General features: G+C 40.5%; 31 protein-coding genes, 4 long non-coding RNA genes and 1 pseudogene across 38 annotated transcripts; 14 read left to right on the top strand and 22 right to left on the bottom strand.

Annotated features, from left to right (window-relative positions):
- Positions 1-725: 725 nt before the first annotated feature.
- LOC108108599 lies at positions 726-69,056 on the bottom strand. 2 transcript variants are annotated; one of them, XR_001772476.1, is made up of 15 exons: positions 68,520-69,056; positions 48,828-49,098; positions 48,400-48,536; positions 43,711-43,836; positions 36,306-36,410; positions 34,890-34,981; positions 33,466-33,702; positions 32,356-32,514; positions 25,393-25,571; positions 15,871-16,058; positions 10,735-11,379; positions 8,565-9,496; positions 5,871-6,229; positions 1,012-4,193; positions 726-961 (listed from the first exon to the last, which is right to left on the bottom strand). XR_001772476.1 is itself a non-coding variant. In XM_017216696.1 (14 exons), the coding sequence occupies exons 2-14, from the start codon at positions 49,096-49,098 to the stop codon at positions 3,841-3,843; spliced, it is 3,783 nt and encodes a 1,260-aa protein (XP_017072185.1). In that variant the 5' UTR covers positions 68,520-69,056; the 3' UTR covers positions 728-3,840. The 2 variants fall into 2 exon arrangements, 1 of the variants encoding a protein (XP_017072185.1); XM_017216696.1 differs by having other exon boundaries at positions 728-4,193.
- Positions 69,057-96,616: 27,560 nt separating this feature from the next.
- On the bottom strand, positions 96,617-100,840 carry LOC108108488. Its single transcript, XM_017216542.1, is given in 4 exon segments — positions 96,617-96,790; positions 96,792-96,914; positions 99,541-99,556; positions 100,761-100,840. Coding segments are annotated over 4 exon segments (393 nt in total).
- Positions 100,841-102,874: 2,034 nt separating this feature from the next.
- LOC108108655 (chromodomain-helicase-DNA-binding protein 3) lies at positions 102,875-106,516 on the top strand. The gene has a single exon (XM_017216759.1). The coding sequence runs from the start codon at positions 103,047-103,049 to the stop codon at positions 105,663-105,665; it is 2,619 nt and encodes an 872-aa protein (XP_017072248.1). The 5' UTR covers positions 102,875-103,046; the 3' UTR covers positions 105,666-106,516.
- Positions 106,517-121,046: 14,530 nt separating this feature from the next.
- On the bottom strand, positions 121,047-121,793 carry LOC108108455 (cyclin-dependent kinase inhibitor 1C). Its single transcript, XM_017216509.2, has 2 exons — positions 121,715-121,793; positions 121,047-121,651 (listed from the first exon to the last, which is right to left on the bottom strand). The coding sequence occupies exons 1-2, from the start codon at positions 121,724-121,726 to the stop codon at positions 121,136-121,138; spliced, it is 528 nt and encodes a 175-aa protein (XP_017071998.1). The 5' UTR covers positions 121,727-121,793; the 3' UTR covers positions 121,047-121,135.
- A 5,303-nt stretch (positions 121,794-127,096) lies between these two features.
- Positions 127,097-127,728, bottom strand: LOC108108397 (cuticle protein 16.5-like). Its single transcript, XM_041818226.1, has 2 exons — positions 127,544-127,728; positions 127,097-127,483 (listed from the first exon to the last, which is right to left on the bottom strand). Exons 1-2 carry the CDS (start codon positions 127,628-127,630, stop codon positions 127,142-127,144), a joined length of 429 nt encoding a protein of 142 aa, XP_041674160.1. The 5' UTR covers positions 127,631-127,728; the 3' UTR covers positions 127,097-127,141.
- A 108-nt stretch (positions 127,729-127,836) lies between these two features.
- Positions 127,837-128,346, top strand: LOC108108647 (cuticle protein 38-like). The gene is made up of 2 exons (XM_017216750.2): positions 127,837-127,927; positions 127,986-128,346. The coding sequence occupies exons 1-2, from the start codon at positions 127,916-127,918 to the stop codon at positions 128,310-128,312; spliced, it is 339 nt and encodes a 112-aa protein (XP_017072239.1). The 5' UTR covers positions 127,837-127,915; the 3' UTR covers positions 128,313-128,346.
- A 1,772-nt stretch (positions 128,347-130,118) lies between these two features.
- LOC121529674 (calphotin-like) lies at positions 130,119-136,925 on the bottom strand. Its single transcript, XM_041818359.1, has 6 exons — positions 136,698-136,925; positions 136,283-136,637; positions 133,328-133,524; positions 130,750-130,793; positions 130,539-130,656; positions 130,119-130,478 (listed from the first exon to the last, which is right to left on the bottom strand). The coding sequence occupies exons 1-6, from the start codon at positions 136,782-136,784 to the stop codon at positions 130,134-130,136; spliced, it is 1,146 nt and encodes a 381-aa protein (XP_041674293.1). The 5' UTR covers positions 136,785-136,925; the 3' UTR covers positions 130,119-130,133.
- On the top strand, positions 130,823-131,354 carry LOC121529989 (cuticle protein 38-like). The gene is made up of 2 exons (XM_041818227.1): positions 130,823-130,922; positions 130,981-131,354. Exons 1-2 carry the CDS (start codon positions 130,911-130,913, stop codon positions 131,305-131,307), a joined length of 339 nt encoding a protein of 112 aa, XP_041674161.1. The 5' UTR covers positions 130,823-130,910; the 3' UTR covers positions 131,308-131,354.
- Positions 131,896-132,514, bottom strand: LOC121529993. The gene is made up of 2 exons (XR_005993724.1): positions 132,272-132,514; positions 131,896-132,202 (listed from the first exon to the last, which is right to left on the bottom strand). It is a non-coding gene; the product is annotated as an uncharacterized LOC121529993 (long non-coding RNA).
- On the bottom strand, positions 133,169-133,722 carry LOC121529988 (cuticle protein 67-like). Its single transcript, XM_041818225.1, has 2 exons — positions 133,619-133,722; positions 133,169-133,558 (listed from the first exon to the last, which is right to left on the bottom strand). The coding sequence occupies exons 1-2, from the start codon at positions 133,703-133,705 to the stop codon at positions 133,214-133,216; spliced, it is 432 nt and encodes a 143-aa protein (XP_041674159.1). The 5' UTR covers positions 133,706-133,722; the 3' UTR covers positions 133,169-133,213.
- LOC121529990 (cuticle protein 38-like) lies at positions 133,911-134,434 on the top strand. The gene is made up of 2 exons (XM_041818228.1): positions 133,911-134,002; positions 134,061-134,434. Exons 1-2 carry the CDS (start codon positions 133,991-133,993, stop codon positions 134,385-134,387), a joined length of 339 nt encoding a protein of 112 aa, XP_041674162.1. The 5' UTR covers positions 133,911-133,990; the 3' UTR covers positions 134,388-134,434.
- On the bottom strand, positions 134,977-135,595 carry LOC121529994. The gene is made up of 2 exons (XR_005993725.1): positions 135,353-135,595; positions 134,977-135,283 (listed from the first exon to the last, which is right to left on the bottom strand). It is a non-coding gene; the product is annotated as an uncharacterized LOC121529994 (long non-coding RNA).
- A 61-nt stretch (positions 136,926-136,986) lies between the features above and the next one.
- On the top strand, positions 136,987-137,514 carry LOC121529991 (annotated as a pseudogene).
- A 549-nt stretch (positions 137,515-138,063) lies between these two features.
- On the bottom strand, positions 138,064-138,675 carry LOC108108681. Its single transcript, XR_001772487.2, has 2 exons — positions 138,443-138,675; positions 138,064-138,373 (listed from the first exon to the last, which is right to left on the bottom strand). It is a non-coding gene; the product is annotated as an uncharacterized LOC108108681 (long non-coding RNA).
- Positions 138,676-139,339: 664 nt separating this feature from the next.
- Positions 139,340-139,980, bottom strand: LOC121529987 (cuticle protein 67-like). Its single transcript, XM_041818224.1, has 2 exons — positions 139,790-139,980; positions 139,340-139,729 (listed from the first exon to the last, which is right to left on the bottom strand). The coding sequence occupies exons 1-2, from the start codon at positions 139,874-139,876 to the stop codon at positions 139,385-139,387; spliced, it is 432 nt and encodes a 143-aa protein (XP_041674158.1). The 5' UTR covers positions 139,877-139,980; the 3' UTR covers positions 139,340-139,384.
- A 98-nt stretch (positions 139,981-140,078) lies between these two features.
- Positions 140,079-140,605, top strand: LOC108108680 (cuticle protein 38-like). Its single transcript, XM_017216785.2, has 2 exons — positions 140,079-140,173; positions 140,232-140,605. The coding sequence occupies exons 1-2, from the start codon at positions 140,162-140,164 to the stop codon at positions 140,556-140,558; spliced, it is 339 nt and encodes a 112-aa protein (XP_017072274.2). The 5' UTR covers positions 140,079-140,161; the 3' UTR covers positions 140,559-140,605.
- Positions 140,606-141,154: 549 nt separating this feature from the next.
- LOC121529992 lies at positions 141,155-141,760 on the bottom strand. 2 transcript variants are annotated; one of them, XR_005993723.1, is made up of 2 exons: positions 141,530-141,760; positions 141,155-141,464 (listed from the first exon to the last, which is right to left on the bottom strand). It is a non-coding gene; the product is annotated as an uncharacterized LOC121529992 (long non-coding RNA). The 2 variants fall into 2 exon arrangements; XR_005993722.1 differs by having other exon boundaries at positions 141,534-141,760.
- A 651-nt stretch (positions 141,761-142,411) lies between these two features.
- LOC108108738 (cuticle protein 38-like) lies at positions 142,412-146,223 on the bottom strand. The gene is made up of 4 exons (XM_017216876.2): positions 146,197-146,223; positions 145,819-146,138; positions 142,862-142,979; positions 142,412-142,801 (listed from the first exon to the last, which is right to left on the bottom strand). The coding sequence occupies exons 1-4, from the start codon at positions 146,206-146,208 to the stop codon at positions 142,457-142,459; spliced, it is 795 nt and encodes a 264-aa protein (XP_017072365.2). The 5' UTR covers positions 146,209-146,223; the 3' UTR covers positions 142,412-142,456.
- LOC108108739 (cuticle protein 12.5-like) lies at positions 143,152-143,656 on the top strand. The gene is made up of 2 exons (XM_017216877.2): positions 143,152-143,245; positions 143,304-143,656. The coding sequence occupies exons 1-2, from the start codon at positions 143,234-143,236 to the stop codon at positions 143,619-143,621; spliced, it is 330 nt and encodes a 109-aa protein (XP_017072366.1). The 5' UTR covers positions 143,152-143,233; the 3' UTR covers positions 143,622-143,656.
- Positions 146,224-146,465: 242 nt separating the features above from the next.
- Positions 146,466-147,037, top strand: LOC108108736 (cuticle protein 67-like). The gene is made up of 2 exons (XM_017216874.2): positions 146,466-146,580; positions 146,641-147,037. Exons 1-2 carry the CDS (start codon positions 146,494-146,496, stop codon positions 146,983-146,985), a joined length of 432 nt encoding a protein of 143 aa, XP_017072363.1. The 5' UTR covers positions 146,466-146,493; the 3' UTR covers positions 146,986-147,037.
- A 9,435-nt stretch (positions 147,038-156,472) lies between these two features.
- Positions 156,473-158,656, bottom strand: LOC108108669 (polycystin-2). Its single transcript, XM_017216774.1, has one exon. It carries the CDS (start codon positions 158,654-158,656, stop codon positions 156,473-156,475), a length of 2,184 nt encoding a protein of 727 aa, XP_017072263.1.
- Positions 158,657-161,217: 2,561 nt separating this feature from the next.
- On the top strand, positions 161,218-161,946 carry LOC108108670. Its single transcript, XM_017216775.1, has one exon. It carries the CDS (start codon positions 161,218-161,220, stop codon positions 161,944-161,946), a length of 729 nt encoding a protein of 242 aa, XP_017072264.1.
- Positions 161,947-165,498: 3,552 nt separating this feature from the next.
- Positions 165,499-170,264, bottom strand: LOC108108732 (venom acid phosphatase Acph-1). Its single transcript, XM_017216869.2, has 5 exons — positions 169,678-170,264; positions 167,804-167,902; positions 167,380-167,463; positions 166,807-166,965; positions 165,499-166,363 (listed from the first exon to the last, which is right to left on the bottom strand). Exons 1-5 carry the CDS (start codon positions 169,837-169,839, stop codon positions 165,653-165,655), a joined length of 1,215 nt encoding a protein of 404 aa, XP_017072358.1. The 5' UTR covers positions 169,840-170,264; the 3' UTR covers positions 165,499-165,652.
- A 1,652-nt stretch (positions 170,265-171,916) lies between these two features.
- On the bottom strand, positions 171,917-174,549 carry LOC108108731 (venom acid phosphatase Acph-1). The gene is made up of 5 exons (XM_017216868.2): positions 174,292-174,549; positions 173,401-173,499; positions 173,245-173,328; positions 173,026-173,184; positions 171,917-172,707 (listed from the first exon to the last, which is right to left on the bottom strand). Exons 1-5 carry the CDS (start codon positions 174,478-174,480, stop codon positions 172,000-172,002), a joined length of 1,239 nt encoding a protein of 412 aa, XP_017072357.1. The 5' UTR covers positions 174,481-174,549; the 3' UTR covers positions 171,917-171,999.
- A 230-nt stretch (positions 174,550-174,779) lies between these two features.
- On the bottom strand, positions 174,780-177,795 carry LOC108108730 (venom acid phosphatase Acph-1). The gene is made up of 5 exons (XM_017216867.2): positions 177,284-177,795; positions 176,592-176,675; positions 176,375-176,533; positions 175,795-176,322; positions 174,780-175,088 (listed from the first exon to the last, which is right to left on the bottom strand). The coding sequence occupies exons 1-5, from the start codon at positions 177,581-177,583 to the stop codon at positions 174,891-174,893; spliced, it is 1,269 nt and encodes a 422-aa protein (XP_017072356.1). The 5' UTR covers positions 177,584-177,795; the 3' UTR covers positions 174,780-174,890.
- A 13,109-nt stretch (positions 177,796-190,904) lies between these two features.
- Positions 190,905-191,615, bottom strand: LOC108108734 (histidine-rich glycoprotein-like). Its single transcript, XM_017216872.1, has one exon. The coding sequence runs from the start codon at positions 191,579-191,581 to the stop codon at positions 190,970-190,972; it is 612 nt and encodes a 203-aa protein (XP_017072361.1). The 5' UTR covers positions 191,582-191,615; the 3' UTR covers positions 190,905-190,969.
- Positions 191,616-192,904: 1,289 nt separating this feature from the next.
- LOC108108671 lies at positions 192,905-195,200 on the bottom strand. Its single transcript, XM_017216776.1, has 2 exons — positions 195,073-195,200; positions 192,905-194,939 (listed from the first exon to the last, which is right to left on the bottom strand). Exons 1-2 carry the CDS (start codon positions 195,198-195,200, stop codon positions 192,905-192,907), a joined length of 2,163 nt encoding a protein of 720 aa, XP_017072265.1.
- Positions 195,201-195,445: 245 nt separating this feature from the next.
- On the bottom strand, positions 195,446-196,290 carry LOC108108733 (histidine-rich glycoprotein-like). The gene has a single exon (XM_017216870.1). It carries the CDS (start codon positions 196,259-196,261, stop codon positions 195,641-195,643), a length of 621 nt encoding a protein of 206 aa, XP_017072359.1. The 5' UTR covers positions 196,262-196,290; the 3' UTR covers positions 195,446-195,640.
- Positions 196,291-197,848: 1,558 nt separating this feature from the next.
- LOC108108735 (cuticle protein 8) lies at positions 197,849-198,612 on the top strand. The gene has a single exon (XM_017216873.1). The coding sequence runs from the start codon at positions 197,869-197,871 to the stop codon at positions 198,457-198,459; it is 591 nt and encodes a 196-aa protein (XP_017072362.1). The 5' UTR covers positions 197,849-197,868; the 3' UTR covers positions 198,460-198,612.
- Positions 198,613-199,504: 892 nt separating this feature from the next.
- On the top strand, positions 199,505-205,385 carry LOC108108729. The gene is made up of 3 exons (XM_017216866.1): positions 199,505-199,561; positions 201,220-201,360; positions 204,258-205,385. The coding sequence occupies exons 1-3, from the start codon at positions 199,550-199,552 to the stop codon at positions 205,383-205,385; spliced, it is 1,281 nt and encodes a 426-aa protein (XP_017072355.1). The 5' UTR covers positions 199,505-199,549.
- A 5,811-nt stretch (positions 205,386-211,196) lies between these two features.
- LOC108108809 (endochitinase A) lies at positions 211,197-217,599 on the top strand. The gene is made up of 5 exons (XM_017216993.1): positions 211,197-211,523; positions 212,583-215,982; positions 216,044-216,387; positions 216,447-216,693; positions 217,205-217,599. The coding sequence occupies exons 1-4, from the start codon at positions 211,518-211,520 to the stop codon at positions 216,690-216,692; spliced, it is 3,996 nt and encodes a 1,331-aa protein (XP_017072482.1). The 5' UTR covers positions 211,197-211,517; the 3' UTR covers position 216,693; positions 217,205-217,599.
- Positions 217,600-218,021: 422 nt separating this feature from the next.
- LOC108108722 (dynactin subunit 1) lies at positions 218,022-222,606 on the bottom strand. 2 transcript variants are annotated; one of them, XM_017216856.2, is made up of 5 exons: positions 222,153-222,606; positions 221,923-222,093; positions 219,827-221,732; positions 218,120-219,766; positions 218,022-218,056 (listed from the first exon to the last, which is right to left on the bottom strand). In XM_017216856.2, the coding sequence occupies exons 1-4, from the start codon at positions 222,492-222,494 to the stop codon at positions 218,163-218,165; spliced, it is 4,023 nt and encodes a 1,340-aa protein (XP_017072345.1). In that variant the 5' UTR covers positions 222,495-222,606; the 3' UTR covers positions 218,022-218,056; positions 218,120-218,162. The 2 variants fall into 2 exon arrangements, with proteins under 2 accessions (XP_017072345.1, XP_017072344.1); XM_017216855.2 differs by having other exon boundaries at positions 218,022-219,766.
- Positions 222,607-222,664: 58 nt separating this feature from the next.
- Positions 222,665-223,656, bottom strand: LOC121530024. The gene has a single exon (XM_041818364.1). The coding sequence runs from the start codon at positions 223,510-223,512 to the stop codon at positions 222,787-222,789; it is 726 nt and encodes a 241-aa protein (XP_041674298.1). The 5' UTR covers positions 223,513-223,656; the 3' UTR covers positions 222,665-222,786.
- Positions 223,657-223,760: 104 nt separating this feature from the next.
- Positions 223,761-231,754, bottom strand: LOC108108721 (E3 ubiquitin-protein ligase listerin). Its single transcript, XM_017216854.2, has 14 exons — positions 231,650-231,754; positions 230,794-231,587; positions 230,556-230,735; positions 229,470-230,502; positions 228,106-229,413; positions 227,817-228,049; positions 227,579-227,762; positions 227,244-227,519; positions 226,740-227,174; positions 226,554-226,665; positions 224,730-224,941; positions 224,266-224,457; positions 224,021-224,188; positions 223,761-223,964 (listed from the first exon to the last, which is right to left on the bottom strand). Exons 1-14 carry the CDS (start codon positions 231,695-231,697, stop codon positions 223,905-223,907), a joined length of 5,235 nt encoding a protein of 1,744 aa, XP_017072343.1. The 5' UTR covers positions 231,698-231,754; the 3' UTR covers positions 223,761-223,904.
- Positions 224,994-226,732, top strand: LOC108108724. Its single transcript, XM_017216858.2, has 3 exons — positions 224,994-225,380; positions 225,556-226,139; positions 226,206-226,732. Exons 1-3 carry the CDS (start codon positions 225,100-225,102, stop codon positions 226,535-226,537), a joined length of 1,197 nt encoding a protein of 398 aa, XP_017072347.1. The 5' UTR covers positions 224,994-225,099; the 3' UTR covers positions 226,538-226,732.
- A 64-nt stretch (positions 231,755-231,818) lies between the features above and the next one.
- LOC108108723 (nucleolar protein 11) lies at positions 231,819-234,198 on the top strand. Its single transcript, XM_017216857.2, has 4 exons — positions 231,819-232,016; positions 232,074-232,238; positions 232,297-232,660; positions 232,759-234,198. The coding sequence occupies exons 1-4, from the start codon at positions 231,885-231,887 to the stop codon at positions 234,117-234,119; spliced, it is 2,022 nt and encodes a 673-aa protein (XP_017072346.1). The 5' UTR covers positions 231,819-231,884; the 3' UTR covers positions 234,120-234,198.
- The last annotated feature ends 10,553 nt before the right edge of the window (positions 234,199-244,751 follow it).

The following is a 244,751-nucleotide window of genomic DNA, read 5'->3' as shown; positions in this document are numbered from 1 at the left end:
TTTAATAGCTTTTGAAAAAGATTTGTTAAGCAGAACAACTTAATATTAAATAATGTTTTAACCAGCAAAGTTGAACATAGACAACATATGTTTAGGAAAGGACTTTCTAACAATTATTAAACTAGAAAGTATTTTATATTTAGCAGTAGTGATTTTATTTTTAATTAATTAAGTACTTGCCTTAATGTCACCTCTCATTTGTCAAACTCTTTATGGAAACTTTTTTGGCACGCCTCGTTAGCATTTTCCGGGCTTTCTGTCGCCCACGCTTATCAAAGCCTTTTCGGCCAAGTCCAGGGGCCAGAGTTGCCAGGAACAGAGAAACAGAGCTGTCGGCCATAAACACAGAGTCACAGAACTGGGGAATCCGAAGGGGGCAGAAGCTGGAATCTGCGGTATATAGAGCACATACAACACGAGCACCGGGCTCGGTGGCTTATGTTTTATGCGGGTTAACGTTAACGTTGGCCAAGCCAAAAACCCGATCCCAAACCCAATCCCAAACCCAATCTCAGTCCTAGGACCTACCGGTGAGAACCCACGCCTGAAGCAGCCGGCTTGGCTTTAACACCATCTCGTTCGATGTCCCGAATATTCGAGGATGTCCACCTCCACCAGTGGTTGCCCGGATGCGGGCAATCAAAATCTGCGGCCTACTTGACTGCCAGCTATTTGGACACGATTTTGAGTTTGCCTTAGTTTGGCCAACGGTTTTCCCCCAAGCGTCAAACGGAACAGTTGGCATTCCACCCAGAAACCACCCATCCCCCACCCACAGCCCCAAATTCGGGGCTAATAAAGACAGGTGCGCCGTTTTAAATTTCATTTTTTCCTCAGTTTTATTTTTGCTTAAAGTTCTTTTTTGGTTTTAATTGTCTTGGTTTTTAAATACTCGTTTCATCTATTTGATTCAGTGCGTCATTATTTTAAGGTTTTCCTTTTCCATATACGTATAATATCTCTATATAAATATTTGGTTTAGTTTTTATTTATCATACAAGTGAAACTTACGCTATCAAACGGCGAAAAGAAGTGGGGGATTTCAAAAGTGAACACAAGACATGATCTCTCCATCTCATTGGGTCTCTACTTTGTGTTTTTTAATTAAATATGCGCAGACTGTACGCAGTTCGACTATTTACACAGCTGTCTGTATTTTATTATTATTTACCATCTCGCGCTCAGTTTTCCTCTTTATATTCGTCGTCTACTTTATTTTCGAACATTTCAAATAAATTACATGCAGTGTTTTATGCGCGGTCATAATTCAATTTCTTCAATCGCTCTCCTTTTTTATTCGTAGCTTTTTATCTTTTGGATACTTTTTTTGGATCTACTTTAAACACAGTTGGCACAGAAATTTCCATAGTTTGGTTTGGTTGAGAGAAGGAACTGAACCGAACTGATGATTGAGATGTGAGTTTGTGTGAGTCCGTGTGACAATGGTGGCCAACGAAGTAGTTGCTCTTAAAGCTACCTATTTAAATGCATCGCCAACATCGTTCATTAAATATTTTTGGTTTTTCCTCAATGCATTTTTAGCCTATGCGCCGTTTTTAATTAATTTAATTTGTTTTCATTTTCGTTTTCGTTCTCATATATTTTTCAGTATTATATTATCTCTTATTTGAATGCGTGTAAAATATCCTATATGTATGCTGTGGTGTGTGTCTGGAAATCATAATTCTTTGTTTTTTAGTAAATTGTACAAAGTGCGTTTCGTTCTGGTTTTATCCTTTCTTCTCTTTTATTTTTGTTTTCGGCTATAAATATTTAGGTTATTTGCTATCAAAAAATGCAAACCGAAAATATTTGATTTAATTTATGTATATATATTTCCTTTTTAGTTTTTTTGCTGACTAAATCATATACTCGTATAAATATTTTTTATACACATGCTTGTCGGTAAGGTTCTTTATTGGAGTTGAAATTTTAATGGGTTTTCATGGATGCGGATTCTGCCTGCATGTGGCAGAGGTTCTTAAATTTTAAAATTCTCATTGCGGCCAGTTCGTAATTTTTGTCCTAGTTTAGTGTCTATAAAATAAAGTACTTATGTCTTGCTTTTACGCTCTTCCTTTGGTGTTGGCTTAATCCTACTGCAACTGCCAAAAGTTTGATTGTTTATAAGGGTTATGGGCCGTGTCTTAAGTGGTAAAATACAGTTTGTTACTATTTTCTGTAGTTTTGCCTGTAGTTTTTACAAAGTCCGTTTAACTTTAGGAATATTACTTACTGCAGCTACTTATGGGAAACGATCGATTCTGTTCGAAGTGCGAACATAAATGCTGACATAAAACAAGTAATTGCTCGACAGAAATATTTACATTGATTGGTTTTGTGTTTTATAATCCTTTGGCAGTTCTCTCGATTTCGATTTAGATGGAAAGTGAACATATCTCTGGCTTGGAGTTTCGAGTTCTACTTAATTCATTAATAACAATTGCATTTCATTAACTTGTTGTATCGACTTGTATATAATGTATGTAATAAACCACTAAGTGATGTCCTTTGCTTATGTGTTTGTTTGTGCTGTACGATAAAAAACCCAAAAGTGCCGCCATCTTAATATCTTAATAGACTATAGTTAGCTAGTACCTATACAATATACGTCTCTTGGTGTGAGTATTAATCATGTAAATGCTTCGATTTGCCTGTGTTTAAACATAGTTCAGTATGTGCATGCCTTTGATCACAACACTTTAGAGATTTCCTTCCTCCCAGACCTTTCCCAACTCCGTTTCAAATGCTGCTAACAGTTTTTATTCCTAGTCTAATCCCTTAAAAGTTAATGCTGTTGGGCGTCTGTCAGCCCACCGAGTTGTTCTTTCTATACAATTTCATTGTAGTTTATGATTTATTCTCCATTTAGTTGCTAAATGTCATTTGTTTACTTCCTTTAATGGGTGCTATGTGCCATATGGTAAATATGCCGAAGGCATCTACGAACTGCCCCCGAATCGCTTGCTCTCTAGCTGATCTAACTGCTTTAAAGGTACCTAATTTACAATAGTTTTACTTCCTCTTTTTGCTCGCCGTATGTAGTTTTGAAATATTCTATTTCGTTATAGAATGAAACAAATTAGGAAGAAGTCAAGGCTGGTTAGTATACAAAAATAATTTATGTTAGTCAATGAATGTATGGAAGTTTAGTTTTAAGGTTGTAAAAAATACAATTTTTTCTCATGGTTTGAAGTTATCAATTTTGTTAAACGTCGAAGAGCTTAGGTTATCTAAATAACCTGTAAATATTATATATGTTGAGAATTGATCATAAAATGTATAAATTTTTGTTGATTTTTCTAATTCAATTCTAATTTCAATCACCTTTATCTAAAAAACTGTTAGTTAAATATTTTCATCATTAGAAATTAAAGCTCATAGCTGCAAATATATATCAATATAAGTCTGAGTTCCAGCTCCTGACTTCTTTTTTAAATCAAATTTTAAAAACAAACTAAAAAGTAAGGACTAGCTGATTACGGAAATACAAAGTAGACATTTTCAAAATCATGTACAACTCAATAATCATCATCATTCGCCTACAACTACATACACACATTTCTCGTCAATGCGCATTTTGTTACTCCCAGAAGCGTTTAGAAAAAGTTATCAGCTTAAAATGTAGTTTCATTTAGTGTTCTCATACCTCCAGGCGTCGACTCTGTATCTTTAAAATCTCCAGGCCAGATTTTGAACGGGATCAGCGAACTGATCCATCGGTCAGGCCAGCTCCATGGAAAGCTCCACATGATCATAGCTAATGCCACAGCCGGCGGCAACATATCACACAGTGGTCTCCCGATCCACGTGGATATATTCGACCGGCTGGAGTCCGTGTCAGGAGGCCGGATCGATGTAAAGTGCCTCCTTCTTGAAGTCCTTCTTCAGGGTTCCGATGCTGGCGGCTGAGACGTTGCCGTTGCTCGCTCCGTTCATGAACCCAATGCCCACGCCCATACCGCCCACACCCATTCCACCCACGCCCATGCCGCCCACTCCGGCGCCCTTCTGCACCACCGACTTTTTCCGCTTCCTCATCAGCCCGAACATGCAGAATATCAGGCAGGCGGTCAAAGCAGCCGCAATGCATCCCAGAGCAGCGAAAACGCCTCCCGGCAATTCCAGCAGCTTGCGAGCGGTGCCGCACTCCTCCTCTGATTCATCGAATCCGCTGGGGCAGTTGTGGTGACCTGAAAATAAGAGATCACAGATACACATTACAAAAAAGTTAGAAAACCTCAAGAATGCAGAAAAACAGTTTAAAATCAAAATCAGTAAACCAAACTCAATGAACTTGAGAGTTAAAAAATCTGTTTTCTTTAGTAAATAATATAGAAAACCAATGTATTATTCCACATTTCTCTCAGTGTAAGAAGAGATTCAGTAACCGAGATAGAGGCAGAGTCGAGCGCTGATTGAAAAATTGAAAGTAGATTGGGGTTTTGGGCGGTTAGCGTCGTGGCTGGGTGGCCTACTCTAAGGTTACAAATTGAATGCAGTGTCACTTGAGTGGCCCGTTGGGTCCGAAAGCTTGTTTAATGCCCTGGCTTTTGCGGTTAACCAGCTCCAGATGCAGACGCGCCTGGTTGCCCATAAATAATTGAAGCTAAAAAGGCAAAGTCCAGGCTGGCCTTTGTATTTTTTCCCCCAAGCGTACGTTTTAAAGAGGTCTGTACGGCTTCCGATGTATTAGTGAACTGCAATAATATCCTTTTCAATTTAACACAGATGTATTCTACGCTCCTTTGTAAGTATATACCACGGTTGGATCAGGATTGCCTTTAATTTTACTTCGGTTTTACATTTGTTCACCTAAAAAACAGTTAGCTAAGAAATTTTATGCGGGAATAATGAGCAAAGTGCCTTTAATTAATTATTATAATATTTAAAGACAGTGTTTGTTATAATTTACTCTAAAATAGTTAATGAAAATATATATTCCAGCAAGGGGCTATTCACTGCATTCACTGGTTATATTTAGAAAGGGTATCTAAAATTGTGTATACTTTGCGAATCCTGCACTGTTTTCCTTTGCCCTTCATCTCCCAAGTGCATCGCAAATAAGTTTGGCACAGCTGTTGCGGCCATTTGGTTTGGACTGGGTTTCTGCCGGACTGGGACAAACTTTTTGCGCAAGACATTTCGGGGTTTTGCTGCTGCGGGTTTGTTCAACAACCGGCCATCCCACCAGTCGGCCAACAACCTACAACCAACCAGCACCAACAACCGCCGACAACGACGACCGACCAACGAAGCAACTAACAACCCGACCAGCAGGAGTTGTGCAGCCAGTGTGCAGTTGTCAGGGAAACTTTGCCTGATTACAAAAACGTGGAAAAGCTGCCTCGAAATTAACAGACAAGCCAGCCACAAGTGAAATTTTTGGTTGCCTACTGCCGAGGGCACGCATTTGGACAGGCCAAACCCCAGGACTGAGCGCCACATCACGTACAAATAACGCAAAAATCCAGACTGGGAGGGCAAGCTGGCGACTCTTTTGATACATTTGAAAATTCCTCCAAGTAGGCTCTGCAAAATAGTGAGTAAACGGTGGACTTGATATACACACTTTAACTAACACTTTTACTTTAATAATTGTGCTTATAAAGTCCACATCCTTAGACTCTTAGACTCTAATGATTAGTCTCTAATCATTGCCAAGAATTCAGCATGGTTTAGCTCTTAAACTTTTCTTATTAGTAGTTTTCTGCTGACCCATATTGGTAAACGCATAAAGTTTCTTGGCCACGTCGACTTCTATAAACTAGTTTACCCTCAGTGCTCTCATGCAAAAACCCATTCGGCAACCTTCTGAGAAATGTGGCCTGGGTCTGTGTCTGTGGCCCCAAATTGCAATCTCAACTTACCATCACACCACAGGCTGGCCGCTATGCATGCATCAATTTCAGGACATTTGTATTCGCAGTCTGACTCCTTGGGAAAGAAGCCGAATTCGTTCAGCGTTTCGTTGGCCGTTGCCCCGCCTGCAGAGCCTCCGGCGTTGGCAGCAGATCCTGAACCACTGGTGCCCAGCCCACCGATTCCCGTATTGGTTCCCTGGGAGGATTGGGAGGAAGTCTGGGAGCCCATTCCCGTGGTCACGCTCGCATTCACATGCAGGTCCAACTGCTGCAGCAACGCGTTCTTGGTTCGGTGGATCTCCAGCCACGTGAAGGAGATGTCGCCGGGCTCCTTTAGGATGGGCTCCAGCACCAAGCTGATTGGTCTGGAATATGGATATAAGGGAAACGTTCTTATTAGATCACTGTGGAAAAAAATGTTTTTTTTGTCAAAATATGAAAATAGTTAATATACCGACGCTACCTTTATTGGAATTCAAACAGCAAATACGGAATTTTATTATATTATATCTTTCTATTAGTAGTTCTTTATATTTTATAATCCCATTTTATAAATCCTAAAACTGTAAGAATATGCAAAAATAGCCACCAAGATTTTAAACCCTTCCTTAATGAGATCCTTTGCCTTCTCCCTGGAGTCTGTCATGCTCCACATAACTTTTGTGGCAACTATCTGAGTATATCCTTTACTATTTTCTTGGTTTCTCCATAGCCTAGTAGTTTCTCAAGTGCAACTAATTACTCGCAACTTTCAAGTTTCCATAGACAAAATATCTTGTTCGCAGTTTGGCTTAAGTCGCGCATTAAACGAGTTAGCCGTTGGAGTTTGGTTGCCAGAAGTTCGGCACAATTGCATTCATTTAAAATCGATGAAGCCAAGACTCTCAAATGCGGAATTACAAAATATTTAACCTCTTCTTATTGATTGTAGATTTTCTCCCTTTAACTTTATATTTTCTTGTAGGAAGGTTTTGTTGGTTTTTCGTAACCTTTTATCTTGGAAATAAGTCTTATTTCCAGTTTAACTGGCTTTTTAAAGTCTTTCCTCGTAATAACAGTTCAGCATTACATTACTTTAGAGTGTGGCCATTTTAATTCACAACTGAGTTGAAAAGCCCACAATTAATTATCTAAAAAGGCTCAACACACTCATTAGCCAGCTCCGGATATCCAGTGCAATGTCCAATTACCCTTTGGGGTACCATAAAAATATGTTTTCACATGTCGTCCACAATGCAATATTCCTTCTCATCTTCCTTCCCCGCATCCTTTCGCCCTTTTTTATGTTCTGCGGCGACAAAATTGAGCAAAATGCAAACATGGACAAAGGGGACAAAAAAGTTGACCATAAAATTTAATGGCAACACGTTAAATGCAGGACCAGGAAAAAGGACAGAAGGTTGGTCAACTGCCCGGACTTTTCCCCCAAGAAACGAGTGTAACGTCCAGGTTCAACGGTTCATTTCGGTGGCACGCACCTTGGACATAAATTGCCGGAGCACATACGGCCAAGTTCCAGCGGGCAAAATGCTCTTACCTGAATCACCATCACCCCTTCCCAACCCATTTTCCTCCACCTGTCTTCGCCTCATGCTCGTTTTGCATGCTTCATGTGAACAGCAGAGGTGAAATTTATAGCAGTCCTTAAACAGACGGCAATGGAGTATTGAGATCGTTTAAGGGAAAACTATGTATGTTCTAATCCATTTGGAATTTATATGAAATGCCTTTACATTGTTAGCATTGATAAAATCCCATAAACTAATAGGATAATTTTTAAATTTAAGAGAAAATGCCATTAAACTTGGTAAATTTAGTTTTGTTAAAAGAGAAGCCAACGATTTTTAAGTTTCCAAATACTTATAACTGAAAATACTGAAAACACCTAATTAGTTGACCTTTGCTGTATGCATGAGTTCATGTCTGACGGCCATGTTTGTTTGCTTGGACTTCGTCTCGTTTACGTTTTCATTTTTTCCGTCTCTCATATAGCATATTTCTTTGCGCTCAATTTCCTGTATTTTGTTGCCGTCGTAGCCATTTCCTGTTATTGCATTTTTAAGCAGGACTTTTTGATAGAGCTCCGGGGAGGAGGACTGCGAGCTGGAAGAGCCTGGTACCAGTGCAAATAAGTGCAGGGGGTTTTTGAAATATTAGCAACTATTAAAATGCAATTAATTTTGAGTGAAAAATTCCCAAAAATACTCAAGCTAAGAGGCTTTCTGTGTAGTGTTCAGTTGGTCGAGTGGACTTAACTCACATGCACTTGATAATGGAAAGGAGCCTCCGTGCCATTAGGCATGAATGTTTTCAAGTCCTGTCCTTTCTTTATTTGTATTTTTGTTGGATTTTTAACAATTTCGTGGAGGATGGGTAATTGGTGAGGTCAAGTCTTGTTGGGCGACATCAGAGCGTGAAATTGTAAATATTTCAGTTTCTATTTTTCGCAAATAAAGAAAGTTTTATATTACAACAAAGAATAGTTTGCCACATTTCTTTCATTGAGGGAAAATATTTTTGTTTTCTGTTCAGAAACCAGTAACCCAGATATAAGACATCTTTGTATTTATACTTCCATTTTTGGCACTGATTAAGCCACAAATTATCACAAAACTATACCGTTTTTAAATAGGAACATATTTAATTATTACCTTTCTTATTTGATAAACAAATTTGTATTGAATGGTCTTTCCCACTTACTTGTTCATGAACAAGGGCTGCCCATTGGTCCAGTCCTCGGAGAAGATGTGCAGCGACATTGGCCTGGGTCCACTTTGCGCCGGACAAACCACCCTCATGGGTCGCAGAGGTCGTCCGGAATAAATCATCAGTCGATTCTTGGTGTGACACCTCATGGCATCTTCGGAGGTGGGATCCACTGGCAGATAGGCGCCCCAAGTCTGAACGAAGAGCGACCTCTCAGCCGATTGGGCTTCAATGTACCAGGCCAATCCCTCGCAACTGGCATCCTGGGTTTTTAGTGGATACTTAAGCTCATCCTCTCCTCCGGCTCCCTTGAGTTTCAACTGCTTCCTACAGTCCGGCTGCCTCTTGAACTCATACGAAGCTGAGAAGAAGACATCCGCAAAGTCCTCCGATATATTCAATCTTGTAACCGTGAATGAGAGCTCCATAATCCTCGAATGGGAAACGAAGGTGAGAGGGGCATTGCTGTACAAAGCACTGGAATTATCGCAGAAGCAGCCCAGTTGGATTTTCACATCCCTGAATGGAACGTCAAACAGCCGCAGCTCCGTGATGCGACCCTCGGGATCCAGTTGATTGCAGCGGGGTCTACCCGTATGCAGATCGGAGTCCGTAGTACAGGACGTACCCTCGCCAAAGGAAACATTATGTAGTACCAATTTGACCCTTTCCGAAGGACCCGCTTCAAAGCGATACAAGCAGGTTATATTTTTGGCACCACCTCGTCCGTAGAGGAACACATTCCTTGGAACTTGGATGTTGCCCTTGCGCTTCTTGAAAATTCTTGAGCAGAGTGGCGGTACAGGGTCTTCTCCCCGTCTTCCAGCCCAGGTTTCACCACCTTGTTCCGTGTCTACGAACTCGTAGTTAAGGGCAAACTGCGCTGGGAATAAGGCGGTGCCTGTGTGCGTGTGGAACTCCAGTTTCTGTAAAGGAAAAAGGGAACACTTAGCATTGGGATACACTATAAAGTATTTAACAGTCAATATAACATTTAATATATACATTTTAGCTCTTCTTAAGCTCTTCTTGTGTACATTATTCCCTCTAACCATATATATAAACTAATTTTTAATTTTAAGAGCCGAGATCTGATTAATCTTAAAAAAAAAGTAAGCTAAACGCCATATTTTAAGTTGGTTGTAGATACTTTATACTATAATCAAGGGCAAGTATGCATAGGTATTTCTTGATATGTACGAAGTTTTAAGGTTTTTAACTTCGTAATGATTTTCGTCTGAGTGTAGGATTGCACAATGCGCGGAGGCTTCAATTTGGCATCACAATATTTGCAGTTCATATTTGTCAACGACGAGCGACGTCAAAAAGGCTAAGCAAGCTTATTGCGGTTGTCTGTTTGTCCGTGCATACCGCCTGCCGTGCTACCCTCCGCTGCCCCGCCCTAGGCCACGCCTCCGCCCACTTGCCACCCAGCGTATTTGCCTTTGTGTGCTATGTGTGTGTGTGTGTGTGTGTGGGGCTTTGGCGAATTTGAATTTGGCGCCCGCCTCTGGGAAATTCGCTTTGCTCCTTCGTTATTTGTGCACGTCTGGCGATGCAGTCGAGTGTTTAATTTGATTAATTTTGTCAAGTTTAAAGCAAACACGAAACGCTCTGCACTCTGCCAAAAAATTCCCAGTTTCCAGTGTTCGGCTCTCAGTTCTCCAGCTGCGTTTTATTTATTTGTGAGGGCCCTTGGGCGTGCCAAATTGGGCACTCGGCATTCGTTACTCGCCAACAGCCAAGGTGCAGTCACAAAGTCGTGTTTTCCTGCTCCTTTAGTTTTATTTTTATAAGCCATGGCCCAAAACGTACAAAGCAAACAGCGGCAGCTGACAAATTAGAAAAGTCCTTTGGTTAAGTTCTTATTTTCGTTGATTTCGTCGTTATGGCCAGTGCCGCCTGAAGGTAGGCTACTGTTTCGATTGGTCTGCCGTTGGCTGTTGATGAAGTGCTGCCTAGCTTTAGGCAGCTATGCAAAATTTTATTAAGTTTAAAAGTTATTAAAGTAAAATGCCTTTTAAGGAATAATGCTGAAAGAATTTTTTTCAGAAAATTGTGTATAGTCATTTAAATCTACCTTAAACCTTAAACTTAAATATTAATGAAGTTCAGTAGTATTTATATTTGAGGCACTGATATTATCTATTTTTGGCTAACTTACCAAATCTCTTCCGGTGCTCACATAGCTCTCCAACGGACTGCACGGCCTTTGTTTATTGCCACCCATTACGGCACTACTGCCGCTTACTCCACTTCCAATGGCTGTATGATCACACAATTTTGGAGTCTCGTAATCGTAGATTTCCAGCATAAGTCGCCTTTTTCCCTTGGTGCTCATTAAGGCCACGGCACTGTTTCGATCCGAACTAACGACTGCAGCAGCTGAGACTTCTTTCGAAGACTTGCCACTGGATATAAAGTTAAGGCTATCCTTGACTCCGGATATAGGTTTACCAGAGCCACCAGATGATCCTCCACTAGGACCTCCTCCCTGGTAGCCACTGTACTTGTTCTCCTGGTTAAAAACACTCGACTGCGTCGGTCCATAGATGTAGGTGTCCACCGGGTTCCAGGCATTGTCAATGTTCACCCGCAGATTCCGATTTAGCTTCGGATTGCTGGCACTATAGTAGTAGCTGCCGTAGTTACTTTGGTTCAAGAGGGTGGGCTTACCCCCGTCCGCCGATGAGGCAACGGGAGGTGGTGGAGGCGGTTGGCCGGTGGTTGAACTTGTCGATTTCATGGGCACATATGTCCCATAACTGTCCCACATCCTCAGGCGGGTTATCCACGGTGGCAGATCGCTCTGGAGTAAGACAATTGTAGAGTGAAAAAGAAAGCGAACACATGTTATTGTTTAATTCTCTTGTTGACATTATTTCTATGTACACTAGGAGAAATTTAGATATCTAGGAAAGACATTTTAAAATATTTTATCTATTCTTGTGGGTATATGGAATTTTCCCAAAACATTTTGTTCTAAATAAGCCTTTAGCATCATTTCGAAACTTAAGAATTAATACTATAACAACATAAATTATTGAACGAAATTGACTTTACTACCTCAAGATCTTGTTAATTATTTTCATAATTTTTTAATTATTCAAAATCCAATTTCCTTTAGAAGTACTTAGAGTTTTTCCTGAGTATGCAGAGTATGTGTCATGTTTTTCATCCCACGCGTTTTTCACGCTTTCCCTTTGGCCGCTTGTTTCCCCATTGTTAGTTTGCCCGCTCGCTCTTCGTTTGTCACATGTCATATTCAAACAGTTCCAAGTGTGAGTTATTTGTCGTTTGTCACTGTCCCCGGCCAGAACCCCTCCCCCCTCCATACTCGACGGCTTTTGTAGTTGTAGTCACAGTCTTTGCATTCTTCAGAGTCTCCTTGCTGCGTGTTGTTGTTTGCAGGCATTAAATATTTTTCCTAGACGCCTCCTGGCTGACAATGTTTATGTTTTGCCCCGCTCGGCTCCACTCCATGCCATTCCGCCTAGGCCCTGATTATTGTTGACTGTGTTAATAATGAAAAAGACAGTTGCAAACAGCTGTGGCTTGACTGAAGAAACTGAAGTAACAGACTCCGGACCCGGACAAAGTCGCTTGCTCGAAGTGTCGGCCCAGAAACTAACTGACAGCCATTTAAGCCCGGTGCCTTCGTTCATTTCATTTACTTGATCTGCCTGGGAAGTTTAACTATTCAGCTTGGAATTTCTTAACATTTAAAGTGCTCTCACAAAATGGGAGTCTAAAATTAAATTTGTATGTTTAGAGTTTTAGAGGAAGTCCAGCTGGTAAAAGATTTCCAGCATTTTTTGGCTGCTTTTAATCCTAACAATAAATATGAATAAGGTTGCTTAATAAACTGATTTTCCCCTTCATAAACTCATACGAGATGGTAAGCAGATAGGTAAGTTGCATTCACAAGCACATGGAATCCGTGCCTACCATCAAATTCACAAAATTCATCAATTGCCAACACTTTCTCCGCTTTCAAATTTAATAAATTCCACAGACAGCTGCAACTTGATTACTTTCACACATTCTTCGAAGCATTTTCGAAGGACGAAGAGACAGTTGGAGACTTTCCACCTGCCGTCTAATCAGATAAAATGCCAAACAGCCTTCCACAAACTCAAGGTCGTTCCCTGTCTAGACTGTAGATGTGTTCCACATGAAACAGAGAGAGGCGTCTAATTTATTTTTGGTAGACAGATTCACCGAGCGTTTGTGAAATTTCGGTGCCAATTAATTTGGCAAACCCATTGAAAAAAAGCGGAAAGAGAGCAGATAAATGGTGACTGAACTCTCAGCCAACACCCACACAATTGTCTCTTCCGTTTTTGGGCCACGCCCCCCACCGCAGGATGCTGCCTCTGTCCGTGTCAATTGCAGTTGCCTCACCTACACTTTAAATTGCGAAAAATGAAAAGCTGCCAGCAGCACACAAATAAACAAAAAACGAGAAAAACGAAATATATATCGAGGGGGCAGCCAGTGAAATAAAGCAAAACAACTTTGCAGTAACACCTACTATCTGTACACCTACCGCCCACTCAGCCACCCACTTTACAGGGGAAGAAACAAAGAGTAGGTTGATATCTAAGGCAGCCAAATGTGGGTCAAAAGGAATTCATTCTAGAATCAATTTCTTGATTCTCTAGATGGGACAAGGATAGTAAAAGGGACATACTAATATATCCTATAGCAAGGACTCTAGCAGGCTTAGTTTAATTTAAAATGCTTGATTTTGTCTCAGTGCACTCATCTCGCCCCTCTTTAGCGGCTACAAGCGGGAGTACAATAAAAAGTGACAGAACAAAAATATGTGTAAAATAAAACACAAAACGGGCGACTCCGGTGGGCGGGAGTACGGGGAAATGGGGAATGGAAACGGCAAAAACAGTTCATGAATTTTGTAACAGCGAGGAAAAAGTGACAAAAACAAAAACAGCAGCAGGTACTGGGGAAACTGAAGTCATTGGAACGTGGGCGATACCATTTTTTGCGGGGAGGCGGGAACGCGGGGGATAACAACAAGCTCACAAACAAGTGAATGCGAATTTTCTAAAATAAAAAAGGAATGGAATGAAAAATAAAAACAAACATACACAAACTGACACACAGCAAGGAGAAAGCGAGGCAAAACAAACTTTTTAAATTAAGAACCAAAGTTAAAACTCGGTGGCAAAAAAAAAATAAAAAACACAATGGGAACGGGAATGATTGGAGTGGAGTGTGGCAGCGGTGGAATGCTGAAAATACTTGTAATGCGACGACATTTATGAGACCACGCCAGGCGTTGACATGTCCCCCATATCATTCCACTTCACCTTCTATTATTTCAATTCACATTGGAGCCCTCTGATCTTTCGGGCCATGTTGCAAGTGGGAGAAATGCCGGGGAGTTCCAAGCACTTAGACAAGCAGCTTTGCAAGTCGACAGCGATTTAAGCTTGGAATTTAAAAATTCTAAAGTCAGCTTCCAGCTTAAATTTTGAAACTTTTAAATAACGTTTTAAAGGTAGGTACTGCTGGCAGGAACTGTGATAACTCAAAGTTCTGCTGGGTGTTTTTTAAAAACTAAAATCTTTCATATATTTTCAATGTAATAAACAATTTTTTCTTAATCGTCTTAGATATCATAAAAATGGAGATTGTGCCTTTACCTAAATGGTATTTATAGGTATGCCATACCAAAGGCAAATATCTTAAGAATTATTAATATATATTAAGGACGATAAGTATGTCTTTGTCCCCTTTTGCAATTACTTCTCTTGCTGTTATGACCTGACTCGCGCATAAATCACCGCACTTTAACATAAATCAGAGCCCCTTGTCGCAGACCCTCCATTCTGCAACTCGAATGAACTTTCGCCTGGCCTACCCTAAATGACCATTCAGTTATCCGGGGACAGGGGCAGCATTTCATCCTTTGAGGCACTCGCTGACCCGACATTACGCGCTATCGTGGTTCGTCCAGGCGAACTCAACATTCTACCTTGACACAATTCACGGACCGTTAGGCAGGCGACAACGAACATTTTAAATGCACACACCACTATGATGAGAGCACTGAGAGAAATCGACTAAAAAGTGTCTAAGAGTATGCAGTGGAAAATTGATAGTTAGACCTGAACATTAATTTTATATGAAATAGTTTGTAGCATTCTTTTCGGCTCCATTTTTAATTCCCTTTTGACCCTAGAGATCAGTTAAGTATAACTGTTTTTGGTGAAGGCCTTGGCTGTTTCTTTCTCTGCAATTGAGAAAGAGACAGATGGACAAGTGTCGAAAGAGAGAGCAGGACATTAATCTAACCCTCTGTTGTTGTTGTTGGCAGTGCCGCATTTTGACGCAGTTGCATTTGCTGGCGGGCAGGCTTTCACTTAATTATACATTTTATATGGTGCATTTCTATGGCTGCATTTTTAATTGGCCAGCAGAGACAAAGTGTCGACCGACTGGCACTAATAGCAATCCAAGTTGAGGGGATCTGGAGACACATTCTATATATGTAAGCTGATGAGGAGGCAGAGGGAGCTGAAAACAATGCCATATGGAGGAGACGCCGCTGGCGTAGACGCAGTGCATTTAAAAGACAATGCGAACAGCAAACTGTGTGAGCCACCCACAACCACCCGACAACCCTCACCCACCCAAGACACATCCCGCCTGCATCCCTCCCCTGGTCATAAATTTTATGCATTTATGTAAACGGTTAACTATAACAGGAGCTGAATGCCCACACTGGCATTTAATAATAATAAATCGTTGCATTTGTAATGATTTCGTTGAGGAAAATGTATGTTTAATATATAATATATTATATTATAGCTTCAGTCATCTATTAAATTTACATCGATTTTAGGGAACATATTTCTCGTTACATAGATTTTTAAAGTATTTTTCCAAATAAACATTTAAACTAAAGAATTATTCACAATTATCTAGCTAAACATGTCCATTGAAACTCATTATAATATAAAATTAAAGCATTTATATAAATTGCAATACTTCTAAATAATTTTAAGGCTTTTCTTTATTGATTCAACCTATTAGGCCACATAAGAACTGTCCCAAAATAAGCAAAATTAAGGTATATGTTCGTATCTAATTGAAGTGTTTTTGATGAGAGTAAAATATCAGAAAACATGAAAGTATTTTATCGATCAGAGACACATTCTTAATTTAAGATACATTTTTTACAGTGCATTCCCTTACCCACCCCTCGACTACCATTCGGTTAAACGCTTTATGGCGCAAACACAGACGCTCAGCAAAACTCTACTCAACTCACCCGTCCCAGCGTATTGTTGTCGTGTATCGCCTGCTGCAGGATCTGCAGATTGTAGCTGGTGAACGATAACCAAATCAGGTCACCAGGATATCCGTGAAAGTGGTACGTGCATGTCGTATTCGGCGGAAGCGTGTGACGCGGACTCACAATGCGTCCCATGCGACCGCGACGCGAGAATAGCACATCATCTGGAAAAATGGAAAAAAGGCAGGGGAGTGAGTGTGGAAGATTATAATATTCACATATAGTATATATATATATATAGGATATAGATATTTATGTACACCGATATACACAGCAGCTCGTCCTTCTCGTCGCTTTTTAATATGTCCTAAGAACGTTGTATGACAAGCGGCTTACACGTGATTTAGGTTAATTTACAATGTGTGCCTGGCTGGGGTTTTGTTTTTATATATATTATTTTTATCTCTGTTTGCAGATAGTTATTACAAAATACAAAGTAAAGGGAATAACTCATCAAATGGAGATCGAGCTCTAACATAGAATTAAGACTTTGTTAGTTTAATAATTTGTAGAAAAAGACTAAATGAATTTGATGAGCTCCTTTAAAGGACTCATCTGCTCGTGGGTAATTTTTCAGTATAACCTAAATTTTTTGGTAGAATTCTAACCCAACCGTATCATCATTAATCACACCCCACTTTGTGCAACATTTGAGATGAATACAATGTTAAAGCTCCGGCAGTTGCCTAATGTTGCAATTCCGGCTCTTGGCTTTAATTAAAGTTGCCAAAAGGAAGCGGCAACAAAGAGCAGCGAAACGAACCGGGCTAACAACGCGGAGAGCAAACCAAAACCCAGAGCTACACAGCCTCGGCCTGGGACAACTTTGGCAACTTTTGATTCAAGTGACAAATTAAAAAAGGCAATGGGAGCAAAACAACGCCGCAAAAAGCGGAGGAGCAAGGCAAAAGGCAACATCTACTCGGCGTTTCAATTGGCAAAAGTCGCCACGTTTTGTAGCAATGCGGCAGCAGGAAAAGCTGGGATGGAGAAACAGGGGGAGGGTATTCAGAGGAAAAGCGGCGCTGGGTGAAGTGCCAGTCGATATAAAGGAAACAATCGTCAACGGTATCGATGATAACACCTGCGTCGATTCTAGCCGCTGCGACAGCTTTTCCAACTTCCCAGCGAAAGAGGCCAAAAGACTTTTGATGTGTGCCGTGCCGCATCGAGTGGCAGACAGAAGGGAAAAGTTGCTGCAGCTGCCACAAGGCAAAAGTTGTCGGCCCACTGAGCTGCTACTCTCTTTTTTGGATGCGGAGGGGAGAAGTTGAAGAATCAAGCCAGTTGGAAACCTGCTCCCCCCAGTCGAATACACTTTAAAAATTGTGGTTAATAAAAGCTCAATGGTTATCGTTAAGTAACTGTGTTCCAATTAATTATGTTTAGAGTTTCTCCTAAGATATATCTTTTGGATTTGAATAAGTAAGAAGGAACTAAAAACTTTACTAGTACGAAAAGAGTCCCCAAGCTTAACAAATCTTGTAACTTTAAGGTACATTTTCTTCAAGTGTTCTGTATGCGAGAGTACTAGCTAAGTAATACGTTTTTATGAGATTTTTATTGTCACATTTCGCTGGTTGTGTGGCATATAAAAGTAAAGTGGCCTTTAAACATGAGCTGCTCTCTTGAAAGCAGCGAAAGCAGAATGGGAGTTTAAAAAGCGTTGCCTACATTCGGGCGCCGAGGAAGTAAGCCGCGGGGATAATATTTACGCACATTGTTTTTGAAACCTCGAATCCATTGTTCATTCGATTTCTGTCATTTGAAATATACAAATCAAATTGAACTCGCATTTCAAATGCATGAGACAGTATGATTTTTTAGGCCCTTCTGCGCATAGTGGCTCAACCAAAGTGAACATTCATTAAATTTGCAGTCGAAACTGTCAACAGAAATCTCAATAACATTTTTCAACTAGCTGGGGAATTGTGATTTCACATAGCAACTAAAATGCTCAAAATAATCGACAACTCGGCACACGAAAGATACACATACACCGACGGGCTATAGGTGTGCATATTCGAGTGTGTGCGAGTGTGGCAATGCATATGGCACATGAAATGTAATCATTGGCCATTCCTGCCATGGCACCTGAATTAGTTAACAGATGGCCTGGAGCACTCATATCTAGAGATGGCAATATGACTCTTGCTAAAACTAATGCTGGCAGGAATTTGACAAAATACATGGATTTCTATTGGTATTTTAATAATGAAATAATATTTTGGAATATTAGTTTAACAAAAAGCAGTTCCTCAAATTAGTTAGAACTTTCCCAACATAAAGCTATATATTTAAGTACAACTTTCCAACTATTTTTCAACAGATATCATATTATAATCATTATTCGATTCCCTTGAGATTAGGACTTATTCTACATAATTATCTGATTATTTGGTTTCTTCTTTAAGTAAAGTAAAGCTGAATTTCTTACATCTGTATATAGAAGTTTTTCTTCTCACACAAGTAATAGTATCGAATGGCACTCAGAAAAAAGAAAAATACACGAGCACACCTCTAATTTCCGCTGGAACTCAGCTGGCTACAGTTGCACGAGTTGGCTGTAATAAATTTCGCTTCGACACATTTGCGCTGACTGCGTGGGCCCTACAACAATGAGTGTTCCTGGCTACAGGACCCTCTGATATATATATATAGATACTTATATATCGCCACTATATAGTCACACATACACACGCACGGAAATAATTCAAGCCAGTGCGATTCGCAGGCGAGACTGTGTGGGTGCGTAATAGTAGCAATAATAATAATATGCTTATCAGCTGGCCATAAAGTGCGACTATCGAGTGGCAACACTGGGCAGACAGGTGTGTTTGTGGGGGCAGGCGGAAACCCTGGACCAGGTATAGGAAACCGCAAGCGCTGCCAATAAAATTGTTATTTCTGCGATTTATTATTAGAGTGCATTTGGGCCGCCGGCGGTGGCGAAATGTTGGCAAACGACGGACGAGGGCCAATGGTGGCTGGCTTTTGTATTTTTTGCCTTGGCCAGAGACCGCAAAATGTAGTCGCAACACATTTGGGGCATTAAATTATGGGGTGTTACTTTTATTGATTGCAGGGGCGCAATGGAGGAGAAGCTGGTCCTGGAAGCTAACTATTGCTGATTGAGTAGCATTTCCATTCCCATTCGCATTCGCATTCGCACTTCCCATTCCCATTCATGCCCATTTTTCCCGTTGATTGTTTATTGGATTGCCGCAGTGGTTGTTGTTTTTCGATTTTCGAGGGCGAACCCTGGCGCAAATTAAATAGAACTCGCCCCCGCAGGCTGTTATGTATATATATATATATATCTGTATATCTGGTATATCGGCCCAGGGCATAGAATTCCCCAACTGGGCCTGTTTATTTTCGTTCTATGCTGCATTACATTCAACACATTCAAACAATTAGCCAGACCAAAAACCGAGCCGAATCGAGACTATTTCCAAACAGGAGCATTTAAAATGCAGAGGGTCCTGCTGCGTATATATCACTTAATGGATTGTCACGCATATTTGATGCCGCTGAATTGGTTTTTGTTGAATTGCCGGTAAATCGCCATAAGCCTAATGGTCATTCAACATTAAATTGATGAATTTTCCAGACGCTTTGGGCTGATATAAATTCGTTTCTTTTATTTTTTAGTTTTTTATCATTTTATTATGCATTTATTCAAGTCTAACTTAGCTTTCTAAGTGACTTATTTTAAGCAATTTAAAACCTTTTAAAGATTTATAATTAATATAAAGATTAAAATGGATTTTGTAGTAGTTTTGGATTTATAGGAATATTATGTTCCATGATGAAAACTCTTTACTACCAAACCGGCATGCAACCAAATTAAAATACGAATTTCGATGATGGTTTTTGTGTAACCAAAGTAAGCCCAAAATAAACATTTTTAAATTTACCAATAACCAAAATGATTGCAGCCAGAAAATAATAAACCCGAAGCCAAAAAGCGAAATATGATTGGCCCGGCGAGCAGAGCAAATTAAACGTAATAAATAATAAATGAGAGGCAAACAAAAACAAACATTTTACGCCTCAAACCCCTTGCCCCAGTTTTTGGCAACACATTTACGTATGTGCATCAGATCGAGCAAGTTAATTATGTTTTTGTGCCCGACCAAAACCGAAATTTACCAAATTTACGAAATTTCCAGCTGGGGGCAGAAAGTAGCATAATAAATATATGCAGAGGCATGCCCCATGTCCCCAATGGAAATATTCGCATTTCGAGTGTTTGCCCTACTAATTAATTTCCATGGAAAATTAAGTTGCCAAAGCTTTCAGCCAATTAATGTTTGGTTTCGCCAGAGTTAAAGGATTCAGAAAAGAGAAATTCAAATTGATGAACGCCCTTTAAATTCGCCTTTCTTTGCAAAACATTTCCCGGTAAACAAGCTGTAATATTTTCAATTTTATTTGCCTAAAAATCAAATCCCACAAAAAATGGCATACAGTTAATAGGAAGCTGCAACAATTTTGCTCTTCATTGACAAATTCACGTTTAAATATTGATATTACAGAAAAGCGCATACACACACATGCGAAAGCACACATACACTCCCTCGCACACACACACATCTACATTCGAATGCAAATAAAATGTTGCCGTTATGTGCAAATATGCTAATTTGTTGTTTGCCAATCATCCGCCCATCCCCCGACATCCTCCCTTGGCCATTTCTGTTGTTGTTCTCTATTGCTTCCTCTTCCCATCCGCTGATTGCAAACAAAATTGCAACTCAATAAGCAAACTAAACAGCAAATACTCGCCAGCTCCGCCAACATCGCAATCCCATTTCCTTCGACTTTCCCCCCTGAGAGCCATGAGGAAAAACCAGAGAAATCCAACCGATATCAATGTATGCGGTTGCGTGTCTCGCAAACACCAAATAAGATTTAATTGCCAGCCATTCGGAAAAACTGTTTCTACTTAACTGCTTTAAGTCGGCTGGTGCTGGGATATTTAATAAATATACACAAAAATATATTAAATTGTTTAAATAAATGATCTTCTTTTATAATATTACATTATAAAACACTTTAAATAAATAAAAATATCGGATGTTTAAGTGAAATTTAAGTTTGCAAGTTACAAAATGCCATTCCCCTAATTAAACATATTTGTTTTCCCACCTAAAAAGTGTTTAATTAGCATGTTTACCATACAAATTTTAATCAACTAATGTGGGTGTTTTCCATAGCCGTTTTCCTCTTTTTTAATCCTTTTCATTTCACAGAACACCTTTAATTTAACATATTACCGCCCCGACCAACTTTTCACTAACACATTTAATAAAAATTTCCTTTGTCTTTGGCCGCCGTTCCACGCTTCATTGTTTGCTTTCCCTTTCTTTGTTTTCGTCTGTTGACTTTATGAAATTAAAAAGGAAAATTTCCACAAACGTTCACAGGGAGAAATGAAAAAGAAGGCAACAAAATTGAAAGGTTTTGTTTAAAGTTTGCTGAAAAACTTTACAAAACTTTAGGTGTAACAACAGCTGAGGGCGGCGCTGAAAAATGGCCTGGGTTGGGGGTAGGGAGTTGGGAGTTGGGTGGTCTTAGGGGAAACTTAGGTTCAGCGGGGCGAATCGGTGATTCCCCCAACTATGTCATCAACAATAATCCGTAAATCAATGAACAGAAAAACGGCCAAGGGACGACTGGCTAAACTCCGGCTGTCAAATAAAGCTAAAATTGAAATGTTGAAAGTTGTTTAATCCCGAGCCCTTTTAAAAGGTGTTTAATTTATAATTCCTTTATGAATATTAAGAAAAATGGTAATTAGTAAAGAAATAGGAAACTTGAAAAGTAGAAAATGTGAGAAATTATTTTACACAAACAATCTAAAGTTTTTGTACTGTGATGGAATATTGTTCTGCCATAGTTCGAAAGGCTAAAGCAGGATGTAATTGAAGACACTTAAAGCCTGATTTAGTCCTAGAAAATCTCCAGAAAAATCCAGATTCATAGCAAGTTAGTAACATTTTTAAAGAGATTTTTAAGAATTTCTTAGGGTTAAATCCCGAATTATTCCCCGTTTGTATGGCAATAAATTGCCAACATCTGTGATTCCCCTTTTCTCGATAACTGCTTGCGAATTCCTCTCGTGCCTGCTTAGTAGGCATAAATGATTTGGGCAAATCTTACAGCGATTTCATATATAGGATAATTTATTTGCCAATTCTGATTGGCGGCGTTCGATGTGGGAGAGGGAGAGAGCAAGTTGCCATGGCAATGGTCATGTCAAATATACGCCAGATGAAGTTTTTCCCGCTTTTGTGGGCGGTTATTGCATGTGAAATGTGGAATGTTTGGCTGGAGTTGATTAGCACTAATTAGGGAATCCGGATAGAATCGAATATTGATTGGGTCAGATAACGCTTGGCTGACGAAGAAATCCTTTTAGCAAATAATTGGATCGGCAATTGGCAGCTATGACAATCGTCCTTTTGGCCAAGAACTTGCGATGAATTCTGCGATGGCGAATTCTCGGCGGTGTTATTGCGATCGATTTAAGCATACTTTAAACGTTTACAAGGGCTGTCAGCGGGAAATGCAAGCAAACAAAAATTAATTAAAATCGACACCACACACACACACACACTGGGAAAACCCAGAGGGTTTTCTTTTCTGACTGGGCGAAAAGTTGCACATTTAATTAAAGTTAATTGAAAAAGTTATGGCCAAATCAAACTGAATTAAATATGCAACAGATTCGGTTGCGCAATCAACGCAATGACTGAAATCGGAGCCAAACTTTCCAACACAAAACATCTGCATCTGCAGTTTATTAATCATACGCCGCGTGGCCCCTCCGCATTATTTGCATTGAATATTCTACGAGAATTCTATGGAAACCGCACGCTGATGATTATGTACAACATTGCAATGACCTTTGCTGTTCATAATAAATTGTCCTTGTTTCAGTCCCACCCACCTACTCCTACTCCTCCTGTTAGAAATTTTCAAATATTCAAATACAAATGCATATTGAATTTTTGCCTCTTCATGCTTAATGATGTTGTTGTTTGTGTTGCAAAAAGCAGTCGTTGGCAGTGGCAGGGGCAGGAGCAGGGGCAGGGGCAGGGGCAAATAAAACCGCACACAGCGAACAAATGAAAGCAAAATGAAACGATAAATATTTGGTTTTCGTTAAAACTTTAATTAAAATCATGTTGCACCCCCCTAATAATTTATTTGTATCGCGCAATGCTGCCACTGCCCCTTTGCCCTACCCCCAATCCTCTTGAAAATGTTAGCTAAAGGGGCGTGGTGGCGAGGGTGTGTGCGTGTGTCGATAACAAAACAATTATACCGCCTTGTTTGCCCGAATTGTTGGCCAACTCCTTCTAACTCTCGCCCCTTGAACGCCGCTCGGCTCCTTGGCCATTATAAATAAATGTTTCATACGCTGGCCGAGCTCCGCTAATTGAACATGCCGCAAAATGTTGCACGAAACTAAGGAATTCGCAGCATATTTTCAATTTGGTCAAAATTTGCTTTAACGGAATGCGATTTGTTATTTCTAATTGGTTTCTTTTGTGGGACAGAACAGATGTTTTCATTACCTTTAAAATGTCTATTTGGTATTTCATTAGTCATTGTATTATACTATAACTATTACAAATTAAATCAAATTAAATTATGTACAATTTGCTCTCCCTTTTCGGCTAAATCCCGTCTTTAAGCTCGTTCCCCGAATTATTCATAACTTTGATAGATATAGGAACGGAATAGCCATTGAAAATCCCCCCCTTCACTACCTAGATATATCCTCGCCTAATGATAGCAGACACATCTGCTCAATTTCCCAGCCAACGCATTAAGCCAAAGCGATGTGAAGAAGCCAAGAGAATGAGGAATGAGGCTGAAAGGCATTTCACAAAAGTTAAACGGTCAAAAATTAAGCACAAACAGAAACAACAACAGCCAAATACATATAGCTATATACACAGATATATATATATATAAGCTGGCAAGTTAATGAGCCCAACAACAAGGCGTAGAAAAGCTGTTATGTAAGGAATAGGAAGTAGGGAAAATAAACAGGGAATGAGTTGATTTGGCCCACACTTTTCCCTGCCAAAATTGCCTGCTCAACCAAAAAACTAATTTCAAATGAGAGTTCCCTCAATTTTCTTCTATTTTTTCCTTTTTTTTTTGCCAGATAAAAAAGCGTTGAGGAAAATAATAAAAGCACAGCGTTTTCGGCTTGGCCGGCAAAATAAAATCTACTCAAAAGTTATTAAGTGCAAATTAATGAACATTAGCGGCTGCCATGGCGTTGCCTACTTTTGGCCACCGCTGCGGCTGCTGCACTAAATTGATGGAGCGGTTCTGGAGTTGCCCAGTTGCCGAGTCTTCCAGCTCCTGAGTATCCCAGCTCCCGAGAGGCACAGGAGGGCAGTCTGAAATTTCATTTAATAATTTTTCAATTAAATGCAGCTGACTGCTGACCAGGGAGCATGAAATTCCAGGGAAAGCCAAGCCAATGGGAAAGCTTAGGTGAAAGATGCAGATGGATGGAGATGACGGGATAAGGGAGGGGGAAAATCATGAAAGAAGCAGCTTAGAATAGGGTACTCCTTCAAGCAGAACATTCGGTTAGTGGGGAATGCTAATTAATGTTGCCACAAGGAGCACCAGCCTTTTCCACATAAACAAAGGCTGTATTTTCAAGTTCTATTGAAGAACTCAACTGTTGGGCTTTAAAGATATTAAAAGAAAATGTTTCCAATATAAACTAAGATACAAATATTAGAAAATAAGAATATAATGCATACTTTCCATCAACTTTATATACAACCACATCTCAGACATTTAATTTCCCCCATCTCTGCCTGAAATCCATTCCAAACATTATCGCTGGCCAAGCAATTACTCATACTTTTCTTTTTGGCCGCCACATCAAGTCAAGCCTAAAAAGCCATTTGGCCAGCTTAAGGCTCGGGTTTCCGTGGGGGTTTCGTCTGGCCTTGAATTTAATTAAAATCTCATTTAGCCTGCTTAGATTAGTGCCAAAGGCTAATAGAGGCAGCATAGTTGCGGCCACGCCCATTAAACTACGACACCTCCTCGCCCCCGACGCTTAACAAAAACACGGAAGGGAATTGGCCTTCGACATCTGATTGTTTTTATGGCAATTAAGCAGCCAACGGAGTGTTCACTCAAGGAACATTCATCAGCAGGCAATATAAATAATAATTTCCAGTTGGAAACAAAGAAAAGGACGTACTCCTGCGTTTAATAAAGAAAACGATAACCAGAAGAGGAGTAATTCGAAAAAAGTTGCGAAAGAAGAGCCAATTGCGAGGAGTGAAAATGGGAAATGGAAAATGGAAAATGCAAAGTGCTGACCCAGTTGATAGTGTCCTTTCTGGGAAAGTTTGCCGCACCTGCACCTGCAGCTGAGCCCCGCATTAATTGCCATTAATTATGGTTATTCATATTCATTTGTGCCCCTCTCTCTCCTCTTACCTGGATTCGAGGCATTTATGTGGAACTCGCACAGGTTCTTGGTGCCCTGTGCAAAGTCAAACGAGTCCGAATCGGTGAAGAGTATGTCCACGTCCAGTTCGAAGCCCCGATTCGGGATTCCCTGCTGCAGAGGCGCTGAAAATGGGCTCGAGTGGAAGGCCACCAACATCTCAGGGCCACTAGAAGAGAGAGAAATATACGGAAAATTAATTATTAATAATTATTTGGAAATAAAAACAATGAATGTGTAAAATAGAAGTTATTTACATATATATAATAAACATACGCAGCATTTAGAGACTGTATAATCCAGAGCTAACCTTTTCTTAAACAAGTTGTTAGAAGTGTCTATCTATTTATCCTTATTTACTGTCAAATTATTGGCACCAAAACCTCGCTTAACTTATAAATAATCCTGAAGGATGTATCAATTGACAACGTTTATATCTAATTTAAGACAGACAACAAATAAATTTGATTTTCGGGACACTTCAGAGATACCCAAACTGCTTAATGCTTTCCTCAATCGCTTCATCACGTTCTATATTATTATTAAATTCAGCTCAATATTGGCTTAGCCGTTTGTTTAAAATTCTATAACACTTGGACATGAGTGGCGACCACCCGGGCCACAAAAACTTTTCGCTAAGAAATCTCAGAAGTTTTCCCCATCGAAATATCGCCCATACGGCCCGTGGTATCTTCTGGTGGCTGTGCCTGTGATGTTTGTCCATAACCAGGCCACTGGCACTCCAATTAGAGGCGTGAAAAAACTTCAGCTCACATAAATTTAATTTGCACAATTCGGCAAACAAGAAAAGTCGTAAACTTTTTGCCCACGAAAGAGGCAACAAACCCAAAACAGGCAACAAAACAGCACAAACAACAATCTCGGTGGGCGTTTTGCCAAAATGCCGACCGACCGCGCCCAAAAGTATGACGCAGTGCCTCTGCCGCTTTGTTTTGGGCTATTTAAAGTGTCCGCTCCGTCTGGTTGTTTGCATTTTTGCTGCCAAATTAACTTTTTTCGCCATTGTCTCGTTGGTGGGCGGTGGGGGCGCTGGGATTTGGGTGGTGGTGTGCGAAAGTTTTAGGCAAATTTTTTGGCATAACAAAGTAACTGAGTCGAGTTGGGCCAAAAATTTCGCCGTTTGTCTTTTGATTTTTCTGGCCAAAAATTATGAAATGCCATTCGCTAGTGGGTGTTGCACCAAAAGCATTTTCCACCCCCTTGTATTTTTTGTCTGTATTTGCAGACGGCGCGACGCCAGATTTTTTGGGTACCGGAAAAAGGAGGAGCAGCTGCCATGCCAGTGACATCGAGTGTTCATAAACTTTGAGTGCTTGCGAAAATTATAGATGCGATTTTTTACAGATGGTATTTATTGAATTAAGAGTGGCCAATGAAAATATCACTAAAAGAATTACAACCTTCAAGTTATAAAGGGTTAATAAGACCATTTTGGAGTTTTGTGTAAAGAAGGGATTATTATATTGATTGGAAGGTTCCCGAACCTAATGAAAGGAATATTTAATACACTTTACTTATTTGCAATGCCTAAGAAAGTATGTTATTTGTGGCCATCTTCATGTTTGGCCAATAAAACGAATGCAATTCTGATAAAAACACATCTTTATGAGTTTAAGTTATGCAGCACTTGAGGAATACTGAACGCAGGTTTCTAGAGCTCTCCATCTCCTTAACATGCCGCATTCATGACCATATAAATTATGTTCAAAGTTTTCAATTTAAACATCAAATTGAATTTTTATTGCCCGGGCAAGAGGTGCGCACACACGGCGTATGCGTAATATGGCATGACATAAAATAAAACGGAAACTGAGCTCCCCTTATACTCATGCACTCACTCCTACATACACACACATACGCACCCACCTAAGCCAAGACTTTGAACACTTAAAAAGAAACGCTCACGCAGACGATGTCAAAAGCCATCAAACATGGCCAACAAAATGGCTTTTTAATACGTGTAAGTGTGGCCAAGTGTGAGTGGCAAAGCTCCTTATTATTTAAGCGAAACGTGCTCTTAGATAGGGGCGTGGGATTAGGGGGCGGGGAATGGGGTCAGGGGTCGGGGAGCAGCTGCAATGCCTGTTGTCAGTGCCAAGTGCAATAAACTGCAAATGAAAAGTAAATTAATTTTTAATAAAGCGACACAAATGTTTGGTCCCCACTCGGGCCTCTGGAATTCAGCTGGGTAGTGTCCTGGTTGCTTGGGGATGTCCTTTTCACATGGGCTTGTGTGTGAGCTGGTGTACTCGAAAAAAGCTGTTGGTTTTTCTATTTTCCGTACTTTTAACTTTACGAAGAAGTAAAGATAGTAAAAATATTCTGAATGTATTCACAATGCTGTGACTAGACTTTTGAAATAATTTATCAACCAATTTTTAGTCTAAGAAATGAAAATATTTCTAAAAACTAATTTTAAAATTTCTCAAAATTTTCCTCTGTGTGAATGTCGGTTTGTACGCGTACTTGCGTGGCATTTGGTTACTTTATGGCCTGCGGCACACTTGTGGGTGTCGTAAAATCAACACGAATCCATAGCCAAGTTTCCTCCATGAACTCACCACTACCACCCGAGCTCTGCCCCAAATCGCTGTCCCTTTGTCGGTTATCAATACACGTAAACTCCTCCGAAGCGTCAGAGTGTCCTGACCGCAAATGGCAGCACTGTCCTCCCTGAAAACCTCCCTCGAAATTCTATGGAACTGCGGTTACCAAGGCTGCTCTGGGGGCTTTTGAAAGCCTGGTGTTTGGAGGAGGGCTCACGACCAGACGGGAATTTCAAGTGATTAAGGGGCCCGTGCCTAAGTGAATTATAAGCAGTTTGGGATACAGAATCATGGATGCCTCGATCGAAAATCAAAAACAGTTGATTAAACTAGTTTCAAATATGACAATTATCTCAATGAATTGCATGACTTGGCTTAAAAGCATCTTAATTCCGATAACCATTGTTTTCTCTTAAATCGATGAGAATGTTACCCTCTATAAAAATCAAAAGGAGTTACCTGGAATCCTTACATATTTAAACTCTTAAAGTTTAGCCCTTTCCAGTCGAAATCTTCCGACCGAAAATTAGTATTAACCAAAAGCAAACATTTCGCTTTCTTTCCACGATTTTCATCAAGTCTAATCCGCAAAGTGCAACCACGAAAAGCAGGTGGAGCGGAAAAGAGGAGAAGTGAAAGAGGGGGAAAATTTACGCCATAAAAAATTAATATGCAATTTAAAAAGTTATCGCTTTGAGTTTTTCTTTTCTTGGCTAACAAAAATTAACATTTACTTAGAGGAAAATCAACAGCTGGTGCTGCTGCCGCTGCAGCGGAGAGAAAAATACAACTTTTCCAGCTTTTCCTTCCCACATTTCCAAAAACATAAAAAGGGAAGAGCGGAAAAAAAAGCCCAATAAAATACCAACGTCTCACGCCACCTTTGGCTTGTTGCAATTTTAAGTTGCGCTGGGAAATTAATAATTTTCATGTAGCTTTTCCGACACCCCTGCTACTCTCCCACTTATTTTCCCAGCGTCCTTGTGTGCATATGCGATTTTCGTACAAAGTCAGAGAACCGTGTCTGAGGTGAGAAGCAAAGCGAGAGATGTTTGCAGATGGAAAAGGAAAAAGAGGACTTTCCTCGGCGCGTGTGTGTGTGCATTTATAATTCGTGTGTTCATGTCGCGTATGACGTGACACAGTGCACTGGAAAAATATTAACTTTAATACATTTTAAATAATTAAAAGATTATATTTATGTGCCAAATTCAGAAATGAAAGTTTGATTGTTCACCACTCTTAAGTTTAATATTTCTTTGTACTAAAACATTTTACTTAGCAATTAATTGGTTGGGCAATAAGAGCTCATTTCCTCTCAATCTTTACCATTTCAATTTAAGTTTGATCCATTTATACTTAAGAAAAATATTTTTATAAGTTAAACTTAGTCATATCAAAAAAAAACAGGGCCATTTTATTTCATAAGACATTTAATCACTTAAATAAATACCATAATAGTAAAAAACAGAAATCCTTTTTCGTGTTTCACTCGAAGAAGTATATGGAAAATGAGTGCTGCTCGGGCTGAAGGAAAAGTGTGGCATGAGCTACGGTCTTGGCTTCTTAATGCCGTTTTTCTTGGGCACCCACTTTTCCATCAAGTTCCCTGAGCGTCTTTTGCTCCGTTCGTTTTCTCCTTCATGTGCATATTACGCTCTATGCATATTTGATGTGCATTCCCCACTTTCCCCACCAACCCCCTCTCTGCCACCTGTGCACGCTTATAAGATTTTCCCAAGGATACGGAAAGGATGTCAATAAATGCGAGAGTGCAACTCATTAAGAGATTAAGGGGCCCATGGCAAAGCGATCATCATCATTGCGCCATCTTTGTAAAGCGTTATATATAAATGTGTAAAAAACTAGTTAATAAAATATTGTCAGCCTTGGCAAAGAAATGGGAGAGTACCACAAGTTTGGAGCTTGAATTAATATGACTTGAGACTAAGATTACAGCTAGTAACTTATGTGAAGTTTCTATACCAACTGAAGATCATAAGGGAAAAAATATTACTTGGTCAAGTAAAACTATTTATTTTAGTCACTAATGGTAATTTTTTCTGATATAAAGTAAATATAATTCCCTGGAGTTATATTTGTATTAATTCTTATTATCGTAGGGTAGGAACATAAATTTAGCAGTAAGCTCGAAAGTAGGCAACACATTTTTTCATCCATATACAATTATTTTTGAAATTGATTTTTTGAAGCACCTTATGTTTTCACAGCTGCATGAACCACCGAAATCCAAACCATATTCCACTAAAAAAATCAGAGTTTATGTGCATGTCTCAAGAGGTCACCAAGTGGGCAGAGGAGACTCTGGAAAAGAGCAAACTTTTGGCCCTGACCGAAGACCAAAAGACAACAAAAACAAATTCTCAAGTGCAAGATAAATGGCCAAAAGGCGCCGTCAAAGGGGGCTTAAGGTGGTTACAGGAGGGGCGTTTTGGGGGCGACTAGGCCACTTGAATGCCATGGAAATACGTGGGCGTGGCTAAGAGTTGCATTCTAACATTTTAGGTCTGTCCTAGAAGTGTTTCTAAAGGGCTTCGAGAGCAGACTCCCAAGAATTTATGACAATCTAAACCCAATGAGTCGGTAGTTTAGTATTTTTGGTGATAAATGGGTTACATGCTTTATGGGGATTAAATTATTCTGGTAACCTAGTGGGACATAAGATGTAGAGAGAGGCTTTGCTGTCTAGATTCCATTTGTTTATTAATTTATACACTTGACTAATTCACTTGGGAACTTCATTGATATCTAAGGATAAGATACTTAATTGGTAAATGTACTTTATTTTAATATCTTTATCCTTTTCAAATTATTATCAAAATATAAAATAGCCCAAAAAAACCAAAAACATTTCTTCCTTTAAAAAATTAAAATACATCCAATCTCGAAAGGCTGAAATCTTGCTAACCAAAAGTAGACTTCCTAATGAGCGAACCAGTTCGACCAACTAATCCAAAACTACGCCGATTAGTAGTTGCATTTTAATTGCTTGAACCGAGCTCCAGGAAGCCGCAGGTGTGCATGTGTATGCGCTGAGAGTTGGGAAAGTTGAAATTGCTTCTGAAAGGCCGGGGTGTCTTTAAGAATTTATGGCTGATGATCTAAATGCTGGCAACTTGGAAACTAATGAGCAAAATTTTGCCATTGCATAAATCACATGCATCAAAATGTTTTCAATAGATGGCACTAGCAAAGTTTCAACCGGCAGCATAAATCTATTTATTTCTATGTGTGCGCCAGGATGTTTTCTATTTTCTGTGGCTGTGTGTGCTAGTGCATCTGTATCTGTATTTGTATCTGTATCTCGGATTTCGCATCTCTTTTTCACTTTTCGCTCCGACTGCCTGTCGGTCGATCTCAGTGTCTGTCCTTCGGTTACTGTCTGCAGAGCAACCCAATTTCCGGTTTTGCTTAAGCATTGCGCACAATTGTAAGGCGCACACACACTCTCTCGCCTGTTTTGTATCTGTGTGTGTGGGTCTTTGTATCTATGTGTAACTGAATTGGAACACATGCGCCCCGAGCCAAAACTGCAGTGCAGTGCACTAGGCTGCGGTCTCCAACTCACACACACATGCCCAACAGTGATGCGGAGAAGGGGATTCGCTTTTCTCAGTGATCCGAAAACCACTTTTTTGTAGCTACACTGATTAGGTAGTGCCGTATTCTTTTCTTTAGATGGTTCTAAATTTTCTTCTTAGTTTTGTCTTAGAATTTTTAAATCTAATAAATCATTAAAAACGCATTTAAATAAAATTAACAAATTCTAGGCAGCTTCAGTATGTTTGATAGTTTAGCTTCCCCTTCTAGGTTAATAGAAGCGTAGAAAGCATTAAGATTTAAATAAGGTAAAAGGCAATTTTGGATATATAGGTACTGCCTTGGGATCGTTATTATTTTCTAAACAGGTTTTCCTGAAAATTTCTTTATGTATTTTCATTTTGAAATTAGAGGTCTTTTAAAAGCTCTTTTCCTTTTCATACATCTTACATTATATGTACCCATAATACCATGCCTCATAATAGTTAGAGAGCACTTTGTGCCATCACTGTAGTCCTTACACACACCATTGCATAGTGGCACAATCTCACACACACATGCTCATTAAAAATGTCTGTCTATCTTTTCTTGTAAATGTATTATGAGCTTTGCTGTGCTCATATTTAACTTTTTCATAAAAGGGAGAAATGGCGTTAAATAAATGTCCTATGTCTGTCTGCCAGTTGGTTCCCTGCCACTCTGCTGGATCCCTGCCCCTCTTTTGCCTCTCTCCCTCTGATTAAGATGAACAATGATATTCCAACATCATGATATTCTGTAAAATAATGCGGAAACTTTTCGGTGCGATTTTCCAGTTGGACTTACCGTGAAACGACGCGTGGCAACCAATCTCCTCCGCAGTATTTGGCCAAAACAGGATCGTTGGTAGAGCTGCCGTCGTAGAAAATTAAATGGTCCCGCTCGCCTGTACAGTCCGACCAGGCTCGGATGGACCGTGAGGTTTTATTAAAGCTGGCTATCGAGCTGTGAATGTGGGCGGGAAAAACAGAAATCATATTGGAAAGGTAAGCCAAAGAGCACGAACAATATGTACAATTGAAAAACGGAGAAAAGCAATCAAATCGAAATGCAATGAAAACATTTTCATTTGCCAAAGCCAGGCTATAAATTCACACAGCGGGGGTCATCAAAATAGTAGAGTTTGTGTGTAGAAATTTGAATGTAATAAAGTTATTACTTTAATAAATAAATGTTTAAAGATAGAAGAAAGTTATTACCTATCTGTATGATGGAAAAAGACTATTTTTCCTACTCAAAAAAGGTTTTATAACTGAATGTTAAGCAATCGTTCTAAAAATGTTATATGATTTTCCTATTTTTCAAAGATTTATTTTAACTATTTGCTTAGCTGCCTTCAAATCCCTCAGTAAATGGAAATGTCAGCTGCTGGTTACTGACTTTATTATACCTTCGACTAGAAAGCCGAGTTGTTCGCTTTGAAAATTGAAAATAAATGGCAGCTAATATCAAAAATACATTTACCTAATCCCATCAATCCAATTACAAACTTCACATGCTGCCCTTTAATACGGTTTTGCATACAAATTGCATCGGCTGGCTGGTTAGCTGGTTGGCTGCCTGGCTGGCTGGCTGTTTGCTGCATTTAATTGGAATGTACAAAACTTTTTGGGCGACGAATGCTTAACATTCTCGGACACGAAACAGTTTCATTTGTGCCGTCAGTTAACAAACTGCAAACTGGAACTTCGCTTAGCAATTTGCTAAATTGAAATTTGTCATACAAATGCAGATGCAGATGCACTTTGTCTGGCCTGACTGGGATATGAGTATGAATTGAATTCGGGAGTGGAATTTTCGGGCGGGGGACATCATGGTAATGCTTATTTAATGCTCTCCGATGCAGGTAGTCATTCGAGATTCGGATAGTGAGCACTTCCCAGCCTCCTAACTTACCGCTTCACCAAGGCCTTGTGCTGATTTTCCTGGCTAACGGCAATCATGGCGTGCTTGCTGGTCGGAACTTCCTTCTGCCGGATCGTCCAGTAGCAGGTTACGTTCCTCGGATACATGCCAGGATAATTCGGACTTTGCAGGCGACACTTGTTACGATAGCATTCATCGAATTGCCTCGTACAATAGGTGCCAGGTGTCACACGGCCCAATTCGAGCGGCTTATCGGGCAGGCCGTATCTGGAAAAAGAAGGCCAAAAGGTTCAGTTCTCAGTTCACTAAGTGTTCTGCGAGTTTAGCAATTTTCATTCTCTGTTCGGATTCGGGTTCCCATTCTGGTTCTGGCTCGTTTTTCCTTTTCAGTTTACTGGTCTGCTCCGTGCGAGTACATTTTGAATGGTATTTAAGGCCTTTCCAGCAGCACCAAAAACAACACAAAGACCTGCAATTTGCATAAAATGTGCTACGGGTATTTCACACGCACTCACGCCCACCCAGATATATACATATAGATGGTCATACCTGGGGCTCTGATCATTGTTTAGTTTGCTAATGGTGTGCACACGATTCTCGGACAACGAACGGACTTTTCACTTAGAAAAATAATGGCACTCTAGCCTTAAAAATTTTAAAGCGGATATTAAATTATAACTTAAGGTTGGATATTCCTTAATTCACTGTGGGTTAACAATAATTGAAGAGCTAGAAAATAAATATATATTATCAAAGTAGCCATTTTATTCACAACTACTGACATTTTCCAAAGTCTATAGACCACTTTCCCCCAGTGCTCAATGAAAATGAGCTCCCAGCTTGTCGGGCGTCCCACTTGCACTTGTAAATTCTGTGAAACTTATTCAGGCGTAAAAATACATTTCAATTTCTATTTTGCTCACACTCTAATTTTCCAGCTGCAAACAAAAAGCGCGACACATGGAAAAGGAAGTTCGAGGAGGGAAAACGATACGGAGACAAATTTGACACATGCCTAGGCAGAGGCACAAATGGATTGCTCTGCAAATACATGAGGTGAGGATAAAACTGTATTGAGAAACTAGACAGAACACGGGCTCATGTTTTATGCAGGCTGTCCCCTCTTACGTCTGCTCCTGCCTCCTTTTCGAATTTCCCGAAAAGCCATCCCCAAGGCAACCAAGTGGCATTGTTCTTTCAGGTAGAAAGATTTAAGTTCTAAGCAAGAACCGAGTCAGAGCCATAGCCAGAAATAGAAACATCTATGGAAAAGATGAAAACTCGAGCGGGAGAAGCTGAACCAGACTGATGACATTACCCCGGTTGGCTGACAGTAAAGGAAAATCGGAATGAGGAAAGCCGAGGAAAATGCACCGAACCAATATCAATTGAATACTTCTCAAACTGCACAGATATTTGTCAGTTTGCCAGTGCAATTCGGTGCAGCGACTTACCTCACAACTGCATCCGACTGGCTTATAAATTTATATCTTATGCTGAACTCAAAGGGCTTCTCGTCTCGGATATTGCGTGGCGGATGAAATACCTGCAAAAAAAAGGGAAAGCGCTAGTAGAATGCAATTTGAAATGTTAAAATGCCAAAAAGAGCAATCAATGTGAAAATGTTTCAACGGAAACGTGACTTGAGTTATTCTTCCTGTGATGGAAGACATCGGGAATGGCTACTTAATGAGTTTACCTATCACATTAAGCAATTTGTTTGGTCTTAAATTAAAATACCATTATGATTATGATTGACTGTTAAAAGGAATAAAAGAAAAACACAGACTGTTAGCCTACACCTTTTTTAAAGAATCTGTTAACCTTAACTTAAATGATAAAATTGTAGACCTTTCCATCGATCGAAAAAAATACAATTGGATGCTTAACGAGCACAAATTTTCATCTCCACACGCGATTTCCCTTCAATTATGCAATCTGCGATTTCTCCTTTGATTTTCCTCCATTGCCATGTCAACTGCTCATCAACACTTTGCCAGACGAGAAGTGTCTGAAGGAGTTTCCTCTCTCACATGCCGAATGAACTTTTATTAATTTTCATAATTTATGCGCGCCAACTCGACGGCAGTAACTGAAACCATATTCCCGGCCAAGAGCATCCCGTGGACGTGTCCTTTCCGTTGCCCTGTCCATTTGCCCATTTTTATGGCAGCGCGTTTATTTAAAAATTAATCAAAAAGTGGCAACGGCACTGCATGGTTGGTTGTGAATGCCTTAAGAAAATATTACTTATACGACATGTGTTGTGTGGAGGAAAAGTTTCTCAATTTAAAATGAAAATGAAAAGCAGGACATGTAAACTTTGCGATCAAAAGGAGATTTTATTCTCTGGCAGCGCAATTTAAGAGGCTGTGACTTACCAAGCAGTGCTGATGAGAAAATAAAACCTGTAGTGCAGCATCCTCGCCTTAACTTGTCTGATTTTAATATAACTATAATACTTTCTGCACTAAATCTGATTACCTTTTAATTTAAAACAAAACGAAATCATTTTCAATTTAAAATATCACTGATATTTTCATTCTTTCTAAGTAATAGTGAAGGTGAAGTCTTTTATATTGGGTTGTCTTATAATATGAAACATAAACAAATATTTTAAAGGCATTTTTAAACCATAAATACATAAATTATCAAAGTTTAAGAAACATTTTAATATATTTTTATAATTTTTGAACTTTTTACCATATTTTCCCCCATTTAAACCCATCCAAAAACCTTGAAATCCCATAATTGCTTAAAGTGACTGCCAGGGTATGTGATTTAAGCACGCTCACTGAGCCGAGTTCCCAACGCTCCAGTGTGTGCCTGTCCCTTTCCCCGCGCTCGCTCGCACTTGCACTTGCACTCACCTTCACCGACGCTGTCACCGTGGATGTTTCGCTAAAGTACAATTGCGGTCCGGTGGCCTTGCCGCACCAGGAGCCGCCGGTGAATGGGCGTCCCAATTCGCTGAGCTGCCAAGTAAATAAATAAAAATTTAATTAATTAAAAATCAAGTTTGTTTCGCTGGTGACACACCCACAGACAACCAAGCAGCAAGGCTAAAAGCAATTTCGCCCAGCTCAACAAAATGCTGCGATGCAACATTTAAAGCCGCATACGAGTATATAGTACACAGCCCGTCGCAGGCGCATTAAAAAATTGGGTTAAGTTATAGAGTTGGTATGCCCTTATTGATTTTATTGCCACTGCCGGTCGGGTAAGTGAAAAGCGAATGAAAAATTAATAAACGCACGTTACGGGGGGCCATCTGGCGTTGGGCTAATGGATTATGAGTGTGTGTTGTGCAGTGTAATTTTTTCGTTCACACCACCCCCACTCCACCCACACACTACCTCTCCAGTATAATATTTGATTGTTTTCCCTGCTTTTCCTGCAGCAGAAAAGCACGTTGCACTTGGCAGCGGCACCAAAACGGAACGTAGCCCACATTCGGACAGGTATTTTATGTATGCGAAAAACCGTTGGCAATCGTCGAAGGTGTGCGACCAGCAGCTGCCACAACACTGCATCCACATCCATGGCAACTGCCCCAGCAAGTGCTGCCCCATAAATGTATTTACATTGCCACCGAAAAAGAGACGCCCAAAGCTAGCCAAATGTACAGTGCTTGAAATATTAACCGAGTAGCAAAAAGAGTCCGTACTGTAAATGGGGTAGGGATAATGGGCTGTGAAATACCCTGTCTTGAAGTGGGATCGATGGTTATTTGGTTTTACAACAATCCTCATGTGTAAGCTAAATATCAATAAATAATTACGTAAAAGTTTAGCTTATAAATGGGTTTCTTTATGCTAAAAAAGTCTTCTAGCTAAAACCTTAGTAATGTAATAATCTTACATTTTTAGTTCACAAAAAAACACTTCTAGAATACTCGAAATGAATAAGGTAAATTTGGTATACTTTTATTTATAGGTTTTTCATTTCCTACAGTGATACTATATTTAACTCACCAACTTTTTCAATAGTGTTACTTATTATACTTTGCAAAGCTAAAGAGCAGTTCAACCTTTAGTTTAATTCAGTAGACATTCATTAGATATTTTTTCCGAACCATAACTGCCCAGCATACGCCACAAAATCACACAAATCTTTTCCCATTCGAGTGAAAATCGCTCGGTTTTGCCCCAGGACGACTGACATTTATTGAGCCCGTTCGCATAGGCAGCATTAATATTGCTAATACCAGGACGATGAGGACACTGCCAGGCCCGGTTTTCAATACTTTTTTGCTTGTGCTGCCTGCGGCCTAGGTCAGTGGCCAGCAGTCGATAAATGTGGGGATTGGAAAATGGCAGCGGCAACGGCAGCTCATTTACACTGAGGTTCCAATTGATTAAGTTTTTGGTTAATGGGTTATTTGAACTGAACCGACGACCGTTGAGGCCGGCTCCGGGCGCCCTCAATGTCCTTTCTTCCCCGGACATGTCCTGCGGCTGCCTCAAACTCAAACAACAATTTTTGCTGTAATTGCAAAGTCGCCAATCGAGGTCTGGCCAATATTTGTAACTGGTTAGAGTTGCAGTTGCACTGGAGTCCTGTCGGCCCATTGCTGCTGTCATATTGAATGGCCAGGGCAAGTCCGTCCTCGGCCATCCTCCTCTATCTCATCGACAGGATGAATAGTGGATTGGGATTGGGAATGGGATTGGGGTCGGGCAAGGGGTCCGGACAGGACGAGGGCCAACGGCAGGCTTGACTGCCCGGCATAATGGTAATTTTCTGATTTCGATTTTGTGTAAATTCATTGCAAGCTCTGGACGAGTCCTGGTCACAGGCCTTCTTCTTACACTCAGAGAGATTCGTAAATTAGAGAACGGATCTATTCTATTAGAATTTAAGGGTAACAATACTAGTAAGATATTTCACCACAAATCTAAGCTCAAAGATCAAAATTTTCCCATAGATAATATTTAAATCTAAGTTTTGTGTACTTAAGATTTTTATATATTTTTCTAAATATACCAAAAAAAAATGTTAGCTCATCAATCAATTTTTAACTTAGTCTTTTACCCAACTTCCTTAAAATTGTTATAGTTTTCTGTAACTATTAGAAATAACTACATTGCTCTAACTAATAATTGCTTATAGTTTTTTAAACTTAAAACTTTCTCCGAGTGTCCTTTTCTTTTTTTCCCTCCTCAGCTCACCCCATATCTCACCCCGAGCTCGTTCCTCTTCATCATCGTCATCATGTCCATTGTGTGCATTGGAGCGTTATTAGCATCGACTTCATAACGAATTATTGGACCTTGGTCCTTGTGTGTGTGTCCTTTCCCCCCCTTTTTGCTCCCTTTTCCATCTTTGGCCTATCTGCTCTTGCTTTTTCTGCTACGTTTTGTGTTGGTTTTAAATTGATTGAATTATTATTGTAGCCAGCTTTTTTTGGTCCGCCTATGGGTTTAATTTTAAAGGAATTTTCTTTGATTAGGCCAAGGCTAATAATGGCCTGACTTTTTGGCTAAACATTTTTCCATATGCCAGTAGGGGAAGTCATATGTTGGCCGACCTTAAGGTTACTTGAAAGTTTTTAATACAAAGTTATAATAAGTACAAAAACTAAACTTGATTTTAAAAATTAAACTTCAGGAACTATATCCTAAAGAATAAAAAACATGGAGTGGGACATATACTTATAAGGCTCACTGTACTACATGTAGCCTGGGACTTACTTAAAAGATCCACTTAACCAGTAAAACATCCAAAGCTAACTGTAAGCTTAATATTGTTATCCCTTTCTAGCATATGCAATACCAAAAGAGATCGACTGCATTAACATATACCTATCTCGCTAAGGGATGAGCGTGAGCAAGAGAAGAGCGCTTAACGATATTCGGATTTTGGCGTTCAGCGAAAACGGTCATATTAATAAACAAGATTTTAAAAAAGCATTAACTTATTTAGCCTGTAACAAACATAGATATCATAAAATTTCAGCTGAACTTAACTGTAATCGAATCTTTCCGTTCTGCTGTTTCTGCTAATTGGCTGAAAACTAATATTCCCCTCTGAATTCGGCGGATTACGAGAAGTCGGTTTTGGCCCATTCTCCGCCATTAAAATCTCTTTTAAGGCCATTAATGGGAATTTCGGATGGATTCCGGCCCCGCCCACAAATATTTGCAATACATTGTTCGGGACTCAGGGATTTCGCTCATACGCACACACTAACACACCCATACACACACACACATACAAATTGCACACTGAGTGCGATAAAAGTTTTATCAGCATTGTTGATGTACTGGCATCCGCAGAATCCTTCTCGCTTCATAATCTGCCAACAATAAACAAAAGCTGCCGCTTGTCAGACCTCCCCCTCAACCTCCTCCTTCCACCACCCGAAGCCTCCTTTTGTTGCAGTGTGTATTTCAACTTAATTGTGAAACAATTTAAGCGCATAATGCCAACTTTGTCCCACTGTCTGGGCAGGCTGTTTGATTTATTGTAATTTAAAACATTTGGCATATTACATATAAATTATTTAACCGTGGAGGCTTTTAATTTGCAAAACAAATGCAAGGCAAACAGGCCAATAAATAACGAAAAAAATATATTCTCAAGATAAGCCAAAAGCCAGTGAATCTAGTAAACCTCCTCTAACTTTCGTGCGGTCAACCTTGAGTTATGTTCTTAGCCAAGACAAAGTTGTTAAACAATCTATATGCATTATCTATATACGTATACATTTAGTCCAATAAAAACTATTGACAAACTGAGCCAGGACCAAGCTGCTTTCACTCCTCCTGCTGTCGTCGTCCTGCGACGGTCCTAGAAGACGGAACAGGGTGGTCAGGACTGTGGATGTTATGATTGTCAAATATTGAGTCATTTGCTCAAGCTGCTCTCGCAAGGACACTCAAGGATAACAGCCTCCTCCTTCACATCTTTCTCTGCCTACTCAGCTGCTTTTGTTGTCTCTGTTGATTTAGGTTAATACGTTTATGCATAAACTTTATTATTTATGATTTGCAATATTAGCAGATATACAAAAGGTCCGGCAGGAGTTTTAAGCGGGCAGGAAAAGAGACAAAGGAATGCCCAACTAGGATAAGACTAACCAAATACCTTGTAGGACTAGCTGCAGTGCAGCAGTTTCTGCAATAATCAGACATTAGTTTTAAACAACAAAAGCTTTTCCAAATACACAAAAACCCAACATACTTGCTAGCTAAGTAATACAAATTCGTGTTAGACAGTTTAAACTGAAGTTCTACTTAAGGATTTCGACCTCCTTCCCACAAACAGGCAAAGATTGTTTGCTGAATTATTAAAAATAATTCGGAAAAGGTCAAGATAAGGACAGCCCAGTTTCGCTCCCCTTTTGGCCTGTTACAAAATGCATGAGACAGAATGTCCAACTAAATTGAATAAATGATTAAACCGAAACTTCAGACTCGACACGGGGTGTTGGGCTGGAACCTGGAGCCTGGAACCTCGAACCTCGAACCTCGACCTGGGTAAATCATATATAAACGTATATGTGGGAAAGGCAGCGGATATAAATTTTCCGTTTCGGTCAAGAATTTATGTGGCCAGGCCATGACACGCATTATTTATACAGATCGGAGGGCCGGGAGGAGTTTACAAAACCGCGTCAGCAGTTAAAATTGCCTTTACTGGGGAAAAAAGCCCGCTTCGATGGAAATGGGTTTGGGGGGTTTGAAGGGGAGGAAAACACAACACAAACCTGCGGTTAGTTACGAGTCTATATAGAACTGCAACGACAACAATGAACAATGCACGAGCGGCGGCAAAAAAATTGAAAATATTTAACTGCATTTTAAAACCGTCGAGGAAGGCCAAACATTCAAAAAGTAAAACAATTCCGGATTTGTATAACGAATGTTGGAATCCCCTTTTAGAGTAAATAATGGAAAACTAGGAATTTCAACCCAGCTTTACCTTAGATTTCATGACATTTAAGATGAAAATCGTTTTTATTTAAACTCTCTTTAAAAGAATATTTAATCCTTGCCTTTATTCCCAAAATATTACCCAAAGCAGTAAACAAATTTCCAGAACTCACTTCAAAATGCTCTAATAAAATTACACTTACCCTCTGCTAGCGTATGAAACCCTGTGCGGCTGCTGCTGCCGGAAAATGCAGCGGCAGGAAAAACTAGAGAAATGCCCGTTAGCCCAGCCCGCGCTGCGTCCTTTGCGGAAATCCCTCAACTCCGTACACATGTCAAGCGCCAAATGAAACCTCAACAGGACAGCCCAGGAGTGCTGCAACTGCACTGGATGGCTATTCCATATCCCTTAGTCCAGATCCCGTTTTTCCCAGTTTTTCGGGGACGAGCACCGCAAAATGTCAGCGTACGCCCCACGCTTGTTAAAATTTATTGTTGCACAAAGCGACGGGGAGATATGCCAGCCGTCCGGGAAGAGTTGAGGGGGAGGGGTGGTGTTTTAGAGAGCCTACGGAGCTAAACTAATAGAGGTTTATGGTTTTCCAACAGGCCAACTGTGGGCGGAAAGAGCCCTATCTAGTTAGCGGAGGGAAATGCTACCAATGAAAATTTGTAGTGCCAGGAAAAGCGGAGTGTTTATATGCAAGTAAAGAGAACTTACTAGATCAGATTGATTGACTTAAATTGCCTTAATTTAATAATAATAACAAAAAAATTGGCATGAACGAATAGGGGAATATGTCATTTTAAATTTATTGACATTTTCATTTGACTTTTTTCTTTCAGAACTCAACTTTTATGGCAAATAATATAAGCCCAATGAAATAATTTATTTGTTTGACGATAATTGCACATTTGCTTTGGTTGATAGTGTCAACTTGACACCTTGTTAGTAGATATGTATTTATAGCTGTGAGATAACATTCAACATAATATTACTTTATGATTTTTTTAACAGTTTGTTAAAACACAGTTTATAAAAGAAGTTTTTTGAGGGATTTGGTTAAAAAATAGACAATTTTTGGCATTCTTGGCGAAGGACTCACAGATTTTGGTAATTCAGCTAAAAATTAAAACTATTTAAATTAAATATATATTCTAACTCCTATTTAACTATTTAAGTTTACTTAAAGTTGATAAATATTGTAATAGCTAAAGTAATTAATTCTGTTTGGATTTAATTTAGTATAACAATTTAGTTTAAGAAGTCTTCGAGGATAATAATAATGTGTATTTTCGAAGAGTGATTATATCCTACAAGCAGTTAAGGCATAGTTGGAATAAATATAAATAAGAGGTATTTCCATTTTAATAAACCCACCATATGCTGGACAAACTTTATTTTGCCGATTCTACTTAAAGCAGAAGATTAAGTGACCTTACACATCGCTTTCAGCGTTTGCGTTTCAGCAGTGCTGTGCGAATATTTTATTTAATCCCCAAATTAAAACAGCTTAAGGTACCCTGAAAGGAGAGTGGAGAGAAAGTCTGGGCTTTATCAAAAGCGATTTAGAGCAGGACCAGTCAACCCGAAACCCAGATAAAGATACAGATGCAGATACGGAAGCTGAAACAAAAACCGAGACAGAAGTGGACACATTTGCGAACCGGAGGGCGGCATTCAAACATATTGCACAAGTCAATTACAGGGATTTAGTGAGCTTTTTCGTACATTTTATTTAGCTAGGATTTTGGTTTTAGCATTACAAGGGCGAGGACAGCCACACCCAACCAACCACCCATCAGTCCATTCCCGAATGTGCCCGCAAAATTTGCGATAAAAATATACACCACGCACACAGAAACGGATCCAAAGCTATGGCCATAGCTATAGCCAGAGTACATGTTAAATAGTTTTCCTTTCTGGCCCAGAGAAGGGCAAATGGATGTGACCCAACAACACTAACAGCACTCAAGCTCCCAATCCCAGGATCGCCAGGACACACACACACACAGATATCGGGAGAGACACGCACACAGGCGCACCATTCAATTCAATTTGCCGGGCTAATGTGGTATTTGTCAACAGAGAACCAAACAGAAAATTACAGAATTACTCGGACATTGATTGAATCGAACGACGACGACGACGACAGCGACAGCAACAGCAACAGCGACAGCGACAGCGACGCAAGCTACCAATGATGACAAGCCAAAGTCCTGGCCCGGATTTCCCACCCACTACAGCCCATCGCATCGCAGCACCGCCCACTTGGGCATGAAATTATAGCCCCCAACGCAAGCAAATGGAGTGCAAACTCCCGGACACAATTTCCCGCAAACTATTTTTATTATCACGTAACATGAATTTTAATAAATGGAATTCCAGCCCTCTCACCTGCATGAAGCCCTCGGGACATCCGGGCAACTCGCCCGTGGGACTTAGGTTCGTTTCGTAACCATCCACATCCGTATCGACCATGCCCTCGTCGAACCTTCCCACTGTGAAGCCATCAAAGATGATCTGAAATGGAAATAGGATATATAAATTGGATGTGGTGATATTCATGCTGAAGAGGAAGTAAAACTCTTTGGTTGTATACTGTACTTAAGCTGCTTAAAGTTATATAATTCTTAATTTAAGTCTCTGGGTTTAATCTCTGGGTATTACATCTTTATATTAAAATAGATATCTACAAAGATATTTTCAAGGATAAGTCTACAATTTGTTATCTACTTTCTATTTATATAAGCTCAGCAAAACTTCCCAGGCTTAGGCTTATTTCTAATACACTTCCTTGTGCTTATTGCTAATCCTTTAAAGCCTAGCTTAGCCTGACAATACAGGGTATTAAAACTATACTTTATATTTGCTTAAAGTTATGCAAATGAAATTCCATTTGCGAAAAATGTAAGGGACGCACAACGCCTCATTGTGCCCGCCCACTGTTTGCATATTTGATTGGCCATAAAAAAGAAAATACCGCACTCCCGTTGCCGCCCCGTCAGGGAGTCAAGTCAAGGTCAAAGTGAGGCAGAGAGTCAAGTGTCTAATCCCGTATGCAATATGTACATTATGTACTCTCGTGCGGGCACATGTACCAGTATTTTTTCTTAATAAAATATGCAAATAAATGCCTGCCGGAGTGTGTGTCGAAAATTGGAAAGAAAACTCCAATAAAAGGGTTCGGCCTCGGGTTTCAGTTGGCGTTTGGCAGTCGGCTGCTGGCTGTTGGCTGCCACTTGCTTTTCATTTAGCCGACTTTCCCAACACCTACGCAGACTAAGAGATTTTCACTTCCAATTTGAAATATTAAACAAAGGCAAAAGTGACAGCCTGGAAAATGAGGCAGGGATATCCCCATCGCACATGGCATTTGTGGCTTCATTAGAAGCGACGACTGAACGACTGGACGACAGTGGGAATTTTCAGAAAAACTTTTGCATTTGCAAGTTCGCTTGGACTTCTCGCTCTGGCAATTCTCCTGGGCAAATGAGGAAGCATAATTTATGGGTAGTGTATGCTTTTTAAGGAGTCCTCTTTCATGTTTTATGGTTTTTTCTTTTTGAAAGTTTTTTGCTCTTCGGCGTGACAAAGTGGAAACTTCAACGAAAACTTTTCATCGCTGCTTTAATAGAAACTACGAGCGGTGTCAACCCGTTTCATTTCTGATATGTTTTGCGGCAGTAAATTAGGTCTCAATTTCAAATTTTCAACACAATAAATCCATTATGAACTCGACCACAAAAATGCCAAAAGCTCCACAAAATTCCATCGGCTTTAGCCAACTGAGCAGTCCACTAAAGAGCCATATCAATTTTATTCTAATTGTTATAATAATATAAGCGCTGAAATACAAGAAAAATATATCACAAAATCAAAATTCCACGAGGAAAAAAATGCTTTAAAAACGTGTCTGTGGAAGAAAAAATATCTGTAAATAAACATAATTTACATTGCAAAACAAATAATACATGAAAATTCTGTATGGTAAACTTAAATTATTTATATTACAAAAAAGACTTGATTTATGCGAAGTACTGTCTGCTTTTTGCTAGAAAACGTTTTCCTTTTGGTTGATTTGTTGCATACATTTTCCCGTCCATTAGAGGGCGTGAAAAACAAGGTTTAATTACGATAAAAAACAAGCGGCGCTATCGGCTATTTGATTAAAGCAAACATATTGCGGAGCCCGGGTTAAGGTATTTCCATTAAAAATTAGCCCATGGGTAACTGACTGAGTCCCAGGCAATTTAAACTTCTCCCTTCTACGAAGGTCTGGGACTCCGGCTGACAATCATCAATCAATATGTACAAACAGACAGCGGCAACAACATCGGCTCCCTGGTCCTCGTCCGCGCCGATGTCTAACATTATTATTTCAAGCAATTTCCCACACAGACGCACCCGAGTGAGAAGCAAAAAAAGTATATATACGTATATATAAAAATCGAACGCAAAGTGGGAAAGCGGGAAAACCCAGGGAAGCCTCGCAAAGCCAACCGCATGATTTATATGCTACGACGAAGAAGAAAATGTACACTGAAATGTTTGTTTTATTTTTTAACTCTAAAAATATTAAATTATTGTTACAAAAACTTATCTTTGTCGAAATGTCGAGGAGCCTGTCCTTATAGGACTAGCCCTAACGTGCATGAGATATCGTTTTGTGACCCTTTCTTAACTCAATAAATATCTTAAATCCTTAACTTCAGCATTAACACTTTGCAGATCACAACTTGCAGCTCACACCTTTTTACTTTTTGCTACAATAACTTGGTAAGCTTATGATATTCAAGTTAATTTTTTAATATTATTCCTCTATTTCTCCAGGTGCACCCACGTTATAGCAAAAAAGTGGTCTACAAATTCGGAAACACAAAATAAAAAGTTATAACTTATGCATGACAGATTTGTGCAAGGTGCAAAGCCCACGAAGGAACATTTTGCATACATCATCCGGGAAACTTATTCAAATGTACAAACTCGAATATGGGCGAGACTCCCAAGCGGATTGGTGAAATTTAAGGAGCAAATGGCATGGCAGCCTTGGAGAAGGGGAACAGATTTGCTGACTACCACTTCCTGGGACTCAACTGCTCATTGCGATGTTTACGCAAATTGCAGGGGAAATCAATTATTTTCGAAATTGAAATTGACGTTTCTCTGACAGCTCGCCAAAAATGTTTTGAAGCGTGTCTAATTTCATTGTCAACGTGGGTGGTTCCCCTTCCCCTGAGCTTTCCGATTTGTTTGCCTATTTCCCCCACAGTTCCTGCATCTTTTTCCTTCCTATTTATCCCGCTTTTTCGGTGTCCCCAAAGGCTTTTTAAAGAGCTTCGGTGCCATTTAAAGAGCAGGCAGGATGGCTGGGCTCCAACTGCAATCGCTGGGAGTCCTAATTAAGCACGCACCGAATGCCAGAGCCCCCAAAAATGTCAGGAGATATGCCGCCAAGGCGAGAAATGGAGACATTCTACCTAACAACAATGAATGGGGATGGGAGACAGCGAGAAAGGCATACATATAGATTTCAAAATACCCTTAGACCATCATGGGGATGTGGACTAGAAGGAATCCTTTATAGTTAGTTTTGATCTGACCTTTTCTGTATCACATTTCATTCTTGAAATGTTGACCATTAAACAAGCCGTTTTTTTTAAGTTCAGGTTACGTTTTCATGTTTTTATTTTAGATTTCTAAGCTGTAGTATTCTGATATTTAAATAAGTAATCCTGAGTAGGCAACTTTAATTGATTTCTAAACACCAAAATTTCGTTTCATTTCGTTTGTATAAATTAAATGATTAACAAAATTGCGTGGAAATGGTTCTAGAGACTTAAATTAAAATTTTTTAAAACCAAGTCAGAAAAGAATATTATTTTATTATCGATTTATGGATCTAAATGGCAATAATGGATACTTAGATTTATACATAAATAAATATTATTAACGATAATATTTTAAAATAAATGTTTTCTTTAAAAGAAAATTAGGTGCATTTTTGAAATCATTTTAGGAGATGATAATAGTAAATTCCTATTAAAAAGCGCAATAAATAAAATTATTTAATTTAATATCATTAATTTCTATTAAGTTCAACCAATAATCGTTCTATTTTATCGGCTTACTCGTGGTGCCGATACCCGGTGCCTTTCCATATGGAATCCACATACCTTGCCCGGCTGGCGAGCACGGACAGCTCCTCCTGTGATATGTGCGAATCGGGTTGCCATTGTTGGAAACGGGGGATGTGTCTCGGAATATTTCACGGCGGTGCATTTGTGCGTGTCGCTGTCTCGTGGTAGCGAATGTGTGCGTGTATGGCTGGATGTGTCCCGTTAGAGTGCACTCCTCCTGCAGGACCAGCGTCCTGCTGCCCTCGAGAGCATATGTGTGTGTGTGCATTGCACTTTTATTCCGCTGACGCACGGCTAATCTTTGGCCTACGGCGCACTAAAGCCAACAAACGGACAGCGGATAGTGTACAGAGGACAGTAGACACTCTGGACAGTGGACTGTGGACAACAACACGAACTGGGCACACACTCCACTGGCTTGTCTGTATTAGCACAGTCAACGAAAACTTATTTTCTTTTCTCTATAAGTATAAATGTAAAAGACCCAAACAGCCGATAACCTTAGCTGATACACGTTAGCTTAACTTGATATCACATTTAACCTTAGTTTGATAAGTTTAAAATGTGTAATATAATAATAGGATTAAGAAATAGTACGATTAAAGTCTGTTAGTGGTTTTTGGTGAAGGTATTAAACTACTTGTTTTCCCATACTGAGATCCTTCCCATCTTCTATCCTAAAAATAAAATGTAGACAATCCAGTAATGTAAATATTGCAAAGCAAATAAGAGATTCGTTGCTATAAAATAATATTAAATACGTAAGTATGTTTAAAAATCTCTTTCTTAATATTAATAAAAGTTTTCGTTACTTAAAAATCGTAATGCTTAGACTATTTAAAAGTTAGAAAGGTCGGAAATTGACTACATTGGTATCTTCTTAAGTACGGGTCCCTAGAGAATGCCCATCACTGTCAAACGGGCACCACTGTCAACCCCTACTCACCTGGACAATGTCGCCTTGATCATGACCGGATGCTGTGAATGTCAAGTGACAGAGGAAGGGCAATTTATTCCACTGTGGCGTTGGCACTTTTATGGCATAGGTGCGTCCGATATCGCCATAATATGTACGATTGCAGACTGTCGGAGTGGGGAGAAGATGTGGAATTTGAGTTGGATGTACGGTTATGTAAACTACAGTAAACAATCGAAAGAGTAGACATTCCAATCCTTTGATTTAGTTAATTGTATCACAAAATTGGAATCCTTTCAGAACTTAAAACAAAATGGAATCCATAGTCAAAAGAAGCTCCACATTTTATAATTAAGTGCATACTGCTATCCCCCAGTCCCCTCTTTCGATTGTTTACTGTACTATTTGTTAACCCCTTCCACCAGAGAGGCGGACGACAGCTGGCGGCATTCACTCACCGGAGCAATGTTTGGGCTCATCGCTGCCATCGGCGCAATCGCTGCGTCCGTCGCAGTATTTGTCCAGGGGCACGCAGATGGTGCCGCTGTTCCCGCTGCCCTTGCAGGAGAACTCGGAGACGCGGCAGGCGAGTCCTAGGGTGGTGGCCAGCAGGACGACCAGGACCGCTGGCAGGAGTAGCTGCAGCTCCACCAGCCGCTGCAGCGGAGATGAAGATGAACCGCACAACCGGTGACGGCAGTGTTTGTGACGTCTCCCCATCCTGGGCATCTGAAATGGGCGGAAGGGTGGCGGGAGGAAGGAGATTAGTTGAGTCAACAAATTGTCAGGTGATGTGCTGGAATCAAAGCGCTCCTGTCAACCGGAAAATGAGATGACTGTGAGTCGGAGGAAACGACCGCCGCCTGACCTAGATGAGTGGTGCGAATTTGAACAGACAGGGGGATGTTCACCCCGTCAGTTCTCCTCGCAGATCAGAAAGCAAACACAAATCGCAGCGATGGAGTTGTGAGTGTTTACCCTTTAAGTTTCAAAGTTCACTTGTGAGGAGTACAAAGGTCAACTCATAAAGCTTTAGTAGCATGTAAAAAGTATTATATATCTGAAAACTTAGGTGGCACATTGATACTTCTACACAAAATAGACATTAAACTTTCTAGTTTAGTTGCTAGCCATTTTAAGTTACTTCATGACAACTTTAGCCATAAAGTATCTTCTTCTTCTTCTTCTTAAATGTACTTTCCTTCTTTCATAAATCATTCGTTGAAACCTTTAAGAATTCCCTCACCTGGCTTTGTTTTAAATTATTTCCCTTTGTCTTATCCCTGCCACCCACTTCCTCCTTTCATCTCTGCAAACTGCCCCTTGTGGCCTTCTCATTTTTCTGCAATTTCTGCTTAGCCCCCAGCTAATTATTTTAGCTTCAGTTGGGATATTTCTCCTTGGCCACTTGTAAGTTTCTAAAAACAACAGGAACAAAGAAGGGAGCAAAACGCCCGACTTCGGAGTTAGTCCTTCGGTCCCCGAGCAGCAGAAGCTCCCCAGTTTCTTGGGCTAAGTAACTGGAAGTGTCCCGGTTGGCATTATCTCCATTCCATCCTTAACCTCGCCGACTCACACACACACGAGAGGGAAGCTACAATTATAGCACAAGTCGAGCGGGAAACATATTGACAGCAGAAAGCCACGAGGGTCCTACTCCGAAGAAAAGGACCGGGACCGGGAAAATGGGGAGCCAAGCGCTATGAGTGTTTTCCCGTTTGGCACGCGTCGCTTTTCCCTGTCTCCTTGACTATTTTTCCTCCAACTGCGGGATTGTCATGCCACATTATTATGCTTTATTTCCGTGAGCCATCTTCTGCTTTATTTTTATTAAAAATGTCGGCCAGCTGCCAAGTGCCAGCTTGGAATTCGCCTCTTAGTTTTTCTAACTTCTTACATTATAAACGAAATATATTTCGGGAAGTGAAAAAATAAACTTGCAGTCTAATTGGGATTTCTAAAATATAAATATATATATATATATCGATATTTTAGGAGTAGAAATATATCGGAAAAATAAATCCATAACACTTTTACTTTTATAAAATTTCTTTTCCTTTAAAATACTTTTTTAAATATTTCAGCTATGCAAATTTATTTTCCTTTCTATTTTTCATTCCTTTCTCTGAATATCAAGCGAACTCTGTTGTGTAGGGAAAAGTGCCGCTCGAGACGGCGTCTTGGACTTGGACTTCTCCTTGCCCTTTTAGTTCTTCCGGGCTACTGTTATTGTTGCTGTGGCTGTGGCTGGTGTCCTGCGCTGAAGTGTTTACAGCACTTCCGGCGCATAATGGAAAACAAAAGGCTTAAAAGGGGATACACAAAGGATTTGAGCAATCAAGTGCGCTTCTGAGCACGCAGACCGATAACAGTTTTATTCCTGCTCGCTTTTCCAGCCTTTTTTCTCGCTCGCATTTTTTCCTTGCACCTGCCATTAAGTTGAGGACTAAGGAGAAAAGATGCTTTCGCCCTCAGTTTGTTTCAAAGTCATAACAATGCTGAGTTTTCAATATGCGCCCAAAGGAGCCCACACGTATGCGTCATAAAGTCTTCCATGTGCAGGGCAAAAAAAAAAACGGGGAAAAAAAGGAGTAAAGAAACGGGGCATAAAACTTCAAGTAGTTAGGTCCAAATGTCTGCACGGTCTTAGCCAGCAACAACAATGAGGCCCGAAAGGGTGGACACAGAAAAAAGGCATTTCAAGGGGTCTGGCTTTTATGTCTAAAGTTTCACTTGAACGTCGAGCACACACCCACAGGAGTTCTGGTAAAAGGACATTTAAATTCTGTAGGGGAATGCAACTACATATGTGCCAAAGGGATTCCGGGCTCGGGGAATTTTAATTATAAAACTCCTCAGGTTTTTCGGCCGAACATCCACAAAAATAGGAATATCGCCCACCTAATGCAATGCATATTCGCCCAACTTCCTGTTTGATTGAGCTTAAGAATGCAGTTACAAGCAGCTGGAAATCATGAATAAGGCTGCTGCCGAGCTGGAAGGATAATAACCAGAGATGGGCAAGGGAAGTCGGAGGATAATCGGTTGCTGCATCAACAACCATCCCTCATCCCTCGGGTCAAAAGCAGAGCCAGGAAAAAACAGGGAAGCGGCTTGTAAGCCATTCCTAAGCCACATGCCAGCAAACAGGACCATCCAAGGCCAGAGAACAGGCAAAAGGAGAGAGAAAGGCAGAAAGAAGGCTAACAACAATGGAAGAACCTCCAAAGAAGAAACATTGAGTGAGCAACTTCCAGGAGAATACTCAAACAAATACAAGACACGATAACACTGAGAGCTCTATTTAACCAAAAAATAAACTTGGCAGTAGAAAAGAAAATTGTTAAATAGGTCATAGCTTTTCCTCTTGGGTATACTAAGAAATTGAAAATGCATAATATTAATTGGAAACCTAATAATAGTTTTTCCTTTCACCTTTGAAACCCCAACGATGAAAAACCCACTCTATCCTTTCACTTTCATAGTTACCGCTTGTACAAAAAATCCTCAATTACACGAATACGTTTTGGCCACCTGCATCCTACAGCTTGTCAGGGCTTAAAGGTCTTTCATTTCATTTATGGCCACATGCAGTCGCCCTTCCAGAGCTAATCCAATCAATGTACTCCCCTGCCTTGGCACAATCAAATCCTAGTTACAATTTGAAGACTTCACCAGCACACACATGCCACAATTAGAAAGGGAGAGATGGAGTAGAAAAAGATAGACAGAGAGACAGAAAACTACAGGACGACTGACCAACTGGATGGCTAAGAATTTGCCACAATTGACAAAGAATTTATGCGATGCTTATGAAAGGCTTTCCAGCTAAGTCCCCTTTACCAAATGACAGAGTTTCACTTTTTCAGCAGGCACTACGAGTACGTGAAGGAAACTGGGAAAAGCCAATGAAAACGATGTCCTTTACTCCTGCAGCAGTAAATAAACGCATCTGGGCCAGAAAAGTGAATGCTAATAGACCACAGGAAAAAAAGAATCGGATATCTCAATTGTTTGGCTTTCAAGGAAAAGCCATAATTTATATATTGGAAAATGTTTCTGTCTGAAATGTTGCTGAAATTGTTTTATTGTTTGTGGAAAAACTGATTGATTTTGATAGTTTGGGGACAGAATGAAAACAGTGAAGAAATTTATTATTTTACAGATTGCAGTCAGAAACTATAACTATAAGGCCATTATTTATTTTTATAATTTTAGTAAATTTAAATAATTTCTATAAACAGTAACCATGTAGAACTTAAATTTTTCCCAGTGGGAAACTGAAATTAGAAATCTTTGCCCGACAAAAAGTTTAAAATCACGCTGAAAATGTGGCCATTTCTGTTTTTCCATTTCCTGGTAGTGGGGCAATTGCCACCAAAAAACAACAACCGAAAAAAGAATAATATTTATAATTAAATTAATAAGAAACAGCATCAAAAGCCGGCCGAAAGAGGGCCAAAAGGCGACTCGAATGGCCAGCAGGCGTCAAGAAATTAGCATAACAAAGCCATTAGGAGAGGCACAGGGGAGTTCCAGTGGATTCTGATTTCAAAGCCAGCAGCCAGGCGACTGTGGCAATGACAGAGGGGCAAGACCGAGAGGTTGGAGTTTCTGGGTGGGTAGATGGGTGGTAGGAGGCGCTGCCGGGCAAAACGGCAACACAAACACAAACAGACTACGAATGTCACCCGCAGAGTCCAGGATACACCAGCAAAAACATTTTTAGAAATTTCCAGCTGAGAGCTGAGGCAACAATAAATATGAAAACTAATCCGCCATTTATTTAAATATTCGTATTCTTAACTGTTAATACTGTTATGAGTATAATGAAACATTTAGAGATGGAAAATAAACTCTGAAGCCTGTTCTACATATCTTAGCAATCCCGAAAGCTTAAATAATACCTTTTTTTTAAGGTAGGAACAATTCAAGTTTTCCTCTGAGTAATTAATAATTAAGTGAGCGATAAAAGAAGAAAACAGTTTGTCATCTTAGTGTAGGCAACTAATTTTGTCACAAGTTTTCATTAATTTCAAGCCAACATTCGAATGCATTTAGGATAGATTTTTAGACAGACTTAAACTAAAATCATATTAATTGTTTATAAATCTAATTCTAGTTCTTTCCTTTCTTAATTAAAGAATTTTATGATAAAAATTTAAATGAAATGACGAATTGTGAATGAATTGTGAAATTTTCCCAGGTGTAGCAATGGCTGCGATTTTTTCCGCGCTTCTCTTTTTTCATTCGTTGTCTACGTGCGAAGCTACTTTTTGAGTAATGGCCAAGATTACGCTGCAATGTGATGGAAATGGGAAATGGGGAGCAAGGATGCGGAGGAGGGCATGGCGGAGGGCCTGTCGCCTGTCTTTGCACAATTTAAAGTTGGTGTCACGCATCACGCTTCGGTCTAATGAGTCTCGTTTCTCCTCTCGTTTGCGCTCCAGCTTCGTCTGTGGCAATTGCAACGTGATTTGGCCAACGCGGCTCAATCAAGTAGGGTGACTCAGGGGGAGTAAGAGAAGTAGGGATAATGGTTACACGCCCTGATGAACTTGGCCACGGACAACGTATGACTAATATATATAATTGGGAATCAGCTAAGGCGAATTAATCAAACGAAAAAGTAGTTTTGCAGACTAGAGTTATGTTATCAATAAAAGGGGAGTTATTGTGCTGAGAAAATATGAGTAATAATCTGTCTTAGAAGCTGATTGGAAACTGGGAAAGTACACCTAATTTGGGCATAAACAAATCATAGAAATGAGATTTTTAATGCCACATAGAGTAATTTGAAAACTATAAGAAACGCCCAAGAAAGGTCAAACTATAAAAATGATAGACTGTTTGCCACGAATATTATTATTGTTAATTCAAATAATTCAAATAATAAATTAACTTAAAACATATTTTAAATGAACCAAATAATAATTATTGTTTTATCTCAAATCTATCATTAATTTTATGGGTGCATACTTGAACGTTAATCAGTTTATTTTTTTTATATGCTTAACATTTGTTATAAAGCTAATAAGCATTAATTGTTGAGATAAATAATGAGCTTAAATCTTCAAAACCATATTTAATAAACCTTGACGTATTCTAGAAACTATCAAAAAAAATAATTAACGAAAATATTAACCCTTTGTTTAGCAACAATAAAGAAATAGATAAAACTTTACAGTTTCTTGGAAAAAAACAGATAAAAGAGGATAAGTTTGCTGTTAACCATGTTCCACTTCTCTGAACAGGAATTTAATCAAACTCCCTTGTGGTGACTTCATCCAACTGACATATTTTACTTCCCTATATCATCTGCCATATGATATGACTTATCTGCCACATACTCCTGTACTTTATGTCTCTATGAACTATTTCTCATGCTGACTATCAACTTGCGAGCGAAAATACCAAAAGTCATGACCATTAAAGTTGGCAAACATAAAACTGACGCAGTTGCGAAAGCGAAGGGGCCGAGACTTTTTGCACATTAAAAATGTAAACTTAATTTTAAAGCCGAGCCGGGTCAGAGAGTGGAATGGCGGGAATTTGCAGCTAAAGTTGGAATCGGTGGCCGAAGGAGGAGGGGCCCTGGATCTCATACAACTATAATGCCGAATCCCGACGGCTCCTTCGCAGAGGAAACATTTCGCATAAAATGCCAAATGCTCTTGTCCTGCCAGCATGTGTGTGGGTGTGTGTGATTGTGGGCGTGGTCGTAAAGCAAACGATTGTAGCCAAAGCTACAAACTGACAACAATGTAGACCGTCGTGGATTTTTATGCCCGGCAAACTGTAAAAAGGGCCAAAGCCCCTGCACCCTCGGCTTTTCTTCCAAACAAATTGCATATGAGCATTTTGCATTTTCAATTTAAATTTCTCGCGCTCACAACGCCGAGGCATTCCAAAACGGAGAAAGAATGGCGAGGCAGGCTGTGAAAATTGAAATTCACGCTATCTCTGCATATAATTTCTTTTACAAAAAAGAGGAAGCAGTAAAAAAATGAAAAGCCCTAGGGCAATGAACTTCTGGCCCCAGCTAATGCAGGGAGCATAATGCATTGGCCTAGGCCAAATGAAAATCTCGAGGTGAGTTCAAGGACTGGCCAGACGTCGTCGGTAGCCTTCGGCGCCAGGACTAGACATGGCTTTTCTTTTCCTTGGATTTTCTCTCCTTCCATTTCATTTCGTTTGCATCTTTTGCCTCCTTCGAACTGGGCATAATGAGTTCCACATCGTCTTGGGCGTACACATACACATTGCGCATACGCCACGTCTGACATGTGTTTAATAGAAATAATAGGGGAATGTCTTAGGAAGTCTTTTTTTGTCTGGTGACTTAATCATACTTCTTCTTTCAATCAAATCTTTAGAATTGCCAGCCTTTAGCTACTAGTTTTCAAGCATTTAACCATTTTGTTATTTTTTACCTAAGAAATTTCTGGAATTTGATATTGTTTTCCCAAGTCTGGCTTACCTATTATTGGCAGAACTTAGCTCTCTCCCAGACACCGCAAGGACAAACCGAGATAGCACCACAGACAAGGGAAAGAGATGGCGCGGCATAGGCTTTTGCATTTAATCTTATGAATCTTTGAACATACTTTAGCACTTTGACACTTTTGCCCATCGCCAGCGGCGGCGACCGAGTCAGGCGATGGCAAACAGTTTTCGGTTGGATTTTTAGACTTTGTTAGCAGCATCAGAGTGCTATTAGTGTGTGGCCATGGGATGTAGGGGCTTCAGGGGGTACTGAGGGTTCTGGGGGGCTAAAATCCTCTCCTACGTGTGGCGGCTTTGGGAGTATCCAAGATTAATGGCAGTTGGTGGGAAAATGCTGCTTTTAGGTGGCCTATGAATACGACGTGCCTGAGTGCCATAGTTTTAGGGTCTATTTATAGCACATTTACTACTTCTCTGCGTTAAAAACGGGCCCTGTATTGATTACTCCTTAATCAGGAAGATATATAGGTCGGGAAGTTTAATGGGATATTTGAGGAGAAATACAAGATCCAGGGCTTTTTTATTTAAAATGAATGATTTCAGAAAAGAAGTATTAGATAAAATGAGTTAATATTAAAACCAGATTAAGTCCAAAACTTAAAATTGTCATTTAAATTAAACTATCAAAAGTTTCTTGAAGAATTCAAGAGAACTAAAAGCTTTAATCCACCATTTGGGGATATTCTATTTATTTGCATAGCTCCAACAATGTGTGCCATAGGTTGGTTGGAAAATTCACCCAAAAATATATTTCAAATTAAAGAAAAACAGCCGTAAACACATAGAAAGAGTTTTTGGGGGATTTAGTTTGTGTTGGGAAGAAATGTTCGGTTTTATTTTGTGGTGTGGCACTGCAACTAAATGGAAAATGAAAAATTTATAGAAATTCAAATGCAATGGCAGCCCCAAGTAAAGCTGGCTTAAAGACCCAGACCCGGAATGGGTTACGGAAACAAACTGAAAAATATAGCGGAGACTGGCAAAAATGGGGAACTGAGAGCTATCAATGGCAGCAGTTGCTACAAAATGCCAAATTTGCATATAAAGTAAAATTGAAAATGCCACTGGGAGTGGGCTGAGGAAGCAGAAGCCAACCGAAAAAACGAAAACGAAAAACGAAAATCGGAAAAAAGGGGGAAAGGAAAGCTTTCGAAAGCCGACAAATGCAGTTCTTGACTCGGCCTGCATTTTCCAGTCCGCAATCGCTTTAACCTTTCGGTTTCCCCTCCTCTGTGGCGTTTTCCTTAAAAATATTTACATTGATTTGCTTGGCTTTGACTGCCAGAATTCCTCTGCCGCCCTCCACTTTCCGCTGCGTTGAAATATAAATTGCTGGCACTTTATATTTGATAGGCAGACTTGCGGAAATGCGCGTCACGTACATTGGGGAAAATGGAGATGGGATGGAGAGCACTGGCACGGGATGATCCTGAGTCAGAAACCAACAGAGGTCACAAATCACAGGCCTCAGTACGATTCAAGCCTCGTTCGGGATCACAGAGATGACTGCGTGAGTGTGGTAGGGGGTTAAATACTAATTTATATTACAATATAGTATGTCCAAAAATATTTATTATTTAAAGGCAACTCTCTGAAAGACTACTCCTTGTAGTAGTAACTTGCTTTAGTTATGTTTCCTTAAAAAGTAAGTTAAGCAATGAATGTAAACCGAATTCGCCTAATAGCTGTTATGTTACAGATATGCCAAAGTTGTAGTGTATTTTTTTCAGTGCACTTTCGTTTCGGGCGGTACAAATACGCAGCATTTAATTGGCCTCACGCAACCACCTCTTTGTATTCCACCGCTGCCCCACGCGCAATGCCGTGAACTATTTTCGTGTACTTTCCCTCCTTTTTTCCGCGTTCTGTAGGTTTTGGTTACGCTGGAGCAGGTATACCAGGTAAACCAGGTAAACGCTGGCGGGAAACGAATCGGAGGATCCAATCCTCCTGGCCACGGCCTAACTGATACAAATTTGTTACACGTACAGCTGCGGGGAGGCGAAAGATACGGCCGTAGTCGAGTACGTGTGTTCGTTAGCCTAAAATCCGCGTGGCCTAAACACTCCCCCGGCCATGTTGCCTTCCATGTCCTGGCCAGGCTAAAAACTAATTCGAAATTCATGGGCTCGATTTGCATTTTTGATTACTCGGAATACACTGCACTACACGGCAGAGCTATGTGGTTGTAGTTGGTTTCATTGTCTTCGAGGAAAACTAGGATATATCTACACATACATATTAAAACGGATATTTGGGGGCGAGTGGGCGTAAAGGTGTGATATTTATATTTACGAAAGGAAAACTCTATGGCTTCAGGGATCTGGGGACATAGGTGGGGGATTTTTCGTTAGTTTTAAGTAATTGGGCGCCGTTTTATGACACACACACACACTCTCTCTCAGGCCATGGCTCATAGTCAGGTACTCACTTGGGGCGCATAGCGGAAAACACATAAATATTAAAATAAAAATAAAATTATAATGTATGCGTTATGGTTTAATTGGTTGCAGTAAAACGTGTCTCTTTTTCTTCCTTTCCTCTCGTGTGCTGCATTTTTGTGGCTTTAATTAAAAGCATAGGAAGGCAAGGTGGCAAGCTGGCAAGCTGGCAAGCTGGCTAGCTGTGAAAATGGCAGAGGAGGACCTGACAGAATGTAAACAGAACGGGAAAACTGGGGGAATCTGGGGAATGTTTTCTGCCATAAAACAGCGACTGTAAAATGTGCATAACTAGCTGGGGAGGGTTTTTTAATTTAATGGCTGATTGAAATTCGAGTTGATTACATTTTCTAGCACCGTTTTTATATAGTTTCGCCTATGAAAGGTAACACAATTAATTTGGTTCATGACTTTTTTATAACTCAATTTAATGAAATATTCGGGAGAAATTTTTAATAAAAGTTGGGAGAAAAGCAAGCCAGTTTATGATATAAATTGAAATGTAAAAAACAATTGCAAAAATCAAGCAAAATATTCTTGAATAGATCTAAAAGTCTGATTTAAGCTTAATAAAATGCTTATTAGTTAAGTTATATTAACAATATATGAGCTGTACCAGCTCTTTGCCCAAAACAGCGACCAATTTAATGATCTTCATTGTTCACTTCAAAACCAATCCACTTTCGCAGGATAACAAACAACACGAGGCACTAGGCCCACTTATTTAGCAATTTTTCGGAAATATGCAGAGAATTAAGCCATGGCAACCCCATCGGGGATAATCCCGACCCAATTTTCACAGATTTCCATCCCCCATTTGTGAAACGCTCCTCATTAAGCAACCCAAAATGCGAAAGCCACCCTGCCCAACTAATGGCCACAGCCCATTTGGCTGTTACCTTCATTAGGACACTTCACCTGGTTGTCACCTGCAAAGGCAAACGCCAAGGCAGGCAGAACGGAAACTAGCAATTCCATTGCATAACAACATGAAAATGTGCTAATTTGTTTAGTCAGCGCCACTTTCCAACTGCACTAATGCTGACAAATAACTATAATAATGACAGTAGCAGTAACAGCCATTCGGGGTGCTGCGACAAAACTTTCAAATATGCTAAGCCCCAGTCTCGGAATTATTCAGTTTCGGCCCGAAATGTCTGGGATCCCCATTGTCATTGCCTCTGATGGCGTTGATTGTCTACGTGTTTGCGTGTCACCCGAACATTACGGCCAGAATGTCAGACAACCACGAAGCCGCCTCCTACTCACCTCTGCGCTGCTGAATGGCTTAATTAGTCAAAAATTTTGGCAATGTCTTGCACCTGAATACGCAGTGTCTTAATGTACAACCACTTCAAGAAATGGCTTCTGAGAAGAGAGTTCGTTTGAAGGAAATATTAATATGTTAGCCTTTATGAAGTGAAATATCTTACTTTTTTGTACTTAGGCTCATTTGACCTTTTGTGTTGTGAAAACTGTTAAAACCGTTAGTAGGATTTAAAATAATTAAGTAATAAACTCAAAATATGCTTTTAGGTTGTTTCACACCTTATAAAATGAGATATAATGGCTATCGCAGAAGTCAAAAAAGTAGTCAAGTCTATGCCTGTCACGGCTTTCTACTGCATACTTTTAGGCAGCTTTAAAATCTTATCTTAAGACAAGATATTTTGACTAGATTAACATTTCACACAAATCCATGAATCAATATTTTCATATATGTGCTAATAATATAATCTTTCCCGAAACGTTATTTACACCTCTTAATTAACCCACTGAAGGTAAAGTAACCTTATCACCGAAAAATGTCATATCAATTTGTGGCAACGACTTGAACAATAAATTACATTAGCGACATTTACTTCATTCCCTGTTTTTGTTTGATTAAGTCCCTCTATGCAGCGTTGGTGGATGTGTTGATTTCGCAGGGACTTTTCCTACCGTTTATATGTACTGGCACACGTGCCTGCCAATTCTACTGCTCGGCCATGTTTCCTAATCAATAACCTTTATCACCCTGTCGTTGGTGGCTTTAATTAAAGTTCAAACTGTCAGACGGCAGCTGCTGAATCGAACGGACGTAAATTGAATTTTAATGTACGTATACGTAATATTTCGTCGGTTTCCCCAGTTTCACCGCCTTTAATGCAATCAATAGACGAGGAGCAGAGCCCAACTTAGCCCACATTGCTCAGAACAGTGAGTTCTGAAGCAGCCACTTGACAACCTCCCGCGGAAGAAAGGGGGAAAATGCTGAGGAAAAGCTGGGTGATCATGGGGGAGGCGAGAAAAAAAACGAGGAACGCCGACGTCCTCAATTTTTGTCTTCGTCTGTTTTTGTTGTATTCTATGGCCTAGTTTTTGGGCAGCGTGCAACCAAAGCGTTATTGGCGCCTATTAGAAAAGGAAATTTCCACCAGAGACTGGCAGGCGGAGAAAGTGAAAAGTGGAGAGTTCGTAATTGGGTGAGAGAGTATGCCATAAATTCCATTGCGGTCTTTATAAGATGCTTAAATGTATGAATTATTAAATATGTTATTAAAACTTTCCTTAAAATTTGTATATTTCTCATTTCCAACACTTCATAAGCTACTCATTGTTGCAACTTATTGAAAAATAATTTTATTTGCCCTCTTCTTTATTAAGCTGAATACCTAACCAAATATTTGTCAATCCAATAATGTTTCTTTTATATTTACAGCCTCAAACATCGAAGTCAACAGAAATCAATTCCAATTAAATACTTTACATTTTTGAAAGTGAATAAATATGAGAAGAGCGCATATGCCTTTTCCCCATGCCAATCGATGGTTTATGAACCAGTTTGATGTTTGATATCCACTCGTTTCAGATTCCAACAGTGCACTTTTTGGCCAGAAGCGTGTTTATGGTACAATTTTTGGTATTTATTGGCACTTGATTTCTGTGGCCAGTAAGCGAGTGTCACGTATCTCTTTTTTCGTTTGTCTGAGCACTTGCTGTCACAGCTTTGTGAAGTTTTATCTTGGCAATTTATTTAGTTTTTATGCAAATCAAATTACGGCAAACAAAAAACGCAGAATACACAGAAAAACTATTTCAAATTTGCTTTGGGGCCGGCTAGCACTTTTCATTTAAATTCTTTTACTGTTTGCGGACCCATAAACGGGCTTATATGTAGTTTTTGTCATTCATAATTCCACTTTTAAAATTAATTGATGGCATTTTTTTGACAGCCACAAACCAAGGACGAGCGATAACAATTGCTGCCAGTTGGCCGGATTTTGTGATCGAACAATCGCCAAACTAAAATGTGCGGCAGCGGAAAATATTTGTCCAGCTTAAATTTGAATTTACTTTAATAAAATAATATTTAGTATGCGAGGAATTGATTTCCATATCGAATCCAATGAAATTTATGTGACTTTTGCAATTTGTCCAGCATCAATCTTTTGATTTGCCATTTCTGGGAAAAACTTTCAAATTAGCTGCTCAGCAATGAAAACAAGTCGAGACACAAAAAGCAATTGCTGTGACCAAGAAAATTCGTTTCCCAAACTAACTTTGTCTGCGAATTCATACCGAACTTCATGTCATGTCTGTGGTGGTGTGTGTGTGTGTGGGAAAGAAAGTATTGCAGTCTGCAGGAGGATTCTTAAGCGCAGTCGAAATATTTTCTCATTTCGCATCTCGCATTTGCTGTCGCTCTTGCAAACATTTTCCCCATCCCTTTCCATATGCAGAGTGAAACTAAATGGCGTGTAACAAGCTCCGAGCCATAAAAACAATAAACTAGTTGAGGTTTTTCTCGAAATATGAGGAAAGCGGCAAATGTCTTCGCATAAAAGAGAGAAAAAATTGAAAACATATTAAAGACTGGCGCCAAGAGTTGATCAAATTGATGCTTGACTTCTGGGACAACGGCCAAAACCGATGGCACAGCACAAAATTCTGCGAAACTTATAAACTTTGGCCGCCACAAAACTAAAAATAAAGTGAAATAGAAACGCCGGAAAATGAAATGGCATGTGAGTGAAAAAAAAATCGAAAAGCCAAAGAGAAGGAGCCGCAGACGCAGAGGTCCTTGCATTTCTTCGGCTCACGCAAACAGAGCGCAACGGACACGTAGGAGCCCGTAGAAGTTACATCTCTCCAAGGAGAAAGGGGGCGTGGCCGGAGGACCAGTGTAACTACCAACAACAAACAACAGCCCTCTTGGGCCTGCCAATGGCACAGTTCAATTTCGTTTTAGAAAAAAAAGCATAGAAAACAACCTACTCGAGCCACGAAAGGAAAAACGAAACTCGCCGGAAAAGGTTGTCATCGATTTAATCAGGACAAAGTTTTATATATTCCCTTACAGATTGTTCAGTTGCTTTGGGTAATTGTGACCGAGCTGACAATGCGAAAAGTTGGCTGTCTAACAAAAATGTCAGGTGACGAAGTTTCGCTAGCAATTTTAATCAATGAACTATTTATTCTCCTTTATCAAAATATTTTGTTTCCTAATAGAAAAATTCACTTTCTATGTAATTTTGTTTGATTTTTATTTGTTTTTGATTTGATTTGATTTATTAAAACAATTAATCGTAGAAGCCAAGAACACATAAATAGTATTTCTCAACATTTTACTGAACATTAATGCCATTTTATTATACTAACTAATTTTTAATATTTTTAAGTTCTGCAATAAGACTGATAAAACTAACAGGCTACTAGATAGATTAACCAAAGGCAAAAATAGGGCTAAAAGTTAAATGAAGTGAAAATAATATTTAATTAAGGGATGAAAGTACCAACTAAGTAATTTTTTATTTCAGTCTCACTCAGGAATAATTTTCAATTGTCCCTCAAAAACTACCAGCAAATGAAAATTCCCAATTTATATCAATCTTGCGGTTGTTTAGCAACCAACTGCTTTTATTAAAGTAGCAAAAGGTGAAAATTCTTGTATAGCTGCAATACAACCTTTGTTTCAATTTTCTGTATCTTATTTTGTCAAATGGCCATTGGGGGCACTAAACTGAACGAGAACAAATTCACCGAAACATGGAAAAGCCAGGCCAAGTGCTTCAATTTGCAATTGGCCACGTCAAGTTGAGTCCGACCAAACTTTGCATAATTGGCAACAGCAACTTGACAAGAAGGAACTTGAATCGAGACCCTCGAACTTGCGCCATCGCTTTCACTCCGCTTTCTCTGCAAATTTAATGCATCCGCCCTGGGAGCGGAGAGTCCAGTGAAATACGGTCCTAATTAGTGGCGACCCTGTGCCCATTTCAATTTCATTTTTTATTCCGCTCGCGCTGCACACAAAGGCCAAACAAAACGAGAAATTTAATTATTTATGAAAACATGAAAAGCAGCCGCTCTGCCTGCTAACATTTTTCATTAGAGCCGAGAGTTGGCCCCTCCCAACAAAAAAAAAACAAACGAAAAAGAAGGAAACACAGTACAATATAATTGCAAAGCTAAACCCAAACAGCAACCAACTTTGACCGACTACGGCCTGACCGCTATTGTGGCCTTGAAGCGACTGCAAAAATGGGCATAACGGCTGTGGAAAAACGGGGTCTAAACTCACATGTAATTTGCTTTTACCCCGAAAGTTCTGAGTTCCCAGTTCCGAGTTCCATTTTCAGCATGCAAGGCAAAGAGCAAACACCAGTACGAACATCATAAGGCCGCGATATATTAAACCCACACACGCGAGAGGGCCAAGAGCAGCCGAAAGTGGAAGGAAGAGGGGCCCATCAAATAGCTGCGGTTGCTGAAAGTCAAAGTGAAAGTACCAGTATCACGGAAGCCCCGAATAAAATGTCGGCCACATTATGGTAATTCACATTTGATATGTTGGCCAGCAAATGGATCCTGGTTCCGCTTCTAGATAGCCGTGTGCTACATGTGTCTGATACTTAAATTTGATTGATGTTATAAGCGGAATTCGGGTCTGATGTGGAATAATCACTTAGGCTGGATGACACAGAAATGCCCTTTTTATATATTTCTAGTTTATTCTAGGAATTAAAAGTATTTTCAGAAGGATAATCCTATTATTGCAAAGATCAAACATTTAATTTGGATAAATTCGAAAGAGGATACCATTATTACCCTTTTAACATACAGAAATACCTTTTAAACTTAAAATCAATTGCAAGGCCTTTCCACTTCTGTCAGAATACTTTCCTCCCAACCCAAACCAAAAAAAATATAGAAAGAACAGTGTTGGCTTAACTATTTACATTACAATATCATGTTATATTGTGTTCTCAAACAAGCTGAGGCTAAATGCCAATAAAACAAGCTTTTTAAAAACTTTTTCAGCTTTACATCCTTTTTTCATTGTTTCATTTTTTCGCAGGCATGTGTATCCTTTTCCATCATGTGTGGCTATCCTTCGCCGGTCGCTCTCATGTATCTATGCATGCAAAATGCCCATTTTGGTTGTTGGCTTAATGTTCCTTTTTTCGTATTTTGTATTTTGTATTTTTGTAGGGGCCACGTTTAGCCTTCAACTCTGGCCGCTGTTGTCTATTGATTTTTTCGGGCTTGCTAGTAGTTTCGCTACAAGGTTTTTAATATTTAAACGCCGGCCATGCCGTCTCACTCCGCCAGTGTCTATCTCTCTGTTGCGCAAACACAATTCGGAAATGACCCAAAAATGCTTAAATCTCAATAAAAGGGCATTTTGACTTGAACTGTCAGTCGGTGAGTGAGGCGAAGGGCTTTTCTGGGTCGATGTGTCGGGTCGTCGGGTTTCGAGTCGGATGGAATTGGTCGGCTTTTGCTATGGGAATGAGTATGAATGGGTATGGGTTTTCGGCTTTCGATGGGGTCTGGGTCTGTTGTTTCTAGTCGTCAACGTTTTCTATGCCAAGTACTCACACAGTGGCACTCTCGCAGCCTGTTGTTAGCTGGCCAAAGTGAAATTGTGTTAAAAATCGCATTCCTTTCTGTACTTCTGTGCAGCGGAAATTGAAAATAGCGTCGCGTTGTGTGCCACTCTCGTCCTTGTTGTTGCTGTTGTCCCAGTTGCTGTGCGAAATGCTCATATGGCATGAAAATTTAATTGGAGTAAAATGCTGCTGCACAACTCTCAAAAACTAGTTAGAGAGGGCAGAAACGAAAAAAAGGAAAGCGCAGAAAAAAAGCGAGAAATCGCCAGGAAAACTAGCACATAAATCAGCGAGAGTTTCCTTTTTCCCCCGCCACCTTTCACTCCTTTTTCGCTTTTTCCGGTTTCCAGATTGAAATGTGCATACGGCATTAGCTTTAAATATGGAAGAAGCTTATATAAATAACATGAATCTTGTGTGTGCGGCCAAGTGGCAACACAAATGTTTATTAGTCATATTAATAGAGCTGCTCGAAATACCCTTTTCGTTTGGGTACATCTGTTATTCTCTTTTTTGGAAAGTATAAGGGATTTCATGTATCAAAGGAGAAATTTACAAATTAAAAAGTAACTTTTAAAAAATTCTAAAAAAGTTGTTTTTATATTTAAAATAAACTTTAATAGATAAATCATCCATCGAATAGCGGCATTTGTAAGAAAACTTTCCTTAATTAAGCTACAATCCTTGCCTATTGCATACTTTTTTGGATTAAAAAAAATCATGGAAAAGAAAAACTAAAAACACCTATGAAAATGAACAATTATTTGGCTTAAGATTCTCTCGAATAAAGTAAAGAGGGCAATTTTATAAAGAACAAGGAGGACTGTATGTAATTTTCAGAGTTTGACAGTTAGGCATTAGAGTCCAATCTCATTTTTGCAGATTTAGCAGGTGGAAAATAAGCTGTTTACCGTCTGATCACAAGGACACAAACTATCCTTACAGTACTCCCCAATAAATCATGTAAACTAAATGTTTGTAGGCCAATAAATATTATTCTGAAAAATGCTTTTAATCTTAAATGAATATTAAACTCGACAATGAGTAATTACCCTTACAATATTTTTATAAATTAGTTTTAAAACAACAATGCAGTAATAAATTTCCGTAGATCCTAACCGAATAAAATCAATGGGTGTACTTTCCTCAGTTTCGAACACTTCCTTTTCCGATTTGGCACACTTTCATTTCTCCACACAGACTCGCACACACACGCTGGCACACACTGCAAGTAACGCCTAAAGGCTGACAACAGAAAACAAATTTATGATGACCAGTCGGGGGAGTTTGGCATGCATAAAATGTAACGATATCCCAGCTGAAGCCAAAATAAACACTTAATTTATGCCAGAGAACTCGGAACTGGTCCACGAGCGTGGGCCCGAGTGGGTGGGCTGCAGCAGTCGCCTGCGGGGTGCACTCTCCTGATAAATCAAAGCCCGCAAAAAGTCTTTGACACTGCTCTCGGCCATGGTCGAGTGGCTGTTGGAGAACTACCTACATTGCCACACCCACATTTCGTTGACTTGTATGTCTGCCTCTGCACTTGGAAAAACCATCATTGAGTTGCAGCATTGGTATGGAGGGCATCTCACTAAAAGCACTCATAAACAGCTGCAAATTACATCTGAAGTTCTAAGAACCATCAAAAGATGTTTGACACATAAAATGATTACTTATGGAAAGTGCCGCTTCAACTTCTCCATAAATAAATATTCAATTTACCTAATGCTTAGCATTTTCTTGTACTTTTACTAAGCTTTTAACGAAATAATCATGAAATCAAATATAAAACTCAAAATTTTATTTCTGTGCATTTCTCTGGAGAGTCTAAAACAAAAACACGTTACGTGCACACATTTTCTGCTGACATCAGCTGTTTTGGCTAGAGCTTACGGCTTAGATTTTAGCTCTGACCTCGTTCTCGCACGGCCCACAAGCCAAAGTAACAAACAAGTATAAAAACACAAAAACACAGAAAAAAAAAATAAAAACAGAACAAAATACAGAAGAAAAACCCAGAAGACAACGCAAGAATATGTTGTCCGATGGGCAAATATTTGTCGTAATGCGTAGAGCAAACAAAGTGCCTGGCATGATGAAAATATATTTGGGGAAAGTCTCGGAGCGGCAAGCCATAATGCATAACTCATACGCCACGTGGGCGTGAACATCCAGTTGATGTGAGTTGATGTTCTCCTCCCCTTTCTCGTACTTGTACAATGACAAAGTTAAACAGGGGCGAATGTAGATACCGCATAATGGCTCGTCATCAACAATCTTTAAAGCGAAATTAACTTGAGACGAGTTGAGAGTACATTGATAAGCAGAAAAGTTTCGGGACTCCTTCTAAAAACATTACACATTAAATATATTACAGGAATTTATTTGATGTCATTTCCATGAAAAGCAGAAGAAGTTAACCATTTTAGAAGTAAGTAATTCTCAGAACCCTGTGACTTCCTTGAGGACTCTAGCCGCTTTTTGTTTCCAAACCGTTTCAAGAAAAACTAACATATAAATGAAAGAGTTTTTTAATAGTTCACTTGCTATATTTTTATTTTCCTATACTTTTGTTTTTAAAAGACTTTTGAGTATGTTTGTTTCCAAATTAATCAGAAATAAACTTAAACTTCACATCTCAGCTCAAATTTCCAATATTAAAACTCCATTGACTGGCACTTTTCAGTACTAATCATACAGCCTTATCCTTTCCCACAGACCCACCCGTGAGTGTTATCCACTCAATTCCATTAAGAATTTGCCTGCCACAGAGACTCGAAAACAAAGCAGAAAGCCACATTTTCATTACTCAAGCACTCGGCCCGGAAATCTGTGCCCTGACCTGTCTCAAAGTTCGTTTGGCAGGCCTACCTGTAATGCAGTCACAGGCCGCAAATAATAGACAAAAGCCAAAAACTATGTCAGCCGGGGCGCACGAAAATAACCAATACAAAAATAATCCAACAGTTGATACTCGGTTCGTTGTCCTACAAAATACAAAAACCAAAAACAAAAAAAAAAAGAATACAAAAATCCAGCGACAAGAGGCTGCCTGCAGACTTGTCTTTGTAGCCGGCTTAAGGATTGCCCTCCCTCTATATATATCCGCCTTTATATAGAGTACATAATGTATACGTGTGTGTGTGTGTGTCTAACCGAGGAGATAAGCTTGCACACACTGATACACACACGCAGACACACACACCAAGGAGGGCAGCCTTTCTCGGTCGGATTACCTCCTTTCCACACCGGGTTGTCCCCTGCCTTGCAAATGTGGCACGTAAGGAATTTTCGATTTTTTTGACTGACTTGGCACTTTGCTTACTTTAAGTTCGCTTCGTTGATGAGCTGCTGATGACTTCGAACTGCCTGCGAAAATGCTTCGTTTGTTTTTATTATTATTGTTTTTTATTCTTCGCTCCGTAGATCCTTATGTTTTTGTTGGTGACATGAGGCGTCGGCGACCTTGACTGTCAGCTGCACACATTTCACTGCCCAGGCCTCGGAAAAGAGGCTGCTGCTCTTTAAATCTTCACTGTTTCATCAGCATTTTCCTTTTTGTTTAAGTGTGGCTTGACTGCGGGCAATCAATAAAACAACACTCCGCACACGTTGCGTATACGTAACGACTATCTGCTGATTTGGCACAATTTTCCTTTGTGGAAAAACTCACAAGAACACACTGTACGCACTAGAGCACTCAAAACTCCTTCGATTGGATTTCGGAATAAATTTTTATATTTTTATATTGCTGCATATTTAATTAATTTCTAAATTTAACCGCTAAATGACAACGCGCTGAGGCGATTTTCATGCGATTCTCAAGACTGCGCGCTGGGGATTCTGCACGTAACGCGTCCTTGTTCCAACTACTGACGTTCGAACGTAATGACTTGGCCACAATCTCGGAATCCTGGACGCCCCGAAAGGCAGGCTAAAAAGAAGCTTTTGCCCCGCTCTCTGACTTTTCCGCTTCTCTCCCATTTCCATTCAGCGGATTTTCTGCCCATGCGCAGCTAACAGCATTTTCTCTCTCTGCACGTGCACCTTACTTTTTGGTCTCTCGCTTTGGCCTCTCCACGGTTTTGTTTTGTTTTCGCCATTCGTCGTTAGGCAAGGTTAACAAAAACAAAGCTCTGGCGTCTGTGTGAGCGTTTGCCAGCTCTTCGATGTGTGTGCGTCTGGGCGCCAACATTCCAAAACATCTGATTGCTGTCAAAAAATGTTGCATGCGTCAGGGATTCGGTTGGACATGCGCATTTTTCCGGGGCCATTGTGTTCTCGATTTCAACTTGACTCCGGTTAATGTGGGTTAATTTTGGCACGGCATTGTGATGGTCAGGTGAGCTCGGATTTTCCACAATGCCCGAAAGTTGAGAATCAAATTGTTCCTAAGCCAAACGTAGACAATGTAGTAGAGCACTCTCATCTAACAGTATACTGGTCTTTTGCTACATCTTTGGCATACCTTAGTTACAAAACCCCTTTAATGAGAATAATCCCAAAACAACTGAAATTGTAGGTTTCATCAAATGTTTGGCACTTAAATAGAAATCTTCTTCTACTACCCACAAAATAACAACAATTTGATTATTATTTCCTGAAACCAATAAAGGTGGTATTCATTTGTGGTCACTGAAATTACATATTTTTATTACTTTTTTAATTATTGGTGCTACATGAAAGGGATAAGTTTATACTTTTCTGAAAATGTAAGTAGGATCAAACATTCTATGTTATACTTATATGTTAAGGTATTTTCATAAAAAGTGAAAAGATTTTGTTTGATTTAAGCATTAAAACCGAAAAACTCATATTTAAACATACAATACCAAGAAGTGAATCAATATCAAATAAAATTGGAACATTGGTAATTCGCATTGGTGTTTCTTGTTATACTATAATAAGAGTATATCCTATATAGTATACACTATAGTATATACTATATAGTTTTCTTAAATATATATTTTAACAAAAACATGTTAAGTTTTCATTTCCTTAATATCCATTAAACTAAATCATTTCGATTTTTGATTATAAATAGCAGAACTACATATAATCTAAAAATTTAAAGATATTTCATCTACACTACTTGGACTTTAGATCCCTGCTCTATACATCAGCCTAAGCCAACATTAAAGTGCAACACCCATCCTGCCACCAGGTGACATCCACCTTCTGGTGCGGGATCCAACCCGAAACTAACCACAAACACCAATTACGCGTATGCCCCTCTGCCGAAAAACAAAAAATATGCCACGAAAACGGTTGGCTGGCGAAATTACGGCGGGCACCGCAAAATAAAATGAGACAAGCGCGGACTAGAACCCACTCCCGGACCCACAACCAAACCCATTCCAAAATCCGAGCCAGGAGTTGCACCTGATCCAGCAGTTAACCCCCAACTGCAGCCAGTTAGTTAGTTTCGGGGGACCTGCATGCTTGCATACATATTTCAGAAAAGTTGCGACATTTTCGCCGGGGTTACTTTTTATTTTTGAGCCGACGCGTGAAAATCCGAGAGGTGACACTTGTCCAAATTATCTTGCTGGATAAACAAGCGCACTTAACGTGTTATCAGAGGCAAACGATGCCAGGATCCAGGATTCAGGATCCAGCAGGACGAGGCTGCCACACACACACTGGCACTCACACTCGAGGGTGAGAACATAACCAGCATTGTAATCAAAAGCAGGCGAAAGCTGGAGGAGCGAACAAAACTGACATGCAGTTGACTCCAAAAGAGTCGTAGCCTAGCAGGACACGAGGAGGAGTCTCCTGCCACCATCCTGCCATGCAATGGACGCTCGTGAGTCAGAGTGTGACCGAGGTCGACAGGAAAGCAGCGCTACACCGAGAGAAATATATGCTTAAGAGGTGTACCTAACTCCATATGTAAAATGTATCCATATGTAAAGTGCTTTGCAGTTAAATGTTTATAAATAGTTTCTTCTTACCTGTTCATTGTAAGTCTTGAGAATGAGGTGCCGAATGATTTATCATTTAAAATATTAAAGTGCTCCTCAAACTTTCTTTCAGTGCACATGAGTGCGAATGCAAGACCTTGTTTGTGTGCGTCCGCACAGGCGACAGCTGCTGCATAACCCATACAACCCATGCAACCCATAGAACCCGTACAGCCCTCGCACACAGCACCTCGCACTCAAGGCGAGTTGAAAATGTTTAACACGAAAAGGAGTTATCACGCTGACAGCCTAGCCAAGGCCCGGGGCCGGGCGTCAGAGGATTCTGGGGATTCGCAGGAGTCGGCGGAGTCAGGAGTCCGGAGGCCGGAGTGCCGAGTCCCGAGTCCGGAGAAGTCGACGTGCCTCGCTGCAAAATTATGACAAAGTTCTGCGGGAGAAAAATGCCGCAGAGGGCGTGGAAAAAATGCTTTGAAATGAAATCCAGAAAATAGGGTTCGCCGGCGCTTCCCTTTAAGACGCGTGATGTGCTAAGCAAATAATGATTGCCCGAGGATAAGTCGTTGGCTCCGGCGGAATGGTAACGGTCTTAAATAAGTTTTATGTTGCTACCACAAGTTTGGGCCAAGGATGGTCCTTTAAGTTGGTATTTAAGCAGTTTTGGGAATCATGAAGTTATTAAATTTGAAGATACCCTTTCTTATAGGGCTTGCAATCTGCTATCAAGCAAGTATATACTTCTAGATCAGATATATTTGTTAGACCTACGAGTATGTAACTAATTTTGTATACTATAAACTATATACGAGGTGTGTTCAAAAAGTAAGGTGACTCTTCAAATTTCGCGAATTTCAAATTTTTCGATTATCGAAACCTTTTAGAAGTTATACGAGGTGTGTTCAAAAAGTAAGGTGACTTTTCAAATTTCAAATTTTTCAAATTTTTCGATTATCTTCAGTTTTGGGAACAAGAAAAAGTCACATGGGGCCAAATCCGGTGAATATGGTGGCTGAGGCATTATTGTGGTGTTGTTTTTGGCCAAAAAATCCAAATCCTTTGATCCATATTTTTCGATAGCAAAAAATCGCCGAGCTCGCAAAACAACTTGTAACTTTACGCCTCTCACAACCAAACAAAAGAGGATGTTCCATTGAAACTTGGTACAGATGTTAGGGAAGAGTGTACCAATATAACAAAACAAAAAAATCGATAATCGAAAAATTTGAAATTCGCGAAATTTGAAGAGTCACCTTACTTTTTGAACACACCTCGTATATACACTAAATAATTAAACATCTTAAACTAATTTAATTTCTTTACTCAGAGTTTGAGTTCAGAAGCAAGTACATAAGTACCCGTTCTGCCGTCATTTTGGCATTAGGAAAAATGTAAATAAATTCAGAAATTACCATTTATAACCTGTATTACCCCCAAGCCAAAGCGTTTTCCCAGAAAAAGCTGTGAAAAAATTAGGGTTCCGAAACCGCAGGCAGTGCGACAGCTCTCAGACAGAAGTGGGCAGCTGAAAAAATTGTGAGGCGGGGAGGAGTGGAGCTAGATTCTAGACAAAACACCACGCCTATGTACATCAGGGGGTTGTCAGCGCCTGTCACTCAGGAACCTTTTTCTGGATTTTTTCCCATTCGGCCTGCAAGTGAGATGAATGCGCGGTCGAAAAATTGAAGTAGCCGCAGTTGTTGCGCCCCGGAAAAATTAAGTTCCCGGAGTCGCAGGACTTTTCCCGGTTTTCCTCTGCCGATTAAAATGGGCTAAATCTGTCGGTTAGCCGCTGCGGTGGCTTTTAGCCACCTCACGATTGACTTTAAAATGTGGCCAGAAAGGCATTCGGGAGGATGGGCCCACGGATTATGGCTAAGTCGGCGCGACTAATTACACATGTCCCTGTACACTGCGGGAATACTTAGTACTTAATAAAATAATTTCTATAAACATGAAATATCAACAATAAATGTTAATAAATTCAAAATGTTTAACATATTTAAAGATTTTTAGCTTGAATTTAAAAGAGTTTTTCTCCCCAATCTTGAGAAAAAAGATGGTGTCAAGAGCGTATTTTTTGTGGTGCACCCTTGTTGTTTTAGGCATGGCTAAAAACAAAAACATGGTCACAAAAGGCAACTTAACCCGTTAACGCGTTAAAGAGCAAGCCGAGTGGCTAAAAGCTATGCCAAGCAGCAGCGGCCACGGCGATTATGATGATGACGAGGACGATGATGATGATGACTACGGCGACTGGTTAACTCTGCCTGACTGGCTGCCTTGGTTTACTGGTTGGTTGGCTGGCTCAGTTTTTGCCTCTGCTCAAGTTGGGCCAAAGGGGTAGTGGAATGGCAAGTCAAAGACTTTTTGAGTGGACTGCAGCACTCTGCAGAGGTTAAACACTAACCTGATGATGCCAAGAACAGCCGCACAACAGCAAGAAATGCGGGGAGGACTCCAAAAGGCTCTCTTATTTGATACATTAAAACGAAAATAAAACACTCTTTTCGGGGAAGGATACTAGATGGTAGAAGAAGTTAAGATAAGATAAGTAGCACATACTGTCCTTAGCGATATATATTTTGATTTTACGTCAATATTATTATCCAATGTTACAACATATATATGAATACATCTTAATCCGAAGGTAGATGGCTTAGAAATTCTCCTACAACTAAATAAAAACCTTAATTCCTCATCACAAACTCCTTTAAATAATTCAAGGAGAGGAAAATTCCAACCGTTCAGCATTAAAATTCCGAGTTTACTGAAAATTACCATCTAAATATTCCATAAAAAGTTTCGGTTTTCGGTCCAACTTCATATGATAGTTAAGACACCTTGGAAAAACCTCTCTGTCGCAGCCCCACAAAACCATCAAAGTGGGGTTCTGTTTATGCAAATATGTTTGGGTCTGAGGTTTTTCTTTTGCCAGGCGGTGTTGTTGTCCCTGCACATTTGCAACTGTGATGGGCGTTATGTGAAAGGCAGCAGGAGGCACAGGAGCAGTTGAAAACAGGTGAAAATGAAGACATTTTTGGTGTGTTAAAGTCGAAGTTTGTTTGCTGGGAATTTGCGGGAGTTTGTTTACCTTTTGCTGTCCAGAACAACTTTTTGTGGAGCGTCCTCTCTTTTTTTGGGCATAGGTGGGGGCAGTTACCGCTTTAAGAACATGGGCAAACAGCAATGTGGTTGCAGTCTTGAAATATGAAAACATGATGACTTTATGAACACCAAATGTGTTTTGCCTTGTGCTTTTTATGTGTTGTTTTTATTTTCTGTTTATATTTCTTATGTCGGTTGCGGCCTGCGCTGACATTCGTGTGTGGCATCAACAGCCATGTTATGACGTTGACGAATAACTTTCAACACTTTTTTGCCAACGCCGCCGGTGGGCTTCCCCTTTTCAGCATGGTTATGAGGAAAATAAGGTGCCCAAAAGTATACTATAAAATGCAATAAATTTCTATTATGATGAAGAGCTGGTATTTGCGACAAGGACGTTGATTAATGGTAGCCATCTAAATATACATTATAAGCATTTGCATTCTTTTTATTTCTTTATGCAGCATCCACTATATATTTCCAGACATATAAAAAACCTTTTTTAGTTAATATCCTTACCAAAATTAAACTGTTGTAAACCATTTCCTTTGCATTTTGATGAAACTATGAAGAAAATGGAAAAGTGCCTTGTTTCATTAGCAAAAGTGAATATTGAAAATATTATGTAAGTATGTATTATGTATATGTATGTTCCTTAAATAATATGTTTTAAACCGGAAATGACTTAAACATAATTTTTTTACTTTAGTAATTTGAAGCTTTAATGACTGCATGAAAATTTAGTGCAATATCCATTTAAGTTAACTTATCAGACTCCCCCGGCGCCTTGTTTCCCTCGAGTTTCCCACTTTCCTTTGCTTTTCCAACCCAGATGGCTGGCAACCCCGAAAGCACAAAGAGGCTGGGGTCTGGGCGCATAAAACTAAACCAAAACTACACTCAGCTCAACCTCAAAACTAGCTAACCAACAAACCTTATTAAAATGCGAGCCCCCTCAACCCATTACTCCCTGACCCCTGACCCCTGCCCTCCGCCACCTCCTCTGCCACCCCTCCACTCCTCCATCCCTCCATTCACCCACGCACGTAAGGAAGCGTATAATTTAATTAAATTATCTGGGGCAGCTGCTGATGCTGCTTCTGTTGCAAGTAGCAACGAAAAATGTGCATCAAAGTGCACTTAAATCATCAGCGAGGCACGGCGACATACAGAGAGATGGAGACGGATATAGAGAGCTAGAAAGAGAGGCTCTGCGAGAATTGGATAGAGACAGAGGGATGAGATGGCCGCCCAAAATGGCGTTGGCTAAGTGCCGTGGCAGGGAGTTGAAAGTAGAGAACAGCCAAGAGCTCACTGAAAGAAAATGCCATTAACAAATACAAACTAAACTATTATTCAGAAACCATCAGTGAGAAATTAATTCTAAGGACAATCCACGCTTAAATAAATATTAAATAGCAAATTATTAAACAGGAAAACAGTGACATTTCCTAAAAACATTCAATACAAATATACAGTCAATCCAAATTTTGCAAAATTTCCCTCAGTGCACTGATAAGTGGGCGGGTGTGGGAAGTCAGGCAGCCAAGCAACTTTGTACTTTGACTTGTATTAGTGACCGGAAATGCAGCTTTCAACAAGGAACAGGATCAGCGCAGGAGCCGCCTCAATGACTCGCCAAAGGCAAAGCGGCACGAAAAGAGGATGGCGAGAGGGGGGTATAGAAGGGAAAGGGGGTACGGAGAACGGCAACAGGAACGGAAAGCTTGAGCGGAACCGTTGACAAATGCTTTATGTATATACAGACTTGTTGGAATATTTTTATTTGCAGCTTGTAGAATTTTATGAGCAAAGCGTTTGCATTTGAATGGCAAATAGATTTATGAAAGGAGTAGAGGTCGACTGGGAACAGAGGAAAAAGAGCAAACTTTGCTATTTAAATATACGAAACTCAGCACTCAAATGGGACGGAAAATCTTTAAAAGTTTAGTCAAGGAGCTGTCATAAAAATGGTTAAGAAAGACTATTAAGAAAATACGCAACTGTTAACTATTACGGTTACTTACCATACATTAAAACAGCACTCCTTAAATATATAAACAATTCATTTCAATCTGTAATAGAGGAAGAGCTGAGAACACTTCTTTAAGCTTACAAAAAATGTGTTAATAATATTTACTTAATTATGGCTTAGGTTTAGCCTTCTAATTTCCGAATATATTTATAATCCGCTTTAAAATTAAACATCTGTTAGCTAATGGCATAATAGAAAATCCTTTTGGGACCGGCACCATTACCATTGCAGCCAAAGACAAGCCCCAGAAGAACTCAGTCGGCTATACCTTGACATCGTTTTGCGCAGAATTTTCTTTTAAATTATGCACGACATTTTCCTTCATTGTTTCGATGCTCCGACTTGCTTTCCATATTTTTTAGTGTCAAGTCTCGGGGGAAAACCCCTGGGGGTGGAAAACCCGAGGATACATTCAACCTAATGCATCGGAATTTCACTTTTTGCGAGCTCAGCTGACATGCAAAATGAGTTAATGGCATTGGCGGCTGGAGGAAAGTGAAAGCAAAAAGCATCTCGGTGGCCGGGGAATATATAAGGTATTCCTCGAGCGATTTGCAGTTGACAAGTGAATGTCAACTGGGTTCGGATGGAGACAAATGGTTATAATCGAGGCAACGCTAGCTTAAAGCGGGAAATTAAGTCCCCAGAAGGGGATATTTAATTTGCGCACAGATTATCCTCAAATATATTTGCGCTTAAATGAGAAATTCCATGCAGCTGGGTTGGGCAAATATTTGAAATGAAATCCGTGTAGCACCCGATAAGGTCCGGCTGGCAGTTCAACCCGGAACATTGTTATGCCAGCAATCATGAAAACTTAATTAGAAGCTTATTTGGTGTTTTACAAAAACGTCACAATTTGCATACCGCATTTCATTTGCTGCCTCGCATCAGGCGATAAACGGACCGCAAAACATTTCAGGGCAACGGGGCTGGCTGGATGGTTGGCTGACTGGCTGACTGGCTGGCTGGCTCAGCCCACTGTAAAATACTAAAATTAAATGAGCTAAAATTAACATAAACAATGAAATGATAAGCACAAAATTGGCCCACACCAACACTCTCAAGCGAAATCACACCGACGGCCGAATAGAAAATTGAACAACTAATTTGGTTGAACGGGTTTTGCCAATTTGCACAGAGTCGGCTTTTGCGCAACTTAAAAGTTTATGCTAATTGAAAATGTATAAAGGATTGAGGCCTATGGATCCAGTATGAATTTACCAGCCAGTTGAGTGGAAAACTACTTGAGTCCAAGACTGCTCGGCTTGAAATGAACATATTTAATCACCTTAAAATGTTGTTTCATTGATATTCGCAGTTCATTGGAATTGGTGATGATTAGTCGTCTATTTGTCTTAGAAATCAAATACAATAATATATCATAAAATATCACAGGCCCAAGCTGGCAGTAAGGAACTTACCCAAGAGTGGAGTCACCCCGCCTTAAACCTTATAAGCTTAAACACCACTTTAGTTTGTGTCAAAGGAATCCCGACTTGAGTACTCCTTAATCTTGTTATGGCGACATACATACTTACATGTAGACACAATCCGAGGCACCTCGAGAACTCAAAATGTAAATAAGTTGTTAATTAATTTCGAAACGTTTTATGTGCCAGGAGTCGTAGTCGTCATCCTGTTTCTCCTCATAGTTCGCAGCGGGTTTTGGTGGTTGTGGGGTTGTCTTTCTGGGGCCTGCTTGTTAAATTTAATAAACTTATGGGAACTTAATTAAAACGAAATTAATTCACATTCCGTGGGGCAACTTAAAGGGAGCCCGCAATGTGCACACACTCGAGCCAAGGGGCGTATGCGTAATTTGCCAAGAATTGCAGAGCTCATTGCGCATACGCCGCATTGTCTGGCGGAAGAGAGCTTTGCATTAATTTTGATTTTCATCTGGTTTTATTTCATTCCATTTTTTGGCAAGAATGTTGCTCGCTTTTCGCGCTTTTCACGCTTTTCTTTCTCCATGTAATTTATATGCGCGCAAAGAAATGTTTGCAAAGTTACTCTCAAGTTGCATGCCTTCTTTTGTTGCCCGAAACAGCGCTTCTTCTAATTAAAAACAAAAGTTTTTTAATCTGCTTTATGGCATAAAGGGAAATAATTATGCAGTTTTTAGTGGAGGCACAGAGAGAAAAGAGTGAATGGTTTTCATTCCTGTATTGGTTCCTACTTAATAACCACTTTCTTTGGTAGGTAATAAATTTCTCTTCTTAAAGATCAGTCCGTCATCATAAATCGTAATGCAACTTCATTCGTTTTTACCTCTGCACTTGCCAATTTGACATTAAAGGCATCGCCCAAATGAATTTTGCTTTCAGCCTTAATCGAAGATTAAGTCAGGCAGTGAATTTGTGATTACCATTCTGTGGCGATTGCCGAAAGTTGCAGACTTGCACTTCTGCAAGTCGGCCTGCTTAGGTATGTAAACAATCCATTAACCAGAAACTTAATCAATTGGAACTAGTTTGGAATGGCAAATGCATTTTGCCGAGCACAGCAAATGCCAGGAATCGAACTTGGGAAATGGCCGTTCAGACAGACGAGATTCGCTTCATTTTCAAAGTGCCCAAGAAGTTTTCCACGGAAGTTTGTGGCTCTGTCCATCCGACTGCCTGTCTATCTGTACCTATAATTGAGTGTGTTTGCCAAAAGGTGCGTGTGTATGGAGTCGAGGCGTATCTTTTGACCAAAGATCCAGCTGCAAACTTACGGATTCTCTGGGCAAAGTTTACATGCGGCGGCTGCTGCTACTGCTGGCCGAAAAGGTAACTGATAACTTTTGTGATTTAAAATTTGAGTTTAGATTGGGTTTTAATTGTATTTCGGCTCTGGCTCCGGCTGGCCCTTCTGTCCTTCTGTCTATCCGTTTACCTGGCTTGTGCAAATTTGCCAAGTGCCAGGCGCTGATGATGAATGAGCGAAGCTGCTGAAAGGTTTTCCACTTTCGGGTGGTCTTTGTACTCTGTTGATTCAGGTTCTTGACACCCAACAGGGGATTGATAATGAAATTGAATGATTTCTGCAGTGGGGATGGTAAGCTAGAGTTCTGGTATGGGCCATCATCAAGGTTAATTATGTAACTGGATATATTAAATTGTAATTGAGATTATGAAAAGGACATTTTGACCAAGAATTTAGTTTGATTTTGATCAAAAAATTATCTGAATTGGATTTTTAGGTTTCTTAAATTAGTGAATTCTTTTAAGATGCAAATTGGAATTGGATTATTTAACTAAAAAACAATTTGTAAATTGTTATATAAAAAGAAATATTAAATATATTGTAATTTCTTTCTTTTTATTTCTTAATTTTTTAATTTTTTTAAAAAGATTTTATCTATTTTCTTTAACCTTATTCTTAAATATTTACGGAAAAACGATTTATCTTAAAAACTCCCTATTAATGTTTTTCCTTTACAAAAACGAAATTAAATATTTATCTTGAAAGTAATTTACCGATTTCCTACTCTCTCCAAAGCATTAAGAATGTGATCTCCGCCAGCATATTGAGATGATATAAGGCTCTGGGAAAACGTTAAAATAATGCTATTAGAATGCTTGATTTATACCTAATTCTGTGCCGAGGGGTTTTCCATTTGCCGAGAGTGGGAGGAGGAGGAGGAGGAGCTCCCCCCGAGCAGCTTCCTTTGGAAGACGACATCGGCAGCAGTTGTCGCTTCACACATTAAAATATTACAACATGAACTGGAAACATGAACACGATGACACACTCACACTACCGCACACACGAGTACACTGACAGAAATTATGATGTGTCAGCAGAGCATGTTAGAGTAGCCCTCTCACTCGCACTCGCTGCCAACTTAAGCCCGAACATGAGCTCATATTTCGTCGAGCTATAAATAAACTAAATTGCTAAAAGTCGAGACAGTAGACAAGGCAGGCGTTTTGGCTTAACGGCAGATTAAGCAGAATGTGCGTGAGCCGGAGTTGGGATCGTGATTGAGGATATCGGGTCACGAGGCTCTGGGCGAATACCGATTAATTTTGGAATCCGAGAACCTTTTGCGAAAAGGGCTCAGCAACAGTAATCTATAGGTAAAAGTAGTTGTGTAAAGTTTAATATAAATAATTAATATCACACAGCCTAGGAGTTAAGAGCCTGCTAGGAAGCTTTTGTAATAAGTGGTTCCATCGAGGATTTTCATATGCAGTGCATATAAGCTTAAGCCACTTAATTAATAAATCTGATTATCGACTATTAGACCGCTTTTATATAAATAAATCTAACAACGATTTCCCTCATAAGGGTTACCCAAAAAGTGGTTTAAAAAGTATTTTATTTAAGTCATGAACGTTTTTCGAAGAACATTGTCTTACCATAACCTGAAGATCTTTATAATCTGTTAAGAATATCCGAAGTATTGATATTACTTATTCAGAAACCCATCACTTGATCAGCTCTATCCAAAGTAGAGGACAGACGCCACACTCACTTTGTTTTCCATGGGGCTGTTAGCATTTATTAACTATGCATGCGTGTTCGGGATGTTGTTGTTGGCGATTACAAGAATAAAGTGCATGAGTCGAAAGACAAGCTAGTCCACACCTGGGGAATCCGCACGCCGAAAACTTTGCAGCCAGTTAATTGACGTGTCGAGGGCCCCCCGACCGCCCCTAGAAACTAATAAAGCCACCCAGCCAGTGCACTCAAGACAATTGCTGATAAAATGCGAGTGGAAAACTCGAATAATATTAAAAAAGATAAAAGCCGCTGGCCCTCATCGCGGAAATTTACTTTGTGCGGCGACTGTGAAAAGCAAATGAGCAAAGAGAGTTGAAAGCACACCACTAAGCCCACCACCCACAACCTACCACCAATTACCCTGGAAAACACCCAAAACGAACCACCCACTTTCCACACCACCCAAGGGACCTACCATATGCAAATAATTGCTGTGAACTTTTGGCACAGAAAGCAGTCAGTGGCAAATGCAATAGAGCTCAGTTAGCAATCAAATTACCAGTATCAAAAGAAAAACCCGAGAAGGAGGAAAAGCCGAAAAAACGAGACCCGAAAATGTTGACAAGCCAGAAAATGTTGGTCCGCTGGACAGGACCAAAATGTTAATTGGGCTCATGACACTGCCGGCCAAGGCATAAATCATAAAAATGTAACAGCAGCGACACAAGGTGGCCCAGAAAGCCGAGAGCAACGAAGAATGCAGACGGTGGCCAATATTCGGGGGAAGTTGCAGAAGTTGGAGGATCTGAACCAATCTGGAAGAGAGAGAGAACCATTGTAATCGCAACCAGGAGAAGCTGCTGGCCAGACGAGACTAACGAAACGTAACGACCAAGCGAAAACTTAACAAGTGTGAAGGAAACGGTGATGGATGATGGCCAGAATAAATGCCCTAGAAGGCTAAGCGAATATATCAAGGCAAGAGGAGCCCATTATTTGGATGGGCTTATGAATATGTTATATCATTTCAGATGAGAGGGTATAGTTCTAACTGTGTCCTCAACTAACTTAATATTATGAAGTTAAACTAAATAAATGATTAACTATTGGCTTCATAGTTAAGAGCTCAAATTACATTCTAAAGAATATCAATTTCAGAATTCCGAGTTTTGTACCAGCTAAATGTGTTAATAAACTTTTTAAATCTTAAATTATGTTTTAATAAATAGTAAAAATTATACACCACCTTCTCCCAGCCCAATCCACCCCTCATATCCTTGACCCATTAGTGGGCATAGAAATGAGTTTATGCTTGCCTGACTTTTGGCTTTTTAGACAAGACCCACACGCCCTAAAAGGAAAATGTAGAAAAAATATAGTCAGTGGCGCTTGAGAATGGAAAGCTAAAGGGAGGAGATAGGAGGGGAGTGGTAAACTTTAGACCGCTGGAACTCCGTGAAGTGAAATGTAAGTACAACGTAACTTAAGCAGTTTTACATCTTCAAGCAGCATGAAATTGATTGATGGCCAGAATTCTCGCTGCCTTTCCCGAGAACTAGCGAAAAAATGAAAAATGATTTGCGCGGATTATGAATTTCCCTCGTTTTCGCGTTTTCCCATTCCTCCTCTTGCCTCCTGCCATCCATCTCACTTTTCAAAATAAGGAACGAGAAAGAGAGAGCAGGAAAGTCCGGGGGAAATATGGCCGGGGCGAACTTTTTAACCTTGCGATGGTGGCAGGGACGTGGCATTGATTAAAGCCGTCGCCTGTCACCAAAGTCAAAGTTAAGTAGGTATTAGCCAGAGATAAAAGATAGGGGACAAGGGACAGGCCAAAGGCCAAGGCATAGGACCCTCTGGAAGGCGACGGCTGATTTACACATTTCCGCTGGCCTCGGCAGTCGAGAAAAGCCAACTGATTGGCTTCTTCAGGAAGGGAATCTCAAGTTACTCGCAGGCTTAACCCTTGCTTCCAAGTCTGGTTTTTAAATTCAGTAATCACAAATAAGGAACAGAATACTAATCACCGATGAAGATCCACATTTCTGATTTGGAATTTTAAAGGGAAAGTGAAAATTATATTATATCAAGAACAAATTTCTAGCCCTAGCCACTCGTCAAGGGTTAAGGATGTTTTTAATGAAACGCTTTACCTTAACTCACTCTAACGTGTGGGTGTTGCATGAAAGTGTGCAAGAGTGCCTGTAAATGTTTCAGCAAACTAAATTGCGGTTGCTAAGTTCAAGGTTACCGCTTTTTTGCCCGAGGGCTTCCTCTGCTGCTGTACCGAGGTAGCATAATTAATTTTCGTTTAATTGCCGGGCGCTAGTTAAACTAACAAGCAGAACATACTCGTGCACTAGTCCCCTTCCCTTTCTCCAGCTTCGTACCCGTCCCTTTCACTTCGGGTAGCTCTCTCCCGCTCTGCGGATGGCCGGCAGCATTTCAATTAATTAATGTGCCAACATTGTGGGCGTAGCACGACGTTCGGATCAAGGAGAGAAAAGGGGGGAAATTCGCAAGTTGACAGCGGCAAACACAAGTTAGCCTACATATAAAGCAAGAAATCAAACATGGCAGCCCCTGACCAGGAAGCTGAAAGATTTGGCATAGTGCGGGCTATAGGGTGGCAGTTCCCATTAATGATGAGGAGGTGGTGTTTGGTGGGTGGACACTGGCTGCCCCACTGTTTTATCTACTGATTCTTCCACTACTGCCGTTTGTGTGAAAGCGTTAACGACTTCCGATAGTTGCAAAAGTTGAGACCCCCACTTTTCCCACCCTCTTTCCACACTGGAACTCGAAAAGGATTCGCAAAAAGCGCCGCAGGAAATGTCTGATAAACTAAAAAGAAGCAAAGCTAACACACACGAGCGGAAGAGGGAAGTCAGGAGAGTTTTGGGAAGATACGATAAAAAAGAGTATATATATTAGAGCAGTTTCAACTTACTATCTACTGAATAATCTTTTCAAGGACTACAACAGAAGTTAGGACGAATTGTTTGTCTATGGTCTAAAGGAGGATCTTCAACTGTAAAACGATCTTATTGAGAAATTTGAGTACTTTATGGTTTAGAAATTTAAAAACTAAATACTTTGTTAGAATTTTTTTAGTAAACCCTAAGATGTTTACATAAATACATTTGCTAATTAACTGTGCTAAGCATAAGACCGATACACTCTTGTGCTCTAAGCCCTTAATCCACCCTCTGAGAACGCACAAAGGCCAGGCACCGGCCAACATATGTTGGATAACTCTCAGCGCCAACTCGGAGCCTCATTATATAATTGCAACTGTTTTGAAGTTATGGCGCCACCCACTAACTTCGTGTAACCCGTACACCTTCCCCTCGAACCCCACCCCTGGAAAGCCAACCCCCTTTGCAGCCAACTCCATGGCTTGTGTTCTGTGTCGTAATTTGTAATCTCAACGCTGGCATGTGGAAATTTGTTATCGTTTTAATGTTTGTTGCTTAAATTGCCACAGCAACGCAGCGAAACGAAAAAGGAGAGAGGGCGAGTCAAAGAAATATAAAATAAAGTAAAAAGGGTTTTAACGCGTCTATCATATTAAGTCGGTATTTATACGAGCGTGTGTGTGCAGGAGTTTCGTCTAGACTTTGCACAGGTAACCGACCAGGCCAAAGTAAAAGTTGAGTGAACTGCAAAGGCTTACAAATAAGCAGAAAAAGAAAATTCCAAAGTGAAGAGGTGGAAAATCAAGCCCGCATAGCTCTGCTAAGTATGCTACAAAATATTATATTAGCAAACAAAAGCAGCTGCAACACACACACACACACAACCGCATCCTTGCCTTACCACAAGCGCATTGCGTCACCAGGTTGTATATGTAAGGTGCGAGAGTATGCGTGTGTGTGTGTGCGCGTGAAAGAAAATTATATTGAAATTACAAAATCCCTATGTTGAAAGGAAAGTGGTGTGAAAACTGCTGGAGAATACAAGGTTGCGGTGGGTCATGACTTGAGTGTTTTACTTAAGACGTCTAGTCGCTGAGCTCATTAAATGGATGGATGAAGATCTTAAAATACATATAAAGGGAAATCACTCAAACGAGAGGTTTGGCTTAAGCTATTAACTGGGCTAATTGTACGTGCTTCCCATTTATGTTTGTACAAATAAGGAAACTGAATTAAGCTGAGATGATACTAAGATATAAGTACGAAAGGCAATGCAGGTTTGTCCTTAATAAAAAGAACAAGAAATTATATCTTACAACTAGTTACCACCACAAAAGAATCAACTTTCTTTCTCATTATATAAACAAGTTAAGTGACGAATTCAACATGAAAATACTTCGTAATTTCAAGGACATTAGTTAACTTTAATGTCTTTTAGAGTAAATACTTCACCACTAGTGGAAATCTGAAATCTGAATCACCTTTCGCCGCCCTGTCGCATCCATCACAGACGATAAAACCATTCGAGGACCATCCAACCTTGAAATCCAGCTAGATAGACACCTCCCGAATAATGGCAAAACAAAAACAAACTTCGCAGCCACACACATTAAAAACAAATTACAAATAGATGATTACGGGAAACACTCTGCGGCTCAAATAGAATTGAGACCACTTCTATCAGATGCTTCTGTGTAAATATTTACACTTCGTTAGCTGCCACAGATACCCAAAGTGAGTACAATGAAGGAAAAATTAAATCCTCGGCAATTCGAGGAGGATATCCTTCATACATACACACGACGACGAGCGTTTAAGAACCGCGCTCCGCCTGTTTTTCCTACTTTGTGTTTTCTTCGAAAAGCATTTTATGCAAATGCCTAGCACCGAATATAGCCCTCGAAAAATGGAAAAGAATAAAAAATATACATTTTCTGGGCCAGTGCCTGACAAAGGAACACAAAGAGCCGGGGAATAAAGAGAATTTTAAGTGCTGCTAAACAAGTCGGGTGCTGGGTGGATAAATTAACCTGACAAATTGCAGGGCGGCGATAAATCTAATATGGCCCAGGCTGACCTACAAATGAAGTCATTTCGAATCAATTCGAGTCAATTAGCTAAAAATAAACGTGTGAACTAATAATTTTTTTAAAGCGTTATCTGGGGTTTAAATACAGCGACTTCAGTTCAGTTTCCCTTAGTTTTCACGCTCTTTCTCTAAGTCCTCCTCTGTCCTTCTCCTCTCTCCTCTCTTTTTCCCTTTTCATCTTTGCTTTGAACAAACCACAAACACCTGCTGGAAATTCTTTTAATTAGCGTAGAACAAAGGCAGCCCAACGATGATGATGATGATGGGGGTGAAGGCTGGGCCAAATGGAAAAAATGAACGGAGGAGCAGACCCGGGCGGAACAGCCAAACAATGAGCGTTAAATTCTATTCAATGGCAAAAATGGAAGCAAAGCAAATAATTGAAGTAGTTTGGCCAGCCAAGAAAAGCGGAATATAAAAAGAAGGGGACAAAAAACAACATTAATGAGCTTGCTCGCTGCCTCACTCTTTCCTGGTTTCCTTGGCTTTTCCACCGCCCCGTGGAAAATGTCATTATTGAAGGGCCAGCCAAACGGATGTTGAGTTCTTGTTTCGGTTGTCCTTGCAGCCATTGTGATTTGTATTTTCCTCCTCGTCGGCTGCTCCAAATTGGCAGCTTATGCATGTGACAGGTATTGATTATGATTATGTTGTTATTTATTATCAAATGGGCGGGACGGGGGCTTTAAACTCTGATTGAATTATAATCTAAAGTACCTAATGACCCTCGTGAGCTGCTTATGAAAATGAATTACTTTCCTCGCATAAGGAAGAGATATCCTTACACTTTAAACTACATATTTAATGTAATATTGCATTTTATTGAGATCAAAAGTCTTTAACTTTAACTTACTAATCTCACAACCTGTATTATGGCCTTTCTTAAAACCTGAAAGACAAAGCACCTTATTTGGTTTTCCTCCTCTAAAAACATAAATTATTAATGAACAAAGCACAGGTGTTTACGTCATCAGTCGCTTGAAACCAAAACATAAAAAACTGTAAGAACCTTACTTTTTCAGAGGGAAATTCTACTCCACGCGCTGCCAGAGACAGCGAGCAAATGTGGAGCAGAACAAATGAAAACCTCGGGCATAGAAAAGCAGGAAAAATTAAGGAAAAGCGAGAGACGAATGTTTTATTTAACAACTGAGCGGAGTTTCCAGTCAGCTGGCAAGAGAGCGGAGAAAGAGGAAAGCTTTTGCCAGCTGAATGTTCGAAAGAGAGAGGTATGGGGCGAGAGAAAGAGAGAGAGGGCAGAGCACGTGCTTGTGCGTGAAAGTATTGAATGGCAAACACAAAGAGAAGCGCACAAAACAGAGAGACAAAGGATTGTAAAATACAAAAAGAAATATGCTGGAAAATGTGCTATATATAGAGGGTTTATATATGTAGGGGAATGGCAACATATGACAGCTGTCATGTTACAGTCCTTAGCAGCAACAGCAATGAAAGTTGGGTTAGGTTGTGGAATTGCGAGATTAGGAACCAGCAGACGGAAGTGGATGATGGCAGATAGGGCGCAGGAGAGGGGAGGATGAAGTGAAGCAGGATTAACGGTTGCAGGCAGGGATTATCAAGTTGTCAATGAATAAATGAAACGGATGAAGAGATAAGCCAGACAGGAAGCGTCTTAAATGGATTATTAAAGGACCTTTCTCATCCCAAAGACGATGAACTGGAGGCGAGTTAGTCATTGAAATAAATCGATTAAAAGATGGAATGAAATTGTTATGTTTTAATACTCTACATTAATAGAGACATTTAAATAAGAATAAAAAATGTAACTTTAACCAATATTACATCCCTTTAAATCCAATAATTTAAAGGACATAAGTCCTGAAATGAAAGTTTAATCAATCGCAGCTCTTTCGAAATCGATTCAATTAAGAAGGTTTCCGAAACACTCGGCCAAAGTGGGTTAAGCCAGCATTAACCCAATACCTTCTTAGTGTAACGGCTGCACATAGATTAAAGCTCGCAAAGTAGGTGACTTCCAACTTTTCTATCAAATCAGGAGCAGGCAAACCCAGTCAGCGATGAGGGAAATCGAATACGCAGCCAACTATACCATCACAAATTATAGTCAGGAGCAGCAGCGTCAGTTCGAGTCGCGGATCTCGAATCCAGGCAACAGTTGTCAACCGCCGCTCCTCGGCAATCTGAGAATTTTTGCATATGATGGAAAAAGGCAGCAAATCGAAGCGGGTTAAATGACGCGTAAAATGCTCAAAGGCAAACTCTGACTGGGAATTCCGGGGAAAATCACTAAAAGTAACTTAACACTAAGGGAAATATCTTAATAAAATACTTAAAGAAATGTGAAACTTTAGCAAAGAAACTAGTTTATAGTAAAAAACAAAATTCTTCTCTGTTTTCAAGGGTATATCTGATGTATAGTAATAACACTTTTCAGTGTAAAAGCTGCAGGATCTTTCAGGACTTCAACTGGAAGCTGGAGGCGCAACGAACCTGGCCGAAACCGGTTGACATATCTCTGGCCGAGGACAAACCCTCGAGGACGGATGCAGGGAAGAGGTTCCGGATTGGGACTGCGCGACTCCGACCACAAAATGCATGTCAACCGCAGCAGCGCCAACGCGGACAAACAACCATAAAAACAGGGCAAATTAATATTTTATAACTTAATTAAAAACAACAACAGCAGCGCGCCAGCGTTGGAAAAGAGAGAAAAACAAGAAGCGAGCATATATAAATATAAAAATAAATGAGGGAAAAAAGCATTCCTGAGGTCGCTGCCAACTTTAAGTTTTGCGCCATGATAATTTTTTATTATTCATACGCAGCGGTGGCCGCCGGGAAAGCTTTTCTAACGTAAAACACTGGACACCGCACAGTCAATTTAATTTTAATTTACACTTCATGCATAAAAAATTAAATGCACGTTGCCGTGTCAATTGATGAGCAGCAAAATCGCGCACACACGCAGCAAAAAGGTCTGATACTCATTCAGGACGTCCAGGACAGCCCAGGACCCGTGGCTCCTGTGGAAAATATTTATAAAAATGATTTCCCCCACCATCCCATGGTGGTCCAATCCACCGAAATAGCCCAGCCCATTAAGCACGAGGACGAAAAGGATGCGGTCGATTCAGCAATTGTTTGTGGAAATGTGGAAATGTGCAGCGGAAGCCGGAATGGAAGTATTTTACGGCCAACTGCCAATGCAGCAGCCAGGATTGCCTCACCTCCCAGGTTCTGGCCAAGGATTCTGACTTTGCAGGTGACTTGGGCGAGCATGGAATGTAAATTTGATTGAGATCTTAAGCAGCAGAGCTCAAGAAACTGGAAATTGCAAATGTGCAGGGGTAAGGCAAATTTTGTATGCACAAAAAGCATTATCCTGATTAAAACCATCCAGGGAGCTTATTAAAGGAGAATATCTACCAATTTTGAAGGAATAATTCATTTTTAAGTTTGTATTTCAACAAAAGTAATTGTAAGATGTGGGTATACTTTTTAGATATAAATTAAGACCAGCTTTGAAACAGTGAAAACCAACATACGAGTTAATAGAATATTTGAGGAAAACCCAATTACACCCTTTAAGCAGAAATTTAACTTTAAGACCTTTAAAACTTTTTACAAAATGCGAACCCTAACTTAAGGCCAAATCTGTTACTTTGATAAAAGTTTCTATAAATATAATTAAATAAGTTATTCTCTGACTTTAGCCCAGCACATTCCCTATGCTCTTAGGAAACATTTTTGTCGCTTTATTTCCGCATTTTGAGTTCTGCAATGATCAATCAGTTGTGTCAAACGTTTGTCAAGTTGATATATGTGTATAGGCACGCCCACTGCCCTTCAACGTTCACACTAGAATATGGAATATTATTATATGCCTATGACTGTGTTGGGTTTATGTGGAAAATACAAACACATGCGAGAGGGAGGGGCAGAACATAAACAAGCACACTGCCCTCAAAACAATTTCCATGTTTCTCCTGCACATGGGCTTAGTTATTGTTGATTTTCAACATTGCCTTCATGACTTTAATGTGTTGGAAACCCTGCCACAACTCAAGTCAATTAACTGCAGCGTTTAATATCTTAAAACCTTAAATACTGCAACTACAAGCCGAGACCCATTTCCGATAAAACATAATTACTTTGACTGGCGAAGTCTGAAAACCGGAAACAAACAGGCTACAAAGGCCCTCGAAAAACAGGCAGACAAACCGAGATCGATAAACTTTGGTAGAGGCAAACGATTTGTAAGCCATAAGACCCCCGCAGACCCCGCCCCCCTTCACCAACTCAAAAACATAGACAATAAATTTGAACAAAAGGCAAAACACATTCGACGAGTGGCAACAGCAGCCGAACCTGAAAAAATATAAGGGAAAATCGAAAAAGAAAATTGTCAGAGACAGCAGCAGACCGAAGGCAGAAAAGGCGAAAATTGAGGGGGAAAGCTGGGGGAAATATAGAGATAGAGACAGAGAACAAGGAAAACCAAAAACCCCAAACAAAATGGCAGCTCTTTCAGACGCTCGGCTTCGATTTATATAGTTATATATAATGTGGGAGGCGGCAAAAGAAATGCCGTGGGATGCCCAGTGAAGCGGCAAATTCTTTTGCGGCTGCCGCTGGAAAATGTTGCACCAAATGCCAATACACGTGGAAAAAGTATAAATAAATCAGTTTAATACTTCCAACCTTTTGGTATTAATACGATTTTAAGTGCAACTCTTACTCCTATAAAGATAGTATTTAAATAAAATGTTCGGTAAGCTAACTGAGGTCGAGAGGTCACAATGATACTTAAGGATTCCTTCAAGTCATATTCAGTTTACTGCCTTTATTAAACTATATGCTTTGAGATTCCCATCATAATAATTACGAGTACATATCAGAGCGACTATAATTTAATAAATGTGTACAATTTCCTTCTCCACAGAGCCAGATAAACCGGAGGTCGAGTGAAAAAGCAGCATTCAGTGCACAAAGTTTTTTTATGCCCTGTTAATTGTGCCCCTTCCCCCCTGCCGAAACCTTTTCGCCACTTTGCATACGCAACTGTCAACTTTTGCCATTTTCGCCAAACTTCACACCAGTCCTGTGGGTGGTTGTGGAGGGAAACTCCACCCACCAGCCCACTCACATGTGTGTGTATGGGAATCATAAATATTTTCCAGCCCATTGATTTTTGGTCGTTTGGGCTGCCAGCCGTTGCTGATGAAGTCGCCATAGACATTTTCCGAGTGCGGGTGTTCCGGAAGTGAAATTCTCCAAAGTCTAAACGAGGCAGCAAAGTTCGGGAAATCTAGCATGTCTGGGCTTAGGGAAAGCTCCTGATAATTGCCATCTGAGGATATTTCGGGGCTCAATCATCCAACCCCCATTTGCCTTTTGCCCCTGCCAATAAAAGGGATGCTTTAAAATGTCACAAAATTGATTGAGGAATTGAAGGGGAAAAGGGATTTCGGAGGGCCAGTCACTGGAACATTACCGATATTCTGCTGATGCTTTTGTTGCTTGTCACGCATAAGCTGCCGTGACCCCTTTTATGCCACCCCCTCAAGCATCTCCTCAACTCCTACCCCTTTCGACATTATTTCGTGTGTTTTGTTTTCAGCGACACTTGATTGCCTTTGTGGCTGCCTGAGTGTGTCTATGAGATTGGTTCACCCTTCGGTTTGGGTATTGTACTTTATTCGGTAATTCTGTAGGCAAATAAGAAGGATGATTTGAAGTATTTTTCCTGTAGGAACTTATAATAACTCTTATTTTAACTCTCTTGATAGGAAGATTGATACAATTTTACATTTATATGCCAAAAAGTCCGTAAAATCTGTATATATATACATTTAAGATTTTTATACATTACATACATTTATCCCGGAATATTTAAGAGTATTTATGGAGTCCCCATGTTCTTGACTTCCTCATTGCTGTTATTATTGTTGTTGGCAGTGGGACCACAGCCAAAAAGTATGCTACACATCAAATAGACGCAAATTATGTTGTCGGTTGATGCGAGCAAACGAGAAACAAACAGACAGAATGGAGAAGAGACGTGGGAACGGAGAAAGCCGACACACACTCGGATGTATCGGTATGCGTGTGTAGCTCTTTCAATGCGTTTTTATGCCCAACAAATTTTATGGGCCAGGCTCATAAATATTTTTGCTCAAGTTAATTGAAACATTACCAAAAAATGCTTGTTGGCAAATATTGAACATTTCTTGCTGTTTGCGGGATTTCCAGAGCACCCATACATGTCCCTTCACGCACACACATATACAAGAATAATGGCCGCCTGTACGCACACATGTACGAGAACGCATACATTTTTTTAGCATAAAACGATTTTTTGTAATGATTTATTGGCAGTTGATGGATATAAATGGGTGGAGAGGTGTTTGCCTGCTGTTATATGGCAAACAGTTTCGGCGGAAATTTAATGGCAACCAGTGCCAGCCAAGAAAAAACGCGCCCAACATCAAATACCAGCCGATTGTCAAACTACGCAAATGAAGATTTTTTGCAATTAATTGTCCTGTCAGTGGCCAGTTGGCCAGATCAAAAGATATTTGCTATCAAACAATTAAGCATCGGCAAGCATGCAATTTCACTTCTCAATTTTAATAAATCATTAATAAATTCCACCAATGAGAAAAATGCAAAACAAAAACAAAACAGTTATGATTTTTTAAAGTTTAACAAAAAGTATAGTTCGAGATGTGATCGTATAAGCTACTTTAATAGGCGTTTAAGTTCTAGAGTTACATCAACTTATAAAAACATATAGCAACTATGTAAAAACTATGAAGATATAATAAATGAGGAACTTCATTCTGCGACCTTCATTGTTCTTTATTATTATTATTATTTCAAAGTAGGCTTATACTTATGAAACTTAAGCCTGAACAATCATTATAGTTCATTTATTATAAGTATTAAGAACACATTAAGTTAAATAGGCCTTTTCCTAAGCTAAAAACTAAGCTAACTAAACTTAAGCTGCTACTAAATGAACCATATCAGTTCTAATCAAATTTGCTGGGTGCTTGTTTGCGTTGTAAACCATTAAAAATTCATTTTAACTTACTTTTCGGCAAAACTGCAACCACATAATTTGGCAACATTTTGCGGTTGAACTTTCTCACATCTCGGCACTTTTTCTCCAGTTAATTTTGCGGGTTTTAATTAAAATTTGTTTGCGCCACACAAAGCCTGTCATTTTTTGTTGCTTTTCGTCTGGTCTTTTCTAATTAGGGTTGGGTTCCCATCTCCCTTCTCCCAAAAACAAAATCGCACGCTGCGCGCCGACCTTTTAATAATGCCGCTGAAAGAGTATATACATACTCCTACATACATATATATATTTGACAGACAACCGAAGAAAGGCGGGCGTCGGCGGCTAATTGAAAAATAGCATTTTAATAGCATAATTTTTGGCGCTTGCGGTTTGTCAGGACACCAAAGGAAGTCTGTGAAAACAGTTGGGGAAATGTAAGGTAGGTATAATAATTTTTGGGAGACCCAGAAAATCGTGGCGGGGAAATCTCCCTTTCATTATTGGTTATCACCTGGAGGAAATCTGGAGGGGCAGGTGGCAGACGAAAGTCACGTCTCGACATCAAACACTATTCAAATGAAATTTGTTTTTGATTAGACAATTTCTATGCAAAAATCAACGCCAGGAGTTTAATAAAACAAATTGGTTTTGCCTCGCCCTCCCTCGAAATTCACTCGTTATTTGATTTTCTGCGTTTGCTTGCAGCCAAATTAAATTAAAAATTCAATGCGAAGACATTAGGAGCGGGACAAGATTGAATTCCTCATCTTTAGGCGGGGACCGTCTTCTCATATCGATGATGCAAATGAGCCGAGGAACAGGGTCATTGGTCAGGAATGGAAGAGTCCTTCTTCTACACATTTAAATCTGCTCCTGACAACTCGCACAATAAAGCGCAATCTATTGAGTGCCGACTTCATTTGGAATAGCTGGCTTGGGAAGTTCCCAATGGAAACGGACAGCAAATCATTCTCCAAGCATGAGGTTTGATGGATTGCGGCTTTTGGTTAATTTTGAGGCTTTGGTATTTGTAGCGAAAGTTTTCCAAAACCTATGTATATGACAGCAGGCTAACTTCTTCATTGAGCTTTAAAAAGTCAAGAGTTTGCGGTGACGTTTGTGATTAGTGGATGTGTAGTTTAATTATATAAATCTTAATTGAACCATTTCAAGGCAAGGTTTAATAGTAGTTTAATATATCTACTGAATAACTCAATCCTTAAATTTCATTTTCAAGTTAAAATAATGTATTAAGTTGACAAGTAGACAAGAAACTAAGATTCTTAAAAATAACATTCAACACAACTTCACAAGACGTAAGATATCTTGTAATACTAAGGTCACCTCCAACTTTAGGTTAACTGGGAAACATGGTTAATCTTAGATATGGTCTTAAAGGCCCTTTCGTAAACTGTTCCCCATTTAGAGTAGAGTCAAAAGTTACGCAAATGCCGAGAAGTTAAGTTCAGGTCGCCAAATGCTAAAGCTCCCCATACAAAAAGCACGAAAAGGTAAAATGTAAATATGTAGACTGTAGAGACAAAGTCTTGGCCTTTGAGCTGCAAGTTTTATGAGACTGCATATGTGGGAAGGAGCTGGAAGTTAGGGATTCTGGTTGCCCTATCTCCCAGAGTCGGAACTTCATTAGGACAAGTGCACCCTTCCACCCTCACTGAAGGTTGACCATCTAATAAATTGAAATATAAGTAACACCAGGAGTTCGCTTCCTCAAAAACTTACAGAGGTGGTTAAATAAAAAGCACTAGTTTTCTGGATTCTTAAGCCATTAAGTTATATTCTGCTATAAAAAAAGATTTTTCAACAGCAGTTTTAGTATTTATATAAATTATTAATTAAGTTATTTTCAAAATAAGTTGGTTTATTGTATCTCCGCCAGAAACTTGATGCAGTTTCTGATATATTTTAATAACTTTTATGGTCATTACCATGAGTAAAGCTCAATCCTAAAAGTGTATTTTCCTTTCTGTATATTTTTTGTGGCAACTTACTATTTTTGCAACCGCAGGTGTGTGTTGGTATTGCACCATTTCTATTTGTGTTAATAACGCCAACGGTCAGCTTTGATTGTGCATTTTGTGAGTGAAATAGAAGTGGGGCCCAACTGAAGCTGAAGAAGATGTTGTGCTCGCAGTTCTGCTGAATTGGGCAAAAGTTTGGGTCTCCTTTCTCCATTACGTGGCGACGCTCGACTCGAACTCGAACTCGAAAGCCACTTGGGCAATTAGAGTCCTGAAAAAGTTTGTCCAGCTCCAACGCCATCGCCATCGACGTCATCATCATCGTCATAGTCATCGTCATCAGGACAACTGTGAAAGTTTCGTCAAGCGTTTGGGAGTTGAAGTTTTCGCCCTCTTCGGCTGCTCGTCCTGCGGTAATTGCGTGCGTATTGTTAGGCGAAGGCATTTGAGATCCCATTTTCGGTGGGTTGTGGGTCCAGAAATTGCAGTCGGAACGTGAGACTCTGAGCTGGTGAATTGCAGGGATAGCAGGTGTAATTTAAGTAAATAAATTATCTTGCATCGCACTAAGAGTGCGGTCTCTGCTGTAAATTGCCATGATTTTCTATTGGATTTTTGGTATCCAAAACAAAAGGTTGCTACCTAAGAATAGGCTTTTCCCAGCAAATGTAATCTAACTACTAACTCTTTAAGTTAAGTAACATTATTGAGAGATTTGTGTTTATTAAATATTATTGTATTATATCGGGAATTGAAATTATTTTCAAGGCAAATTATTCAAGGCATGAAAGCAATATGAGCCCACATGCAAACATGGTTGCACCTCACTTATCCCAGCTGTATATTAGACCCTTGACCGTTTGGATGGTGATTGCAGTGATTTTCAATACGCTTGCAGAGCATCCAGTTTATCCCGAGCAACAGTATAAAATGCATATCAAGCTCAAATTGAATATCCTCATTTGACACAGGGAACAGGCGGGGAAACACCAACAAAGCGAGATGCACAGGAACAATGTATGCAATCCTTGTTTATGGCAAGTAAAATACACCTTTGTGTGTTGCCCATAAAAAATGCAGCAAAAGGGTGGACATTCTGAAGAAGGGGAAAGAAAGGCATAAACTGTTGGCTGGAAGAAGGATCCAAGGGAAAATGCTTCTCCACGTCTGTGCTCTGTGTCCATGTTCTGGCATTAAGCAGTAAAAAAATGCAGAAATGAGAAAAAAGAGAAACCAGAAGGCAGTCAATAGTGGCAATAGTTCTAAAGTAGTGCAAGTTGCACGGGGAAAGCAGCCAACAGGCGAGCGGCAACAAGCCACCACATTATGACAACAATAAAACGGAGAACAGCAATAAGAAATACAAAAAACGCTAAGAGAAGACTGACATTCAGTTAGGTGAGAGTAAGAAGTTTCAGAAAGAGCTATATACTTCTAGCCAGGCCAATGAGATATTAAAAATAATACAAAAAAATAATAAAGATATGTAAAATAATGAAACTTCTTAAAGATTAGAGCTTATATAGAATGTATGAGACATATTGCTAAGGATCTTTATGATCTCGAACTAGAGAACTTGTTATCTTTTGGTTTGGAACTAACAGGTTTAGTATTCCCCTTCTAGAACTCAATAAACCAATAAGAATTATTAAGCATAAATAACAGTGTTCTAATAATAGTAATATTAAATGTAATAAATTACATAAAGTGCTTCAATTACAAGCAGTTACTTTAACTTCGAAGCGAACCTCGCCCATAACCGATGCTTATGAGCTTACTGCACCAACTTGGTATTACCGGCACTGCCGACAAACAAAGGATACACCGCCAACACATCCTGCTTCAACCGCCACATCCACCGCCTCTCCTGCCACGCCCCCTTTGATCTTAGCTTTTTACCGATTTTCCGGTTGGCCAACAACAGCAACAACGAATCATGCCACGAACGAGGCAGCCACAGAGAGATGAAAAGATAAGCAAAGATTGCGAAAATTGTATTTTCCATTGTGAAAATGTCGAGGGATGGGAGAAGTGTCCGTGTCTTGGCCAAAGGATGCAGGCGGGAAACAAAAAGAAAATGCCGAAGCCGTTTGCTCCACGAGCTTTCAATAGGTTTCGGGGTGCGAGGGCAAACCCTTTTCGGACAACCCTTTTGGAAAGCGGGAAAGTTTCACAGGGAAAAAAGCTTTTAGTTTTGTAAATAAAAATAAAGTAATTATTACGAAAAATATTCTAGAGATCCCTAATATATTTTTGGGAAATATTTCAAGCCTTAACAAATAACTTAAATAACTTATTTTAATACTTAACTTAACTTAATACTAAGTCGTACATTTGAAAGTCTTTCTTTCCATAAAGAACTGAGTTTTAAACCAAGATATGCATTGGTTAATATTTTCTTTTAGTTTAACATAATTTTTCATTTCTACTTATTTTTTTCAGTGTAAATTCTACTCCATTTCCGTTACACGCCAATGCGCGTGTAAGGAGCATGTAAATATGAAAGGCGAACGACGATAGATGCCAAAGTTATGAGCCTGCAATTGTACTTATATGGGAGAAATAGTCATGGGAGGGAAGGGGGAAAGTTGGAAAGTGTGGAAAGAGGAGGCAATTCGATGCGGACTGCTGGGCAGCATAAATCAAAATCAAATTTGAGTGCTGTTTAGTCAAGTGGTTGACTTTGAATGGACGAGAAGGGGTGGCTGATGGTCCAGCGGAAACACAAACCCAGAAGTGACCAATAAGTGGGTCAGTAGTCAGCACTAAGTGGAATTTTCAACTATTCTGCTGACAACAGAAGGCTTTCCCTTTCCCCGGGTCCATTGTCCCGCCGCCCATCTCTCTATCCAACCATCCATCCATCAGGTCTTATCAAAGGAACCCTGATTGGTTTTTGCTGAACCGGTCTTAAGACAATTAAAAACCATCAAAATTCAACAGCTTACAATTAAATCAATGGCTGCGAGTCGAGTGGCCCAGCTCAAGTCAAGTCTGATGCTGATAGAAATGAGTTTGGGTTTTCAGTTTTGGTCCTCGTTTTCCACTGAAGATGGGATCGTGAGTTTATGAAGGATACCGACAATCCTAAAGATTGAATTACTTAAAAGTTTTTGTGTTTAATAACTTAAATGATAAGAATATCGTGTAGGAATATTTTACGAAGTATATGTATGGCGATTGCAAATTGAAATTCTAAATTTCTTTATAAATTATCTTAAAAGGAAGGAAACCCATATATTAAACATTTTTTTTTTTGTAATCCTTAGACTGCTTTAAATCTTTATACAGCATTCGCATCCCATCCTCAGACATGTAGAATCCCCATCTCTAGGAATCTTCGGCTAGGATTTGTTTACGCGATGAAAAAATTTGCATTTTATTGGCTTTCGAATCGTTGAAGGGTCTGCAACCCAGGCCTCCTGTGATAAAAAGCCCAAAGAGCCTGCCAATGGCAAAAAGAAGCAGGAGGAGAGGCGGCGAGAGGATAGACAAGCAATTTGCATTACAAAGTCAATGAAAAATCACTTAGTGTTCGAATCGCAATCCGAGGTGAAAGCGACCAGAGCAAGCCTCGATAAACAAAGTCAGCCAAACGATTTAGATTAAAAATGCCAACTGCCAGAGAGGATAAACCTCAAAGATGAAATATCCTTTTGTATTATTGTGGATCATAAATATAGGGCTTAAACGGCACAGGAAAAGCGAAAGTTTCCGTTCACTATTTTTTGTGATTGGACTAGCCGGAACTGATTGCGAGGGACATGGGAAACCTATTTGAATTTCATTTTCGTATGCAAATTTTCAATGGGTTTTTATGCCGCTCGTTTCATTTCGTTTCGTTTGTGAAACGGAAACTAAGCCACACAAATATGCAGGCGAATTGCCTTGGCCTCAGAACTAGGAGCTTTCGCCTTGACTTTCATGGCGGAAAAACAAGCCCGCAATCCTCCCAGCCCATCCAGCTCATCTACCCACTGGGAGTCTTCTGGGTTCTTCCCTTCGGTTGGGTTTACGAAACAATTGAAACAAGTTTGCAATCAGTGCGCAAACTTTTTGCTGGCCAGCACTGCTCACACACACAAACATACAGAGAAAATATTTATATTATTAAATATAAATTCTTCCTAGTAACAACATATGATAACTACTCCAAAAGAACTTCTAATAACGTGATGTTTCATTTTTTCCAGAAAAAAAGTAGCCTTTATTAATCCTTAAATCAATTTGAAAACCTATAATATACCTATAATAATATATTTGTTTAAATTGTATAGAGATCTGTCTGATATATTTTCTAGTTTTTTATAGTTAGAATCACAACTATTTTTCTCTGTGCATTGAACACCAGCGCTTTGGTGCAGACAAACAAGCTCGGAGAGATACAAAAACGCGGCAGCAAATTGTGCGGCTATCAAGGATGCCGAATAGCCAGCGCCCACTGTTTGGGCCAATGTACAGGATCCAGGATCCAGAATCCAGGGTCCTTGGTCCATAGTTTGCCTGTAAACAAGTTGAGTCGCGCGCCTAAAAGTATGCAACAAAGGCACAAGTGAGAATCGTTGAAAGGAAATAGAGAGCATCAACGAATTCGATATACGCTTTCCTAATCTTAATGTTCAAGATTAGGTGATTCAATGACATTTATCTTATTTGCATAATCCTTGTACCTTAGTGTATAACTATCGTGTTTTTAATTTTTTGTAAGCAGTACTATATAAAGGTATAATATGAAAATAATTTATCTTAATTTAATAAATGGTTTTAACAGATTAAAAAAATTATAATTTCATTGTTAAACCCTTTTTTACCCTTTCTCTGCATAGCCTATTTCTTGAGCTACCTTACTCTGCCTACAAGTTTTCCTCCGAAGCTAACACACTCTGGTCCCCCGCTTCGATATTTCCAGCTTCACAAAGGCCCTCAGTTGGTTTTGTTGGTGAAAAAGGGTGAGTGGTATGATCCAATATCTATAAATCAAAAGGCGTACAAAACCTCTTTACAATAAGGCTTAATCACGAGCAAGTGGGCCGAGAGCGAAAGAAAAGTTTAAGCAGCAATCAGGAACAACAAACAGAAACAGCAGCTGGGGAAGGGGATGAAAAGTCGGGCTGAGCATTAGAGGATTACCCATAAGGCGATAGAAAATTGAAACTTACATTGCTTAAAGTTGTCCCCGTCGAAGTGGCCACAAAAAGCGGCATTGATTGATGTCAGTGAAATGTAATTGAATGTTTTCTAATTACGCCTCATTAGGATTACAAATCGAACGCCCCAAGTGGTGGCCTCATAAATATTTAGCGAAATGAAATTGAAAACGAAAATAGGAGCTGCGACAATTGATTTCGGTGCTCATGTGATTGATTGTCTGGTGGCTGTAATGGGAATCCTTCTCGACGACACCATAAATGTCGTCTGTTGTGTCACAGTCACACCTCCGCATGACTGGCTCTCCAGATTTGGGCAGAGATACTCTCGTATACATGGGGCAGATGTAGCAAGGACGAATACGGTGGGATGCAAAAACCGGTGGCTCAGAGCCATGAACATGACATATGAAAGTCGTAACAAAACACTTTGATTGATGATTGAAATGGCTCGGGTCGGCACTAGTGATGGCCGCGTGAAAAACTTGATTAAAAAAGGAGGTTTTAAATACTGATTTCAAAAATAAATTAAATACTATATGTATATACATACATACATATGTACATATAATATTAGTATTCGATATATTTTGCCTGCAAATATCTGGTTGTTATTGAATTGTTTTTCTTTTTATTAAAGTTTAGAGATTTATTATTTTGATGAAATCCAACACAAGTCACGGCACCATCACCAATCGAACCACAAATCGCTGTCCTCCACCGCAAGTCCACACGAGTATAACCAAAATGGAGTCCTGGGACCTCACCTGTCCTTCCCCGCAAACACGCACAGGTGCACATAAGTTCATGATTCCATAATGTCTGTGACATGTGACCATCAACTGGCCCTCACTTCTTTGGCCACCCACTCGTCAGCCCCCGGCCGCCAACACTCCACCCACACTGTCAGTGGGTGTGCGGTCAGGCAGTTACAAGGTTTGAGCTCGAGTTTGAGTTAATCCATTGTCCTCGTCCTGTCGGTGATGTTGGTGTTGCCGACTGTTGACGGTGTTTCTGCTGTTGGTGGCTTGTCTTTGAAATGTTTCAGCGGTCGCCGGTTCGTTGCTCTGCGGCTTGTTTTTGGTTTTGGGATAAACGCAAGCTTCGACTCGCAGACTTTAACTTTCTGTTCACAGTGAATTAAAGCTTCCAATTAGTACACCTTTATGAAGATTCATAACCATTTTAAACCAAAAATAAACAATTTTTATTTCTTACATACATTTATACATACTATATACATGTATATGTAATACATATGTAAATACTTATGTGTGTAAATTAAATTTCTCACTTGTGAATTTATTAAAAAAATTTATTTTTATTTTTGAAATACCTTATTCACAATTTACAATCTTACAAGTGTCGAACCTATCTTATTCACTGTTCGTAGACATTAATTTTTCTAACTCTTCGATTCGGTGTTTCAAAAAGGGCTGCCCTCCTCAAGTTCAATAATCAATAATCAAACCTCGGCTTATGAGATTTATCCCTAGAATTTATAGAGAATGACTCAAGAGAGTCGGAAAATAGGATGATGCAATTTAAACTGAAACTGATCTGGGTGGGAATAATTTGAAGGCATAGTTCACAGAAATTTGGAAATTGGTTCTCAGCTCAAAGTTGATTATAAATTGGGCAAGAGCCACTAATGGTTCTAGGCTCAAAGTTGTTTATAAATCGAGGAGTAAAGGGTATATTAGATTCGTTGAAAAGTATGTAACAGGTATAAGGAAGCGTTTCCGACCCTATGAAGTATATATTTATATTCTTGATCAGTATCAATAGCGAAGTCAATTAAACCGTGCCAGTCTTTCCGTCCGTCCGTCCGACTGCCCTTTCGTCTGTCCGTATAAACGCTGAGATCTCAGGAACTATAAGAGGTACAGAGTTGAAACGACCACTATAACGCACACAAACCGCGGAAATCTGTGGCTACCATAATATTAAAGTGTATGTCTTCGTTTGACGTATTTTTGTCAATATCTATCGATTTACCAAATTCAACTTTTTTCAAATTTGAACATTCTTTCGCTATTAATGAAGACACATGGACAGTGACGTCACCATCAGTTAGTGAACATGCTTTTTTGACAACAGGTTGTGATTGGTCCATTTCCACTAGTAAAATGAATATTTAAAAATTGTGTATAACAGTAACGGGTACCTTATAGTAGCGACAGTGAGTACAGCATTTCTGCTTGCTTTGTATTTCCAGTTAAGTGCTCGATGCTTCATAATCGCCTACCAATAAGGCATAATGGTCCATAATGGCTTATCTACACTAACACGAGATTTCTATTCATATCGGAGTAAGTAAAACAACGTATACACTATTTCGCGTTTGCCAGCAATTATCAGATGTATTGTGCTTAACTTGTTTTTAAAATATATTAAACTAATGGTGATACATGTTTAATATATGTAGGATACAAAACATATATTAAACATGTATCACTGCCTGCACTTAAAAATTAAAAACAGGCATGCTACACTTCTATGGAAAATACAAAACATTTCATCTGACCACACTGCGTCAAATCCAAGACTAAAGTATTTTTGTTTTGAGACACTGTTGTTGATAAGCATAAAATGTATAAAATAAGTAGGGTACCTACATAGATATACTTATATATTTTAGTAATAAAATTTTTTTTATGCTCTCTGAGATAACACAATTATTGTCTGGAATATATTGCAGCCATTACTAAAAGAAAGATTTGGTAATTATAACATATATTTATATGTAGCTCCTTGAAATTAAAATCAAGTTCCAACTTATTCGTACTGAAACAATAAAATAAAACGCAGTATAGTTTTCGTTAAGTTATCTTATTTCCCTTGTTAGTTATATTAAACTCAATTTTTGTGATTTCGCTGATCAGATGAGATGAATAAGTATTTATTAGAATACCCCAAATGTTTTGTCTTATTGTGTGGTTTATTTTGTAAGACCGTATATTTGCCTGATCAGTATTTTGTTTTCTATCCTGCTTGCTCCTTTGTAGTTAATTGTTAGATGTGTTTTTCTTAATGATAATCTTGGCGCGCAAAACGAAGTTTGGAAAACGAAATTAGATTGTATTGTACTGCGATCATTCTCGGTAGGATTTCGATCCTGACTTTCTCTTAAGCTCAGAAATAGGAAGTATCATAAGGCCAAACGCGTGATGAACAGGGCCAAGAAGGCTAAGATTGCTGATGAGGAATACTGCAAGGTTTGTAAGGATGGAGGCGATCTGCTGTGCTGCGACTCCTGCCCCTCTGTCTACCACGGGGCCTGCCTACGGCCACCTCTGAAATCAATTCCCAAGGGCGATTGGTTCTGTCCGCGATGCATTTTCCTTCCGGGAAAACCCGAAAAAATATTGACATGGCGATGGTCAACCGAAGACACGTCTACTTTCAACGAATACGAAGGATCCGAGCCCCGCGAATACTTTATCAAATGGCACAACATGTCATACTGGAACTGCGAGTGGATTGCCGAATGGAAACTGCTTGTCCTATATCCCATGATGGTACGTACCTTCCAGAGAAAGTCTGATATGGAAGAGCCGCCCAAGTTCGAGGAGTTTGAGGACGAGGAAGGCGACCTGCAGGAACGATTTTACAGTAACGGTGTAAAGCCCGAATGGCTCATAGTCCACAGAGTGATCAAACACACAAAGGAACCTGATGGCAGCACCACATACCTTGTAAAATGGAGGGAATTGGCCTACACTGAGTGCACATGGGAGAAGGAAAACGATGACATCCATAACTTGAAACAAGCCATTGACTTATACAAAGATCTTCATTCCATCAAAAAGCGTCACAGAAAGCTCAATCCCACTACAGACCTAAGCAAGAAGTATGAAGACCAACCAGCATTTCTGGAAGGAACTGGCTTGCAATTGCATCCCTTTCAGTTGGAAGGCGTCAGCTGGCTGCGCTACAGCTGGGGGCAAGGTATCTCCACCATCCTAGCCGACGAAATGGGTCTGGGCAAGACCATTCAGACGGTAGTTTTCCTTTACTCTCTGTTCAAAGAGGGCCATTGTCGTGGCCCCTTCATAATATCAGTGCCGCTTTCCACAGTTCCTAACTGGGAGCGGGAACTGTCACTATGGGCTCCAGAGTTCAACTGCGTCACTTATGTGGGTGATAAGCCTTCCAGATTGACTATGCGTAGAAACGAGTTCACATTTGAGAAGATAACCAAAGGATTTGTTCGGACTTCAGACACGACCATGTTGAAATTCAACGTGTTGCTCACCAGCTTCGAGATAATCAACTTGGACTTTCTTTTCCTAGGAAAAATCCAATGGGAGGTCCTGGTGGTGGATGAGGCCCATCGTCTGAAGAGCAACCAGAGCAAATACTTCCGCACCTTGAACAGCTATATCATTGCCTACAAGCTGCTGTTAACGGGAACTCCACTGCAAAACAATCTCGTGGAGCTGTTTCACCTTCTGAATTTCCTGAGCCCGAAAAAGTTTAATGACCTACAGTCATTCCAGGCGGAGTTCGACGACATTTCGAAGGAAGAACAGATAAAGCATCTGCACGAAATCTTGGGACCGCACATGCTTCGCCGGTTGAAGACAGATGTGCTAAAGAACATGCCCTCCAAGTCCGAGTTTATTGTGCGCGTGGAGTTGTCAGCCATGCAAAAAAAGTACTACAAATTCATCCTGACCAAGAACTTCAAGGCGTTAAATGCGAGCGCAACCTCTAGGTCCGTTTCCTTACTTAATATAATGGTGGATCTGCGAAAATGCTGCAACCATCCCTATCTTTTTCCCTCGGCTGTCGAAGAGGCACCTATTTCGCCTAATGGCTTGTACGAGCTCAATTCGTTGACCAAGGCCTCCGGAAAGATGGTTCTGCTCTCCGAGATGCTAAAACAGCTGAAGGCGCAAAACCACCGCGTCTTAATATTCTCACAGATGACCAAGATGCTTGATATTCTCGAGCACTTCCTCGAGGGTGAGAATTACCAGTACGAACGAATTGACGGCGGAATCAGGGGAACAGTGCGTCAGGGAGCCATTGATAGATTTAATGCTCCTGGATCGGAGCACTTTGTCTTCCTGCTTAGCACACGGGCAGGAGGATTGGGTATTAATTTAGCCACAGCCGACACAGTCATTATGTACGACTCGGACTGGAATCCGCATAACGACATTCAAGCTTTCTCCCGAGCCCATCGTATCGGTCAGACCAAAAATGTTATGATATATAGATTTGTGAATCGCAGTTCCGTGGAGGAGCGCATTATGGAAGCAGCAAAACGCAAGATGATGCTCACCCATCTCGTGGTGCGGCCGGTAGTAGGTGGTAATGGCATCAGTCTCACCCAGCAAGAGCTCGAGGATATAATTCGATTTGGCTCCGAGGATCTTTTCAAGCAAGGCAAGGAGAAGGCTATTCACTACGACGAGAAGGCGGTTGCCGTACTGCTGGACCGCTCCGATCGAGGCGTTCAGGAGAAGGAGTCGTGGGCCAACGAGTACCTATCGTCCTTTAAGGTGGCATCTTACGACACTAAGGAAGAAAATGAGGAGGAGGATGCCCACAAACAGGATGTGGAAAACCAGGACCCGGACAACTGGAGAACTCCTCAGCAAAAAAAGCGCCAGCAATTCAGTGAGATCTTAGAGAACAGCATGGGAAAAGGCAAGCGAGTCCGAAAGCCAATTAACTATAAGGAACGTCTTCATTTGTCTGCCCAGAAGACTAGCAACAACGACAGCGACTATATCCCGGATGATACAGTGTCGACCCCATCTAAACTACTATTTTAAGTAAAATGTTAGGAACACCATATCGACTATAACCATGACCAATATCAGTACAAAAAAGAAATGCAAAAGCTTGATCGTAAAGATGCTATCGAAAATATTATTTCCGTATTACTAAATGTATAAATAAAAATCTTGTTTGATCGTATCAACTGACCGACTTGATGTTAAAGTTTGATCCTAAAGAATATATTATGTTTCCATATTACTAAATGTATAAATAAGAATCTTGTTTGATTGTATCCACTGGCCGACCAGTCAAGGTAAAGGGTTTGAGGGATTTACTCTGTATTAATAAGTAAATTGAAAGACCCGGAATATCCTTGATTTTCTTTGTAGACAAGTTCGGAGGCACTTAGTCCGCCAAAACACATTCACATTCCAAATTAAATAAGTGCTTAATTATATTGCCCAAAATTATGCAATTTTAAAGGGAAGTACATAGTAAAAATTAAGACTACACTGGCCATATCAAATCAGTCACAAGTGTCAGAAAGGAAAACGATTTTCAACGCAACTCGCAGGAAAATGTCTGGTGAAATAATTAAATGTAATTCAATTAAAGGCATTTTATGCGTAAAATTTTATTAAAGCCTTGCATTTGCAGTGTGGAGCAGAAAAGTCTCAATGCCAGACAAACACAGTGGATACACAGAAAGATAAATCATGAAAACTATTAAAAATGTTGTCAACTTAAAGGTTAAATAATTTTGAAATAAACGTAGCAAACTAAGAGCTATTACTTCATATTAACTTAATTTCATAGCTAAAAATACTTGCTTAAAAGTTCAAAATTTATGACCAATAAAACTAAAGGACTGAAAAATTGTTCATTTCAGGCTTTGAAAAACTAATTACGAATTTATTTCCACAATTTTATTTTTCATTAGAATTCTCTGAGTGCACACATAAATGCATGCATGGGTGATGACATCCTTACACTATAAACTGTATATGCACTCGCAATCAATTTATCATACGCCTGATTTGACTGTCGGAGCCCCAAAGCCGAAGCCGGCCATCAAATGGCCTCGAGAAATGTAAAATGTAAATGCAATGTAATTAAAATGAAATAAAGACAGAAAACAGAGTGCAAATACAGGTGGAAACTGCCAGGTGAAGGGTTCCAGGAGATCCCGAAAGTGCCTGGCGAAAAGATTACTTAGGAGCTTTCGGTGAGCAGCTCATGGATTTAATACAGCATATTTAATTATCACATACAATGGCCAAATGTCCTAGTCGTTTTCTAGATGACTTCATTTTAATTACAATTTCTATAATTATATTTTTGGGCTTCACTTGTTTCCGATAGTGTTGCAGTTCTTTGTTGGCTTTTTGGTAGATACAAGTAAATATTTGATAATTGAAAGGTTGCAGGCTTGAAAGTTTATTTTAACTTGCAACATAGAGAAGTTTTTCGATTACACGCAGGACGGCTTGCTAAGAGGGTTATTAGTGAAATGAAATGTAAAAGCCTTTTCTCAATAAAATGATTTCAGTCACAAGAAAATAAATAGTATTATTAGTACCTTCATTATATTTTGTACACTTATTGTTAATTAACTTGGATAAAGATGATCGGTGTTACGATACAAAAACCTGACAATGGAATAACATTACATAAATTTCATATTTCCATAGGCTCTTGTCTCGCATTAAATGCACCTAATTATTCGCTTGTTTAGTGGCCTAATTAGAGCGTTATGTCTGCGCCAAAACAATGACCTGACAATTACATAAGCTACCTCACCCCATCCAAGCATACCGTTATAGTTTCCACCTTTCCCTCCACCGCAATCCCGAACACGTGGACGGATGTAATTGACACTTTGGACCGTCTGAGGGACTTCACAAAGGGCAAAAGACAATTGTTCTGATTAGACAGAGTCCCTCTCAATGACGTAAGTCTATCCATCAAACGGAGGCAACGTCCTTTTCGCTAAGCTCATGTGAAAGCCGCATTATGCAGTCAGCGCATAACTTATACGCAGTGTGGCGCACAAATTATCCGTTACGTAAAACATCCGCACGAAGATCCAGGAAAAAAGGGACTCATACAAATTGAACGAAATTGCCGGCAACCTTTATACAATTACCAGAAAAAAAAGCCAAAATGTTTCAAAGAGAAAGTAAGTGGAGAAAACAAGCCGCCAGAGGGTTCCACGAAAAGGATGCTGATAGTAGGCATGGGCTGCGTTGCTATTCAAAGGATATTCAGTAGGACTTCGGTTTAAAAATATTGGAAATTCTTGTTTTATTTATTTACATAAAATAAAGTGATTCAAATATACTTAAATGTAAATTATTAAGCTAATACTGAATAATTTCCATTGTTGTATTTAATTTTTTATTAATGGTGATCACTGAAATACATTTATTTAAAATATTCTTTAAAATTTTTAATGCTTTCTTAGATTTATATATGTTATCTTCCGATAATTTTTCCATGCGCTTTGTTGTTGAATTCCTGAAATGATTTCTAAGTCATAAGAAATTCCTTTCCAGAACCCTTTCTTACTTCGTCATCCGAAAAGAACGCCTCTGACCTTCAGATGGGCCACCACTTAATGATAATTGCGCAGCTTAAAAATGAACCTCCGATGCTGAAGAGAAAAGGGAAAAGGACAGACCTAAGCACGAAATGAAAAAAGGGGTCACGTTGCCTTTGTTGATATACCTTTCGCTTGACCACCCACCCCCTCCTGGGCTTATATTTCCGGCCATACGCTGAATGTTTTAAGCCAACCAACGAAAATATTTACAGCTATTCGCCGCTTAACAACTTAGAGTATAAAAAAAAAATAAAATAATAATACAAGGTCCCCGGCCAACCTGCAAGGAAAAGAAAAATGCCGGACAAAAGCCAAGCCCAACGCACATTTTTCACATAATTTCCTTGGGGATTAAGTTTCCACTTGGTTCTATACGGATCGAAGAGGGAGGAAACGAGGTCCTTTATTAATTTTGTGCCACAAAAGTAAATAGAAAACGGGACGACCCGAGTAAATTTCATTAAAGGTCGACCGGGAGTTGGGAGGCGTGGCGGCGAGAAAATGTAACTAATAGATAAAGTGCGATTACGATTTCTCGGGTCACAAATCACACGGCGACCGGAAATGACATTTGTTGTCGCTTGGAAAACGAAGTAACCAAAATCGGTAATGGGCGGGTGGATGGAACGAGGCGGGGTAGAGCAGAAGGCCAAATCAAATTACAATCAGTCTGGCCTTAAACTGAATTTAGTTCCCAAGTTGCTTGCCGTCTTCCACTGGCTTTAACGTTGTATTTTGCTGCTGTGGAATATTCTGCATAAAGAATTTGCCTGCAGGGCACCAAAAAATTTATGCGCACACCTCTTTCGGAATTTAAAAAAAGTGCTAAAAATATCTGTAAAAAGTATGAAACATGACTGCAAGCAGGAGAAAGGAGAAAGAGCGGGGTCCAGAATGGCTCGAGAGAGACGAAGGAGTTGGGGAGGCAGCCAGCTTTTCTTCTTATTTTCCTTGGCGGGCACGGAATGGCGACAAAAGTGAACGGCGCATAAAAATAGCGGTAGCCCCTCGCAACTTTTTAAAGCGTCAAAAATGTGCTCTTGCGGTTTTCCAGGGGCAGGAGCAGGATCTTACGACGGAACCAGGATGAAATGAAATATTCCTACAACTTTTTATGCGGCAAAGGGTGAGCAAGGGAATGTTAAACTATCGAATTCTCTGTAAAAGTTTAATGTTTAAACTGTTTAAAATTATTTTATATTTAAGCTATAAATGCCAGAAGTATTTAAATTCGGTTTGCACCTTTATTTGTGTAAGAAAATTAAGTCCAACCTAAAGTTTTAGCATGCAGATTAAGTCATGTGTGAATTGAACGAAAATATTTACCCGAAAACCCGAAGAGAGAAAAAATTGGGCAGATCTTTGGTCCTGGGATAAGGCTTAAAATAAATTATAGACAAAATCAAGGCAATTAAATCAAAGCCACGTCAGTAACTCAAACAAGGAGGCCGGCGTTTGCCTCATGAATATGCAACGACTGAATGAGTGTGGCAAGGAGTGCTGTCTGTGGGTGTGTGAGTGCTCTGAGTGTTGCTACTGTTCGAGTGAGTGTGAGTGTGAGTAGACATCGAGAAAGGGACTCTGCCAAACCAAATGGGGCAGCATTTTCGTGATTGAATTCATTGATGAACAACAACTGCCAGGCGAAGTTATTGCGTTTATGCGTAGATTTTCAAGATCAGTTTGTGATAAGTTGCAGATAATGATAAATCTTGATTAACACATATCTGAAGAACTATGATATTTCATCACTTGAAATACATTTATCTTTTTTCAACGATTGAGACTAATTCATGTATGGCAATTCAAGTTCGCAATTTGCTTTGCATATGAACGTGTTAAGTACGACTGAGAGTGGGTAGACCACAGCAATTGAAGTGTATGCAAGTGATTGGCCACATGTGCCAAGCCGAATGAACCTCTACATACCCTATCCGTCCTCCGCCCCCTTCTATACGGAACCCCCGCCGAAAGCAGCCATCATTTGACCCCCTTCGACCGCTATCAGTGTCTGTCCATTCCGAAATGCACAACAGCGTGAAATGTGTGGCTGGGGGGCATTGAAACAAATCACCTTGATTGATGATTGGCATTTTGCTGCCGAGCGGAGAGCATTGCCACTCCTCTTTCCGATTTTCTCGCCTTGTGTAAGTCAAAACCCCAAAAGTCGACCGCAATTAAATGAAAAGGCTGACAGGAAAGCGGGGGCTTGCGAAAACTACCACCACCACCATTGTCTGTGTCTGCGTGTGTGTGTTTGTGGAGGGGGAGCGGGTAGGAATTTGAGTTGCTGTTTTGGTTTATTGCCGCTGCAGTAACAGGTGCAGTATTGTTTGGGAGGAATTTCCCCGTTTTTCAGCTCTTCCCAGCCACTGCAGTTGTCAGCAATATCAGTTGACCTGGAATCCGGACATTGTTTCCACCATTTAATCGAATTAACAGTAACATTTGACGGTTTATTGTGCTAATTAAAATTTTCAAGAGTTTTCGTCGAGATTGATGTGGGTGTTTACGAGTTGAACAAATCACATTCGAAAGAGTCTGTTTGGTCATTTGGTCAATGTGAAATTCATTTTTGTTCGAATGAAATTGTGTGGTTTTTAGATTGGTTTAATTCTTAAGCGATTAAAGCATTTCCAAGTTTATTTTAGTTGATGTTGAAAAAAATTCATCGCATTTAAATTCTTGCACCATAAGTTTAAGTTAAAAAAAAAACTTTATTTAATTCTTATTCTTAAACTGGTTACAATATTTTTTATGTTGAAGAACACCGACTTGCTATTAACAAATCTCAAACTGAACTCTCCTTTTAACTCCTTCTTCATTTACGATCATACCTCGGTTTTGAGCTTTAGAGCTTTTTGTGAGTGGGTTTTCTTACTATTGAGTGTCTCTCTAACTTTGGACTTTAGACTCCAGACTTGGGTCGGGAAATTTGAGTATCCTGAATTGTGGGAACGTGCCGATAGTCTGAACAGCGGCTCAATGTTTAGTCTACAAGCTGAGGTTTTTGTTTCATGGTAATTTTCCTCTGACTTGTTTACGAATGAATTCGGATTCTTATTTCTTAGAGGGTGACTTAATTATTATTTCTTAAAGGGTGTCTCAAGGGTGACTGTGTGTATGTGTAGGTGTGTGGACATGTGCATAGGAGTATGTGGTACTATGGATATGTCACTATATATATATATATATATATATCTATAAATTTTATATAAAGAAAATATGTACATTAAAGTATTTTCCTCCTTGTAACCTTTAAAAGATAAGATTAAGATTAGGGGCTTTTTGGAAAGTTGATAACTAAAAATTCAAAAAGAATAAATTATATAATTAACTACCATTAATATCAAAAATACAATTTTTGGTCGAACCTAGAAAAGTTTTCCTAAAACTAAAAATATGAGTAGGAGCTCTTAAATATTTGTTGTTATAGAATGAGTGTTGTGTATTGTTGTTTAGCTCTCGAAATGCTATCCGGATTCTCCTCTTCGCTATTTAATTAACGTTCTCTACAGCTTAGGCAATACATTAGCCCAAGCAGTAGTTAGCAAACTTGATGTTTATCCCCAAAACTCCCCCTTAGCAAGCACTCCGGCTGGGGAATCCATAAGCGTAAACAGATTGATTGGAAGGGTGATCAGGCGGAAAACCCTCCAGGCCACACACTTAACCAACTCCAACACCTTGGCCTAGCTGGAGAGCCTTCGGCTGGAATATCTCCCCATCGGGGCGATGCAATCAATCAATTCTCGGCACATTTCGGGGTAGTCGCAAAAGTTGTGGCAAAAATAAAAAAATTAAATCAAACAACGCTTAAAAATTTATTAACGTCCGCCAAACCAGTTAAACGTCAGCAAATTGTATTTTTATGTTAAGACCATTAATGAAAACCGGAAGCAAACAGAAAGCAAATGGATGCACACAAACGGAAAAAAATGGAAGCTGCAAAACCGAAAAGGAGAAAAAATGTGCATTTAATGTACACAGAAAGTGAAGGAGGAAGTGAACGGGAAGGGCAAGGATATTCAGGATATGCCAGTGGCGGCGGCATCGGCAGCACTTCGATTAAGTAGCTTTGTAAACAGCAGGAGCTGCCACAGGAGCAGCCTGGAACAGGAACAGGACCCGACACAGATCCCAAACTCGGACCACAGTAGTCCTGCACGCGGGAAAAATTCAAACTTATCTTGAAACATTGAAAAAAATTATACTCCATTTATTAATAAACTAAATTATTCAAAATATTAAAAATACTATTTCTTTTTATACTATTTTATTATTGAATATTTTGCGATTTTAACAAAATATTTCTACAATAAAATATCATTTTATTTGACGTTGATTACTCTCTATGTAATAGGACCTTTACTCAGACACTTGAAAATGCATAACTTCTGAACGAGGTGCGGAGGAAAAGTCCTGCGGGAGTTCCCCTCAGACTTGTTTGCCTCGCTTTTAATGCATTTTACGCCATGCTGCGTTCGCTCTCCTTCTGCCCTTCGACTCCTTTTGTTTTTTGCTCCCTGCGAAAATGCAATGCAAATGCTATCAATGTAAATAAAGCTGATTAAGCAGCATTTTGATAAACTTTTCCTCGATTTTACACTTAAATTGGGGGGTCTGGGGAGGAAAGTTGCCAAAGAAGAGTCGTGAATCAACCGCATTGCCGTTGGACTAAAGAAAAATTTGTCCCCAAAAGCTGGCTGCGATTTCTCAACTCTCTTAGTCAAAGCCAAATTAATTAGTGGCTAACACATACACTGAGATATGTTGGCTCAACTAATGTTGCCGGAATGGGCTAATAAGGGATGGCCATTTAAATTGTTTTCAAAAATGAGTTTTATGATTTAACAAATTGTTGTTGTATTAACTAGGAGTTAGTTTTCATTTCAATATTACCCTTTGATTTTCATATCTGGCCAAATTCCTCCTCAGCAATCACCTAACTTGCAGCCCTCGAATTCAAAGTGATTTTCCCCATAGCTCATTCCTTTCCATCTTGAAGTTCTTACAAAGTGGGAAAAACTTTTTGGGCTGTTTGCTTATTTGTCGTGTAATTAAAAGGCTTGCACATTAATTTCAACTGCACGAATAGGAAATACGCAATGCAGACATGGCCGGCAAAGACCCGAAAAGCCTTACAAAGCGCTCCATGATAAATCCCCGACAATTCTGTAGAACCGAGTGGCCGAGAGTTGGTGGATGGGGCTGTTCCTTTGTCCATCTGGAACTTATTTTATTTTCCTGCTCAGTTTTTTGGCTGCCTTGCCGCGCCGCGCTTTTCCCCCACCCTTCCACGGAAAAACAAAGTCAACAAGAAGGCGAAGAAAAACCAGCAGCAGAAGAGGAAGAAAATCTCTTGCAATTAGCGCTGGAAAAGTTCTTAGCTCTAATTGATTTGCTGTAAACCGTTTGACGCTTTGCTCGGCGATGCCTGCAAGCTCGACTTTAAAATTTAATGCCATCCTTTTGTCCTGGCGCACTAAAGTATGCAACACAATTGTTATTGAACACGTGCGCACTGTGCATCCGTGTCAGGTGGAAAAGCGTCGGCAAAGGGGATAGAAAGGGGATGTGGGGGCGGTGTAGAGAGCCGCCGGAGCGGAGACAGAGCCATCGTCAAAAGCAAAACAAAGAGGTTTTACCCAGCACAACTCCAATGCTTAAAAATGCTAAAAAGTTTCCAACAAAAAAAAGTGTATAGGAAATGGGAGCGAATGGGTCGAACGGCAAGTTTTCGGGTCTCGGAATACTAAAAAATGTTTAAAGAAAAATAATATACTCGTACATTTAAAGTTCGTAGTTAAGCACTAAATTAGCTTTGTTCGACTTTTTCAAGCCACCAAAACATTTTAAAATATCTTAAAAATTCTTCTTATTGCTCTTTTCACTTTTTTTTTTAGAATATAATTAATATATACGATTTTAAATATATACTAACTAAAATTATAATTATCACTAACATAATGTATAGTGTTAACTCTCAGCTTCTGAACACTTTTAGAAAATTTCCTACACCATTTGCTGCATCAGTATTTTACGTACGAACCAGAGTGGCGGTTCGAACTCCTTTTAATGGAATTACTCCCCGCCCATCAATTGTGCAATTTATCGAACCACCCACGGGAGCAGCCACCGTGGAAGTACAACAAAATGCACAGGAGCATTGCAGCATCGGTGGCTGGGAAACAGCTTTGCCAAATGGTTGTTGGGTTGGGCGATTTGAAAAATTCAAAGCAAACAACAACGACCATCGGCGAAGCTTTTGCACTTGCCGCTCGCTGAGTTTTCCCTCTTTCCACAATCCACCTTAAAAATCACACAAAGTTATCGCTGCCATACACGCAACGAAACAATAACTCCAACAGTTTTCAATTTGCTGGTAAAACAGAGGAAAAGTCGACTCTGCCCAGGACGACTAAGTATTAGTTTTCATTATCGTAAAGCCCCTTAAAGCTTCTTTGAAGATTATGTTTGGTAATTTTGGAAGAAAATTATCAGAATTCCTTCTAATTTACCGATTTAAAATACGTTAAATATTATTTATCAGTGGGATGAGTTTCCGTCTGTATTTGAATCAATTTAAAAGTTTTTCCAACTAAACAAATAATGAACGGCGGCGATAAAGCAGACATAACAGATGACTCAGACTGCAGAACCCACACTTCTTCAGTCGAAAAGAAGAAAAAAGAGCAAGCCAGAAATCCATCACAAAAATTAGCCCCTCTGCTTAGCCGAAGGCCATGTCCTGGCAACACTTGAGTTGAAAACTCATTTTAGCCACGTCGCCGCCGATGTTGACGGCTTCACTTTTGACGCCTCCGCACCGCAAAAAGCGCCGGGGGTGGAAAAAAAAACGTAAGGGGGTTCCCCGACCATTACCTTCCACCTTCGAAAGACTGACAGTCGGAACGGTAAGCGAGTTACACTTAAAGCTATGCCGACGCCTTTGACACGCATGGCGGGATGCCACTTTGATGTTCGTCCTGCGAGAAGGATGCTCTTTGGGTATGTGGATGAAGGGAGGCTGCTAGGGAGTGAGTAGTGAGGGGGGGCGTGGGTGCCAGCAAATATTTGCTAAATGCAAATTACTTTTGACGCTTGACAAAATGAAAACGTAAGTGAAATGATTGGCTCACCGTCGCGAATAAAAGGGAGTTGGGATCTGAATGAGAGTTGGGATGGTAAAGATCACACGATTTACCAAAAAGATTGATGGGCTCAAAGGTCAAACCATTTAAATACAAAATTAAGGAATATTTAACGTTCTATTGCAGTTATATAATGAGTTTACAAGCAATGTTTTCTGTTAGCAAATGAAGTATTCGATGGGAAATGCCCTGAAAATCAGCATCTTAGACAAATGTTCTATCACTCAAACTTTGTTCAACACCAGGAATCCAGCATTGATTAAAAATTTAAACTTGATATTGCTTATTAATTGCCATTTAGTTAGAAACTAAACATTCTTAGCCACTGGATCATATTCAGCCAGTACTTCGTTAAAGGTAATATTTCGTAAGAGAAGACTACTCCCCAGTAAACTTGAAATGCAATTCGAAATATGCAACCTTGCCATACTCGAATGACCGACAATTTTTCACCTAGTAAACTCGAGAATGCGGAGAGTAAAACGTGGCCATAAAGAGGCCCAAAAGCTTCGACTGCCCGGTGCATATGTTGCTGGTGCCATCTGGAATGCAACTGCGTTGCAATTAAACACTCAATTTGCAGACTCTCCCGGAATGTTTGTAAATGAAATTTGGGGAAAGGTAAAGTTTGGGCGCCGGGAGCGGCAGTTGCAGTTGGCACTGGATTTCTGAGGCTGGAGACGGCGTCAACAAAAGTCGCAACACAAATAGCAAAAGCAAAATGGCGCCCCAGAAGTTTCCAAGTAAAACCAAGGGGCTGGGGTAATTTCAACCAACTAAAGACGCTGACGTTGCGCATTTGCCGTAGATTATTACAAAAGTTTAAATACACAGACAGATAGAGTCGACCCTGGGAACCTCTTGTGATTATAGTGCCGGAGCTCTCACTAGTTGCCCTCAGGTGTTGTGACTGAGTTTTGCTTGTCGACCCACAGGTTTCCGGGTGAGTTGGGAGGTGAAAGTGGGCTCAAATGGTGGCCAACTAGACGGAATCCGAACTGACACTCAAGGAGTTGAATTGAGTTCGAGTTGAAGCTTTTAAATAGCCTTGGCAGTTGCAGTTGTTTCCACAGTTTTCCCCCAAGCAGTTTCCCTTTTTGCCCCCTAAAAATTGTAAGGGGAAATGGTTGGGAAGAGAAAGTGGGTGGTGGCAGGTGGGAATGGGGAGGAAAACGTATGTCATCAGACCGCAAATTGTTTGGCCAGCAGTTTATTAGAGCCAGACAGATTGTTCTTCAGATTGCGAATTTATAAACTTGAAACGTGCTACGGGAAAGTTTTCGTGATGGGATGGAAAACTGTTTTGCTATTCCTTGTGATTAGGTATCAAATTTAAAACTAAGCTATATTCTAGTTTAAGAACTATGATATTCAGGAACATGTAAGAGATTTGTCCGTATAGTCAATTTTGGTGTATTTAATCCTGTTAGGCAAGACACCAACCTCGCAATCAACAAGGCCCAGCAATCCTTCATTAACTCCTCCATGTGAGTCCCCCGAAAATCATTCACATTTCCACTTTCCCTGGCTTTCATCTCGTGTCGTAAGGCATTAATTTAGCTTACATCCCACAATTTGCCGCCTTCCTTTGTGATTCGTCTGTTGGTGGCGTTTACTTTCGTTTTAATTTGGCAGCCCGCATAATTTTGCTATGATTTGCACTTCTTAATTAATTATTTTTCGTTTTCGGCACCCAAAGCGGATTTGAAGGAGCTGCGTCAGCATGTATGGTACCCATGTGTGGGTGCCCCGGATGGGAAAACCCTTTCCCCCAACTTACACACACGCGCCAGAAAACAAACTTCGGGAAAAACTTTCTCCTTCGTGGCGCATGTACAGAAAAGGGGTTATTAACCGGAAGACGGAACCCGAGAAATTCTTCCCTTTGTTTAGGCACTGCGAACAAGGAAATTTGCTTGAAAAGCTCGTATCTCGATGTCCTTTGCCTGGATGCATGTAAGTGAAAATTCCCATTTGTTTTTCGACCCCATCCTTTATCTTTATCCTTTCTTAACAGAAGAGACTTCAGCTTAACTTCACCATTGGCATTAAAATTAAAACGGTTTCTTTCTTTTTTACATTTAATGAACATTTTTACGTGAGTCAAGGTAATATTTATAAAAAAATACTAGTTTAAATACATTAAATATATATATTTATTAATTTAATATTCTACTTTAATAAGTTCTATATACCAACTCCTTAAGGACAACCTATAACCCTATATCTACTACTTAAATCCGATTAATAACCATTTTAAAGGTACAACGAAGTGCCTTAATTGGTTTAACTAGAACTTTAATTTAGAGGCCACGTTTTGCGATAACAATGTTATCTAAGGGGATTTTTATTACGTTCCATTACTTGTTAGCTGGCTTACCTGCCGCCCGCTCTGCGTATGCGTAATATTGACAAAAAATCAATGCAATAATCCGCATTCAATGGAAAAGGCTTAGCTCAGCTAAATCCCCCAGCTCATGGCAATTGACAGGAAGTGAAGCGTTGCCGGAATCCAGAAACAGACATGGCAAAGCGTTTTTTTTTGTTTCACCAGCCACCCGATGCTTTTTCTATTAGTTCTGATTAAGCTTTTGTCGATTCGTTCCATTGTCAATTGCATTTGGCGTTGGCTTTGGCTTTGGGTTTGGCTTTGGCGTGGATGCAAATTGGGATCCGACAGCTGCTCATTACTTAGACGCTTAACCACGCGTCGTTTTGGATTTGCATTTGGGCGATTAAAGTTGCGCCCGGACGCCACCTGGCGTACGGAAATTGAAAATTTCGCGAGGGTGCCAAATGTCAAAGTGCCAGCAGCCACACCCACAATGCACCGCCCACAGACACGGCCCACATAGCCCACAATCACACGCAAAAGAATCCGGCGTTCGACATCTCCATTCGAATCACCATCTCCATTGGCATCGGCAGCGCCATCTCTGTCGCACATCTCGCATCTCATCCATCGCCGGGGCATGTAAATTGCTCTGGCAAACAAATCACGTATACGTACACTGCGAGAAAGGTTTGTCTCCAACGAATGAGTTTATGACTTAAAATAAACTGACTTGTTAAGTGACTTACAGATTTCAAAGAAGAATAGCTCTTAATTTCATAAAATAACATTAATATATCTAATAATTTAATTACTTTCAAGCTCGGCTAAAATACATAAAAAAGGGTTTACTGTTTCCAGAATTTTTTCTCCCTATGCACAACGAATACGCCATGCGATGCTCTCCGTTCTCGTTCCGTTGTCGTCATATCAAAAGCCAGAAAAGGCTGCTGGATTTTTGCGGTCTGTAGCTGAAAGGCTAAGCAACCGCATTGAGTGACTGAGTGCCGTTATTTGGCCAAGTCCCCGTTCCGAGCCCCGGCCCTTTCCTTTCGGGGGACGGTATCCTGGAATCAGGGATCCAGGGGCCTAAGCAACCACAACCGGAAACGGGTCCGACCAAACGTCTAGCTCGCTTTGTCTGCTTGGATTTCTGCGATGTACTTCCACATCCCCATGCACACGCTTCCTGTGCGGATTCGATATTCGAGTCCTTAAAGAATTTACTGCACCATTGGCATGTGCATGTGGAGTCCTTTCGATCTAAAGTAAATATTGAAATCAGCAGCGAATGATATTGAAATGTTAAACAATTTTCAACAAAAAACAGATTTTCTCCTTTTCGCAAGACAAATGCTTACGAAACGAAGTCAAGGGTTGACACTAAAATATTTTTGGAACATGCAATATTTAAAATTGATAAAAGTGCTATCCTAGCCAGGCTAAACTTAATAATATTCTGTGGTTTTTAAGGAAGCTGAAATTAACCAAGTGCACCAAAACCGCCAAACTCGCTAATCATTCTGCAGACCCTAATGAAAAAGTCTTGGTAATTACTTGAAAATATGCATTAAAAACTTTTCGCCCGCAGCGGCAGTAGATGATAATAAAGCAGGAAGTGAAAGGAAGTCGGGCACAGAAGTTGATATTGATTCAATTAAAAGAAAAACTCGACAAGGCAATGATGCAACAAATTAAAACGCATACGAAGCGAGCTAATGAAATTCTAAGGCTCAGATGGTTAGGAAAAGCCACCTACCACAAAGGAAAGGGGCTGCTAAATGGGAAAGTTAGGGGCTTTCCCTTTCCCTTTCCCTCACCCTTGCTCTTGCTATAGACAAGGGCGGAAATTACCGAAAAATTGTGCCGAGTAGATGAACAACAACAATAAACTTGGCCCAAAAAATTAAGGCAAGTGGAGTTAAAAGTTAAGCTAACAAATGAAGATGGTGGCTGGTAGTGGAAATGGGACAAGGTGGCGGTAGATAGAAGAAGTAGGGCGTAGGGCAGAAGATTCGGATAAATGGGAAGTACAGGGGGCCTGAGCTTGACGTACGGCCTATAGCACATACATATACACAGAAAAAAAATTCAGAATTTGGAAAGAAATCTATTATCAGTTTCATGTATTATAAAGATTTGTAAGTTTAGCTTAATAAATGTGCAGTTTAGATTAATTAAATGATAAATTGTATTTTGATATGTAAAATACGCGTTCCAAAACGTTTCTTTCTGTGTACATGTGAGCACACACCCTCACACAAACTCACACATGAGGCACAAACACAGAGACAGATGCCGGGGCCAACTTCAAGCGCAATTTTACGCAACAACAAAAAGTTTAATTGAGGATAAACTTTGCTGCGTTTGCGCTGCTGTTGAAAATCAACCAACGTCGACATGGAAAATTTCCCCAGCCCCGACCAAATCCTGGGAAAGTTTGCGAAGGGAGGGGCAGTGAAAAGAGGCTTTAGTAGTGTAGGAATTGCGTGTATGTTTGCCTCTTATCTCTTTTGCTGTTTAAGTTTTCGCTTTCTACTCGGCATTACTTTCTTAATTTCCTTTTTTCAGATGTTGCGTTGTTTGCGGCCAAACGTTGGCTTTAAGTTGGCCATATCCGAGATGGCCTTAAAGCGAAAAGGGGAAACACGAAAATAATTCGAACATTTATTGGTCATTCATTGCGCTTCGCTTCTTGCATTGTTTGTCAAATGCCAAATGAATGGCAAATATCGACGAAACGGAAATGAAAAACGATTCGACCCGAGAGTGGCCTTCTACACGACCTCACCCAACCATCCACTCAACCCCCCATTTATCCCCGGTAAAAACACACACACACTACACCCATGTGCCATAATTCGTCCTTAGAACCAACCGTAGACGAAGCCAATGTGGGACAATGAAACACAAATGACCTGAATAAAAGCGACGACGCGACACAAGCGATTGACTCTACATGTGTCCCCGCATTTTTTTAGGGGAATCGGAGATCTGATAGTATTGGATGCAGGAATACAGCTTAAAGTGGACGACTGAATGACAGAAGTATCAAGGTATCCTGGTCATGTTCCAATGCCCTGTAAGTTTGTATAATATGAAAATGCGTTGTTTTATATTTACAAATCACTTCATGGTAGCCATTGTATAATGAAGATTTATTCTCTACAAAAACTTGTTAAAATATTTCTGTGTGTGCCAACCATATTTACTTTTGGAAATGTAAGTTTTCGCAAAATAAACATATACTGTCTACTTATTTCTGTCAAAGGACTTCTCCCAAATACCCTTTACAAAATACATGAAAAACCAGCCGAGTTAAACCAGCTAAGAAAAAACAATGCAGTTTTTAATTTTAACGAATTTTATTAAGGGCTATCAGTCATTGGACACACAAACGGTTGCTTAATCCCTGGGGTCTGAATGTTTTTTCCTTTACCACAAAGCGGGCGCGGCATAGTTCAAAGGTGCTGGGGCATAAGCCAATGGAGCGGTGTATTTGGCCAGAACAGGCGCAGCATAGGGATGGGTGTACGGAGCAGCGAAGGGTGTGGCAATGGGAGCAGCGAATGGTGCAACTCTGTTAAGGATAGGAGCAGCCAGGGGAGCAGCCAAGGGAGCAGCCAGGGGAGCAGCCAGGGGTGCAGCCAGGGGAGCAGCCAGGGGAGCGCGAAGAGGAGCAGCAAAGGCAACAGGAGCAGGAACGGGAAGAGGAGCAGCCGCTAAGGGAGCAGCGAGGGTCCTCAAAACTGGAGCGGGAGCCACTGGAACTTGGGCGACCACTGGGGCAGCGGCAATGCCATTGAAGGTCCTGGCCACAACTTGGCTGCTGGCGGCAGTGACGACTGGAGCAGGAGCAGCGATGACAGGAGCTGGAAGAGCTGCCAGAGGAGCGTGGAGCAATCCTGGCTTACCAGCCACACAGGCAATCAGGGCGCAGATGACAACGGCCTGAAAGAAAGCCAAATATCAGTTAAAAATACTCTTTGAGTTACTTAGAAATCAAAAACTAACGTATTTGAACATGATGGTTTTTGGTTTTTGTTTTTTGATTTAAAACTGAGCTTGGTTCGAAAGCAAAGAGCTGACTGATGACAAACGAAGGCAGCCCGCTGCGTATTTATACCACTGACTGGCGCACGCGGCGGCTACTTAATATTCCGGGAGCGTCGAAGCCGTTGGCCCATTATAAGTGTCTGAAAAATATTAGTTGGTAGTTTTTAAGTTTTAGGTCTTCGAGGGACACTATAAAACCCGAAGGGCAGCCAACTGCACTCGCTGGCTAATTATACAGAAAATTGGTTTTAAATGCAATTTCGATTTCATGCGGAATTTACCGTACTTGGTTGATTTTGATGATGTGCAATGCCAACCAACAAGTGGGTTAATGGGTGGCTACGTTTATTTCCCAAACAGTTTTTCAAGTGCCCGACTTTCGAAATGGTCACTTGGCAAGACCGGTGACCGCAACCCTTGGTCAAAATTTATTAGTTCTCCCGGTCAGAAGCTAAGCAAAAATAGTGATAACAATAATTCAAGGGAACAGTTCTCTCACCTGGACCTAACCCTTTGTTTTTGGCCACAGGCGTTTTCATTGAAAACCTGTTGGCAGCCACAAAATTTATATATATATAGACTAGTCCAGGCTTCCCGGCCAATTAAGCATTTTGAACACGTGCCGACTTTGGTCAGCAGTGGAAAGCACACATGAACACACTCGAATGATTTTGGGAACTCCTATGCCGGACGGCGACATTACAACATTTATTGTTTTGGGCATCCGGGTCAAGGTTGGAGTGCGGTTGCGGTTGACTGACCTTTGATATTTGTTTAGGCCGTTAAAGGACCAGTGGCGCAATTGGACTTGAAAGTAAACAAAATGCCAAGCCAAGGAAAATTTGTTGTTCTCAGTGTTTAAAAAGTTATTCATACTCGCCAAAGCTAAGCTGTCTACATAAGCAATATTTCGGATTTTTAAAAAATCTTATTTTTTCTATGACATGTTAAGGATGTATTAAGTTTTGATGATGTTATGTTGATATAGTAAGTTTATTCTGATTTATGACTTTATTCGATATAAGATTTATTTATTATTCGAAATAATCAAAAATATATAAATTCTATAAAGACATCAACAAAGACAATAGTTGTTATTGATCTGTTGAGATGAGTTGATTTGAGTTGATTCAAGAACATTTAAGCTTAAGTAAAAAACTCTTTCAATGGGCTTATAATCATTTGAATGAAAGAATATACGAGGTGTGTTCAAAAAGTAAGGTGACTCTTCAAATTTCGCGAATTTCAAATTTTTCGATTATCGAAACCTTTTAGAAGTTATACGAGGTGTGTTCAAAAAGTAAGGTGACTTTTCAAATTTCAAATTTTTCAAATTTTTCGATTATCTTCAGTTTTGGGAACAAGAAAAAGTCACATGGGGCCAAATCCGGTGAATATGGTGGCTGAGGCATTATTGTGGTGTTGTTTTTGGCCAAAAAATCCAAATCCTTTGATCCATATTTTTCGATAGCAAAAAATCGCCGAGCTCGCAAAATAACTTGTAACTTTACGCCTCTCACAACCAAACAAAAGAGGATGTTCCATTGAAACTTGGTACAGATGTTAGGGAAGAGTGTACCAATATAACAAAACAAAAAAATCGATAATCGAAAAATTTGAAATTCGCGAAATTTGAAGAGTCACCTTACTTTTTGAACACACCTCGTAGAATAAAAATGGTTTTGAAAAAACTATTTTACCCAAATGCGAGAATATAGTGATAGGTTTAGTAGGTACTAATTGCAGCACACAATTTAAGAGAAATTAGGCTACAAAATTTATAATTAAGCAGAAATTGTAATTCAAATGTCATTCACTTTCAAACGGAAAACAATATTTTCGATTTTGTATAAACAACTATTTTATAATGGTTTCGTTTCATACCATCAAGTCTAAGTGTCTTTATATTTAGCATTCCAACTCGTTAATGCCATGGAATGGTCTTGAAATGTTTTTTAAAATATTATGTGGAACCTTGAAGAGATTTCACTTTCAACTCCATTTAAGATGCGAAATCAAACCTAAGCGTACGTGGGAATACAATCGACTATAGCACGCTTATTACAGTTAGCCGGTGAGGTGGCCGTCTGAATTGCTAATTCTCTGGCGGGCAGTCACGTTCTCTTTCAAATCCGTCATAAAAATAAATTGAATCTATTGACCGGTACTATGTAGAAGTGCATTTTTACCTTAAAGAAATTACTAACTAATCAAAAAGAGCAACAGAGAGGCAATTTAGTCTGCAAACAGACTCAAAACTTGGTATTTTGATACCAAAAATTAAACAATCGTCGATTGAAGGTAACAAATATATAATTTTAGATTTTTCGGTTTTTTAAACAGGTTAAAATTAAGGATTTACCCTAAAAATTACTAAACATATATTTAGCAAAGTTAATGATTCATTTAAATCTAAAAATAATATAAAACATGAAACTATATGAATCTATGAATTATATTAATGTTACGATTAACAATAAATGTATTTATACCCGTTAATCGTAATGTAAAAGGTTATACTAGATTCGTTGAAAATTATGTAACAGGTAGAAGAAAGCGTTTTCGACACCATAAAGTACATATATTCTTGATCCGTCCGTCCGTATGTCCGTATGAAAGCTCAGTTCTCAGGAACTATAAGAGAGACAACGTTGAGATTAAGCATAAAGGTTTATTTCAGCATCCTGCCTTTCCCACTCTAACGCCCACAAATCACGAAAAACTAAAATCGTTGAAATCTCAAGAACTATTAAAGATAGAAAGTTGAAACTCAGTATGTATAATCTTTAGATGCCAGCGCATCTTATAGTGGTACCATTATCCGGCCACGCACACTCTGACGCCCACAAACCACAAAAAACTGTGCCGTCCATAATATCACAGTGTATGTTACAGTGTATGTCAGTTACTCAACATGCTTTCTCTGACAATAGGCGGCGCTTTGTAATTTCTACTAGCAAAATGAATATTTTAAAATTGTGTAAAACAGTAACGGGTATCTTATAGTCGCGGAACTCGACTGAAGCGTTTCTTCTTGTTTTTATTATAAACGTAAAAATAGGATGGATAGGATAAGATTAGTAAGCTACTAAGTAGTTATGCAGATAATTATATCAGAAAGTTTCATCTCATTATGATTAAAAATATTTTTAGCTTTAAAGGCATGTTTAGCTTACCGTTTTCGTTTTTTTCAATTACCCTTAAAAGTTCATTAGCCCGACCTCGACTTCTCTGCGACCTTGGCATAATTACATATTTTTGCCGACAACAACTTCAAAACAAACCATTTTGGCCACTCTTAAATATCACGCATCCAGCGACGGCTGTCGGTGGCCAATAACTTGTCCATTGTCTACGTGAGCTGCATCCCCAAATAGGCAGTGGACTACCAGTAGGCCGTCATTACTGTTGTTTATGGCCACGATCTGCTGACAGCAGCTAATTCAATTTAAATTGTCCGGCAGTTCCACAGTTCCCTTTCCCCATTAAAACCCTTGTAACTCTTATAACTTTCGTCAATGCTTTTATACCCGTTACTCGTAGAGTAAAATGGTACTTAAGACGTTGGAAAGTATTTAACATGTAGGAAAAGCGTTACCGACCCTATAAAGTATATATATTCTTGTTTAGGATCAATAGCGAAGTCGATTGAGCCATGTCCGTCTGCCTGTCTGAGATCTCAGGAACTATAAGAGAGAAAAAGTTGAGATTAAGAATGAATATTCTTGAGGTCCATACACAGCGCAAGTTTATTTCCTGCCATGCCCTTTCTAACGCCCACAAATCGCGAAAAACTAAAATAGCGGAAATCTCAGGAACTATTATAGCTAAAAAGTTGAAATGAAATATGTATAATCTTGAGATGCCAGCGCATCTCATGGTACCATTATCCGGGCACACCCACTCTTACGCCCACCAAACTTAACAGGCGGTTTTCGCATTTTGTAAAAAAGCTGATATCTCGGTAACTATATGTGATAAAAATCATGTAGGCTTTTAAGATGCCCCCAATGCGAATTGCGATAAAACCAGAAAAACGAAAAATGCAAAAATCTCGAGAACAATGAGATGAAGGGAGAAGTCTACGCCAGAGGAGCATCAATGAATCCTGGCTTGACAGCAACGTAGGTAACGATGGCCAGGATGACAATACCCTGCGAATTAGAAAAACATTTAGTAACCAAAGACAGAGGGAAAACTCTTCAAACTCACGGATTTTAATATTTTAATGGTTGATTTGAATGGTGCTTTCGGTACGAAAACTTACTCGGCACCACTAGACTACGCCGCTGCTCCCGGACCACTCCTCATCTAAAAATATCAGTAATTAACAACAATAAACCGAAACCAAATACTAATGATGGCTTTTAATTTGAATATATGATTGTTCTTACATGTTTTCTCTTTATTTGTAAGCGTCCATATCGTTATTTATCCATCATTCTCCACCACCATCCAGAGTAAATCCGAAATATAATTTTTTTAAATAATTTTTTCTATCGATGCCGGATTTCGTTCTCGAGAAGTATGCTTATTCCACGTGCCGCCGACTAAGAAAATATACCATTTCCACAATCTTCTATAATAGTAAAAGCCTAAGTTGGCGATCACGTACCTAAGCGCACCATTCTCCTCAAAGCCAAACTTGGTGTACTGATGTAAATAAATATTTCTACGACTTACTATATAGCCTGGCTGGGCACGGTTATTTATGTTTCTTCTCTAAGTCTAAAAGAGCTCGACACAATTCTATCTTGTTTGAGTTAAGATTTACATATAACGATACGCACCTGGACGATGTCTTGCTATAAGAAACTATAAAACTATATATGTATGTATATACATGTACATACATGCCTTGTTAACGACATATCGTTCATTTTCGTCCGCTTCTAAATCTGTGTCAGATAAGTCATTCGTATTGGGCGTTTGTCTTTCCCTATTCGATAGTGAATCCACTTCGATTTTCAAATGACGATGCATCACACTAATTTTTCAGATCGTAAATTTCATTAGGTAAGCCAAAATCCCATTGGAGTTGCCACTTATGAGTTGGCATTTAATATTACTTATAGAAACATAAAAGGCTGATAGGCAATCGTGTCAATCGACACGTGAAACGTGAAATTTAAATTAATAGACCCACGTTTTGCCTTTACAAAATTCTTAATACGGAAAATAGTTTAGGTAATTTGTACCTTTAAAATTCTAAGCGGGTTTAATTCTAGATCTATCTCTATGAAAAAGAAATAAGAAGAAAGAAAGAAATAAAAGAGAATAGGAATAAGCCGAGTCTACAAGTAAAGCCTTGTAGATTGGTTAAGTAAAGGAACTATAGACTTCTTTCTAAATTTTTATTGTCCTAAGTGATCACAGTTTAGAAGTTCAGATGAGGAGTGGTGCGGGAGCAGCGGCGTAGCTAAGTGGTGCCGAGTAAGCCAGAGGGGAAGAATAGGCCAATGGAGCAGCCAGAGGAGCTGCTGCGTATTTGGCAACTACTGGAGCCACGGGAGCAATGACTGGAGCAGCAGCGATTCCATTGTAGTTCCTGGCGATCACCTGGCTACTGGTGGCGGTCACGACTGGAGCAGGAGCAGCCACTACTGCAGCTGGAGCAGTGTAGGCTAGAGGAGCGGTATAAGCCAGCGGGGAAGTGTAGGCCAGAGGAGCACCAATGAGTCCTGGTTTGGCAGCTACGCAGGCAACAAGAGCGAGGACAACAACGGCCTATGAATAAATTAATTCAATTAAAATAATCCACCATGGGTCCTTTCTTAAAGGTCTTACGTATTTGAACATGTTGGATATATTTCTTTGTTTGCTTCTTCGGAAGGCTAGAAACTGTTTGATATCCAACTGCTCTTGGAGGCGCATATTTATACCCAAAACACTGCCCAGCTCTGCTCTGACTCATGATCGTACGCATTCAGTTCATTTAAATGCTGCTACAGTCTCCCGTTACCATTTGCACTTTACCATAGTTTATGTGGTTTCCCACTGCTGAATGTGGAATAACTCTTGGTGGCCACCGAATTCGACGGCCTGAGGTCACAGACGCAGTCTCGTTTTGGTGTATAAATAGTGACATGGAAAGTGTTAAACGACATCAGACAAGTTCAAGTTTTCGAACAGAAAGCAACAATCAAATAAACCATCAAAATGTTCAAATCCGTGAGTTTAAGGAGTTTTCCATCTGTCTCGATTCCTAAATGTTTTTCTTCATCCGTAGGCTATTGTCATCCTGGCCATCGTTGCTTGTGTTGCCGCCAAACCAGGACTCCTGGGTGCTCCTCTGGCATATACCGCTCCTCTAGCCTACACTGCCCCCGCAGCTGTCGTGGCTGCTCCTGCTCCAGTCGTAACAGCCACCAGTAGCCAGGTGATCGCCAGGAACTTCAATGGAATCGCTGCTGCTCCAGTGATTGCTCCCGTAGCTGCTCCAGTGGTCGCAAAGTATACAGCTGCCCCTTTGGCCGCTCCATTGGCCTATTCTTCCCCTCTAGCTTACTCCGCACCACTGACCTACGCCGCTGCTCCTGCACCTCTCCTCATCTAAATTTTTAAGACTTGGTATGAATAAACTGAACCCAAACCGGAAAACTATGTAATCAGTCTTTTATTTCCGTTTTGTTGTAGACAAAAGAGGTATATTGAAAACATTCATCAAAAGCGGATATTCACTATTTCTTTTATGCTTAAATGCGGTAAACGTCGGAATAGTTTCCAGATCATGTCTAAGCATTTTATCGTCCTCATAAATTGTTCAAGGAAAAACCTTTGACCAAAGTGGCCTGACTTCGTCAGTTGATCTTAGGCGTTAATAATAAAAGCACTCAAGGGGACGACTAGACTGAAGATACCCCTTGGGGCGGAAACTCTTGGCATGGGATTTCTGCACTGTCATATTTTGATCAATGATATCTTCAAAGCCCCTAAGGCGAACTGGTGGGTGGTTGGAACCCCATTGATGATTGATTTCTTTTCAATCTTGTTTATCTTCTTCATCTGTAGATATTAAAGCTAAAATCACTTCTTGCGGTCTAAGAAAAGTTAGCTGAAAGTTTTTCGCTGTCTCTTCTGTTAACAACAATGTCTTTATCAGGCTAAATTTTATTTAATATTTCCTTACATTCCTTACAACTTTTAATAACGTGCTAGTAAGACTCTTGTGCTTCGATAACTCGCTAAGAATATTCTGGTTTTACCAACAGTCCATAGCTAAGCTCAAGAGCATTTAAATCACTCAGAAGTTCGTGGAGCCGTTCTGATTTCATCTAATCATTCATGGATCGCTTTTCTTCAGCCACAATAGTCCTGTGACAGAAACGACTTGTTCCTGACTCTTTCCGTCCATTTCCCACTTGATAATGGCATCAAGAGGGGAAACTTTGAGAATTTACTATTTTTGGAAGTGGAGTATATCATTTGTCATGTCTCTCCATACAACTCTACAACTGATTATACAAACGGTGGACTCGATATCGACTGATGGTGTTGGCGTTTATCCCCTGGGTAATTTCTATTCCGTCTTTCCGTCTTAAATAAATACATATTTATTCGTCCGATTCTTAATCTGTGGCAAATAAATCCGCTTTGATTTTCAATTAATTAACGACGCATTGTGCGAGAACATAACCACACGAATTTTTCAGCTATCAAATTTCCTTATGTATGCTAAAATCCCATTAGAGTTGCCACTTATTTTTTGGTAGTTAATATTACTTATCGAAATATAAAAAGCTGATAAGCAACCATGACAATCGATTAATTTACGTGAAATTTAAATTAACAGAGCCCCGTTTAGCCTTTAAAAAATTTTTAATGCGGTAAATAGTTTATGTAATTTGTACATTTAAAATTTTAAGTGGTGGTTGAGCAACTAAGAGTTTTTAACTGCTTTAGAATAAATAAATCGGGGCAGTTCAATTTCCAAATTTTTATTACGAGTTCAAATCAAAGCCAAATTAACTCCGCAACAAAAGCTTCTAGCTACAGCAGTTCTACAAAGCTCCCAAAAGCGCACGCGCGTCAATGTAACAGTAAAGCGCATGCGAAACGGAGATAATCAAAACAAACTAGAAACTGCTGATAAACCCGCCGCTGCTCATCCGTCTTTGGTTTGACTGCTTGGCCCAACAGTGGTTTTAATTCTAAGAAACAAAGTTCTAGAATGTGTATCGAGTGTTGTTCAGATTGCTGGAGATCTACATATCTCTATGAAAAAGAAATAAGAAGTGATTTGGCTTATTCCTACTTTCTAAGCATATTCCTGAAGAATAACTATTGTTTTAAGTAAAGCCTTGTAGACTGGTTAAGTAAAGGAACTATAGACTTCTTTCTAAATTTTTATTGTCCTAAGTGATCACAGTTTAGAAGTTCAGATGAGGAGTGGTGCGGGAGCAGCGGCGTAGCTAAGAGGTGCCGAGTAAGCCAGAGGGGAAGAATAGGCCAATGGAGCAGCCAGAGGAGCTGCTGCGTATTTGGCAACTACTGGAGCAGCCACGGGAGCAATGACTGGAGCAGCAGCGATTCCATTGTAGTTCCTGGCGATCACCTGGCTACTGGTGGCGGTCACGACTGGAGCAGGAGCAGCCACTACTGCAGCTGGAGCAGTGTAGGCTAGAGGAGCGGTATAAGCCAGCGGAGAAGTGTAGGCCAAAGGAGCACCAATGAGTCCTGGTTTGGCAGCTACGCAGGCAACAAGAGCGAGGACAACAACGGCCTATGAATAAATTAATTCAATTAAAATAATCCTCCATGGGTCCTTTCTTAAAGGTCTTACGAATTTGAACATGTTGGATATATTTCTTTGTTTGCTTCTTCGGAAGGCTAGAAACTGTTTGATATCCAACTGCTCTTGGAGGCGCATATTTATACCCAAAACACTGCCCAGCTCTGCTCTGACTCATGATCGTACGCATTCAGTTCATTTAAATGCTGCTACAGTCTCCCGTTACCATTTGCACTTTACCATAGTTTATGTGGTTTCCCACTGCTGAATGTGGAATAACTCTTGGTGGCCACCGAATTCGATGGCCTGAGGTCACAGACGCAGTCTCGTTTTGGTGTATAAATAGTGATATCACAAGTGTTAAACGACATCAGACAAGTTCAAGTTTTCGAACAGAAAGCAACAATCAAATAAACCATCAAAATGTTCAAATCCGTGAGTTTAAGGAGTTTTCCATCTGTCTCGATTCCTAAATGTTTTTCTTCATCCGTAGGCTATTGTCATCCTGGCCATCGTTGCTTGTGTTGCCGCCAAACCAGGACTCCTGGGTGCTCCTCTGGCATATACCGCTCCTCTAGCCTACACTGCCCCCGCAGCTGTCGTGGCTGCTCCTGCTCCAGTCGTAACAGCCACCAGTAGCCAGGTGATCGCCAGGAACTTCAATGGAATCGCTGCTGCTCCAGTGATTGCTCCCGTAGCTGCTCCAGTGGTCGCAAAGTATACAGCTGCCCCTTTGGCCGCTCCATTGGCCTATTCTTCCCCTCTAGCTTACTCCGCACCACTGACCTACGCCGCTGCTCCTGCACCTCTCCTCATCTAAATTTTTAAGACTTGGCATGAATAAACTGAACCCAAAACGGAAAACTATGTAATCAGTCTTTTATTTCCGTTTTGTTGTAGACTAAAGTGGTATATTGAAAACATTCATTAAAAGCGGATATTCACTCTTTCTTTTATGCTTAAATGCGGTAAACGTCGGAATAGTTTCCAGATCATGTCTAAGCATTTTTTCGTCCTCATAAATTGTTCAAGGAAAAACTTTTGACCTTTGGCCTGACTTCGTCAGTTGATCACATAATCATGAGATAGGGCCATATTGCTTATGGTTAGCGGGACTCTTAGGCGGTAATAATAAAAGCACTCAAGGGGACGACTAGACTGAAGATACCCATTGGGGCGGATACTTTTGGCTGGGATTTCTGCACTGTCATATTTTGATCAATGATATCTTCAAAGCCCCTAAGGCGAAGTGTAGATGATGGTGGGTGGTTGGAACCCCATTGATGATTGATTTCTATTCAATCTTGTTTATCTTCTTTATCTATGGGTATTAAAGCTAAAATCACTTCTTCCGGTCTAAGAAAAGTTAGCTGAAAGTTTTTCGCTGTCTCTTCTGTTAACAACAATGTCTTTATCAGGTTCAATTTTATTTAATATTTCCTTACATTCCTTACAACTTTTAATAACGTGCTAGTAAGACTCTTGTGCTTCGATAACTCGCTAAGAATATTCTGGTTTTACCAACAGTCCATAGCTAAGCTCAAGAGCATTTAAATCACTCAGAAGTTCGTGGAGCCGTTCTGATTTCATCTAATCATTCATGGATCGCTTTTCTTCAGCCACAATAGTCCTGTGACAGAAACGACTTGTTCCTGACTCTTTCCGTCCATTTCCCACTTGATAATGGCATCAAGAGGGGAAACTTTGAAAATTTACTATTTTTGGAAGTGGAGTATATTATTTGTCATGTCTTTCCAAACAACTCTACAACTGATTATACAAACAGTGGACTCGATATTGACTGATGGTGTTGGCGTTTATCCCCTGGGTAATTTCTATTCCGTCTTTCCGTCCTAAATAAATACATATTTATTCGTTCGATTCTTAATCTGTGGCAGATAAATCCGCTTTGATTTTCAATTAATTAACGACGCATTGTGCGAGAACATAACCACACGAATTTTTCAGCTATCAAATTTCCTTATGTATGCTAAAATCCCATTAGAGTTGCCACTTATTTTTTGGTAGTTAATATTACTTATCGAAATATAAAAAGCTGATAAGCAACCATGACAATCGATTAATTTATGTGAAATTTAAATTAACAGAGCCCCGTTTAGCCTTTAAAAAATTTTGAATGCAGTAAATAGTTTATGTAATTTGTACATTTAAAATTTTAAGTGGTGGTTGAGCAACTAAGAGTTTTTAACTGCTTTAGAATAAATAAATCGGGGCAGTTCAATTTCCAAATTTTTATTACGAGTTAAAATCAAAGCCAAATTAACTCCGCAACAAAACCACGCCGAATGCAAGAAGTACAGCTTAACAACAAAAGCTTCTAGCTACAGCAGTTCTACAAAGCTCCCAAAAGCGCACGCGCGTCAAAGTAACAGTAAAGCGCATGCGAAACGGAGATAATCAAAACAAGCTAGAAACTGCTGATAAACCCGCCGCTGCTCATCCGTCTTTGGTTTGACTGCTTGGCCCAACAGTGGTTTTAATTCTAAGAAACAAAGTTCTAGAATGTGTATCGAGTGTTGTTCAGATTGCTGGAGATCTATCTCTATGAAAAAGAAATAAGAAGTGATTTGGCTTATTCCTACTTTCTAAGCATATTCCTGAAGAATAACTATTGTTTTAAGTAAAACCTTGTAGATTGGTTAAGTAAAGGAACTATAGACTTCTTTCTAAATTTTTATTGTCCTAAGTGATCACAGTTTAGAAGTTCAGATGAGGAGTGGTGCGGGAGCAGCGGCGTAGCTAAGTGGTGCCGAGTAAGCCAGAGGGGAAGAATAGGCCAAAGGAGCAGCCAGAGGAGCTGCTGCGTATTTGGCAACTACTGGAGCAGCCACGGGAGCAATGACTGGAGCAGCAGCGATTCCATTGTAGTTCCTGGCGATCACCTGGCTACTGGTGGCGGTCACGACTGGAGCAGGAGCAGCCACTACTGCAGCTGGAGCAGTGTAGGCCAGAGGAGCGGTATAAGCCAGCGGGGAAGTGTAGGCCAGAGGAGCACCAATGAGTCCTGGTTTGGCAGCTACGCAGGCAACAAGAGCGAGGACAACAACGGCCTATGAATAAATTAATTCAATTAAAATAATCCTCCATGGATCCTTTCTTAAAGGTCTTACGAATTTGAACATGTTGGATATATTTCTTTGTTTGCTTCTTCGGAAGGCTAGAAACTGTTTGATATCCAACTGCTCTTGGAGGCGCATATTTATACCCAAAACACTGCCCAGCTCTGCTCTGACTCATGATCGTTCGCATTCAGTTCATTTAAATGCTGCTACAGTCTCCCGTTACCATTTGCACTTTACCATAGTTTATGTGGTTTCCCACTGCTGAATGTGGAATAACTCTTGGTGGCCACCGAATTCGATGGCCTGAGGTCACAGACGCAGTCTCGTTTTGGTGTATAAATAGTGATATGGAAAGTGTTAAACGACATCAGACAAGTTCAAGTTTTCGAACAGAAAGCAACAATCAAATAAACCATCAAAATGTTCAAATCCGTGAGTTTAAGGAGTTTTCCATCTGTCTCGATTCCTAAATGTTTTTCTTCATCCGTAGGCTATTGTCATCCTGGCCATCGTTGCTTGTGTTGCCGCCAAACCAGGACTCCTGGGTGCTCCTCTGGCATATACCGCTCCCCTAGCCTACACTGCCCCCGCAGCTGTCGTGGCTGCTCCTGCTCCAGTCGTAACAGCCACCAGTAGCCAGGTGATCGCCAGGAACTTCAATGGAATCGCTGCTGCTCCAGTGATTGCTCCCGTAGCTGCTCCAGTGGTCGCAAAGTATACAGCTGCCCCTTTGGCCGCTCCATTGGCCTATTCTTCCCCTCTAGCTTACTCCGCACCACTGACCTACGCCGCTGCTCCTGCACCTCTCCTCATCTAAATTTTTAAGACTTGGCATGAATAAACTGAACCCAAAACGGAAAACTATGTAATCAGTCTTTTATTTCCGTTTTGTTGTAGACTAAAGTGGTATATTGAAAACATTCATTAAAAGCGGATATTCACTCTTTCTTTTATGCTTAAATGCGGTAAACGTCGGAATAGTTTCCAGATCATGTCTAAGCATTTTTTCGTCCTCATAAATTGTTCAAGGAAAAACCTTTGACCTTTGGCCTGACTTCGTCAGTTGATCACATAATCATGAGATAGGGCCATATTGCTTATGGTTAGCGGGACTCTTAGGCGGTAATAATAAAAGCACTCAAGGGGACGACTAGACTGAAAGATACCCATTGGGGCGGATACTTTTGGCTGGGATTTCTGCACTGTCATATTTTGATCAATGATATCTTCAAAGCCCCTAAGGCGAAGTGTAGATGATGGTGGGTGGTTGGAACCCCATTGATGATTGATTTCTATTCAATCTTGTTTATCTTCTTTATCTATGGGTATTAAAGCTAAAATCACTTCTTCCGGTCTAAGAAAAGTTAGCTGAAAGTTTTTCGCTGTCTCTTCTGTTAACAACAATGTCTTTATCAGGTTCAATTTTATTTAATATTTCCTTACATTCCTTACAACTTTTAATAACGTGCTAGTAAGACTCTTGTGCTTCGATAACTCGCTAAGAATATTCTGGTTTTACCAACAGTCCATAGCTAAGCTCAAGAGCATTTAAATCACTCAGAAGTTCGTGGAGCCGTTCTGATTTCATCTAATCATTCATGGATCGCTTTTCTTCAGCCACAATAGTCCTGTGACAGAAACGACTTGTTCCTGACTCTTTCCGTCCATTTCCCACTTGATAATGGCATCAAGAGGGGAAACTTTGAAAATTTACTATTTTTGGAAGTGGAGTATATTATTTGTCATGTCTTTCCAAACAACTCTACAACTGATTATACAAACAGTGGACTCGATATTGACTGATGGTGTTGGCGTTTATCCCCTGGGTAATTTCTATTCCGTCTTTCCGTCCTAAATAAATACATATTTATTCGTTCGATTCTTAATCTGTGGCAGATAAATCCGCTTTGATTTTCAATTAATTAACGACGCATTGTGCGAGAACATAACCACACGAATTTTTCAGCTATCAAATTTCCTTATGTATGCTAAAATCCCATTAGAGTTGCCACTTATTTTTTGGTAGTTAATATTACTTATCGAAATATAAAAAGCTGATAAGCAACCATGACAATCGATTAATTTATGTGAAATTTAAATTAACAGAGCCCCGTTTAGCCTTTAAAAAATTTTGAATGCAGTAAATAGTTTATGTAATTTGTACATTTAAAATTTTAAGTGGTGGTTGAGCAACTAAGAGTTTTTAACTGCTTTAGAATAAATAAATCGGGGCAGTTCAATTTCCAAATTTTTATTACGAGTTAAAATCAAAGCCAAATTAACTCCGCAACAAAACCACGCCGAATGCAAGAAGTACAGCTTAACAACAAAAGCTTCTAGCTACAGCAGTTCTACAAAGCTCCCAAAAGCGCACGCGCGTCAAAGTAACAGTAAAGCGCATGCGAAACGGAGATAATCAAAACAAACTAGAAACTGCTGATAAACCCGCTGCTGCTCATCCGTCTTTGGTTTGACTGCTTGGCCCAACAGTGGTTTTAATTCTAAGAAACAAAGTTCTAGAATGTGTATCGAGTGTTGTTCAGATTGCTGGAGATCTATCTCTATGAAAAAGAAATAAGAAGTGATTTGGCTTATTCCTACTTTCTAAGATATTCCTGAAGAATAACTATTGTTTTAAGTAAAACCTTGTAGATTGGTTAAGTAAAGGAACTATAGACTTCTTTCTAAATTTTTATTGTCCTAAGTGATCACAGTTTAGAAGTTCAGATGAGGAGTGGTGCGGAGCAGCGGCGTAGCTAAGTGGTGCCGAGTAAGCCAGAGGGGAAGAATAGGCCAAAGGAGCAGCCAGAGGAGCTGCTGCGTATTTGGCAACTACTGGAGCAGCCACGGGAGCAATGACTGGAGCAGCAGCGATTCCATTGTAGTTCCTGGCGATCACCTGGCTACTGGTGGCGGTCACGACTGGAGCAGGAGCAGCCACTACTGCAGCTGGAGCAGTGTAGGCCAGAGGAGCGGTATAAGCCAGCGGGGAAGTGTAGGCCAGAGGAGCACCAATGAGTCCTGGTTTGGCAGCTACGCAGGCAACAAGAGCGAGGACAACAACGGCCTATGAATAAATTAATTCAATTAAAATAATCCTCCATGGATCCTTTCTTAAAGGTCTTACGAATTTGAACATGTTGGATATATTTCTTTGTTTGCTTCTTCGGAAGGCTAGAAACTGTTTGATATCCAACTGCTCTTGGAGGCGCATATTTATACCCAAAACACTGCCCAGCTCTGCTCTGACTCATGATCGTTCGCATTCAGTTCATTTAAATGCTGCTACAGTCTCCCGTTACCATTTGCACTTTACCATAGTTTATGTGGTTTCCCACTGCTGAATGTGGAATAACTCTTGGTGGCCACCGAATTCGATGGCCTGAGGTCACAGACGCAGTCTCGTTTTGGTGTATAAATAGTGATATGGAAAGTGTTAAACGACATCAGACAAGTTCAAGTTTTCGAACAGAAAGCAACAATCAAATAAACCATCAAAATGTTCAAATCCGTGAGTTTAAGGAGTTTTCCATCTGTCTCGATTCCTAAATGTTTTTCTTCATCCGTAGGCTATTGTCATCCTGGCCATCGTTGCTTGTGTTGCCGCCAAACCAGGACTCCTGGGTGCTCCTCTGGCATATACCGCTCCCCCTAGCCTACACTGCCCCCGCAGCTGTCGTGGCTGCTCCTGCTCCAGTCGTAACAGCCACCAGTAGCCAGGTGATCGCCAGGAACTTCAATGGAATCGCTGCTGCTCCAGTGATTGCTCCCGTAGCTGCTCCAGTGGTCGCAAAGTATACAGCTGCCCCTTTGGCCGCTCCATTGGCCTATTCTTCCCCTCTAGCTTACTCCGCACCACTGACCTACGCCGCTGCTCCTGCACCTCTCCTCATCTAAATTTTTAAGACTTGGCATGAATAAACTGAACCCAAAACGGAAAACTATGTAATCAGTCTTTTATTTCCGTTTTGTTGTAGACTAAAGTGGTATATTGAAAACATTCATTAAAAGCGGATATTCACTCTTTCTTTTATGCTTAAATGCGGTAAACGTCGGAATAGTTTCCAGATCATGTCTAAGCATTTTTTCGTCCTCATAAATTGTTCAAGGAAAAACCTTTGACCTTTGGCCTGACTTCGTCAGTTGATCACATAATCATGAGATAGGGCCATATTGCTTATGGTTAGCGGGAAGTCTTAGGCGGTAATAATAAAAGCACTCAAGGGGACGACTAGACTAAAGATACCCCTTGGGGCGGAAACTCTTGGCATGGGATTTCTGCACTGTCATATTTTGATCAATGATATCTTCAAAGTCCCTAAGGCGAACTGTAGATGATGGTGGGTGGTTGGAACCCCATTGATGATTGATTTCTTTTCAATCTTGTTTATCTTCTTTATCTGTGGGTATTAAAGCTAAAATCACTTCTTCCGGTCTAAGAAAAGTTAGCTGAAAGTTTTTCGCTGTCTCTTCTGTTAAGAACAATGTCTTTATCAGGTTAAATTTTATTTAATATTATATATATTTCCTTACATTCCTTACAACTTTTAATAACGTGCTAGTAAGACTCTTGTGCTTCGATAACTCGCTAAGAATATTCTGGTTTTACCAACAGTCCATAGCTAAGCTCAAGAGCATTTAAATCACTCAGAAGTTCGTGGAGCCGTTCTGATTTCATCTAATCATTCATGGATCGCTTTTCTTCAGCCACAATAGTCCTGTGACAGAAACGACTTGTTCCTGACTCTTTCCGTCCATTTCCCACTTGATAATGGCATCAAGAGGGGAAACTTTGAAAATTTACTATTTTTGGAAGTGGAGTATATTATTTGTCATGTCTTTCCAAACAACTCTACAACTGATTATACAAACAGTGGACTCGATATTGACTGATGGTGTTGGCGTTTATCCCCTGGGTAATTTCTATTCCGTCTTTCCGTCCTAAATAAATACATATTTATTCGTTCGATTCTTAATCTGTGGCAGATAAATCCGCTTTGATTTTCAATTAATTAACGACGCATTGTGCGAGAACATAACCACACGAATTTTTCAGCTATCAAATTTCCTTATGTATGCTAAAATCCCATTAGAGTTGCCACTTATTTTTTGGTAGTTAATATTACTTATCGAAATATCAAAAGCTGATAAGCAACCATGACAATCGATTAATTTATGTGAAATTTAAATTACCAGAGCCCCGTTTAGCCTTTAAAAAATTTTGAATGCGGTAAATAGTTTATGTAATTTGAACATTTAAAATTTTAAGTGGTGGTTGAGCAACTAAGAGTTTTTAACTGCTTTAGAATAAATAAATCGGGGCAGTTCAATTTCCAAATTTTTATTACGAGTTAAAATCAAAGCCAAATTAACTCCGCAACAAAACCACGCCGAATGCAAGAAGTACAGCTTAACAACAAAAGCTTCTAGCTACAGCAGTTCTACAAAGCTCCCAAAAGCGCACGCGCGTCAAAGTAACAGTAAAGCGCATGCGAAACGGAGATAATCAAAACAAACTAGAAACTGCTGATAAACCCGCTGCTGCTCATCCGTCTTTGGTTTGACTGCTTGGCCCAACAGTGGTTTTAATTCTAAGAAACAAAGTTCTAGAATGTGTATCGAGTGTTGTTCAGATTGCTGGAGATCTATCTCTATGAAAAAGAAATAAGAAGTGATTTGGCTTATTCCTACTTTCTAAGCATATTCCTGAAGAATAACTATTGTTTTAAGTAAAACCTTGTAGATTGGTTAAGTAAAGGAACTATAGACTTCTTTCTAAATTTTTATTGTCCTAAGTGATCACAGTTTAGAAGTTCAGATGAGGAGTGGTGCGGGAGCAGCGGCGTAGCTAAGTGGTGCCGAGTAAGCCAGAGGGGAAGAATAGGCCAAAGGAGCAGCCAGAGGAGCTGCTGCGTATTTGGCAACTACTGGAGCAGCCACGGGAGCAATGACTGGAGCAGCAGCGATTCCATTGTAGTTCCTGGCGATCACCTGGCTACTGGTGGCGGTCACGACTGGAGCAGGAGCAGCCACTACTGCAGCTGGAGCAGTGTAGGCCAGAGGAGCGGTATAAGCCAGCGGGGAAGTGTAGGCCAGAGGAGCACCAATGAGTCCTGGTTTGGCAGCTACGCAGGCAACAAGAGCGAGGACAACAACGGCCTATGAATAAATTAATTCAATTAAAATAATCCTCCATGGATCCTTTCTTAAAGGTCTTACGAATTTGAACATGTTGGATATATTTCTTTGTTTGCTTCTTCGGAAGGCTAGAAACTGTTTGATATCCAACTGCTCTTGGAGGCGCATATTTATACCCAAAACACTGCCCAGCTCTGCTCTGACTCATGATCGTTCGCATTCAGTTCATTTAAATGCTGCTACAGTCTCCCGTTACCATTTGCACTTTACCATAGTTTATGTGGTTTCCCACTGCTGAATGTGGAATAACTCTTGGTGGCCACCGAATTCGATGGCCTGAGGTCACAGACGCAGTCTCGTTTTGGTGTATAAATAGTGATATGGAAAGTGTTAAACGACATCAGACAAGTTCAAGTTTTCGAACAGAAAGCAACAATCAAATAAACCATCAAAATGTTCAAATCCGTGAGTTTAAGGAGTTTTCCATCTGTCTCGATTCCTAAATGTTTTTCTTCATCCGTAGGCTATTGTCATCCTGGCCATCGTTGCTTGTGTTGCCGCCAAACCAGGATTCTTGAGTGCTCCTCTGGCATATACCGCTCCTCTAGCCTACACTGCCCCCGCAGCTGTCGTGGCTGCTCCTGCTCCAGTCGTAACAGCCACCAGTAGCCAGGTGATCGCCAGGAACTTCAATGGAATCGCTGCTGCTCCAGTGATTGCTCCCGTAGCTGCTCCAGTGGTCGCAAAGTATACAGCTGCCCCTTTGGCCGCTCCATTGGCCTATTCTTCCCCTCTAGCTTACTCCGCACCACTGACCTACGCCGCTGCTCCTGCACCTCTCCTCATCTAAATTTTTAAGACTTGGCATGAATAAACTGAACCCAAAACGGAAAACTATGTAATCAGTCTTTTATTTCCGTTTTGTTGTAGACTAAAGTGGTATATTGAAAACATTCATTAAAAGCGGATATTCACTCTTTCTTTTATGCTTAAATGCGGTAAACGTCGGAATAGTTTCCAGATCATGTCTAAGCATTTTTTCGTCCTCATAAATTGTTCAAGGAAAAACCTTTGACCTTTGGCCTGACTTCGTCAGTTGATCACATAATCATGAGATAGGGCCATATTGCTTATGGTTAGCGGGACGTCTTAGGCGGTAATAATAAAAGCACTCAAGGGGACGACTAGACTGAAGATACCCCTTGGGGCGGAAACTCTTGGCATGGGATTTCTGCACTGTCATATTTTGATCAATGATATCTTCAAAGTCCCTAAGGCGAACTGTAGATGATGGTGGGTGGTTGGAACCCCATTGATGATTGATTTCTTTTCAATCTTGTTTATCTTCTTTATCTGTGGGTATTAAAGCTAAAATCACTTCTTCCGGTCTAAGAAAAGTTAGCTGAAAGTTTTTCGCTGTCTCTTCTGTTAAGAACAATGTCTTTATCAGGTTAAATTTTATTTAATATTATATATATTTCCTTACATTCCTTACAACTTTTAATAACGTGCTAGTAAGACTCTTGAGCTTCGATAACTCGCTAAGAATATTCTGGTTTTACCAACAGTCCATAGCTAAGCTCAAGAGCATTTAAATCACTCAGAAGTTCGTGGAGCCGTTCTGATTTCATCTAATCATTCATGGATCGCTTTTCTTCAGCCACAATAGTCCTGTGACAGAAACGACTTGTTCTTGACTCTTTCCGTCCATTTCCCACTTGATAATGGCATCAAGAGGGGAAACTTTGAGAATTTACTATTTTTGGAAGTGGAGTATATCATTTGTCATGTCTTTCCATACAACTCTACAATTGATTATACAAACAGTGGACTCGACATCGACTGATGGTGTTGGCGTTTATCCCCTGGGTAATTTCTATTCCGTCTTTCCGTCCTAAATAAATACATATTTATTCGTTCGATTCTTAATCTGTGGCAGATAAATCCGCTTTGATTTTCAATTAATTAACGACGCATTGTGCGAGAACATAACCACACGAATTTTTCAGCTATCAAATTTCCTTAGGTATGTCAAAATCCCATTGGAGTTGCCACTTATTTTTTGGTAGTTAATATTACTTATCGAAATATCAAAAGCTGATAAGCAACTATGACAATCGATTAATTTATGTGAAATTTAAATTACCAGAGCCCCGTTTAGCCTTTAAAAAATTTTGAATGCGGTAAATAGTTTATGTAATTTGAACATTTAAAATTTTAAGTGGTGGTTGAGCAACTAAGAGTTTTTAACTGCTTTAGAATAAATAAATCGGGGCAGTTCAATTTCCAAATTTTTATTACGAGTTAAAATCAAAGCCAAATTAACTCCGCAACAAAACCACGCCGAATGCAAGAAGTACAGCTTAACAACAAAAGCTTCTAGCTACAGCAGTTCTACAAAGCTCCCAAAAGCGCACGCGCGTCAAAGTAACAGTAAAGCGCATGCGAAACGGAGATAATCAAAACAAGCTAGAAACTGCTGATAAACCCGCCGCTGCTCATCCGTCTTTGGTTTGACTGCTTGGCCCAACAGTGGTTTTAATTCTAAGAAACAAAGTTCTAGAATGTGTATAGTGTGTTGTTCAGATTGCTGGAGATCTATCTCTATGAAAAAGAAACAAGAAGTGATTCGGCTTATTCCTGAAGAATAACTATTGTTTTAAGTAAAGCCTTGTAGATTGGTTAAGTAAAGGAACTATAGACTTCTTTCTAAATTTTTATTGTCCTAAGTGATCACAGTTTAGAAGTTCAGATGAGGAGTGGTGCGGGAGCAGCGGCGTAGCTAAGTGGTGCCGAGTAAGCCAGAGGGGAAGAATAGGCCAATGGAGCAGCCAGAGGAGATGCTGCGTATTTGGCAACTACTGGAGCAGCCACGGGAGCAATGACTGGAGCAGCAGCGATTCCATTGTAGTTCCTGGCGATCACCTGGCTACTGGTGGCGGTCACGACTGGAGCAGGAGCAGCCACTACTGCAGCTGGAGCAGTGTAGGCCAGAGGAGCGGTATAAGCCAGCGGGGAAGTGTAGGCCAGAGGAGCACCAATGAGTCCTGGTTTGGCAGCTACGCAGGCAACAAGAGCGAGGACAACAACGGCCTATGAATAAATTAATTCAATTAAAATAATCCTCCATGGATCCTTTCTTAAAGGTCTTACGAATTTGAACATGTTGGATATATTTCTTTGTTTGCTTCTTCGGAAGGCTAGAAACTGTTTGATATCCAACTGCTCTTGGAGGCGCATATTTATACCCAAAACACTGCCCAGCTCTGCTCTGACTCATGATCGTTCGCATTCAGTTCATTTAAATGCTGCTACAGTCTCCCGTTACCATTTGCACTTTACCATAGTTTATGTGGTTTCCCACTGCTGAATGTGGAATAACTCTTGGTGGCCACCGAATTCGATGGCCTGAGGTCACAGACGCAGTCTCGTTTTGGTGTATAAATAGTGATATGGAAAGTGTTAAACGACATCAGACAAGTTCAAGTTTTCGAACAGAAAGCAACAATCAAATAAACCATCAAAATGTTCAAATCCGTGAGTTTAAGGAGTTTTCCATCTGTCTCGATTCCTAAATGTTTTTCTTCATCCGTAGGCTATTGTCATCCTGGCCATCGTTGCTTGTGTTGCCGCCAAACCAGGATTCCTGGGTGCTCCTCTGGCATATACCGCTCCTCTAGCCTACACTGCCCCCGCAGCTGTCGTGGCTGCTCCTGCTCCAGTCGTAACAGCCACCAGTAGCCAGGTGATCGCAAGGAACTTCAATGGAATCGCTGCTGCTCCAGTGATTGCTCCTGTAGCTGCTCCAGTGGTCGCAAAGTACGCAGCTGCTCCGCTGGCGTACTCCTCCCCGCTAGCTTACACATCTCCTTTGGGCTACAGTGCCTTGCCATCTGCTCCAGTTCTTCTCTAAGAAGCTGTAAAATAAAAAAACAAATCGAACTCGAATTCTTCTTCTTGTTTTCGTCGTCCGCTAATTGGATTTACCGTTGGCATACTAAGACAGCCAATGCCCACAACCTGCTGATGGGAGATTTGAAAGTTTTCATATGCTGGTCACGTAATGGCTATAAAAATTATTGTCAGCTCAGCGGCAGCTGCCGTCCAATGTTTGTTACATTAAATTGTGCGAAATTGATTTGTATTCGAGGTCTATTTTGCTTTTCAGCTACGGGTACAGGGCATGGCAATTATGTCAAGGTCAAAAAATGACCTGTGACCGCTGGGAACCCTTGAATTCGCACTCGTAGGAAGTGCCAAACAGCTTGTTGTAGACCTAATCAACTGAAATTTGGCTTCCTTTTTGGAAGTGGCGTTTGCCGTAAATACCGTTTTTTAATAGCGACGTGCATCGGGAGTATTGATTGTAAGCCATCTAAGCTGCTGTAAGGCGCGTAGCATTCTTAAAGGTTGTGGAATAAAAATATATTGAGTGCATCCATTAATGATAAACCTTGTTATTCAAATTGGATGGATATATGTACTTCGGAAGGTGTCGTTATATGTAAACGATATCGTTTTCGGCATCAAAAGCCTGTACTTAGGTTTCGATTTCGGGAAGAGCTTAAAGATGGTCTAGGACTTTTATCTACAACGTTTTAAATTTCTTATTTTGTGTTTTTTTTGTTAGTCTTGCTTGTTATGGTTTATCGAAGAATTTACTAAGCTTATTTAATGCTTTAAGCCAGTTAGCTTTGCTTTCTGTTTTATTTCCTGGAACTTTCTTTCAATAGTACTTTAATTGTGATAGACATTAATGGATCACGCATGCAAATTAAAAATGAAACACGAAAACACACTTCAGTTTCATATATTCTGGGATCTTTTTATGAACTTTTATAAGATATGCACAGAAATCATTATTCATTCGGGGGTCTTCGGGGTCTTTAAATAATTTTTTGTTGTTTATAAACGTTACTTGTAAGTTTGGAGTAATTGTATTAATTGGAACAGGTTGATAGATCTTACAAGGTGTACATAATATATTTTTGATTTTTGATCTCGATAGATTGTTATGATTAGGTATGCATTATTCTGTAATGCTTGCTTAACATTATTAAAAAATGTATTTCTTACACAACATTTAAAACGTTATTATGAAATTGGAAATTGTTAAATTCAGATTTAGCTAAAAACAAGAGGAAACGCTATAGTCGAGTGCCGCGACTATAAGATACCCGTTACTGTTTTACACAATTTTAAAATATTTATTTTGCTAGTTGAAAATTTATTTGCTGCCCATGACAGGCCTTATAACCTTAATTTCTTTATAAATAGAGAAATAATGTTCCGATTTGAAAAATCTTTGGTAAATCGATAGATATTAACAAAAATAAGTAATACAAGGTCAAACGAAGGCATTCATAATAATATTATAGACGCCACAGTTTTCCGCGGTTTGTGGGCGTTAGAGTAGGCGTGGCCGGCTGCAACTTCGTGGCAAGTTGCAGACGCATCTCTTAAATACGTGTTCCTAAGCAGTAGCTCTTATAGTTTTTAAGATTTTTGCATTTTTGGTTTTTTGGGTTTTGTGGGCGTTAGAGTGGGCGTGGCTTGTTCGAAAAAAAACAATTCACATTGGGAGCATCATTAAAACCTACATGCTTAATCCAAACTTTCTATCTCTTATAGTTACCGAGATATCTGCTTTTCTAGAAATTCCGAAAACCGGCTTTTGAGCCTTGTGGGCGTATGGGTGGGTGTGGCCGGATAGTAAAACAACTGTAAGATAAGCTGGCATCTAAAGATTATACTTTCTGAATTTCAACTTTCTAGCTCCAATTTAAATCCTATATTTCTTATCAATTCATAAGATCTTTATTAAAAATACATATATCGTAAATACTTTGTATATATCATATACGTGTTTAATAAAATATAAAAAAGGCGTAAAAACACTATTCCTACGACAAACATAACATAACATAAGGATACAAAAATAATTCAAACACCGCTAAAAATTGACTTTTTCTTCTTTTTTGAGCCTTTGCAATCAATGAATGAATACCATATACCACTTTAGTCTAAAACAAATTGGAAATAAAAGATAAATGACATAGGTTTCCGTTTTGGGTTCAGTTTATTCATGCCAAGTCTTAAAAATTTAGATGAGGAGAGGTGCAGGAGCAGCGGCGTAGGTCAGTGGTGCGGAGTAAGCTAGAGGGGAAGAATAGGCCAATGGAGCGGCCAAAGGGGCAGCTGTATACTTTGCGACCACTGGAGCAGCTACGGGAGCAATCACTGGAGCAGCAGCGATTCCATTGAAGTTCCTGGCGATCACCTGGCTACTGGTGGCTGTTACGACTGAAGCAGGAGCAGCCACGACAGCTGCGGGGGCAGTGTAGGCTAGAGGAGCGGTATATGCCAGAGGAGCACCCAGGAGTCCTGGTTTGGCGGCAACACAAGCAACGATGGCCAGGATGACAATAGCCTACGGATGAAGAAAAACATTTAGGAATCGAGACAGATGGAAAACTCCTTAAACTCACGGATTTGAACATTTTGATGGTTTATTTGATTGTTGCTTTCTGTTCGAAAACTTGAACTTGTCTGATGTCGTTTAACACTTTCCATATCACTATTTATACACCAAAACGAGACTGCGTCTGTGACCTCAGGCCATCGAATTCGGTGGCCACCAAGAGTTATTCCACATTCAGCAGTGGGAAACCACATAAACTATGGTAAAGTGCAAATGGTAACGGGAGACTGTAGCAGCATTTAAATTAACTGAATGCGTACGATCATGAGTCAGAGCAGAGCTGGGCAGTGTTTTGGGTATAAATATGCGCCTCCAAGAGCAGTTGGATATCAAACAGTTTCTAGCCTTCCGAAGAAGCAAACAAAGAAATATATCCAACATGTTCAAATACGTAAGACCTTTAAGAAAGGACCCATGGTGGATTATTTTAATTGAATTAATTTATTCATAGGCCGTTGTTGTCCTCGCTCTTGTTGCCTGCGTAGCTGCCAAACCAGGACTCATTGGTGCTCCTCTGGCCTACACTTCACCGCTGGCTTATACTGCTCCTCTGGCCTACACTGCTCCAGCTGCAGTAGTGGCTGCTCCTGCTCCAGTCGTGACCGCCACCAGTAGCCAGGTGATCGCCAGGAACTACAATGGAATCGCTGCTGCTCCAGTCATTGCTCCCGTGGCTGCTCCAGTAGTTGCCAAATACGCAGCAGCTCCTCTGGCTGCTCCATTGGCCTATTCTTCCCCTCTGGCTTACTCGGCACCACTTAGCTACGCCGCTGCTCCCGCACCACTCCTCATCTGAACTACTAAACTGTGATCACTTAGGACAATAAAAATTTAGAAAGAAGTCTATAGTTCCTTTACTTAACCAATCTACAAGGTTTTACTTAAAACAATAGTTATTCTTCAGGAATATGCTTAGAAAGTAGGAATAAGCCAAATCACTTCTTATATCTTTTTCGTAGAGATAGATCTCCAGCAATCTGCACAACACACGATACATATTCTAGAACTTTGTTTCTTGGAATTAAAACCACTTAGAATTTTAAATTTACACATTACATAAACTATTTTCCGTATTCAAAATTTTGTAAAGGCTACACGGGGCTCTATTAATTTAAATTTCACGTAAATTAACCGATGGTCATAGTTGCTTATCAGCTTTTGATATTTCAATAATATTAATATTTAATAATATTAACTACCAAAAAATAAGTGGCAACTCCAATGGGATTTTGGCATACCTAAGGAAATTTGATAGAAGAAAAATTAGTGTGGTTTATATTCTCGCTCAATGTGTCGTTAATTAATTGAAAATCGAAGATTAACCATCGAATTGAAGAAGACAAACGCCCGATATGAATGACTTATCTGTCACAGATTTAGAAGCAAACGAAGAAATATTTATTTAAGGATCTCGATATGCAGAACATTGCCGAAAGACGGTATGTAAATTAGCCAGGGGATAAAAAGAGCCTTTATATCCCCTCCCAAAAGTGGTGGTGCCAAAACCATCAGTCGATGTCGAGTCCACCGTTAGTATAGTCGTAGAATGGTATGGAAAGCGGAAAGTGGAAATGGAATCGCCGCTGCTCCAGTCATTGCTCCCGTGGCTGCTTCCACTCCTCATCTGAACTAATAAACTGAACTACTGATCAATTAGGATAATAAAAATTTAGAATGAATCCAATCTACACTGCATTAGGGATATGCTCAGAAAGTAGGTCTAAGCCGAACTTATTTTTGTTTCCTTGGGAAAAGTTTAAGCACGTTTAAATAAATTATTTTTATTTTCATGGAATTAGATTCCTCGCAATTTGAATAAATCATTTATTCACCTTCTGATAAATTTCGAAATAAGAACTCTTGGGCGCAATTTTGCAAAAATGGCATAATAGCATGACAAACTAAACAACATCGTTTATATGCGTTCACTTATTTAATCTGGATTTACATACATTTAAATATTCCATTGATTTTAATCGATAACTGGTATGTCAACGGTATAGAAACGATACACCTTCTAGAACATTGTTTCTTATTAGGGTTAAAATAACTTAGAATTTTAAAGGTACAAATTACATAAAAGATTTTTCGTATTATGAATTTTGTAAAGGCAAACCGGAGCTATATTAATTTGATTCTTACGTAAATTAATTGATATTTAGATAAGTAAATACCAAGCCATAAGTGGCAGCTCCAATGCGATTTTTGCGTAATAACAGTAATAATTTTAGCCGATGCCCACCAAGTTTTGGTACCCATGCCGATCGATTTTGGCTTTGATGAGAATGCTGCGCCCAGGCATGTGATCGCCTACTTAAACACAATGCTAACTTACAAAGTTGAGATTTACTTTAAATGGTGATGGAGAATGATTAAAAAATATCCATATAAAAGCATTACAATAAAGTGAAAAAGGGTAAGAACAATTATATATTCAAATTAAAAACCGTCATTAGTGTTTTGTTTCGGTTTGTTCTAAATTATCACAGCTGATGATGTTTAGTGGTGCCGAGTAAGCCAGAAGGGAGGAATAGCCCAATGGAACAGCCAGAGGATATGCTGCTTACTTAAGAACTACTGGAGCAGCCACTGCAGCAGCAGGAATTCTGTGGGGTTCCTGTGTACCACGTGGCTTCTCGCGGCTGAGCCTATTGCAGCAGGAGCACCGACCCTTGCCTGGGGAGCAGTGTAGGTCAAAGGTGTGGCCAGGGGAGAAGTGTAGGCAAGAGAAGCATCCAGGATTCCTGGCTTAGCAGCAACGCAGGCAAAGATGTTGAGGACAACAACGGTCTATTGAAAAATCACCTGGGTTAATATAAGCCCTAATAGTCTTCGCCTAAAGGACTTACGTATTTGGCCCAGCTTTTAATGGTCAGGCCACAGACGCAGTCTCAATGTCGTTAGAACCCATAATAGTGATAAGAAAAGTGTTGAACGATATCAGATAAGTTTACGTTCGAACCGAAAGCACGAAGTCAATCAACCAATGAATATGAAGTGTTTTTCCCTCTGTCTTGTTTCATAAATGTTTTTTCTCATCCGCAGGGTATTGTCATCGTGGCCATCGGAGCTCTGACCTACACTGCTACCGCTGCATTGGTTGCTGCTCCTGCTCCAGTTGTTACAGCCACCCGGTAATCAAGTGATCTTCAGGTTCCAACAGTTGCGAAGTACTCCTCTGGCTACTCCATTCAATGCTCCGAAGGCTATTCCTCCCCAAAGGAGTATTCCGAAAAAATTCAGCTATCCTGTTGCTCGGGCGCCTCTCCTCTTCTAAATTGTGATTACCTCGGACAAAAAAAGGAAATTGATAATAAATAAACTAAATAATAAATCATTAAATTTAATCACGGATAATTTTATTTTAATTATTACCTTAGGTCTTTCGCGATTAGCTGAATGGAAAAAACTTTTCCCCGCTTCCCTCAGTAGCAACTGAAGTATTTTTAGAAAACTGTTCACAATCCAAGTTTCACCAAGAAGGAACGCTGTGGTTGTATGCCGCGACTAAAAGATAATCATATCGGGCGGCCTTTCTTACAGATACCTTTAATTTATTAGACGCCAACTTTAATATTTTCGACATTACTATCCGTATAACGCCTTGTCAGTACAAGTAATGCGTTAAGAGTTCTATATTTCTGGACAAATTCATTTACGAATTCAGAAATATATTATTAACTCCTCAAAAACTGAGGCTATATTATAAAATAATTTCACTGCAAAGGGTAAAAACGGGCTTGCTAAAGGCTTCTTCCATTTTAGTTTAAAATCAGTAGAAAATGTATTTTACAACTTAGGTAAGAAGTTGACAGTTTTTTTTTGTGTGTTTCGACCATTTGTTCCTGGGCCCTTTTTTTTAGTTTCGGCTTTTCCGCTTATCTAAAACGCTTTCATGGCGCATTTCATGCATTGATGCACAATTTAAATAGCCATTTTTGCGTTCGCGCGTTTAGATAGGAGAAGGCAGTTCCTTGCCAGCTGCCAAAAGCCAAAGGAAGAGCCGGAAAAAAATCTCCGGCATATGTTATCGCCTGCCACAGGGCTGAAAATCCCCACATCCTCAAGGATTTTCGCGTTGGCGCTTTCTTTTCCCTTTCTCGTTTTCCCGAGCGCGTTTCCTTTCCATGGGTTGCCTTTAATTTGATTAGTTGCAACTTGTGATTACGAAAACCGAAAATTGCCGAAAGAAGCAAACTCGCTGCATAATTAAGTTTACCCGCCAGGTGAGAGTCACGCCCCAACCAAAAAATCTGCAACTGCAACCAACAAAAAAAGTATTTAAAATAGCGTACAAAAAATGTATAAACGCGACTTTTGCGTTCTCTCGTCTAAATAATTAAAAGTTCGCCCTTGCCCAGCGTCCACGCCCTTTTTTTGTCGGTTGCGTTTTTGTTTGCCATTTTGTAATTGCTGTTAATGGCAAAAACAACCAAAATGGTACACAACGTCGACTGTGAATCCGGAGCGGGAAAAGCGAAAAATCTCCCAGCTCTACACGAATTTTGCATTAAAAAAGCCCGCTCATGTAAAAACAGGGAGTTAAAAAAATGTATTTTTCTTGGAAACGAATAGTTCCATACCCTACAAAAGTTTTTTCTACAAGAATATATATAAATATCCTTTGTCTTTAGATATTTATAAATTTTCTCTTTGAATTGGTATCTTTAAAGAACAAAAGAAGTTCTTAAAAGGCAAATTCATTATGAATATGTTTGATCACGCATACAAACATTAATAATAAATCAAAAATACGTAATATTTAATGCTTAATAATAAAAGCTATATCAGCTATATAAGTTTAAGAAATATAAGTGTATTTTAAATTCTATTTAAATTTTTTTAACGCAAACAAAACAAACAATTTCAGCTCATAGTTTAGATGTCAGTTAAAAGTTTTTGCTTATTGTCAGTTTACGATTTTTAACGGAAATTTGTACAAACTGTTTCGAGTAATAAACATGATTTAAAGTAAGATTGTTTTTATGAAATATCATACTAAACTTATATATATATATATATTTGTCTCGCAATAGGATGATTCGAAATTAAAAAATGATTTAATTCTTTGAATATAGATCTTAGTTATTATGCTTAAATAACAAATATCCCTTGAGAGGGTACTCAAGAGTAACCGGCGGCAGGCAAGACGAAGTTACTACGTCAGAACGGCATTCAGATTCAAAAATTTGTTGCCCTGCATCCAGAGGACCAGAGCCTAGTTACCAAACTTTATGACTTGTTTATGTTCGTTCCAGCCCCCTTCGCCGTTTGTTTGCCGGTATGTGCTGGTTTTCTGCTGGCTGTTAATTTTGTTTGCCGACAAGGCGCAAAATGGTTGAATAATGGCCAGGCGACATTTCGCTTAATGTTTGACTTGGCTGCAACACGAAATCTGATGCAGGATGCAGGACGAGACACAAGTACAAGAGCCGGCAAATGTTTGCTAAGATTATTTTCTTGTTTCTCCTTTAATTTGATTATGTAAAAGGATTACTCGGGCTAACAATGTGTAAGAAGTGTGTCGTGTTCATAAAAATATTGCGACAGAGGTTTTTCATTATTATTATTAAGCTGTACTTGGATGAAATCGCTGGAAAATTAGTATGAAATGTAAATTCTTAAGACATGGGATTATCGCAAAATAACAGTTCCTTAATAAAATGATTTTAAGTTATAATTTCCTTGAAGTTATTTCAAGTAGATTTCTTAATCATTTATGTCCGCAATTATTGTATCAATATAAATAAAATCCAGAGGTTTGATAAAAGTAGGCGAGCCTACTTCTCTGAGCTATACTAATAATATTTGAAAAATAATTCAGTCTGAATTGAAATCCAATCTATGCCGGTCCCCGCAACACCCCTCTATAAAAATTCTTGCCAAACTCTTTGGATTTGGCTAATGATCCAAGACCCGAGCCTATTTCAAGCCAAATGCTCTTGAAAAGAGGCCTGCCCCTTCGTACGCCTATCTGTATGGCTAATTAGGCTAAACAAATTATGGAATATGATTAATAGAGAGCACGGCCTGGCAATTAACTTTTTGCGATAAATAAAACGGAATATATATGCGTAAGTATGAATTAATGCCCGCAGGATTTATTGACCCCGCCCACAATCAGGAGCCCTAGGGTCCGTTTTGGAGAACGAATTTGTCCTGCGATTTAACAATTCACGTAGTGACATTTGCATTTTTGATTGCCCCAATATTTCTTGCACTGCTTTCGCTTTTTGTTTATGGCCATCGCACCGCTAAAGGTGTTCCATCCCTCAAAATCCAGCTAAAAAAGTTCAAGCTTAAGAAACGTGTCGTGTAAATTAAAAGGCTTTGGTTTCAGTGGGGAGTTTTGGGTGTAAAAAATGATACGCCAAAGGTCAGCGAGGCTTTAAAATTTCCCCAGCCAAGTTTTATGCAAATCATTTATTATACATATATATTTATTTTTTGCTGGGCGTGACAAGGTCTAATTATGCCGGATTGTGGGCTGCTCATCTCTTTTTTTTTCGAGCCAACGTCATTTACTTAATTTGTCTGCGGTTCATTCACGCCAGCGAGGGAAATATTTCAATCAAAGGGATTCCTTTTTTCAGCGGGGCTTAAAGGCTAAGCAAAAGTTCAGGCGATCCAGGACAATGTGGCCTAAGTATTATATTTCCAGGCAATTGTTTATGAGGTCTCCTACTTCATCTGGGTTTTGGGAAATGGGGGAACAATCACATTTCTTTTTGGTGGGGAAATTCGTGCTTAAGTAGAGGGAAACATAGAAATAAAAGAAAAGGAAAAGGCGAATCCCTGGCGGCGGGCAGAACTCCTACACACACTCCTTCGTAGGATTCAGGGCTTCAGGACCCGAGGAGTGACGTGTTTGGCGCTGCACCAGCACTTAACCTTGGCTGTACACCGAGGACACGGCACTCGAGTTATGAATTAAATCCTGCCACGAATCCGGTCCGCAGAGATAGCTACCACATCTACGGGACTTCGTATCTCTGTGGAAACCTTAACCCAAAAGCCAAGCAGGACGAAGTTGGCTCTCTTTCGTGGGAGAGAAAGCTTTATCCTTTGGCTTCCATTCAGCAGTTCTCTTTGTAGGCAGCTTTCAGACCAAAGAGAATTTTAGGTGGTGAGTGTTTGGTAAAAGTAAAATAAAGAGAAAACAAATAAACAGATGAGTTCGCTAAAATGTTTGTTGGGTTATCTTTAGGCTGAGCATCTAAAAAGGTTTTCGAAATTAAATGCATCTAAAAATTTACAAACGTTTTAAAAAAGTATACTAGTTTTAAGAATGAGCGAGATAATTATTAAAACAAATAAATAACAATTATGTACATCAAATTTAAATTACAATTTTTGTTATATTTTTTAAGGTTTTTTATATCCGTTACTAAAAGGGTATACTAGATTCGTTGTAAAGTATGTAACAGGTAGAAGGAAACGTTTCCATGTGATATATTCTTGAACAGGATCAATAGCGAAGTCGATTGAGCCAGACGGAGTCTGTCCGTCTGTCCGTACGAACGCTGAGATCTCAGAAACTATAAGAGATCCAAAGTTGAGATTCAGCATGGAGATTCTTGAGGTCCATACGCAGCGCAATTTTATTTCAGCATCCTGGCACGCCCACTATAACGCCCACAAATCTCAAACAAAAGACGGTTTTCGCATTTTCTAGAAAAGCTGATATAATATTAGTGATAGAAAGTTCGGATTAAGCATTAAGCGGAACATTATTTTGCTATTTATGAAGAAATTTAGGTTATAAGCCCTCACATGGGCAGTGACGTCAGTATCAGGTACTCAACATGCTTTCTCCGACAATAGGTGGCGCCTTGTGAATTTCCATTAGCAAAATGAATATTTTACAATTGTCTAAGCTTTTTCATGGTGGGCAAACACCACTTTTGAAGAGAAATTTGATCCAAGTTCGCGATAAGGGCCAAAAACCAGTACTACATCGCGAAACGTCGTGGGCAGCCGCTTTGTGGTCGGGGCTCTAAATACTTTTCGGTATTATAGAAGTTTTTAACGAAGATGGATTCCTTCTTATTCTCTATGATTACTGTTATAGTGCTTGCCTTTCACCCCAATAGTTCAAAATAAAATGGGATCTCGAAATTGTTCATTTCATTTTTACCTGATTATTACACCCGTTTCTTGTTAAGTGAAAGGGTGTACTAGATTCGTTGAAAAGTATGTAATAGGTACACCGAAGCGTTTCCGACCCTATAAAGTATATTTATTCTTGATCAAAGTAGATTAGGCTAAATCTCGAGAAGTTTAAGATATATAAAGTTAGACTTACGAATATGTATTTCAAAAATGCTACTACAGCTCGAAGCGAGTTTTCATCCGCGCCCACTATAGCGCCCAAAAACCACGAAAAACTGTGGCATTTATAATTTTATTATGTATGTTTACGTTTGACCTTGTATAACATATTTTTATCAATATGTATAGATTTGCCAACGATTTTTTAAATCGGAACATTGTTTCGATTGTAATGAAGAAATGTAGGTTTAAGGCCTCACAGTGACGTCTCTATCAGTTACTCAACATGCTTTCTCTGGCATTAGGTGCCGCCTTGCGAATTTTCACTAGCAAAATGAATATTTTAAAATTGTATAAAATAGTAACGGTATCTTATAGCCGCGGAACTCGACTAACGCGTTTCTTCTTGTTTTTATTATACCCCTTACTCGTAGAGTAAAAGGGTATATTAGATTCTTTGAAAAGTATGTAACAGGTAGAAAGAAGCGTTTTCGTCCCTATAAAGTATATATATTCTTGATCAGTGTCAATAGCGAAAACGATTGAGCCATTTCCGTCTGTCCGTCTGTCTGTCCATATGAACAGACTTTGAACTATAAGATATAGGAAATTGAGATTAATCATGAAGATTCTTGAGGTCCACACTCAGCGAAAGTTTATTTCCGCATCCTGCTACGCCCACTCTAACGCCCACAAATCACGGAAAACTTAAATCGCTTAGATCTCAGGAACTATTAGAGCTAAAAAGTTGAAATTCAGTATGTATAGTCTTGGGATGCCAGCGCATCTTATGGTGGTACCATACCAGTTACTCAACATGCTTTCTCCGACAATAGGTTGCGCTTTGGAAATAAATAATTTAAAATTGTGTAAAACAGTAATGGGTATCTTATAGTCGCGGCTCTCGACTATAGCGTTACTTCTTGTTTTCACCTACTTTTGGTGGTAAGGAAGGCCACAAACTATTTCATAGCAGCCAGCTTTCGTGGGCAAATCGCATATGGCGTTGTGAAAAAGTAATGCATACTTTTAGTTGCTGATTGTGGTCCCATACAAAAAGCGATCAAAAATTAAAAACTTTTCGGGTAACGGTAACTCAGTTTCACTAACACACACGCATTCACTTATAAAGGGAAAAGGGAAAATTCCACATGGCTTTTGATTTGGCCACTCTTTCTTTTACCGTTTGTCTTCAGTTAACACACACACACTCGCACACAGTAAAATGGAGAAACAGTCAGGTAGTTAAAACTTTTAAATTGAGGGCGGGGATCATTTGTGATTTCTGCCGTCTGGGAACTGCAAATAAAGCCGGGAAAGCTGGAAAACCTGCAAAGTTACAGTCACGGCAGAAGCGCTCTGTCACTGCTCATTTGTTGCTAATAATTATAAAAGTTTTCCTCAATCCCCCCGAGTCACATAAGAACCCCACAAAAATATATAGAAAAACACTTGCCAGACTATCTGTCTGTGTGCTGATAGAAAAAGCACACAAAAGTTTTGACAATTGTTTAGTTTACAGAATATGCCCGACCATGTTTGTGGAGTCCTTTTCAGCGTTAGCATTTAGATCAGATTTCGTAGCGAATAGTTTTGGAGTCACCGCACGGCCTAAAAGCATGCAGTATTAAATTTTTATTTGCTTACTTCATAACAATAGTACGGGCAGTGCCACTCCCCCTTTATTTTTATAAGTCATTTGCTTTGGGCACTTGGAGCCCAGCCAGAATTCTTGGATAGCAAACAAGTCGAACAAAGCGAGCGCCAAATTGCCTTAAAAGCCTTTTCGAGTCAAAAGTTTTGCCTGTTTGCGCATAATTATTTAGCCATGACATAAACAAAAAATCACAAAACCGATGCTTAATAAAGTCTGGTGATAGGAAAATATTGAAAACTATCAGTTAGGTTTTAAAGAACAAGGATGTTCTTGTAAAAATGTATCCTGTCAACTATAAATTAATCTTCCTGACAGGTGGAATGTAACTTTCTTTTAATTAAAATTTTTTTTATTTTTATTTGATACTGCTCGGAGTAGAAGCAGGCTCTTTATCCTCGTCCATTTTTGGCAGATTTCCATCTTCATCCCCAAACATTAGCCGCTCGATGAGATCCATTTGGGCATGGAGGATTGCGGCCACGGCGAGGGTTCGTTCGATGCGCTCTCTATACCTCAGCTGGAGCACTTTCCCGCTTGGCCGCGTAGTCGTTTCCGTGTAGCCTTTAATTTTTAAGGTTCCCATACTCTTTTCCTCTATATTTTTCAGATTTTGTTCGATATTCTGCGCTACAGTTCGATTTTTCGAACTGTAGCTTGTCTTGATCTTGAACATCTTTAAAATAAAATTTAAAAAACCAGCGTGTTCCACGCGAAGGAATTCCCAAAAGGATAATCGCTGACCCTGCTGGCTATCCTTTTTCGACTTAATAGAAACCATTTGATCCCGGAGCATTGACACAATCAAATTGACCAGCATGTACTCGACCAGAAATCCCATTATGACGTACAATATAATGCCCAGCCACTTTCCACCGTGAAATAGTTCCTCCGGGGTCACGATATTAGTGTAGCCGAAGGCGAAACAGGTGACCGTAACAAGGCCCTTGGACATGTCGCTGAAGGAATAGGTATTGTTGCCGTTAATTGTCACGGTGGATATGCTAATGGCGGCAATAAATATAATGCTTATCACCAAAGTCCAAATAAGCGCTTGCCATGCCAAAAATATGGTTTTGGTGAACAGCTGAAAGGTGGGCGAAAACTGCAACGCCTTCCAAAGTCGCAAGGTGACAAGGGCCACGGTAAAGCCTTTTACCACATTAGAGAAGTGGGAGAGCCGAGAAGGTTCGCGGAAATCTACAAACTCCACCATCACGGAGATTTCCACTTTTCTGATCATTTTCTGTGACAAGTAATCCCGAAACGCTGTTATGATCACAACTGACATACTGAGAATCAAGATCACGGCATCCACCATGATCCATGGAGTTTTCAAGAGACGCGGTTCGTACCAGACCTTAACAAAAAATGCCTTGGCGAACTGCAGCCATTCAAAAAAGGTGACGAACAGCATAAGCATTCCAAAAAGGGTAATATCTCGAAGTTGCTCCACGAAAACGTGACTTTCGACCTCCAAATGGTGTTTGACGCCCCGGAAAGGAAACTGCTCCACCCACAGTGTGCACACGCTAAAAGTGTTCGAATCCACATTGTACAAACTAAAGTCCATAAACAGTGCCGTCGTATTCGAATCCAGCCAGCGTTTCTGCAACAAGTACTGAAGTATCAATTTACTTTTGGTGCGGGTGTCCGAGAGCAAAGTAACGTATCCAATTTTTTCCGGGTAATTGATGAATTTCCCGTGGTGAACGATGGTCATGGTCAAGGTATCCCGAAGTGTTGGAGCTATCGAAATCCAGGGCATGTAGATAGGCCAGTACTTGTCCGTATACGGTACTCTTTCATAGGGCAGTTTCCAGCTCTCCGAAAAGTCAGCCTGGGTGAAAACGGGTGCCCTCAGACCCATGTGGTAGTCCTCTGTCCTGATCTGCCTTAGTCTCACCACTCCCAACATCCTGGTGCCCTCCACATGAGTCCAAGGAAATCCTCCAACGGTGTTGGCCTCGTCCGTAAATGCCATTACCAAGGAATACTCTAGGAAGGTATACAAATCATTCACGTCTATCAAACTTCTTAATCCAATTGTTTTCTTATGGTCATATTCAAAGAGATCTCGCGTGGTTTGGGTATTATAGAAAAGCGACTCATTAAACATCAACAAAACCATGACGAACAGGATTAAGAACAGCTTTCCGGTTAGGAAAATATCCTTTTTTATCAGGCGGTACTTCAGATTGACCCTCTCATTTCGATGTCTTTCTGTGATGAGGAGCTTACTTTTTAACGACTTCAATTGTAGTCTCAAGGCGTTCATTTGTGTCCCAACCGTAGCATTTGGATCGGGCGTCAAGGGTTCTTGTTGAGTTGGCCAGAAAGCAGCATCAATGGCTATTGCCGTGAACTTGACGGGTGTAAAGAGCAGGGTCTGAACCATAATCACTGCTAAAAACGCCACCAAGATCATATTGAACTTGGCAACGTCATGAGAGAATCCCGAGAACTTCCAAATGCAAATGCCACATCCGACCATTATACCCAATGTAATATAGAAAATGACGTTACTACTCTTCTCCGTCATTGCTCGTGGATATCAGTTTTTAGTTCACCTTTAAAGATATTTTCGGAAACTACTATTTCGACAAATAATAATGGGGATCTTTGTTTTATTTCACAAAACAAGTTATCAGTTTGTTGATTAATTAGTTTATTTTCAACTACTTCTTGACTGGGTTACACCTTTAGGTAATATTTCACTGAAAAGCTTAAAAAATACTTCTGGAAAAGAAGAAAATGGCATGCAGAATAATTGCGTTATTTCAAATAAATATTTTACAAGCATTAAGAAGTTTTCTTTAAACCCATACATTGCTTTTTTCCAAACGTGAGCTAAATAAATAATCCCAAATGAATCGCATACATTTTTTAGTTTCTGGAATGATTTTTTAGACCTTTAAATATTCCAGATGGTACTTTTGGTATAAACTTGTTCTCTAAATTTTCACTTTTCCTACTTCTGGCTTAGGTATATACATTTTTAGAACACTCTCTGTGCCCTCATTTTGCAGTTTGTTTTCTGTCACTCCCCGAAATTTCATGAAATATTCACCTCCCCAATCCAGCATCTGGTATTCCTAAGGAGCCGTAACTCGCTTTAATTTCACTTGCTGCTGGTAGTTAGTTAACCTTGCATTTCTTTGTCCTTGTCGGATGCAAGCCGTGTACAAATTATTGTGCTATCAGTGGCACTTCAATGGGCTCCCAGCAGTTGCCACTTAGGGCAGCCGACAAGTGCAGCAGACTCACCACCTCATCCACATGCCCACCGCCCAGCGCCCACCGCTCACAGAGATATGCCCCCTCCCAACTACTGAACTCTGAGAGCTGGGGCTGGCAATAAAATTTCTAAACCTTTTTTGACAAATGAAACGTGCAACAAACAAGACGCCCAGGCGGCTGCTGCAGGCGGCAAAGGAAACAAGGCGGGGTCTCAGGCCTCAGCAGCCAGTAGCCGGGATACAGGACCTAGGACCCATGATTCAGGATCCAGGAACCAGGGCCGAGAATATAGGAATGAGCTGAGCTCCAGTGCCAACAAAGATTTATGCATTTCACAGGGCAGACTACGCTTTATGCGAAACTAAACGGCAAACAGTTTGAGTGAGGAAAGCTTTCACTCTCTTTACAGAGGAAAAAATGGTGAAATCATATGTAAGGCATTAAAGTTTGCGGAGTTTAAATAAATTATGCAATATTATGACTTTTGTATTTTTCGTCCGTTAAGTTTTAAAAACTATTCTATAATAAATATTTTGCATTAAACTAATTAGTTTTCTCTTTGTGTACCATCTCTTTATTCCTTGGGGAAGCGGAAATGAAGCATCACATGCCCCCTGCTCTCCTTCGGATCGGGGTTCCAGGGGAGGAAGTCCATTGTGCCTTTTAATAGACTGAACTACACGGCATCCGACTCTGAGCGCCGGCATCCTGGCACTTTGTTTGCCGGCAAACATTTGTGCAGCTTATTAATATGCATGCCACCCGGCTCCACGCCCCTTCCCTACCACGCCGGGATTAGCTGGAGCTGGAGGAGCAGGTGTGCCGCCCATCCAGGTGGCCACCTTCGTTTCGCAGCCCCTCGCCAATCGGCACATTTTATCTCCTAGGCCAAGAACAAAAGTTTTTAGCTGTTCTCGGTCCGTATCGAAAAGTCGTTAGTAAGCTGACCGCAAAAAGATGTGAGGCGAAAGTGCAGCGGCTCAGAGGAAACTTCGGGACCAACTGGCCGCTCCTATTTCTTGGTCTCAGTGGCAATCGGAGCAAAAAATGGCCAACTTCGCCCTAAGACTTGCACTTAGCCCGCACAAAAGTTTGCCCGCCATTCCAAACTTTTTTGACTGAGCCGGAGATGAAACTGAAGCTAAGGCTGAAAGTGAAGCTTCCAGTGTGCTGTAAGTAGATTTGTGGACCCGTGCATATGTCTTATTCCGGACGGGAGTGAGATGGGAGGTCTACTGCTATGAGACACTGCATAGCAGGGTTAAAATTATGCTAAACTCTGTATTAAAATTCATAGCCCACAATTTAATGAGCGAAAAATATGTACATAAAGCAAAATTTTCGAAAAAATCTTGAGTGATTTGGAATAATAGTAATAATAATATACCTTTATCAATATTTCTTTTTATGTTTTAATTGTTCACAAATTTTATAAGTAATTTAAAAAAATGGTTTAAGCTTACTATAAATGTAAAAATACTGAAAACTACATAAAATAAAAACTGGAAAAATAAAAGATATGGCTTTAGAAGCAACAGAACAGAATAACAAATATTGTGCTTTCTATGGCGGCAAAGGATTTTTTCACAGAAAACATTACTAAATCTTTAAAACAGACCATTATTAATTTATGAAAACTTTTGTTTTAATACTTAAAGGTTAACTTTAGGAATTATAACCTCAAACTACAAACTTTAAAGTAAACACTGAAGGACAAGTGTGACCATGCCTTCTTTACGAAAACATCTCTAGTAAACTGTTTGTATACTTGTCTTGCTCTAAGTTCGAGTAAAGCTGTCAAAAAAAATTAGAAACACGCCAAGCACAATTCCTAGAAATTGTTGGGCCTATAAAGGAGCAAAAATGCCGAATAATAAGAATAATTTGGTAATGGTGCTCATTCCGGTTTCCACAATCGTGGGCATCGACATCGAATGGAAAAAGCCGAAGACCTTCGTGAGCGCCGCCGAAGAGAAAAGGTGGATGCAGAAGTCCCGCAAGGAGGCAATGGAAATCAAGATGGATCTGGAGATTGGACGGTTGACACCGCAGGACTTGCCCGGCAGACTTATCTTGAAGCCAAGAACAGCTAAACTTCCAAAAGGCGAGGCCAATAGGTTTAAAACGGAGTTGGTTGAGCGAGAGGCTGCTCTCTACGCAGAACGCGATCTCGTCAACCTGTTTGTGCGGCTGGTGAAATTTTTAAGATCTTGGGAACCGGAACAGGTTCACAGGATCCTTGGTCATATTAAGAGGATGAAACTGTCCAGATTGATGCTACTGCGCAATCCTGACTGCGTTCACAAGTTACGAGATCTTCGTGACTTTGGTGGCGATGTGGAGGGGTTCAAAGAAGAAGACATGGCCATTCGCGAGAAGGCCACCGCACTATACGACCATTTCAAGAAAGTTTTCAATGCGGAGCCAGGCTCTGATGACGAGTTCTTTGAGGACTTTTTAAAACAAGTCGATGTCTTTAAGTCCGTCACGAAAGATATGAAAAAGATATTTTGCACCACGTTGAGCGAGAAGGGCTACCAACGCCTTCTGGACACTATGGACGCGGCGGCTAATTCTGACAATAATGAATAATGTTCTAGATATATTATTATTCTTTGCATGTTTCTTACAAAATAAAAACAATAATTGTAAACCGTTGTAACCATCGTAAGGTTTTATTTATTTAACAATTAGTTTAAACTAAGAGCTAACATATGGCTAGGAGCAATAGCAGCTCGGCTAAAATTAGATTATAACTTTTGCATGTTTAACATATGAATATATACAAAATATTACGATGGTTGACTATTTACACTTTATTTACAAAAAATGTGATTAAAATAAATTTGCAAAGTGATATGGGAGTTGTCCAGGAACTTAAGAAGGGAGTTTGTATCTGTGGGGTAAGCTATGGCGGTGATTGGGTCTGGATTCTTGAGGAATAGGGATGGATGGATGTCAATCTGAGAGATGTTGCACAATGGGCACAAGCTGCTCTTTGATCTGTCAAGGTAGTGGGAGTTTGTTAGGTATGAGTGTCCTAGTCTGAGAAGGGTGATAATGATTTGTTCTCTTCTGTTTAGGGAATAGTTTTTGAGGGGCTGTTAGGGGTGTAGGTTAAGGGGAAGTGGGCAGCACGTTTTGCTGTATTATCAGCTTTTTCATTACCTGTAATACCCATGTGACTGGAGATCCAGATGAGCTTAATTTTTGGGAAGTGTTGAGCGGTCATGTTTCGAACTATGGTTGGGTAGTGTGAATGGTTATCGTGGTTTAAAATAGCAGTAACTGAGGAAAGGGTACAGATGGCATGTGTTTGCCTGGCAACTTGGCGCAAATGTCTATGGCTTCATGGATTGTTGTTTTTATTGTTTCACACTTGTTTGTAATGCTGTAGGTGGTTATTCCATCGGCTTTAGATCCATCTGTGTAGATGAAGTAGTGATTAGGATAGGATGACTAGAAGAAGTGGAAGAGTTGTTGGAAAACGATTGGGGGAGTAGTATTTTTAATATATTTAGAGAGGGAGGTGGTTGTAGCTTTGATGATGTTGAGCATGTTGAATTTGGAGGATTTCTTTTTTATTGGGAGGGTTGGGATAGAATGGGAGTTACAGATTTTTAGTATTAGGTATATAGCACTGGGATATCTATACTTTCTCTTTGGGGTTTGATGGGAGATTTTGGAGGGGTATCTTTAGAATTTTGCTCAATGGTATTGATGCACGACTCAGCCAGTAAGTTGTTCGTTGGCGTATAGAAAAATGCACCCAGGGCTGATCTTATTGCAGAGTTAAGAGAAGATTTTAGGCGGGTGAGTAAGGATTTGGGTGCTGGACCATAAATGGGGTGGCAGATTTCACTATTTGGACAAGAGTTGTTGTATTGGTATTGTACCTAAGAGAAGAGAGGTGTTTGACAATGGCAAGAGGTTTAGTGAGATCAGATTTGAGTTTGTTAATATGCGATGTCCAATTGTATCTATGATTAACAGTAAGGTCTATTTGAATTTGCGGCAGATGTAGAGGAGTTGACATTATTCTACAGACAGAATGGAGCCCGACTGAAGGCACCATTCGTGAAAAAGCGCCATGCGGTTAAAAAGGGATGAGAGGTTGGATGTAGGATTTTTACGCTTATTGTGTTGGATGAGGAGGTGGAAGTGGATTGAGAGGATGTTGGACAAGGAATTGTAGGCAATTAGGAATAGGATTACGGAAATTTTCCTTTTAGACATAAAGTTCTTAAAATAGTTAATGATTTTTCGGCCTAAATGCCAATCGTGTTTATCAATTCTATCGAAGGCTTTAGTGAAGTCAAGCGATAGAATTGACAGGTGTTTTTTGAGATCAATAGATCGGAAAGCTAGGTGGTATACGTAGACTAATTAGTACAGATTTGCCTAACATCAGTAAATCTACCAAGAAAGGAAAAAGGAAGGTTTTTATATCCATTCTGTGCATGTACATACATAAGTCACGGTATAAGTGGTTGGTTCATTAGTTTTTTATTTTCCAAACTGTATATAAATTTATTGATGATAAATTTAGTGATTTCTGCCCTACGTTAAATGATTTCAGAACATTTTGCTAAAGTTTTCTCAAAAGTTATAAAATGGTTTGTTCCTAAACTAAATATCACTATATAAGCAAAGTTGTAAATAATTTTTTGTAAGTGGGGAAATGTACCACCTTTTACCTTTTTAAGTTTCTATAGCTTTTATGGAAACAATTTAGCGAGGATTTATCATCTTTTCACGTAAATTGAACTATAACATACGCTCAGGTATGAAAAACCAAATATAAGAACGTTTTCTTTTAATCCTTTGCTCTCTACAACCAGGCTCACATCAAAGTGGCGGACTTCCTGGCTGTCAACTTCCTTATCCTGGACGCCCAGTCAAAATCGGTGCCCACATGGCTCAAACTCACTTCCGGCAGCACCCTTTCGCTCTGCTCACCATTAATCATCGAAGTAGAACAAGCTGAGCAGATGCACTTATAGATTTGTCAGACGCCCACGCACGCCCACACTCACACACACCATTTCCCCCACCGCCGGAAAATCAAATTAAGATAAAATTAAAAGCAACAACAAACAAACTAACACCGAGCTGAATGCAATTGGGGAATGCCCCACTTGCTACATGGGGATTCGTTTATTTTTTGGCAAACACACAACATATGCGTCCCGTTGACAAATAAAGTTTACAGATATGTATGCACACACCAACACGCGCGGAGCAGGAAAAACTGACACACACAGACGCAAAGGAAAAGCGGGAAAACTGGAAGAGGAATGGCAACGCACACGAGTAAACAATGGCGAACAGGCGACTGAGCAGATGGTTGTTAGGGCCGAAAGAAATGGGCGAGGTGGAAAACAACTCCCCAATGAAATAGTTTATGGTAAACCGCAATGCGAAAAATGTCACCTCCTGGCAAAAATGAGCAGGGCAACGGGGAAATGTGGAGATGGCAGTAGAAGGAGAGGCAGTGGCAGATACAGAGACAGACCAGAGTGGAACTGAAGATGGAGTGGCGTGGCGCATCCAACTGGCTAAACAAGTGCGGAAGTTGTTTGCGTTTGCCGCTGGCAGAGGCCAAGCGGAAGCGGCCTATTGGGCAATGGCAATGACGGCAGTCGACTGTCGCCACAGAGCGGAAATGAGCCAACTTGGCTGCCACATGGGGCGCAAAAGACGCCAGCTGACAATATCCGACACTGAATGTCGAAGGGGCAACTTGGAGCTCCGATCAAAACGTAACGCACTTTGTGCGGAAGGTCGAGAAGTCCACTTTGGTATAAATATGAGAATTTATTTTTCACAAACTACCTGCAAATCAGGAGCTAGATAATCAGGATTCTTTTAGTAGGATAGATATTGCTTGTTTACCTCATAAACGTAGGAATATTCGTGCGTTTTTCTGCTATCAAGAGAGATTATCAATAGGCTTCCATATAGACTATTATAATATATGTTTGATGCAGATGATTTATCATGATGTATGATGCATATATAATTTTAGTACATAGGTACATATACATCATTGGCTTTTGTTAAGAAAAATTTCATTACTTAACTTACAGTTGGGTTAATTGGCTAATCAATATCGTAAACCAAAATAAAAAGTATCAATCAAACTTAGATTAAAATATGTAAACGTATTTTTATTCCGCCTAAATCTAAACGACTGACTTAACTAGAAAATGACGGCTATTAGTGGACTTTTGAGAGTCCCACTCCCTGAGTTTTGTAGCACCTTTAAGATTTTTCTATATCCACCAGATTCTGGTACTTATGGCCCCCGGAGAGGTGGTTCTGTGAAGCCTTGATTCCGAGATTCGCAACGATTGCTATCGGCTTCTGTGGGAATTACGTCCTTAGCGAAATCCAGTACCCTATCCAAGGGGCACTGGAACTCACAGCCGGGAAGTGTGAGCTTTTGAGCCTGCTCCTTGGGATCATTACGGAAGTAAATTTCCACCCAGTAATCGCCGGTTTCCTTGTTCTTATGAAGTTCGAACAAAACCATCGAGGAGTAGCGTGGCATCTGGCGTTCCCAAATCTTCAGGGCAGCAAGAACGTTCACCACTGTCGAATCGTGTCCCGCATATATGAATAGTTTCCTGCTACTGGGCTTCAGGGTTCCGTTCTTCTTCTGCTGCATTTCATCGAACATTTTCTTGAGGAACGGACCGCCCTTGATCTTCTGCATCTCGGGTGTGTACACGTTGTAGACATAACTCTGTTCGGCTAGGAATTGCATTTTCTCCGGGAAATAGGAATGCGTCCATTCAGGCAATTCTAGACCCCATTCCTGTTCAGCGAGCAGAGTCAAGTACAGGGATTGGACATCCTCGGGCTCCTTGAAGCTCAGGCCCGTGTGTGCTTCCAGCTCTTTGTACATTTCCAGATAGGGCTCGATTTCAGCTTTTACCTCTGGTAACTCGTACACCTCATTGAGAGCTTCGAAATATCTCGGACACGGTTTTCGTACCAAGAGCAACTGCAATACACATATTAAAGTAATCATTAAAAAGAGGTTTAATTGTTATGAATGATTATTTTCAAGGTGCAACAAGTAAATCCTTATACATTAAATAATGATTTAAAGAAGTATTAATTTAAGGAAATTTAAGGAAATATTTATACATAAAGAATTTAATATATTCAAAGATTTAGCAAACTTGTTTAGTGTTAAGCAAGGGTGGTTTATAAAATGATTTTCATAAAATTGTACTTAAATCTTATTAATCAGTTAAAATCTGCCCATAATCACGAGAAGTATAAATACGTTTAAGATATGAATAAATTAACTTAGATTAAATACAGATGTACCCGTATAGACAGGAGTGTAAAAGATTACTGCACATTTAATCTTTGTCGAATCCCAAATCGAGTTATAACCCTCTGTTTCGATTAATCATTTTCGTTATCCTGTATACGCACCGTATCCTCATTGAGTTCCTGGGAGAAGACAGGTATGGGCTGCCAATTAAACCGGCTATTCCACTCCATGTCGGTGCCTTTTGGCGGGAAGAAGGCGGCCAGTACGGTCTGCATCGTCATGTGAGTCCGCGGAACACCCGTCGCCTGAGCGTGCACCGACTATCGAAGAGAAGGGAAGAAAGCGGAGACGGAGAAAGTGGAGAAGGAGAAAGCGGAGGGCCAGAAACAGAAACAGAAACGAGAACGAAAAGAGAAAAGAAGGAATTGAGTGATGAGCCAAGCGCGCTTGAGCTTTGCAATTTGTAAACGTCCGCACTATCAGGCAACCACCCCGTGGACGTGATGGTAAGGGAGTATGGTAAGGGTACACAGAAAGAAATTTGAGGTATCAAGATTGCCTAGTAAAAATGTAACAACATGAAGAGAAGGAACAGTGCCTGTTCCCCAGCTTAGATTATTGCAATGTAAGTGAATCATTACATTCACATTAACATTAAACTATTAAAAACATTTCTCCCTGTGTAAGGTGTAAGGGGTTGTGCCTTGTCGGTTCGTTAGTGACTGCTTACTCACATCAGGACTGTAGTTGGGCGCCAGAAATTTGCCATAACGCTTACGCAGCCAAGTACCAATGTTGAACAGCTCGCGTTTGCCATTCTGGAGCGTTGATTTATTGCATGGCATGAGCGGATGGCACGTGAGACAACACCAGAGAGAGAGCGCCGGGAACGTGGGGAATGTGGAATGGGGATCCGGGGTGAAGTCCGGGACAGAGATGGAGAGAAGTGTTATAAAATAATAAATGCCTTGCATTTTTGCAATTGCATAAACATATGCATGTGTATATGTTAATGCAGCCACAGCCCGGCATCCCCTCAGCCCGGACAGCAAAACATTTGCATTTCAATTTATTTAAATGCTTTGCTTTTGGGTATGGGACTCGGGGTTGGGGATGACGGGGCAAAAGTTTGTGCTGCACAACTTTTTCTTCACTCACATTTGTTATTTGTCCCCAGCCAAAGGGATAGTAGGTCTCATTTACATAGGGATCCCTTGGATACGTATCCGCCGGCGTCCGTGGTCCATGTCGGAATACCTGAAGTTTAGCAATTACAATTTTTATTAGTCAAACGGATTCGCCACATGCACACCGCCGTTGCCGTATGCAAATGCATGTGTCAACCGATCGAAAAGCAGAAAGACTTTAATTAGCTGCCGACTTAAGGAAAATCTCAGCACGCGACGGACTTCTACAGCTCGTGTGTGACCCCACAATCTAGCGGAAGTATTTGCTCTCATGCTGATAAGACGTCGCCTCACTGGAAGGCCAGACCTGCCATCTAGACCGGACTATCTCTATAACTAAGTTTAATACTGCGAGCTAATTACCTAGTTATATGGTTTTCCATTAAATCAATCGTGTATAGCCATAGAGCTCAAACAAAAAACAAAAGTGCGTCGCAGTTTTGTTTTATAATTTTATTATACGTTTGACTGCGGACTGGTTTTTGGGCAAAGTGTAATTCGGAAAGCCGGTTTTTTGCTTTGGTTTTATCTCTGTTTTGTAATTAATTTTTTGTGGGTCTTTCGAAGACGTATGAGTTAGCGTTGCGAGTTAATTAAAGTAAGAGTTTTTTATGGAAGAATTTTTAAGTTATGCGCGTTTTTGTGGCTTTGACAGAGGTTCTCTTAAGATAATTTATTGCCTTGTAAGCTAATTTAAGCAAGAACCTCGATGACGGCGCATTATTACTAATACGAGGGTACCCAATAACAATACATTTTGTGTATAATTTTAATATTAGTAAATAAACTACCCAAAAATAAGATAATATTATTAAATCCCTCTTTTAACTAAGCTACACCCCTGCCAATTAAGATACCATTTAAAATTGTTGGCAAATATAATTGCGCATCACTCCAAACAAAAAATAATAATAAAATAAAATAAAATAATTATTTATGACGTTCTGCAATTGGATTTCGCTCAGGTTTCCATTACCACTGACTAACTTTTATTCCAAGGTCAGGCCAAACTTCTTACAACCAATTCGCTTTCAGCTGAAACTCCAACAAACAAAATTATTGGCAGCTTGAGAAACATTTTCCGCTGCACTTTCCGCCCGGCTGCACTTGATTGTTTTTCGCAAAGTGTAATTCACAGCAATTATATGTACATATTATCTAATTGACTTGAACCTGGCGAATGGCTATAACAGAAGATGGAAATGCAAGCTACCTGAAACTAGTCATATGGAAATTCCATCAGCTGAGCTTGATATCTTTATCGAACGAGTTCACTTTTAGAACTGATTATTGCGATTAAATGTCCGCACTGAATCTTATCTGCCACCGGAGCTGACAGTCTACTAAATTGTGGTACACTAATAATTATGGGTTTACACACGACTACAAAAACGCGCTATCGTTTGCACTTTCGCTCGACGTGTTTGTAAACAAATGCTTTATCAACAGAATGCTTGTTTTTACTGCCCACGAAAATGTCAATGCCAGGAATCTCTCACTGCGGTAATACAATTTAAGAGTGTCGGCAACTGTGTGTGTTATCAGCTGAGTTTTTTAGTAAAGATGTTTGCTGACTCTGGATTATTAAAAGCTATGTTAAATGGTGGGCATTTTTTGTTGGATATGTGATAAATGACCTTAAAAAGGTACACATTATGCTTTTTAACACACAAGGTTTTAATAGAGCTAATAATAATTTAAGTAAAACTGGGTTGTTTTCAGTCAAGTGTAATGATCACTTCCAGCTTTGCCGAACAGCTGTTGAGTGTTCCGGATTTTGAATATTACACATTTTGTTGATTCTCGAACTGATTGACAACTGGCGATGGGCGCCCACTCACTTACCACATGCAGCAGCTCGAGCGTGGACTTATCAGCGCCGGGATCGTACAGCTTGGCCGAGGATTCGACCGCCGAGTGAGCGACGCACCAGATTAGAACCGCCGATGCAATTAATCCGCCCGTCATCGCTAGACAATGCCTTCGAGTGAAATGCGAACGCGGCATTTTGCTGGACGGGCTTTATAGCCGTAGAATCTGTCAGTGGGGTCGGGTTTCTACGGTCTCGGTTTCGGCTTTTTGGGAGTCAAGTTAGTCTCGAGACAGATCGAAGACTGACTTGTTGTATGCGCTCTTTGGATTGTCTACATATAATTTTTATTAATCCACGAAACTAGCTGAATTTGGAGACGTAGCAAACGGGTTTTGGGTCCGCGAGACCTTTATTAATGGCACTGATTTCTGTGGGTGTAGGGCCACTACTATCTTCTGTTTGCCGTGGTCTAAATTTGATGCCGATACGGGGCTATGGTAATATTTAGATTTTCCACTTCTCCGAGGGTCGCACGCGACTGTCTTTGTTGTGTACTATCGTCGGTAAGACTGCGGGGAATATATCATTGCAAAAGTCGAAAAGTCGAAAAGGCATGAGTGTTTGGCTCTTTTATCGTTCCATTATCGCCAAATGCTTTCGTCACCGTCGCTCTTTTTATTTCTATTATTCCATTTGTTACTGTAGCCGGAGGTCTATTGTACGAATGTGTGTTATATCGAGCAGAAGCCCCAGACACCGACACAATGCCGCAGCGTTTGAGGCGTTTTAAAACGCGGCCGCGACTTTTAATTTATATGAACTCTCGGATTTCCTCCGCTTATTTCCACTGATTTTATTCTGGTTAGCGCCGCCGCCAGCTCGAAATACCAACGAATTTGTCATCGAAACTGCGTGTGTAAGCACTTTGGCAATAAATCGCTTAGCTTCTTGATCGAGCATTATGTTAATTACACATTATCCATTCTCGTTGCTTAATTGCCAAATTTAAATATATTGTTTTCGGGGCTGGGCTGGATTTGGTTTATGCTTTCGTCATAGTCCGGAAGTTTTTGTAAAACGATGTCCATCTGTAAAAGTTACATACTGCCCTTTTGTCTCGATTCGCTTTGCCTTTTTCTCAGTTACTTCCGATTCGAGTGAGTGGAGCCTCAAATGCCAACTGTTTGAATTTAAATAAGACCTAACACATTTTAAGATGAATGTGTGGAGTGACAGGGAGAGGGTTGATTAAGATGTACGCGAGAAGTTTTAAGTGTCTCAAATACTTGTTATCCCCTGAAAACCCTGAATACCAAATCATTGGAATTTTATTTAAGGTTTGAGATATGAATCTGTTTAAACACAGAATAACAGCATTCTACTATTTAAAAAAGGAAATGATGTATCAGTTTTCATATTACATAGTAATCAAAATTCAAGAACATTTCTTAAATTAACGTCGCCTAAACTATGAGTCTATGAAATAAAAGTAGGTAAACATATGTAGGTGTTGTATAAGACGAAGACGATAACGGATATTCCATCTCGGCTACTTCTTCCCGAGAATCACTCATGGCGAATCCTACTAACCCGTGCCCTCAGTTCGCAGGAAGACTGCCTTGACCGATTTAACTCCACTTCATAGTCTTAAGACTACTTTAAACAGAAACTGTAATAAGATGTTTTGCCACGCACTAGAGAATAGCAACGCAAAGCAAAGAAAATACCAGGAAACAATGCAAAGTAAATATAAAGTCAAACACAAGTATCGGCAAAAAAATACGTTTTAATTTCAGTTTCTGCTTGACACACTCTGAGAATTGGCATGAGTGAGACTGAGATGTTCTTACGAAGTGAAGTTGAATCGGCCAAGACAGTCTTCGTCTATGTTTAATCTACATACTTATATACTTTAATTTCAAAGACACATAGTTTAAAAAGGAGCATATTTTTAGGCGGCGTTCACAATTCAAGAAGTGTTCTGGAGTTTTTTTTTCAAAATATATTAAATCAGTTTTTGCTAAAACACATACGTTGATGAATAGGATATATAGGGAATTCAAAACTATTGCAATTTTTCGACTAAGCTTACCATTCCCATATTACTCAAATAACATTCCATTATTAGTAACTTTTCAATCTCCCTTCTAAACACCCGTCTACTCATAGTACTTGTTCAATTTGCACTAACACTTAAATATGTAATTAGTAAATTATACATTCCACGCGTGCCAATCATTTAGGCACTCCAATTAAGGGTACACGAACTAGTTCGACAGTGGTATGTAAATATATATTTAGTTATTATGTAACATTAATACTGCAATTTAGATTATATACTCGGAATGTGCATACTAATGATAGCTAATCTTAGCCCCCTCTAGTGTTCCTTTAGCTTTGCACAAATCTGCGTAGGAAGCATCCGGAATTATGTCCTTTGTGAGCTCCAATAACTTTTCGATGGGACATTGCTTATCACAGCCAGGAATCTGAAGTTGCTCTGGTTCCTTCTCGGGATCGTTTTGGAAGAAGATCTCCAGGTAATACTCTCCCGTATCTGACTTCTGATGCAACTCAAAGGCAATTAGAGCCGAGAACCGAGGCATCTGAGCTTCCCAAACATTCAAGGCGGATAGAACATTTGTGATGGTCCAGTCATGCCCGCAAGAAAGGAACATCTTGCGGTTCTGGGGCTGCAATTTCCCAGAGATCTTGTCCTGCATTTGCTTTATGAGCATCTCTACGAAAAAGCCTCCTTTCATTTTTCGCAACTCAGCCGTGTAAGCATCGTAGACATAAGACTTGGCCGCCAAGGGTAACATCTTCTCCGGATAGTAGTCCTTGGTCCAGGAGGGCAACTCCAGGCCATAAGTTTGCTCTGACAGCAGTGAGATGAAAATATTGGTAACATCATGGGCATGGGTAACATTGAGTCCGGTGAGATTGGTCAGTTCCTTCAGCAAATCAGAGTTCTCGGCATGCAGCTGCTTAACCTCGGGAAGGTTTATCACCTCCAGGACAGCTTCATCATAACGAGGGCAGGGTGCCTTCATTCGAATGCGCTAAAGAATAAAATATAGTTTAAAAATATTTGATATCTAAAATCATCAGAGTTTGCAGTGTTTGCATTATTTTCGAACCTTGCTGATGAATAATTATATTTCAATAAATTTCAATATTACTCATTTTTTAGATTTTTTACAAAGCTTAAAGTCAATTACGTACCAAAATAGGTTATTTATGACCCTACTCATAATAATTCATAATAAAATAAAGGAAAAAACTTGGAGAAACGGGAAAAAGTTCAAGCAACACTCATTTTTGGGTAACGCACAAAGGTTTTTTTAACTGGCAGGTTTCGACTAACTGTGATGACTTACCACATCAGTTTCCTCTGGTTCCATCACAATGGGGATGGGCTGCCAGTTGAGCATCATGTTCCACTCCATGGGAGTGTTCTCCGGCGGAAAGAGTCCGGCCAGAACCATTTGAAGGGACATCAAGGTGCGCGGCGACTCCGAAGATTGGGCACGGATCGTCTGAAATGGAAACTCTCTGATTAATTTTACAGCCGCATGAGCTTGGTCTACTTATCGTACCTCGGGCTGATAATAGGACGGCAGGAAATCTTTATAGCGCTTACGCAGTTGTTTGCCTATTTTATATAGCTCCACTTTGGCACCCTGTCAATATCAAAATTCATTTTATTTTCATTTTAATTTGGATAATCTTGTTTATATTTGCTGAGTACTTACGTTGGTTAATGCTCCCCATCCATAGGGCTCATAGGTTTCGTTGATATACGGATCTTTGGGGTAAGTGTTGACGGGTGTTCGGGGTCCATGACGAAATAGCTGTCGGAAGTTAAATATTTGGCCACTATTAGCATTACAGTACTAAATGTTGCAAGATAACTTGAGTTTAAAGAGCCTTAAAAGCTGTGTGAAATCAAATAATAATTTTATGAATAAAGATTTCAGTTTTGTTCGTTGGCATTTATGGGTTTAAGTCTAAAAAGGTGACACTTCCAATTAAGAACATATTTATATCCCAATAATTGAGAAGTAAATAAGTTGTAAAAAATTAAATTTACACACAATAAAGATGTTTATCTCAGGTGTACTCGTATATAAAATAATTAGTACTTCGCTTTTAATCAAACTCGTTTTAATGTTGATTTTAATAAATAAATATTCATTCACCTTAAATCAACTCCCTCTTACTTAATGTATATTATGCAAATCGAAATGGGAATATAAAATAAAACACTGTATTTCCCCATAATAGCTAAGTTTAAGTTGGATTAAACCGGTTTCAGGTCTTGGAACTTTATGCAATATTACGTATACGTCACGCAAACTGCAAACTGGCTTAGGAACAGTTGCCTTTCGGTTATGTTTAAAGAGAACTTCGATGGTTTCTCATCGGAAAGCCCCAAATGAATTATGGTTTACTTAAGAGTACACAATTTTTCGTGTGTTTGTCAGGTTTAACATTTGTCACCTCACGTTAATTGCTTAAATAAAATAAGTTTGACACATTTTGGATAATTTTAAGGTCTGCTGACTCCCTTAGTTGCCAACTTTGTAACGAGCCCTAATTCGGCATGAGCTAATTTCGGGGCAATTATTTTTTCACTTATTTACCACATGAACCAGCTTCAGGGTTGAGTTGCTTCCTTTGTTGCCGGGTGAATGTACTTCCTCTGAGTCTTTAGAGACATCCTCAGGACCCACGGTTACCTCATTGGGAACTTCTATTTCCATTTCTATAACACCTCCACGAACAAGTAACACACAGCTGACTAAGAGCAGCAGGCCGAGGAACTTTAGCATATTCGCGAATTTAAATTTAGCGGATCGTTAGGAATCAAGTGGACCGGCTTGGTTGGAGCTTGTGCGTCGAGTGAGTGCATCAATAGAACTGCGGACGGCTTTTAAGTCTCGATTATGTGGTCACCTATACCAGCGCCTGAGCTCATACAGCCATAGATAAGAGAGGCGAAGAGCGAGCTGCTCAATCAGCGAAATCATCAACTACAATGGCAAACATTTCGCAAAAATTCGGATTAATTAGTTTCACACGAAAATGATTTCCCCCGCCAAAAATTACTCTCAATGACCTTTATTTTTTGGGGATTTTTATTGTACTTTATTTTTTCTATAATATTCTTTTTTGCACTTCTCTCCGTGGACTGCTATTGTAATACTGAGTCAACACATTTCGCTGTGGCAGTTGCCTTTCGCTAACGGCCATTCTGATCGATTATGCGCGGTGGCGGCTCCACGAAATTATCGTCATGTGGCCGACACCTCTGCTCCGCCGGTTCGTTGGGCAAGACATCGCCACTCAGCTGGATGAGTCTACTCAGTGGACACTGGAGTTCGCAGTCTTTCAGCTGCAGCTGCTTGAGACAGCCCTGCTCGTCGTTGCGGAGGAAGATCTGAAAATTAAGAGGTAAGGGGATGATTATCATAGGAAGAGATTGGAAAAGAGGTTACCTATTTTGTATGAACAAGTATAAACTTATACCCTAATCATAGACTTGTGTATTCATACTATATTATTGTTATCGCATCTACATAGCCCCTACTAGAAATGGCTAGTTTTACTGTAGATTTTTAGAAAAATCTCCTAAATTTATAATCAGCATCAGTCAACTTTACAGTCAACTATTAAGACACGCGTGGTAATTAAGACTAGTTAATGTCACACGTGTCTTAATAGTTGACTTTGTAATTGATTTTATTTGTCAAAGATTTTGGGAGACTTGATTAAATCGTTTAAGTTCGATATTTTGCAAAACATATACAATAAAGAATTCAAAACTGATTCAAGTAAATAAATACCCACAATTTTTGTATTAAGCCTCAAATTAGTTTGAATTGTAGTAATGAACACAATTAAAGATAATAGCCGTGGGTTTCTCCTGAGTCTAATCTTGTTTAAAAAATGTTTTTAGTTTAAATACCCTTTTCATACAAGCTGTTAGGACTATGGTGAGAACCCTAAGCTTGTATACAATCACATGTCGTACTTTTAGCTTTAGCTAACCTATAAATACTTTCGGAAACAACCGGTTTACCGCTATTTTATAATTAAAACCCTGAACTTTAACCACATTTAGTACTTTGCATTAGATTTCTTACCTCCACATAGTATTCCCCCGTTTCCTTATCCCGATGCGTCTCGAAAATGGCCATCACAGCGAACCTTGGCATCTGACGCCTCCATACGCCCAAGGCCATCAGGATGTTGCCCACGGTCCAGTCATGGCCAGTATATATGAACATTCGACGATCCTTGGGGCTCAGAGTTCCTGCTCTCTTGGCACTCATCTCCTTGTACATTCTCTTCAGGAAGGGTCCACCCTTGATCTTCTGCATCTCGGGTGTATAGGCATTGTAAACGTAACTCTGCTCGGCCAGAAACTGCATGCGATCGGGGAAGTAATCCTTGGCCCAATCAGGCAACTTATAACCGAATTCCTGTTCAGCTAGGAGCGTTATATAGAGGGAGTTGATATCCTCGGCACTCTGAATCGATTTCCCCGTGAGATTTGTCAGCTCGCGGAACATCTCTTGGTAGGGTTCTGTTTCGGCAATAACTTCCGGTCTCTTGAAAACCTCCTCGAGGGCCTCGAAGTAGCGAGGGCAGGGTGTCCGAACCAGCAGGAGCTAAATTACATATTTAATTTACATTATTTAAGACTGTGAAATGAATACCCACCGAGTCCTCATCCAAGGGCTCCGATACGATGGGAATGGGCTGCCAGTTAAGGTGCTTATTCCACTCCATGGGGGTTCCCCGCGGCTCAAACATGCTGGCCAGTGTTGTTTGCAAGGACATCATGGCCCTAGGTGAGGCAGTAGCCTGGGCATGCAGGCGCTGCGAAAATCAAGCTTAATTAACTTTAAGTTCTTAATTTAATATTTAATCACCTTACTTCCGGTCTGTAATAGGGACCCATGAACTCGCCGTAGCGTCGATTCAGCCAGTGGCCCATCTCGAAGAGTTCCCGTTTTCCCGACTAAAAAGGATAGCATGTATCATATCATATTTTAATTTGTTAATTAAATTTATCTAGAAAGCCTTAAAGACCTAAATAAGTCCAGGTCTCGATATTTATGAACTCTTTTAATATTTTCTTATATTTTCCTTTCATGATCTCACATATAAATTTCTAAATATTTTTTGATCTTACGGTGACACAAGAATGGATAATTAACCCACTTTCTTCTTGTAGATATTATATTAGAACAAGTGTTATTGTAAATAAACAAAAGCTAGACAAATATCATTGATAATATCACGATTAGCCACTATCTTCCTATTCCTCTTTTTCCATTTAAAATGAAAGCAGAAAATGATATTGCACAGGAAGTTGTTAATAATATTTTGATCTTTTTAAAGCACAAATTGTTAGCATAAGTCATAAGTAACTTGACTCAATATTGGGGAAATAATATAATACTTTCTCCGAAACATGAGGAATTTCCCCTATTGCAAATAGTTGTCATAAGATTAATTAGGGAAAAAATTAAAGCTTTTTAAATATAAGTCACTTTGACACACTGCTAAGCATTGCTTGCGCATTGAAAAGAAATGTTTTTAAAAAATGTAAATCTTTTCACTAACATTAGTCACATGTCCCCATCCTGTTGGCTTGAATCCATCATTCAGATACGGATCCTTGGGATACGTATCCACTGGGGTGCGAATGCCATGTCTGAACACTATGTGAACCAATTCCAGCGTGGAGTGGGTGGTGTTGGGAGTGGTCTTATAGCACTTGGATCTGGCTGCATTCTTAAATTCGAGGTTCTTTGAGGACACGCTGCTGTTGAGGACACCGATCACAATAACGAGGCCCAGAAGGGCAGCTCCCAAACCGAACATGGTGAGTATTTGTTTACGCGTCCAGCGACCGAATATCATCTTGAGGCTGGATTCCTTTTTATACCGATCGAAACGAAGGCGGAAGAACCGATATTCAGAATTCTCGAAAACGGGATTTGGGTATTGTAATTGATTTTTGTTTTTTGCCCGCTTTATTTATTTGTTTTGTTTAATTGCAGTTTGATTTTAAAACGATTTTCCCGTTGCTGTTTTATGATTTTCGGGTGAGCTGCAAGGCGCGTGCAACTCACTGCGCGTCTGGAGCTAAAATAAAGCGTTGACAGCTTTATACGGAGAACTTAAAAGAGAGATAAATCAGCGCTCGTCTATTCGGATACTGTTGCGTCAAGGGTTGTAGTTGTTGTGACTGTGGCTGCCGCTGCCGCTGCCGTTGCCGCTGACCACTTTCCACCGATCTCGGTTCGAGTCGAGTTTACAAGCTAGGCCTGCCACGCTGAGACAAAAACAACAAAAACCCCAACTAATTGGGCGTTTCTCATTGAACCAGGCAATTACGTATACGATATGTTCGAGTATTTGCGGAACGCAGTAGGCGCAGATCCACAAAAAATCGGCTCAACCATCCCATTTCGGGTCTATTTATAGTACAGACACGCCCTCTTGCATATATCTTTGGCTTTTCCATGGTCATTATCCTATATTCGGGTGGTCACTCCTGGTTCCTGGGCATTATTAAAAGTGGTTCGGTCTCGTTTGACTCATGCCTGGGGAAATCAACTTACTGGGGTTTTTTTCGTTACAGTATCCGGGGCTTTTTGGGTTTTTTTTGGAAAGGTTGTCATATGATGTTTTATTTATTTATGTATTTATTATAATTAATTAACATAATCTTAATGAAATATTTTAATATATTGATTTACATCAATTTGTATTTCCAAATAATTATTGGAAGTTATGCTACTAAACTTAAAGCTCTCTAATACCTAAAATATAATCACATATAAAATCTTATTAAATAGCATTTATCTAGAAAATTGCTAAATTATATCTTAAACTGAATGTCATCGTGCAAATGTTTAACCTTGATTGCGATTTAATTAAACATTATTATTGTTTAGGTAGCGTAAAGTTATGTTAGGAAAGGGCGTGGGTTCTAAAGGTCTGATATATAGAACAATTAGAACTGAGGTAGGTTAGTAATCAAAGGGGTGTGTGAAGTGTGACATTTTAAACAACCTTAGCAGCTGTTGTGCTTGCATAACTGTCAATAGGATTGAGTAATCCTAAAAAGTTCGTGGCCCTTGAAATGTATTCTAACCATAATGTGCTCATGCCCAGTCTCCCTCCCCCAGGAAGATATCATAAAGCTCTATATCTTTAGCCCAGAGTGCTTGAAAAAGACAACAAATAATAAAATATGTGTGTGCTTTGGCTGCACTAATTATTTGCCTTGTTTCACTCTGTTGACATTCAGTCTGTTGGGAGATAATAATTTTAAGTTGCGTATTCGCAATTTCGTGTTGTTTTGGCTTTTATTTTTTGCACTGCTGTCAGAAATTGGCAAATAAATGTGAGTAAAGGTCTCTATTTCGCCGAGAATATATCTTTGTTTGTTTTATGTCCGCTCGGTGTCACATTTGCTTTTATTTTGTTTGCCCGAAAGCTAATTAAGCCGACCGGACTGGCTAAGTCCGTTGTCAGAACTCCGTGTTTGTCGATCGCCGCTTTGCCATGTGGCTAATTGTTGTCTAAATTGTATTTTATGGTTAATTAATGACAACATCGGCGATTAACCGTTATCTGTGTCTTTGCCAGCTTCCGAACTATGCAATTACAGGCAAAAAATCGATCTAAAAAACAAACAATGCTGCGTGCTGAATACGCTACAATTTCGTAATTGCCTATGACTTTTGACTGTGAGTCTTGAACTTTCGTCTAGTTTTTTGAGTTGTTTTTGAACTCAAATCAAATCAGAATCAATATAATTTATACTCCGTCATACTACATAGAATAATGGCAACTATGTCCGAGAGCAACGCAATCGACATTTGAATTGCATCAGCTGACGGAGCGATTAACATTTTTTCAGACGAATAGTGAAAACAAACGGCCTTGCCGGCTCCCTGGGAAGGTAAATTTCAAGTGAATTTGGAATAGCTCAGCGTAGATAAGGTTTAAGGAATCAATAGATAGTTTTCTTAGTTTTATAGTTGTAAACAAAAGTTCCACAGTTTTCCTATTAAATTATTGCTGAACTAACAATTTGTTATCGTAGCAATGATGCTGCTTTTCTTAATTTGATATAAGAATCATTATTCTCAATTCTAAAAATAAGTCTTGTTTTCATTGTCGAATTTATAGGCTTTATTTAACCAATAAGGTAAGTTATTAGTAATACAAGTCTATCTGGTTCCATACCGATTAAGAACTCATTTTAAGCCATCGATAGGGATCTTTTCTAATACGAGGTGTGTTCAAAAAGTAAGGTGACTCTTCAAATTTCGCGAATTTCAAATTTTTCGATTATCGATTTTTTTGTTTTGTTATATTGGTACACTCTTCCCTAACATCTGTACCAAGTTTCAATGGAACATCCTCTTTTGTTTGGTTGTGAGAGGCGTAAAGTTACAAGTTGTTTTGCGAGCTCGGCGATTTTTTGCTATCGAAAAATATGGATCAAAGGATTTGGATTTTTTGGCCAAAAACAACACCACAATAATGCCTCAGCCACCATATTCACCGGATTTGGCCCCATGTGACTTTTTCTTGTTCCCAAAACTGAAGATAATCGAAAAATTTGAAAAATTTGAAATTTGAAAAGTCACCTTACTTTTTGAACACACCTCGTATAACTTCTAAAAGGTTTCGATAATCGAAAAATTTGAAATTCGCGAAATTTGAAGAGTCACCTTACTTTTTGAACACACCTCGTACACTAACAGGATAAGAAAGTGGTAATCGGAATACGAATATTTCTGAATTGAGATATGTAATTTAAGAAATTTGCTTATAGTCTTCAGAAGTACGAAACTTCTGATTGCCGAACTCAACTTCCTAGTAAGAACATTATGAGAACTTCCTCCTTTCCTTGAATTTATTAATTTAACTTCTTATCTTAATTGAATTCATTTAAATTCATCTAATTGTATACAAACACAATTAACAAGAAATATTTGATAGCATTTATTTTTCAAGTGAAAGATTATTATGTAACTTCCAAAACATTTAAATTCTTATCTTATGAGGAAAGTAATCAATTCAAAAATTAATTCATTTGAAAATACATTATCTGAAATGTTATTGTTGATTAATTTTTATTTTAAAACTAATTATCGCAGTCGTTTAATTGTGTTTACTTATATTTTCTGTGGAATGATTACTGACAGTTGCGGTAAACAATAATATTTTATTTCACTAAATAGTTTTAAATTTGCTCTATTCCTGCTGATAGCCATTGCTGATTATTTATTTTCGGTCGTTTGAGTCTTGATCTCGCAGCACGTGTGTGCTACGTCTGGAATTTATATTCAGATTGTTGAATAGCTCTCCTAAGCCTATTTGCTAATGACTTCCCCTGAAATTTATGGTCACTGCGCCAGTGCAGAGCAAAAACAAAGAAAACACCGAAAACGGAAAATATTTTCAAATAATATATTTCTAGCTGGTCAGAGGTTGAGGTGGGCGGCATATAGAAGATTGGGTGATGGGTGGTGGGCGAAGCACGTGCTAAGTTGGCCATAAAACGTGCATTAGACAAACAGCAAAAGTGGGGAACGCTTTTGGGCCAAAAGCGTCTTCAGGCTCGGAAATCCATCGGTCCATATCCGCATCTGTACTCGCACACACATCACCGACATTTATATTTATCAGACCCGCAATTACGATTACCGACAGCCCAGACAAACTATCCAGAATCCGGGGGTAATGAAACTGAGTGGTCAGGGACGAGAGCCTGAAAGAAAAAGGACCGGGGGGAAATCTAGGGAATTCCGCCAAATTGTCCGACAAAACGCTGCCGCGAATGCTTGGCTAAATTTATTGATTCCGACGCATTGAAAATAGTTCTCGGTGGAGCAATTTCAAAGATTTGTACGACAAATTTTTCCTCGACTCCTCACTTGACCGTCTTTTTTTAAATTTTCGCTGAAATGGCTGAAAATTTCTAACTGACGGGCATAAAAATTCGAACACGCGTAGTTAAACGCGCACACACACACATACACGCCCATAGCCAGACCCAAAAGGGGGCGTGGCCGGGTCTATTCAATGAGACAAAGGGCGTCGGACCCGGGTTGTCTGCGTTCGGGGATTACGTCTGGACCGCGTTTTTTGGCAACAATTTTGAAGGGAGGCCCAGGGCTGGGTGTGGCATGGTGGAAATTGGGGCTGGGGAATGGGCACTCTGTGTTGTCGCCTAAACGATAAAGCAATGACAAAAGTCAGCAGCGATTAAAGTTCAATTGGTGTGACCTGCCAATTGGCATAAAGGAAAAAGATTTCAAATGGCAGCCAAGTTGGCGAAATGTTGGCCAGTTGAAAAGTTTCCGGGGAAATTCGCCGAGCGAAAATGGTGTGAAATGAAAAGTGGAGGCAATGAAAAAGGCGGGAGTAAAGGATTGCCGCACAGATATGGCAGGAATCTGTTGAGTAAACAAGACAAATTGTTGCTGGGCACTTGACAGAGGGAATAAATCAGGAATTCTCTTCTATAAGGTTATTTTAATTGCTAAAATTGAAGTTCCTTAACAGAAATGTATTACTTTGATCAACCTTCGGCCATTATTTAAAACTGGTAAAACTTGTAACTCCCCTTTTAAGGGGTGGATTTATTAGTTCTACAGTTTAATATGACATGAATGAAATCAAAATATTTCAGTAAAATCTAAATATTTGCCATCTGATTGACTACGAGAATGCGACGTTGAATTCCAGTTTTCACTATTTAATGTATGTGATAGACACACGCTTAATGTCTGGCCTGATTATCGCATATTAATGAGTTTTTTTTTAACTTTTCGATGCGATTGATGGCCCAGAGGGGCTTCTGCCAGTGGGTGGGCGTGGCTGTGGGTTAAGAGGGGGTTAAGGCCTGGTTAAATGCGCTCATCTCATGTACGGCGGCTGTTTGTGAAGCTTTTCACAGCAAATTACAACAAATTATACACATAATTACGCTTTAATGCTTGGCCTGCCCACGCCCCCTGCTTTCTGCTAACGAGTCCCCGCCCCTGCCACGCCTTCTCCCCTACCTCCCCCTTTTCTTGTCGTGCAACGCATCAATGCAAAGTAAAATTGTGTGTAAAAAATGTGATAATTAACTTAAGTCCTTTGAGAATTTGTGGGAGTTTCAGGGGAGAGGTTATGGCCTTACCCACACACATGCATGTCTCGTACATATAAATGCATGTGTGTCTGTATTTGTTTGTTTGTTTGTTTGTGCACATAAACCCATTGTCAGTTAATTATGTAAAATGTCATACATACTCGTGCCCGTGTGTGTATGTGCTCGTATTATGCGGTCGAAAAGGAAAAATGTTGGCATAAAAGGACTTTGCTTTCACTTCAAAAACACAAACACGCAACACACGAACACCCACGTTTACTCTACACATCTATGTATGTTTGCACATACATATGTACATTTGTATGTACATGTATGGTACATCTGCATATTTGCATACGGCTGTGTATGTTGCCACCGGAAGCCTAATTGTGAGGCCTTTGGCAGCGGTTTTTCTTGGGGTATAACGATTTCTTAACAAAAGTTGGCCGTACTTAATATTTGCCTTTAACCAGCTATATACCTGATGTTACCAGAACAGCATCAAAAATCTAAAGAGATAAACCACAATTTAAACAAAAATTGTCCACAAAATAAATCCGGTATTTGATTCAAAATGGTAAATACCTAAAACATAAATAAATTCCCCATGCTGAACACTTTCAAATTAAAGTCCTTAAATAATATTAACGATATTCCATCAAAAGTCGACATTGGCTCATTGGATGATAATAAATCCAGTAATTAAAATAAGTATGCATTATATAACTCCGGGAATCTTTAATATCTACAACTTATTTTCATATTTTTAGTATAAAGTAAAAGCTATACTACATTCAACCTGATTACCACTCAAATATTTATCTCATTACAAGCAATTTTAACATTTTAACTTAGCTAAAACTTAAGATTTAGAAATTCAGAAATTAGTTCTTTCACGAATAATGAGCAAGTTTTCTATATTACTATAAATATAATTTATACATAATGATTGCTAGCTTATTGTTTTGAAAATATGTTAAATATCCGATATTTGATCGGTACCAAAACTGAAATCTAAAATATAATTTAAAAAGTATAATAACTCTGCCTTTTCTCTTTGTTTAACAACGTCTCTTTGAAAGGTATCCCAGATTTGTTTTCCAGTTGCACTTTTAACCCCAGTGAAATTAACACCCACAAAGAGTGTATGACTGGTTTGTTATGCGAAATAATAACATTTCACTTTTGTGTTGGAAAATTCTTGTGGCTTCATAAATTTAAATTATGTTTACCCACAGAAGCAGACAAACACCCACACATGCCCAGGTGTTTTATAGAATTATTCCCAGCTTCCGTGGTTCGCTTTTCATTTCATTTTTGGCATTTAAGGCTCCGGCAGCCCTTCGACTTTTCTTCATTTGCTTTGTTAATGAGCGTCTCATAATGCATACAATTAAAGGCGGCAACAAAGGAGGTAATTCAGTGGGTTAAGGGAGGGGAGATGGGCAGGAGATCCTGTCGGTGGCAATTAGATGTCCTCGTTAGGCAGAGGTTGACTTCCTGTTATCCTGTCAGGCTGCCATGCATGACGACAGTTGAGTTTCGGCTCGTATCTGATAATCCTTTATAAATAATACATTAAATGCTTGCTTAGCTGAGATCCTGGAATATCCTGGCGTTTGGATAAGGCAAAGCCGAAAGCCTCAGACCTATTTAATTCAATTTGCATAAAAGTGCTTGGCATTTTATTAACCCACTAAACGTAATTTAGTGCCCAGAGCACACGCTTCAATTGCCCCGCTGATGAAGTGCCAGTTAGGGCTGAAACTCTCCTTCCCGCTTCTTGCTACTTGCTGCTTGGCTCTTGCCAATTTCTTGGCCCTTATATCCCTGGAGAGTCCTGCGAGACCTTCCTCACCAATTATCGAAAGTCCGCCCCCGCAGCGCAGCAGCTTTTGTTGATTCTGCCAGCCGACCTTGCGCCTAGTCGAGCGTTAAGTGGGGCATTTTGCGGCGAGCTGCTTTTCTGGCCCGCGACAGGGCATTTCCTTTTAATCTCGTCGTTGCAGTTTCCTGGCCAAAAAATATTCCCCCCTCGACGCGGCTTCATGCAAAAAGCCGGAGTGAAATGGGTCAGGTCTTTGGGGCTGACTAAGCTGAAACACTTTATGGTAAATCAGGTTGCAAAGAGGTTTATGATTTCGGCATCATCGGGATTGAAATGCAAAAGAGATGGTTGGAGCAAGCTCCAAATTGGCTTATTGTGGAGGATATATATTGTATGTTTTATTTATTTATTGAACTTGAATTGTCATATCAAAGTAATACTGTATTACAAATTTGTAAAGTGCTAATCGTTCTTCTTTTATCAATTTATATTTAAGGTTTATTGCTGCCTAAACATTCTAAGAAAATTACCAAATAATTTATCCGTGAAATCACCCAAATTACCCCAAAAACTGTAACAACTCTCTCCTTTTTCCCCACTTAACATTTTCCCATTAGCAAAAGTTTTCCTTTGTCTTCGACCAACATCTGTTTGGACTATAATTAAACCATTTTTAATGGCCATCAACGATGACCTTCAAGCCAAATCTCCGCCTGACACAGTACATAAATATATATAATTTTGGGTTAATTACGCAAAATAATCATATTTTTTCCGCTACAAGGAGGGAGGTGGAGCCAAGTGGTGGAGGAGTTGTGGGATGGCAGCTTACCAGCAGGTCCACTTTGACCTGGTTTTGTTATCATAAAATGCCACAGACGCCACCGCCACATGTGTGTGTATATCTATGCGGAAAGTTTCGGCACATTAAATGAAATTTAATTCCTGCCGTCATAAGCAGCCAGGACAAGTCAGGACAGCAGCTGGACAGGCCAAAGTACCATGGACCAGGAGCCGGGGAGGGCTCGCCGGAGTCCAGGGTAACCGCCAAAAACTGTAGCCAATGTTTCTGGTACTGCTTTGGCAAAGCCTTCTTGTGTGATGTTTGCCGATGCACAGAGAGAAATTGGGGAAAACACTCTTTGAGCTTCAGCAGTTAATTTAACCTTTTCGAACTATCATATCTATTATTTTAGTATGTAAACAAAAGTATAGAGTGTAAGGTGTTTAATATGAAATAAAGAACGAGAATAAGAGAAGTAAAATGGTTTATGAATGTAAAAAACTTATTTTAAAAGTAACCAATGAGCTCCAACCTAAGCATGCCATTTCCCAACAAAGATGTGCATTTTCTTCGCAATGTACCCGCATCCTTCTACGCCATGTCCATGGCCACATCCTTCCATTTGCAGAGTCGCCCCCGTCCACCGTCGTCCCTGCTCTTTGTACGTGTTCTGGGCCTCTGTTTAAATGTTATTTAACGCTGGCCCAGAAGTGTCATGACTGCCTGCCATTGTTGTGTGAGTGAGTGTGTGTGCGATGGTGCATGTGTGTTTGGGTGTTTGTGTGGGCGTGGCAAACTCATAAAATGCCGCACAGTTGTTGCAAAATTTGTGGGCATCCTTCGTCCCACAAAACCCGCCTCGTCCCACCCCTATTTCCCCCACGTTTAAAGTGGATCACAAATCCCGAAAAAAGTATACGGAATTTCACGCTCATCTGACTAAATGGTTTTATGGGTTTTGATATTTGCTCATTTGTTGATCCGTTTCGTTCGTTGAATTTCGTATTAATATTGCTTCCGTTCTTGCTGTTGTTATTGCAATTTATGAGGCGGTCAGTTTCGGCTTTTCAGACCCAAATTCCACGCTTCGTTATCCTTAGCCGTTTTTGTTTTCTGTTTTTCCTTAGGTCCGAACCCAATCATGTAAAGCTGTTTTTGTGTCTGCGTTGGCAGAAATGCTGCTTTTAGATTCGATATGTTAATCATATTTTATGCCTTATATTTTGCGCTTCAACTATTTGATTGCCGACCTCGCCTTTATTAAGATATTTGTCTGCTGCCCAAAAGGGCGTGAAATCCGGGCCAGTCTAGTGGTTTGTGGGTGGTCTTTGGATTTGGGTGGTTAGTGGTTGCCTCTGTGCGTAGGTCAAGGCCTTCATACAAGCTTTGTTAGGCAGCTCACCAATTAGCGAATGTACATTAATCTTTGTTTTGGAAGTGATGGAAAGAGTGATGGGAAGGGTGGATACTACTGGCCAATTTATGTAGCTTAAAGCAGTAAATTTCGTTTTTGATTTACTTACTTAAAACTTACCACATAATGCTCATCCAATGTGGAGTAAATTTGTCATATAACATTCCCCAACATCAACTAAGAAAGTCAAATAAGAATCCAATTACCTTATTTATATTATGATCAACCAGAAAAACTCATGAAATCCCTTGGGGTCATTTTTATGTCCTAATCCTTCGTTTTGATGCCACTTTCCGTTCGTTCATAGGACATCTTCACTTGATATGACATTTAGGCCAGTTTATGGGCTGACCTCATTGCCGTTTCGTGAGCCTCTCCCACGTCCCACGGGTCGTATGCGCCATATTTCAGCCCAGAGAGCTTGTTGCTCTCGACCAGCCGGCGGCTCCGTCCGTGGCCATAATCGTGCTCATCATCATCAACTTTCTTCATCTCCATCATCATATTCACAACTTAACGTCCACTTTCCCGTCAAACAGGCCGTAAAGTGGCATTTCCGTTGTCGTTTCGCCTCCCCGTTGGTTCATTCGATGGTTCGTTCGTTTGCCAGTTGCGCCTTTTTGTATGCAGCATAAAATTAAATTATTTGTTGCATAAGCCTCGCTTTCCCACTTTCCCTCGCCCCTTCCCTCACTTTCCTCACCCACCGCCCTTTTCCGACGTTTTCCCTCCAACGCTCTGCAAAAGCCAACGAGGCATGCAGCAAAGTGCTAAGCCATGAGAAAGTGTGCACTTGAAGCAGCACAAGCCACCATGATGCACTTTCCCACTGGCTCCTGACCACGCCCACGCCGCGACAAGGCGGCAGAGTTGCCGAAATTAAATATGGCAATATACGAGTGTAAGATACAAATATTTATATGGAAGGTGCTTTAGTTTAAGAATTTACTTTCATTTAATAAGAAAGATTTATATTCTTTAAGCACCGTTGATTGTTACACAAGATGTAAATTCAATTATTCACATTTCGATCTTATTTTTTGTTATATTTATGGGAAGTATTATTTCTGTTATCCGATCCCCGTATTGTCCCTTTCGTTGCTCATTCCATTTGTAGCATATTGTCAAAAACAAATTAAAATATTTAAAGTGTTTAATTAATAACTATACAGACAGCATACCTTTGTATTTCTATCAGTTTTGGGAAAAGCCTCATTATTTTCACTTTAAAGAACTACCGAAGCTAGCAATAAAATATGAAACCTATGACAACACTATGGAACTTCAGGAGCTGAAGAAGGTGGAGGCTGGGATCGCCGGGTCACATTATTATACTTTGAGCGGCGCCGAAATCAGGCAAAACTTTGCCGCACTCCACTCCGCTGGCACTCCTCTGAGCCCCCTTGCACTCCTTAAACCCCGCCTGTCATAACAACAGGGCAGGATGGTCGACGGAAAACTGAAAACTGGAGGCGGCCGAAGGAGGGCAACAGGCACATTCCAGGCACTGCTCTTTTCCACTCCTCGCCGACACCCTAGGATCCTCCCTTTGGGATTCATTTTCGTTTCATTCATTTATTCGTCGCTAGCTGCTTTTCATTCATTTTGAACTTTCGACGATTTAATTCGGCTTTCGAGCTGCTTTTCCTTCTTTTCCGTCTCTGTTTCAGTTTTCCCCATTCTGGGTCTGGCGAACGCCTTTGGCCAGGCGACAACAAAAAGGTTGAAGGGGAAACAGTACTACTATATTACGGAAAGAATGCAATTGAGATACACTCGCAGAAATCAGAACAATCTGGATGAACTCTCTCGATCTGGGGGAATTTCAAAGCTAATGAAAGTTCAGTTAAGCTTTTCAATCTAGTAGAACTTCTAAAATAAAATGTAACAATTTCAGATTTTTATAGATTTAGATTTACACACCTAGAGAAAGAGCATTTTCTAATAAACTCTCATATATAACAACCAAGTTTATAAGCAGTTCTCAACATCTTTAATAATCTTAGTTCTTTGAGAATTTAAAAAATATTTCTATGTTTGGTCTGCGAACAGTTCCAGGAATTCGTTTTTATAAACATAAGTTTTACTGTTTTTCGTGGAAATAAACCAAAGTTTAGCAGCTAAGTCATAAATAAGTTATGTGCAATTACTTCTACAATAGTTATAGTTTTAACATTTTCAATTTAACAATTTAACTGCTCGAAATGTGAATTATTTTGCAGGACAAAAGCCGCTTTATATTCGATGTACCTCGATGGCAAAAATAAATTTCAGTCCCTGAACCCTTGGCATAAATTCCACGTCTGCATTTCGGTCTTTGTGAGAAGTTTTCTTTCTGTTTCCCCTTTTTTCTTGTTGACCCCACCTGGTCGCCTGCCACGATTGCCATCTCCACTGCTCATTTGCATTTTTAATGAAACCATATAAAGGCGAGAAATCGGAGGTGGAGGCCAAGACTGGACTGCAGTGTGTGCGGAGAAGCTGCAAATTATGAGCCAAAGGCAAAGGTCCCCCCTTTGCTTGCCACATTACTTTCAGCACCCGGCCACATACATGCATTACTAGCTTGGCAAATAAATCCGACCATATCCCTGGCATATCCGGATCCGGATCCGGATCCGGATCGAAACTGTCAACAGTTTGTCGCTTATCGCGGCTTCGAAATTTTCTCTCTGTAACCAATAAATGTTTCAACATCATTTACATTTCGGTGGCAGTCTTATCCTCGGAGCATTGGAAATGGAATTTTCCCAGGGTGGCGACTTCAATCATTTCGGTCCTGGGGATGCCTGACCTCAGGCATTCAGTTTGGTTTTCGACCAACTCCGACGAATGCGTTCCGGGCAAACAACACTCGCAGATTTATGTGACCGCAAAACTTTGCTTCACGGCATAAATTAATGTTTAATTGATGAATTTATATGAGGAGGGCAAGATGTTCTGGACAGCATTACATTGGACAGCATTCCATCAATGTGCTGACCAGTTGACGAAGAGCTGCCTCTCTTTAAAGCCTTTTGTTGGTTTCACGAGAAGATCTTAATACATATGTATTAACTTTTTTAACTTTTTTTGAATACATTTAGGCAGCGCTAAAAGTTTTAGTATACATTATTTATTTGCCGAAGCTTGTTAGTTTTCTGGCAATAATAGCTTAAAGATATATTGGATTAGGTATTTTGATTTTTTTAAATAATCTTAGACCCGCGAACGAATTTCAAATAAACTGCTTGTTCGTTGTAAACTGCTTTTCCATTTCAGTAAGCAGTGTGATTTGAAGTTTCGTGTATTACCGCTAGGTGACGCACTTCTGCACGTCTAAACGGCCTTTACGATACGTAAGGTGTAATGTAGGCAGATACCTTCATGTATTCTACAAAAAGGAAACATTCAATGTATGTATGTATGTATCTATTTTTACATGTATTTTTATTTAAATTTCATAAAGTGAAGAATCTATACCGCATATAAATGCACTTTAGCGTAACAGGAATATAAAATTAAATATAACCAAACCTCATTACATGTTTCAGGTTTACATAAAAATGAATGCATTAATTGCATTGACAAAACCTTGCTGTGTAAAATTATTCAAAGTTATAGCTAGGAGTAGTTTTCTAGCAAGTAGGGTGCTTTGTCTGTCAGTGTATCGGCTTGTTTGCCTACCGATCTGCTCTTCCACAGTATGTAGCTTCAAATCTTCATAAAGAGTCATTCCACTGATGTACCAGGGTAAGTCTTTTATACTTCTTACCATAATGTTCTGAAACACTTGAATCCGTTTATAGGGAAATTAAATTTTATGGACAAAAGATTGATTAAAATTACATTTAATTACTCAAACTTGATTCCTGAAACTTGTTCTCCAATTTTCAAAGCTCTATCTGTAAAATATGCCAACAATTTTTTGTTACAACCATGGCCAAGGCTACCTATGCATGGGTAAGAAGTGCATTTAGTAGCTTTTTACATATTATTATTTTTACATCTAAAAGAAATTGGTTTTCATTATTAGAATTTTATAATTTTATTAATTTTCCTCTACAACATTGTCGTTTTTATTTTTAATAATTTAGTAAGTCCGAATCGATTTTGCAGTCAGTTGGTCATCTCCATTACCACCACTTGCTGCTCTTGTCCTCCCACTTGCTGCTGGTGTCCTGCTTTACATCAACGTAGCTGGTGGCATGTCCATGGCCATGTCCGTACTCATGTCCATGTCCATGTCCGTGGCTGTGCTCGTAGTGGTCAGCGTGTCCAACATGCTTGACAGTTGCCTGGAATCCGTTGTGGGAATCAGCGGTGTACTCGACGATCCTGGTGCGTCCATCGGCCTCCTTCATGGTGTAGCCTCCCTTGACCTTGTCGCCATCCCTGGTCTCCCACTGCTGTTTGATGTCGCCGGTCTTGGTGTCCTTTACACCATAGTCGAACTCGTATTTGGGGTGGTGTTTGGCCTCCTCGTGATGATTCCACTGGTGGTGACTGTCATGAGACGCAACTTGCGCCCACTGTTGGTGGGGGTGTTCCTGGATTGGCGCCCAAGAGTGGGCTTTCGGAGCCTCAGCCCATTGGTGGTGTTCCTGGTGGTGATCCTGCCACTTTTTGGGAGTCTCGTGATGTGTCTGAATACTGTATCCCACACCGTGTCCTTGTCCATGGGGAATGTAGCTAGCGGCAGCGACACCCAAAAGAGCACAGCAGAGGATTGTAAGTTTCTGGGCCATTTTCGTTGGTTTCTGATCAACTTGCTTGGCCTAAATTAGAATTGAAACTGTGATAATCAGTGAACAACGCCCAACGCTTTTATACTTAACCCATTCTACTGATTTCGAGGTTAATTGGCTTGAAAAGGAAAGAGACCGTAAAATGGGTACGAAAAATACTTCATATTTTTGTTAAACTTTTCGTATTTCCATTCGTATTCATAATCTGGTTTGTCCGAGTATATATTCAATTTAAATGTTTCTTAAAACATATAGCAATAATATTTCAAATCCGAATTTCTTATTACGTAAAGCAAGTAAAAAAGAAAATTTATTATCTTAAAAAATGTAACCTTTTAACTTTAAAGCCTTTATTTTTTAAATTTAAGTTAAAGGTAGGCAGTATTTAATTTACTCTACGAGAAACAATACATTACATAATAATATTTAATAATGGCAACTCAGGAATACTCTTGTTACTCAAAAATAATATTAGAAATAAGTAGAAATGGTTTTGTAAGTGACCTAAACTTTGGTTTTTTAAAACTTTCGTGAGTGCTATATCTTATTCTATTTACTTATTTAAACGATTATATTGGATAAATATGGTCGATTTACTAGTCAAATCTATTGCTAGATTTCCAGAGGACATAACATAAGGTAAGTTCTCACCTTGTGAAAAAAATCGATTTTGTTCGTATAGATAAATGTTTCGAAAATGTGCTCAAATTTCAGATCAAAATCTGAAAAATTACAAATTTTACAAACCGTTACATATAGCCCTGTGTCAAGCACCGGCCGAGCAAAGCCAAAACTTTAAGCGCGTTTTTTCTTAGAGCCACGTTTTCGGACCTTCGGAAGTGACTGGAGGCGCTAAAATAAACCAATCTTTGCCAAATTTTTTTTTAAATGATTCTTAGGGTTTATTCTAAGAAATAAACTACGATAAGCCAAAAATATTAAAAAATTGTTTATTATAAAAAATAATTTGTGAAGAAATAAATTGAAATTTTTTTCGAATCTTATAACTTTTGATAAGTTATGTATATAAATGAAATAATTAATTATTTCTGATCACGGGTTCCGGTTTCGTCGACGTACCGCCATTAATGCGCCCGTTCCCCCACCCCCTTTTTTTATTTAAATTGTATTCTATTCTATTAATACTAAAAAAAAATTTTAGGAAGAGTTCCCTTTTTTGGGTCTACAAGGTGAGAACAGTCAGTATCAAGATCAAGACCTTCCTTCTACCCAAACCTTTCTAACTGTTCAACCAACTTATGCCCATAAAATGAAAGAACGAAAGGGTTCTTTAATATTTCAACCTTGAGATAAGTCAAGTTTTTATTCGGTTTTTAAAGTTTCTAGTCCAGATATTAGGTCATTCGGATTAATATCCACATTTTGATAATTCGATGTGATCATATACAGTTTCTCTAGCATTTTATCGGCCTCAGTCGTGTTTATGGCAAACACTTGGATCATTCCCGTCTTATGAACTCGAGCTGCCACTCCAGGCAGTTCCTTATCGACGTAATAGACGTAGTGCATCTTAGTAATGGGCTTGGGAGAAAGGACGTGAATAGCACTAAAGTCTGGCAGAGAAATTTGCCAAGGATAGTAGGCACAAGATGAGAGACGTAGATGCCAGAGCTTGTGGGAGGCTTCGGCTTTAAAGTTCATCCTGCCAATAAGGTGGGCAACCAGATCCTTTTGGGTTTCGGCCAACATGTTTTCACTTCTTCCGTTGATGATCATCAAAGTTCCATTGGACCACACCCAGGCCACCTGGGTATCCTCATATTCTATTTGAATCACATCTTTATACCTGTTATAAGATGCGTTATGAAGGGTCTTTGCAGCAACCTTAAGATGCAAGTTTCGGTTTAAGTTTAGGGTGCAAAACCCTTTGCAGAACTTAAACTCGATGTGCAAGAGCAAGGGCTCGACTTTGCCGTTGTCGGGACGTCTTTTGATACTGATCTTCTGGAGACACTTGTCCAGATAGCCTGATAAGGGTGGAAGCATTAAGGATCTCTTTAAATTCTCTTCCGACTGGAACCCGTATTGCTGGTACCACTTTGAGCGGAGCCTCTTGGCAAATGGATCTCTGTATTCCGTCATGTTCTGGTCAATGATATCTTCAAAGTCCTCAAGGCGAACTCTAAAGGAACTCTGCCATCCACTTTCCATGGATGCTGTGTTGCCTTCGCCTGGTCTCCTCGGTTTCATTTGCTCCTTGGTGATCTCGCTCTCGAAATCGATGAGTTCCGGTTCTGTAGATGGTTTTGGATGATTTGACCTTTCCTCATTGATGATGGATTGCAGTTGCATCGAAATAGTTTTGCTACATTGCTGAAGCCAATCCTGGACTTCTGCCTCATCTGCCGGCTTAGGGGATAATGGTGCTATATCTTGAACATCGAGAATAATGGGCTTTTTTGGTCTTTGTTCAGTCAGTTGAAGGTTTTCCAGTGGCCCTTCAATGTCTTGGAAAACCGCACTGGCCTCGTCGGGCTCAGGGTCATCGTGCGAAGGTTTCCTCAACTGCGTCTCCACCACATCAGATTTACGGGGTAATAATTCTATCACGGGTACCTCCTTTCTCACATCCACTACATATTTGCCAGTAAGACTCTTGGGCTTTAATAAGTCGAAAAGAACATCCCGATTTTTCTCATAGTCCATAGCTAGGCTCAATAGCTTATCAAACTCTTCTATATCACTCAGAGATACTTGGAGCTCTTCGGATTTTATCCAATCGTTCATGGCCCGCTCTTCTTCTACCCCAATAGTCCTGCTACCGAAGTGCAAATTTGTTCCGTGAAACCTGCGTTGCTCCCTGGTATCTTTGTGATTCTCTTCGTCTACTTCCCAGTTGAGAATGGCATCAACAGGGGAAACTTCTTTTTGCTCAACATTTTTTGAGGGGGATGGATTGAACATTTGAGGTTCCACTGATTTTGGAGGTAGAGTATTGCAGTTTTCCTGCCCTATCATACAACACAAAGGCCACTCAGCTTGCGACGGATGCACCGAACCATCCTTCAAAGCCTTGTAATTTTTTAAAATGTTCTCCGACGAAGGCAGGTCACAATCGTACTCATCCACAAAGCTCTTCTTAATGGGAGATATGGGTCGAAAATTTGGATCCTTCAACCACTCTAGTGGTATTGACGGAAACCCGTCATCGACTGATGGTTTCAGCACTTCCTTTCCATAATATTTGGTGGGCAGACGTCGAGTCTTGACTACCCTAGATGAGGTTGGAGGTGGCATTGGGTCCGCGTGCACTGGCTTAGCGTTCTCTTCTAGTCCAAAGTCCAGTACGACATCGCGAAAGCAAAAATTGCTGGGCAGCGACTTTGAGACCGGAGCACTAAGATGATAATTTACATAGAGGATTACTTTTTGGATTCACTCCAAATGGCTTGAATATCATTGACTCCTCTCAAAGCCTAAAAGCCATCAGCACAAAGAAACTATAAGCTTACAATTTAATAATAGCTCACCTGTACGAAAATTTGCTAAAAGCATTCTCGGGAATTCCTTTGTGCGTTTTCGAGTTTGAGTCCTTGATTTTGGAAATTTGTCTTCCACGATTCGATGCATCCGCTTCGGGTTTCACTTGACGAGGCATTGTGCGAGAATAAAATTACAATAATTTTTCAAATGTCAAATTCTAAGCATGAAAAAGTCCACCAGAGTTGCCACTTCTTTGTTGAGATTTGTCACCTGTCTCCATATAAAAAGCTTTCAGATATAATTGCAGTTATTTTTTCTTAGCAAGCGCCTTTGTTTTTGCTTTTATTTATATAAACAAAATTTATAATCAACAAACGGTACAGCTGATTTGAAGTATTGTGTGTTCATTGGACAATTTAATATAATATTATTTCACCAAGGCTGATAAACAACCCTGATTATCGATTAATTGCGTGATAACAATATAATCACAACATTGCAGTTCTTTGCACTTTGCTTCGATTTATTGTCCTACAACTTAAAAATACAAATTTGTTCGTTTCTATTTACAATGATTGAGTCCGAATCAGTTCTACAGTCAGTTGGTCATTTCCTTTACCACCACTTGCTGCTCTTGTCCTCCCACTTGCTGCTGGTGTCCTGCTTCACATCCACGTAGCTGGTTGCATGTCCATGGCCATGTCCGTACTCATGTCCATGTCCATGTCCGTGGCTGTGCTCGTAGTGGTCAGCGTGTCCAACATGCTTGACAGTTGCCTGGAATCCGTTGTGGGAATCAGCGGTGTACTCGACGATCCTGGTGCGTCCATCGGCCTCCTTCATGGTGTAGCCTCCCTTGACCTTGTCGCCATCCCTGGTCTCCCACTGCTGTTTGATGTCACCGGTCTTGGTGTCCTTTACACCATAGTCGAACTCGTATTTGGGGTGGTGTTTGGGCTCCTCGTGATGATTCCACTGGTGGTGACTGTCATGAGACGCAACTGGCGCCCACTGTTGGTGGTGGTGTTCCTGGATTGGCGCCCATGAGTGGACTTTGGGAGCCTCTGCCCATTGGTGGTGTTCCTGGTGGTGATCATGCCACTTCTTGGGAGCTTCGTGATGTGTCTGGATGCTGTATCCCACACCGTGTCCATGATCGTATCCACCGTGAGGGATGTAACTAGCGGCAGCCACACCAAAAAGAGCACAGCAGAGGATGGTAAGTTTTTGAGCCATTTTCGTTGGTTTCTGATCGACTTGCTTGGCCCAAATCGCTTATGGAACTGTGATAATCAGCAGACAATGGCCAATGCTTTTATACTTCTGGCCATTCTATGGATCGATTAATTACATTTTACCCTCGAGGCTAAATAGGCTAGAAAAAAGTAAGAGTTCCAAAAAATAGGAATGAAAAATGCTTCGAATTTTTGTGCAAATTTTCATTTTTCCTCATTCGTATTCAAAACTTCGGTCTGCTGATTGGCAAATTAAACGTGGCTCGCAAGTCCAAGCTTCGACAGCAGCAACAACTACAACACCAATAAACGGGCGTGAACATCGCTCAACTAGCTCGAACTAGCAAAAAACGCAACGCTTTGCGTTTTTGTTGCTTAGAAATCAATCAACAAGTGTGGCCCGCTTTCAAATTACTTAGCAATAGCCGCCTCGCCTCGCTGAGTTTCTTCGTTTCGCCCCTCTTCCTAGCCGACTTCACTCCGAATGACCTTGAGATGGTTTGAAGGGGGGGTTGGGAAGGGAAGGGTAGAGGCAGAGCTGGGCGGACAGTCTAATCCGTAGGTGCTTCTGGCCAGGGGGTCTGCTGTGGGGCACCCAAAGCTTCCGAAGTGGTGTTAACTCGCTAAAGAGCGGTTAATGTTTTCTAAATATTTATAATTAACAAGGTTAAAGGCTTTTTGGTAGTAAAAAACAATAGCATTAAGGTATTAAAAAGTTAGTTAAACAAAGGTTTTGATAGAAGGCACATCTGTACATTTCAGGGAGTCAACTTCACTTTTGTGTATTTATTAGATGCAGAAATTAAATGACTGAGAGGACAAATCACATATTTGATTTTTTAAGAGTAAATATGACTAAACTTAAAATACTGAAAAAGTATTGGGTAAAGTCCTGAAAGTTTTAAAAAGAAACGAAAGGGAAAACAAATATTCTCCTTAAAAAATTGTGTCCCCTTTTAAAACAGATTGTTACTATTTTTATCATATACAGTTCTAAGTTATATTATTTCTTAAAAAAATGAAGTAAGCTTGCTTATTGGAAGAAATGTACAATACTAATGCCTTAAGCATAGTTTTTAGATAAACATTTCCTTATAATGAAAAGCAAAAATTAACCTCCATCAGTTCAAATTCTGGATGAAAACAACTGCTGGCTGATTAAGCATAGTTTTTAGATAAACTTTTCCTTATAATAAAAAGCAAAAGTTAACCTCCATCAGTTCAAATTCTGGATGAAAACACCTGCTGGCTGATTAAGAAATAAGTTCTTACCTTTGTTTTCCCTTCTCTTTACCCCCCAAACGAACTTACAAAAACCATTTGATTTTGATATAATTAATAATGTTCGGCAGAATTTAATTGTAACGGCTTGGGTTTAATATAAAATGTGCTCGATTTTCTATAGAGCTCAATGGCCGAAACAATAATAATAATAATGAATTAGTGAGGTAATTAACAAGTCAGCTAGCACGAATGGTGAATGGTGTGGCCAAGAGAATGACCACCCGATGGTTTATTGCCCCAACGATTTTGGATGGCTATATAAAGTCTGGGTGGCCCCCTAAGAACCAGCAGACATCATCAAAGTTCCGATTCGAAAGCAACGAAATGAAATCCTTTTGCGGAAGTTTGTTATTTGCCCTTTTGGTCGGAGGAAGTTGGGCGGCTCCGCATGGAGGACATGCCACCAGCTACAGTTCGGTGACCAAGCACGAAGAGCCCATCCACAAGAGCCACGGATATGGATACGATCACGATGTGATCAGTGCCTATGGAGGAAACTACGGTCATGGTTATCCGAGTGTCGGCTATGCCGGCTACGGGTATGGATATGACAAGCACGAATCCCACCACTATCCCAAGTATCAGTTTGACTACGGCGTCAAGGATGCCCACACCGGCGACCAGAAGAGCCAGTGGGAAGTCCGGGATGGCGACAAGGTAAAAGGCAGCTACTCCCTCAAGGAATCCGATGGAACCACTCGAGTGGTCGAATACACTGCCGACGATCACAACGGGTTCAATGCCGTGGTAAAGAAACTGGGCCATGCCCACCATCCTCAGGTTTACCACAAGGGCTACGGACATGGCGATATCTATGGAGCCGACTACGGTTACGGTCACGATGTGGCGCACTACGGCGGATATGGACACGGAGGACACGCCAGTAGCTACGTGAGCGTAAAGCAATTGCACTGATTCAAGGACCTCGATGTGGACTTACGGAAACGATCTGAACCAAAATAATATTTAACAATGCAACACATTTACCTGACTAAAGCAACCATTTTACACATGTAGTCTTAATATATTATTATTGAAATACATAAGCATAAATGCTTAGAGAAAATATCACAATTCAGGGTCTCAATCGTAGGCTCGTTATCACAACTTCAAGTTGAATATTAAGCTAATTGCGGGAACTTAATAATATAAAAGTATAAAAAAGTAGATTAAAATAGTGTAAAACATTGAGTTAAATACTCCGACTCTGTCGTATTGAACATAAGACTCTGGGAAATTTTCCCAAGCTGCACAATTTGTAGCCCCGGCGCTTGTTCGGTCTATAGCACTTGATTTTAATACGGATTACCAGGATTAACTGGCAAAGTGGAGACACGACACATTCGCAGAGCAAATCGCCATTAATTTATGTAAAGTCCAAACGTAATGCTGGCAGGTATAAATTTTATAATGCCATTAGACAGCTGCAGCGAAGCGTCGACGACGACTTTTACTTGCCGCACGGCGGCGCCTGAAACCAAAAGTTGGGCCGCCCAAATCGGGGAGTTTGGGTTGTACGAGTATATCGTTATACATATACTAGTATCGGTGGCAAAACGGGTTTCCGTGCTGTGAGCTCTCCAAGCGGCAAATAATTGTCAATTAGACCGAGCTTAGGAAGCGACAAAGCAGCTGCAATCTGCCATCTGCAGTGTGCAATCTGCAATGTGTTGCTCATCGCAGTTGGTTGCGTCTGGCGGCTTGGATGTTGGCTATTGGATATTGGACGTTGGAAGTGGAACCGGTGAAGCCGGAAAATCTTGTCGCCGGGAAAACGAAACGAATCGAAACCGAGGCTCAGCTTTGTGCCGGTCCTCGTCTTCATCTATAAATACTTTGGCAATGCCGCGCCAACGCTTTAATTACGTTTTTGTCCTTGACATTGAGACCACGGCAGCGGATCGAAGAGGAGCGACAGCAACGCGATTTGTCAGCGTTTTAAAACGCCCAGTGTTCAGTGACGTGATTTCCGCAGAATTAATCGAATTAATTTCTTAAAAGCGACATGTGGTTCTATGTAAGTGTTGAGTTAAATGGCAATAAATTAAATCACAAAATCATTTGCCGTTTTGCTAAGCCACATTTTTTGGCAATTGGAAATCGAGAGCGAAAGTTAAGAAATCCACTTTCACTTTAAGTGAAAGTCTAGCAAGTATACATGCAAATCCACCTCCTTCGCATTGAGAAATCAAAATATTATTTCATGCAAGTTAAATCAAAGTAGTTAATAAAAAAATCTGAATAAATTAAAGTAATGATAGATTTTTCAAAGTCGTTCATATTTTGTTAATTATTAAAAAGTGTAAATATATAATATTATGTATTTATTAACCTTACTCACTAAAATCCTATCCTAGATCATATATTTATTTTAATTCGGAGTGTCAAAGTGAAATTTGTATTATTCATTTTGTTTGCAGAATTATTTAAAGAAATTTTTGATTGTTCCATCTTTTTGTTTTCATATTTTTCAAATTCCAAAGAGTAATCCTTTTTTAATTGTATAACTTATTCTCCATAACATGTTCCGCAGACTAAGTCATGTTTTATACAGTCAGTGGTTCTTATAAATTATGTTATTTAAGACTGTGCAGTGTTAAGCCAGAAAAGGGAATCAAAATAATTTTGTTTCCCTTTGTAGAATGTATTAAATTATTTATTTACGGATTTGAAAGTAACAGGCAAAAAGTTAACAAATTCAAATTAAGATCCTTTGCATCTTGGCAATGGCTAGTGGTTGGCTGAGATTTGCTAATACACATTTTACTTAGCTATGACAACTATGCCGAAACGAATTTCGATTCATTTGTTGAGCCACATTTCTGCTGGCATGCCATTCGTGCCATTCTTGACAAATCTCGCCGGCAGCGATATTGAATGGCCATCGTCTCTGTGCTAATTAAACCAACTCGTCGGAGCCAAAGCGAACCTCCCCAAAGCAGCGACACATGCCAATCGAGGCGAGGCTAGGCCGATCTCGCAACTTGCAACTAGAAACTTGCAACTCGCAGCCGAAAATCGAAAATCGAAAATGTCCAAAAAATGTTTTGCAATTTGCAAAGAAACAAATGCGAGGCGATTGCAATTGGGAAAATTGAATTGTACATGCGGCTGGAGTGCGAGCTGTGAGTTGTGAGATGTGAGTTCGGGTGCCCGCCATCCTGCCAGACCCGTTTCCATCGAACTGAACGAAATCGGGGCTCCGTTGGGCTAGCTACTGGTCTTAAGCAAAGCCATCAATCTCCGAAAGATTTTGCCGGACAGGCATTTGCTGTCATATGCTCGATACAAATGTGCCCCGGTGTCTATCTGTCTGCCTAATTTCGGACCTCGGGTTTTGGATTTTGGATTTCAGATTTCGGACGGCAAGGTGTATTTTGCCATTACCATTTGACAACTGTCACAACGCTGTATGACATGGTCTGCGATCGAGATCGAGATCGGGATCCCGTCCAATCTCCGAACACGCTCCTCCGTTCGTTGTCCAATTAATATTTTTTGGCCACTGCTTTTTGTGGTGGTTTTTTGCACTTATTTCCTTTGGGCTCGCGTAATAATTTTGTAGGCAATTTATTAACTGTTTGGTGTGTTTGCTTAACTCGTTTTATCGCTCCGTTTATTAAGCGCCCAATTGATAAAAACGCATTCATATTCCGCTTAAATGCCTTTTTTCAGATAACGACCCATTTGCCGGCCATCCTGCTTGCTTTGATCTGCCTCGGGACACGCCCCCCGCCCATCGATGCGGTTCGAGGCGGGGCACCTGTTGTGGTCGCCGATGACGATGACGAAACTATGGAGTACGCCCCGCAATATGTAAGTGAGCCAGCGCCTAAAAAGGTGCCAAACTAATCCCATTGAGCAGGCAAGTCGAGTGCATGCTACGAATATGGATTTATGTAAGGTGGTACGGTGGGAAAAATTGGTGAGGAAAGGGCAGAAATTGTTAAAGAATTGATAAGATATAGATAGATATATTCATTTTTTGATTTTTATATATTTTGCTTTTTTTTATTTCCTATTCTTACCTTGCCTTCTATTAATTACTTCTCAAGCAAAAATTTCAAAAAATCGAATCAAAATAACTAAGTTATGGAAGCCAAACGATTTTTAAGAAATCTAACATATTGTTATATAATAAAGGTTTTCGGAAGGCAGACTCTTCTAGTTTTCCTTTGGTTACTTAGTTAAAGCACACATGGAAAATCTTTGACCATGTAATACAATTATTTGGGATTATATATTTGTAGATTTTTTAAGTTTACGAAAAGGCTACTACAACAATCCAGTGCACTAAATGGAAATATTTCCACTTTTTTACTACAGGACAAACTAATTTATACATTTGACGTACATTTAAGTTAGTAATAACTCAATTCATTTTATTTAAAACCCACAAGCGTTTTTCGTAAAGGCTTTTGGCGAAAATATTAACAAATAAATAACATATTTTAGCGTTATAATGGCGGACAGCTGTCCAAAGAGTTGATCGTTAGGCGGCTTTTAAATGAAATAAATCATCCGACTTCTCACAATTAATTACGAATTTGATCGATCTATCAGAAAGTAGAGCGGAACCAAGCACCGATTAATACATCAAAGCAGTTTAAGTCGAAATCCCCTCGCGAACGCATAAATACCAGCTATGGCTAATCTTGCGATCGTGGAAAACGCATTTTCCGCCATTGAAAGTGAATGTTGTCGTGCGACTGCAGAATGTTCAATACTATATCTTGCGATGGCAATAGCCGCCTCCACCGCCGCCCACATAAATCAACTTGTTGGCCCGACCTGACTTCCACTCCATTGTCTTTATTTCTAAAGAGGGGGTGGTACCCCAAGCGGGGGTTAAGTGGTGGAAGCTGGCAGGTAGCCAAAATCACAAAATAGCGAAAATGCGAAAATGCGTTTTGCGTGCACACACGATCGGGGGCGCCATATATGGCTATATAACGCAGCTTGTGGCTGCTGCACCTACGGGCCAGGTTAAGCGAAAGGTGGTCCGAAGGCGAGATTGAATTCTTTTCTTTTGTAACTGTTTTCTGTAAGTAACGGACCGGCGACAAGGTGCGTTTTCCAAAAATGTTAAAATGTTTTCCATGCTGTCTGTCTGTCTGACTGTCGGTCGTTGCGACGGTTAAACGCCTTTGAAACTGTCGCGTCTGTCAGAAATTTTTTGATTTGAATCGGCGCTGTGTGCTCCCACGATCTGTCGGGCGATTTGTTGTCAAAATGTTGACAACGCCGCGTATGCGTAATTTGCATGTAATTGTGGAGCGGAGTGGAGTGATTGCGCATACGCCCAGTAAGCCAGTTATCCAAATCATAAATTGGTCACCCATAAATTTATGAGTTAAAGTTCACACGCACCCACAAACCTTGCTGCAAAATTGGCCACCAACCGCGGCCACTGCTCCCAATGATCTCTTTGGGTGGCCACCACTGCGCCAATGCGCCGCCTTATGCAACTCTTATTAAAACCTCCATTTATCCAGGCGTTCAAATATATTTACGACGCACAGTATAGCTGCACTAAGTGGAACTAGGCGTTCCTTACAATAAGTGCTGTAATCTTAACATTGTTTAGTTGATCGAACCAGAGGAATACGGCACATAGGTGACCAAAGATGTTTCCTGGAATACTAGCCACTCCCTTTCAAGATATAGAGGTTCTACTGTGAAATACATAGAGGGACATGCGTGCGACGGCTGCCGCTCAAGTTACACTCGCTTGTAATCATTTGTTTCGTCCGGACAGCGACAGCGGAGCAGGAGTTAAAATTGATAGGCAGCGAACAACGGCGGCGGCAGCGACAGCAGCCAGAAAAGTAACCAATAGTTACCCACGGCGACTACTGCAAGTTGGCCGAAAATGAAAAAGATTAGAGCAGCCAGCATCTGTGTGCGTGGCCATTTATGGACGTCTGCGCTTAATTGAAGCGAGCGCCGAAGCATGCGAAAAACTTTTGCAATTTGCCTTAGAAATACTGAAGGTGCCAAAAAAGAAGGGGAAAACGCACAGGCACAAGCACACTCATAAAACAAACGTGTCCGAGTGACACCGAACGCTCTACATTTTATATTAATTGAATTTATGTAAATTTTCGGTTTGTTTAGTGGCTGGCTTTATGGGGTTAATGCGTGGCGGTATGGCTATAAATAACAATCTAGAATGTCATTTGAGTTTAAACTAGAGTAATTTGCATTTAACACTCTTATTATCACAAATGATAAAGGCAATTAAACTAAAAGAGGTGCACAAAAAGATTTTCACACTTGCTAGCCATAAAAAGAAATTCAAACTAAAAAATCATTATTTTCAGCCAGACAAAACCTTTTTTACCTCTCTCTAATTAATAGTCTTATTATCTTTGACTTCAATGCCGGCTGCAGATCAAACAAAAACCCAATCCCCCGAGAACAGAAAAACCCAACCCAGCAAAGGCCTCCTTCAGTGGCTTTCAAACTGTGCACAGCGCGCGTTTTCGCCTTGACACAAAAAAGTTGGATTTGTTTCATTTTTTATTTGGCATTTTTTTGTTTTGTTGGTCGTCATGAAAACATATAAAATTCTACAGACGTTGACATAGCCATTGGGGTTTCGAAAAGTGTGTGTACGAATTTTGGGTGCGGTTAACGCCATAAGAGCTGCACGCGTTTTAAGAGCGTTTTTAAACGCACTTAATCTTATTTATGGATTCTTTTCGTTTTAGGAACATCCCGGTTATGCCTTCAGTTATGGGGTAAAGGATCTTCATACTGGTGATGTGAAATCCCAGTGGGAGTCTCGCGATGGCGATGGAGTCAAGGGTCACTACAGCATACTGGAGCCAGATGGATCCATACGTACGGTGCATTATACAGCCGATGCCAAGAAGGGATTCAATGCCATTGTCAAGACAGTGGGTGCCAATTCGCATCCCATCACGGAGACCCCGGAGAGTAGCAACCATGTTAACGATGATACCTCGCAATCGAAGATCAACCATTATAGCAAGGACCAGGAGCACATCGTCCTCAGTTCGGACATAAAACCGCTGAAGAAACCCATTGAGGACTTAACCCACTCGCACCCGAAGATCCCCAGCTTGATTGAGATCAAGCCGCATGCCAGGATCAAGCAGGTGCCAATGGATATGGATCCGGGAATTAGGGACCGTTTGCAGCAGGCCAGGGATACCTATTATAAGCAAATTGCAGCTGCCCATAAGTTAGAGGATTATTCGCAGAAGCTACAGCCCACCTATGCCGTTCAAGAAGGCGATTGGAAGGCGGTGATTGTGAATGAACCCAAGGAGTACCGACCTTATTACACCACAGCATCGCCCGTCCACTCCCACCACGGCTTCTATGACAACTATAAGCCAAAGGAGATTCCCCACAACTATATACACAAGCCTTCGATTTCTCAACAATCCCTGCACACAAGTTTCTCACCATCGAAGCCCAGAGTCAGTATCCCTGAAAGCCTCTCCAATCACATTCACCAGAAAAAGGTGGTTCACACCACACCCGGACTTAAGCACTACAAGTACAAGGGAGTATCCAAGTCCTATTCCCGACCTGATTACTCCAGTTATTTCCACCGCAAGCCCAAGAAGTTGCGTCCCCTGCATCCCAAGCAAAAGCCAATTGGCCGGAGACCAGAAAAATCCGGTCCTGTTCTCTTCCCGAAAATTCTAGAAGATGATTTTGAGGATTACGAGGAGGATGAACAGGGGGCGGCGTCGGCCACTCTGGTTCAGAATATGGTGCGCAAGGACAAGAAGCACATGATTCCCATGTATGCGGGCGGACATAGCTTTGATTCGGACAGCTATCGCACCCTGGAAGGTGTCTAGAGATAATGATGTTTCCTTTTCCTTTCTTTATTTATTTTGTTCGTTTTATGCGTAATTTATTTGTTTAGTTATGTTATTTTTAGAACTTTGTTAATAAATAAATATGCCCCAAAACAGCAACCCGTTTTTAATGGTAAGATTTTAATTTATACAGATTTCAATGGTAAAACTAATTTAAAGAATTAATTTATAATTTAGTATGATAAGTTAAAAAATTTATATTTATTATAAAATTTTCAAAAATTATATTTATTATTATTTCAAATTATTATTTCAAATTACCAAAAGTGTACTAACCTTGGTAGAACTTGGAAGAGGGATAGATCTGGAATATATTTATTCCGTATTTTTTTTCCAAAAGAATACCAACACTCCGTGACATGGTAAGTAATGATTACCTCTTGCGGAACAAATTTCCAGGTGCACTTGCCGGGGATTTTCCATCATTAATCATAGAATTCGAAACGAGACAAACAATAAGCAAGAAAATTCGTGGGTTGACAGGAAATTGCTAACAAGCAGCCAAAGATCGCCGACTTCTGATCCCCCTGGCAGTGCCCAACCTCCAATTGAGTTTTGTGACTATGCCATGTAATGGCAATAGCAGCAGCAACGCCATCCAACAACGAAAGCTACAACCATAAATTAACACCAGTTCGCATTAATTATTTCCAGCCGACAACGCAACTTTGAAAACGCCCCAAAAATGTCCAAAAGCAGTGTGAAAAATGCTCTTTTTGACTAGGAATATTCAACGATTCTCTAACCATCACTTCACACTGCAAACATTCCACCAAATGCACTATTTATTTTGGCTTTCTTTTTTATTTGAAAATTCATAAATAATATGTCATGTTACTTTCATATGTTGATCGCAAGAAGGTGGCTTAATAAAGTTTTTACCGTATAAACGTCCCATAAATGAAAGATTTGTATTACTTAAATTAACGAGCGTATACTATATAAAATAATTAATAAAGTGGAATTAGTTTTTGCTCAAATAAGAACTATAATAACCCCTTGCTAGAGTATTCCTCAAAAAACGCGTGCGATTTGACAGCGAATTATGCGATTGCAATGCAATGGGCCATGCTGGCACTTCTGAGAATTGTCTCTCAGATTTGTTTAGGCCGCTAATTGCTTTCGGCCAGAGTTCTCTGCCGGTGGGGAGGGATCCTTTCCTTAAAAGGTGTGCGTGTCAGCGGAGCTGCTTTTCCACCGGCGACTCCGGCGAGCCCCAAACCGGATCTAAGTCTCAAGAGTCTCGGGTACGCGATATATGAACGCAGAGCTGACTCATAGCCCCTGACTACGTTCAATGTCGTTGGACGGAGGCGGCGCCTAATCTAGAAAATTGTAAATTATTTAATTGGGAGCGCTGCCAAACGCCTCTGCACTCGACTCACTCTCGTAAACTGAAATCCGAGAATCTGTTGCACTCTGGCGATTTTCTCAGCATTCTCACGCGACTAAAAACGCGCTAAGTGATCTCCGTTTATGAGCATCGCTTTTTATTGCCATCACTTTGGATCCGATGCCGGGGAACTGGTTCGCCTAGAATCGCAATGTGGGAGCAATTTGCATATTGGCAATCATTTTTTATTTGCCGAATCGCCCTCTTCACTTCGATCACCCAGTTGACACTTTGGTCCCTGATCGCAGGTCGATACTTCAATTTATGCACAGAAATCGCAAGAAAATCCAAGTCAATGCCATACGCAACGATTTGCGTTGACGAAAAGTACGAGTTTTCAAGCTGGCATTCGCAATCGAATTTGAAATCGAAATCAAAATCAAAATCGCACCCGTAATTAGAATACTCGATCCGTGGTCGAACTAGTTATGCATGAGATTAGCTAAATTGGATTAGCCGAGGGGTTAGGCATTCGCTGGTGGGAGAGCTAGTGCAGCAGAGCGATCATTAAGAATGCCGATCTGTGCCTAATCTGTGTTAATTATGACAAATATTTATGACACTCGAGTCGACATGTGGTGTAGATGCTGCTACCAAGGGGGTAGATTAAAATACACAGGCGAACCTTTTAAAGAAGTTTACAGAAGCTTAAAATTTCCACAGGCCTTAGATCAGTCAATCGCCCCTGACGGTATGCTTCATAAATAAAATTGTTTACGGCTGAAGTTATTATATCCGGCTTATCACCTTGGTTTTTATTCAATTAAACGACAAATACTGGAGCATGTTTGTTTACAACATTACGATCTATTTAAATTATAGAATTATGAATAATGAAATTCTTACGAGGTTAACTACATCAACAGGATACTAGCCTCTTTTAATTTAAGATATTATCATTTATTTTAGTATTCAAAAGTAACCAGATAAAAGCGTCATTAAAATATATTACTATTTACACTTGAGTCAAAGTCTCACACTTATTAATAATAAACTTACAACACTTTCTCATTATCCCGATAGTGACTTAAGCATAGCTAATCATAACCATAACTAACCAGAACTTTAACTATTATATTATTAATAAATAACTTATAAATTACATTAACAATCAAAGGAATATAAATATTATTGTTTCCTACAATCAGAAATTTATTTCTTTATACTAATAAGTTACAAAAATAAAAGATCTCAAAACATGTTTTTATTGGTTCAATAGAATATGGAATAATATTTGTAACATGTGTAATGCAATGGCAAAGTTAGTAGCCAACAGCAAAGTAATATAATATAATACACATTAATACACATACATTAACCAACATTTTATAGTAATATTTCAAAATCAAAAAAGTCTTGAAACGATTTTCAAAACCTTTAACCATAATAAAATACGAGGATTAGTCAAATTTTCAAACTTAAAGGATTAAGTCCCAAAGGATCCAATTAATATTTATATCGACTGTCGTTGACTAAACGCACCTTATGACCGCATTTAATTAGCTGTCCGTCGCGTCTGAAGTCTGCCACTTGGTGGCAGTGGCAGCCATCAAGCTGCCATCGCTGCCACATTGTCCCTGACTTGCGAATGACACCGCATGCCGGCCAAATCAATTAAAAACACCCAGCTGGAAAAAAAAGCAAGACAAACTGTTGGCCAGACGATTACCGATGTGAAATCTAGGCGAAGTTTTGCCGAAATAAAAGCAACCATAAATGGCTGGCTCGAAAATTGATTGAGCAGCACACGCGTTGACATTTCAATTAGAAGCCCAGACTCGACCAAAAGAAAAATCTCAGAAAAAAGACATAGGAAAAACCAAGACACGCAATCGAGCCAAAGAATGCCGATCCAGATCGAGAGTCGGTGCCAGCTGATAAACCTAGCTGACCAATTAAGCTTCGGGTGATTGGGTGTTGCACGATTTTTATCGGAAAGCCAGGAGAAGAGTTGCGTCCGAAAATGTTCCCGACTTTTCCTGCCATTTTCCCGACTACAACTGCATCTGCGACTTCGACTGGGAGTAAAACTGCTGCTGTTAATTGAACATGAAACATGTTTCGGGCTGTCGGCCAGCTTTTTTCTTCATTTTGGGCTTTTCGCGAACGGTTTTCGCAATTTGATTGAATTTTAATTTTTCAACATTTGCAAACGCAAGCCGAAAAGTCAGCTGCGCGAATTTTAACCTACTTCAGGCTGATCGCTGGACGAGTTTAGTTCGCCTCGCCACGCATTTGTCACACACACGCACAGATCGCTCGTGTTGCGTAAGTTTGGTGAAACGATCTGCGGGCTTTAGAGAGCCAGCTATATGGCTATATAGCTTCAGCGTCAGCATCAGCTTCAGGTACAGATACAGCTGGCCATGGCTGCCTCACGACCATGCCTACTTAGCATCATGACGAAATCAAATCTCAACCCTCCCCCTTTCGCTTCTCGGGCTTTTAATTGAAAAATCTTGATTTTCGCCCCAGCCAGATCATTTACATTCAACTTTGTTTTGCGGCGAATCCTATATCTAGATGGTTTGTCGTTCATTCAATAGTACGGCCATGTTGACCTGGTCGCTTCGTAAACATTTCAAAATTTGCCAAACATATTTATAAAATCGCCGATTTTATGTTTATCCATAATCTGCAGATCTCGCCCAAGAATTCTACAAGCCCAGAAAATATAAGCGTGTACCGCGAACCAGTTAAGTTAGTGCTAGAGTGCAAGTATTGCGTGTGTTTTTGAGAAAGGCCGACGGGCTTGGCATTTCGGCTGTGTGAGCGCACAACGCGGCGTATGCGTGATGCCAGCGGGGCAGTCGCGAAAGCGGCAGGATTAGCCGCTGCCACTGCTGCTGACGCCGATCGAACTGCTCAAAGTTATGACTTTAGGTAGCCCAATGGTCTGCGCTTATGAGTGAAAATGCATTTTCCGCACCTTGTGTGCAATTGCTGCCTGTTCGTGGGCGACATCTGGACTTGGCCAAAAGGCAAAATGGTTTAGTAACCGCCGCTTTAAACGGCACGGTTATGGTTTGTTTTATTATATAAGCTGATGAAGAAATTAAAAAAATACCTATGGGAGATTATTCAATAAGATACTTAATAAAATATTTTTTAATTTTACAGTCCTTACTTTGATACTATATTAATGCTTCGGATCATTCATGTTTAACTTCTAATATCCAAAATATTACTTTACTGTCCACCAATAAAAGTCAAATGGTTTTTTACTGCAATACAAACTATTTAAATTGGTAGATAACTCATCAGTTTACAGCAAAAAAAACGAAAATCCACTCTTAGCCTTACCCCGAATTCTTTGCCATGTTTCTTCAGATCGCTTGGCAGGCAACCGATTTATCAGACATGTTAACGCATTGGGTTGACCATTTTTTCGACATCTACCCACCCTCGCACAGAGGGTGACACTCGAGGCATTCGCATGGTGACCTTAATTGCCGACAAGTCAACACTTTGCCATATCTCCCGGCTATTCTATTAGTTACACATTGTATCGCATTATGATGTGGCAATGCGCCTTTTAGCCAACTAATGCACAATCAAGGCCCAAGGCACACAACACGCATGATTGCACACACACACAGAGGCAGACAAAATTTATTGATAGCGACATTAATACCACAATTCTTGTTTTATTTTCTACATACATTGCTCTCTATTTTTTCTTGATTTTTTTAGAGTTTTTTTTCGGTTCGGGGGCCTAGCAAATTGCGTATGCATTTATTTTTTCCAGAGCTAGACGCAATGGCCGCGATTAAAATCTAAATCAAATTAAGTCGCTTTAAAAGCATACGAGTATGCAAAAAAAAAGTCAAAAAATAAGACAAAAAAAATCTTTAAAAAGTCTAAATAAAACTGTGGCTAAAAAAGTGACTTGGCCAACAATGCACCACGCGCATTTTGAGATCGGTTTATTTTTGAGCCGAGGCGTTCGCGACTATGATCTAATAAAACGTTACCAACTGAGGCTCTGAGCGAAGGTGGGGCCAACAATTGGCCAGGCAGGTTGCAGTTCGCCAGCTTGCTAGTTTTCAGTTTCCAGCAAGCTGTTCAGTTTTCGGTTTACGACTTGGAGAGAACAAAGCTGCCTCGAAACGAGAGCTGGAGTCGAACAGTCATCAATTCTTCATCTGCACGCGCCAAAGTCGCAGCATATTCGTGCCTCACTTGGCTCTTTCCTTGCAGCTAGATCCATTTTTTTTGTGAGTTTTTCGATTTTTGCTACACATATCGTTACACTTTTTTGTCGCTTTGTCGCCAAACTGGTGCGTGGCTGCTGCGCATGCGTGCGAGCTTTTCGCGAGTGTTGGCCAACTGACCGAACGTATATAAGCGATTATAGGGCCGGGCTGGCCAACAGTCCAGTCCAGTCGGCCGCGTGGCTCTGCTCTACATCCCGAATCGTTCCGTTCCGATCCGATCCGATTCGATTCCATTCGACTAGTTTTCGTTGCGTTTCGAGCCGTACTTAGTAGAACTTAAGCAAATCGGAGATCGAAATAAGATCAATTAATTGTGATTTTCAGAGCCGAACAAGGATAACCCATTGGAATTACAGTCGAACTATCAAGGATCCCAAGCTTGTGAATTCTTTTTGAAAAGTGCAAATGCTGTGTTGTTACTGAACAAATAATCCATATAGTTCGTGAATCCTTGCAAACGGATACTTACCTTCGACTGTGCAGAGTTTGGAAAGTGAAAATATGAAGGTGGGTCCTTTAATTATTTACTTTCAAAAAACTTTAAAAAGGACAATGAAAGAAAGTATATACAAGTGTGAGACGGAGGAAGTGCGGAAATTTGAATACCATTCCAGCCATTTTGGCTGAACACTTAAAAAAATTACAAATAATTCAGAAACACATTTTATGTGGATTAATGTACATTATTTAAATGAAATGAATCAAAGCTTGGATTATAAAGAAGAAATACCTGAATTGGATTATTTAATACTTTTCAAACAATTAAGTAATTCAATAATTTAAATTAAGTAATTATTTCGCCTTAAATCCTTTAAAGGGTTTGCATGGAAAAAATTTATTTGACTGCAAAATCATAACTTTATTCAAAAATGGTTTCGAAAATTTCAAATTTACATTTCTTAAACTTAACCTGGATACATATTTCTACAGAAATAATCCTTAAATTATTATAATTTAAAACCGTTTCAAGATCTCTTTAATAATATTCGCAATTTATTGGTAAATACTTTGCATAAAACGTTTAAATATTTTATGCGCTTAGAATTGTTTTTGAATCTTTCCTTAAGTCTCAGTAAAAATAAAACTGATTCATATTTATTTTTTAAAACTAATTTAATTTATATTGTTGATTTATGTAAGTAGATTTACTTATGTAATATATGTGCCGCAGCGTGATTCCTAGTATTCGTAGACGAGTACATTTTCACTGGCAATCTGAATTCGGGGAGCTGCACTCTTTTGTTTGGATAGATGATATTGAGCGAAAAGCACCCGAATGAGGTCCGATCGTAGATGTCAAGGGTATTGAGTGAGACAGAGAGGACTATGTTCTGAGGACTCGAGTGAGTATGCGACTTGAGAGCGCATACGACACAAGAGGGTGGATGAAACAGTCAGTTGAGCTTGATGATTAGAAACGGTGGTAACTCGCTGTGCTATCGCGGGGATTATACTAAAAAGATGGGCGCCGATATGTGTATACAAACTATGGGAGACCACATTAGTTCCTTTTAAATTTGTTATTAAATTTAATTACTAATGTTTTGTTAACCCTTTCGATTTCAGTTCCATTTGGTTGCCCTTTTGGGCATGCTTAGCGTGGTTATGGCAGATCCTTCGCCCACCCTGGCACCACCGATATTGCCCTGTGTCCATGCGGCCACCGCTGGGTATTCGTATCCTCCGCCGGCGGAGGTGAAGTTCTCCATCTCGCCCGGAGTGACCAAGTTCAGTCAGAGCCCTGCGATTTCCACGTACTCGGAGAACGGACATCTCCTGCACACTTCGGTAGGAAGTTCCGGAGCCTCCTATCAGTCCACGGCTGGAATCGAGGGCTTGTCACATGGTGGCATTACCCAAATCGACAAGTACATAGCTCCGGTGCAGAAGACCCTATTTGCTCCTTCGGCTGAGTACGGCTCTGCGGGAATTACCTATGCGGACAAGTCACCAGCCGCCAAGTACGCCACCGTGGTGCCATCTGGAATTGAGATCAAGAAATTGGTTTCCCCAGCTATTACCAAGTTGGACAATTCCTATCTGCCACCATCACCGGGAGTTACAAAAGTGGCCACGTACACATCGCCTGGATATAGTTACAGTTCGGCCACTCCGGGAATATCAAAGGTGGCTACATACTCCTCCCCACCTCTTTCCAGCATTCCGTACTATGCGCCACCTGTGACTTCCAAGGTGGAGACCTATAGCTCACCTGGATACACCTACTCAAAGGCCACTCCTGGCTACTCCAAGGTGGAAACCTACAGCTCTCCTGCTTACAGCTATGGACAGGTTTCACCAGGAATCTCTAAGGTTGCCACATATTCGCCTTCGGTTTCCTACTCTGCGCCAGCGATTGCCAAGGTGTCTACCTACACCGCACCAGCTGTTAAATTGGCCACCACATCGTCCCTCCTGTCCTCCCATGGAACAGGGTACTCCGCTAGCTATGCTCCATCTATAACAAAGTACAGCCAGGCGGCCGACGTGTCTCATCAGTACTTTTCCAAGCCCATAGTCGCCGCTGCTCCGGCGATCACCAAGGTGGCCGCCAGCTATGGAGGCACTGCCTCTGGGGCTCTTTCCCACCAGTATGTCTCCTCGCCCGCCCTTGTAGCAGCCCCAGCCATTGCGAAGGTAGCCACTTATGCAGCTCCAACGGTGGCCACCTATTCATCTGCTCCAGCCATCACTAAGCTCTCCACTAGTTATGGAGCTTCAGGATCGGGAGCCGTATCCCATCAGTACGTCTCCAAGCCAGCAGTTGCTATTGCTGCCCCTGCGATCGCCAAAGTGGCCACCTATGCTGCTCCTGCCATTTCCAGCTACTCCACCGGTCCTGCCATCTCCAAAGTAGCCACCTATGCAGCTCCCACTGTATCCACCTACTCCTCCGGTTCTGGTTATGGGGCCAGTGGATCCGGAGCCGTCTCACATCAGTATGTATCTAAGCCAGCAGTTGCCATTTCAGCTGCTCCTGCCGTAGCCAAAGTGGCAACGTATGCTGCCCCAGCCATATCCACCTACACTGCAGCTCCAGTGGTGACCAAAGTGGCCACTGGATATGGAGGCAGCGGAGCGGGATACAGCTCGGGAGCTGTTTCCCACCAGTACGTCTCCAAACCAGCGGTGGCTATATCAGCAGCTCCTGCCATTGCTAAGGTGGCAACCTATACTGCTCCTGCCATTGCCACTTATTCAGCAGCTCCGGCTGTGACCAAGATCGCGACGAGCTATGGAGAATCTGGTCATGGAGCTGTGTCTCATCAGTACGTTTCCAAGCCAGCAGTTGCCATATCGGCAGCTCCTGCAGTCGCTAAAGTAGCAACCTACGCTGCTCCGGCATTATCAACCTATGCCACCGCTCCGGCAATCTCCAAAGAGGCTACTTATGCTGCTCCTGCGATTTCAACCTACTCGGCAGCTCCTGCTCTGACCAAGGTTTCCTATAGTCAGGCAGCGGATGTGTCCCACCAGTATATCTCCAAACCCATTGTGGCGGCATATCCTGCAGCTGCTCCCGCGGTGGCCACTTACTCATCAGCTCCTGCCATAAGCAAACTCTCCACAAGCTACGGAGCTTCAGGATCGGGAGCCGTTTCCCATCAGTATGTGTCCAAGCCAGCAGTTGCAATTTCAGCAGCACCTGCAATCGCTAAAGTGGCAACCTATGCTGCTCCTGCTATTTCCACTTATTCAGCAGCTCCGGCTGTGACCAAGATCGCGACAAGCTATGGAGGATCTGGTCATGGAGCTGTGTCTCATCAGTATGTTTCCAAGCCAGCAGTTGCCATATCGGCAGCTCCTGCCATCGCTAAAGTAGCAACCTACGCTGCTCCGGCAATATCAACCTATGCCACCGCTCCGGCAATCTCCAAAGTGGCTACTTATGCTGCTCCTGCCATTTCCACCTACTCGGCAGCTCCAGTGGTGACCAAAGTTGCTACTGGATATGGAGGAAGCGGTTCGGGATACAGTTCAGGGGCAGTTTCTCATCAGTATGTCTCCAAACCTGCGGTTGCTATTTCAGCAGCTCCAGCCATTGCCAAAGTGGCCACATATGCTGCTCCTGCCATTTCCACATATTCTTCCGCACCCAGTCTAACCAAAATTGCCACTAGCTATGGAGGATCGGCCCATGGAGGAGCCGTCTCCCATCAGTACATCTCGAAGCCGGCGATCGCAGTAGCTCCAGTGGCTCCTGTTCTCTCTAAGACTTACTTGCCAGCTGCACCAGCCATCGCGTTGCCTACTAAAGTGGCGACAGGATACGGAGTTAGTGGCTCAGGAGCCGTGTCCCATCAGTATGTCTCCAAACCAGCGGTATCTATTGCGGCCCCAGCCATTGCCAAAGTAGCCACCTATGCTGCTCCCACAATTTCCAGCTACTCCACTGGACCTGCAATCTCGAAAGTAGCATCCTATGCTGCTCCTGCCATTTCTACTTACTCTAGTGCGCCTGTGATATCCAGTGGCCATGGATATGGCGGAAGTGGCTCTGGGTACAGTTCTGGAGCTGTCTCTCATCAGTATGTGTCGAAGCCAGCGGTTGCCATCTCAGCTGCTCCAGCCATTGCCAAAGTGGCCACTTACGTTGCTCCAGCTGTAAGCCATATTTCGGGCGGTCATGCAATCGCCTCTGCTCCGATCTTATCCACAAAAGTGGCTACTGGATACGTAGGAAGCGGTTCGGGTTATAGCTCGGGAGCTGTTTCCCATCAGTATGTGTCCAAGCCAGCAGCTGCTCCTGCAATTGCCAAGGTGGCTACTTACGCCGCCGCTCCAGCAGTCAGCCATATCTCCACAGGTCCATCGATCCCATTGGGAGTGGGAATCGGGTACGGAGCTAGTGGCCATGGACACGGTGGTGCATTGCTTAGCTCTCCTCTGACCAAGTTAACAACGGGTCCATCTTATTCCCTGGGAGGAAAGCTTGCCACCAGCACCGCCTACGGAATCCATGCCGGTAAGATGAAGACTTCTGTTTACCAGTCTTTTACTTTCGTAACATATACTTCTTATTCCAGCTGGTTTGGGACATGGAACGGGTCCAAGTGGTGGCTACTATGGAGCTATATCTTTGGGTCATGCAGCGGTGTCGCCAGCCCTAAACTACCAGGGTCTGCTGTCTCATGGATCTGGCTTGGCCCCGGCTTCATCCTCGCTGGCCCATCTAGACTCCTCACTCAGCGGATACTCGCATGGAGTGGGCGGAATTGGTCCTCTGGGAGCTGGATTCTATCGCTATGCTCCAAGTGTGCCAGCACTGAGCAGCCACGCCCCTGTGGCAGCCACCGCCTACTTGAAGTCTGCCCCGGTGGCTCAACATGCAGTGCTAAAGGTGGTGCCCGAAAAGCATCTGGAGCACTTTGTAAGTGGCACGCTATCCCCTAATTAAGATGTCCTTTAAAGATTTATTACTTCTCCAAGGATGCCCACCCCCGCTATGCCTTTGAGTATGCCGTGAATGATCCCCATACGGGTGACAACAAGCACCAAAAGGAGGAGCGCGATGGAGACGTGGTCAAGGGCGAGTACTCTTTGGTGGAGCCTGATGGCAATGTGCGCACTGTGAAGTACTACGCCGACTGGGAGACGGGCTTCCATGCCGAGGTCATCAACAGTCGCGATCAGGGCAAAATTGTGGCCAAGCGTCAGACGGAAGCCAAGTCGTGAGGTGAGTATTGAGTCTTCTCTCAGGAAAGGCATACTACAATAGGACTCCATCTCAAATAATATTTAAAAGCAATGTAAAGCTCTGACATATACTCCTCTGAAATGCAAATATGGATGTAGTTGAATATAATGTAAACAATTTATAAATACGAAATTCAAAAGTCTAAGATTTCTAGTATATTAATTTTGTTTTAACGTAAAGGTTTGTTACATTAAGAATTTCAAGACCAAACTTTAAATCTTAGAGAACTTATTTACACAGAATTTATACCTTTACAGACTGACTCAAGCTTCCCAATATGTAAGAGGTTATTAACATCAGAATTAACATAAATATACAATATAAAAAATGGATATATGACTAATGAGCTTCCATCCTTTAATACCAGTGGATAACTTTTAACTTTAATATATAATATACAACTTAATTTTATCAGACCATTTGAATAATATTTATTGATTATGTTAACTATTCCTTTATTTAATTTTTTATAAAATCTATTTTTCCACAGCTCTTGACAGGTCGCAATTTGTTTTGTTCGTTCAGCAACTGTAAATAGCCTCAAATCCAAACTTCTTCTCATTAAACATTAAACGTATTTATGTAAACCCCACAACGACAACGATGCACCACAATACACGGCCGCCATCTTGCCACGATATATCCAATAACCGACTATATATCCGTCCTCCACGCCACGCCCACTCTGTATCCCCGATTCTGTGCTCATGTGATAAGCGTTTCGTTATATTGAACTGCTTGCGCTGCTCTCAACTCAAACTGCGCGCCCCTTATTATGCTCAACTATTTGTACATAAAGGATTCCATATTGATATTTTGTAAAATGTTAATTTCAAATAAACGACATTTAAGATCGCCACAGTCGGGGGTGCTCGACAATGAGAATGGTTCAATCTATTATTCAATTTAACGAGTTGCAAATCCATTGTGTATTGCGGGTATTTGATTCGATGAATTTAATACTAAAAGTACAACACTGAAAAGGAAGATCTGAAATGCATTGAAATTATAAAGCGAGAATAAAATAAACATCTATTGTTCAATATTTTAAATTGTTGATAACGATTGGGTATTTAAATGATACCAAAGTTACAAGAATCTATTCAACAGCAGTTGACATAAATGATCACTTGTTACCTCACTACTATTTGAAAGATCCTCTTTTTAGAAAACTTATAAGTCCGCAGAAGTAAGGGTTCTCTTTATCAGACACTTTATACAGCACAGAATAAAACTTCCATTTTAATTTGTCTAAGTAATGTAAATTTGTTTATTGCCCGATAAACATGAAATCAACTATATAATTGTACAGTTTTCATATTTGCATGTATATATGTAATATCTAATTTCGTAGAAATAATTATTAATAGATTAATGTTTTATATAAGCCGCGAATCACATTTACCTTTGTTACGACCGAAAGACAGCTGGAATACTAATTCGTATAACTAGAAATTTGGCTCGTATGCCCTCCGCAGATCCTCGCTGATGAAGAGGCCAAAATCGGTGCTCTTGGCCCGATGCGGATGATGTGTGCAATATGTCTGGAAGATATGTCGCATCACGCGGCTGCCCTGCAGCTCAATTTCCCGTCGTCGCTGACTGCCAGTCGTGCCCATATCGAGATGTGCCAGAAGCCACTGGTTCTTAAGGGAGCGAAGGTCTCTCTCCAGGTTGGTCAACTCCTGGCTTCCGGTTTGAGGAACATGCAATGGTTCCAAGGCGGCGAAGGTCTTCCTTATCTCTTTGCCCTGCAGTTGAACTCGTAGGGACCTCTCCTGACGGAGAGCCTGATGGAGCATGTTCATCTCTCGATTGGAACTTATCGTGGTACTAGTCACACATGCACTATTCGCCTGCTGCTGCTCCTTCCAATGCTGCTGGGCCTGTTCTAGGATTGATATCTTATCCGCTAGTATATTCAAGGCCTGACCAAGAGCCGCCTCCTTGGCCAGGATCGATTGCTCCAGCTGCTCTACAGCTTCCGCGAATCCAGCAAGAACGTGACATTGTTTGCTCAGTTGCTTCTCGGCCATCTCTTTGCGAACCTGTAGCTCCGAGAAGTCCTGCTGCTTCATCTTGGCCATGTATTTGAGGCTTTTGATTTCCTTCTCTCGCTCTGCCACAGTCAGCTCCAGGTTTTTTACGTCTTCGTAGTGCCTTTTCACCTGCGCAGCCCTTTCCTGCAACGTGTTGCTGGTCGGATGACGCACATACTCTGTGTTCACGTCTGTGGATTCCAGCAATGTGAAGAGTTCATCCAATTGCTCTTCTAGGAGTTGCATACACCGCTGGCTGTAGGCATCCACTTCCCTGGGTTCCTCGGCCTCCTGACTTGGAGCGAACTTGTTGTAGTTGAGCACCAGCATCCTCCACAACTTCTCGTGGGCTATTCCCCCATTGGAGTCTTTGCTAGCTTCTCGTGCAGTGGATCCCAGCAAACGTATAAGGGCACCCAAAGCTTCGTTGGCCTCTAGGATTCTCTGGTACCTGGCACACTGCATTCCCGTCCAGGAAGCCGTCTTGCTACCACTTAATTTCCTCTGGAGCTTCTTAAGCTTCTGCTTATGGGCACAGCTCTGTTCCATTAGCAACTGCATGCAACTAAATGATGCGGTCTGCTCATGGCCCAACTGTATAATTGTGTGCATCAGACCTGCATTTGCATTTACTGCATCCAAGCCAGCTTCATAGACTTCGATCAGGGCTTCATAGAGCTGCTGCTCGTCGAGGAGTTCTACAAGCGTTTGAGGAGGCATCAGATTCTGGTGTAATCCATTCACGTAGTGAAGAACACGCTGAATGGGTTCGCAGTTCGTATGCTCATCCAGTTGTCCAGTCTTTAGAAGCCGCACAAACTCGTCAAGTTGTTGCTCCTGGACCTCCAGATCACTTCGATAAATGGCCGCATGTGTGCACAACTCGTAATCGCAGTGATTGAGGCCATGGCGGAACTGCTGGAGCACCAGTTGGAGACTCTTAAGCAGGTAAAGGCACTGCGACCTGAAGATGTACCTCTGTACAGAGTAACCCTCAAAAATGGCATCGCGACCTGTAAAAAACGTTTAGGTAGGAAAGTAATTGCAGAATCTTCTTAGGGAAAACCACTTACCAAACTCGCAGGCCGTGGGAAACTTCTCATTGATGGCCTGACATACGATCGTCAGTTTCTCATTCATCCGCTCTAGAAGCAGCATGACCAGTACCACATCGTGCTCCCCTCCGCGCAAAAGGAACTGTTCGGGGACGAAGGCCAGGACATGCTCTAAGTGTTGTCGCTGCAATCTTAACTCCACAGTCTTTATCTGCTGCTCAAGAGCCCTTCCGTAAGCCTTGCTCACACTGAAAATATGCTGGTAGTCCGCCTGGCTCTGATTAGATCCTTCTTCCTGCTGTGATTCGTTGGCACTGCTGAAATCCTCGATGGACAAGGTGCCATCTGCCCGAAGTTGGAGTTGCTCCTGAAGCTGTCTAACCAAGTCTCGGAATTTCATAATGGTCACATCTCGGTCGTAAAGACTCTCCATGGCAGCGTTTTTCTGCTGCTCCAGGATCTTAACTTGATTACTTAACTTGTCGATCTCGTCGCGGAGATCCGTTTCCAGTTCTTGATTACTTTCTATAAGTTGCTCTTGGATTTGTTCGAGTGCTTCCAGTTCGTTGACTTCGTCTTCCAAGAGCTTGACGCGATCTTCTAGCTCTAGTTTTAGGGAGGCCAGCTGGGTAACCATGGACTCTGCCCCGAGAGAGGCATCTACCTGCTCTTTCAAATCCATTAGCTGCACTTCCATGTTGTCCACCCTTCTGCTTAGTAACTCCTTGATGCTTTTCAGCTCGTTGATTTCTGAGTGTTTGGTCTCGAGTTCCTTGTGCGTTCGTTGACCAAGTTGCTTTTCCTGGGCCAGAGTGTCTCTTAGACGGACCACTGTTTCCCGAAGGCGCTGGTTATACTGCTCTAACCGAAGGAACTCCCCGGCGGTTTTGGCATTTGCTCCAACACCGGTTTGTTTCTCACTCTTCTCAATGCGTTGACCCTGCTGCTCCTCCTGCTCCGCCTTTAAGATCTCCACATCCAAGGTTAGTTCGTCATTTCTTTCCTGAGCCATTTCCAATTCCATTTGCAAGGTCTCCATGCGCTCCTCCGCCATTTCCTTATCCAGGGTGAGCAGTTCTATACTCTCAGCTATCTCGTCCAACTCCCTCTTGAATTTACAGGAAATATCCTGAGCTTCTCTCAGTTCGTGTCGTGACCTCTGCAGTTCCCTCTGGAGCAGTACCTGCTGCGTCATGATCTGCGACTTGAATTCTATCAGTTGCTCATTGTGTATTCGCATCCGCTCCAATTCTAGGAGCTTTAGTTTGTCCTCGCTCTTTTGTACCCTTAGCAGTTGGAGTTCTTCCTTTAATTGTCGAAGCTCTGGGTTATCTAGAGGTGGAGCCACTGAGCTGGGGGTTCGGAGTGCTGGCCCAGGTGTGAACTGCGGTCTTAGAATCTCCAGGAAGCGTGGCTCCACAAAGGCGGCAGGCGCAATTCTTTTTATCGAGCTTGTGGGACTCATACTAGTCTTGCTGCGCTTGGGAGCCAACGCCAGAGGAACCGGCATGGCCAAAGTGAGCTGAGCTGTGGAGCTCTGAGCCTGTGCTGTTGTTGGCTTGGGTTGGCTAATCCTTGTGGGTCTTAACTGGGTGTAGGATGTGGATCGTCTCTGATTGCAGGTCATAATTGGCGGTGTCAGTTGAACACTGGCCTTTTGTGTAGGCAGCTCTCCGATTGTGCTTGTTTGAAGCGGATTGACAACAGCCTCCTTTTTTGTGTCGACTGCGTCCATGATTTGGGGGTCGTCTTCTGTCTTAGCTGACTCATCGTCTTTTCTTGCTTTCTGGGGTGAATCCTTGGATTCCTGCTTAGATAGCTGCTTTGATTGCTCAGAAGCTGATGGCCTCCTGGGAGACTTGTTTACTCCTTCAGCTTCCGCACCTTCCAAATTCTTAAGATTGCCTTCAGACACGATTGGACTCTGAAACCAGTTTGATTGGTATTAATATATTAAGATTAAAAGGTTGCCACAGATATCACTAAGGGAGTGACCTTTTTTTTTAGTCTAAGAACTCGAAAGTAATTGTCTTTCCAGTTTAAAAATGTATACCCACAAATTGCATTAGTTTGACCTATATTTATTGTGGTTAGTGAAGACTCCTACAACTTACCTTTGGAAGCTGTAAAGGTTGTTGTTGGGCTGCCAAAAATTTCCCAGAAGTCTTGGCCAATGCGGGTTCCCTTAAGGATTGGTTGTTCCTGTTCCTACGCTGAGGCGATGGAGTAGAAGGCGTTGCCTTCGCTTTTCCAGATGTACTGGGCATCTGCTCCCTCTGGTTCTCCTATAGAAAGCAATTGTAGTGCGTACATTTAATTTAAGCACTTGACATGCATTACTCACCTGCTCCTCCACGGACTTTCCCCCGCCACTCCGCCTCGAAAGTTTTGCTCGCGCCCCGTCACGTTGCATTTCATCGGTTTTTCGATTATCCGCTCCGTTTGAAAACTCGGCAATCCTCACCAGCTGCTGGGCGCGCACGAAGAGTCCGCAGTTGGTGGGACACTTGAAGTAAATGCTGCCGTGGATGCTTCCATTATTTTTGCCTAGCGGCTCGTCCAGCACCACGCCGTACCAGAGTCCGGCGGCGAAATTAGTGGGTCCCACATAGGCAACTTTACCCAGCAGTTTTTTACCCGTTACCTCAACACGCTGACCAAGTTTTAGTTCCCGGGGGCTCATCATAAGCTTGGAGCTTACGTCATCTTGTAGACTTCACGTCCAGTTGGATGAGTCGATGCCGTGTGTAATCCCAGTTAGCAGCTTGCAAAACTGCACTGCTGAGCAAAACCGATGCGAAAGCGAGTCATCATGTGCTGAGGGCCCCACCCCAAGGAAGTTAATTCTTGAAGGCGCAGGCGCAAGAAGGGCGATTTATTTATGGTGGGTGGCCGACTCGATGAAAAGGTTGACACGTGGGAGGCCCAACAACCTGCCTGTTTAATTTACAACAAAAATACTTCAACCTTTGCAGCAATCAACGCCTACTGCTTTTAGCAGGCGGCATCTTAGTCTTCGATGCCTGCTTCTCAATCTGGTCGATAATATGCTGCTCCTCGGTCAACATGGCCATGATAACCTCGGCATTTCCTTTTAAGATCCCAGATGACACACAGCTTGCCGGATCACGATTGAATTCCTCCTCTACTAACCCAACAATATTTTCAGTGATAGCGTCTAGAGAATTTGCAGAGTTACCGTCCTGCGCAATCTCCTTTGGATTCTCCATTATCTTCTCCTGAATACTACAATCTTCCAAACTCTTTTGTGAACAAAGTTCTACTGTTTCCTCCCCGGACTCAGACTCAATTTTAGTTGTTACACTCAATTCTCCACATCTGGTATCTTTCTCCTCCGAACCGAAATTCTCTGTTGCTTTATTCTTTCCATTGACCCAAACTATGCTGCATTTTGGATTTTGTAATTTTGACTGTGAACAAGATCCCTCTAAGTTTGATTGCAATTCCGATTTCACTTCGGTTTCTTTTTTTCTTTTAGAGACCCGCACATTTCTTCGCCCATGATCATCCACTTTCCCCATTTCCTCGCCGGAATCCAACTGGACTGGAGGAGGTTGTTCGTTTAACAGTTGAGAAATCTTTTTAGCATCTCGTGCGGACAGCATGTTAATGGGCCTCAGGTCTCTGGAAACGTGTCGACGGCAATATGGGCAGGTGCCCATTACTTTTATTCTTGTCCCCATGATATACAAAAGTGCCTGTACAAAATTTCAAAATATTTCAAAATATAGCAAGTCGTAGTATTTGCTGTGCTGCTTTTTAGGAGTACTGATGTTTAATGAAATGTTTCACACAAGCATACTTCATCTTTATATTGACCAGCCATTCACCGCTCACTTTTTACCCACCTTAACCCTTTGTTCTAATATCTAATTTTTCTTAAAGCTTTAATGTGCAATTATCTTATTTTATAAACATCTCATGAAAAACATTCAACGTTGTATGAATTTATTATTATTGCTGATTTACAATTTGAGAGACCAGAAACTATTGCCTATCGAATGGTTTGGTTGTGCCTTTTGCTTAATACGTGTCGTCAACTAATAATTATATTGGTATTTATATGTACACCCATCTAGAAGACGTTACGACAAATGGGGCATGTTGACTTGCTGCTGGTGGTGAACCATTTATACTGGAAAAGTTTTTGAGTTAGTTCCGAAAATGGTTAAAGGATTTTAGGTGTCTTACCAAACAAGGTCCGTGGAATTTCTTCTTGCAGGTTTTGCAGGTGAGCTTGGGCAGCTGGCAAGTGTCCTGATGAATGACTGTATAACAGACATAGCACTCCTCTACGCCCTCGAACTTCTTGTCCAGATTATTTTTCCACATAGTCAGGCCGTCGTATATGGTGCCATTCTGCAAGAGAACATTGAATATTAACAATCTATACTACATATAAATTTTAAAATAGTCTTAGGAACATGTTTTCATACCTGATGTGTCAAGAAGATGGTCAACTGCATTCCCACATTTCGGGAGGAAGCCCTTCCACCAATTTGTTTGCCGCATTCGACCTTTACAGCTCCCAGCGGATAATTGGGGGCCAGCGTTATGACCAGCTCCATACGGGCCTCATCGATAGCATAGACTGCTAGCACTTCTCGGGTGGAGGAGTGAACGGTGACCTAAAAAATAATAAATGCGATTAAATAACTCAAATAATCTGTTCAAGTACAAGTCCAGTAGTCCATGCTTCAGTAGTACATAAAGTAAAGTCGTAGTATTTCCAGCCCAAAGATAGTTACATAGCGTTAGAATATAGCCCCTGTAGCTGAGAGATGGTGACCCTTGAGATCTTCCGCATCATTGTCATTGTTATACTACTGATCAGCATTACCGTGGTTTTTTCCCTGCGCATAAGCTACACAGAGGAAATGTAAGCACTCAAAGGCCTTACCTGCATATTTTCGTGTTTCTCCTTGCGATTAGCGATCGCCTTGAGCTCCTCACTGCAAATCAGCGAACTCACATAGTTGGTGGTGAGGTTGTCCACGAAGTTCTTTTGCCTGGACTGAGTGGTATTCCACCATCTGCGCACCACGGCCGGTAGCTTCCGGAGGACCTCCGTATATAAGTGACAGACATATCGCTCCAAGGGTAACTGACGGTCTTTAAAATAAAATTTAAATAAAAAAGTTGATCAAGGCAAGCCAGGCTGTGAGAAGTCAGTGTTTATATAGAGAATAGTTATCATAGCTCTATTGTATCCGGAGCAGTAGTGTACTGAGCAGCTTTTCATTTTTTTTATTTCCTTTTGATTCGAAAATATGGCTAAGCCAATAAATTTTAAGGACATTCCGTCCGAGATGCCACAACCCAAGCGCATTCAACTCGAGGGTGAGGTTTCAGTGGCCGAGGCCATAAACTTCCTTAAGACACAGTGTGATACGCGAAAGGAGCACAAGGAGGAGGACCCATTTAATGAGGGCCCCACCGTGGCGGACGAGCTTAACGCCCGATTGGCAATGGTCCATGTGCGTGAGAGTCGCACCAAACACATTCGTAGGCTAGTCAAGTATAGACCCAACGATACGCAGGCGTTGTACAGGTAAGTAAGTTCGTCTATCTATTTTACAAAATCATCAAAACATTGGGTACGAGTTCTAAAAGCATAGTTAAGGAGGGCTTGACTAACAGTTATCCACTACTATATCATAAAACGCTTTTCTAAGTTGAAATCTTTTAAAACTCCAAAACCATAATCTTTATACATTCTACAACAGATTCATCTGTGTCTGTCCTCGCTACCATCCTTGCTATGTTCCCTGCCAGCACACAGGACAGATAATCATCGATCGTGACGTATTGTCGCGCGAGGAACACATTTGCTTTCTGGCTACGCCCAAGAAAGACTTCTCCTCGCCCCAGTTGGCCAAGCAGGCACGCTACTATACCAAAAAGATCTACGTGAACCAATGTACAGCCCGTGTGGAGCGCCTAGCCGATCCGCATCCGATGCGAGTGAGTGACACCTATAATTTCTTTAAGGAGTATCTCTTGCCTCGTAACATAACCGCTCTGGAGAACCAGATGAAACCAAAGCCTCCGGTGGAAGCCATGACAATGGAGAAGGCGCTGGAGTACATGGAGGAGGAGATGCGTCAGCGAAGGGCAGCTAAGCGCGTCCACAAGCGACGATGCAAAGGTCTCAAGAAACGCATCCTTTTGCGCCAGCGCAAGCAAATGCAAAAAATCATTTGCGTCCTGTTCGAGGAAATGAAGGATTTTCTACTCAACGATCAGTTCATTGTGGACGAAAACTCGCCTCTGTGCTCTGTGATTCTTGAGAGACTTCGAGAGTTTACTGGTAAGTGTCAAGACGCTGACAGAAGGATTATAGGAGTTCTCTAATTATAATTAAAATCCTCAACAGATCAAGAGTTCTATACGACCAGTAATTTGCGCGAGTATCAACGGATATTGGCCAACAATCTGACCGTTTGGATCAACAAGTTTATATCGAATTTGAATATTTACTTGGCGCCACAACAGATACCTGTAAAGCGGCAGATGATGGCAGAGAACGATCCCGAACAGTTTGTGCCCTTGTCGGACTACATTTCTGTTTCCGATGAACCAGGTGCAGAAGAGATGTTGGAGGATGTTGAGCAAGGAGCCGCGGAATATGACGACTATGCATATGGGGAGGACTTCTTGCCCGATGTTCTTAATAACGATTTGTCGGAGGAGACTATAGTTGCTTAAATAAGGTTCGGCTTACCCTTCATTTGAGTCCAAGTAAGCTCTTTGTAAACTCCGTTGCTGTGAACCTTGGCCCCGTGATTCTTCAGAATATCTACTGGCATTGCGCGAAAGAGGAAATGTAGAAAATTCTGTAAATCGTATACGAAAATTAATAGTGCAAAATTCAAATCAAAAGTACATTTTATGTAAAACTGACTCCAACCTCTTCATATTTGTTATCATTTAGCCAGTTGGTGTAAACCGCTCGCAATGCAACCGGGGATTTAGCGCAAGCATTGATTATGCAATCCCATAAGAAAAGGTAGCTTAGTGCATCGTGTCTGTTAATGGGTTCTAGATCTTCCAGCTCCGACAGCTTGAAAGTGAACTCCTCCAGGTATTTTTGTATCAGGATGTCGTAGCGTGTCAGGTAGTCCTCAAATCGATTGAGAAAGTGCCATTTAGAGATTGTGTTGGTTGCGTCTAGACTCTCGCTTTGCTTTTCATTCAACTCAATGTCGTCGGCAACGAAGTGTGGGGTTAATTGGCGGAGGGAGTGTACAGCACTTAGTCTAACCGAGTGCTGGGAACTGTATAACTGCTTCAACAAGAAATTGCAGAGGTGGTCTAAAGTTGTATTACTATTTGACTTGTAGAACTGCAATGGTATAAGCATTTTTTAAGGCTTTAAGTAATGCTAATAAATTCAATACAAAAGCTGTCTTACCGAATAAACAAAACTATAATCTAAGAGCTCTAAGGTCGGCGTTAGGCGTTCCAGTATAGCCTCATAACAGGCCTGGAACCCTGGGTGCACACTTGTCTCGTGGGTCAACTGATAATATGACTTAAACAGCACTACATTGACTTCCTTGGCAAACAGGGATTCCCATTCATCGATCACGTTTTTGAGTAACTCTGTGGAACTCTTCTGCTTCTCGGAGCGTATGAATTTAATCAAGGCGGCGAACAACTGATATACAGCCACAACGAAAAGAGAAGTCTGCAATTCAAAACAAAATTTATTATATAATCACTAACTGTTAATTTAAAAAAAAATACCTTTGGGTCTTTAAATTGAGCTATCGATTTGGAAACTGAGAGCACCCAAGAACTAAGACCAATACGAATGGCATCCCAGTTCTTTATGCTCAACTCGTAAGGGAACCTTTTTAAAACTTCAGTTAGAAGTTTTATAAACTCCACGGCATTTATAACTGATTCATAGGGTTGCTTGTATATTTCTCTGTAAAAAAATAATTATCTAAAACAAAGAAAAGAAATGACTGTAGTATCTTACACGTTGTAAAGTAGTAAATCCTTTTGACTGGCCTGCTTCTCTCCTATACTGGTCAAAAACTGCACGGCTGATACAATGATATTGCGATCTGTTTGGTCATTCACTTCGGCTTCGAAATTATTCAGGAGTAGAGCATTAAACACTGCTGCCTTAACCCAAATCTCCGGTGGTTCGGTTCTCATTATGGCCGAATTGAGACTGATTGCTTTTTGAGAGAGCTTTGGTAAAAGAAACTGCAAGCAAAGGGTATTACCTTATTTTTTTCTTGAACTTATATGAATATTCATACCTGTAGTGCCATAACATAGGTTTTGAGCGCTCCCTGCGTCACCAAAGATTCGGACAGATCTTCGTGCAGCAAAATGAAGGCACTCTCTTCGAAAGCTGCATATTGAGGACAAAAAGTAAAGTAACCCAGAAGTCGACATGCTATTACGCTGGACTGTTGTACTGCATCTTGCTGAATACGCTCTTTGACTATTCCAACCAGGTCACTACTATTGCCCATAAAGCTTTGAACTTTCTCCGACAGGATCAGCACTAGTTCCTCCTCCTTCGGCTGCAAATCCAACACTTCCAGCCAACTCTCAGCGATTCCAGCCACTTGAATACACTGAAGAAGTTCACCAATCAGGGGTTCGTTCCACTTTTTTAGCACATCGGCATTTGGATCACAATAATCCTCCGTCAATTCATCTTCAGGGTCGTTTGTTTCTTGAGGTGGAGGGAATTGGTAGACAAGCTTATATATTGTTGAAAAGTTAAGGGTGGAACGTCGAAGTATTGATAATATTACATTCCTGTCGAGGGAGGCGTTTTCAAAAGGAACTCCCGCACTGATCGATCCTTGCAAGGCTTCCAGGAGAACGCAATGGTTCTCAAACTGCTGTACCTTTTCAGATGTTTTAAGGGGGGATTTCAGAAGACTCTCTATTGTTTCATCAATTCGTTCAAAACGCTGGTTCTCATCCTCAATATTTTCTGTAGAGCAAATGACAAACTTGGCCATCGCCTCTGCCATACCGTCCAGATTATCCGCTTTAAGTTCTGACGTGCTAGCCAAATCCTCAACAATTTTTGCACAGCACTCCAGGAGGTCATCATTTATTTCTATGTCTTTACTAGAAAGGGCATCTTGCCAGCATGTGGTAATTTCCCACAAAGTATCTTCCGACAAATAGTCTTCTGGCCTATGCTCCAAACTGAATTTGAACAGCTTTAGGAAGATTTGCTGGCGCACTTTCAACGAAGAATTGGCGCTGCTGCATATCACAGGCATTATCTGGGCAATAAAACTGCCACATACTTCTACGGTGTCATCGACAACCGGCTGTTCCAGAGGCCCACACATGGCCAGCAGTATTTTATCCACAGTTTCAGCATTAATGAGTATGTCTCCCGTATCCGTTTGAAAGAAGCACTTATGAAGCAAGTTCAGCTTTTCTCGATCATTGTCCACCACAACCTCCTCAGCTATTCGCGCAATCACGCCACAAGTATCGGGCCCACTGAGCATTTGTCGCACAGCGGGTTCGGTGCACAGGGGATAAGATAGAAGACGATGGAGTAGAAGATTTTGCACGGCATGCTGGGGTAGCTGTGGAAAAAAATGTAAACTTAGAATTCCTTTAAGTTTTTTAATTTTTTGATTACCTTTAGGAGGGTGTTTTTAATGTATTCAAAGCGTTGATCCGCCTCCAACAGCGGGAGAATTTCAAAAACGATCTCCACAACAGATTCGCAAGCATCGTCGTTCAATTGGACCAGAAGGAAAACAAATTTATTAAGAGTTCCTCCTAGATCTCCGTCATCAGTTAGACTCTTGTAGAACGCGGCATCGGTAAACATTTTTGTTAGAATACGAATTTGCTCAATGTAACGAGAGGATGAATTGCCACCGCCACTGATCTTAGCCTTGTCCAGACAGATTCTCACCAACTTCACAACTAAATGTTTAAGCTCTTTTTGTATAAAGGCCGCAGCTTCTTGAGCCTTTTTAACTGGCGTCGATGGTTCGCTCTTTTCCACCTTTGCATCTTCCACAAACTTTACACTCGGAGACTCCAGGCTAGGATTGGCCATGTGCAGATCCTGGACTAAAAGCAAGACATGTGATAGTAGCTGCTCGTTTACTTCTTCGGCAGCCAGATCGTTAGTGACCAGCTCAAAGATTCGTGTCCAGAATAGATTCATCAATTTGGCATACAGTCCACCATTATCCGACCTATTGTTAATCTGCCGATCCCAAAAAGCCACTAGTGCAGAACTATGCTGGAAAAAGATTTTTACATGGGCACTATCACTCTTGAGCAGCCATCCAATAGGTTCCAGAACGTTGCTCTGGAGTAACCTAATGGCGAACTCCTCCTCTTTTTGTTCTCTATCCTTTTTGTTGTTAATTTGCTGCAGCAGAAAGCGAAGACACTCGAAATAGGCATTGTGAATCACAGTACAATCGGACTTGGGTAATGGCGGATCGAATTTTTCAGTGACTGCCAACTTCATGTCATCGAAGAAGCGCTGATAGAACTCGTAGATGTCAAGGTCTTGCAAGGAGGCTTGTGTGATTTTTGAGAGAAATGGCAACAGATTCGGGCAGATGGCCTGAGCGTTGCGATTGAAACCATTGCGGAGTAGGGACGATAGTTTTGGAAGAAGAGCTTTGCGTATGTTAAGGGGAACAAACCTGCAATTATAAATGTTAAGAATATAATTACATTATAAAATGACTATACTTGCCAATCTTCGTAGTTACTTTGTAATAGTAAAACGCATCCCCATATGTGAGGAGCCACCACGGGATCAGCGTCGTCTATAAACTGAAAGCAAAGGGTGGTCAGCTGCGACTTCTGAGTTGCGATTACTTCCAAAAGCGGAACCGATTGCAGGACGTGATAAATACACTCAAACCAAGCTGCCCTATAAGAATAATGGTGTTATAGTCATTATAAGGTAAATAACTTGTGAGTCTACAAACTTTATAGGCGGCACTTTGTGCTTGGCGAAGCTCCAGAACTTCTGGTGCCCCACTAAGGTGACGAATCCCTCCTTGACCTGTGTGAGTTCCTCCGTCTGCGCGGTTTCCTCCATAAAGAGGGATAACAACTTAAGACTGCTGATAACTACGCGCTGATACTTCTGTTCCGCCTCCTCCGGAGTAAGACTTTTCCCGATTGACAGAGTAGCGGCTGTGTGGAAGGTCAGATTCCGAGTAGCGTACTCCAGAATTTCCACCTGACAGTGCAGGCAGACTTCTCTGGTCTTGTTGGCGTTTCCAGCGAAAGTGTCTCGAAAGGATTGACCAGCGATGCTGGCTGCCGGAGCATAGGTATCGAAACGGCTGCCCAGCCAAACGGGAACCAGCAGCTTTAGGTACGGAGCCATCGCCTTTTTGCACTTCGCCATGAGCAGTTGCAGCACCGTCTGTGTCAGTTCCCGCACATTGTGCTCTGGGTCGCTGGCCAGATTCAAGTAGTACTTGGGCCACAGCGGCAGGATGTTCTTAAGAGCCTCTACGTCCGACTGTTCGATCAGTTCTTGCAGCTCCTGCAGGGCCTTTTTCTTGGTCATTGGGTCTTTCTTTGACAACTTCCGCAGGATAATCTGCGTTTGTGGACTGATGGTGGCGTCAAAGCTATCCGGCATTTGTTCGGCACTGGCGAATCCCGGAGCAAATGGCACCAGGCCACCGCCGTCTGTCTGCGCCGAGAAGCCCACGAAAATCGGCGTCGAGCTGCCCAGAAGCTCGGCAGTGCGGCTGCTGCTCGAGGGCTAGGAGGAGATGGGTGATGTTGCATGGTTAAATACTATAATTATGCCTTATTACGCCTTACCTTTGCATTATTTTTGGTGCGCGGCGCTTGTTTTGTCTTTCCACCCATTTCTCTTCTTCTTCTGCTGGCTCTTCTTCTTATCGCTAGCACGTGGCAGGTCTGGCAACTCCTTGACCACCATCTGGCAACATCGCTTCCTGGTATTTTAAATATTAAAAACCAAAACAAATAAACGGTCCCACTACTTTTTTGCCGCTCTGCACGTGTTGCAATTGTTATTATTTTACGAAGAAAAATGTCAAAGTTCCTGTCTTATTACAACCTGTTTCCTATACCGGATCCCAAGGAGTTCCTGGGACTGGCTTCAGACAGGGAAAAGGGTAATGTGGTGACAACTCTTGCGCGAAATGTGGTGGTGGTTTTAAATGTGAGTTTTGCTTCATAATAAAGATAGTTTACAAACAATAAACTCCTTTCCCTGCAGATCAGAACACAAAAGCAGTTACTTAGTTGGTCCCTACCGGAGAAGTTATCCTCCAAGGTCATATACGATCCAAGGAGCCAAAAATATGTTGGGGTTTTTGGGAATCACTCTCTGCGTCTTTGGGATGTGGATACCACTGATGTCGCCAAGTGTAAGAAGCTGAAGGTATGGGGCACATGAAATCTCTCAGTAATATTGCTTATTTACTTACCACTTTTTGCAGTTCCAAAAAAGTATTGCTCATCTGGTGGAAACTAACCAGGAAGTCTTGGTTCTCTACAGCGATGGCTATTGTCAAAACCTTTCCCAAGCGTTGGACTCTCGGAAAGATCAAAAAGAAGACACTGCTGAGCAGCTAGCCTTGGCTGCCAGCAAGATTATCAGCAAGCCCACAGTCAATACCTTGGCCGAGGGGCAGGAAGTGCTTACCTATTTTGAGGAAATAAAGGCCACAGGTGAGCTTCAGCTCATCCGCCTTTCCCTGACCACCGCCAGCCGGCGAAAGTACCTCATCAAAAGGGAGGATGTACGCCTTACAGGATATGCCGTCGTGGAGGGCGATGTGGCTCCTCAGTTGCTAACCATTTGTGAGTAAAAATATGAGAGCCAAATATCCTTTCCAGTATAATCCTTTATAATATAATTTTAATTTTAATAAATAATTATAAAATCTTATATTTGCTAGGGTCTGACAAACGTATCTTCATGCTGAATCTGGCGGAGCGTACGTCAGAGCGATCACCGGGACAATTTGTATCCATGCTGGCCGAACTGAACGTGGAAAGTAAACTATCCGTGCACGGAGTCTCTCGTAATTTTGCTGCCATATACGGCGCCAACTACGGACAAGAAGGCGCTTCGCTGTTGGTCTATAATACCCAGTTCAAGGTGGTCAACGCCAAGCAGTACTTCAAGGTTTACCTGGACTTCTCTCGCCTTTGGGCCGGCGATGAACACATTCTGCTGGCCATGGGTCACAATATAGCCGCCGTGCGTTACCAAATGAACCGAGATGTTCTAGTGGATATGCTAGGGTCCCAGTTCAGCGACACCCACCTCACGCCCATCGAGTTGGATCACATAAACGAGGAGGAGTATTTGGAGTCGGTAATCAAATTCGATGGCAGCACAAAATCCTTAAATTACGTGGCTATGAAATCCAAGTTAAATAAGCACTTACCAACGTTTGAGTTCCAAAAGGCAGATGGCAAGGAGTTGGCATACGAGCCACCCGAGCTAATGGATCAAGAAATCGATGAAATAATTAAGCAGCATGTCCATGGAGAGGCGGCCAGCTGCGAAAACGGGTTGGAAGACGTGAGTGTATCCCTTATGACAAACTTTTTTGATACGGGACCGAAGAACACAGCCGTCCAGGCCTTGGTCCGCCAACTGGAAAGAAGTGGAGCAGGCGAAGAGGAAATAATCGAGAAAATGTTAACACTTTTCATTAAAACCGAGAACACAGAGCATGTTCTGATGTGCCTGCGGCGTTACAGCAATATATCAGAAAGAATGTTAGCCTGGTCGCTGCGCTTTGCTCTAGATCAAAAAATAGTTCCGTCTCCTATCAATGGCGAAACCAAAGTTGAACCGATGAAGACGAATCAGTCGAATGACGAGCTGCTAAATGCAGTTCTAGCCTGCAGCTTTGACGCCAGCGTCATGGAAGAGCATCTGCGGCAACGACTGGATCTCTCCCATGTCCAGCACCTCTTGAACCACCTGTTTGACCTGGTCGATGATCCTAGCGCCCAACTAGAAGAAAGACCAAACCGGGACTCCTCGTCGGTTCACACGGAAGTTCAGGCCTTGCAATGGTTCGGCTGTCTTATGACTTCCCATTTCACGCTGCTAAGTATCTCCAAGGACAAGGCTCTGCTTGAGACGCTCTCTAAGTGGGCCAATCTTCTCTCTTTCTACGAGGATAGTTTATTCGATTTAGCCAATTTGCTGCCGCAGCTCACGAATATTATGGAGAAGCGCCAGGTGAAACCAATTTATTCTACCACGTGGTATGGCATTGAGGAAGTGGTGCTCTACTAGAAATATAATAAAGGACTTTAGAGTTTTCCTTAAGTTTGTTTCTTAGTCGTTAAGCCAAATAAACGTAGAATTAACATGATTTTAAAATGATTTCATATATTTGGATTTGGTCATGACCGAGTAGAACAAAACCCTTTAACCATTTTTACTTCATTATGTGCATTCAGATATTTAATGGGAATACATTCTCTTTTACACATTCAGGGAACGAATGAATAATTTACATTTTTACTCACTTTCGGTCGGGTTTTGGAGTTGAATATTTAATCCAAATGAATAATAGGAAATTTTGCAAATTCAAGGGAAGTTGGTTGATGGAGTTTATAAAATGAAATCAAAGAATTAACGCCTTTTTAGAAAATTACCATTTACGAAACGAAAGAATACTTTTGCATTTCATCGTGAGGATAGGGTAAATATTGTTTATAAAATAACTAATTATTTTTACTTTAATATTGTAATAGCAGTGATTGCCGTTGCTGTAATTAGGTATCGAAGTTTAATTGTATTTTCCATATCTCTAATATAATAAAAAAAATAAATTACTATCTTTGTTTTTGCTAAGAAATTGCATAAATTACAATTTTTATATATATTGTGGTTGTTGAATTAGGCTTAGTTTTAACTAGTAAAAATCTCTAAGTCCTTAAAATCATAGACAATGTCAAGCTAAACTAAATTGTCAACCAGAAGTTTCGGAGATTATACCTATGCACCAGACCACTTAAAGCCCATGAAAACCACGTCAAAGTGACCACAAAGTATGTTTCCCATTATCAAAACTGTACCAGCTGCCGGGTAAGATTGAACCGAAAACTTTTCCATCAATCGCTAACGATGCGAGCACATGCCACCAGAGCGACAAGTCGTTCCTTGCCCTCCATCTGCAAATTTGGTACACCTTTAAAAATATAGTGTAGTTAATGTTTTTATTTTATATGTATTCGGTTGATGCTAGCCAAGGGTAAACATCTTAATAAATATAAAATCCCCATTCCACCTTTTAAGCATATACTAACATGTATTATTTTCTCAGCAAAAATGAATGAATTTGAATTCGATGACGATTTGGTCTTTACATTCATTTAAAAAGTTCTATGAGAATAAAAATTCTTTCCATCTTTCGTTTGATACTTTTTTGTTTCCGAAATTTATTAAAAGTTCTACTGTTATGTTGGGCAATATTAGTTGACGCTATTAATTTGTTTATATTATATTAGGAGGGGGTTAACTTTCTTAAGTAAACTTAATTTTTATTAAGTAGGTTATTATCGCACTTTAATAAATGCATCAATGAAAACTTGTCATAAAATTAAAGAATGTTTTTTATTTATTTATTTGAAGCCCTCTAGTCATTTTATTACACTTTATTTCGATTAGTAGTACCGGCAATAAATAGTAAAGTGAAGAACCTGTTGAGCTGTATTAAAGTCAGTACTTCTTTTTATACATAAATACGTCGAAAACGTTCCCAGAATGTTATATTCTTGTTTTGATTTAAAAAAAAACCTTGATTTGTTTTCTGTGTATAAGCACGGCCCAGTGACAACCCACTTGGACCAAGTCCACTGCCTCTTTACCACTTTCTCTGCACCTTTCTTTCGAATCAATCTCGACGCAAACGAACCACTTGAGAGCGATGACCAGCCAAAAACAAAAAAAAACGAAGAAAATAATGAGCAAGTCAAGATGGGGTTTTTAAAAATAGCTCCCTCCACGGTTGATTCACTTGGGGAATTTGATTACGACGAGGGTTAGGGGCCATCGGCAGCATCGTTTTTTATGGTATTAGAACTGCGGCTATTCAAATTACAGGCGACTCGAAGGTAGCTCAGTGGTCATGTGGTCTTTTTGTTCTTGCAGCATTTCTCCTGATTGTAAGCCGAAGATTTATCGCGTGCTAGATGGGAGAAGAGAGGTATATAAAAACCTGCTTGTAACGTCATAAAATCGAGATAAATTATTTAATTTTCGATTTCCTAAAACCATTAAGCAGAAGAGCCCGACGCCTAGCTACCCCATAACCAAAAGCAAGTTGCCAAGTCATACCAGGAGACACAATCACAATCTGCTGGCCCTTATATAAAGAGTGGGTACATACGTATGTACATATGTATATAGATATATACTTTATACCTGAACATAATGATGGTTCGCTGCCGATGCTGCGCTGCCTCTGCTGACCGCTGGCTGCTGCTGTTGCTGCATCCACGGCCAAAGACGAAGGATATGGATGAGGCACAGACACACATGTTCGGGGTACATGCATACGCCTACCTGTGCTCAGGTAGCACGGCCGGTACAGGTAAGCAACTCTTTGGCTTTGCAAACACTGCCGCAGATACGACGTCCACAGATACAGATGCAGATGCGCGTTACTTGTTGCAAACAAACGTTAAGAGATGCGGGAACCGGCTGCCCCTGCCCCATGCTGGGCACCACCGGCCACATTTAGCAGCGTCATGATCATCAGGGCTCAGGGACTAGGGACCAAAGCCAACCGGACCGAGCCGGACAGGGATTGGACCCGAGATTGGTGCGTCTCTGAAGGTCTAAGTTGCAACATCAGACAGCATCAGGGATGCAGACTAAGGGTAAATCACTGTGACTACGAACTTCCTTTTTGATTTAAAGATAAAATAAATTAAATCATTGGGATTTTTTTGTAATAATCCTTGTCGAAGTTAACTTTAGTTATGTAAAAAATAATAATAAAATAAAAAGGCGTTAAAAATTATAACTTAAATATAATAAGTTTAAACAATACTCTAAACAAATATTTGGCAAATATAAATTTAAAAAACCTTTCAAAACATAGTTCGGAAATAATGATCGTTAGAAAATAATTAAATATTACAGACGTAACAAAAATAAGAACAATTATTTTACAATCAGTACAGATCTTTATGATAGGATAAAATGCAAATATTTCTCTATGTTTGAAATGAAATATGAATTACATTATAAGTTCAGAAACGGTGTTTGCATATCAGCAGTTGACTGAGATACAATGATAAAGAAAATTCCGATTTTTCTCAGAAAACATAATAAATCACTAAAGGAAAATCACCAGTGACTTGTTCTTCATCCCTGGGCCAATTGCAGCTGCCTGTAAGCTAAATCGAGTGACTTGGCACTTGGCTCTTGTGCTGGCATCCTTTGTCCCTTCCTTTGAAATGTTACTCTTTTTGGTTAATTTTTCCTACCCTCCGCTCACTCACACACTCGCATACAGATGCACCTCCATCACCAGAGTTGGGCCCACTCTTTCTTTTCCAATTCCCTGTTTTTTTTGTTTTTGATTTTTTTGAAACGACAAACCGGCCGGCATTATTTTTAGAATTTTTCAGTCAAACTTGTTACCAAGCTGGGGCGAAACTGGCTTCGAGGCTGCAACAAAAACAAAAACACCAGCGACAGCAGCCAGCAAAAATGCAATGATCTTGTTCCCATTCCACGTCTTTTGTCTCCCCCCGGTATAACCAAAAAGGTGACTTTGTCTCGGTCCCCCGCCTTATAACCATACAGCCATGTAGCCATATAACCAAGTATCTTTGTATCTGTGACTCGGCATTGTTACTGTTCTCTGACTTTTTAATGCCCAAAAACCCGACTTGTGCTCGAAAATTGTATCGATCTTGGCCATTTGCCGGTGGAAGTTCGGGTTCCAGTCAAGTCGCAGCCACCTTTTGTGTTCTGTTTTTGGCCCGTACGCTTTGCTCTTCCGAGCAGCATCATCATGATCTCGGTGATCATTATAATGCCGATGCCAATGCCGAACAGGGGGGTACAGTTTCGCTCCGAACTGAAAAGTTATCATTTTGATTCTCTCTTTTTTCAGAGGCTGCTTGCTTGATGGGTCTCGTCGAGTGGTCGCTTTCTTTCGGGTTCGCCTCAGATTTGGATTCGAGTTCAGGCTTTGGTTAATTTATTTTTTTTTATTTTCATTTCATTAATTTGAGTTTTGTTTTTAATTGAACGTCGTCGTCTTCGTCGTCGTTCTCGTTTGCGTTCTGGTTCTGGTTGTAGTTCTCCTCCCCAATCAGATTATTGACTTTTTGGGGTCTGTTCATTACCCATTCGCTTTGGACATAGTATATCTCTCTGTGTAGGAGATTATTCAAATTGGACACAGACAGAGGCCTTTGTCTAAGCCCAAACATGTTTGGTTTAATGAGTTTTATTAGTTCTGGCTCCGGCTCAATAGGCTTTTTCAGACGGAGAGGGTAAATATGGCTTAGACCATTGGCTGGCCATATGGTGTTTGGAGGGGTAAATAGCTCCCACCCCAGGGGCTTGGCTTGGCTCGGCTAGTTGTGCCAACTGGTTTCCATTGGATTATGTTTATTAACCTGGTCATTTACAGATCTCGGACAATGGCCATGCCGGGTCTTTGAATTGTGAAATGATCTGGAAACCGATAGAGGTCCAAGTGAATGAATGGATTCTATGGTTTTATGTTGGGGAACAAGTTTGAGGTCTTAAAGAACCTAACTGGGTATTGTGAAGTCTATACATGCTATTCCTCTTATGTAATTTAAACTATTACCAACTCTTCTTAGATAAGGTTTAATACGAAATGATTTTTATAAGTCCATGGTTCCTTCTGAATATTAATTAAACTATAATATCAACAAATATATATAACTATACGTATATATATAACATGATCTAATGCTGTTAATTTTAAAATTATACAAACATCTCCCGCAAAAATTTTACAATACCAAGCTGGCCCCTAAGCAATTAATTACCCATCCGCTGATAAGATCTCTGGCTAACGCTCGCCAGAGAGCTTCGGGCCCAGAACCTCACACTTTCCCACAATGGCCGCAACAGAAGGCAAACAAAACTTTTGACATATTTATATATCCATAACTGTGTGCGCAAAAAAGTCAAATATTTTCTCTGCACGTTCCCACCGGCGGAGGCAGAAAGGCGGCAAATGAGCAAGCCCCGACTCATCTCACGTTTGCTTGGCAGGCAGACAAATCGGGAGGTCGCAACGTTGGCAAACAATGCAAATTTCCAAACTGAAACCACTGAGTTGCAAGTGCAACAGAGACAGTAAGATATAGAAAGGAAAGAGGGAGAGAGGGGACTTCTCCTTGCCGCGTCATAATGTCAATAGGTTATGGGCAAGTTCGTTGCCTAAGTCTTTCGTTTTTGAACGTTAGTCAGCCGTAAAAGCCCCTAATCACTTAATCATCTTTTCCAGCGAAATTAACGGAGCGGTGGGCGAAATGTGAATAAAGCTGGAATATGTGTGTCAGCATCTGAATCTGTGGGGGCACTCGAGTCTTTGGCTTTCTAAATAAATTGCTAACCATATCCGCCAACAAAAAGCGACATTTCAATCTCTGACTCACTGCAAACTTTGCTTATTTCTAAACAATTTCTGCCTGATTATTGCGGTTTTGCTTGTCTACGATTTAAAATTCCTGAGCCTACCGATAAATAGCCCTCCCCCGAAAAAGTCCACAAAAACGAAAACCAAAGAAGCAGAAAACGCCGAAACTCAGGCAATTTGATCTTTAAATTTAAGCACGTTTAAATCAAAAGAGCAACGGACACAACTACACATGGATATATCTCTCGCTTAACAGCCAAAAGCCTTGCGTGCCTGGGCCTTGTACATGAAATACATATACCTATCTATATATATTTATATATATATATTTATCTGTACATAGTCTTCAATCCCACACAGGCAACAGCAACAACAACAGCAAAGAGTTTGAGGCCCCAACAGCAAAAAGCCAGTTCCAGCAACAAAAACCACACGGATGACTTTGTGAAATTCGAAAGGCGGCAGCGTTGCCTTCACCACTCTCCAACCCCCTTACCCCCTGCCCCGTCCCCTTTCACGCTGCCTTCGGTTCAGGCAACTCACCTCCTTCACTTGGCCATTATGTACTTTAAATTTAAATTCAATTGACTTCTTTTATGATGGCAAACGGGCGTCGTCGGCCACGCCAAAAAAAGTACAAGAAGAAATCAAGAAAAAATAAAATTAAACAAGGAGAAAAAACCGAAAAACGTGCCAAGGGAACTGCTCACGTACCGCTCGAAAGGGGAGCTAATGCTTCGCCTTTTCTTCTGGAACAGTGGGGCAAACCCTGGATCGAGCTACGCCCCTGACTTTTGCCATTTGCCTGGCAACTTTAACGGCCATTTCTCTGCTGTTCGCTGTCGCTGTTGTTGTTGCTGCTGCCGTCGATGTTGATGTTGCTGTTGTTGTCGCTGCCACGCAGCAGCAGTACACTGGGAAAAAATGTTTCAATAAATTTGTATTATCTTTGTCGTATGCTAAGAAAACTTAAAGCTTGTATTCGAAATGAAATCATTATATGAAATAAATATAAGTGTAATTTTCGTAAACATTCGCTGTTAAGAAATTACTTTAAGTTATAAAATAGTTTCAGTGTGCAGGCAACATCGTCAGCCGAAGCGATCGTCGTCGGCCTACCTTGGTAACGTATTTTCGTCGTCGCTGTTGTTTTTCTGCCAGTTTGATCTTTGCCATAAAAGTGATTTTTTTATTCTCTGCTGCTTGTTGCGTGGCCATTGCGCTACAGTTGATTGCGTGCTGTACGTGGGTTCCCAGCAGCAGTTGTTTGAAATGGGTAGCTTCGGGTTGGGTCTTTCATGCTAGGATATGAGGATTTGCCAGGAACGAGGGATGATCCGAACTGGGATTTTTCCATTGGTATTGTTCATGCACTGAATAAAGATTATCTTACTTGGTTTTGATCTTACGGGGATGTGTCTTTAATGCCTTAGAACAGATGTCATAACATACAGTTCTTCGAGTAATCATTATGTATAATATTTCAAAACTATCTTTCTATTTTTTTGGGGAAATTAAAAATGTCCCAAAAGTTATATTCTAGAAGTATTTTAAATTTATCTATTTGCCTCTTTCCTTAAATGGATATAAATCTAAATTCTAAATGGCACATAAGAGGTTTTTTATTTGTTCTATAAATTATCCTTAGGTTTAGTCATGTTCATTGAGTTCTCTTTCACAGAATAAATAGTAATTTATTGATTATATTTTTTTGTTATCATAGTTAAACTTAATATTCGTTTATGGTCATAATGAATTTTGTTTTTGAATTTTCTACCCACCAGATCATATGATATCATTCCATAAATGGATCCTTTGGCAGTATCCGTATCTTAGATCAGCTGTTAATTTTCACACTCCTCTTTATAGAGGAGCAAGATGCTCTGCTAAGTCAGATGGGCAACTTTCGGCCGACCTCTTAACTCTTGATCAAGTTTCTCTTGATATTTGCGGGCTTCTTTCATTTTATTTTTGGGTTTTTTGTCGTGTTGTATTTTTTGTGGCTTTTTCGCGCTGTGTTTTTGTACTCTTTTTATATTTTTTTTGGCAAAAGTCAACTTACCAGACAACAAATTTGCCGAAGACAAACAAAAACCACAACCAGAAATCGTCCACTTTTATGTGCTTAACAGGGTTTCAGTTTGGGTTTTTTCGATGGGTTATATCAAGTAATGCGATGTAAAAAATGTTTGTAAATTAAGTATTAAAAGACGAGTAAGAAGTTCCAAGTTATGTGGAGGGTTATCATAAGGGTGACTCTTTCGTTTATTAAAGTTATGTTTAAAAGGGATAACAATCATAAGGTTAACCTATTCAAATTTATTATTGGATTCCGTAATTTATAATAAAGGGTTTATCAACAGTTTAATTTAATCAAACACAAAGATCATTGATTCCGAATAGCTAAGCCTTGATAGCTCACCCTGTATAGACCCATCGTAATGGCAGCTTTTATAATTTCAGCTTTCGTGCAATATAATTTTGAGCATTTTTCACCCGCATTGTTGAAATCTAAAATCAATAGCCTTAGCCACAGCCACATAGACAATCGTTAGGCAACGTCTTTCAGCCATCTATAGAGCTCTGTAGAGTATATGGTACATACACCTTGCCGCACTCACACACGGACACGAAGAGAGGCCCACTCTCTTACACAGTGACACCGGGGCAGGCTTTGTACTTGTCTCTTACCTGTGTTACCTGTGTGCCTCTCATTTGGCGGGAAATCATGGGTCGCTCGCCACTCGCAGGGCAAAAACAAAAACCCGAAAATCAGGTAACAACGCTGCCGGCGTCGCAGTCGGCGCTACAGGTAAGCGATCGGATCATCGGCACACCAACGCAAACGCGGCTCACACCGACGAGATACCTGACTGAGGTCTTATATACAATATAGCTGCGCCGACGTCGACGTCGGACGTCTCAAGAAGCTGATCTGGAGCTCGTTTGTCGCATTTTTACCAAAACTGAATTTAGTTTAGAAGCGTTTGGCGGCGTTGAAGGTGTGTGCTAAAGCAATCCGGTGCCACAGCCAAAATCTTTTGAAAATCTAAAATCTTTGGAGACCAGAGTCACACTTGGCCGAAATAAAATCAAAAACTAGTGCAGTTTCAGTGCCCGATTCAGTGTGAAATCCTCGGGGACCGCGCCATCATCCAAACCAACTCTCCAAACTCAAATTTTAGTTAGCTGTTTTTTCCAACTTCAAGATATCTGGGTATGTCATTTGCATTCGCAGCTGTTTGATATAACCCCACAGGCACACATTCACTCTCACACACACATACACCAAATCGGTAGTATATAAAAGGTACGTATAGTAGATCGTGAGCAAATTCTTTAGACATCCGGCTCTATAAGAGCGACACACGCTTCCAGAATTTTCAATAGCGCTATCGTCATCTACCTCATCTCATATGCACAGACAACTCTTGATTTTCTGGCTTCGGCCGAAGAAAAAAACAAGAAAAAACGTGTTTCGGGGCCATTCGAAATCGATTTGGTAATCAGTTTCCTATATATGCACAGATCTGCGATCTAGGCCTAGGCGAAGTCTAGCTCTTTTATGGGCCCAATCACCAACGGCGGCATCTCATTCAGCCCATTTGAATATGCTGATGTACATGCTCGTATATATCCCCTCCTTTTCGCGTGATGTGTGATTTGTTCTTGGAACTATTTGAGTTTGGCTTGCGGTCAGCGACTAGGCGTCAACTCGCATCGGGTATTTCTCTATATTTGGTATGGATATTATGTTGATTCTGTAATTCACGTTATCGACTCAAGCCGGGGTTCGGTGTATATGGGGGAACCTATCTCATAGGTGTGCTGACTGCAAGTGCAAATTAGCCTTAATAATGTATTTGAAGAAATTTCAATAAAAGTCCCCAGTAGATTGAATTCACACAGAAGCAGTAACTGAGTGGATGCTTATATTATAGATTACCATTAATTCAAGATTTGCATTGAGTATTGAAACCCCAAGGGTAGTTTCCATTAATCATAGAGATTTGTTGGGAATCGAACTGTATATCGATAGGTAGAAGTTATATTTCAATAGGGATATCTCTTTAAATCTGACATTCGACTGACTTTGCCTGTTCTATGGACCTTAGCCAACCAATATCAGCTTAGCTCAGGTCTTGTGTAAGCCTTCTCAAGAACCCTCCACTTAGCCAGTTAGCCTTTCATATGGATCTAGACCTGCGGCCCACAGACTTTGAATGTTTCTCAAAAGTTTTCCGTACGAGTACTTGAGCCTATGGCCCCCGGAATGGATCGTTGATCGTAAGTGGCTGGCTGGCTGGCTGGCTACTGTCGTCACACAATATCCATTGCACAATTTGAGGCACAAACGGGCGAACAAAATGGTGAAGTGAAGTGAAGTAAAGTGAAGTAAGACATTCAGAAAATTCGCCTGGCTGGCTGGCTGCTTTTCAACATTTTCCGCCGCTTTATGTTTCAGCGATTATTACCAGTAGTTGGGTGAGTGAGTGTGTGAGTGACTCGAGGAGTTGTGGAGTCGAGCGAGGCGCATAATTGTGGGAACTTACGTTACGGAACGCTCGTCTAGCAGGCGGTAGACTGGTGGACTTGTAGACCTGGGGACCTGGCTAAGGCCACTCAGCCGTTCACTTGGCTTACTCACTTACTGACTTGGCCCGGCGCTATAATGCCAATGCAGGTCCGAACCCAAAACCAAACCCAAACTAAACCCACCACCGCCGCCACCCAGCGTCTTCGTCTTCGTCTTCGACTTGGACTTGGTCTTCCGTCGTTCCAGTTACAGTCACTTGACCAACCGAAACATTGAGAATACGAAAGCGAATATACGAGTAAGAGTAAAAACTAAGAATAAGACGGGTCTCGTTTTGGTGGGCATAATTGTTGATCGCCGTAGCGTGCATATTTATGGGAATATTTCTCGAAGCGAAGGAAAATCATTGCAGCTCTTCACTTCTTCCCATGGCATCGAGGTTCTCTTTCTGGTTCTGGACGAACGCGCGCTCGTCCAACTTTGACCTTTTTCCGACCATTATCTCGTTGCCCTGTCTATGTCTCACTATGCAAAATGCATAAAAATTCCACGTAGCATTTCTCAATGCATTCAGCATTCAACATTCAGCGCGGCTACGCCTGCGCAAAAACACACTCGGCTAAGAAATAAAACTAAACTGGTGTAAGACGATGACGACAGATACGAATGGGTCTGTCTATGTGAAAATGTGGCCAAGAGTGACTGAGTGCGTGAGTGGGCGACAAGTCGGAGAAACGAGAAATCG

This window comes from Drosophila eugracilis, unplaced genomic scaffold, assembly GCF_018153835.1.
Source record: "Drosophila eugracilis isolate 14026-0451.02 unplaced genomic scaffold, ASM1815383v1 contig_2154, whole genome shotgun sequence".
NCBI lineage: Eukaryota > Metazoa > Arthropoda > Insecta > Diptera > Drosophilidae > Drosophila > Drosophila eugracilis.
Note: the sequence above shows the minus strand (reverse complement) of the source record. Positions and strands in the feature narration are given on the sequence as shown.

Bases quoted from the DNA above. Each gene is read 5' to 3' on its own strand.
- LOC108108599 (XM_017216696.1), bottom strand. From the start codon at position 49,098: ATGCCCAGGATGGGGAGACGTCACAAACACTGCCGTCACCGGTTGTGC. The intron at 36,411-43,710 runs GTGAGAGGGCTG...TTTACTTGGCAG, and splicing joins GTCCCGAGGGCTTCATGCAG to CTCAGCGAATTGGGACGCCC. The intron at 25,572-32,355 runs GTAAGTCCAACT...TCTCTCTTCTAG, and splicing joins TTGCCACGCGTCGTTTCACG to TGGCCCTGAGATGTTGGTGG.
- LOC108108655 (XM_017216759.1), top strand. From the start codon at position 103,047: ATGAACAGGGCCAAGAAGGCTAAGATTGCTGATGAGGAATACTGCAAG.
- LOC108108397 (XM_041818226.1), bottom strand. From the start codon at position 127,630: ATGCGCCTCCAAGAGCAGTTGGATATCAAACAGTTTCTAGCCTTCCGA. The intron at 127,484-127,543 runs GTAAGACCTTTA...ATTTATTCATAG, and splicing joins TATCCAACATGTTCAAATAC to GCCGTTGTTGTCCTCGCTCT.
- LOC121529988 (XM_041818225.1), bottom strand. From the start codon at position 133,705: ATGCGCCTCCAAGAGCAGTTGGATATCAAACAGTTTCTAGCCTTCCGA. The intron at 133,559-133,618 runs GTAAGACCTTTA...ATTTATTCATAG, and splicing joins TATCCAACATGTTCAAATTC to GCCGTTGTTGTCCTCGCTCT.
- LOC121529674 (XM_041818359.1), bottom strand. From the start codon at position 136,784: ATGCGCCTCCAAGAGCAGTTGGATATCAAACAGTTTCTAGCCTTCCGA. The intron at 130,794-133,327 runs GTAGTTGCCAAA...CTGTGACCTCAG, and splicing joins TTGCTCCCGTGGCTGCTCCA to GCCATCGAATTCGGTGGCCA. The intron at 130,657-130,749 runs GTGGGAAACCAC...ATCATGAGTCAG, and splicing joins GAGTTATTCCACATTCAGCA to AGCAGAGCTGGGCAGTGTTT.
- LOC121529987 (XM_041818224.1), bottom strand. From the start codon at position 139,876: ATGCGCCTCCAAGAGCAGTTGGATATCAAACAGTTTCTAGCCTTCCGA. The intron at 139,730-139,789 runs GTAAGACCTTTA...ATTTATTCATAG, and splicing joins TATCCAACATGTTCAAATTC to GCCGTTGTTGTCCTCGCTCT.
- LOC108108738 (XM_017216876.2), bottom strand. The intron at 142,980-145,818 runs CATCTAAATTTT...ATCATGAGTCAG, and splicing joins GCTGCTCCTGCACCTCTCCT to AGCAGAGCTGGGCAGTGTTT. The intron at 142,802-142,861 runs GTAAGACCTTTA...ATTTATTCATAG, and splicing joins TATCCAACATGTTCAAATTC to GCCGTTGTTGTCCTCGCTCT.
- LOC108108736 (XM_017216874.2), top strand. From the start codon at position 146,494: ATGCGCCTCCAAGAGCAGTTGGATATCAAACAGTTTCTAGCCTTCCGA. The intron at 146,581-146,640 runs GTAAGACCTTTA...ATTTATTCATAG, and splicing joins TATCCAACATGTTCAAATAC to GCCGTTGTTGTCCTCGCTCT.
- LOC108108669 (XM_017216774.1), bottom strand. From the start codon at position 158,656: ATGACGGAGAAGAGTAGTAACGTCATTTTCTATATTACATTGGGTATA.
- LOC108108670 (XM_017216775.1), top strand. From the start codon at position 161,218: ATGCCGAATAATAAGAATAATTTGGTAATGGTGCTCATTCCGGTTTCC.
- LOC108108732 (XM_017216869.2), bottom strand. From the start codon at position 169,839: ATGCCGCGTTCGCATTTCACTCGAAGGCATTGTCTAGCGATGACGGGC. The intron at 167,903-169,677 runs GTAAGTGAGTGG...GCTAAACTTCAG, and splicing joins CGCTCGAGCTGCTGCATGTG to GTATTCCGACATGGACCACG. The intron at 166,364-166,806 runs GTGCGTATACAG...TGTGTATTGCAG, and splicing joins AGGAACTCAATGAGGATACG to TTGCTCTTGGTACGAAAACC.
- LOC108108731 (XM_017216868.2), bottom strand. From the start codon at position 174,480: ATGCTAAAGTTCCTCGGCCTGCTGCTCTTAGTCAGCTGTGTGTTACTT. The intron at 173,500-174,291 runs GTAAATAAGTGA...AACTTCCGACAG, and splicing joins CCCTGAAGCTGGTTCATGTG to CTATTTCGTCATGGACCCCG. The intron at 173,185-173,244 runs GTACGATAAGTA...TTTCCATTTCAG, and splicing joins CGTCCTATTATCAGCCCGAG to ACGATCCGTGCCCAATCTTC.
- LOC108108730 (XM_017216867.2), bottom strand. From the start codon at position 177,583: ATGATATTCGGTCGCTGGACGCGTAAACAAATACTCACCATGTTCGGT. The intron at 176,676-177,283 runs GTTAGTGAAAAG...TATCCTTTTTAG, and splicing joins GATGGGGACATGTGACTAAT to TCGGGAAAACGGGAACTCTT. The intron at 175,089-175,794 runs GTAAGAAATCTA...CTTAATTTTCAG, and splicing joins CGGGGGAATACTATGTGGAG to ATCTTCCTCCGCAACGACGA.
- LOC108108734 (XM_017216872.1), bottom strand. From the start codon at position 191,581: ATGGCCCAGAAACTTACAATCCTCTGCTGTGCTCTTTTGGGTGTCGCT.
- LOC108108671 (XM_017216776.1), bottom strand. From the start codon at position 195,200: ATGCCTCGTCAAGTGAAACCCGAAGCGGATGCATCGAATCGTGGAAGA. The intron at 194,940-195,072 runs GTGAGCTATTAT...TTATCATCTTAG, and splicing joins TTTAGCAAATTTTCGTACAG to TGCTCCGGTCTCAAAGTCGC.
- LOC108108733 (XM_017216870.1), bottom strand. From the start codon at position 196,261: ATGGCTCAAAAACTTACCATCCTCTGCTGTGCTCTTTTTGGTGTGGCT.
- LOC108108735 (XM_017216873.1), top strand. From the start codon at position 197,869: ATGAAATCCTTTTGCGGAAGTTTGTTATTTGCCCTTTTGGTCGGAGGA.
- LOC108108729 (XM_017216866.1), top strand. The intron at 201,361-204,257 runs GTAAGTGAGCCA...TTTTCGTTTTAG, and splicing joins TGGAGTACGCCCCGCAATAT to GAACATCCCGGTTATGCCTT.
- LOC108108809 (XM_017216993.1), top strand. The intron at 215,983-216,043 runs GTAAGATGAAGA...TTCTTATTCCAG, and splicing joins CGCCTACGGAATCCATGCCG to CTGGTTTGGGACATGGAACG. The intron at 216,388-216,446 runs GTAAGTGGCACG...TACTTCTCCAAG, and splicing joins AAAAGCATCTGGAGCACTTT to GATGCCCACCCCCGCTATGC.
- LOC108108722 (XM_017216855.2), bottom strand. From the start codon at position 222,494: ATGATGAGCCCCCGGGAACTAAAACTTGGTCAGCGTGTTGAGGTAACG. The intron at 221,733-221,922 runs GTAAGTTGTAGG...AACTGGTTTCAG, and splicing joins AACCTTTACAGCTTCCAAAG to AGTCCAATCGTGTCTGAAGG. The intron at 219,767-219,826 runs GTAAGTGGTTTT...CGTTTTTTACAG, and splicing joins TCCCACGGCCTGCGAGTTTG to GTCGCGATGCCATTTTTGAG.
- LOC121530024 (XM_041818364.1), bottom strand. From the start codon at position 223,512: ATGGGGACAAGAATAAAAGTAATGGGCACCTGCCCATATTGCCGTCGA.
- LOC108108724 (XM_017216858.2), top strand. From the start codon at position 225,100: ATGGCTAAGCCAATAAATTTTAAGGACATTCCGTCCGAGATGCCACAA. The intron at 225,381-225,555 runs GTAAGTAAGTTC...ATTCTACAACAG, and splicing joins GATACGCAGGCGTTGTACAG to ATTCATCTGTGTCTGTCCTC. The intron at 226,140-226,205 runs GTAAGTGTCAAG...AATCCTCAACAG, and splicing joins GAGACTTCGAGAGTTTACTG to ATCAAGAGTTCTATACGACC.
- LOC108108721 (XM_017216854.2), bottom strand. From the start codon at position 231,697: ATGGGTGGAAAGACAAAACAAGCGCCGCGCACCAAAAATAATGCAAAG. The intron at 230,736-230,793 runs GTTTGTAGACTC...TTATTCTTATAG, and splicing joins CACAAAGTGCCGCCTATAAA to GGCAGCTTGGTTTGAGTGTA. The intron at 226,666-226,739 runs GTTGGAGTCAGT...TACGATTTACAG, and splicing joins ATGATAACAAATATGAAGAG to AATTTTCTACATTTCCTCTT.
- LOC108108723 (XM_017216857.2), top strand. From the start codon at position 231,885: ATGTCAAAGTTCCTGTCTTATTACAACCTGTTTCCTATACCGGATCCC. The intron at 232,017-232,073 runs GTGAGTTTTGCT...CTTTCCCTGCAG, and splicing joins ATGTGGTGGTGGTTTTAAAT to ATCAGAACACAAAAGCAGTT. The intron at 232,239-232,296 runs GTATGGGGCACA...CACTTTTTGCAG, and splicing joins CCAAGTGTAAGAAGCTGAAG to TTCCAAAAAAGTATTGCTCA.